Below are 288358 nucleotides of genomic sequence, written 5' to 3'. Positions count from 1 at the left end.
GGGAACGAAGGGGAAAGCGCGGAGCGACACACACGGCCGCTCGGCTGGAAGTAAAAGCCGGCGAGCGCCCCGGGGCTCCGGAGGCGGGGCCGAGCTCCTAACCCCGCCCCGCCCCAGGCCGGGGGCGTGAGCATCCAATCCTAGCCCAGGGCTCCGCCCCCGTTGCTGGGCGACCCGTAATCACTTCCGCGTGGCTCTGGCCTATCCCGCAGGAGCTCCCGCCACTGGGCATCCTGGGAAATGTAGTCCCGGGCCTGGCCGGACTAGCGCACCGCACGGAAAGGGAGGAGGCAAGTGATGTTGGCTTTCTAAGGCTACAGGGCCTGTCCGGTGTTTATGGCAGGAAGTGAAGGGTCTTGCTCAGAAGCCTTCCAGAACTTTCCCAGGCTAAGTCACAGATTTTGTTATGCGTATAAAGTCAACGCTATTCCACGCTATAAAAAAGCAAATTCCCACGCACCTGCTGATGGAGGTGTTTCTTCATGGAGAAGTTTCTTCCAGTCCCAGCATGTTTCTGTTGGTTACAAATGCCTGCCGTTTATAGACTTTTCCAGAACATTCCCTACTTAGAACTTTCTTCTTAGTGTTACAGGGAAATCTGACTGTGATTTCTCTGGCCCTAGTTTACAGAAGAATGCAAGACTCCACGGGTTTTAAAGTGAGGAAAATGGGAAGAAGGGAGTTTTATCTTCAAGTCCTTTTATCAGGACTTTTATCTTCAAGTCCTGGGATTGATGTTGCTTTGGAATTTCTGCACTGCCTGCTCTTTAGAGGAGAGACTTGCTTTCCTGGGAAGTTACCCAATCGAAAGCTAACCTAAGGTAAGCATGTTTCAGTTTTGACAGACCCACTATCCCATCGCAGATCCATCACATCACTCTTTCCAAATCCATGTACATTTAAGTGAGCTACTATTAATCTGCCAGCTTCTGCTCATCCCAATTTAACCCCTTGCCCCTGTCACCCGAGCCAACTTATTCCTTTGATGTGAATAGGAAATTAGATCCCCAAATCCCTTAGTGGTGAGGAAGGGGATGAATAGAGTCAATCTCCTTAGCCTCAGTTTCTCCAATCATCATCCATAGCCTCTGCTCAGCTTCTCAAGGACCTGCTGCTTAGATTTATCTCAGGTTGCCCTCATCAGACCCTCTACTGGCACCTGTTGCCCATGACTTGACATCTTCCACAGATGGTGATATAGTATGGTGTGTTCTCCAAGCTGGGTAGTACTCCCCTTGGCAGGATTCTCAACATCTCGTTCGAACCTCTGCCCTTCCTACCACTTTAAAACTTCCTCTAGGCTTCTCTGCCACGGACACCAGGGTTCCTCAACCTCAACACTGCTGACATTTGGGGATCCCGTATTCTTTGTTGCAGGATTCTCCTGTGCACTGTGGGATGTTTAGCAGCAGCTCTGTCCTCTACCAACTAGATCCAGTAGCACTGCCTTTCCTGCAGCTGCAACAACCAAAAGTGTCCCCAGGCATTGCCAGTTGTTCCCGGAGTTAAGAACGGCTGATCTGCACTGACGGTAAATCTGGAAGTTACTAGCTTGTGAATCAAATGCTGATTTGATGATTTGATGAGATTTACTGAAGGCATTGAAGAGCCCATTTCTGGCCAGAGATTCACGAGGTGCTACGTAGATCCTACTGGTTCTGGTTGCTGAGTTTTCTAGCATCATCTGAGGGCATTTGCCTGTCTAATTCCTGGCCCATCCTCAGGTGAGAGACAGGAGCTGACAAGTCTGACTGGGTGGCCCAGACTACCCATCATGGTCCCAAATGGTTATGATGACCTCATTTTATTCCTCTCTTCCTGCCTCTAACTGTTGGCCTTGATCAGAGGTCAATGAAGAAAGGCATTCAGGCATTTGGGGAATTGTGCAATTAAGCAAGTCAGATTTAGTATTTGGACTAAAGTCTTTGGACTATTTAAGTCTTTGGACTTCACTGAAACTAATGCTGTCTTAGTTACGCTTATTAGATTGCAAGCAGCAGAGACTCACTCAAAAGTTTATGATCAGGATGTAAATGAGCTAAATAAGAATATTGTCATGACCTGCAGGAGCCCAAGGACAAGCCTGATTTTTCCTCTCATGGGTTTCACGGTCTCTTGCTCCTGCTCTGTGTTCATGGGCAAGCTTTTTTTTCCCCCTGTTTCCTCACTAGCTTCCTTTATTCATAGTTTCTGCTCCCCTTGGACTTCAACTTGGATGTGATCTTGACTTGGGATCTGTCAGAGGATGAACCCTGTTTAGCTTGTAAGATTATTATGGGTTTGCAGAGTCTTAAGCTTGGGAATGAGCCAAAATCCTCAGCATGTGCTTACAAAAGCCTAAAGAATGGTTTCTTATTGTAAAGCCAGCTGAATCAATTGATTATTACATTGATTAAAAAAAAAAATTTAACTATGTAGTTATACAACTACACGCCAGATGGTGCTGTTACCCACAATTTTAGGGCGAAAGCCCAATTTGAGACATGGTTTTCTACATTTAAAGTTTTCTTTCTGACTTCTGCAATAACACAGTTTACGAACAGAAGACTGGTACATTTTCTGCCGAAAACAATTTGGCATTACTCATGCAGTGGGCACAAGGTTCGGTGTAACATTCCTGAGAGCCCCATTTCTTGAGTTCATTGTTATTACCAGTGATGGTCATTTCCTTTCCTTTCAGACACACAAATGCCCCAACAATTCTGCAAACCTGCTATAATTAATAAGCAAGAATATTGAACAGGATTCTCAGGGAAAACTCTCCTGGTTAATGTGGACTTAGTTAGAAAGTGTTTTTGTATTTTGATTATTCATTCAAACACACAGATAACAAAAAATTGTATTAGATCTCTTAGAAAAGTCAAGAAAAATGAAATACCCCTTGCATCCAGAAATCAGTTGGTTAGAATAAAACCAACAAAGAATGATGAGGGTTCTGAGAGCAGAGCCAGCCAAGACCTAGAGGTATGCGGAGATGGGGGAGAGTTTTGGTGACAGGCTTTCCTATCATTTATCTTGGGAACCAAACTCAGTTACTGTCACTTGCAAGCTGTGACAGTGGCCACGTCACTTACCTGGTTCCATGAGTATCAGCCCAGTTTCTACAGAGGAGGCAAATGGGGCACAAAGAATTGAAGTAGCATGTCCATGGTCACTGGGTGAGCAAAAGCCAGCAAGGTCTGGAATAGAACACAAACAAGGTCACCTACCCCAAACTCATCCTCTCAACCCACCACCCCACGAGCTGCCTTTCCAGAACAGGGATCCCCAGTGCTGGTTCTCAGGTGGATGCCCGGGGGGGTTTGATCCTCCATGGGAAAGTGAGAAAAGTGTTAAAAAGAAGTGAATTTTTTTCTTAAAGGTAAATATGTTCCAGTTAAAGTACTGTGTTTCTCTTTCTATGAGATTACTTCTATTATTTTTTCGGTAATCTATTCTTTTCCTATTTTCCAACATGTTTTATAATGACATTTTTCAGACATCCAGAAATGTTGAGAGATGAGCACAATGAATATCCATTCTACCCTACCCCTGACACACACACATAGGTGTAGTCACACTTAACCTTCTGCCATATTTGTTTTAATCAGAGGGAACTTGAGTGCCCGTAACTTTAGGAGAGAGTGATTTTGTATTGTTTTGGAAGTTCTCTGGAATAAGTACAAATGGACTAAGAAAAATCTCCTGGGCCACAAGTAGGCACTCTCCCCTGGAGACCTCATCACAACCATCGCAGGGACTTGCAGAAATTAGACCCTTACATTTGGAAACATCACTCATTTAATTCATGTGTATAGGCCCCAAGTGTCAGTGTGGCTGTAATTGCTAACTTGCCAACATTCACAAAATTCTATTTCAGTCTAACTTCTTCCCTGGCTCCTTTCTGTCCTGCAGAGAGAAGGGCCCCCTCTGGGGGCAGTCATGTTGCCATGAGAAGTCCATTCTGTTTAAAATCTTCCACCACCTGTTTAGAGTGTCTTATTTTGACAGCCAGAGCTTCCTAGACGTGGCTCTGATCCGCAGCTCTCATGAACTTGCAAATAATTCTTCCAAAGACTCCGTGTCCTGGAGCCCAAGATTCACCCCAAATCCTGCCAGACTGTGCATGTAAATATGCCAGGGGAAAATAAAAACAAAAAGTAAAATTATTGTGTGTGTATATATACATACTTCCCTGGTGGCTCAGATGGTAAAGAGTCTGCCTGCAATACAGGAGACCCAGATTCGATCCCTGGGCTGGGAAGATCCCCTGGAGAAGGGAAGAGCTACGCACTCCATATTCTCGCCTGGAGAATCCCATGGACAGAGGAGCCTGGTGGGCTATATATACACATGCATACCAGGGGCAGAGTGTGGGGAGAGGCATAAAGAGAAAGAAACAACAGAAGTGATGACTCCAAAGCACTCAGCGCAGTACCAAGCGCAAAGCTAGCTCTTGTTATCAAATATTATAGCATTAAATGCTTGCTACTATCATTATTGTTACTGGTAATTAAAACGGGACCAGGAGAGCTTTAAAATCCAACCACGAAGCACAACTCTGAAGCCTTCAGAATGGGAGAAAATAATAGCAAATGAAGCAACCGACAAACAACTAATCTCAAAAATATACAAGCAACTCCTACAGCTCAACTCCAGAAAAATAAATGACCCAATCAAAAAATGGGCCAAAGATCTAAATAGACATTTCTCCAAAGAAGACATACAGATGGCTAACAAACACTTGAAAAGATGCTCAACATCACTCATTATCAGAGAAATGCAAATCAAAACCACTATGAGGTACCATTTCACACCAGTCAGAATGGCTGCGATCCAAAAGTCTACAAATAATAAATGCTGGAGAGGGTGTGGAGAAAAGGGAACCCTCTTACACTGTTGGTGGGAATGCAGACTGGTACAGCCACTATGGAGAACAGTGTGGAGATTCCTTAAAAAACTGGAAATAGAACTGCCTTATGATCCAGCAATCCCACTGCTGGGCATACACACTGAGGAAACCAGAAGGGAAAGAGACACGTGTACCCCAATGTTCATCGCAGCACTGTTTATAATAGCCAGGACATGGAAGCAACCTAGATGTCCATCAGCAGATGAATGGATAAGAAAGCTGTGGTACATATACACAATGGAGTATTACTCAGCCATTAAAAAGAATACATTTGAATCAGTTCTAATGAGGTGGATGAAACTGGAGCCTATTATACAGAGTGAAGTAAGCCAGAAGGAAAAACATAAATACAGTATACTAACGCATATATATGGAATTTAGAAAGATGGTAACGATAACCCTGTATATGAGACAGCAAAAGAGACACTGATGTATAGAACAGTCTTATGGACTCTGTGGGAGAGGGTGGGAAGATTTGGGAGAATGGCATTGAAACATGTGAAATGTCATGTATGAAACGAGATGCCAGTCCAGGTTCAGTGCACGATGCTGGATGCTTGGGGCTGGTGCGCTGGGAAGGCCCAGGGGGATGGTATGGGGAGGTTGGGAGGGAGGAGGGTTCAGGATGGGGCAAAAAAAAAATAAAATAAAAAAATAAAATCCAACCACGAAGCACAACTCTGATTTTAGGTCTGACTGTCATCTGATGGGTCTGTTGTCCCCACTGTATAATAAGAGTTAACATTCCCTCAGCAATACTATGTTAAAGCAGTGTGCTGAGCACTTACCAGGAATTATGTAACTCTACCGGTCACACTGTATGGTAGGTGCAATTATTAACCACCTTACAGATGAGGAAACTGGGGCTTAGGGAGGTGAAACCTGCTTCCAAATCAGAGAAGCAGTGGTGTTGCCCTAGAACCTAGTTTTCTATGACTCTTCGCTATGGCAATGTATACATCGCAGGGTCCAAAAGAGAGTGTGGTTATGAACTTGGCAATTGTAATAGACTGTTTCAGACAGACTCCTTACTGCCCTTGACCAACGTGCTGTACTCCTAGGAACCCCTCAGAGGGTGAAGGCAGGACAGGAAATTGACAGCTGGGAGCCACTGAGTAGAGAAGGGTCTTTCTCCTCTATCATGCTAACCGAGGAGCATAAAACAAGTGCCCAAGACTAAGGAAATAAAATCGCATGGCTATGGCTCTGCCCCCGTGGCCTCCTTCTGAAGTCCTCACTCCTGACAAGCCCTTATCACACTGTGTTTCAGACTCCGAGGTTGTGCTCAGGTGCAGTATTTGTTTAATAAATGTCCGTTCATGTGGCGGCGACGGTGGTTCAGTCACTGTCAGTCCATTAGGCTTGGTTTATCATAGAGACAGATATTAAAATAGCTTAGTAAACCTAGATAACATCTATCTCTGATAGAGATTGCTATTGCAGGTGGAAGACGTGTGATAAGAAAAACCTGAAAGAAGTGTCTGTAAGGTGATATGCATGCCTCTTCCACCCAACTTTCCTCCTTAGTGCCATCTGGAAAAATGATGCAATGCACGGAGCTCAAGCAGCCACTTTGGACCATGAGATGAGAGTCACACCCAGAGATTGGGGAGCGGGGCAGGGCGGGGGGAGGGGGAGGTTACCAAGTTGCTAGGTCCCTGGCAACTTTATGGAATTCTCATATTTACTCTTTACTCCCCAAATCCCGTACTTACCTGCAAGAAATAGACCTCATGTGTTTAAACCATTGTTGAGTTGGCTGTACTGCCACTTGAGTTGAACCTAATCCCAAAGGTTATGCCTTTTTTACTTTCTTTTTCTTTGTATCTTTTTACTTTCCAGATTCCAAAATGTCCTTTCTATAAGCTTTTCTCCTGTTCCCCTTGTTCTTAAGTATTTATTCGCCAAACAAAATAAAAAGTACTGCTTTTTGATATTTTGAGCTTTGGGGAGAATGTGGCTATAAATATGTGTCCAGTCTACCATCTTTATTCAGAGTCTGCCCACATGTTTTTCAGACAATTAAACAGCATAGTGAATAGAAGGAGAAGGCAATGGCACCCCACTCCAGTACTCTTGCCTGGAAAATCCCATGGACAGAGGAGCCTGGTGCGCTGCAGTCCATGGGGTCACTAGGAGTCGGACACGACTGAGCGACTTCATTTTCACTTTTCACTTTCATGCACTGGAGAAGGAAACGGCAACCCACTCCAGTGTTCTTGACTGGAGAATCCCAGGGACGGGGGAGCCTGTGGGCTGCCGTCTATGGGGTCGCACAGAGTTGGACACGACTGACGTGACTTAGCAGCAACAGTAAATAGAAAGTTCCTAGTCTAGTGCAGGAAAAGGCAATGGCACCCCACTCCAGTCCTCTTGCCTGGAAAATCCCATGGACGGAGGAGCCTGGTGGGCTGCAGTCCACGAGGTCGCTAAGAGTCGGACACGACTGAGCGACTTCACTTTCACTTTTCACTTTCATGCATTGGAGGAGGAAATGGCAACCCACTCCAGTGTTCTTGCCTGGAGAATCCCAGGGACAGCGGGGCCTGGTGGGCTGCCGTCTATGGGGTCGCACAGAGTCAGACACGACTGAAGCAACTTAGCAGCAGCAGCAGCAGCAGTCTAGTGCCTAGTACAGGGCAGACACTCAAAAAACAACAGTAATCACTGTGTCTCTCTCATCATCATTGTCACAATTGCTATTATTTGAAATGCTTTATCTAAAGGTCCCACTAAAATGCCAATTGAAAAACAAATGCTATGCCCTGTATGTATTTTGTAGCTGTGCTAATCTAAATCACAAATGTATTGAACATTTTTTCATAAATCAAGAGAATATTTGTAGTGACAGGGGATTTAAAGAGCCTGATTTAGCTCTTCTAGGCAACAAAGCATGTTTTGTTGACCTAGCAGAAATAAAACATATCGTACGCCAAAAAAAAAGTCGTTCCTCTGCCATCTCATTTCCTCCTGGGCTAGGTTCTTGAAACTACAATCCAATTCTTATGATAAAATTCAGAGAGAGAGAGGCATGCTAGGTTAGGTCTGTTCCTCATTGCTGTGTGAGTCTGTGCAAATGGTGTGGAGGAGGAGGTGATGGGGGCCATGAAGATACCATGGATTATGTTGATAGAGTCCAGTGAAACAACCAGCACTTGAACTTTCGTTTCACCTGCTGTGTCCACTGGGTGCTTGGGAAAGAGCCTGAACTTGGCCCTGCAGTTCTTCAGCTCAGAGTAGGAGGATCACTTATTATTCCTCTCTGAACCTCCAAGTCTCTCTTTTTTTAGAATGTTCTGGACTTACCTGATGGTTAAGAATCAGCCTAGCAATGCAGGGGAAACTGATTTAATACCTGGTCCAGGAAGATCCCACCTGCCCTGGGGCAACTAAGCCACAGCTGCAGAGCCAGTGCTCCAGAGCCTGTACCCTGAAACAGGAGATGCCACCATGGTGAGAAGCCTGTGCACCACCACAAAACGTAGCTCCCAAAGCCATACCTACAGAGCCAGTGCTCCACAGCCCGTACCCTGAAACAGGAGACGCCACCATGGTGAGAAGCCTGTGCACCACCACAAAACGTAGCTCCCACTCGCGGAAACTAGAGAACAAGCCCATGGGCACTCACGATGACCCAGCGCAGCCTCAAATTAAGTAAGTAATTAGATGTTCAACCAGGACTTCCCTGACAGTCCGGTGGTCAGAACTCCATGTTTCCACAGCAGGGGACACGGGTTCGATCCCTGGTTGGGGAACTAAGATCTCACATGCTGCCTGACCAGATAAATAAACCGTAAAAGCAAAAAAAACAACAACACTGCTCTACAGCAATGGTCCCTAACCTTTTTGGCACCAAATACCGGTTTCGCGGAAGGCAGTTTTACCACAGACAGGAGGGGAGAGGGGGTGGTGGGGGTGGTGGAGATGCTTCAGGTGGTGAGGCGAGCTCAGGAGCCATGGGGAGCGGCAGAGGACGCCAGGCTGGCTCGCCCGCCGACCGCCTCAAGAACCAGTCAGCAGTGGGGCACGGGGGACCCCCGGTTCCACAGCATTTTCTTCTATCCTTCAACTTTTGGATTCTGTTGCTAATAGACTAACTCCCACCTAGACCATGGTTCTGTTTTCCCAGCTGTGCTTACCTGCAGTCAATTGTATCTTCTGAAAATATTAAATGGAAAATTCCAGAAAGAAACAACGCCTGAGTTTTTAAACTGCTATACCACTCTGAATAGCGAGGCGAAATCTCGTGATATCCTGCTTCGTCCCGGGACGAGAATCCCATTTGTCCAGCATATCCGGATCGACTGTCCCAGATATCCCAGTGCTCCTGTTCAGATAATCCTCATTTTACTGAAAAAATGGCCCCAAAGTGCACGAGGAGTGATGCTGGATGTTTGAATATGGTAAGGAGAAGCCGTGAAGTGTTTCCTTTAAGAGAAGAGACAGAAATTGACCTCATGAGGGAAGAAAACAATCCTATGCTGAGGTTACTAAGATCCGCAGTAGGAACAAATCTTTTATCCATGAAATTGTGAAGAAGAAAGAAATTTGTAACAATTTTGCTGTCACCCCTCAGGCTGCAGAAGTCACAGCCACAGTGTGTGTTAAATGCTTAGTTAAAGTGGAAAAGGCGTTGCTTTTGTACAGTAAGGTGTTTTTAGAGAGACTGCATTCTCATAACTTTTATCACAGTATATTGTTATGATTTGTCTATTTTATTGTTAGTAATTGTTGTTAATCTCTGACGGTGTCAAATGTGTAAGTTAAGTTTTATCATAGGGATGTATATACAGGAACAAAAGTGTATATACATGGGCCAGTACCAGCCCTGGTTGCCGACATCTGTTGGGGGCCTTGGAATGTATCCTCCATGAATAAGAGGGACGACTATATATATTTCCACCCAGGGCTGCAGAGATGAGGTTTTAATAATGACAGCTAATATTTATCAAATATTTAATAGGTGCTGCTGCACTGGTCAAGTCTTTCACACATATTATCCAACCTATATTTTGACACAGGTACTAATATCAGTGACAGTTACAGTGAGGGAATTGAGAAGCAGTGGAGTAAGGTAAACAATATTGAGTAATTAGTATGAATCAAGAATGATTGTTCAGGAGACTTCCCTGGCAGTCCTGGGAACCTCTGCAACTAGAGAAAACCCTCACACAGCAATGAAGAAGCAGCACAGCCAAAAATAAATATTTTTTTAAAACCTAGAAAAAATTTTTTTAAACAGGGAAAACAACAGCTAACATTTTTGCGAATTTGCCACATGCCTGGCTCTGTCTCGCCCTTTATAAGCAATGACTTTAGCTCATTTAATTCTGGGAAGAACAATCATGAAATAGGTAGTGAGATGTTGAATACACAGACAATGGCCGGACCGTCTATGACAGTGAACTCTGACCCACGACCTCTGCAGCAGCCACTCCGAGAAGCCAAACCACAGTGTCTGCAACAATTGACCCAGACTGGCCAGCATTTGACGAATGACACCCAAGTGCCCTGTATTTTGTTTCTACTTCCAACTCAGGACCAAACAGAGAAAGCCCAATATGAGCTGAAAACCCACAGCAAAGTATGCCCCGATTCTAGTTAGCCACACTCCCTCCTCTTTCCCAGTCAATACCCTGCAATCAGAGCACAGCTGACTCTCTTTCCTTACTAGAAAGTTAACCCAAGTGGTGGTGGCTGATTCGCCTGAGTAGCAAGCTCTGAGTCAGTTACTCTGCTCATTCTCACTGGGGTCGGCTCGGCTCATTTCTACTGTAGGACAGTTTAGGGCCCTTTTGCAGAAGACAAGAGGCACAGAGAGGCTAGGAAGCAGATACCTAAGTCACAAGGATGGTAATTATCAGAGCTGGGATCCCATCTCTGGCCACAGACTTCCCTGGAACCCCACCTACTGACCAAAGGCAGCCCTGGTAACCCGAGACGGAAAGCAAGTAGGGATCATCCAGAGCGCAGTGTGTGATTTGTGATGCGTAGATTAGCCAGTACGTTTACCAAGAGGCTACACTGAGCTGTTGCTGTTACTCTTTTTCAGGAGTCAATCTGATCCTTTAAAGAAACTACATGAAAGTCACTCAGTCGAATCCAACTCTTTGCGACCCCATGGACTATACAGACCATGGAATTCTCCAGGCCAGAATACTGGCATGGGGAGCCTTTCCCTTCTCCAGGGGATCGTCCCAACCCAGAGATCGAACCCAGGTCTTCTTGCTAGAGCATAAGGATCACAATGCTGGGGGAGGGTGTACAGACTCCAGGCTCCCGCTCCACTTGGAAGGGATCAGAATCTCCAAGGTGGGTCTGAGAGGTTAAAAAAGGGCTCTTCCCCTCAGAGGAACTTAATTGCACTCTGGGAAAAGGTGAGCTCCCTGCCCTCAGGCCTAGGGTACTGCGAGGTAATTTAAAGGCAATTGTTCAATACAAGCCTAAACAGAAAGGGGGGCAGGGGTTGGAGCGGGTACTTTATTGGGATGTACTACAGAAGGGATATTGGAGAAGGAAATGGCAACCCATTCCAGTATTCTTGCCTGGAGAATCCTAGGGATGGAGGAGCGTGGTGGGCTGCTGTCTATGGGGTCACACAGAGTTGGACACAATGGAAGTGACTTAGCAGCAGCAGCACAGAAGGGATATTGGAGAAGGAAATGGCAATCCACTCCAGTATTCTTGCCTGGAGAAGCCCAGGGATGGAGGAGCCTGGTGGGCTGCCATCTATGGGGTCGCACAAAGTCGGACACGACTGAAGCTACTTAGCAGCAGCAGCGGCAGCACAGAAGGGATAACTCAGGTTATTCCTGAAATCTGAGAAAGGACACCTGAATTTTGAATACTGCCAAGGAAATATACTAGCCCTCCCACCCCTTATCCGAGGGGAATTCATTCCAAGATCTCCAGTGGATGTCTGAAACTGCATATAGTACCAAGTCCCATACAGTCTCTCTTGGTATTCATGAGGAATTGGCCAAGGACTCCCACCCGCCAATCCCCAAATCCGCCAATGCTTAAGTCCTTCATATAAAATAATGTAGAAGTTGCTTTCATATGATAGGACCCTGTATACTTTACATCACCCCTAGATTACTTCTAACACCTAATACAATGTAGATACTATGTAAATAATAGCAAGTACAATGTAGCAAAAAGTGTTACTCACTCGAGTCCAACTTTGCGAACCCATGGGCTGTAGCCGGCCAGGCTCCTCTGTCCATAGAATCCTCCAGGCAAGAATACTGTAGTGGGTTGCCATGCCCTTCTCCAGGGGATCTTCCTGACCCAGGAGTGGAACCTGGGTCTCCTGCATCGCAGGTGGATTCTTTACCATCTGAGCCACCAGGGAAGCCCAAATACAATGTAAATACTATGTAAACAGTTGCTGGTGGGTGGCAAATTCAAGTTTTGTTTCTTTGGAGTTCTCTGAAATTTCTTTTCCAGAGTATTTTGGATCTGAAGTTGGCTGAATCCAAGGATGCAGGCTCCACAGATACAAAGGACCTACTACTGCATACACTGTTTTTTTTCTATACTAGTGGGTGGGTCGGAGAAGGCAATGGCACCCCACTCCAGTACTCTTGCCTGGAAAATCCCTTGGACAGAGGAGCCTGGAAGTCTGCAGTCCATGGGGTTGCTGAGGGTCAGACACGACTGAGCGACTTCACTTTCACTTTTCGCTTTCGTGCATTGGAGAAGGAAATGGCAACCCACTCCAGTGTTCTTGCCTGGAGAGTTCCAGGGACGAGGGAGCCTGGTGGGCTGCCGTCTATGGGGTCGCACAGAGTCGGACACGACTGATGCGACCTAGCAGCAGCAGCAGTGGGTGGGTAACGTGTATAGCATGGATATGAAATGGCACAACTTAGATCGGGATTTGAACCCACAGACTGGAACTCAAACCCAGACAAAACCCTGACTGAGACTTAACCCACTTGTTTTTTGGCTGCGCTGAGTCTCCATTGTGGTGCTCAGGCGTCTCTTGCTTTAGGGCCTGAACTGTAGAGCACACAGGCTCTGTAGCCCCCGCAGCATGTACGATCTTAATTCCCCAAGCAGGAATCAAACCTGCCTCCCCTGCATTGGAAGGTGGATTCTTAACCACTGGACCACCAGGGAAGTCCCAAACCCACTGTCTTTTAATTGAAATCACCCATCTGGTTTCAAGACTTAAGGAAGCTTATATTCTTTATGTCTAACCACAGAAAGAATTCAGTGAGAGACAAAGTGAAAGATAAGAAGTGGATTTATTTAGAGAGATACTCCATAGAGAGGATGTGGTCCATTGCAAAAGGCAAGGAAAAAGGCCCTGGGAGACACATCATCCAACAGAGTGTTGGACATCTTGGAAGGCAAGAGGCCTGGAAATATGGGGTGGTTCGGTTTCACGGGCTGGGTAATTTTATGGGCTAGGTAATCTAGGCTAATGAGTGGGAGGATTATTGCAACTGTCTTGGAGAAGGGGTGGGGATTTTCAGGAGTCGGGCCCCGCCCACCTGCGGCCTTTTACACTTGGTCTCCGAGGGGCTTTGGCGCTGGCGGCGGGTCCTCCAGCGCATGCTAATGTATTACCACGTGCGCATAATAAGGCGCAGGCTCCTGGAAGCCGGATCCTCGGCCATCTCGGGCCAAGCCTGGGTTCAAGCCGGTGTTTGAGGTCTCCCGGGTCTGTCGTTCCTCTCGCTGAACAAAGGGGTGAGTCACCACCCTGGACGGAGGGAGGCAGCGGGAGTTTCCATCACACTCCTCAGAACGGCACCCAATTTAACAGGCAGGAATTGTTTACTTCTGGAATTTTCCAATGTAATGTTTTCTGGTTAAGTTTGACCGTGGCTAGCTGGAACCTTGGAAATCGAAGTTGAGGGTAGGAGCGGATGACTAGAATAGTGTGAAATCCTGAACTCCGTGTTTACAAACAGCTCTGAGGAAGCTCTGCCGCAGAAGGTAAATATTAGTTTACAGCAGGTTAAGTGAGGACAGAGTCTAGGGGACTAAAAGAGACATGGTATTTTCTTTGCTCTTTGGACTTGTTCTTTAGTTGGTTGTTATTGGGCATATTTGAATTTTTCTCCCTCCCTCCATCAACGGCTGTTACTTTTTTTTTTCTTTTGGCCATTTGCACAACATGCAGGATCTTAGTTCTCTGATCAGGGATTGAACCTGGGGCCCTGGTAGTGAGAGCCCTGAGTTCTAACCACTGGTCTGCCAGGAAATTCCTGGCTTCTGAAGTTTTAAAACTGCCCAAACTTAAAAGATGTACCAGCTACACTTAAATTCTGAGCAGTACAAAGTTATCTGGCAGCAGCAAAAGGGTGTTGGCAAAAAATTGACCAGTCTAAGAAAGAATTGGTATATTTTATTCGAACCTAATTTGAGGATTATAATAACCTGAGAAGAGTACCTCAGAAATCTCTGAGAACTGTTTCACCCGTTAGAAGTCAAGACAGTTTACATAAGTTTTGTTTTTGTTTTAAACAGAAGGCTGTACATTAATTTTTTTTTTTTTTTTTTTGGAGATGGGGGCGCTGAGCCATGCAGCTTGCAGGATCTATCTTCGTTCCCCTACCAGGGATTGAACCCAGGCTCTCGGCAGTGAAAGTGCAGTCTTAACTACCAGGAACTCCCAAAATGAGCTGTCTTGTTGATGCTAGGAGAATGTTTCTGTTTATGGTTGAGCAGCAGATATTCCTGCTAATGGGGGAGGTTTTGGTCAATGTATGGTGTGGATATATCATAGTTGGAGGAGAGAAGAAACCGAAAGAGAATTTTTAAATTGTTTAAATTTTTCTTATTTTGCCATAAAATGGAAATTTTATTTCACAAAGAGAAAAAGGCACATCCAAAGACCACTCTAGAAAACCAGCCAACTCCCTCGTAACTTCCACTAATAAAAGATGAGGGGAAGGAATCTCATTGGAAATGATTCCTCTGACAACGAGTTTCTTTTTTGAAGGGTGCTTATTGCCTTCATTCAGTATGGTCCCAGGGATCGAACCTGGGCCTCCTGAATGGACAGGCAGATTTTTTACCATCTGAGCCACCAGGGAAGCCCATTCAGTATGGTCGGGGGAGATAATCAGAAATACAACTTCTCAGACCCCATCCCAATCAGAATCTGAATTTTAGCAGGCTGCCAGGTGATTTATCTGACGTTTAAAGTTTGCGGGCCACTGCTTTAGAAAGCCACTGCCGTTTTCCAAAAAAGCAACCTCCTCTAGATATTTATAGGTAAACTTTTAATTGTAGAATCATTTTAGAGTTACAGAAAAATTACAAAAAATTTGCATATGTCTGACACCCAATGAATATTTTGTATTAACATTTCCCCTGTTAACATCTTACATTAATATGGTGCATTTATTTTATGATTAACAAATCAATATGGATATGATATTATCACCAAAAGTCCAGAGTTTATTCATATTTCCTCAGTGTTTCCCGTGTCCTTTCTCTCTCCTGTGAGTCCACCAAGAACAATTTAGTCTTCATGCTCCTTAGGTCCTTTAGATTGTGACTTTTTTGTTTTACTGACGTTGAGGGTTTTGAGGAGTGCTGGTCAGGTGTTTTGCAGGATGTCCCTCGGCTGGGATTTCCCTGCTGGTTTTCTCATGATTCACCTGGGGTTATGGGTGTTTGGGGAGAAGACCACAGAGACACATTGCCACTCTTACCACATCAAATTAAGGGGGTCTGACATCCCCGTGACTTATCAGCATTGAGGCTGACCTTGATCATCTGGCTGAGGTCCTGTTCATCGGCTTTTAATTTTTTTTTAATATGCCCGATTTAGTACATATTAACTAAAACTGATATCAGGAAGGGAACCGAAGGAGACCCCAGACAGCTGCCAGGAGCCCCAGCATGCAGGAACTGAGTCCCTGGAGGTGCTGGGCAAGTCCTCCTGGTCCTGGGTCCCCGGCTTCCGCCTCATGAGCTTCCAGACCATCTGAGCATATGTTTTTCTGGCCTGGGTCCAGAAACCCGCTGGAGGCTAATCAGGTGCAGAAACTGGATCGGATCTGGAGTCAGACTGGGTCTGACTTAAACTGGAATGGAGTCAATGTGATGTCGCTGGTGAATAAAATTTTTCAGGCTGAGCTAATAGGTTAAAGTTACTAAAGATAATCAAGAATTGCAGTGCCCTCAGTGGGGTCACTTAACCATCTTAGATAAGCTCATCCGTCTATGAGATGCCCAGAGAAGGCGTTCTCAGCCAGGCACTCTTTGTAACAAGCAGAGGAATAATAACTTTACCTCCTCTACAGTTTCTGGTGACCAGCATGGAACCCTCTGGGACACCCAACTCACTCCAGAGCCCACAGACAGCATCCTGGGAAAGCTGGCGGAAGCCAACAAAGGTTAAGAATTGTTACCAAAGTCAGCTCTCGCAGATGGCAATCCGGGTGTCTGGTTGATCCAAGTTCAGTTGGCAGGAGAAACATTGATTATCATCCTCTCTTTCCCAGGACAGCTCCTGCCTTGTCTCATTTTGTGTCCTGAGAACTTGGCTTGACAACCATCAGGTTGGGACCCCCAAAATATGGCTAAAATATGCATTGCACCTCAATTTGTGGCTGGGGTCCTACTGACTGTTACCACCTCTCAGGAGAATTGTCTAAGTCCTTCTTCCTTTTCGCTGTCTTTGGGAGTGACTCTGGATCTGCAGAGGGCAGTAGCTTTTGCCCTCTCTTTGGGGACATCTCTTGTATTCAAGCAGTTGTTCAATACTACCAGGCATATTTACTGCTTTCTCAGCTGAAACCTGACAATGTATTTGAAAGGATTTTTTTTTAAAGTAACTCTGTGGTCATACAGGAGTGGAAAACTTCTTTTCTTCCCTTCTAATTTCTTCTACTGATCTGATAATTAAAATGGCATAAGACAGATTAACAGAAGAAAAATAAATGTCATACATCAGGAAGCCCCACAAAAATGTGAGGTTCTCTGGCAATCAGGTAGCTGAGGCTTGCATGCCTAGCTAAGCAGAAAGGGGTAAGGGCCAGGAGCTTCAAAGGGGTGGGAGATGGTTCACAAGATGAGAAGAACACCTGTTTGGTAAACAAATGTTTGCCTTGCCATGCTGATAACACTTTGTGATGTTGACTTTAAAAAATGTGCAATTTGAGAGGTTTGAGTTAAGTTTTATTTGGGGCAAGATGAGGACTGCAGATAGCCCTAAGAAACTGCTCCAAAGAGGCAGGAAGTAGGGTGGTGCAGGGCGGCAGGGAGGTCAGTATACATGTGATTTTGGTGAAGGGGGGATACGTGCAATCACGCTCACATTTTTTTGCAGAGTATTTCTAATAATCATGAGGACCAGGGATTTTAGTGCTTTTCTAAATATGAGGAGATACAAGAACTGGGCTCATGAAATCAACTCCTGAAAATACCTAACTATAAGAACCTGTCTGGACAATTTTTCCATGGAGCACAGAGTGCCTCATTTCTGCTCTCTACCCTGAACTCCTTTTGGAGATGTTGAAAATCAGCAGCTATGGAAGCACGTGATTTAGTCCTTGTAGAGATAGATGGCAAGTGCCAAGTTGTGGTTGACACTGTGTAAAAAGTTATCTCTGGTGATAGTTCTCTTCCTGGGACCAGCACCCTATCTAAACTCTTTAAGGCAGTTCAGAGGGAGGGGAGAAGGCCAAAGCCTTTGACTGTGTGGATGACAACAAACTGTGGAAAATTTTTAATGAGATAGGAATACCAGACTGAGATTCCTGAGAAATCTGTATGCAGGTCAAGAAGAAACAGTTAGAACTGGACATGGAACAACAGACTGGTTCCAAATCGGGAAAGGGGTTTGTCAAGGGTGTATATTGTCTCCCTGCTTATTTGACTTATATATAGAATACATGATGCAAAATGTGGGGCTGGTTGAAGCACAAGCTAGAATCAAGATTTCTGGGAGAAATATCAATAACCTCAGATATGCAGATGACACCACCCTTATGTGAAGATGAACCAAAGAGCCTCTTGATGAAAGTGAAAGAGGAGAGTGAAAAAGTTGACTTAAAACTCATCATTCAGAAAACTAGATCATGGCATCTGGTCCCATCACTTCATGGCAAATATATGGGGAAACAGTGGAAACACTGAGAAATTTTATTTTCTTGGGCTCCAAAATCACTGCAGATGATGACTGCAGCCATTAAATTAAAAGATGCTTGCTCCTTGGAAGAAAAGCTATGACCAACCTAGACAGCGCATTAAAAAGCAGAGACATTGCCAACAAAGGTCCATCTAGTCAAAGCTATGGTTTTTCTAGTAGTTATGTATGGATGTGAGAGTTGAACTATAAAGAAAGTTGAGCAACAAAGAACTGATGCTTTTGAACTGTGTGTGGTTTTGGAGAAGACTCTTGAGAGTCCCTTGGACTGCAAGGAGACTCAGCCAGTCCATCCTAAAGGAAATCAGTCCTGAATATTCATTGCAAGGACTGATGTTGAAGCTGAAACTCCAATACTTTGGCCACCTGATGTAAAGAACTGATTCATTGGAAAAGACCTTGATGCTGGGAAAGATTGAAGGCAGGAGGAGAAGGGGGCGATAGAGGATGAGATGTTTGGATGGCATCACCAACTCGATAGACATGAGTTTGAGTAAATTCTGGGGGCTGGTGATGGACAGGGAAGCCTGGCGTGCTGCAGTCCCTGGGGTCTCAGAGTCGGACACAACTAAGTGACTGAACTGAACTGAGGGAGGGAAAAGATTATTCTTAGATCTGCTGGATCTAATTGTTTTAGCTCAAAATAACCCTCATGCCAAAGTGGCACATACTGGGATAGCATATTCTCCTCCCCTTAGTCACAAGTTGCCCAAATTGGAAGCTGATATTCAGAGACTCAGAAACTGTTTTTTAGGCGTTCTCTCTTACACTAAAGTGAAACTAAGACCCAGAGCAAAAGAAAAATATCCCAAAGCCTTCAGGGAAGTATTTACTAAAGGATTCTAAAGACACACAGCTCTAAGGTCTAGAATATAGGAATTTTTTTATGTCCATCTTGGTAGAAGGTCTGGGCTTTCCTGGTGGCTCAGACCGTGTCTGCCTGCAGTGTGGGAGACCAGGGTTCGGTCCCTGGGTTGGGAAGATCCCCTGAAGCAGGAAATGGCAACTCACTTCAGTATTCTTGCCTGGAAAATCCCATGGACGGAGGAGGCTGGTAGGCTACAGTCCATGGGGTCACAAAGAGTCAGACACAACTGAGTGACTTCATTTTCACTTTCACTTGGTGGAAGGTCTACCTCCTGATAAGAAAAAGCGAGGATACTGTCTTTGAATGGCTGGGTCAGCATCAAGATATGGTATCATTCAGGTTGCAAGCCAGTTCTTTGAAGAATTAAAAACAACTGTGTACTTGTCATGGGGCTTCCCTGGTGGCTCAGACGGCAAAGAATCTGCCTGCAATGCAGGAGACCTGAGTTCATTCCCTGGGTCGGGAAGATCCCCTGGAGAAGAGAAGGAAAGTTGGCTGGTTCCTCAGTGTTTTATTGTTATAGAGACCGAAGGAAGTCTTGTTACTAAGGTGCTTTGTTGGGGATGACGGAGACACCCAAACAGTTGTCTCAGGACTGCTATTAAGACAAGCATAGAAGTTAACTGACACATCTCCACCCCATTTCCCTTGGATGGTGTGAACTCCTGTGATTCCTAGAAACTTGTGAGGCTATAAAAGGGAGGTTTCAAGAGGGAAATTGTCAGATAAGGCAGGTAAGTTTCAGTAACTCATGCTTGGCATGAAACACTGACTTTCTTTTGGTCATAAGTGGCTGTGTGCACTCTGCCTCTGGTTACTGCCTAATGTGGTTAAGATGATCAGTCCGTTCCTACAAGTCAGGGTAATGAATTCTCTGGCCAATATTATTTGAGATAACCAGTGTTTTGCCCAAAGACTGATTGTTCTGGTGTTTTTTTTTTTTTTAGATGCTTAACTATCTATTTATTTACCTAACTGAAGTATAGTTCATTTACAGTGTATTAGTTTCAGGTATACAGCAAAGTGATTCAGATATATCTACATATAATATATGTATATAATGTATATTGGAGAAGGCAATGGCACCCCCCTCCAGTGTCTTGCCTGGAAAATCCCATGGACAGAGGAGCCTGGTGGGCTGCAGTCCAAGGGGTCGCTAAGAGTCAGACACGACTGAGCAACTTCACTTTCACTTTTCACTTTCATGCATTGGAGAAGGAAATGGCAACCCACTCCAGTGTTCTTGCCTGGAGAATCCCAGGGACGGGGAAGCCTGGTGGGCTGCCATCTATGGGGTCACACAGAGTTGGACACGACTGAAGTGACTTAGCAGCGGCAGCAGCAGTATAATGTATATACATTCTTTTCAGATTCTTTTCCTTTATTAGTTTAGTTAGTTCAGTCACTCAGTCATGTCCGACTCTGCGACCCCATGAATCGCAGCACACCAGGCCTCCCTGTCCATCACTAACTCCCGGAGTTCACTCAGACTCACGTCCATCGAGTCAGTGATGCCATCCAGCCATGTCATCCTCTGTCGTCCCCTTCTCCTCCTGCCCCCAATCCCTCCCAGCATCAGAGTCGTCTTTTCCAATAAGTCGACTCTTCGCATGAGGTGGCCAAAGTACTGGAGTTTCAGCTTTAGCATCATTCCTTCCAAAGAAATCCCAGGGCTGATCTCCTTCAGAATGGACTGGTTGGATTTCCTTGCAGTCCAAGGGACTCTCAAGAGTCTTCTCCAACACCACAGTTCAAAAGCATCAATTCTCCGGTGCTCAGCCTTCTTCACAGTCCAACTCTCACATCCATATATGACTACTGGAAAAACCATAGCCTTGACTAGATGGACTTTTGTTGGCAAAGTAATGTCTCTGCTTTTGAATATGCTATCTAGGTTGGTCATAACTTTCCTTCCAAGGAGTAAGCGTCTTTTAATTTCATGGCTGCAATCACCATCTGCAGTGATTTTGGAGCCCCCCAAAATAAAGTCTGACACTGTTTCCACTGTTTCCCCATCTATTTCCTATGACGTGATGGGACCAGATGCCATGATCTTCGTTTTCTAAATGTTGAGCTTTAAGACAACTTTTTCACTCTCCTCTTTCACTTTCATCAAGAGGCTTTTGAGTTCCTCTTCACTTTCTGCCATAAAGGTGGTATCATCTGCATATCTGAGGTTATTGATAGTTTCCTTTATAGGTTATTACAAATATTAGGTATGGTTTTCTGTGTTATACAGTAGGTCCTTGTTTATTATCTATTTTATATATAGTATTGTATATGTATTAATCCCAAACTCCTAATTTATTCCTCCCTACCCCCTTTCCCCTTTGGTAACCATAAGTTTGTTTTTATGTCTGTGGGCCTATTTCTGTTTTGTATATAAGTTCGTTTGATTTTTTCTAAGATTCCACATATAAGCCATATCACATGATAATCGTCTTTCTTGGTCCAGCTTACTTCACTTAGTATGATACTCTCTAGGCCATCCACGTTGCAGAAAATGGCATTGTTTTATTCTTTTTATGGCTGAGTAATATTTCATTGTAGGTATGTAGCACATCTTTATCCATTCACCTGTCAGTCAACATTTAGGTTGATCTAGATCTTGGCTGTTGTGAATTGCACAACAGTGATACATGCACAGTACATTGGGGTGCATGTATCATTTTGAATTATAGTTTTTTCCCCAGATATATGCCTGGGAGTGGGACTGCGGCATCATATAGTAAGCCTGCTTTTAGTATTTTTTAAGAAGCCTCCATACTGTTCTCCATGATGGCTACGCCAATTTACCTTCCCATTAACAGTGTAGGAGGTGGATGGTCACTCGTTTTTCTCTACGTTCTTTTCTGCATTTATTATTTGTAGACTTTTTGATGATGGCCATTGCGATTGGAATGAAATGATACCTCAAGCATTCTGGGTCTGTGTCAGGTTATGTTCATTGCATCATTAGCACAAATTAATTAGAGAAGTCACAGTCCCTAACACTCCCACTGCTGATTACTCAGCCACGGAATTGCCATTATGCAGTCCAGTAGGACGATCACTTGGTCAATGTGTCCTGGAAGCCATCCACAAGTATTCTTTGTAAACAAGTTTCCAGAGGCAGAACAGACTAGTCTGTAGACAATAAATGAGCTAATAATCAACTTTCTGTTTTAGAATGAGAGCTTCCCTGGTGGTTCAAATGGTAAAGAATCCACCTGCAATCTGGAGACCTAGGTTCGATCTCTGTGTCGAGAAGATCCCCTGGAGAAGGGAATAGCTACCCACTCTAGTATTCTGGGCTGGAAAATCCCATGGACAGAGAAGTCTAGCAGGCTTCCATGGGGTCACACAGAGTCAAACATGACTGAGCAACTAACACTTTCACTTTTACTGGTTTGGATTGAAATGAGTGGGGAAAACAGAATGTAAAAGACCCCCCAAGGCTTATGGCAGCATTAGCCCCACAAGCCTTGCAGAAGGCCACCACACAGTCTGTACTGAGCCCCAGCACATAGCCGGTCTCCCCAAGGGAGCCATCGAGCACCACAAAGATTTGGGGTCAGACTGGTACTATCACCATTCTCATAAGGTCATCTATAAACTGAGATCATGCGGCGGGACAACGGAGCCTGTGTCCCGCAACCACTGAGCCCACAGGCTGCAACTGAAGAAAGCCCAAGCACCACAGCAGAGACAGCACAGCCACAGTTTAAAAAAATTTAAAAATTAATTTAAAGAAACAATTTTATTTGTCACAATAATTTTATTAACTCAAGATTATAGCTACAACTTACAACAATGCTAGTTATTATCCTAGGTATTGTGCTAAAAGGTTGACATGCACTCTTGCATTCAGTCTCCAAAGTTCCATGAAGTAGGTGTTATTACTAGGCCCATTTTATAGTTGAGAAAGATGAGGATTGAAGAAGTGAAGTGACTTGTTCAGTATCAAAGGACTAGTTAAGTGTCAGAGTTGTAACGGAAGCATAGGTCTCCTACTGAAGCCAATGCTTTTGCCTCTCCTTTGGTAGGTGCTGGAGCTGCAGAAAGCAATAAAACACAAAGTTTGCCCTCAGACCTGGAAAGTTAGATGACTCGTGTGCAGAAATAATTGTTGAAGTAGAATGTAATCTTTTGCCCATTTTTAAATTGGATGATATTTTTATTGTTGACTTGTAAATAGGTCTCTGTGTACTCTAGATACAAATCTGTTATCAGATGCATGACTTACAAATATTTTATTCCTTTCTGTTGGTTGTCTTTTCATTTTTTTCATAGTGTCCTGTGAAAAATCAGAGGTTTTTAATTTTTTTAATTAAATTTTTAATTTTGATGGTCAACTTATCTGTTGTTTTCATTGTTGCTTGCTGCTGCTGCTGCTGCTAAGTCGATTCAGTCATGTCCAAAAAAGACACGACTTTTGTATGTTCTGTATGTTCTGGCTGTGGGCATTGCCATATGCATCTTAGAACCAACTTGTCAATTTCGTGTCAACTCTTTGCGACCCCATAGACGGCAGCCCACCAGGCTCCCCCATCCCTGGGATTCTCCAGGCAAGAATGCTGGAGTGGGTTGCCATTTCCTTCTCCAATGCATGAAAGTGAAAAGTGAAAATGAAGTTGCTCAGTCGTGTCCGACTCTTGGTGACCCCATGGACTGCAGCCTACCAGGCTCCTCCATCCATGGGATTCTCCAGGCAAGAGTACTGGAGTGGGGTGCCATTGCCTTCTCCACATTGTTGCTTGAACTGTTGTGTAATCCAGGTCACAAAGATTTGCACCTATATCTTCTTCTAAGATTTTTATTGTTTTGGCTTTTCCATTGAGGTCTTGGATCTTTTTTCAGTTAATCTACTATACAGTGGAAGGAAATGTTCCAAATTGATTATGATGCATGTTGACTGTCCAATTATCCTGGCATCGTTTATTGAAAAGATTATTTCCCCCCATTGAATGATCTTAGCACTCTAGTCAAAAATCACTTGCCCATAAGTATACAAGTTTATTGCTGAACTCTATTCCACTGATATATGTCCATGCTTATACCAATATCTGGATTACTCCAGCTTTGTAGTAACCTTTGAGGTCAAGGTATGTAAGTTCTCCAGTTTTTCGTAAGTTCTCTTTTTTTGTTCTTTTTCCAGATTGTTTTGTATGTTCTGGTTGTGGGCGTTGCCATATGCATCTTAGAACCAACTTGTCAATTTCTATATGTATTTTTGCTTCTGCCAAGATGCCAACTTGGATTTTGACCCTGATTGCACTGATTCTCTAGATCGATTTGGGGATTCGGGGTAGGGAGAACTCAGTCTATGTCAGACTCCAAGCTGGGCACTCTACTGGCATTATTTCACTGCATTCTCCAAGAGCCCTATGATGTAGTAATTACCATGTGCATTTTACAGATGAGGACAGAGAGGCTTTTAGAGTGCCAGAAGTCAGGTTTCTCAATAAATTCAGAAATTAGATTTTCATGCTGCAGTTTTGTTGGGGGCAGGTGAGGGGGATGTCTCCAGGACCAGCACCAAGGAAGGAGAGGAAGAAGTTGAAATGGAATGCAGTTACAACGGAGGCCTCAACTGACCCTGTGCAAAGAGCTAAAGCTGGGATGTCCCTTCAGCAAGGCCCAGAATTGAGGCAAGGGGCCAGGTCTTTGTCTCTCCTCATCATTATGAGGTTCCCCGGGACATGGTGTAAACCTGAGTGAAGCAGCTCCCTTTAGTGGAGGGCAGTTGCTCAGGAGGGCTTCATCTGTGAGCAGCTGGGAGCCAACACTCCCAGCAGCTGGGGTGAGTGCCTGCATCCCAGAAGGGAGTCTGGGTGTACCACTGCATCTACTGGAAGGCTGTTCTCTCTCATCCTAGGCCATGAAGATAGTCAGTGCTGAAGGGTAACATTGGAAGTCCACCAACCTCACTCCAGACTATGAACTGGAGTGGAGACCTTATTCCCACATATATTAATTTACTAATATCATTTGATTCCATAATCAGCCCAGTTAACTTATAGTTTGGACCTAAGGATATAAGTAGATTTTATAAGAAGAAATTTAACTCAAAAATTACAATATTATTTGAGATTGTTTTTGATATCATGCTAAAAGACAGCACATGTTAAAAGTGAGTGTTCACTGTTAAAAATGAATCTCTAGGACTGATCTTGGTTGCTTATTCTGGCTAAATCTACACCTTGGGAAAAAAATTCCTGTCATTTTAATCTTCTTCTCATTGTTCTCTGAATACTCAGGAAATTTCTTTTCTCAGAACCCCCTGATATTTGAATTTTGAGTACTTACCTCTAAAAAGATGAGGCCCACCCATTTCCAGGCCTCAGAACTCGGTTTGCAGCAGATGGTGATGCTTTTCATCTTCTGAGCATCTCCTATGAGCAACGAACCTGGGCAGTGTCCTTCTGCCTGCACTATCTCATGAAATCATCACAAAACTTCAAATGAGTGGGAATATTAATTTCATTTTCTAGATGTCCTCAAATATTATCTGCATTTTACAGATGAGAAAACCAAGTCAGCTTGTGGGTTGCTTCCTCCCTGTCAAAAAGGTGGCTTGATAATTAGCTTTGCCATTACAAGGCAAGGAGAGAAGACAGTCATGTCCATCACCTGTCACTGGACCCCTATGGTCAGCTGGTGTTGGCAGTTGAAAGGGTAAGACAAGGAGCAGTGGATTTTCCCAGACCCCTTCTCCCTCACCTTGGTGCCCAGAAGAAGGCAGAAGCCAGACCGCTGCCCTTTCCTCCCCAGAAAGCAGGTGCTCCTGGAAGACTCCGACGTATATGAAAAAGTGTCCTGGCTGTTGGGCCAGAAGCCCTCTCTGTCGTTGAGGTTCACTCCCAGTGGCCGGAGATGCCACCGAGAGCTGCGCGCTGCGCGGGCGTTCTGAACGATCGGCTTCAGCACCCGGTCCAAGTGGACAGCGACGAGCGCAGCAGCCCGCCTCACCCTCCCTGCGCGGCCACTGCGCGCGCCTCGCCTCTGACCCCCGCCAGCAGCGCGCCCAGCGCCACGTCCAGCGCCAGCACCTCAGCGCTGTCGGGCCACGCGATCGCCTTGTACATCTCCCTGTGCCTCCTTGCCCAGGCCTGCCAGGGGCTGTGTGCACGTGTCCAGAGCTGCAGCTGCTCCCTAAGGCAGGGCTCCCTATGTGGTCCCCTCTGTTGCCTCTCTCAGGGCTTCTAGGCACGTCCGTGGGGAGGCAGCAAGAACATGTAAAAACTTCCCCAAGCTGGTGCTGATAAGTATACCCCTTCACGTCATAAAGGGCTCTAGTCCCCGTTGAAGTCTGTCTTGCTTCTGGAGATTTTCTAAAACCCTGTTTTGTTTTAAAATGCATTCATCCTGTTTTATAATTATATGTATTTCTGGTAACTTTTTATTTCATGCTGGTCTTCACTCCAAGTTTTTAGCACAGCTTGAATTTGTGTAACTCAAATGAATATAAAATGAAAGTGAAAGTTACTCAGTCGAGTCCAACTCTTTGCTACCCCATGGACTGTATAGTCCATGGAATTCTCCAGGCCAGAAAACTGGAGTGGCTAGGCTTTCCCTTCTCCAGGGGATCTTCCCAACCCAGGGACTGAACCCAGGTCTTCCACATTGCAGGCGGATTCTTTACCAGCTAAGCCACAAGGGAAGCCAAATGAATATAACAAATATAATATTACCTGGTACCTGTGAGGCTTCTTCCAAGTACTTCTCTCACTTCCACCATCCCACTTTTAACTGAATAATTAATATATCCAAAATCAACTATTACCAGCTGTTAACTCTGTCTTTATTTTTAATCCTAACAATTTTCTAAGGTAAATATTAAGAATCCCTTCACATTGTTTTACTTTTATTGTTTATTGATAAATTAGGAATGTATTCAGCCAGGTAAAATGATTTGTTCCAGGTCACAGAGCATGCATGCTGGTATTCAAACCCAGGACGAGCTGACTCCAAATTTAGTGGTGTTACAGGGCATGCTGCCTCTTCAGTTTGCACTATCCTTTCGGAAAGCAATTTCACACCATGATCCAAAGTGGCTAAGATTATTCCTATCCTTTGATTTAACAATTCCACTTCTGGAAATCTGTCTTTCTTTGCTTAGGTTTATTTTTATTTTGTTTTTGGCTGCTCAGCACTGCATGCGGAGATTTTAGTTCCCTGGCAAGGATGGAACCCTTGCCCCTGGAGTGGAAAAGTGGAGTCTTAACCACTGGACTGCCTGGAAATCTATCTTAACAAGGGAGAAAAATCTACAGTCAAAGAGAAAAAATATCACCAAAAAATATTCATTAGAGCATTATTTACAGAATAAAAATGAAAAGCAAAATTTCTATTTATTTACATAAAGACTAAATATTTATATTTAGAAGTTTAAGTGAAATTCCACTCATAAATGGCGAAATGGTAAAGAATCCGCCTACCACTGCAGGAGATGGCCAGAGATGTGGGTTTGATTCCTGGAGGAGGAAATGGCAACCCACTTAAGTCTTCTTGCCTTGAGAATCCCATGGACAGAGGAGGCTGGTGGGCTACAGTCCATGAGGTTGCTAAGAGTCAAACATGACTTAGCGACTGAGCCTTCGTTCATTCATTTATGTGCTCAATTAACATTGGAATATTATGGAACCATAGAAAGTGCATTATGGAAAAGCTAAGAAAATGGTTATAAGTAAAATAAAGCAGGATATAACATTGCCTAATGATGTAACCTGTGCCTTGCATGGAAGGTGATAAAAAGATACTGCTGGATACATGTGCTGAATAACTATTAACTAGATAAATGAATGAAAAAGACCAAGATAAAGGATAATTTCTAATTTTTTCCCCCCTACTCTTCAGATTTTTCTTTCGTGAGATGTTTTGGTTATTTAATGGAACAAAGCTCTTTATTTTCTTAAAGATGCGATATCCAGAGTGCTTGCTTTCTCGGCAATTATATTTTCAGATTTCTGTGGATGATCTATCATTTCTGTTGAGAGAGGAGGAAGTGAGGACTCAAACGTTTATTCTTACCTGAAATCACACATGTAGTGAGTGTGGAGTCTAGGTCTTCGAATTTCAAGTCCCTTGACCTTAACTGACCTTGACCTGGGCTGGCATTGGGAGACAGGAAATTGAATTCCAGTCCCTGCTCTGTCCCCAGCTTGCTGGGTGATTTGGGGTTAGTCAATGTTCTTGGGGTCTCTCTTGCACTTTTGCCCTGAAGATTATGGATCGCTTTCTTTTCCATCCTCTTTCAACAGGCGGGGGAGTGTATTACAAAAGTTGTCTGTTCTATCTGGCAATACTCCCTCTTGTCACTCCATCTTTCATCTCCTTGTTTGATTTCCTTCCTGTGTCATTTTAATTGTGTCATTTGTTATGCCGTGTTGTCATGTCAGTCCTTTGACATTTCGTCATATTTTCTGAGATGATCTTGTTTTTTCCTTTGCTTGTTTACTGTTTGTTTGCCTCTCTAGATGTAAGCTCTGCAAATTCATAACCTAGGCTATCCTGGTCAGTATGCCAACTCCAGCTAGCTCAGATGCAAAAGGAAAGGGATTGTACAGTAGCTCAGAGAATTTGCAGAAATAAAAACCAGGGCTTTAAGAATGATAAACTCAGCATTTTGTGAAAACACACACTCGTTTCCTCTCTCTCTCTCTCTGTCTCTCCCCTTCCCTGTTTTCCCTCTCCACCCTGTCATTTCTCATCACGGCTTATCTATGTTTGGCTTCATTCTGCACATTGCATCCAACTGGAAGGGAAGAATTCTGTCAGAAGCCTAAATTCTCTTTGTTCCTGTTTAATGTTTCTAGCAAAAATAAAATAGCAAAAAGCGTTTCATGACTCCCAGTGGCATTGGCAATCACTGGGAAAGATTCTGAATGGGTTTACCTGCAATATGCATGCCTCTCTGAATCAGTAGACGTGTTAGCTCTGCTTGTTTGAATGTGGGCACATTTTGTCTTACTATTAGTGCATGTTCAATGTGGTGTTTCTTTGTGAGAATCTGTTTAAATCAGTGCCCATTTTGTGGGTTTTAGTTTAGGTTAAACTAGATAGTAATAATCTGTACATTCACAATTTTCATATATAATTAGAGCTACTAATATTTTTTCCCTGGACTCGAGAGACAAGTCCTGCTCTCCTCCTGTGAGCTAGTATAGATACCATCACTTACTTCCTTTCTGTCCTTACGAATTATGTACCATGGTGCTTTATAGTTAGTAGGTGTCCTTTGAATCTCTGACATCAGATTAAATTAATAACTTAAATAGCTAAAATTAGTGGGCTTCTTTATCTGTTACATGTACTTAAGTTGGTGAGAATATAAAAGTTCTCTGTAATCAGAGAGCAGGAAAGACATTGTATCTTTATTTTTAGCGTAAGAACTTCTATTCAACTTATGCCTTTGAGCCTTGAGATACATTTTCCTTCAGATCACTAAGTTGAGTCTCAATTACTGTTTCCTTTAACTAATGGACTTTTATTTTGTAGATCATGTAATGATATGGCTGGAAGCATCTGTGATGGGTAGAAAAATTTCTCTCAGTATTGTTCTTCACACAGATTAACTGTAGGTCCTACCCTTGACTTGAGTTAAAGGGGAACAGACCTGAATCAGCAGAGACTGTCTCTGGGCAATAGTTATAGGTTCAGACCCTTGCTCTCAGACTGTGGTGTGTGGTCCAGCCCTGTTGGCTTCCACTAGATGCTTTTAGAAGTGAGGAATCTGGGACCTCAGCCCAGACCTATGGGATCTGCAATTTGATAAGATTCCCACGCGGAGACTGTGGTTGCGTTGGAAGAGGAAATTGATCAGGGTCAACCAAAAACAATGGCAGGTACAACTTTTAAAAAGTTCTCTTCCTCCGTCTCCACTTTACTTCTTTATTCTCAAGTAAAACTATCCTTACAGCACATCTAAATCACCAGTTTGATCAAATCTAGTGCATTTATCCCCCAATTTCTTCAAGTCTGATATAAACCAACATAGTTTGAATAACTCCAGACAATACCCATATAACCCCACATTGATCAGAATTCAGGCTTTATTATTATTGTGCAGTGTGAAGAACTAAAACTTAATTCCAAGCATACATGATTAAGTTTATAAAGAAGGATTTTGTTCCCAAAACATATTCAACATTTAAAGGGGAAAAAAAAGGATGTTTATTTGAAGAACAGAATGTACCTGGAATTGTTTGCTTCTAAAAAACCCATTTTCTCCAAGCCTTAACTTCATAATTTCTTATTAAGCAATGGCATTACATTACACAATCTAAACAATTTAGGGGGAGCAGCACTTGGCAGAATAAAAAAGTAGTATAGATGTACATGTAACTCAAAAAAGGTTTTTTAAATCCACCTTCCAACTTTCAATCTAAATATAGATTTTTCTCCTATAGACTTAAATATATGATTGTTAAAATATATATCTGTGTAAAATATATTTTTAAAAAGGAAACTAAGATGTATAATATCCGCTGTTGATTTCATAAAACTAAAGCAGGGGAAAAGGAGAATTTAAAAAGTTTCTCTCTTTCTGTACAGTCTGCTACTCTGTTCTGCCTTCGGTTTACCTATTCAGGTTGGAAACTGTAATGTCATACTGGGGTGGAAACTGACCAAATATTATGCTGCCTTAACATTTCCTTTCAGATCTTTACTGGGAACTTAAAAAAAAAACAAAAACAAAACAAAAAAAACACGATGTGTATATATCACTGGGGGCGGGAGCAAGAGTCGGGTGGGTTTGAAGAAAACAGAGTTAAACCAGAGCTTATCTGAAACTTCTATGTATCCATGTGAAAGAGCAGTTACATGTCCCACCAGGGGATGCTGCGACTCAAGGAAAGAGTGACGGCTAATAAGATGCTGTCACTAGGGGGGAGCAGACCGAGCATCAGACTGAAAAGGTTTTGGATTATGTAGCACCTCATCACTCAGATACATACGAAACCTTTAACAGAAGATCTTCCAGGTAGCCTACAGCTTGCTTTTCTGGCCATTGTCTTTTTGATACACACCTGGTCTATACAAGGAAGAGGGACCAGGAATGAGAAAGGTCTAATAGCCCATTTTTGCAGAAGCTGCTTGAGCAGTGTGTACATGACGGAATGATTATTTTCCGATCCCCCAATCCCCGTGGAGGGGAAAAATCACAATACAGTGTGGTAGCAAGCTTGGCTGCCTCTCGTTTTCCTAGGGACATCGCCTCCCCTATGACGATTTTGAACCATTCTTGAGAACCATCAGCCTGTAAATCATGACCGGTCTTTCTGGGAAGGTGTACCTGAGAAGGGACTATTGAGGGATGGTGAACTCACATATGAACCTCTTGCTGCTGTGACAGGCCTCGTCACTCCACTTGCCCTGAGCTGACTGGGAGAAGAGGGCACAATTTTCCCGCTTGCCACCGTTAGGCTGTGCCTGGTCCCAGTTGAGGAAGGAGATGGCAAGCCCATTGATGTCGACAAACTTGCCTTCTGCGACCATGTCATTGATGCCCAGCCAAAAGTCATTGACCCCCGGCAGGCTCCTTTTACCATAGTCTCGGAGGGCGTTGATTTCATCCGTGCTTCTGGGGACAACCAGGGTCCCGCCCTTGGAAATGCAGTCTTCATTGGCTTCGTGGAAGTGCTTCGAGCCTTCCACGGCAAGGTAGCACTTCTTGTGAAATTTTGTGCCTCGCAGACAGACTGTAAAGATGTGAGATTTGACATATTAACATGCTGTGGGAGTATAATAATCTAGAACTGCTGCTGCTTCTAAGTCGCTTCAGTCATGTCCGACTCTGTGGCAGCCCACCAGGCTTCACCGTCCCCGGGATTCTCCAGGCAAGAATACCGGAATGGGTTGCCATTTCCTTCTCCAGTGCACGAAAGGGAAAAGTGAAAGTGAATACACTCAGTTGTGTCTGACTCTTTGCGTCCCCATGGACTGCAGCCCACCAGGCTCCTCCGTCCATGGGATTTTCCAGGCAAGAGTACTGGAGTGGGTGCCACTGCCTTCTCCGAATCTAGAACTGGCCCTGGCCAGTAGCAGCAGACAGTTGTGGAAAGGACGATGCATGGAGATAATGGTGAGTCAGCGTGTAATGAAGACCCTGTGCACAGAGGCAGACACTGTGCCCAGCATTTTACATAAATGAACCCGTAGGATAATCACAACTGTCCCATGATGTGGGATTCTTATTATACCTGTCCTTACATATCAGGGTAGTGAAGCCTGGGGCTTCCCTGTGGCTCACTGGTAAAGAATCTGCCGGCCAAGGCAGGAGACATGCGTTCGATTCCTGTATCCCGAAGATCCCCTGGAGAAGGAAATAGCTACCCAGTCAAGTATTCTTGCCTGGAGAATCCAATGGATAGAGGAGCCTGGTGGGCTACAGTCCATGGGGTCACAGAGTCAGACACGACTGAAGCAACTGAGCTCACAATATAATGAAGCTTAAAAGAGTTGTTAGCATATAAAAAGGTGACTTACATTGCACATAAGATTACAGCAGATAACTGAGCCCACAGCAGATAACAATAAGCTAAATATTGTTTATCTTATCCAGGATATAAGCCAAATATAAAGATAGTTTTAAGGCATAGCATTGGAGAATCAGGCTTCAGGGCTGTACTGCCTCAGCTTAGGTGTCCGTTCTGATATTTATTATCTGTGTCAGCCTTAATTTCCCTGTGCCTCAGTTTCCTCATCTGTAAACTGAGAAGAATTATAGCAGCATCTGTCTCATAAATTATTGAAGGATTAATGTGTTCATGATGGATATGAGTTTGAGTAAGCTCTGGGAGATGGTGATGGACAGGGAAACCTGGTGTGCTGCAGTCCATGGGGTCGCAAAGAGTCGGACACGACTGAGCGACTGAACTGTGTTGATGTTTATAAAGTATTATTATAGCCCCCAACTATGGCTGAAGGGTTAACCAAGCTCTTTCCTCTTCTGAAAACTCATTTAACCTTCCTTTAACTTCCTGATTCTGTTCCCCAGGAAACTTGATAAAGGGACCTGCCAGCAGTGTAACTAGGCAATATTGCTTATGGTAAAAATGGCTCAAGACTGGTAGCATACAGCTGGCCTGGGAGCTATCAGTGTGCCGAGCTCAATCGCTCAGGTGTGTCTGACTCTTTGGTCACCCCATGGACTGCAGCCCTCCAGAATCCTTTGTCCATGGGATTTCCTAGGCAAGAAGACTGGAGTGAGTTGCTATTTCCTTCTGCAGGGAATCTTCCTGACCCAGGGACCGAACCCATGTCTTCCATGTCTCCTGCACTGTAGGTGGATTCTTTACCACTGAGCCCCCTGGGGAGCCCTGGGGGCCATAAATAGCTGATGAAAAAGCCCTAACTTTGGTATTCCTTGAAGGCATTAACTCTTGTAATTGGGCAGCTCTCTTCTGGGACCCTCGAAGCTCTGCCTTTGGAGTTGCTATGACAGTATTCCTCCCTGAGGATGTGAACATTGCAAGCCAGGGGTGTTCCAGAGTCTGCCCAGTGTGGCTCTCATTTCCTCGCCCTGGGAGCTTCATAGGCTGCTGGGAGCTCTGCTGCTGCTGCTGCTGCTGCTGCTAAGTTGCTTCAGTCGTATCCGACTCTGTGCAACCCCATAGATGGCAACCCACCAGGCTCCCCCATCCCTGGAATTCTCCAGGCAAGAACACTGGAGTGGGTTGCCATTAGGAACACTCACTGCTGCCCCCTGCTGGCAAGCTCTTCTCCAGAGCATCTGACCCACTCAGTGTCGCCAGAGCTGAGTCCTGTGACCCTGGGTTTAGTTCCACCTTGGCTGAGCTCTCAGTGGGTTATTTTGTTGTCGTTGTTTAGTTGCTAAGTCATGTCCGACACTTGTGGCCCCATGGACTGTGGTCCTCCAGGCTTCTCTGTCCATGGGATCTCCCAGGCAAGAATACTGGAGTAGGTCGCCATTTCCTCCTCCAGGGGGTCTTCCTGACCCAGGGATCAAACTCAGGTCTCCTGCATTGGCAGGCGAATTCTTTACCACTGAGCTGCCTGGGGACCTAAGCGTCTTAGTAAACAGCTAAGAAATGCTGGTTATTTTGTCTAGTTAATACTTGCTTCAATTGTGTTCCATTGCCTAATAAAGAATTATGAGGACTTCCCTGGTGGTCCAGTGGTTAAGACTCTGTGCTCCCAAAGCAGGGGAAAGAGTTCCATCCTAGGTCAGGAAACTAAGATCAGGTATCTCGCATGTCGCACAGCACAGCAAAAAAAAAAAAAAAAAAAAGGATGGTCTTCCAAAATGTATTATTGAAATGCAGTAATACATTTGATTTGATTTTTGGTTTGATTTTTATTCCACTCATTGAGAGGCAAAGGAAGTGGAAAATCAAGCTGATTTCCCAAAACATTCATCCTCCCAGCTTTTGAATCCTTTGTCCTGGACTCATCTCTGCCTTGTCAATGTCTCTCTCTCTCTCTTTTTTAAATGACACCTAGAATGACATGCACTCTCAATGTGGTTTGAATTGCTGGCTAATCACAATTTCTTTTCCTATCTTGTTGAGATAAGATGAGTCTCACCTGTCTGCAGGGCTTGCATTTCCTTCAGGGCATTGACTTCTTTCCAGAGCTTTTCCACTTGAGTCTTCAGGTCTCCATCCTTCTCTGAGGATTTTTTAGAGTGGGGTGGGATAGGATGAATAAAACAACATATGATTAAAATAAAGGACAAATAAAACAAAATAAGATAAAGTTTCGGGATACAGAACATAAGCCGAGGGTGATTTTGATGAAACTGAGCCCAGAGTACATGAAAAACAATGAATGAACGCAAGTTGTTCGGGAAGATTTGTAAGGGTTTGGTGGGGGTAATAATACTGGGAGTTTCTTCTGTGAGGTGGGGCGCCTGTCTATCTCTCCAGCCCTATCCCATGTGACTCCCTGCCCATCACTAGACTTTAGACTGGTTGATTTTTGATGCACTCTAGAACATCGCAGGATCCTTCGAGTGTGTTCTTTCTGCCTGGGACACTCTTGGCCCGGGTCTTGTCCTTTTTCTTTTTCTTAAGACTTCAGTTTTATTTTGTTTTGGCCCCACAGCATGTGGGATCTTAGTTCCCCAACCAAGGATCAAACTCTCACGCTCTGCATTGGAAGCGTGGAATGTTAACCACTGGACTGCCAGGGAACTCCCTTATCCATCGTCTTATCAAGCTTAAACATCTCCTCTTCTGAGAAGACTTTCTGATCATCCTCTCTACATCTCTCTGGCTGGTCTCTTTCCTTGAACCTTTGTTTTTCTTCCACACACTTTCTCCAATCTATAATCGTGTTTCTTTACTTAATTTTCTCTCTCTGGTTGTCCATGGTATTCCTGATGTTTCACATGATGCTTGGCACATAATCAATCTCATAACGTTTATTGAGTGAATAAATGGTGGCATACAAAATAGTTTCATGTTATTTTCACTTACTCTTCAAAGATAGTTAGGAATGGAGGAAAATGAGATTCCCACTGAAGAGTGAGAATGAACTCAATAAGCATAATTGGCAAGTAAGTGGTAGAACTCATACTCAGACTTAATTGGGTCTCAAGGTCCCCTGGCCTCAATACCCCTACTCAACTGATGCTCCAGGTGTAATGGCTCTTAGCAGGGTTAAGTGGTTTTCATGGAGAAGTATGGAAAGGCAGTGATAAACAGCCCTATGAAAATACTTCTGTATTAAGGACTAGCAATTTATTTAGTCTTGGATGTCCCCATGGCTCTCCTTGGGTATAAATAATGAGTAGGAAATTAGTAACTTTGACGAATCAAAAATCCAGACCTGCTGGGCAGTGTCTTAGAAACTGACAACTTGTGAGCTCTTCAAAAGCAGGAATGATAATAAATAAATCTTAATACACATTTAAAAATATTAAAGCCACCATACACTGTGTGCCAGGAGCTGAATTCTTTCAATGTTACTATGAAATAGACAATATCACTTCAGAAAAAAAGAGAGGCACAGAAAACTGAATGAACCTGTCGAAGACCACCCAGCTGTAAGGTGCAGAGTTGGATTCGAATCTTGCTGTCTTCAAATCTGTTCTCTTTCCACCCCTTCCATCTGTTTCTGCACAGTGACGACCTTTACCTGCTTGGTAGCCTCAAGCAGCTAAGACGCTTAAAGCTTGATATGGCTGTTCCCAGCTGCCTCTTTGCAGGGGTACCACATGGAGAATCTGTGTTCTGTCTTGGGTGTTTTCAGGACAGGCCAGTATCCAAACATGGCTGACTCATTTCCCCCTTAAACATGTGCTTTGCAAGTCAGGTGTTTCCACATTCAGGTTGGGAAATGCCTCCTGGGGTATCCAGGCACGGACATCCATTCTCAAGGCATCCAGTAGCTCAGCTGCTGCTGCTGCTGCTGCTGCTAAGTCGATTCAGTCATGTCCGACTCTGTGCGACGCCAGAGATAGCAGCCCACCAGGCTCCCCTGTCCCTGGGATTCTTCAGGCAAGAACGCTGGAGTGGGTTGCCGTTTCCTTCTCCAATGCATGAAAGTGAAAAGTGAAAGTGAAGTGGCTCAGTCGTGCCCGACTCTTAGCGACCCCATGGACTGCAGCCTACCAGGCTCCTCTGTCCATGGATTTTCAAGGCAAGAGTACTGGAGTAGGGTGCCATTGCCTTCTCCGATAGCTCAGCTGAGAAGCACAATAACAAGGGTTTCCTCAACAGGGCCATTCAACCCAGAATAAATATAGGGGTGCATTCACTATGCAAAGCCAGTGGCTGTTGGAGGCCGGACTTGCAAAGACTGCTAAGTTTTCTTCGAGGTTACAAGTTGTGAGCCATACAGATGTCACCCCAGTTCCTCCCAGCTTCCAACTCCACACTATTTAAGTAACTGGCCTCCACAGGGGAGCTGTAAACATTGTAATTAACATGAAGGCACATGAATTAATATTAGGCTCCTGGGAGACCATTATGGAAATTGTTATCCAGGTGGCTTGGAGTCTGCTTCTGTCCTTTGTGAGAAATGTGGTTGTGTTTTGTCAAAATGAATACAGGGAACAACTATATCACTAAACAGAGATTATATTTAATTCATTACTACAACATAACTTGCATTGCTCAACCTAATTTGTTGAGGCCCGTGAAGTGAATAGCAGGGGAAACTTGTTTTTGGAGCTAAATCGCTCAATTACCATTTTGAGTTTTTTAAAGGCTCCCTTTCATTTTATTATTGTTGTTCTCCAAAAATAGGTACTGGATAAGAATGCAAAAATAATTGCTGGAAAAAATGACCAGTAAATACATGAAAAAATATCTCAACCTCATTAATAAGCAAAGAGATGCAAATTAAAAGTCTTCTGGGGTTTTGTTAGGCTGGCACAGCTTAAACTGACGATAGGTCAGGTTGTCAAGGTGTGTGTGCATGTTAGGCACTCAGTCGTGTCTGACTCTGAGACTCCCTGGGCTGTAGCCCACCAGTTTCCTCTGTCCATGGGATTTTCCAGGCAGGAATACTGAAATGATTTGCCGTTTCCTTCTCCAGGGGTTCCTTCTGACCCAGGGATTGAACCTGGGTCTCCTGTCCTGCATTGCAGGCCGATTCTTTAACTTTTGAGCCACAAAAGAAACTCAGTAGGTGCTCTCGTATACTGAAGTTGAGAACACAAGTTCATGCTACCATTTTGAAAGACAGGTGGTGTAACTAACTTACCATTTTACTTCTAGAGAAGTATCATCACGATATTCTAGCATTGGGATCAATATCTATGTACAAAGCAATTCACTGAGGCATTGGATCAAAAAGAGATAGATTTGATGAACATAAAGCTTCACCAAGAAAGAACAGATTAAATAAGCCATAACCCATCCACACATGGAATGTTAGGCAGCTTTTAAAAGGACTGAGGAATGCCTTATATGTGAGGTTATCCAAGAGTTAACAGATAAAATCAGCTAATTTGTCTGCCAAGTACTTTAGACAGCCAACACTTATTTTGTTAAAAGTAGGGCTTCCCGGGTGTCAGAGTAGTAAAGAATCCGCCTGCCAAGTGGGAGACTCGGGTTTGACTCCTGGGTTGAGAAGATCCCCTGAAAAAGGAAATGGCAACCCACTCCAGTATTCTTGCTAGGAAAATCCCATGGACAGAGGAGCCTGGTGGGGCTACAGTCCATGGGGTCACAAAGAGTCAGACATGACTTAGCAACTAAACAACAACAAATCAATTTTTAATTGGGCATTAAAGAAAACTCTGGGAATATTATCTCTTAGTAGTTAATCATGGTTAATTCTATGGAAAGAATTGAGAGAGAAAAAAATGACTTTTGCTTTTGCTTTCATAAGATTTGGTATTATTTCCAGGCAGTTTAAAAGAACTGTTTAACAGGTTTAGGCTAATGGCTTTGCGTATTGTAGAATCTACTTTCTTGGGTCTCACAGCAAAAAATGAGCCAAACTGCTTTGGAAGGATGATGTCTAGGATTGGACCCAGTCGGTTAAAAAGCAAACAAAAGCGTGTGTGTGCACTTGTGTGTGTGTGCCTTGGAGGATAGAACATGATGCCCTGAACTGCAGTTATTTCAGAAACACCCACAGAGAACACACACACACATTCACATATTCACACCCCTCCCCACACCCCTGCTAGGGGGGACCACGCCTTCTTCGTGGCAAAGAGAGGCTGGCGACAAAACATGCTTCATCACCCAGCAGAAATGCCACATCTCTCCCCTTCCTTTCCCTGCCTTCGTCTTCCACAAAATGCTTCATCGCTCATGAGAGATATTTTAATCTCTCTTTAAAGGAGGTAACAGAGAAGTGTAGTATTTCTTTAGGAAAAAAAAATTGCATTTAAGAGGGACAGGCTGGGGTGGGCCATGGGAGGGGAGTTGAGAAGGGAGGGGACATGTGTATACCTGGCTGATTCATGGTGATGTGTGGCAGAGGCCAGCACAGTGTTATAAAGAATTATCAAAGAAACAAAAAGGAACCTTACATCAGACCTAAAGCAGGGCCCTTCATAATCTTAACAATGTGACCAGCAAGAGAAGCTCCCTTCTCACCAGCCAGCCATTCGTGTTGTGTTAAATCAAGACTTTAACTTTGCTGGTATTACTGTTTGTGTGTTGTTCCTAAGGAAGTGAAATTGATGAGGAAATAGTGCCAATATTCCCCTTGAAATCTCCTGTATAAAATACCTCAGAATGAGATGCACATCACACCACGCCTTCCTCGATGATTTAGTTTTGACTTAGGTTCAGTGTGTTGCGTGTGCATTGCCATTATCTTGGTTCCTTGCAAGACTTTTTAGCTCTCTTAAACCAACTCAGGCCTTCCCTGGCGGCTCAGTGGTAAAGAATCTGCCTGCAAAGCAGGAGACCCTGGTTCGATCCCTGAGACAGGAAGATCTCCTGGAGAAGGGAATGGCAAGCCACTCCAGTACTCTTTCGTGGAGAATCCCAAGGACAGAGGAACCTGGTGGGCTACAGTCCATGGGGTCATAAAGCGTTGGACACAACTGAGCGACTGACACTTTGACTGTTTCAATCCAATTCAAGGCACCCCAAACTGGAATTGCTTGGAGATTGTTTTGCATTAACATATGTTCAAATGCTGTATGACTTGTGTGTTGAAATATTTTTAAGTGAAAGACTTAAAACTTCTCTATGACATGAAGAAGCTTAAACATATAATATAGACTGTCCTTATATTCCCAGGGATATGAAAATATATCTATTGATGAAACGAAAGTCACATTACCAATAGCTCTATCCTCTACTACACATTGAATAAGGTTATAGTTATCTTACAGATGAATTTGAACAGCTGTACAATATCTATGAGTGAAACAGTGTACTCTGTTAATCGATTTGTTCTACTTGATCCCTCATTCCAAATACCAGACGTTGTATCCAGGTTGTCACACTCTAATGAACATTTTCTTGCCTAAGCTCACCTGATGGAGGATATACAATACAGAAAGTCTTTTTGCAAGAGCCTTTTTTATCGTACGAAACCAGAATCCTACCATATGATTCCTTTAAATGTCAAACAGTCCCAGAGAATTAAGAGGTCACTCTGTCCCCTGAAAATGCCAGATCCGCATGAAGCCATGGTAACCGCCACCAGAGATGGTCTCCGGGGGGAGTCTGGAAATGAACGTCGTCCACCTCCTCCCCACCCTGAGCAGCCTAGAGTTCTGCTGGATGGAGGCACCCCGTTACCTTTCACTCGGCGTTTGCTGTGCTTCCTGGCTTTGAACTTGGATGCGTGGCAGCTGGTCTGCTCCAGGAGCAAGGTGATAACCAGGATGTAAATTACAAGTCCGTTCTTCGCCATGGCTGTGGGGCGAGGCTGACAGCCACCGTGCCACTGCCTCTGGAGTACTAAGGGCAGAGTAGACGTCACAGCCACATCTTGCCCTGAGATGCCTGGGGCCAGCTTTATAAAAGCGCGCTGAGCAGCTTGGCTGGGATCCTGCTGACGGAAAGTTTGAGTGCCTCTGCTGGCTGCCGCATAAGGTGGCCCCTGTTCTCACATCTCGTTTAGGCATTAAAAAAAAAAATTTCCTGCGAAGAAAAATTTTCCTACTTGACTTGCCTTTTCAGAGCATATCAGAGTTTATAAAGGGACTAAAAGTTTTGTCTTTCTTTTCTTTCTTTTTTTTTCCAATCTAAAGTCCGGGAAGCTTGGGGTCTCTCTGTGAAGACTGATGAAGTCTTTGGTCTGGAGCTCTGCAGTTCACTTAATATTCTGAGAAGTGCGTTCAGTGACATACACACATCTAGGAAAGTTACTGTGGGAGTATGTGCATGTTATGCCAGAGCACCACCTGTGTATCTGCACACACTCGTGTGTCTACACAGCTCATATGGAGCTTGGGAAGAGTTTATTCACACAGAGTAATGGGGATGGTCAAAGGGCCTCCTGTTAGGATTTTGTGGGTTTAGCAAGAGTTAAATTCTTGGGGAAACACACCTTAGAAAGAAAAGAAAGACAGTGAATTTTTTCCATAAAAATTAATGTAAAATGTCAACCATCACTATCTCGCAGGTCTCCACCAACTAACACTTTATTCCTTTGAAATTATCTCAAACACTTAAAAAACACTTTCAAAGGAAATACAGAAATAACAGAGAAATACAGTGAAAGACTTGCTGTAATTATTCTTACCTGGGCAAGAAATGGGCTTTAGGAAAAGTACTGAGAACCAGGGACTTCCCAGGTGGTAAAGAATCCGCCTGCCAAGCAGTAGACTTGGATTCAAGCCCTGGGTTGGGAAGATCCCCTGGAGGAGGAAATGGCAACCCACTCCAGTATTCTTGCCTGGGAAATCCCATGGACAGAGGAGACTGGTGGGCTACAATCCATGAAGTCACAGAGAGTCAGACATGACTTAGTGACTAAATGACAGTAGCAACAACTGAGAACCAGGTAGACTCTTATGACAAAATAAGGAACTTCCAGGAGTGTGTCCAAGGTAGACCCTGGGAAAAGACCTCCGTCCTGACTAACTGACATCACTATCTGGATGACTAGGTGCGGATGGAGGGCAGGGTTTGTAGATTTTGGAAGGTCCCAAGGACCAAACTCATTGTATCTCTTTCTTTTGGAGACAATACAGGAAGAATCAAGGGGTGATTAATTTCTTCTGAATCTTAGTGAGGAAAACCAGTCTAATCCATCTTGATTTCCCTCCTGCTAAAGCCACCTTGTAGACTACCTACAATATTGATGTTGAAGTAAGACCAGTGACATAGGAAAGTCTAACATAATGTAATATATGAAATAAAAAATAATGTGTTAGTTTAAAAATAAAGATTTTATTTATAATGTAAACTCGTACTGATGTGGGCAATCTGTATATAGGCCATTGAGAGCATCTTGGACACAAACTTGAGCTGGGTTCATATTTTACTCTCAACTGTTTAGCAGCTGTGTGCTCTTAGACAAGTTACCGAACCTCTCTGAGTCTTTTCTCATCTTAATAATGGGCTACCTAGGGATGCTAACTTTACAGCGTTGTTGGAAAGAGTCAACAAAGTTATGACAATAAGCATTCAGTCTGATGTCCAGTGCTTAATGATAATAGCGATGATGATAATAGTAATAATGCCTGTAATTTCCTTAACGTAATTTATAATAGTACAGTAATGCCACACATTTTTAGTCTTCACAGCAAGCCCGTGGTATAAACATTCTCTGCATTTTACGGATGACTGAAACTGAGCCTCAGAAAATCGAACCAGATTTGTTCAGTGTCACTCAGGTCCCAAGAGTGGGAGTTGAATTTAAAATCTAGTTCTGAGTGACCCAGAAGATACTTCTTTTGACCTGGGAAACATGTGTTTTGATTTGACAAGGGAAAAAGGATCGATGTTTTACAACTATTTTGTGATTGATCCAAAAGCTTTCTGCCAGCTTCTCAAATCCTTTACTCTGAGAAGAGATTTCAAGTTATAGACAGTGGTGGATAGCTAATGATTACTCTTAGATCTTTGGTCTGTCCTGTGCTAAAGCTAGGCTTATCTTAAAAAAAAAATCCGTATTGTTTTAAGCTGTTTTCCCTTTCCAGGAAAGCCTCTGACACTTTCCTGATTTGTTTTTTGTTAGCCAGATCCGAAAGCCCATGCTTGCTTCTAAAACTAGCAAACTATTTTTAGAGCAGTTTTTTTTTTCATAAATCCAGGTTTATTTTTTATCACCCATCTTTTATTTTAATTGAAATATAGTGAATTTACAATTCTGTGTTAGTTTTAAGTGTACAGCGAGTGGTTCAGTTATACATGTTAGCTAGCGTTGGCCACTCAATCGTGTCTGGCTCTATGTGACCCCCTGGATTGTAGCCCACCAGGCTCCTCTTGTCATGGAATTCTCCAGGCAAGGATACTGGAGTGGGTGGCCATTCCCTTCTCCAGGGGATCTTTCCAACCCAAGGATCGAACCCAGGTCTCTAGCATTGCAAGCACATGCTTTACCATCTGAGTCCCCAGAGAAGCCCTCAGTAAATGTACATATATTCTTTTTCAGATTCTTTTCCATTATAGGTTATTACAAGGTTTTGAGTATAGTTTCCTTTGCTATACAGTAGTAATAGTAGTCATCTATTTTATATAGCGTAGTATGTGTATGTTAATCCCAAAGTCCTAATTTATCTCCTTTTCCCTTTGATAACTCTAAGTTTGTTTTCTATGTTTGTGAGTCCCTTTCTGTTTTGTAAATAAGTTCATTTATATCTGGAGCAGTTTTAGATTTACAGAAAAGTTGAGCAGAGAGTATTGAGAATTCCCATAGATCTCCTCTTCCCAGCCTGCCCCGCAACCCCAGTTTCTCTTATTATTACCGCCTTGCATGTGTGTGTGGTATGGTTCCTCTGTCCGTGGGAGTCTCCAGGCAAGAATACTGGAGTGGGTTGCCATGCCCTCCTCTAGGGGATCTTCCCAAACCAGGGATCGAACCCAGGTCTCATTATATCTCTCACTTTGGCAGGTAGGTGCTTTACCACTAGCGCCAACTGGAAAGCTCATGTTATTAACTGAAGTCTGTAGTTATATTAGGATTCACTTGTTCACTTGGAGAGTTCTGCAGGTTTGGGCAAATAAACGTATGATGTTGCAGCCAGCATTACAGTAGCATGGAGGATAGTTTCATGAAAGCGCACAATTTTTGTTCTAATTAAATATTTTGAGTAGCCACCTCTTCCTCACTGCTATTGCCTGAGACTGCTTAGGACTCCCTCCTGCCTGTCCTGATCTCCTGCACACTCTCCTGAGATGGCCGAGTTCCTTCTGCAGACTTCAGACTCCGTCTGGGACTCTCCACTCTGACCTCTCCACCTGGAACTCCTCCTTCAGCCTCACAGCTCTACTGCTCATGCGATGCTTCCAGCTGGATCTCAAAAGACACCTTAAACTCATGATGCTTTAAATGCAGTTCTGCATTCTTCCCCAACTCATGTCCCATGGTTTTCAAGTTTACTTTCATTTATTTGTTTTTCTGTGTGTGCTGCACCTCATGGCTTGCAGGATCTTAGTTCTCAGATCAGAGATTGAACCCGGGCCACCACTATAAAACTGCCAAGTCTTCTTAACCCCTGGACCACCAGGGGATTCCCCCATGAATTTTAAAAGGTCCCATTCTTCCTGAGCCCCCCGTATCAGAGTTAATGTTCCATCGTGCGCCAGTTCCAAAACCTGGGTGTCGTCTTGGAGCCATTGGCACTCGCCGTTGCCCCCCACACCCCTCTCCACAACCTGGTCAAAAGCACATGCTGCTGTGGTTCCTGCCTCCACATGCCTTTGTCATCTCTCCTGCCATCATCCCGCCCCGAGTCACTAAGAGCTCCCACCCTAACCCGTCTCATCCCTGAGATGGAGCTGGGCTCCTGTCCAACTCACAGGAACTAGCCACAGGTCACTGATATGATCGTCACTCTCCTACTGAAAGAAGGCAATGGCACCCCACTCCAGTACTCTTGCCTGGAAAATCCCATGGACAGAGGAGCCTGTTAGGCTGCAATCCATGGGGTCGCTAAGAGTCGGACACAAGTGAGCGACTTCACTTTCACTTTTCACTTTCATGCATTGGAGAAGGAAATGGCAGCCCACTCTAGTGTTCTTGCCTGGAGAATCCCAGGGACGGGGGAGCCTGGTGGGCTGCCGTCTATGGGGTTGCACAGAGTCGGACACGACTGAAGTGACTTAGCATAGCATAGCATAGCACTCCTACTGAAAACGCTCCACATCTTTCCATGGAAGCTTAGACTTCTCGCCGTAGTTTCTAAGGCCCTCTTACCTGCCAAGAACTTACCTGGTTCTTCCTGCTGACTTTCTCCAGTCATCGAGACCTTTTTTCAGCCTTGACTCATTTTCAATTCCTCCATCCACCCCACCATTCCTTTCCACATATTTTTTTCCCTGCCACCCTATCTCATCCCTAGGGCTTCCCAGGTGGCTCAGTGGGTAAAGAAACCACCTGCCAAGGCAGAGATGGGGGTTCAATCCCAGAGTTGGGAAGACCCCCTGGAGAAAGGCATGGTAACCCATGCCAGTATTCTGGCCTGGAGATTCCCATGGACAGATGAGCCTGGCGGGCTATAGTCCATGGGGTCGCAGAGAATTGGACATGAATGAAGCCACTGAGCCTATGCGTACACCTGCATACCATCCCTTCCCAAACTTGACATGTGCCCAGATGGGTAACGTTCAGTGTACGGCTTCCTGTTTGCAGGTCTGCACTCCCAGACGCGTCTTCTCTCACTGCCCAGTCTAGGAAGGTCCTGCCCTGTTTTCTCCACCAAAGGACTCTGCTTCCTTTATAGCCCTTGTCACAATTTTGGACTTACTTCTAAACGTTTTTACTTCATTGATCTCCTGCAGGATGTCAGTCTCACCAGCTAGGCTGTAAGCTCCCAGAGGGCTGGGGCTGGGTCGAATTAACTCGACTTTGCATGTGGTATTTGACACTTAGTATTTGCTCAATAAAACATGTACTCGTGTCGGGCAGGACAGTTTTGCTTTGCTGCCCTGACTTCCCACCTCTCCTCCGAGGCTCCAATAGCAAGGCACTTGGCCCAGGAAACCGCATCTCAACTCATGGAAGAGCAAAGAGCCCGAGGCTCTTGTTTGGAGGAATAACACCTGGAGTCATGCTAAGAAACCACCCGTCTCAGCACTGGGACGTTGCAGGTGCTTGGCCCTGAGACCAGACAGGGGTGGGAACTTTCCTTTCCTCCCGGAGAGACGCCCGGTCCAGGGGAAACAGTGGAAACTCAACGTCTGCACAATCGGCTAGGAGAAGGGGGGAGGGGAGGGGGAGGGGGAGAGTCGGATCTGAGGATAGTCTCAAGGTAAGGATTTTTGTCCCTGTCCCCAGTGTGATTCCCATCAGACATGGCCCACCCCTTGAGGTGGACCCCCACCCCCAAGACTGCCAAAGGAAAAGCAGGAAGAGAAATGACGGTGACCTGGAAAGAAGGCTGTCGTGAGCCACACACACATCAAAGTGACGGGGCGGGTGGGGCGGACGGGGGATCTGGGCCGCCCCGACCTGGCCCTTGGGAAACACGGGCCTTGCTGGGTTTTCCTGGAGGCCGAACAGTCGCTCTTTTATGGAGCAGCATGTTGTCATCAGCTTGTCCCCTGGGCTGCACCTGGGCCTCTGAAAGGGCAGCTTGTCCCCTGGGCTGCACCTGGGCCTCTGAAAGGGCTATTTAAGAAAAAGCCGACATTTACAGCCAGGGAATAGGAGCTATAAAAATATTGCCTTTAGTCCCAAAATGTTTGGTGAGGATTTTAAAACTTTCACCAGGGTTTTATTTTATTAAGTTGCTGTTTACAACAGGTCCCCTGGTCACCCAGTGTCACCGGTGTGTTGCTATTTTAAAGTCGCTTCAGGCTGTTTTTCCGAGGATTAGATTCTAGCAAATGTCCATCTGGCCCCGTGTCTGTTTGCTGTTCATCCTCAAGGTAGAACACACGCAAAGGCTGCATTCAGAGCCCGGGGCAACATTCAGGGGGAAGTGATGGAATGAACGTGGAAATGGCAGGAGCGAGGCTGAGCTGTTTGGAGGAAAGACTGGTGACGGGAGATGTGCAAGCTGCCTTCTTCCCATGCAGGGCTCTGATCTGTAGCTGTGACCCGTGGGCCTGGAATTTGAAGAGAAGGCTGGGGCAGCTCTGGAGACAGTAAAGGCTCCAGCGTTGAACAGAGGTAAAGCGCAAGGGCACTGATACTTCTGGTGTTAAAACTTCAGATCTGGTCCAGCAGATAAAACTCTGTGCGTCTGCTCCAGGGGCGCAAGTTCGATTCCTGGTTGGGGAACCAAGATTCCACAGGCCACATGGCATGACCAAAAAAAAAAAAAATATTTCATATAAGTTATTAGTTATATGACAACGGTCAGAGTTTGTCAACTGTCTGAACCTTGGTTTCTTCATCTGTCTTGTGGAATGGTTGAGAAAACCAGAGCGTGTGTATAAAACATACAAGCCACAACTTACCATAACAGGTGATGGGTGAAAGGGCTTCCCTCACTCGCGTCATACAGATGCTTGAGGCACCAGCCCCGTCCCACCCCCAGCCCTACAGATTTGGTCCCATTGGTTCTTGCACAGACCATACTTCTATCTAAGGGCTTCTACACACTCTGTACTTATCTTGTATTTGTTTTCCCCACATGTGTTATCTCGGACAAGGATCCTGTCCTATTCCCTTCTGATTTCCTAGACCAGCGCTGTCTGATGTAAGTGTTCAGTGGCCACTTGCAGCTAGTAGCTGCCAGGTTGGAGAGCACAATTTTGGAGCTTCAAAACTGGCTGATGCTTAGCGGACACTTACAAATGTGTGTTGCATGAAATGACCAACCAAGAGGGTTTGGAGTAAAGAGATGAGTGATTTATATTCCTTCAATGCTATCCAATCCCTGGGTCAGGAAGGTCCCCCGAGAAGGAAGTGGCTACCCACTCCAGTATTCTTGCCTTGAGAACCCCATGGACAGAGGAGCCTGGCAGCCCATGGGGTTGCAACAGAGTCAGACACAACTGACCATGCAACACACAATCTTATCTGAACTACTGTGCTAAGAGTTTCTTTTTTTACCTAAATGCAGTAAGAAAGGGCCTTTTCAGGTGGTGCTAGTGGTAAAGAACCTGCCCGCCATTGCAGGAGACATAAGAGATGAAGGTTCAATCCCTGGGTCGGGAAGATGCCCTGGAAGAGAGCATGGCAACCCACTCCAACATTCTTGCCTGGAGAATCCCATGGACAGAGGAGCCTGGCGGGCTATAGTCCATGGGGTCACAAAGAGTCGGACACGACCGAAGCAACTTAGCACACATGCATGCAGGCAGTAAGGAGGCATTGTTATCCTCGTCTTGTAGAAGGTGAGACGTAGTCTTAGAGAATGAAACAGTTTTTCTTAGAATCCTCAGTTTCTAAGCGTCCATCAAACAGGGGTCTCCCACTCAGGAACCAGCAGGGGGTGAGGCCCACCTGGCAGTGAAGGAGGATTTGGGGCTTCATGGGCTTACCTAGGAGATCAGTGTGAAAATTTTTGGTAAAGTTGGGGTAGTGGATCTCAAGTTTAGGAGACACTTGTAGTCATATATTTGAACTTGAGGCGTGAGTCCCTGTCCAGTCTACTTTGATGCTTCTCATGATGGAGGGCTCACTACCCATCAGAGCACCTGGTTCTTCGGCTAGAAAGTCCTGCCGTTCCTTCCTCCGCACCTTCTCCCAGCTTTCTTTCTTGGATGCCAGCCCCAGTTTAGTTCATGAAGGCCCCTGAGGTTGCTCTGTCTCTCCTGCCCATTTGCCACTATCCCGCCACTGCCCCAAGTTCCTCGGGTTCTCTCTGACGTTGGTTACATGGCCCCTCCCAAGGCCGAATCCCTCTGCTCTGCCCCAGGCCTGTGGGAGTCACTCCTCTGGGCCAGTGTGTGGTGCGTGATCTCATTTTCACCCAGCTCCCTCCCCTCTCGCAGGACCGAGTGTTCTGGCTCTATCCACCCTGCCTCCGTGTGGAGCCTCTCAGATGGTGGCTGAGGCCGATGCATCCTTGGCCGCAATCAGACACCTCACTGTGTCCTTGCTTCCCACGCTGGTGTGCAGTCGTGGAAAGTGTGCAGACGACATCATCCTGACCTGGGGGTGAGTCGTGGCAGCTCGCTCATTTGCTAGCTCTGTGATTTGGGCGAGCTTGTTAACCTCTCTGATCCTCATGCTCCTGTAATTTGGGGACCATAATGACTATATGCCAACATGATTGGGAAGATTAAAAAGATCCCCTACAAGCAATCAACAGAGTGGCTGGTACAGAAGAGAGATTTCATATGCGGGCTTGCTATTAATAAATCATCCGTCATTATTACACTGTCCCAGCTTTTAACGACTTCACTGTGAAGTCGCCCACCCTGCGCCCGCCCCGGCCACCCCCGCCGTCCCATCCTCCAAATACTCACTGCAGCAAACAGTGCACTTTTCATGGAAGGCAAACACTGGTCTCTCGGTCTGTTTTTCTTAGGTGTGCCGATGGTCCAGATTTGTTGTGAGCTGTGCCTGGCCCTGCTGCCAAGGTAGTTTGAGACCACAAATAAGTCAGTCTTCACCCCCTGTCCACCAAGAACAAGGTGAGTCCACAGCGGGAGAAGCCTCCACTGCTCCTCTCTGTGGGTCTCCCGGGGGCTCCATGGACATCGTGCTCAGCCTTTCGGGGGCAACAGTGAGGCCCTTGTTCTCCCTCGGAGTTCAGGGGCTTGTGACCCCGCCTGTGCTCCAAGCAAGGCGACAGTGGGCTGCAGTGACCCTCTGAGAAGGCCCGCCTCTCTGGAAAATGAGCTCAGTTTCCAGCTTTAAATCCATGACAGCTTACTGGCGGAAGCTTAGCAACAGAAGTCCAGTCACCTCATGTTCCCCTTCAGTGGGCTTGAGTAAACAGTCAAGCTATTCCTGTTGGTTGAGATGATGTAAAAAGGATGGCGTTGGGGTCACTTTTCCAGCACATGCTTCCTGAGACTGAAACCCTAAGTGCTTAACCAGAGGAAACCAGGTCCATGGGATCCGATTCTCAGAAAGAATAGGAAAAGGAAAAATGCTGGGTGGGTTATAGGTACAAGGCGTTACTTGTACTTCTTTTGACTCTAAGTAATTGTGAGGAAGAGAAGCAGCAGGTGGGGAAGACGTGAAAGTCAGTCATGTCCGACTCTTTGTGACCCCATGGTCTATACAGTACATGGTATTCTCCAGGCCAGAATCCTGGAGTGGCTTTCCTTTCTCCAGGGGATCTTCCAACTCAGGGATCAAACCCAGGTCTCCTGCATTGCAGGTGGATTCTTTACCAGCTGAGCCACGAGGGAAGCCCAAGAATACTGGAGTGGGAAGCCTATCCCTTCTCTAGGGGATCTTCTCCACCCAGGGATGGAACCGGGGTCTTCCACATTGCAGGTGGATTCTTTACCAGCTGAACCACGAGGGAAGCAGATGGAGGGGGTGAAAATCAGTTTGATGTTGGATGAGTCAGTCTTAAGGTTTTTATGGGACACTCAGCTGCGTCTGTCTCATAGATGATTGGATATGATGGTTGGACACTTGAATGAGATAGAAAAAGAGAGTTCCATAAATGCATCAATCATTTGTTAATAGAGAATCAATGGTATGTTAATAGTGGGAAATTGATGATGGGGATGAAGCCAGGATACTCAGATGGTGAAAAGAGTAGAATCAGAGGCAAATCTATTGGGTCCCAGATGTTGAAGGGGTGGAAAGAGACAGGAAAGGGCTTCAGTGGCCAGAAAAGCCAGAGAAAACCTGTATTTCCCTCTACTGAGTCAACAGACCGTGTTTTAAAAATCTCAGATGAAGTTTCCTAGGGAGGAGAGAGAAAGAACTGGCAAATAGGTCAAAGAAGCAAAATAGGAAAAAGACTAAAATAAACACTGGTCTTGGGAGTAAGAAAATGACTTGAAGCAATTTCTGTAATGCATTAGACATGGAAGCCAAACTGCAACTAAGTAGAGATTAAAAAGTTAATTTTTTAAATAGAATTTTTATGAAAGAGGATTTTTAGGTTCACAGCAAACTTAACTGAAAGGTACAGAGATTTTCTGCGCCCTGCATAGGTCCCCGCTTGTGTGCTGGGTCAGAAGCGGAGGACGTGTTGGTGTGCAAGATGACAGGGGGATCTGGCCCCCGTCCGCAGGCTCCCCCCCCCCCCCCCCGCACCCGGGCCCAGCTTCTCCCTCGTCCCCTGCACCACCCAGATCCAGCCTCACAGTCCTGCACAGACCTCACTTCTGGTGCAGGAATGTGCTGGCCATGGCCACACACATCCATGCCCACAGGCTGCTGACCAGAGGGTGGCCCCCCTACAAGCTCTGGGCTGGGAGGGGCTGGTTAAGGCCACAGACTCTGGAACCAAACGGCCTTGGACTGAGTCCCGGCTTTGACTTTTCAGTTGTGTGTCATTGCTGCAAGAGAAGGTGGAACAACAGTACCTGCCTCTTAGGTGGAGACTGAATTCGTCACAACACAGAAAATGCTTAGAATAGAGCCTGCCCAATGGCAAGTGCTAACAATGCTTATGAAGTAGGTGGGAATGTTGAGTGATTCTAACCCTGGGCTGAAGTTTTTGTTTCAGAGTGAGGCGGATTCTCCATTTAGTGAGTTTTCTCAGACCTTCTGCGGGAACCTGGCCTCCAGATTCTCCCCTAATATTATAGGGGCAGGAGGAGGCTGGCTGAGAGCTCAGAGAAACCCTGAGAAGCAGGTTTGCAGGTGGGTCTGCAACAACCCAGTGACCCAAGTTATTATACACTGTTTTAATGGATACATTAAAATGCAAAGGTAGGAAGTCAAGAAACACCTGGAGTAACAGGCAAATTTGGCCTTGGAGTACAGAATGAAGCAGGGCAAAAGCTAATAGAGTTTTACCAAGAGACTGCACTGGTCATAGCAAACACCCTCTTCCAACAACACAAGAGAAGACTCTACACATTGACATAACCAGATGGCCAACACCAAAAGCAGATTGATTATATTCTTTGCAGCCAAAGATGGAGAAGCTCTATACAGTCAGCAAAAGTAAGACCAGGAGCTGACTGTGGCTCAGATCATGAACTCCTTATTGCCAAATTTAGACTTAAATTGAAGAAAGTAGGGAAAACCACTAGACCATTCAGGTATGACCTAGATCAAATCCTTTATGATTATACAGTGGAAGTGAGAAATAGATTTAAGGGACTAGATCTGATAGAGTGCCTGATAAACTATGGATGGAGGTTCATGACATTGTACAGGAAACAGGGATCAAGACCATCCCCAAGAAAAAGAAGTGCAAAAAAGCAAAATAGCTGTCTGGGGAGGCCTTACAAATAGCTGTGAAAAGAAGAGAAGTGAAAAGCAAAGGAGAAAAGGAAAAATATACCCATTTGAATGCAGAGTTCCAAAGAATAGCAAGGAGAGATAAGAAAGCCTTCCTCAGTGATCAGTGCAAAGAAATAGAGGAAAACAACAGAATGGGAAAGACTAGAGATCTCTTCAAGAAAATTAGAGATACCAAGGGAACATTTCATGCAAAGATGGGCTCAATAAAGGACAGAAATGGTATGGACCTAACAGAAGCAGAAGATATTAAGAAGAGATGGCAAGAATACACAGAAGAACTGTAGAAAAAAGATCTTCTTGACCAAGGTAATCATGATGGTGTGATCACTGACCTAGAGCCAGACATCCTGGAATGTGAAGTCAAGTGGGCCTTAGAAAGCATCACTACGAACAAAGCTAGTGGAGGTGATGGAATTCCAGTTGAGCTATTTCAAATCCTAAAAGATGATGCTGTGAAAGTGCTGCACTCAATATGCCAGCAAATTTGGAAAACTCAGCAGTGGCCACAGGACTGGAAAAGGTCAGTTTTCATTCTAATCCCAAAGAAAGGCAAGGCCAAAGAATGCTCAAACTACCGCACAATTGCACTCATCTCACACGCTAAGTAATGCTCAAAATTCTCCAAGCCAGGCTTCAGCAATATGTAAACCATGAACTTCCAGATGTTCAAGCTTGTTTTAGAAAAGGAACCAGATATCAAATTGTCAACATCCATTGGATCATCAAAAATAGCAAGAGAGTACCAAAAAAACATCTATTTCTGCTCTACTGACTATGCCAAAGCCTTTGATTCTGTAGATCACAATAAACTGTGGAAAATTCTGAAAGAGATGAGAATACCAGACCACCTGACCTGCCTCCTGAGAAATCTGTATGCAGGTCAGGAAGAACTGGACATGGAACAACAGACTGGTTCCAAATAGGAAAAGGAGTACGTCAAGGCTGTATATCGTCGCCCTTCTTAGTTAACTTATATGCAGAGTACATCATGAGAAATGCTGGGCTGGATGAAGCACAAGCTGGAATCAAGATTGCTGGGAGAAATATCAATAACCTCAGATATGCAGATGATACCACCCTTCCTTATGGCAGAAAGTGAAGAAGAACTAAAGAGCCTCTTGACAAAAGTGAAAGAGAAGAGTGGAAAAAGTTGGCTTAAAGCTCAACATTCAGAAAACGAAGATCATGGCATCCGGTCCCATCACTTTGTGGCAAATAGATGGGGAAACAGTGGAAACAGTGGCTGACTTTATTTTTCTGGGCTCCAAAATCACTGCAGATGGTGATTGCAGCCATGAAATTAAAAGACGCTTACTCCTTGGAAGGAAAGTTATGACCAACCTAGATAGCATATTAAAAGCAGAGACATTACTTTGCCAACAAAGGTCTGTCTAGTCAAGGCTACGGTTTTTCCAGTAGTCATGTTTGGATGTGAGAGTTGGACTATAAAGAAAGCTGAGTGCCAAAGAATTGATGCTTTTGAACTGTGGTGTTGGAGAAGACTTTTGAGAGTCCCTTGGACTGCAAGGAGATCCACCCAGTCCATCCTAAAGGAAATCAGCCCTGAGTGTTCATTGGAAGGACTGATGTTGAAGCTGAAACTCCAATACTTTGGCCACCTGATGCAAAGAGCTGACTCATTTGAAAAGACCCTGATGCTGGGAAAGACTGAGGGCAGGAGGAGAAGGGAATGACAGAGGATGAGATGGCTGGATGGCATCACCAACTCAATGGACATGGGTTTGGGTGGACTTTGGGAGTTGGTGATGAACAGGGAGGCCTGGCGTGCAGCGGTCCATGGGGTTGCAAAGAGTCGGACATGACTGAGCAACTGAACTGAAGTGAACTGAGTATTTTATGTGCCCTACTTTACTAAAACTTCTTCACTTGTTTTAATTTCCAATTTTTCCTTTATTGTAAATAATGATGAGATGAACATCTTTGTGTGTTAACCCTTTTTTTTTTTTTCCCCTGCATCCAGTACTTGTCTTAGGAGGCACAATTGTGTAAGTGGATTTACTGAAAGGCAGTAGAGTCTGATGCTTAACATGGACTAGAGCCTGACTGCCTGGGCTCACAGCTGGGCTCTGCCACCAGCTCTCGGGTCATGGGCAGTTTTCTGAGCTGTTCCATGTCTTTGTATCCCATCTTTAAAAAGGACAATGTGTGTGTTAGTTATTCAGTCATGTCTGACTGTTTGCGACCCCACGAACTGTAGCCTGCCAGGCCTGTCTGTCAATGGGATTCTCCAGGCAAGAATCCTGGAATGGATTGCCATTCCCTTCTCCAGAGGATCTTTCCAACCCAAGGATTGAACCCTGGTCTCCTGCGTCTCAGGCAGATTCTTTACTATTTGAGCTAAAAAGGATAATAGTAGTACTTAAAATACAAGTTTATTGTGGAGCTTAAATAAGTTAGTACTTTTAAAGCACTTATTTAGAACAATGTTTAGCAATATTGCTGAACTAAAGGGAATGACTACTCTAAGATTCTTAATACATATTGCTAATTATATCCCATGGGAAAGAGGAGTAGGTCTTAGCTTTTCTCCTTCCCAGGAGGCGGGGACAGTGATTGGATTGGGTCGACTTCAGGACAGATCAGGCCGCGTGGATCAGCCCTCAGGGTTGTTAGTTCTTGGAAGGGTCCCACTTAGAAATGGCTAGCTCTTTCTTTTTGCCTCTTCCTGTGAGCTTTCTTCTCATGGTAGTAAAGTCCTGAGATGTGGATCTAGCCAAAGGGAGACACAGAGGCTCTTAAATTCGGGGTAGGTTTCAGAGCCCAGGACACTGGGGTGCTCTGTAGTAGAGTCTGAGCCTCAAGCTCTCTTCTAACCGAGTTGTTTCTTGTGTCCATTCCCCACTGTCCCTCATGAATTGGGGAGGAGGGATGGGTGGGTCAAGGCAGGATGCAGGTATTGCTATGTTCTCTGACCATAATAGTGCCCCAGGGCCATCATCCTTAGCTCTATTTTAAAAGGCTGTGTCCATTTTCCCATTAGGAAAAAATCTGTAAGAGGTGGATTTCAATTTTATATTTTTTCTTAGTGGTGTGGAGAGGTCCTTCAAGTTAGGGAGCAGGATGGCTGGGCGTAATGGGGAGTGGTGCTGGCATCCAGAAAATACTGGTCTTATTTTCAGAGTCAAAGATTTGGGGCTTTAGAATATGAACCAGCTTTTCTTTCCTTTCAGGAAACCACTTGCACATCCATTCTGAAAGTCTGGTAAACATGAAGGAGTCAGTGTTTTGTGAGTGTCTAGTTTTCATCTCGGGATGTCCAATTTGCATTGGATGTCATTCCTTGCTGCAGGGCTCCTTCCAGTGGAAACCAGACAGGAAATGTTCCCAGAGCCTGGCCGCTAGGCTGTGGAGACAGCAAGTCCAGGGGACAGTCTGATGGTTTTGAAAGACCCACTTTCACCACGCCTGCTTCCTTCTGTAATTTATGTCTGCCCAAAGCGACCAGGCCATCCTCCAAAATATATAACAGATAGCTGGAATTGTTGAAAAACCCAGTACTTGCCTTGAGTATCCCTTATTGGAAATAAAGGAGCAAACAAGTCTCTGGCTTGCATCTGCTGACAGTAGTTTAGAAGGAGTAAACAAAAAATTTTTTGTAATGCCCCAAATTGAAAGGGGATTACTCAAAGGGGAATTAGTCTATTGGACTTTTAAACCATCATTAAAATTCTGCTGTAAAAGAATATTGATCAACATGGAAAATTCCTACAGTATATTTCTAAAAGGGAAAAGGCCGTTATAAAACAGAACTTCCAGGCACTGTAATTTGGGTGGTTTGTTGTTTAACAACACGTGTATATCTTGTTAGATTGCACATCTCCTGGTTCGTACTCAAGGATGCAGGCTCTGGAATAAGTGACTCCACGAAGTCCATTCTCATGCCTCCTCAGTCTCTCTTGTTTCTTTCTTTCTTTCTTTTTTTTTTTTTTTTTTTGCTATTCAGAAATAGAAATCCATTCAATAGAAATCACTGTAAGCAGGTTATTTTTCCGTTTTCTACTGACTTTTATTTGTAAATCTGTCCCAGGGATGTTCAATTGACTTGTTGGGCATAACCGCTTAAAGAACCAAGATGTTGGATGTTTAGCAAGTGGAATGTCCTGCTATGAGTGATAAATCCCACGACAGGGGGCTTGTGCTTCTCCTTTCTTTTATTTAACTGACAGGGCTCGATTAAATATTAATTGACTCTCCTGGAAACAGGGCCAGAGTTTAGTGCTATAATTGAGGCTCATCTTCATATCTTAGGTTTCATGCTCCTTACTGCTTCCTCCAGAATAATAATGCCATTTCCCCCAAGGCTTGTCAGGTCAGGGAGGTTAGATAGAGTAGCGGGAGGAAGGTGACATGTGTCACACCTGGTTTGCTGGGACCACTGATTGGTCTTGGCTGGAATATGGTGCCGGTCTGCATACCTCTTTCAGACTTGTCCATTTGTTAAGTATCAGTTGACTCCTTCCAGGAGGGGTTCTAGGTACAAGGATACAAGAGTAAACTCACAGACCAAACCTCTGCCCATGTAGAACTTAAATTCCAATGTTTCCTGATGCTGGCTATTTTGAGAATTATTATGTGTTTTCTCAGTTAAATGCTCACGATTACTAAATAAAAGTTTTAAATGTGCTAGTTAGCAGCTGTCTAAATAGAATCAGTCCTCCAATCGTGGCCTCCTGCATCCTCTTGTCCAAACAGTGGTCCAGGGGCAGCTTAATATAGTAGAAAGCAATGGCATCTGGAATCGGGCAGAACCTGGATGGGGGTCCCGCCTTGCCACTGATGAGCTATGTGACCCTGGAGGATTAACCTGTTGAGTCCAGTTCCCTCATCTGCAAGATGGAGATTATGCTTGTACCATGTTGTGTGATGATCAAAGGCAATAATGGATTTGAAGGGAGTTTGTAAACAGTAAAGTACCACATAAACGATGATCATCATCACACAGAAAATTGGATCAGAGCCTAGTAATCTAAAAATGTTTTCAACTTGGTGTGTGTATGTGTGTACATAAGAAATTAATATCTGTGGAGCTTAAAAAAATATATTCACAATGAGGAAGCCCATCCTAGGCTTTTAGAATCTGAAACTCCAGGATTGAGCCCCTCCCTGGACAGGTGAGGGCTTCCCTGGTGGTTCAGATGGTAAAGAATCCCCCTGCAATGTGGGAGACCTGGGTTCCATCCCTGGGTTGGGAAGATCCCTTGAAGAAGGGAATGGCTACCCACTCCAGTTTGCTGGCCTGGAGAATTTCATGGACAGAGGAGTCTGGCAGGCAACAGTCCATGGGGTCACAGAGTCGGACACGACTGAGTGACTTTCACTTTCACTGGACAGATGTAGTGTCAAAAGGCCCCGTAGGTGCTTCTGATGTATATATACCCTGTATCATGTGGAGTAAGAGATGTTTGAGATGAGCTATAAGAGGAGTTGACGTGGGATCTTGTGTAAGTCACTCCGCTGCTTCTGGGGCCTCAGTTCCATCACTGGGAATGACTTAAAAGGATTGCTAAGGTTCCTTCCAGCTCTACAAGACAGCCCAGCAAAGCCTTAGAACCTCCGTAGGAGCCTGACCATGATGCTGGACCAGTGGATCAGAGCCAAGTGGAGGGTGAGGTGGCAGGAGCACCAAGGGCAAGTCCAAGCTGCTCTGGGGAGGGGTGGGGCAGGAGGCGGGGCTGGGGCGGGGCTTGGGGGCTGCCTGGGAGGCTTCCTTGACCAGCCTTGAATGTCCTTCCAGGCTAAAGCTTGTTGTGTAGTGGGTGGGGAGAAATGGAGGAGGCCTGTTTTACAAAAGGCCTTGCACTTAGACTTTTCACCTTATCTTCAAATGCACGTATTTCCACTGTCATAGAAATTCATAGATAGGATTGGGGAAAAAAATCACGCAACTACAGGTCTGGAGAAGACTCTTGAGAGTCCCCTGGACAGCAAGGAGATCAAACCAGTCAATCCTAAAGGAAATCAACCCTGAATATTCATTAGGAGGACTGATGCTGAAGCTGAAACTCCCATACTCTGGCCACCTGATGCGAAGACCCTGATGCTGGGAAAAGTTCAGGGCAGGAGGAGAAAGGGGTGACAGAGGATGAGATGGTTGGATGGCATCATTGACTCGAGGGACATGACATGAGCTTGAGCAAACTCTGGGAGATGGTGAAGGACAGGGAAGCCTGGCGTGCTGCAGTCCGTGGGGTTGCAAAGAGTCAGACACGACCTAGTGACTGAACAACAGCAACAACAGATCTGTGCATTTTTGTAAATATGGCCTTTCTTACATTCTTTAAATGAATGGATAGTCTCAAAAACAGGAGTGGCAAGCTTTCCTTTCTCTCTTCCTACACTCTCCCCAGACCACTGCACTTGAGAGATCCTGCGCCCCTGACCTGCAGAGTCAGGTGTGGACAGGGCGTCCTGGGGGTAAGATGACACTGGCTGGTCCAGCCTCAGAGCTTGCTTCCTTTGCAGGAGGAGCACTATTTGGTAACACTGAATTTCAGCCCCTTCAGGGCCCTGGGGCTATTTGGGGGACCATTTGAAGGCTTCTATCTCCATCTTGGGTCTGCAGGTGCTAGGAAGGGGCTGTCAGGGTGGCTGACAGATGGTTTCTCTTTCCGTCTGAGTGTTCTGGTGTGGAGGAAACAAAACTTCTGTTGATGAGTCACTGCTGAAGCCGGCCGTAGCCAGCATTTAAGTAGAAACAGCTGGCTGAAGAAAATATTGTCACCACCCAGAAGTGAGAACTGGTTTAAAACTGTTGTGAGCAAAGTGGATTTCTCACAGGTGACAACCAGCGTGTTCAGTTACATGCACTGGCCCGTCTTCTCAGTCAAGTGCTTGCAGGAAAGTCAGACCGCCCCAGCGTCCGGCCTACAAGGCCTCCAGCTGCCGGGCAGACCAAAGCTTCTACAGACCTTGTTTGCGGACAGCAGGCTTCCCTGCAGTTTGGTGTGCAGAGCACTGGGGTGCATACATTAAAGAATGTCTTATGACACAGTGAGATGGCCATTCCTCTTGCCAGCTCCCTTTCACTCTTGATGATGGTGTCCAGCAGACAGTCTAAATTTCATGTCATTCTGGCTTATAATTCTTCTAAGACTTGCTAATCTCTTTTTTATTAACCAGGCACTGGCCTCAAGTTCAGAGACTTCAATGGACTATAGTTTTTTTCTTTCTTTCCTGACTGCAAGGCATGTGGAATCTTAGTTCCCTGACCAGGGATCCAACCCGTGTCCCCTGCAGTGGAAGCATAGAGTCTTCAGCCCTGAACTCCCAGGGAAGTCCCATATGGACAATAGTTTTTAACCAGACTCTACTAGTATGTATTATTATATTAATCTTGTATTATTCTTTGGGTCAATTTTTATTTTGATATAATTTCCAACTTAGAAAAAAGTTGCAAAAACAGTGTAAGGAACTCCTTTCTACCTATGATCCAGTTTCACGTAGTGGCTACATTTTGCCCCCCTGGCTTTGTCATTTTTTTTTTTCCTCAGGATATTGTTTTGGAATTCTAGAGACATCATTTCCTTTTACACCTAAGTCTTTAAGTGTGTGTTTCCTAAGAGCCAGGACACTCTCTAACATAGACACAATACAGCTGTCAAAAGCAGGCAGTGTGCTGCTGATGCGCTGTTACTATGGAACCTGCAGTTCCCAGTTGATTTCAGCGGCTGTCCCAGGAGCGTCCCTTTACGGCTCGTGCACTGCCACCCAGCGCGGAGTCCAGTACGGGGTCACACAGCAGCCGTAGCGGTTCCGTTGTCTCCTTAGGCTCTCAGTTTGTAATAGTTCTTCAGCCTTTCTTTGACTCTCTGGAGCATTACTGAAGAAAGCAGGACACTTCTTTCTTTTCTTAGAACATTCTTCAGTTTGGGGTTGTCTGCTATCTCCTCCTGAGTAAATTCAGTCCGCGTATTTTGGCAGGAATATCATAGAAGTGATCCTGTGTCCTTCTCAGTCCATCCTATTAGGAATTGGTCCCTTTGGATGAGAATGCCTTTGATCACTTGGTTAAGGTTGTCACCTGCCAGGTTTCTCAACTACAAGGTTATCACTTTTTCCCTCATTTGGGGGGAAAATATTTTGAGACTAGGTAAATAAATTGTTTTTCATCAAATTTTCACCAAGTAGCTAATTTTCTAACTCTATCATTTCATTTGCATTCGTTTGTTGGCATTTTATTGCAGTCAGCACATTGTTTATTGATGGACTCACAGATTTTTATTTTATTCATGGCTTAAATTGAATTACTATCATTATTTATTTTGAGGTTCAAATTACTTGATGTTTGGGCAGTGGGAGTTCGTAATCTGGCTCCAGGTATTAATGCTTATGATTGCTCTCTCTTTTCTATTCTTGGCAAGCAGTATTGATTTTCCATTTATGGTGGGAAGGAAATTTAAAAATACGTATTTTAAATCATCAAAAGGTTGGTATGTAAATAGCTGAAATTTGGGAGATACTGCTCTTGTATTAGGAGGTATGTTGGCTCTAATTTTTAAAATTTTGTACTTTAAATATTTGATAATTGTGTCCCAATTAAGAGCTTGGAGCATTTCCCAAGTGGCCACATTTGGACATGTACACTCTGTCCCTTATTGTTTATCCCCAGGTTCATCTTATCATTTACCTTTTATAGAGGAGGCAACAGAGGCCTAGAGAGGATCACCTGTTCGAGGTCATGCAACTATAAGAGTCAGGATCCTAACTCGGGGCGTCTGTCTTCAGAGTCCCTGCCTTTGGCCATCAAGATACAAGTAGGGTGGAGTCAGTTCTTGACAGGCAAAGCCTAGAGCATCCTTTACTTTCACTCCAGGGAGACTGTCTTACCCCCAGGACAGACACCCCCTTTCTCAGCTCCGTACCATGCAGTCCCCTGCGTCCCTCCCTCCGGGCTGCTAGCCTTTCTTGGTCATTGCTGTTCCTCTCTCACTCACGAGCCTGGCAGTGGCCAGGCTGTATTTACCTCTGAATCCTTCAGAACACAAAGAACAGGGCCATGCACTTAGGCAAAGCTTGGTAAATATTTGTAGAATTTAATTGAGTCACCTTAGTAATTTTTACCTTAGTAGAGTTAGTTTTATAAATAGATAGCGATAGAGATCCTGAGTAAGAATGAGCATTCTGATGTACTCCTTAAAAAATTTTTTTTTTATTGTGGTAAAAGTCACATAAAATATTTTAACCATATTTAATTGTACAGTTCAGTGGTACTAAGTGCATTCACGTGCGTGTGTGTGCATGCTAAGTCACTTCAGTTGTGTCCAGCTCTTTGCAACCCCATGGACCGTAGCCTGTCAGGCTCCTCTGTCCCTGGGATTCTCTAGGCAAGAGTACTGGAGGGGGTTGCCATGCCCTCCTCCAGGGGATCTTCCCGACCCAGGGGTCAAACCTGGGTCTCTTATATCTCCTGGCGGCACTAGTGGTAAAGTACATTCACACTGTTGTACAAAGCTAGTTAATAATTAAAAACTCAGTGTCGATTAGATGGTGCATGGGCTTCCTGCCTTGCTAGCTGACTAATCTGAAGAATCTTTGGAATTTTCTGACTTCTGCCCCTAAAACAATAGACAAACCAGCTCTTAACATCCATAGTCAACCTGAGCCTGAGCCTTGGCTCAGAAAATAAGTGTTTGTGCTTGTTTTTGTGAAGGATGAAGAGATCAGCTTGACTGCCATTGTGCGATGGTCTTTCCCCCGCTTCACAGCACAGCCCTTTAACTCATCAGGGTGGCTGGGCACCATCCTGCCTGCCATGGATAGAATGCCCCAGAGTCAGGGAGACAGCACTAATCCCTTCTTACTCCCTGGGCAGGCTTTTGAAAAGCTAAGGAGGGCTGGCCCCCAAAGTCTCTCTAATTGTCACTCGCTGTGCTTTGGAATAATTGTCTCCAACTTGTTAAGCATTCTCAATGACTTGAGCATTAGAGAGAGCTTAGCTTGACTTCTGGCCCAAATTCTGGAAACTCAGTTGCTATATGTAGTTTGGGGCACTTTATTTAACTTCTCTGGCTTCATGTGTGTGTGTGTGTGTGTGTGTGTGTGTGTGTGTATTTATTTATTTATTTTGTGATGCCATGCAGCTTATGGGATCTTAGTTCTCTGACAAGGGATTGAATCTCAGCCCTCGGCAGTGACAGCACCTATTGCTAATCACTGGACCACCAGGGAATTTCCTGGCTTCATTTTCTCATCAGTAAGGTGGGGATAGTGTCACTAACTTAGGCTTGTTATGAGTATTTGGCCAAGTTAATACATGCAAAATGCTATTTTTATTTGCGTTCCCCCAAAGTAGCCCTTTGCTCCAAAGAACAACAAGGAGAGATAAGAAAGCCTTCCTAAGTGAACAAGGCAAAGAAATAGAGGAAAACAACAGAATGGGAAAGACTAGAGATCTTGTCAAGAAAATTAGAGATACCAAGGGAAAAGTTTATGCAAAGATAGGCACAATAAAGGACAGAAATTGTATGGACCTAACAGAAGCAGAAGATATTAAGAAGATATGACAAGAATACACAGAAGAATTATACAAAAAGATCTTAATGACCCAGATAACCACGATGGTTATCTAGATGATCACTCACCTAGAGTCAGATATCCTGGAATGTGAAGTCAAATGTGCTTTAGGAAGCATCACTACAAACAAAGCTAGTGGAGGTGATGGAATTCCAGTTGAGCTATTTCAAATCCTAAAAGATGATGTTATGAAAGTGCTGCACTCAATATGCCTGAAAATATGAAAAACTCAGCAGTGATCACAGGACTGGAAAAGATCAGTTTTCATTCCAATCCCAAAGAAGGGCAATGCCAAAGAATGCTCAAACTACTGCACAATTGCACTCATTTCACACGCTAGCAAAGTAATGCTCAAAATTCTCCAAGCCAGGCTTCAACAGTACATGAATCAAGAACGTCCAGATGTTCAAGCTAGATTTAGAAAAGGCAGAGGAACCAGAGATCAAATTGCCAACATCCGTTGGATCACAGAAAAAGCAAGAGAGTTCCAGAAAAATGTCTGCTTTTGCTTCATTGACTATGTTAAAGCCTTTGGCTGTGTGGATCACAACAAACTGTGGGAAAATCTTAAAGAGATGGGAATACCAGACTACCTTACCTGCCTCCAGAGAAATCTGTATGCAGGTCAAGAAACAACAGTTAGAACCATACATGGAACAATGAGCTGGCTCCAAATTGGGAAAGAAGTACTTCAAGGCTATATATTGTCACCCTGCTTATTTAACTTATATGCAGAGTACATCATACGAAATGCCAGACTGGATGAAGTATAAGCTAGAATCAAGATTGCAGGGAGAAATATCAATAACCTCAGATATTCAGATGACACCACCCTTATGGCAGAAAGCAAAGAGGAACTAAAAAACCTCTTGAAAGTGAAAGAGGAGAGTGAAAAAGTTGGCTTAAAACTCAACATTCAAAAAATGAAGATCATGGCATCTGGTCCCATCTCTTCATGGCAAATAGATAGGGAACAGTGGTAACAGTGACAGACTTTATTTTCTTGGACTCCAAAATCACTGCAGATGGCAACTGCAGTCACAAAATTAAAAGACACTTGCTTCTTGGAAGAAAAGCTATGGCAAACCTAGACAGCATATTAAAAAGCAGAGATATTGCTTTGCTGACAAAGGTCCTGTGTGTCATCAAAGTGCAAGTGAAGTCGCTCAGTCGTGTCTGACTCTTTGCGACCCCGTGGACTGTAGCCTACCAGGCTCCTCCCTCCATGGGATTTTCCAGGCAAGAGTACTGGAGGGGGTTGCCATTTCCTTCTCCAGGGGATCTTCCCAACCCAGGGATCGAACCCGGGTCTCCTGAATTCCAGGCAGACGCTTTAACCTCTGAGCCACCAGGGAAATCCCATGTGTTATCAAAGCTATGGTTTTTCCAGTAGTCATATATGGATCTGAGAGTTGGACCATAAAGAAGGCTGAACGCCAAATTAATGCTTTTGAGCTGTGGTGTTGGAGAAGACTCTTGAGAGTTCCTTGGACTGCGAGGAGATCCAACCAGTCAATCCTAAAGGAAATCAGCCCTGAATATTCATTAGAAGGACTGATGCTGAAGCTGAAATTCCAATACTTTGGCCACCTGATGCAAACAGCAGACTCTATTGGAAAAGACCCTGATGCTGGGAAAGACTGAAGGCAGGAGAAGAAAGGGACGACAGAGGATGAGATGGTTGGATGGCATCACCGACTCAATGGACATGAGTTTTAGCAAGCTCTGGGAGATGGTGAAGGACATTGAAGCCTGGCGTGCTGCTGTTCATGGGGTCAGAGAGAGTTGGACACGACTGAGCGACTGAACAACAAAAATAGCCCCCCAGGTGAGGACTCGGGTGTGGTTTATTTGGTGATCTCTAGAAGCAGGAGTGGGGGGGTGTAGGGAGAAGGAGATAAGGAAGGAAGAAAAGCCAGTGTGCTTGCTAATGAGTAAGTCACAATTGTGACAACTTGGGGTTGACTCCCACGAGGGGGCCCTTCAGACACCGTGTGGAGCATGGAAAGGGAATCTGAGCACTGATCTACTGGCTGCCATTCTGCATGGTCGAGGCTGCCCCTGGGGGTGTGGCTCGCCTACCCCCAGTCCCCACCACAGTAATTCTGGCTTACCTTGGCGCACTTGTGCCCTGTGGCACTGGAGTGGAAAGAAAGCATAAAGAAGAAAGACCAAGGCAGGTGCTTGAGTGATGCGCTTGCTAGGAACTGCCCACAGGCATAGTGGACTCTGGTGTCAAGGGAGCCAAGACAATACAGCGGGGAGGTGTCAGTGGTGGTTCCCACAGGGGCTTAAAACAGAGTCCAGAAAATAAAACTAGTAAAACACCAACACAAACAAACAAAAAAAACAGTGTCTGGTATACAATCAGTGTTCAATAGACTGGAGCTACAGTAGACCCAGTTTTAACTGCCCAGCCTCCTATCCCGTGAGGATCTAACTCTCTGTGACTTGAGGTGGTTCTGGTAGGACTGTCATTCAAGTTGTCTGCACCTACCATGACCAGGTACAGGGGTGGTCACATGACCAGTGAGAATAGCCATCCCTCTGCTTCAATGATTGGTTGATGGATGGGCATGTGACCCAAGCTGGCTAGTCAGAACCTTCCTGAGAGTGCTTTGGCTCACACCAGAGCTAATGGAGAGGAAGTTGTGCTTAGGAGGGGATGGTGGAGGGAGTGTGGAGGAAAGTATGCAAGGGAGGAAGGACTACCTCCCCAGGAGGCTGTGAGGTTGGAACTGCTAGTCCCCATCTTCCCTAGCTTCTGGGAAGAAACCTTTCTGTTATATGGAGTCCTGGACTCTATAGACAGAACTTTACTCTGTGACCGAGTGAACATGAGCAAGCTACCTCTCTGGAATTTAATGTCCTTGATCTGTAAGCAGGAATGATATCTATATTTTGAGGTAATGTTTTGATTCAGTGAGAGCATGTGTAAAATGCCTGGCAAAGAGCAGATCCTCAGTAAATGTGTGATTCCCTTTCATGCTTTGCCTTGATTTGATTTCACTCTATGAAAATCTCCAAACTCTAAGGTGGGATAGTATTTTGAAAATGATCCCAAGCTTTATGTCCATGAGCATTTGTAAGTATGCTACCTGGGTCATTGTCCTCTGTTGGTTTTGACTCCCAGCTCCAGTAGTGATTTACATTTGTAGGGGGCACCTCTGGACAAGTGGCCCCCCTCTTAGGGAAAAGCTTACCTCACCTGCCCCTCTTTGTTTCACTCCTGAAAGGAAGAGGTTCCCCGCCCCCCACATTCATGTCAGTTTAGTGCTGCTGAAATTCATGATCAAACGTGTTATGGATGGACTCTGGGGTCGGGGGCGACTTGCTAAAGAATCGTGATTCTGATAGGACCCCTGCTATCTGATCTGCCTCCCAAAGCTAGAAGAAGCTCTGTGCGTGCATGCTCAGTCGTGTCCGACTCTTTGTGACCCCAAGGACTGCAGCCCACCAGGCTCCTCTGTCCCTGGAATTCTCCAGGCAAGAATACTGGAGTGGGTTGCCATTCCTTCAGGGGATCTTCCCGACCCAGGGATTGAACCCGTGTCCCTTGCATCTCCTGCATTGGCAGGTGGATTCTTTACCACTTGAACCACCTGGACCATATAAATAATGGTGTTCATCTGGGGGAGATTTCTCATGATCTCCTCTTACTTGAGAACATTCTCCATCAATCCCTGGGTTAATCCCTTTGTTTAGTACAAATCCAGAATCTTTGAAAGGATATTAGTGTATTTCTATAATTCAGCCACATTAATCATTTGTCTCTTCTCCCTATGCGTGCAGTAGCTAAATGTACCATTCCATGAACTCGGCCTGCACTTTCCCACTAATGTGCCTAAGGATAGTTCCTTCTCCTGGACCACTCTCTTCCCCTGTTCCTGATGAACATGGTTCATCAAATATAGCACTGTTAACTGCTCAGACCACACCACCTCTCTGTACCAAGGCAGGCTCTACAAATAGATTGCTGTTTGCACTAGTGAGAAAACTTATTTGTTGTTACATCATTCAACTGTAAACTCCTGAAGGGCTGGAAGAGACTGTCTACTTTTTATTTTCCTGCTAAAATACTAAAAATACTGTGCTGACAACATGTTTGTTGAATGAATGAAAAAAAAAAAAAACCCTTGTTTTGAAAGCATCTGCCATCTGATTTCCAGATTGGAACATGTGGGTCATAGTTTCAATCTGGTTATATAAACACTTCATCTTCACAACAATTCTAGGACATAGACCATATGATCATCTTCATTAGTGAAGTGAAGTGAAGTGGCTCAGTCGTGTCCGACTCTTTGCAACCCCATGGACTGTAGCCTACCACACTTCTCCGTCCATGGGATTTTCCAGGCAAGACTACTGGAGTGGGTTGCCATTTCCTTCTCCAAGGAAGGAAATTCCCTTCATTTCAGTAGGGGCAAGCTCAAATGCCAAGCCTTTTACCCAAATTTGATTCTTGATTTGCAGGATTCCAAGGCGTGTGCTCTCGGTCGCTGCACACGTGGGAGCATACGCGTGTGGTATGTTTGGGTTTCTCCGCTCCTATCTGAGTCACTCCTTTGTTTGGGTGTTTGGGAGCCAATTTGAATAACTCATAAGACAAATTTCCCAGCATATTTGATTGGATCATAATAAGAGCTTTGCTCATTCTGCTCAAGACAGAGAAGGTAAAACATTTACGCCTTAGAGAATTCAAGCTGCTATAGCAAAATATCATAGACTGGGTAGCCTCCAAACAGCAAAACTGTATTTTTCAGGGTGCCAGCATGGTCGAGTTTTTGAGAGAGAGTGCTCTTCTGGGTTGAGGACTGCCAGTAAATGAGGGAGCGGAGGGAGCCAGTTTTCTCATGACTGTTTTATCTATCTGTGTTAGTTTTCAGTCGTGTCCGCTTCTTTGCAACCCCATGGACTGGGGCCTGCCAGGCTCCTCTGTTCATGGAATTTTCCAGGAGAATACTGGAGTGAGTAGCTATTCTCTTCTCCAGGGGATCTTCCCAGCCCAGGGATTGAATCCTTTTCTCCTGCATTGCAGGCAGATTCTCTATTGTCTGAGCCACCAGGGAAGCCCCTCATGACCCTTATAAGTGACCCTTATAAATCTGAAAGTGAAATAGTGAGATCTATGTATTATCTGTTGTTTAAGAAAAGGAAGCTACTGAGTATTTCCTAATCACCCCATTTTCCCAGCCCTTGTCATGCTCACTAGGTATGCTTATTCCTTGGAAGAAACGTTGTGACCAACCTAGACAGCATATTGAAAAGCAGAGACGTTACTTTGCCAACAAAGGTCCGTCTAGTCAAGGCTATGGTTTTTCCAGTAGTCATGTATGGATGTGAGAGTTGGACTATAAAGAAAGCTGAGCGTCGAAGAATTGATGCTTTTGAACTGTGGTGTTGGAGAAGACTCTTGAGAGTCCCTTGCACTGCAAGGGGATCCAACCAGTCCATCCTAAAGGAGATCAGTCCTGGGTATTCATTGGAAGGACTGATTTTGAAGATGAAACTCCAATCCTTTGGCCACCTGATGCAAAGAGCTGACTCATTTGAAAAGACCCTGATGCTGGGAAAGATTGAAGGCAGGAGGAGAAGGGGACGACAGAGGATGAGGTGGTTGGATGGCATCACCGACTCAATGGACATGGGTCTGAGTGAACTCCAGGAGTTGGTGATGGACAGGGAGGCCTGGAGTGCTGCAGTTTGTGGGGTCGTGAAGAGTCGGACACGACTGAGCCACGGAACTGAACTGAACCTAAGGTACCAAGCTCTGTGCCGTGTGCTTTTATTCTCATGAACAACACTAAGTCAGCTTGAAACACTGCACTCAGGGCTTGCCTGGTGGTCCAGTGGTTGACTTTGCACTGTCGATGCCGGGGGCGTGGGTCTGATCCCAGATCAAGGAACTAAGAGCTCATGCTCCCTGGTACTGTCAGAAAAAGAGAGAGATGCACTCAGCCATCACCTCCCCGTGCACACTGTCCTCAGCATTGTCTTCCATCAGCGTCGGACCCTCTGCTTTGCCCCGCCCTCTGCCCCCTAACATTACCTCTTTGAATCTGTGTTACATATCTTGGTGTAACATTTCTTTTTGAAAAACATTGCATTTTCTTTTAATTATTTACTTGGTTGCACTGGGTCTTAGTTGTAGCACGTGGGATCTTCAGTTGCCGCCTGTGGAATCCGGTTCCCTACCAAGGGTCGAATGCAGGTCCTCCACATTGGGAGAATGGAGTCTTAGGCACCGGGCTGCCAGGGAAATCCCTTGGTGTCCATTTCTGCCCTTCCTCTAGACCTGTTGTCCAAGATGGAAGAGCATCAGGGAATCAACACACTTGTTAGGAGTTGCTCTCATCCATCCAGCAATACTTGGAAGTTAATGGAGAAATACATCCTCTTCCTCAGGTGAGTTAGTTGTAGGTTTCCTCCTGTAGTCACTTGCTCACAGACGCACGCGAAGTGGCTTCTCCTCTTTCAGTCTTATATCCCCTCTGCCCCCATCTGTGCTTCTTGGGGTCACCTCCCAGTACTGCTGACTTTCAAATCCTTGTTTCAGTGTCTGATTCTGGAGGACCCAAAGCAGGGCAGAGGGCTGTCTACCTCTGGATCACCTTTAGGCTTATCTCCTATCCCTCCTCCCACTGAACCCCACATTTACCCTTTGTAATCACCCCCACACCCCCAGGCTTTCATGTCACCCCACTGCACACCCTTGTTCCCTCCCCTGGAAATCCACGACTATTCATTTGGCATTCAAAGACCTCCGTGCCCTGTTTGGGCTTCGCCTCATGCCTTTCTCCAGCCCCACTCCAGCCCCACACAGGGGAGCGTGTATTTCAGCTGCAGGATTCTGTTCCCCATCCTGCCAAAATGCCCTTCAGTGATCCCACCTCCTGGCTCTTGCACAGATGTCTTCCTCTGCCCCAAATGGCATGTAAAAGTTTTGCCTCCATTTCCGGTCTACCTTCGTCCACGTGGCTGAAAAGAGTTTTGTTCCCAGCTACAGGTCCTGCTCCCCACTCTCAGATTTGCAAGTGAAGACACGGGTTCTAGTTTATGCTGCAGTTTTTTGCTGAACTGGGTTTCCCTGTGACAGCACACCAACCCTGGCTATGCGAGGTCATGAGCCTTACACGGAGTACAGGAGCATTAAGTGAGAACAGAATGAGAACGCCCTTTGCACACTGATCTTGTAAGACTTCCACGCACAATGTGACTAACTTTTCTGCCTTGTTAACTCAAGTTTATGTATGTGGCATTTTATTAACATGCGACCTAGCTCTAATATTTTGGGCTTCCTACCCAGAAGGAAGGAAGAAGCCTCCCTAATCATGAATTCCTCCTTCACAAAACCTTTGCCCTTGGAGATTCACTTCTGTGCATCTCTTTGATAACCTTGAGGATATTGATTTGATCATGAAAAGGAAAATGGTTGAAATGTGTGAGGTTTAAAATAGCACTTCACTGCGAACTTGGATCACAGGCTGGACCAAAAAAAAAATGCTTCTTGATGTGCATGTTATTTGCTGCAAAACAAAACAAATTGCCGAATGTATCCTTTAAATCAGAGGAAAGGGAATCCCTGAAGAGTTTCTAGTGAGAAGGGATGGTAACTTGAAATGCATTGTATGTTACCCCTTATTTGAGCCAGGAAGCATATGGGGCAGGAAAGGGCAAGGATTCTACTGTGGCTTTAAATCCTGGCTCCACCACTTCCTAGCTGTGTGATCTTAGTGCAAAACCTGTCTTCAGTTTTTGCACCTGTAAAATGGGCATAATGATGGACCCTGCTTCTTAAGGTTGTTGGGAGGGTAAGAGAGTGTCTTTATATATACATATATATACAAGGGGTGTGTGTGTGTGTGTGCGTGCGTGCGTGTGTGTGTGTGTGTATATATATATATATATTCAGCTTGAGGGGAGCTAAATGCTTTTTTTCAAAGCTTCTGCTTACTCACTCAGTTGCTCAGTCGTGTCTGACTTTTGCAACTCCGTGGACTGCATTCTTCAGGAAAGAATACTGGAATGGGTTGCCATTCTCTTCTCCAGAGGATCTTTCTGACCCAGGGGTTGAACCCCAGTCTCCTGCATTGCAGGCAGATTCTCTATCATCTGAGCCACCAGAGAAGCCCCTTTAAAGGCTTATCTCATCTCAACTCCTATTTTTTCTATGTAGCCTCTAGTTCCCTCATTGGAGGATTCTTCTCGGATGTGTTTTTTTTTTTTAATATTTTCTTTTTTAGCCACTGGTGCCTTGCGTTTTAATAGCAGGGCTGTTTTTGCAACAACTGTGTATGTAGAATAACTGATGCCAGGCAAGGTTATGCTATGCTGAATACTTTTATTTGTATTTTTTAATGTAAACATGATTTGCTTTGTAGGCACAATATAACGAAAGCTCTAAAGCCACAAATACATTAGACAATGCTTCAGTTCCCTCGTATCAAGCTGACATTACGGTGAAGCCTGCACAGTTCCTTTAAGGCAACCTGAGACATTCTGTACACTTCCTTCAGGAAAACAACCACGTGGCGGCAAAGATGCTTCAAACAAGAGTGTTAAACGGTTCATTTTGATACTTTAATTTTTCCCCCCGGTCTTCATGGCATTAGTTGATCTTAATGGTCAAACACTAGTTTTCTCTTCTCCTTCTGTATTTCACGGAGACAAAAGGGTTTTCTTTAACTCACCAGCACAATTTGTGATTAAAGTTGAAAAAACAGACTTGGGAAAGAAGGTCTTTTCATGCTAACCTACTGGACATAACAAAGGGCATTTGGCTTCTGAACGGACAGTTCTGTCTCCCCAGCCAGAGAAGAGACTTGGGATGCTCACAGGTGTCTGCTCCCCCAGCCCAAGAAAACGCCATTTCTGTCTAGCTCACCAGGAATGCCACTTGGGTAGCGGCTCTTCTTAAGACCTCATGGAACACTTGGCTGTGGGAGAAACAGGACCAGTAGCACAGCTTTTAGCAAAAGTGTTGGGAGAAGGGGCAATACAACCTCTATGTGATCTTTCTAAAGTGGCCAAGACCTGGAATATTGGCGTGTCCTGGGGTAGGAAGAGACGCTGATGTTGGCGTCTCCTTTTGAGATACACATGTCCCTTTGCTCATCAGATGGCATCACCCTTTCTCATCTTCATAGCTTATGTGTACGTACAGTGAGGAGACACTTCTTTCAGATAAATATTTGGCATAAATAAGTCATCATCACAAGCTTAAGATAGGGGGAAAAAAAGCACATGTTCAGGGAGGTGACATTTGTTACAAAGGGACTTAGGGAATAAAACAGGTAATTGCTGAGATGCGTTCATTGCCATCACTTGGGGAAAGAGTGGGTTCTACCCTAAGGCTCAGTGGTGGAGAGATGGGGCAATGTGGGAGCCCTTTGGTAACCGTGTGGGCTCCTGTGTCTGCAGCTTGGTCTGCTAGTGATGGAATCAACCCCTTGGGACAGCAGGACCGGGAGAAGGTGATGAGGACCCCCCCGCAATCTCCATGGATTCACTGACTCTCTTTCTCTTCCTCCAGGGGAACTGTTCGCCTCAAGCCATATCAAGTGGGGTGGGGCTAGGGGTGGGCTCCTTAGGAATTTGGGAGCTGGAAAGTTCATCAAGGGTGTGTGATCAAGTAGTTTGGTCCCTGATTTCTGAAAAGCAGGGTCTTGCAAAGAGTCTGCACCATGATTTTTTATTTCAGAGGAGAGGAACGCACATTTGGCATCAGATAATAAACATCAACCTTTTGTATCACTAGAGTTTGTTACATGTAGGAACATGCTTTGGCAAGAAAAAAGATACTCATTGATTTTTCCCCCCAAATAGGGCTCAAAAAGGGGGTCTTCCCTGGGGGAGGAGGGGAATCTACAGTAAAGGTGGTTATCCAGTACCTGGAAATGAAAAGAGGAAGAAGGGTAATGCCATGGCAAGTGTGCAAACAGAGGCAGGTCTCAGGAGTGACTTTGATATAGTCCTGCACCTGGCACATTTTCTTAAAATGAAATCTATACGTAGCCAGAGGATTTTGCTCTCGTGATGGGGTTTCAGAGGAGGAATCCCCGTGGCTGGTCCTCACACTTTGCTGTTGACCCATCTTCTGTCCTGGAAAATGCACATCTCTTCCCCTATGTTTGTGGTTAAGAACCAGTGAAGGGATCAAGCATCAGAGGGTGGGAGGAGGGTCTTCCAACCTTTTGACCATGAAACACCTGAATGAAGGTGAAGAGGTTGCCTCTTCAGTGGGAGGAAGTAGAGTATGACTTGGGGAGATCCTACAGTTAATGGGCTCGTGAAAACATCTCCCGGCCTACCCTCTTTCTGCCGGCCAAACCGGCAAGTGCTCCTGTCGGAAGCTTGGGCGGCTGGCAGCAAAAAGGATCACTGGCCCGAAGATTTCTCGGATCTGGACCTTTCAACCCAAACTCGTCTTTGCCCACGTCTGGCCTCCTAAGCGACGGACCTGTGGGCTCGTATCGATTTTCAAGGCTGTTCTAGAACTGTCGAGAAGGACCCAAAGATGGATGGTTTTGAAACAGAGAAGAGGGCAGAGTGTAAAATACACAGATGGGGAAGGGATGTAATACCGCGTGATATGGGCTTGGCACTTAATTTCAAAAACAACAGTGATCAACAGCTTTTTTTTTAGCTCGGCTGACAGCAGACAAACACGACACGCACTGGACTACAGCGTTTGTTCACTGGGGCACAGGAGGGTTTTCTCAGCTGGGTCCTCTTCTCCCAGAGCATCCCTCTGTCCTCCTGCCCGGGCCGCGGGCTACTGGATGAAGGGCATCCTCTCCTTGTTCTCGCTGTCTCCCTCGTGGTCCTCCTCCTCTTCGCCCGCCTCGCTGGTCTCTGTGCTGTCGTTGGCCATCTGTAATCCAACAGAAACAGGGATAGGCCCCTGACTCTCGGCACCACCCCCTCCTTCGTGGTCTAACCTGGAGCTGGACTTTCTCTCTCGGCTACTGATGAATGCGGGGCCTTCTCCCTGGAGCTCCACCCCTCCACCCTCCTGCCTGCGCAAGCCTGCTTCTCCTTTAGCACACAGCCCGCCTCCTCAAGGAAGCCTTCCTAGACTTCTCTAATGGGAACAGTCCCCCTGTTGTGAGCGCCTCTGTGGCCCGGATCCATGGCTACCGTGTCCCATCTATACACACGGCTTGTGAACAGATGACACCCTGCCCCGCTGTGGGAACTGCAAGCGACCGGGCAGATGAGCCAGGCTCCTGCTTTCTTCCATTTTATCTCCTGCAGCTAGCAAAGTGCCGGACACACACAGGAAGGCAATGTGCGTTTTAGAACAGTGAACACATAGTGGTGAGAGTTCTTCCTTATTAGTATACACGCCATATTCAGCACCATGCAGGTACCTCGTGTCCATCACCCCACTTTTTCTCTTCTCAACAGCCATGACGTAGTAGCCATAGCAATAACTATTGCTGGCAGTTGTTTTGCAGCGGTGCAAAGGGGGACTCAGAGATGACGTGTAAGCGGAAGTCGTGAGGCAGCGGAGGTCAGCAGGCTGCAGAGAAGGTCGCTAGCCCTCTCTGGGGCCCGGGGCAGATGCCAGGCCTGGGGTGGGGGCGCTGTCTGACGCCGCGGGGTGTGCAGGCAGCAGCTCCGTCTCGGCTCTGACCCTACGCACGGTGTCAGATGAGCCCTGCTGTGCTCGCCCGTCCCCATCAGGAGAAGGCCCCAGCAGAACAGATGTTCCCGCTGCTTGTAGGCACGTCCACTTCCAGACCTTTGGGCAGCCTGCTGCCCCCACGCCTTGTAGCCCAGACGGTTTCGAGTGGCAGGTGTGCGCCCTGCAGTGGGTTCAGTGGGGCAGACTCCGGGCCTTTGATGCCCCCTGAGCTCTGACAGTGGCCGTTCTGCCAGGAGAGTGTGCCCCAGGAGCCCCTAGCTGCACTCCCCCCCCCACATGCTGCAGGGCAGTGATGAGGCCCCACAGAGCCCGGACCCTGTGCTGTTTGCTCTCCCTAGAAATACCCTCACCGCTGGCTGCCTCTCCTTCAAGCCTCGTCTCCATCCAGGAGGGACGGGCCCCTCCCGCCAAGAGATGCTCCCCGGACCGCAGGTCTGAGCTGGCCCATCTGCTGTCAGCTCAGGTCCCAGGGGTGAAAGCCCCCCTGAGCTCCAGCAACGAGGACAGCGACACCTGCCACGGTACGGCCTGGGCTTTCACTCAGAAAGGTGGCTTTGCAGCTCCTGTCCTGTTAAGAATCCTCCTGTGGTCAAGCAGGCCTTCCTACCAGCCCCACCACCCAACAGGACCTCAGGTGTAATGGAGGGCAGGAAGCCAGGAACAACTCCAGTGCTTGAGAGCAATAAGTGGTCCAGCCGGGCTCTAGACCCCCTCCTCTGATGGGACTGAGATAGACTCGGTCACGGGTTTAAAAAACAGAACACAGGTGCACAGAAGCCCTGCGATTCTAGCCTAACCGTAACCCCTTATCTGCCTCCAAACACTTGCTGGCCCAGTCCTGGGACTTAGAAAACATTTAGAAAATTATATCCAGATTGTTATCAGTCACTTCCATGTTGTAAAATATCCTCTCACTAAACTGTCCTTCATTGTGTGAAATGGCCATTATACCCAAACCACATTCTGGTTTCAAAAGCAAGGAAACACTTTTTAAAGCATACACGTTGGACTAAAACGTGCCAGGATTTTAGTTCTTCCTCTTTCATCAACCACTGATGCAGCTCCAAAGCTAAACATGTGAGAAACCAAAAGTCTTCCCGAGTATTTTCTTGGTTAAATCTTTCCTAGAACTTAGTTTGTACGAAACAAAGTTTTATGCACGTCACTGTAACTGACTGATGAGGGCGTATTCAGATCCAGTTTACAGACAGTGGAGCTGAAGCCAGAGTGACGACTGCCCAGGTCATGCAGGGGTTCAGAGCAGGGCTCAGGATCCATGCAGCCTGGGGGCAGTCTGTGTGTTGACCGCCACACTGCAGAGCCCCTCAAGGGACCCTTGCAAGAGGGTCTGGGATGTGTGTGTGACATGCTTCACTCCTGAGGGACAGGGTGTGTATGGGGGGTCCCCACATGTAAGGGTGTGGTCCTGGTAAGAGAAAAAAAAGCCCTGGGGCCAGCAGGAGGCAGCTCGGAGGCAGGTGGCATCACTCTGTTGGGGATCTGAATGTGAGTTTATGAACCTTTACCAGGAATTCCTCCCACCTGTAGCCAAGAGTAAGCTCGGGTAACAGGCCCGGGCTGTGGTTTCTGTCCTCTCCCCTCTGCCCTCGGATGGCTCTGGAAATGTTCTCGCCGAAGCCTTTTCCTTTCCTTATTGGCGCTCATCCCATCTGTGACTAATCCCTCACCCACTTACCTGGGGTCTCCCCCACCAGCCCCAGCGGAGAGCTGAGAGCAGAGAGCTCTCCTCCACCGCACGTGTGCCTGCCTCTGAAAACCCTCTCCTGCCGCAGTGAACAGATGCCTCTCCTTTGACTCACCAGTGGCGTCGGGGTCTTTTCTACGTCCAGAATTAACTTGCCGATGTTCCCTCGGTCGTGGATTCGCTGCATGGCCTCCTTCACCTGGGAGACAGGCAGACAAAGGTGAGGTGAGACGTCACCCAGGTGACAGGCTAGTTCAGTCGCTCAGTCGTGTCCGACTCTTTGCGACCCCATGGCCTGCAGCACGCCAGGCCTCCCTGTCCATCACCAGCTCCCGGGGTTTACTCAGACTCGTGCCCATCGAGTTGGTGATGCCATCCAGGTGACGAGAGGACCTGGACAAGCCAAACCACTCGCTGCCCACCAGGGGGCGCTGCAGTCCAGGTTTAGCAGCTCAACCGGCGGTGGTTCCCAACTTAAATTCTGGTTGTCACTCACACTCTTTGTTGTTATGCAAGCAGTTAGGTTTCCTGTGTCTAAAAAAATGAGCGTGATAGCTCCAGAAATGAAAAGAGGAACGTTTCTTTAAAAAAACGAAAAAGAACTGGGGGAGGAAAGGCCTGTGGGGTTCCAAGAGTTACATGCTGCAGAACGTGTCAGGGCCCATTAACCAGAGCAAATTTTGACCAATAAAATCGTAAAATTATTTTTCTAGGGTCATCTGTGCCCAGCTTACTCCAATGTTACATAATCTGGTTCGCAGTTTGGCTAAAATGGCCCATGACCCAGGAACATTTTTCCCACCCGAGTGGAGGCGTCTCCAGACTAGCGTTTTCTCCAGTGAGGGGGCTTCCTGTTTCTCCCCAAGTGACGAGGGCTTGTCAGACAAGCACACAGATGCCTCCTGGGCCCCCTTTGCAAAGGCAGGTGTGGATGGAGTGTGATGGGGGCTTCCAGCATTTCATTGTTGCCGTATGGAAAATGAACACTCGGGGGTGCTGTGGGGATGAAATAAAAGAAGGAAATTGTAACAACGCCAAGCTTGGCGTGGATAAATCCTCCGCATCTCAGTAAAATCTAAATGGGAGTGCAACATCTCTTGATTTTTTTTTTTTAAAGAAACAACAGAACTAGTTAAAATATTTTCCCTGAAGTTTCAGTTTTAAACATCTTTGTTCATACATTCATTCAATCCACAAATATTCACTAATTGTTGCTTATAGGCTAGGTGCCATATCTTAAAAAAAAGTTTTTTTTAAGTAAATTAGGGTGTCTGTCTGCCTTTGAGGAACTCAATCTGGGGTTTATGGAGCAGTGTTTGCTTATAGAAAAACCAAAGCCAACTTCCCATTTGAATGAAAACTTGAGAGAGCCATTAAGAGGTGCATATTCTAATTGCTTTTGTAGGACTTTTGTCCTAAAGACACAACTCAAATTATGGGGAAAAAATTACCACAGAAAAGATACTCAATTGCTTTCAATGGCAAAACATTGGAGCAACTTATATGTCACAGAATAAGGGAATGGTCAAGTAAACCGAAGTTCTGACATATATCTACCGATTGGAAATGTTTTGTGGCTGTTAAAGTGCTAATTATAAAGACTGCAGTAGGATTAAATGCCTTTATAATACAGTTAAATGAGAAAACCGAGGTGCATATCTTTACATCTCCATAAAAACGTGGGCATCCTACAGTAACTAGAAAGAGATTTAGATATAAAACATGATGTAGGGGAAATAGGCGCCTTTCAATTCTAATGTCCAAACATGTTTATCTGGTAACCTGTTGTCAAACCAGCGGTCATTGTAAATTCAGTGTATCTTTAAACGCGTTCTTTGGACAAGGTAGCATTGGTCGGAATCAGCCTCTTTTGTAGACTGATGGCATCATGTGACTGTTGAGTTCCCTGCCCCTGGTACATAATCCAGGAGGTTTCTCCCATTTCTGTGATGAACATTGCTTTCCAAGTGCTTTCGTATTTCAGTGCTGACAACTACTGTTTACTAAGAATCTTTAAATATTGTGGCAGGCAGCTTCTAAAACTGCTCCCAACCCCTTTCTGGGACTCACCTCCGTGTGTATCCCCACGACCCATCCCCGCCCTCACCATTAAATGTGAGCTGGACCCAGCAACCTGCTTCTAACAAACTGAGTATAGCAAAAGTGATGGGATGTCCCTTCCTGATTAGGTTATGAAAGACTGACTTCTGTCTTGCAGTCTGTCTCTTTCTCTGGCTCTTCTTGCTTTCTTGTTCTGATGACACAAATTGCCATGTTGTGAGCTGCTCTATGGAGAGGTCCCCCCATCACTGTGGCAAGGAATGGAGGGAGAACTCTAGCCAACAGCCAATGAGAAGCTGATCCCCTCCATCCAAAAGCCCCCAGGCTCTGGATCCTGCCGACAGCCAATGAGAGGGCTTGGAAGCAGATCCTCCTTCAGTCCAGCCATGAAATGAGGCCACAGCCTTGGCTGACACCTTGACTGCAGCCAGAGGACCCAGCTAAGCCCTGCCCAGAGTCCTCACCCACAGGAACAGAGATCATGGAGTTATTTTAAGTCAGTAAGTCTTAGGGATAATTTGTCATGCAGCCACAGATAATTAATACATTGTCACCTGGAATGTATAATTCTTCCCTTGCAAGGTACATATTATCCCATTCTACAGATCAGTACCTTGATGCTCAAAGACATAAGCAATTTGTCCAAAGGTTACATGGCTGTGGGCGACAGAATCGTGTTTCTGACTCAGTTTTGTCAGACTTCAAAAACCAATGCTTTTCCCCAGTTCTGCCCAGAACATGCCGCTTCCTTTGATGCTCACATAATGATTTCCCAGAATTCAGTTGTTTATTACCCAGGCAAGTTATTAAACACCTGGAAACTCCTTGGAGATTAGGAACAGTTTTTAAACTGCTTCTCCAATAAGGTAGAGCCCAGGGAGACAGAAAAGCTGATTGTGGTGCTGGGAAAAGAGCTCCCTGCCGGGCTGGCTCTAATCTGCATATTTTTTGTAGATTGCTTTCTGAAATGAACTGACGCCTTGAAGTTCCATACATGGGGGATGGAGAAAGGATTAGGAATCTGATCCCCAGTCATGCTGTTTGAGTTTACAGTCCTCCTGGGCTGCTGTTGGGGGTGGGAAGAATCTTTTATGACAGCTCTCAGAGGGAAAGAAACTCAGTACCGTTTTTTGATCAATTCTTTATGAAGCACAGCGTGAAGCATTTTACACATGTTGCTTCATTTTATCTGCACCTCAAGCCTCTTAGGTGACCACAGGCAGGCATCAGAGTTTCAACAGAGGAGAAACCCGAAGATGAAAAATCGAAGGGGTCTGTGGCAAGTCATCATCTGAATGGTGTGGGAACCACATGGGAATTGAGACTGCAGCTTGCCCTTTCTAGGACTCTGGGAAAACCAGAGCAGATGGGTCTCTGCTGTGTGCACCCCAAAGCTTCCCTCCAGCGACATCATCAAAAGATAAAATCTGCAAAGAGAGATGTTGCTCCCAAGTTGCCAGTTTATGAGCTGAAGCACCTGCGTGGGTGGCAGTGCCCAGAAGACGGAAGTGACAGCGTTCAGAAAGCTGCTGATCTGCCTTGTGGCTGCCAGGGAGCTTTTTCTAAAGCACACCTCTGCTTGGAGCCTCTCCCCACTGCATTCAGGAGGAACATCCAGCCAATGTGGCACAGCCTGTCACAGTGACCACTGAGCACGCGACACTGAGCACTTGAACCACGGCCATCCCAGCTGTGATGTGCTGGAGTGTGAAATACACAATGCACTTCAGTGATTTAATCATAATGAAAAGGAGTGCAGACTCTCTGCTTCATGTCAGGAGATGGCTAGTGCATGCTCAATGCATGGAGCAGGGCGCCGAAGCCAGTGCTCTGGGGCAGCCCAGAGGGATGGGGTGGGGAGGGCAGTGGGGAGGTTCAGGATGGGGGGCACATGTGTGCCCGTGGCTGATTCATGTCGATGTATGGCAAAAACCACCACAATATTGTAAAGGAATTATCATCCGATTAAAATCATTAATTTAAAATTTTCAAAACAATAGCATTTTAAGTACCCTGGGTAAAGGAAAACATATGATTAAAATTAATTTCACCTATTTCTACATTTCTGTCTGTGAAAGTGAAAATGTTAGTTGCTCAGTCATGTCTGACTCTTTGTCACCCTATGGACTGCAGCCCACCAGGCTCCTCTGTCCATGGGATTCTCCAGGTAAGAATCCTGGAGTGGATTGCAGTGCCCCCTAGGGGATCTTCCTGACCCAGGGATCGAGCCCACATCTCTTATGTCTCCTGGTTTTTTTGGCAGGAGGTTTTTTTGGGTTTTGTTGGGTTCTTTACCACTAGTACCACCTAGGAAGCCCCAATTAGACCCAATTAGAAGTGTAAAAAGAAGCTGCTGAGATTCACTTTAATAATATATTTTCTTTAACCAGATTATTATCTATTATCTTATATACCTTATACCTATAATCTTATTATCTTATCTGTTATCTATCTATGGAGAAGGAAATGGCAACCCACTCCAGTGTTCTTGCCTGGAGAATCCCGGGGATGGGGGAGCCTGGTGGGCTGCCGTCTATGGGGTCGCACAGAGTTGGACACGACTGAAGCGATTTAGCAGCAGCAGCAGCAGCATTATCTATCTGAAATACTATCATTTCAATGTATGCTCAATATAATAAAAGCTATGGATGAAATATTAAGTGTTTGGAAGCCAGGGTATACTTTCCTCTTAGCACATGTCTCAGTTCAGACCAGCTGCACTTCAGCTGCTCACATCTGCCGTATTGGAGAGTGCAGCCTGGATGGCATGACAATGACACCAACCTCAGGGATCCCAGTGCAAGGGAGCGTCTGGCATATGACAGCTTGCGGAACGAACGAATGAACGAACAAAGGAGTCGATTTGTGCAGAGAGTAAGACATCACACGGCTGAGCCTGCCCAGAGGTTTCTGTCTGATCCATGCCATGTTCCAGAGCCCCTGGCCCAGGCGGCATGCTTGGTGGCTGCCAGGGTGGCCCAGTGCAGTCTGCTCATAATCAGGGCGTGGTCCCCCACCCAGGCTGAGACACCCCTGCCAGCTGCGGGACAGATGGACTGACTGCAGCCAGGATCCCAGCTGTGGGGCTGGCCAGAGCTGGTCTCAGCAGCTGGATTCTCCAGCCCGAGAGGATGGTGGCAGGAGGCAGGGGTGATATCCCCACTTCCCAGGCTCTGCTTTGACTCAGCAACATCATTCCAGCAAGCTGCTTCACCTCTTTGCTCCCCATCTTCTTGATATGTTATTCTGTCCACCTGTTCATTCGGTCGGTCACTCAGCCAACAGTGCCAAAGCCCTTTTCCAGGAGCTGTGTGCGGAGTGGTGGTTGAAACAGACACACTCTCTCTGTCCAGAAGGAATCACAGTTTCACTTACTAAACAGGCTAGTCGTCATAAGAAGAGTTTCACGATCTAAAAACTGTTTATTTCACCCCAGTGGGTGACAGTCCATCAGAGCTGGTCGTGTACCCCTAGTTTGCGTTCCAACCAAGTCCCGTAGCATTCAAGTTGGTGTTCACGCATGACCCCTGGGGAAACGTGATTGGCTCAGACTGTGTTCACAGAGGAACACTAGCTGTGGTCGTTCTTCTTTCCTCCTGCGACGGATCTAGGAGAAGTGGTTTTCTGGAAGTTGCGGAAAATGACGATGAGCAAACCCACAAGATCCCAGCCATCATGAAGCTCATGGTCTTAATCAAAATGACTCAAATAAATGTAGGCTTGCCACTGGGTAATTCTGAGATGGTGTTAAGAGAACGTGGATAGGGGAACTGACCTGGTTGGGAAGATCATGGAAAACTCCTCTGAAGAAGCGACAGTTGAGCTGGGTTTTAAAGGATGAGTAGAAACATGACTAGGAAAAGAAGGGAGAGGACCATCGCAAGAAGAGGGGGCAAAGTATGAAAGAAGAGACTGCAAAGAGGCTAGGGACATGGGGACAGAGAACAAAAGTGAGCATCGGGCAAGATGCTGGGGAAGTTAGCTGGGGATGTTGGCAGTACGTTCCAGAGCCTGCCAGGGTGCAGTTGGCCAGGGCCGCTCACACAGATCTACACCCTCCAGTCATGTTCAGACTGGTCAGTTCCTTCATGCTTGAGCAGCGAGGGTTAATGATGCTCCATCTTTGTTTGGGGTCTCATTTAATGTTTCCCAATATTTCATTTCCTTTTCCGTGTTGTGAAAGGCACAAATTCATTAGAGTACAAATGATACCACTTAATAACCAAAGCATTTGGCTTGTGCTATGAATAGTAATAAGCCTAGCCATCTAAAAGAGGGAAAAAAAATTAAGATGGATTATTCCATGGATCACTGTGTCTATTAGATGATAAATTAAAAGCTTTGAAAAGGAAGAAATGAGTAATACTCTAATTAAGAAGCACATCTACCCAATTCGTATTTGGAAGATGACTCATATTAACGGCATTCATCTTTGGGGGGAATGGATGATTGCTTAAAATCCAAAGTGGGTGTGGAAAAGTAACACATTCAGTGCAGGTAGACTTGAAATCTGGGGTTTATGTTCTGTCGAGAAGCTGTGAGAATCTAACGTGAGTGAGCCCTGAGATTTTGACCTATATGGAAGAGTGACTGAAAAAGTAAAATGTCCAGAATCATGGATTGACCCACTGGGAAGGTGGAGAAAAAGATCAAACACAGTTCCTGTTTGGATTAGATGCAAATGGATCTGTGCAATGATGCAAGGCATGGGTTAAGGTGGGGCATTTAAGGGGGTGCTCACTCCCAAGGTCATTTGAGTGGTGGTTTAGCACCCAAGAGTGAGTGCTTCCTTAAATTTTGCACCCTAGTCACGTGCCTTGCCCCATTCTAGTTCTGGCACTGCGTGGAAGCCAAATATTGTCAATAGAAGGAGACAGTAAGTCGTCATTTTAAAAGAAGTGTCTGCTTGGCCACAAAATAGTGTGGATGGTCCAGGAAGATTTTTAAAGGGCCACTGGTAGGAACACGGGTTTAGAAGAGGGACAGGATATTTGGAGAGTGAGGAAGAGGGAAGACAAAACAGCAAGACAGTAGAATCAGATGAAGCAACTGGTCCTTTTTTCCTTGGGAACCTAGATGACGTTGACACTGATGATCAAGTATGCATTGCGGTCATGAGGAGTTCAAATGAAGTAAACATTGAGTTAAAAGCCAGAATTGTTCTGCAGAAACCTACAACCCATAATCAAGCTGCACTGTATATTCTAGTCGAATTGTATTTTGAACTAAAGCAAAAGATGAAAAAAAAAATCAGTGAAATGCCTCCAACATTTCTTTGATTTTCTTTAACAATGCTCCCCAGTGTCAAATTTGGATGGTGGAATAGAATTAAGCTGGACACTTTGAGGACGCTTATTCCAACATATAAGTGAGGTCTGGGGGGAAGATTAAAAAAAAATGCGTGAAATGATTCTTGTTCCCTGCAGAAAAAAATATCTGCTGTACAATCTGTAAGAGAGATGTCTGAAGTGTGACGGGCACAGAAGAGGAAGCAATTGGGGTTAGGAGAAGAATGAAAATCAGGGGAAAACTCTTGGCAGGAATGAACTTACGGACTGAGACTTGAAGGTCAAGAAGTTTGTCACTCAGCCAAGGAGAAGGACATAGAAATATTAAGAGTTTAAGGAAATATTGCTCTGCTCCAAGAATGAGTCATTGACAGCCACCAGAACTCTGAGGGCGATGCTGGTGACGATGCTGTCAAAATCCTCTTGAATTAAGATTCTCAAGTCTGCTGCAAATGGGTTACATCATCGCTTGAGCTCCTGCCACTCCTGAAATCCCACACAGCAGTGGTAGAACTTACAGAATATTGTGTCAACTGATTCTTGCTTCCAATTCTTTAGCAAAATCCTCCAGCCAGGGAGAGAAACTCTTATTCCTGCTTGGAGGACTCTAGTTCCTCACTAATAAGGTCATCCCCTTGCCTCCAGATAATACTAGTTTTATTCATTCCCTGATGGATAATGACACCTGAAGGTTTTGCATTCCATGACACTTGAAGGATTTCCCCTGGAACGGTGAAATGTGGAAGTTATGGAAAAGGGTTAGAACTACAAGGAGGCCAAAGACCCTTCAAAATCTTGAAAGTTCTCATCTTTCCAAAGGGATGACGGCCAGAGCTGCTGGCATTTAGGAAACTACAGTTTAGAAGGCAGAGGTGACCTTTCCTTAGACTTCAATAGAAAGGGCTTGTTTGCAGACTTCACTTTCACTTTTCACTTTCCTGCATTGGAGAAGGAAATGGCAACCCACTCCAGTGTTCTTGCCTGGAGAATCCCAGGGACGGGGAGCCTGGTGGGCTGCCGTCTATGGGGTCACGCAGAGTCGGACACGACTGAAGCGACTTAGCAGCAGCAGGCTGTTTGGGGAGCATTTTTGTACCTAAGGGAACTGAGATGACATTGTCTCATCTAGACATGGCTGTCATTTAGATAAGGGTTAGGATGTCCAGGGTGCAAAATGAGCGGTGGCCAACAGAGGCAGATATGCCTGGGACAACTTGTCTGGGAACTGTAGGATTCAAGGAGTAGAAATAAAAGAGTAATTGTGTTTGTATAACAGGCATTTGCAAGCAAAGCACTCCAGTAGAAAGTTGATCCTCCACTACTTTGAAGGGGATCTTGTGGATCCTCCACTAAGACAGGAAGGAAAAGAAGGTTTTAGGCTCTGGACTGTAGTGATATAACCTGCCCTCAGGTTACATTAGAAGAAGGTGAGAGTCTCAGGGAAAGGTCCAAAGCTGAAACTCAGGTAACTGTAAACGGCAAGGCAGTGGCGGTGCATCCCCCTGGGGCTGTGGGGGTCAATGCTGGCTCTCATCACAGCAGCCAGCATGTGACAGATGCTCAGCAGGCGCTTCACCAAGCAGAGCACTTTCTGCACCTGATCTCTGTGAGGGGAGAGGTAGCTTGTCAGACTGTCAATCAAGGGTACGGACAAATAGACTCTCTTTTCTCCTGGAGCCCCTGTTGCTTGCAGAGGAGAGCTGAGATCACACTGAGGTCTGGCAAGGTGACGTGGCTTGTGCCAAGTCAAGCTGTGGGATGTGATGATGTCAGCTTCAAACCGACCCCTGTGAAGCCCCAGGGCGTGGTGCACTGTTGCCGGGTGTGTGGAGCCCGGAGGAGGCAGGAGCTGGAGAGGAGGGGCCAAGGTGCGCCCTGTAGGGTGTGGTATTTCCTCCGCACTTCCACACGCACCCTGTTGCTCCTGGGTTGTAACACTTAATTCCACTCTCTCTTGAAGAGTTTCTCAACCTAGGAAGCACTGACTTTTGGAGTCAGAGAATTGGTTGCGGGGGCTGTCCTGTGCATCACAGAACATGTAGCAGCGTCTCTGAGCTCTACTCACTAGATGCCGGTAGCACCCCCATTGTGACAAAGGAAAATGTCCCCAGGCATTTGCCAGATGCCCCCTGGAGGGAAAGAATCGGCTCTAGCTGGGACGGTGTGAAGTCTCAGTCCGCCTCCCATGCAAGGGCAGATGCCTGCCCCTGCACGGTACGCACAGGACACCTTGGCCAGGGACTTGCCCCCAGAGACTGGTTTCTGCTCCATCCTCAGGACTAGGAAGAGAATGTGGCACACGGTGGGTGCTGCGTGGTCTCTGACCTCAAAACACTCATCGGTTAGGTCAGGTTTTCGTAAAATGTGGACGGAAGACAACCTGTATCAAGGGGGTCACCACGGATGAACCTATTTGCAGGGCAGCAAAGGAGAGGCAGACAGAGAGAACAGGCTTGTGGACACAGTGGGGGCAGGAAGGGGCGCAAACTGACAGACAGCACGGGAACATACACTTTACCATGTGTAGAAAAGACAGCCAGTGGGAATTTGCTGTGACGACACAGGGAGCTCAAACCCTGTGCTCTGTGACAACCTAGAGGGGTGGGATGGGTGGGAGGTGAGGGAGGTTCCAGAGGGAGGAGGGGACGTGTGTATACCTGTGGCTGACTCATGTTGATGTATGGCAGAAACCAACATGATATTGTAAAGCAATTATCCTCCAGTTAAATACATTTTTAGAAAAGTGTGTTGGCTTCAGCTTAGACCTGTTTGTTGAGAATGCAGAGGCACACCACTCCAGGCGATCCTGGGGGTCTGATGTTTTAGACTCTTGACCTAAATGGTGCTTCATGTAACAAATATCCACTGCCCACCACAACTGAGGCTCTGGGCTTGACTGACTCAACAGCGAGAAATAAGAAAGACCAGTCCCTCCCCAGGAGGGCTAAGATCTCTGCGAGGGGTGGGGTCTGGTGTACCATGTTTTAATACCAGGGTAGGACCTGTTTGGCACTTGGCTTAAACATCACTGCATGTAGGAAAGTAGCAGAGAGTCACAGTTACAGCCCTTCTCATTCTAGGGCAACTGAGGATGAATTATCTCAGCTTTGATTCTGCACACCTGTGTGGACATCAGACAACTTGCTTTCTGCTCAGTGCATGAAGAAAGCTTCAGGAAAGCTAAAGGCCTGAAATCAAGGTGTCAGGAGGATGGCTTCCTAGCAAAGGCTCCAAGGAAGAATCTTTTTCCAGCGTCTCTTCTAGCTTCTGGGGGTTGCTGACAATGCTTGCTGTCCTTGGCTTGCAGCCACAGCATTCCGATCTCTGGCTCCATCATCACGTGCCCTTCCTTTCTGTGTTTCTGTGTCTCCCCTCTTCTTATAAGGACAGCTCATATCAGATTAAGGGCTTATCCTATTCTAGGATGACCTCATCTGAACTCAGCCCTCTGCAGCTCAGCTGTGTTGAAATACATCTGCAGCGAGCCTAGCTCCACACTCGTGTTCTAAGGTTCAGGGAAGGACATGAATTGAAGGACACACCTATCCAAGCTGAGACAGGTAGTAACACCTTTAAGTTTTTCTTTTTAAACTTTTTTAAAATTATAAAAGAAAACACATACACAGACAGCCACACATGTATAGTTTGTAAGCACGCAGGTAAAGAAACAGAACTTTGCTGGACGTCCCCAAAGCCTCCCTGTGTGTTCTGTCACAGCCCCAACTCCCTCCCCTTCTCCAGATGTTACCACTGCATCCTGACTTTTAGAGCGACCACTTCCTCGTATTTCTTTCATTTTTCACCTAACTGTACATCCCTAGGAGAAGGCAATGGCACTCCACTCCAGTACTCTTGCCTGGTAGGCGGCAGTCCATGGGGTCGCTAAGAGTCGGACAGGACTGAGTGACTTCCCTTTCCCTTTTCACTTTCATGCATTGGAGAAGGAAATGGCAACCCGCTCCAGTGTTCTTGCCTGAAGAATCCCAGGGACGGGGGAGCCTGGTGGACTGCCACTATGGGGTCACACAGAGTCGGACACGACTGAAGCGACTTAGCAACAGCAGCAGCAGCAGTACATCCCTAGGCACCAGCGATTTGTCTTGTGCCATTTGAAAAAACATACACCTTCAGGTCTTTTTAAATCTACAGGCTGTCCTATTTCATTATCGCTGCTGTTCCTTCCAGGTCGAAGTCTGGGTTGCTTGGCGGTGGTTTCCTTCCCACGGTCTGGATTCTGTGAACTGCAGGCAACCAGTACTGTCCAGCAGGGCCCCCTGTGCTCTGCATTTCCTTCAGGTTGGTGGGAGGTCTGATCAGACTGAGACTGTGGGCGCTGTTGTGTCCTCTGGGAGACACACGTGGCTAGTTGGCCCTCTTTTCCTGATGTTCAGAGCCCAGACCCGTTAATTTAGTGGGGGTTGTGAAATTCCGATTCCAAGACTCTGTGTTCATTTATTACCTGCCTTCATTTTATAAGGAGCCACGCCCCTTCATCTGTTTAGTTGATTATGACTGGTGAACAGCTCCTATAGGAATGGGAGGATAAATACGTGATTCTTTCCTTGGGTTTACTGGGAGCAGCAGCCTTTTCAAAGAAGCAAAATTAAGGAACTTGAGTAAAGCTTTATGCGTAAAACATTCACTAACTGAATATTACTAAATTCTTATTTGATATTTAAAAGGAAAAAGTGGGAAGCAAAACATGTCTATCAATGTCTATCAGGATGGTTAAGGGAATTATAGGATAACCCTGAAAGGTCACCTCATCCCATTTCTTATTGACATGCTAAGGAGAAAGAGTAATTATATACTCAATGTGGTCATACCTTCATAGAATACATATTAATATAAAGAATAAAAGAGAGCTTATATCAACCCAACTACCTTGGATATATCTGTAGCAGGATTATGGCTAGTTTTTATTTTCTCCATTATACTTTTCCTGTTTTTTATTTTTATTTTTTTTCAATTACAATGGAGTTTATGCTGAAATAGTAAGAACACAGATACAGTGTAAAAGCTACAGATCAAGCTGAAGGTAGGTTAGAGATCTGCTCTAACCTCCAGAGATGTGCCAAGAGAGAGGCCACAGTGAGGGGGGGCGGTGGTGAGGAGAAGGGGTCAGAGTAGCTGGGGAAGGCTTCGCGGCGGGAGGAAGACCCCGGAAGACACGTACTACTTGGATGGGGGAAGAAAGAACCCCTGAGGCAGCAGCGTGAACACGGGCGGGGAAGCAGGAATGAAGACGGTGCGAGGCGCGGCCCCGCCCCGCCGGAGCAGCGCCCGGGCCTAGAGACCCCGCGAGCCGCGGATGCAGGGGCCCCGGGGCCGCGGCAGGGCCGGCCCAGAGCCTGCTGCGTTTCTCCTCCACAGGCTGCACGTGCTGACGCCGGACGGGCAGCCGTGGCACTTGCAGGCTTTCCCATGCACCGTAGTCCATGCAGCAGGCAGCAGAGGAGCAAGCCTCTGAGGGCACAGAGGCCGTGGCAGGCCTGCGGAGGGCGTCTCTCAGATCTGCCTCAGCACTCGGGCTTTGAAAGTAAGGCCCTGTGTCAGGCTTCCAGTCTGAATCCCCATCTGCTATTTCGAGGCGGCATGAAGTTCTACAAATGGAAAGAATGTGGGAAGATCCTCCGATGTAACTCAAAGCTCCTTCGGCACCAGAGGAACCACACTGGGGAGAAGCCCTTCAAGTGTAAGGACCGCGGCAAAGCGTTCGAGTCCAGCTACGCCTTATCGGCCTTCCCTGGTGGCTCAGAAGGTAAAGAAACTGGCTTCAATGCAGGAGACCCGGGTTCAGTCCCCAGGTTGGGAAGATCCCCTGGAGGAGGAAATGGCACCCCACTCCAGTATTCTTGCCTGGAGAATCCCCATGGACAGAGGAGTCTGGTGGGCTACAGTCCATGGGGTCGGAAAGAGTCGGACACGACTGAGCGACTTCACTTTCACTTTTACGACTGTATCATACACGAGAAAATTCCCAGGGTTTCTCCTGGGCGTGGATGCGCCGCTGGACAATACAAAAGTGACCTACACCCAAAACCTTTCCAGCACTCCTCCCATTTAGCTTCTCCCCCGTGCGTAGCCTCGGTGCTGCAGGTAGGTGGCGCTCCGACAGAAAGCCTGCCACACTCCTTACACGCACAGGGCTTCTCCCCCGTGCAGATCCTCTGATGCTGGGTCAGGGCGGTGTTGGAACGCAGGCCTTCCCCAGGCTCCTTACATTCGTAGGGTCCTACCGTCAGCTCCCCTGTCTTGATGGGGGACTTGCCATCTCAAAACCTCTGCTTCCCAGGGATTGGGGTCCCCTGGAGCTTACCCTCTGTCCAGCTGGCAGACCAGATCGAATGTGGGGGATGGAGACACCAGGGAAGCCACATTTGTATAATTCTCCAGCGTCACCTCCCTGCACAGGGCCCTCTGTGCAGAATCCAGACTGGCCTACTGGTTCTGAGTGAAACACACAGCCACGTTCTCAGAGGTCACTGGCTCCTGAGGCCAAGTGGTTTGGAGCATGGCTGTTGTCCATGGCTCTGTGCACTCTTCCTGGTTTGCAAAAGCAGGAACCTTAAATGCCTCTTCCCATTTGAACCCCAGGAAGCGGGTCTCTCAAAGATCAGGCAGATCCGAGTGCTGGGGCCCAGAGCACATCTCGGTCTTTCTATCTTTATTTTTTAAGCCACGCTATTAAAGTATAATTGCCATATAAAAAGCTGTATATAGTAATGGTTACAACTCAATGAACTTGAGGATAAGTGTACACCTATGAAACCATCACCACCGTCATGGCCATAAACATATCCATCACCCCTCACCATTCTCTCTCACTCTTTTTATCACAGTTATTATTTGGGGGTAAGAACAATTAGGAGATGCTGAGGATGCGGGTTCAATCCCTGAGTTGCGACGATCCCTTAATTCTTGCCTGGGAGATCCCATGGACAGAGGAGCCCGGTGGACTGCAGTCCATGGGATCGCAAGGAGTCAGACACGACTGGGCAATTGAGCACACATACACAAGAACAATTAATATAAGCTCTACCCTTGTAGCAGACGTTAAGTACATTATATAGTATTGTTAGCTATGGGCACTACGCCACATTAGCAGATCTCTAAAACTTACATATCCTGCATAAAACTTTGTTCCCTTTGACCACCACCTCTCCTTCTCTCACCGACCCAAACCCCTGGTACATACCCTCTGCTCTCTGCTTCTGTGATTTTGCCAGTTTAGACTCCACATACAAGCGAGATCATGTTTGTGTGTGTGTCTTTTTTAAAAAGTCCACGGTGAGCATGTATTCATGGAGAATACGTTTTAAAAGTGGTGGTGGGTAAAGCACCACCTCCACTTTGATTACCAGGACAGTGAAGGGAGGTTGCAGAACAGGGGGGAGGGGGACGGAAGCTCAGGGGGGTCTGGAGCCTTTCACAGAGTTGTGTAAGTGGCTTCAAAGTGAAACACACCACCAGCTGCGCAAGGGAAGCCGTGTGCTGCCGTAATCAGCAGCCTCACGCGCCGCGCGCCTCCCCAGGATGTCCCTCAACCAGTGCAGAAAAGACAGAGGCTCTCAGAGGACACTTCACCGTCCCACCTCTTCTCCCCTCCCTTAGCTGACTCTCTCCAGTCACCGATACCCAAAGTCGACCTCAGTTGCAGCGAGCACCCCCCGCAGGTCTTTGCTCTTACCTCCTGGTGTGTTCTCTCCACCTCCTTCACTGTCTAGTTCAAGGCCCCATCACCTCCCTCTGGGATGACTTTTCCAGCCTCCTATTTGATCTCTGGGGCTCCAGTGTCTCCACGTTCCAATCTGTTCTCCTTCAACTGCCAGAGCTATGATTAGTGGTCGATACATTTGTATGTCTCTTGTGTCTCAAATGCTTGGGACTTGGGCAGTAGATTCAGTAAGGAAAATAGTAATGATGGTGATTTTAATGGCTAACATCAGTAAAGATGATGATAATGATGGTATGATGGTGATTTTAATGGCTAACACCAACCACTTAGCACACAAGCTGGGCAAATGCCAAGCATCAAGTGTTTTTTGCAGAATAGTCCATTTGCTCCTCATTGTAACCCTCTGATGGATGTGCCATGATTATTCTCATGTTACATACACGGAACAGGAGGACCAGGGAGGTTAATTAATCTGCCCAAGGTCACAGGCAGTGTAGGCAGAAGGAGTAGGATTTTCACCTAGACGGCTGATGAAATATTGTTAGATGAAATGACATCGTGTCTGGGATGTGCCTTAAAATACTCCAGAAAAGCCGTTGGGGAGGGGAGGCAGCAAAGGAGACAAGCTGACCAAGGGTTCATCACGTGAAGGCTGCCTCCATGGGTACCTGGCTGGTTGGGGCAGAGGTGGGTCAGGATTTGCTGCTTGTTTGAAATTTCCCAAAAAAGGTTTTAAAATATGAACTTTGAGTTCTGTTCCCCAAACAACAACTGTATCAACAGATGCAGCACCCAAATGCTCAACGGTGTGTGTTGGATGCTGATGTTATGAGTGAGGGGTTTGGGCTGGAGAAGGTGGAGGTCTTCGCCCATTTCCCCAGATAGAATCATGTTATTCTTTGCAGCAAATAACACAGCTTTATGAGAGTAATAGATTCCAGTATTGGATACCTACCCCGCGCCAGGCAGCATTCAGCGAGATGAACACACACAGGCAACCCCTTCCCCAGACAATGCCCTCCACCCCACTGGCTGCCACGGTGGGGACTCCACCCACACAGTCCATCCAGAACAGCGTGGGGAGACCTACGTTCTGGGCCTGAATGAAGAGCCCAGGGGGGTGGGAAATGACGCTACTTAGAGAAAAATGGCATTTTCCCGGGGCTTGTAAGGCTGGGTGGCGTTTTCCTGGAAGAGAAAATGTGCACACCAAATCCTGAAAGGGGAAGATGGCTCATGCAGGGACCCGAGAGTCAGTGACAGGGACGCTGTGCCGAGCTGTGTCTGCAGGGCTCTCTTCGGTCAGGGCTGGGGGGCTCGGACCTAACTGGAGGTGAGTCTTGAGAAGACAGCCCAGGAGGGATGCCCGCAGGTGAGGCAGGGGACGAGGAGAGAGGGGGAGACCAGCGGGACCTGGGAGTCAGGGCGGCTGTGAAGTGGAACTGACAAGATCCATGGTGGGATACTGCAATAGGCTGTCCATCCCACTGAACCTGTGCGATCTTTTCAGGCTCTTTGGAAGTCATCTAATTCCCCAAAAGGAAGAAAGAGCCTCTAAAAAGACCTATGCTTGGAAAGGTTCTCCATCAAAGCAGAGAGGAGAGCTGAGGTCATCTGAATTATCTTTGTCCATTTTAATCAGCGTTAGAAACAGATGACTCTGCTAAGGCCTGGAACCTGCCTTCTGTTGGAGTTTGCGTGACCCTAAAGTCGAATTTTTAATTATCTCTGCAGCTTTGCCGAGGCGTGGAGGGGCATCTGGGCCTAACCTGTTCTTTCCTGCATTGTCCTGGCTTGTCTGTCAGCTGAGATTTTTCCTCTAAGCACCAAGGAGTATCTATTAGCCTGAGGTTGCGTTGCTATGGCAACGAGACAGAAAACAGGCTCAATACACTGGGGGGGAAAAGTCAAGGGATGAGGGAGGTTTTGTCTTCCAGACACTTTCCTTTCCCGCTCAGGGGCCCACTGTCTCAGCTGGCAGGGCCATGCCTTGGGCCGGGGTGACCAGGCTACTCTGAATTCACAGGTGGTCACAGGGACTGAAACCCAGGGGACAGCTTTAGGACAACAGTCAGACCCTCGGGAGTCACGGAATGAGGGTGGATCTGGGAAGGTCCCCACAGCTAAGAGTTGGGTAGAGGTTGGGAAGGTGAGTGGCAGTTCACCCACATTTATACAAAACTGAAGTCATATCCACACCAAGCAGCATAGGAAATACTTGCAGAGTCTACACAGTCTTTAAAGCACCTTGTAAAGTATTTAAAATTCTCTGACCTAACAATTCCACTTTTGAGAATATATCTTAAGGAAGTAGTCCTACATTTGGAATAACAAGAAGAGAAAAAAACTTTATATCCAAAATACTTATTGCAGCTATAACAATAAAAATAAAAGTGACCTGGATGTCCAGGAGTGGGGAGGGCAGTTGAATAAACTCTGACATAAACATTTGTTAGAATAGTATGTGACCATGAGTTTGAGGAAACTCAGGGAGATACTGAAGGACAGGGAAGCCCAGTGTTCTGCAGTCACGGGGTCACAAAGAGCCAGACATGATTTAGCAACTGAAGAACAGTAAAGGTTAAAAGTGCTGAGAGAGTCTATTAGAGGGGGGGAAAGCAGTCTGTAAAAGTTTTTACAGTGTGATTATCATTTCTGAAAAATGTCAATGCCCTGAAAAAAGAAAATCAAAACAAACCCCCAAATGCACAAAAGAAAAATATTGGAAGGAAAAAAAAAAAGGTTATTTTGGATGATGGGAATTAGACAGTTTTGTCCGCTTTTCTTTTCTTTTCTCCGAAGGGGTATATTTTTAAATGTCTGCATTGAGTATGACATTTTTCCTATCGGGAGAAAACATTTCTTCAATGGTTTTAGCACTTTTCTTTTTGTAACTTATTTGTTATTGAAGTATAGTTGATTTGCCATGTTGTGTTGGTTTCTAGTGTACAGCAATGTGATTCAGTTAGAGAGAGAGAGAGGGAGAGAGAGGGCGGGGAGAGAGAGAGTATTACAGGGTATCAGAGTTCCCTGTGCGCTCCATGGGTCCTTATTGTTATCTGTTTTACATATTAGAGCACGTATCTGTGAATCCCACACTCCTAAGTTATTCCTCCCTTCCTCTCCCCTTGCAGCCACAGTCTGTTCTCTGTGTCTGTCAGTCTGCTTCTGTTTTATAGATAAGTTCACATGTCAGATTTAGATTCCACTCTTAAGTGACGTCACGCGAAGAGTTGACTCGTTGGAGAAGACTCTGATGCCGGGAGGGATTGGGGGCAGGAGGAGAAGGGGACGGCAGAGGAAGAGATGGCTGGATGGCATCACTGACTCGATGGACGTGAGTCTCAGTGAACTCCGGGAGTTGGTGCTGGACAGGGAGGCCTGGCGTGCTGCGATTCATGGGGTCGCAAAGAGTTGGACACAACTGAGCGACTGAACTGAACTGAACTGAAGTGATGTGTGGGATTTGCCTTTCTCGGTCTGACTTTCTTCCTTTAGGATGAGAGTCTCTGGGCGCACCCCGGTGGCTGCAGATGGCACTGTGCCATTCTTTCTGGCTGAGCGGTGGTCTATTGTGCACATCCGCCACATCTTCTATACACTCCTCTGTTAGTGAGCGCTTGGGTTGTCTCCATGACTTGGCTGCAGTAAATGGTGCTGCTGTGAACTCTGGGGTGCATGCATTTCTTCCAATTACAGTTTTGTCTAGATACATTCCTGGGGGAGAGAATTGCTGGAGCTTTTAGTTTTTGTTTTTTTTTTTTAAAGACTTCCCTGGTGCCTCAGATGGTAAAGCATCTGCCTACAATGCAGGAGACCCAGGTTCAATCCCTGGGTTGGGAAGATCCTCTGGAGAAGGAAATGGCAACCCACTCCAGTACTGTTGCCTGGAAAATCCCATGGACGGAGGAGCATTGTAGGCTACAGTCCATGGGGTCGCAAAGAGTCGGACACAACTGAGCGACTTCACTTCACTTCTTAGTTTTTTAAGGAACATCCACACTGTTCCCCATAGCAGCTGTAGCAATTTACATCCCAACCAACATAGTAGGAGGCTCCACTTTTCTCCACACCCTCAGCAGTATCTGTTACTTTTATAGGCTTTTTAGTAATGGCCACTCTGACTGATGTGTGGTCACTGTAGTTTTGATTTGCACTTCTCTAATAATTAGTGATGTAGAGCATCTTTTCATGTGCCCATTGGCCATCTGTATGTGGAAGAAAATAACTTTCTTAAAAAGTTCTACAGTCTGGAATTGGTCATGCTTCCAAGTGAATGAGTCAATAGTCTCACCGAGTACAGATCCCAGAAGCCACTTATTACACTATTTTTTAGACACTTCTATTGTCAATGCAATCTTAGGCATTGCTGCAAAACCAAATGATACAGTATTTTGGCCCCCATGGACTTGACAGAGTAGGTCTATTCACTTCCTGATGTTCCGTAATTGAGCACTCCGAGCAGACCCTGACTCAACCCAGATCACCTGTACGAACCAGAGCAGACAGGCCTGTGTACAACGTGGAGTCTTTATAATCAGGCTCATTGGTTTTCATTGCTTGGGATTCTTGACAAGTTTTAAGGAAATCATCGCATGGAGGAAGAAAGCTTGGGAGAGGGTTCAGCTCATGACTGCGTGAGTGCAGGTGGGACTGAGCAACCCACCCCGTGGAGGACCCATCAGCCTGGGTTGCTTTCCCCTCCTGCTGCTCATCAGGGTACAGTCTTGGCACAAAGAAGAGGCAAGCATACTCGCCTCTCAGCCACCCACGGCTGTTTAAAACACTGAAACAGATCTAAAATAATGTGGATTAAAATAGCTACTTCAACTCTGATTATTGCAGGCAATATAATAGCAATAGATAGTCATGATTATAATGGTTATGTCTATTGAGTGCTTACAACATGCCAGCAGTAACAGGCTAACTGGCTTGCAGGCATCATCTCCCTTAATCTCCACATCGACTCTGTACATGGCGGGTCATTATTTCTACTTTACAAAAGACAAAACTGAGAACCCTAGAACTGAATATGCTCAAGGTGACACAGCTAAAAAAAAAAAAAAACAAAACAAAACTAGAAGAGCTAGGATGTAAAGATGGGAACTAGAGGATTAAAACCTGTTCCGTTGAGACCATTTAGTCATTTAGCTTCTAACAAGCCTGGACATGATGCAGCACTGCCATGTTAAAGGGTGAGGAAACCGAAGCTAAGAGAGGTTGAGAAGCTTTCCCAGCATCGCACAGCTAGAAGGCAGCAGAGCTGGGATTCGAACCCAGCCAGTGTCTCTACAGTCTGCTTCCTTCCTCCCTGCGACTGCGTTGTGGTGGCCCTGTCGCCTAGCGTGACAAATAATGTCAGGCAAGTATCTCATTTCGAACACTTAACATCAGACGTAGTACAGAGCAGACGCTTAAAAAGATTTGTGGAAAGGATGAATAATGGACAGGTAAGTGTCGAGACACTGAAAGCCAGACAAGGAGCCTCTATCCATCTCAAACCAAACAATCAACTGGCAATCACGCATCTTGGAATCACTATTGAAGGAGTGGGTACATCAAAGTGTCCATCCACACCTATGACTGCAGAGGTCTAAAGAAATATGTCACCCCCTGAGTGAGTAGTTTTGCTCTTCCAGAAACTGGGTGCTGCTCCATGGGGTTGCCTTGCTGGGAGGTGTCTCTGAATGTCAGATAGGAAGCAGTCACCAGGTAGGAGAAAGTGAGGGGGGAGATACAGTGGAGAGATGAAGGAAGCCCCCTTGTGATCCCGAGGAGATGGTCCCCAACCCTCCCAAGGGAGCCTGAGATTATTTCCAACACCCGGAGGCTGTGCCAGGCATTCCTTTATTCCAGTAGAATAAATTCAGCCTCCTGAGTGGCCCAGCTCCCTAACTCCTTACAGGGGGGTTTTCAACCTCGACATTAGTGACATTCCGGGCTGGATGACTCTCTGTTGCATGTGGAGCTGTCCTGCCTATTGCAGGATGTTTAGCACCGTTCCTGCCCTCTGCCCACTAGACACCAGCAGTGTCCTCCCATGCATGAGGACCCAGAGTGCCTCCAGACCCTGCCAGTAGTCTCTGGAGGACAGAATCTCTCCCAGATGGGAACCACTGCCTTGCAAGTAGGCGTTAGCAACTAGAAGCTGGAGGGGAGCCTGTCAGTCATCCTGGGCCCCCCGTTTAACTTGATCCTTCTAAGCCAGGAGGTCACTAAGTGGAGAAGGGGAGGGAGAGGGCTGTGGATGCAAGGCTTCTCTTCCCCCAAGGAATTATCTTTCCTTCAAAGATTTCAAACTCCCAGATAGCTCAGTGGTAAAGAATCCACCTGCCAACGTAGGTGACGCAGGAGTCAAGGGTTCAGTTCCTGGGTTGGGAAGATCCCCTGGAAAAGGAAATGGCAACCAACTCCAGTATTCTTGCCTGGAGAATCCCATGGACAGAGGAGCCTGGCGGCCTACAGTCCATGAGGTTGCAAAGAGTTGGACACTATTGAAGTGACTAAGCACACACAGATTTCACAGGTCACCGCTGTCATTGCCACTCTGACCTCTAGAGGGCGCTGATGTCCTTCACTGTCTGCCGCAAGCCTGGCGCTGTTCAGTTCAGTTCAGTCAGTTCAGTCGCTCAGTCGTGATTGACTGTTTGCGACACCATGGACTGCAGCACTCCAGGCTTCCCTGTCCTCCACTATCTTCTGGAGCTTACTCAAACTCATGTCAATGGAGTCGATGATGCCATCCAGCCACCTCATCACCTGTCAGCCCCTTCTCCTTTGGCCTTCAATCTTTTCCAGCATCAGGGTCTTTTCCAATAAGTCAACTCTTCACATTGGGTGGCCAAAATATTGGAGTTTCAGCTTCAACATCAGTTCCTCCAAAGAATATTCAGGGTTGATTTCCTTTAGGATTGACTGGTTTGATCTCCTGGCAGTCCTAGGGACTCTCAAGTCTTCTCCAACACCACGGTTCAAAAGCATCAATTCTTCAGTGCTCAGCTTTCTTTATGGTTCAACTCTCACATCCATACATGACCACTGGAAAAACCATAGCTTTGACTAGACGGACCTTCTTCGGCAAAGTAATGTCTCTGCTTTTTAATATGCTGTCTAGGTTGGTCAGTGCTTCCCCGGTGGCCAGTGGTAAAAAATCCACCTGTAATGCAGGAGATGCAGGAGACTCACATTCGATCCTGGATCAGGAAGAGCCCCTGGAGGAGGGCATGGCAACCCACTGCAGTACTCTTGCCTGGAGAATCCCATGGACAGAAGAGCCTGGAGGGCTACAGTCCATGGGGTTGCAAAGAGTTGGACACAGCTGAAGCGACTGAGCACACACATGTGCACACACTAGGTTTGTCATAGCTTTCCTTCCAAGGAGCAAGTGCCTTTTAAGTTCATGGCTGCAATCCGAGTGCTGACTGAGACCTGGGTTTAAATCCCAGCTCCATCACTCACCAGCTTTATAACTTTGGGTGTGTTCTGTAATCTCTCTGCCCCAAAGCTGCTTATCTGCAGAACAGTGATAATCGTTACCAGCAACTATGGCCTTGGGGGCCAGCGTGAGCTGGCATGAGAAGGCATCTTACCTGGAAAGTATCTTTGCGACCCCAGGGACTGTAGCCCACCAGGCTCCTCTGTCCGGGGGATTCTCCAGGCCAGAATACTGGAGTCAGTTGCCATGCCCTCCTCCAGGGGATCTTCCCAACCCAGGGACTGAACCCAGGTCTTCCACATAATCCCATAGCGACCATAAGTGGTGGCCACATCCAGCGTGTGCTGGAGCCACTCTTACCGGTCCAGGGAAGTCGACTGCACACATTTCTTCCCCAATCTCAGTACAGTGAAGTCATGTCGGTTGCTTGAAATCAGCCACGGTGGGAATATTTACACCAGAGAAACAGGCAAACAGCGACAAACCAGCGTGTGATAGCACATACGGCTTGAGCCTCAATCTGTGATTTAGACAAAGTGGGGCAGGCGCTCCCACAGACAGAGAGTAACTGCTGAGGCACCCAAGCTGCCTCTGGCCCATTCTGCCTCCAGAGGGCCCAGCAAGCAGACCCCACGAAAGGCCGGGTCTCATCTTCAAGGTGCTCAATAGCCAGCGACTTTTGCTTCATCCAGGTACCTCCTCCTAAGTACAGGGAACATATTTAATAACACACTGAAAAGAAAACTGCGTGCTACTTCCATAAATGTGGGGGTGGGGAGGGAGAAGATCGGTATTGTTTGCCATTAAAAGCCAAACAGGTGGCACAGATTCTTTACTGTCTGAGCCACCAGTGAATCCCTAAAGAGGTTTAAACAAGCTCAAAATAGCATGGAAAGCATTAAGGAAGCCACCTGCCAATGCAGGAGACACAAGAGATGCAGGTTAGATCCCTGGGTTGGGAAGAGCCCCTGGAGAAGAAAATGGCCACCCGCTCCAGTACTCCATGCCTGGAGAATTCCACGGACAGGAGAGCCTGGTTGGTGGTCGACAGTCCATGGGGTCACCAAAAACTCGGACACAACTGAGTGACACTTACGAAAGCCAAACATAACGAGTAAGACAAAAGGAAACATTTTTGTCATACTCTAGCTTGATGCCCTTGCCTACCTGAAGATGAGAACCCGGGGTCTGTTCTCTCTTGGTTCAAAAAGGAGAGGACACGTGTCCTAGAGTTGTGGAAGCACACGGGCTCCCTGCTGACTGTTCCGGTGTAATCAGAGGATTGAGGGAGGAAATGCAAAGGTCATATTCTTCTCATTACATGATTCAATGTGAGGCTAGTCAACATCAAAGCCCTACTCCGCTGGTGAAAGGAGAGCTTTCTTGGGGAAACACTGTGTTAGATGATGCTAGAAGATTTGAAGACAGAAAAAAAAAAAGATCATTTTAAAAAAATGAAGCATCATTGAGCCAAATGCAAAGTTCATATTAACTTTAAAGCTAACTTCAGTGGCACGTTGAAGCCAGCTTGTACTGGCTCATGGGGCTCAATGGTTAAATTTTCAGGGATTTAGCTAATCAGTTGACAGCACATCCGTTGCTTGGAATTGGCCAGGGGGGAGCTTTTACACGACGGAAATTGACAAACACTACAAATCAGAGCTTCCCACAACCCCAAGATCTGATTATGAAAACATTTCACAAGTGTGCTACTCGCTAATGCTTTCCATGCTATTTTGAACTTGTTTAAACCTCTTTAAGGCATCCCTGTGGCTCAGACAGTAAAGAATCTGCCTGCAATGCAGAAGACCGTCTACAATGCAGGAGACATGGGTTCAATCCCTGGGTTGGGAAGATCCCCCTGGAGGAGGGCATGGCAACCCACTAACCCACTCCAGTATTCTTTCCTGGAGAATCCCATGGACAGAGAAGCCTGGTGGGCCACAGTCCATAGGGTCTCAAAGAGGCGGGCACAACTGAGTGACCAGCACAGGCACACACACACACACCCCTTTAGGTTATGGCTTTAGACAGCCAGGAACATCCATTCCTTCTCTTACCTCAGAGAGTTTGTGTGCAACAACTTGAGATACACAGAGTAACAAACATCCTTAAAGTCTGATGAGCTCATTTCCATTATAGCATCTTAAAGAGGAGTGATAGAAACCACTGCTGAGAAATTGCCGTAATTGATTATTGTATATAAAGTACACTGACAATCCTCCTTTCCAACCCACACTCTTTAATGAGCTATTTTAGTGCTGGTTCTGCTAAATGCTTGGAATTTATAATGCCCTGGAAACTCATCAATTTCTAAGGGTGCAATCAATGACTGACTATTAGGGGAAAAGCACCAACAACAAACATGCAAGATACAAGACGATGAAATGAGAGCAGAAAGCTTCACCCTTGGTGATCCCTCATGTCACTACCATATGTTTTATTCCAAGCCTTTCTGCGTATGTTTTGGTCCAGAGCCTCAACTCCTTTGGTCTTTACTTGTGTGTGTGCATGCATGTGTGTGTGCTCAGCCATGTCTGACTCTTTGCAACCCTGTGGACTGAAGCCCGCCAGCTTCCTCTTACCATGGGATTTCCCAGGCAAGAATTCTGGACTGGGTTGCCATTTCCTACTCCAGAGGATCTTCCTGACCTGGGGATCTCTTGAGTCCTTGAGATCTAGAGATCTCTTGAGTCTCTTGAGTCCGCATTGGCAGGCGGGTTCTTTACCACTGTGCCACCTGGGAAGCCCTGATCTTTATTTACCCAGAAAGCAAAAGGGAGACACACCCTGGTCACTTGATTTGGGGGAAATGGTTGGGCTCTGGAATTTAGCTTCCATCCCCTTTGACTTCTATCCCCTGTGACTCTATCCCCTTTGCCGTATTACTGCGATGGTGAATGTGCAGCAACGCTTTTGTTATGGATCTCACGGGTGGAGAGTGGGTGCCCTGCTGATTTCTGGTGGAACTGCTCCCAACACAGCTGAGTTGAATCTACTGGGCACCATCACGGGAGCAGAGCTGGAAGCCCTCAGGAGCTGGCGCACACAGGCTTCAGCACTCACCGCCACAGAGAGCAGCTCCAAGAAATCTCCTTTCCTTCCAACGTTTCGGAGACCTGGTAGGTAGGTGCTCTTTCCTTCAGAGAGCTGTAGACGGTGTCGACCTCGGAAATAAACCAGCCAGTTGTTTCACCAGCAAAATGTGTTTATTTGGGAGTAGCAGGGAATTGCAATGCGACGGAACAGGTGAGCTACGGTGAAATTTGCAGGCAAGCTGGGAGAGACAAAGAGAAGGTCAGCTTTTCTCTGGCTTTAGGAGGCAACTGGGGAGAGTTTTGAAGGAAATGTTCACTGGAGAAGAAGAGTTGGAGGCTGTGGCAGTTTCTCATTGGCTCCAAGTGGTTATTAGAGCGTTGCTGCTGGGGGCAGGGAGGGAACTTCCTTTTTCTTACAAGCAGGGGATAAAATTCTACAGGTAAGAAATGTCCTTCCTTGTCAAAACAATTCCAATCTTCCTTTTCCCTGCCGGTGAGGCTGGCTGAGTGGCACTTGCGTGGGAAAGCCCCCTTCAGGGCTTTCTGACTCCATTTACAATGAGTTTTCCTTCATTTTCACAAAGGGTAGTTCACCATTTACAGGCTTGGAAAGGTGATGGCAAATGCCAGCCAGCAACGGACGGGTTACTCCACTGTCCAGGGTTTATTGTTCATTATTTTTCTCTCCACTCACTCACTCATCTCCCACCTCCCCCACACACAGTAGAATGTAAGCACTGAAGATATTTTTTGGGGGGGGTTCCGTTTTGTTTACATGTAGCCAAAGTGCCTAAAACAGCCTGACAAATAAGTGGAATTTCAATAAATATCTGTCAAATTAATATCCAGTAGGCAAAGACATAAGACAGAGCTTAGAGCAGCTTCCCAACTTGCAGTGGGCTTTAGGGTCACTGGGACGCATAATAAAATGGAAGACCCCAGACCTATCTCTGCTCCTACTGCTGCTGCTAAGTCGCTTCAGTCGTGTCCAACTCTGTGTGACCCCATAGACAGCAGCCCACCAGGCTCCCCCGTCCCTGGGATTCTCCAGGCAAGAGCACTGCAGTGGGTTGCCATTTCCTATCTCTAGTCTCCTCTAACTCACTGGGTTGGAGGCAGGGCTCAGAAATTGGCCCAAGGAGTGCACACCTTGAAAAACCCTGCCTGTCCAAGGGAGCAACTGTGGCCATTGCTTATAGGAGAAAGGCTTCTGCCCGTCATTTCAGAGTCACCCTTCCCAGGCAGTAGCTCCAAGCTGGGCGGACCCAGTAGGTGCCTGGGCAGAGGGGAAGGAGCCAAGCTGTGTGGTCTCTCTGGGTGGGTTCAGACCCACTTAAGTATCGGGGTTTTTCCAGTGCATGGCTTCAGCATCCAGTAGGATTGGTGATGAAATCAGCACCCATTCCACATGCTGAGAGCAATGCTGAAGTCTAGAATTGCACGTTTTCCCAGTCCCTAAACTTTCAGTGACTTAGCATCTTCCTTCATATGACTGTCGTTCTGTCTCACATCTCTGGGCACATTTTCTCCGGTGATTGTTGACTCTATACCATGGGCTTAGTAGCCTCTTTTGAATTTTCACCTGGTAGGGGCGTCGGCTTGTCTCTCAATTTGTGTGAATCCAGAGACCCACCTTGCCTGGTCCAAGAGGCTTTCTCCTGGTGTCAGAACTTGGCCCCTTCCCTTTGCTCTTGGCTTTTACCCTAAGGTGGCAAGGTTGTAGGGGGGAGGCAGGTGTGATGTGGCATAAAGAGCTGCTCTGGGGTGATTTGGGAAAATTCAGGCTCCTCTCACTGGACTTTGTAATCCCGGACATATCAAGAAGCCACTCTGAGGCTCTGTTTCTTCAGCTCAAACATGGGCAGTATATTGCTTCAGAGGTTTAGAGGGAATTTGGCTACAGAAGTACAAGTGCTCTTTAACCTTAAGTCTCAGGATATTACAATAACCAGGAGGATCCAGAGTTTGGAAGCACCTACTGTACCATGCGGAGAAGGCAGTGGCACCCCACTCCAGTACTCTTGCCTGGAAAATCCCATGGATGAAGGAGCCTGGTGGGCTCCAGTCCATGTGGTCGAGAAGAGTTAGACACAACTGAGTGACTTCATTTTCACTTTTCACTTTCCTGCATTGGAGAAGGAAATGGCAACCCACTCCAGTGTTCTTCCCTGGAGAATCCCAGGGACAGCGGAGCCTGGTGGGCTGCCGTCTACAGGGTCACACAGAGTCGGACACGACCGAAGTGACTTAGCAGCAGCAGCAACTGTACCATGAGGTCTTTCCTCCATCAGTCTAGGGAATTTGTAAGGTAAGTCATTGGTGCTATGATCTCTTTACAACCTTATCTTGCCTCCCACCTTCTTCCTACCTCCAGACATATGTCACTGACATTTGGAGGAGGAAGTCGTGAGGTGTCAATAAGGAGAGGGAGGCAGGATGCTCTGGAGAAGGAAATGATTATTCATTAAGTAACTAGTATGCTTTAGACAGTGCAGAGCACTCTAGATACACCACAAGTCTAACAGCCCTGCAAACAGATGTTATTACTTCACTCTGATGGATGGAAACGCTGGAGCTCAGAGGGAGTGGACATCTTATCCAGGGTCCCACAGGTAGTTTATGCCAGAGATGGGCTTCAAATTCCGGTCAGCTTAACTTTACGACCAAGTATTGATTTTACTGAGCAATTCTGTCTCTGGCAATAATGGCTGGAGACACAACCCAGGAAATCTAAACCTCTTTCTCATGCTTTCCACTTTTCTTTAAAAAAAAACCTTTTAAAAAATTTTATGGATTTATTTCTTTTGGCTGTTCTGGGTCTTCGTTGCTCCTGCTTGGGCTTTTCTCTCATTGCAACGAGCAGGGGCTGGGGTGGGGGTGCTCCTCTCTGGTTGTGGTGCCTGGGCTTCTCATTGCAGGGGCTTCTCGAGGGCACTCGGCCTTCCGTAGCTGTGGCTCCCGAGCTGTAGACTGCAGGTTCAGCAGCTGCGGCACATGGGTTTAACTGCTCCATTTAATTTAATTTTACTTATTAATTTTTAAATTGAAGTGTAGTTGGTTTACAATGTTGAGTTAGTTTCAGGTGGGCAGCACAGTGGTGCATACACATACACGTATTGTGTTTTTGAGATTCTTTTCCCTTAAAGGTTATTACTGAGTATAGTTGAGTGTAGTTCTCTTGTGCTACACAGTAGGTCCTTGCTGCTTAGTTTTCATACTGTGGAGTATATATGTTAATCTCAAACTTCTAATTTACCCCTCCCCCGGCCCTCTTTGGTAACCATAAGCGTGTTTTCTATGTCTGTGGATCTATTTCTGTTTTGTAAATAAATTCATTTGTATTATTTCCCACTTCCCTTTCTGATCTTCATTCTCCCCCCACTCCTTCTCATTCTCTCTCTCTCTGAGATTTGGGGTAAGGTGAAGGTTTTCTGTTAAACATTACTGAATGGTCAGTGAAGAATGACGGGGGACAAGGTTTCTTCTGATTAGGAAGGGTTAAAAATTCTTGATGCCCTGAAGAGGTGGCTTTCCCCTGATTTCCCAAAGAGTTGTAATTCTGTAGAATATCAGTTCTGTTACCTGCACTGCCAATTTATTTCATTATCTGTAATAAGCAGTAATGACATTTCTTAATTGCATTCCATAAAAATCTCAATTATCACTTTAGAATTACATCAGATTAGATGAAGCGACATCTCCCACAACCAGAAAGAAATTTCACTCTTCAAATGAAACTTTGATTATGTTTTTCAGAGATGCCCTACGCTCTAGAATCAGTTGGCTGGTTTCAATTGAAAGGAAGAACCAAGTGAAATAAACTACTTTTGGTGAGGCAAAAGAAAGAGAGAAAACAAAAATTGCCTGAAGGAATATTCTTTGGGACCGTAAGGAAACAGAGCATCTTGATGCATTTTTCTCTCACTCAGAAATGAGGACTAGATCAGAGTTCCTTTTGCTGGCAGTGTGAGAGGCAGGTCCATTAAGCTTCCATGAAATTGTTCCCCAGCCTGTGCTTCTCCACGAGACCTGGCCCTGCTTCCTGACACTTCCATCGCCTTATGCAGGACATGCCATATTGGCACCTCCTGCTTGACCTTGAAGCTCTAAGATAGCACCCAACTGAGCACTTTTCATCTTACTGTTGAACCATAAACCACCCTGTCTCTCTCTGTCCTCTCTGATGTCATTCCTAGTTTTTCATGGTGGTTTTTGTTCAGTGTTTTTCAAAAGACTGTTCCACATACCATCATAGTTCCTTTTGCTGCTGTAACCAATTACCACAAAATTAGTGGCTGAAGTCAATACAGACTTATTATCTTACGGTTCTGGAGATCGGAAGCCCATAATGGCTTTCACTGGGGTAACATCACGGTGTCAGCAGGGCTGTGTTCCTTCCGGGTGATCTAGGACAATCTGTTTCTTTGGATTCCACCTGCATCCCTTGGCTTGTGGCCCCTTCCTCTATCTTTAAAGCCAGAAGCATCTTCAAACCTCTCTGACCCTCATGCTCCGTCTTCCAAGGACCCTTGTGATTACAACAGACCACCCTGGATAATCCAGGAAAACCTCCCCGTCTCAAGATTTATACCTGACTCACCTCTGTAAACTCCCTCTTGTCACATATCATACTCACAAGTTCCAGGGGTTAGGACATGGACATATTTGGGGGCCATTATTCTACCTACGGGGCGTCCCTGGTGGCTCGGTGGTAAAGACTCCGCCTGCGATACAGGAGACACAGAAGATGTGGGTTCGGTCCCTGAGCTACAGTTTCCCCACTAAAAGAGGAACCGAGATATATTGCAGGTTTGTTATAAGTTCAGGTGAGACAGAGTCATGAAACCACAGGATGTGACACCTGAATTAAGCTATCAAGTGAATTTCCATTTCTTCCTCTGCCTACTGAAATTTGCAAGAATTTAGGGGCTTGAGGTAGGGACGCTTGTGCTACCCACATCTGGTTGCCCTCTCCTTCCTGGACATCCAGGAAAACTACATTTCCCAGCCTCCTTGCAGTGAGGGGGACCACATGACCAGATTTAGCCAATGAGATTTGCATGGGAGGAATGCCCCAAGTCCTCAGAATCTCACCGCCTCATCAACCACGTGGAGACTTAGCATGCGCCCATCTTAACATTCCTCCTCCTGTGTGCCAGCTCAGCATTCCTGATTAAGAAAGGCCCCCTTTGTCTTTCCCCTTTGGATTTCTGTGAATTCATGGAGGCAAATAAGAATGCAGGTTTGTGGGCAGAGCAAAGAGACGAGCCTGGGGGTTCACAAGCCGTGAGCCATGACATCTCAGCCATTGCTTCACTGGTAGGAGGCTATGTCCTTCTCCCTGACACTCTCTGTTTCTACTGTGGGTCCCAAATGAGGAAGCACCGACGTGTTCTTCCCCTCGAGTCGGAATCATTGCATCGCTAGGATTTGACAGTCTGGTGGCAGAGATAGAGCTATCTCTTTGTAAAGAAATTAGTTTTCCAAGCTGTGTTCCAGGGAACACCTGTGCCTCAGGAAATTGCATTAAGTGAGCTGCAAAGAAAAAGGCTTCCACAGTCAAATAAGGACAGTGCAGTACATTCTCTGATCAAGGAGTCCTGCGGCAAAGAAATCTGCTGAACTTTGTTTCACCTAGCGTTTCTTAAACTTTGTTTCAAACTCACAGGATACATTCCCTGATTTCTCCTCCCTACCTTGCAACAAAAGAATAAGAATCCCAAAATTGCCTTGCACTCTATGTCCAGGTATGGATGAATAATGAGAACCCAAGGCAAAATAATATATTGGTAACTCCATTAGTGGTGAAACAGGCAGCCTAAAACCATGACAGTCATGATACATTCCACACCCGATCCTCCCACCACCACATTCAATCAGAAATTTTCTTATCAAAAATAGCAAGTTAAAATCAACATAGCTGCTTAAGTGTAGAAGTTGGGTTTTCTCCCTATATTTTAAATTTTAACATATGACTACTAAGCCTGCCAGGTGCCAGCATTCACATAGCTATGTGACTTCCATGCCCCTCGGGGCTTTGTAAGGTGTAACCACATAGCTAGACTGCAATTTCCAACTAGGATTCCACTATACAAATAGTGGAATGTAGAGTTTTTTTGCATGTATAATTTTTATCCCTCTGTGAAGTCACTTTCTAAAAAGTATAGTTAAAACTGTGATTTTGCACAAAATTTATGGCATTGTATAGCAGTTCAGTTGCTCAGATGTGTCTGACTCTTTGCATCCCTATGGACACCAGACCAGGCCTTCCTGTCCATCAACAACTCCCAGAGCTTGTTCAAACTCATGTCCATCGATTTGATGATGTCATCCAACCATCTCATCCTCTGTCATCCCCTTCTCCTCCTTCCCTCAGTCTTTCCCAGCATCAGGGTCTTTTCCAATGAGTTGGCTCTTCCCATCAGGTGGCCAAAGTATTAGAACTTTAGCTTCAGCATCAGTCCTTCCAAAGAATATTCAGGACTGATTTCCTTTAGGATTGACTGGTTGGATCTCCTTGCAGTCCAAGGGACTCTCAAGAGTCTTCTCCAACACCACATTTCAAAAGCATCAATTCTTAGGCGCTCAGTTTTCTTTATGGTCCAACTCTCACATCCATACGTGACTACTGGAAAAACCACAGCTTTGACTTTGGAGTCTCTGGCAGAGGCGTGGGTCGGCGGTGGCCTGCTGCAGGGCTGGGGGCACTGAGTGCTGCAGTGCATCATGGGAACTTCTGAAGGAGGTCACCATGATCTTCCTTACCTCCACCATAGTTTGGACTCAGGTCAAACCACAGGGAGGGAACACAGTCCCGCCCATCAACAGAAAACTGGGTTAAAGATTTACTGAGCATGGCCCCGCCCAAGACACAATTTTCCATTTAGTCAGTCTCTCCCACCAGGAAGCTTCCATAAGCCCCTTATCCTTCTCCATCAGAGGGTAGACAGAATGAAAATCACAACCAGAGAAAACTAATTAAACTGATCACATGGACCACAGCCTCGTCTAACTCAGTGAAACCACAGGCCACCCCAGAGTGGTGGAGAGTTCTGACAAAACATGGCCCACTGGAGAAGGGAATGGCAAACCGCTTGGGTATTCTTGCCTTGAGAACCTCATGAACAGTATGAAAATGGCATTTCATAGGTCTCATATAACTAACTGGTGAATTTTGCACACAGCAAATAGAGTATTTGACCTCAGAACCCTTTTCTTTCCCTCCACTGAGTTACTTTTTAACATTTCCCAGGCCGTACTCTTCCAGGGAACACACTTCAGAAAATCTGATGTAAAAGTTAATTCTATGTAAACCATTATCAGTTGTTTCACAGACAGAAAATGTGTGACTTTGGCAGAATTACTTCCTATCTCTGGGCCTCAGTTAGCTTCTCTATAAAAAAGGAAGCTATTGAAATAGTTAAAGCCCAGAATCTTCCAGCATCCTCTCTTCAGTGTACAAGAATGTCATTTTGTATGTAGCCAAGCTGCTGAATGGAGGCTTCCCTGGTGGCTCAGTGGTAAAGAACCCACCTGACAATGCAGGAGATGTGGGTTCGATCCCTGGCTCGAGAAGATCCCCTGGAGAAGGAAATGGCAACCCACCCCAGTATTCTTGCCTGGGAACTTCCATGGACAGAGGAGCCTGGTGGGTAGAGTCCATGGGGTTGCAAAGAGTTGGACACAGCTTAGTGGCTGAACAACTGGACATGACATCAAGGTGCCATCCATATGACGCCCCCCAACCCCGAATCTGTCTCACGGGCCATGGCAGAGAGTCATTCAAAGGACAAGGTCAGACACAAGTCCTGCTGGTCCTCCTCGCTGTGATGAGAGATGGGCCAGTGGACGGGACAAGAGGAGGTGCCCCTTGTGCAGAAAGCGCTGACCCCAACATCCCTAAGAACACCAGTAGTGGTAATAGTGGGGGATATCTAATGGCTGCCACTGAACAGGAAACAGAAAGAATACAGGCTAGGGGTCAAATTCGGTGGTTCATCCCAAGAATGATGAATATGTGCATGGGGGTGGCTGAGTGATTCACCCCAGGAAGTATCAGGAATACGAGCTGGGGGTACTGGTGATCCATGCCAAGCACGATCAGAAATTGGGCTTGTGGGTGGAGGTGTCAGTGGCTCCTGCCAAGAAGGATAAGGGGTGTGGGTTGGAGGAGGGGCTGGGTTGGTGGTGCATTCCAGAAAGGGTAAAGAGCATGGGCTCTGGATGTGGCTTGGAGGTTCATTTGGAAATATGGGGCTTTTTTTCTGGAAGGACATGCAGGAAGCAGAGTGCATTGTGCTGGGTTGGACAGCGGCTTGGAGGGCAGGTTTTGGATTCATTCTGCTGGCTTCAAGTCCAAATCCTATCACTTACCATCTGAGTCTTCTCAGATAATTTGCATAACCTCTAAGTATTTCCTCAACTATACCGTGGCGGTAATTACAGCCCCTTACACTACGTCATCTTATGAGGACTAAAGCGCTTGGGAGGGATGAGGGTGGCCTTGGTGTCATTCTGTTGGGGGTCTCCATCCCACCAAACAGTTCTCTTCTGATCCCCTATCTGCCACCCTCCCTGTTCTGCAGACGTCAGTGGTTTGAGATAACGCCGACTGCTTGGGAAAATGGGGCTCTTCTTTATTTGAAATTTACTTTTATGTTTTAAATATTCTCTGGAACACATCCACGATCTGCTAGAGCTGAGAATTGCTGCCAAGGCTTTATTTATGAAGTATTAAACGCCCAAAGAAATTCACCATGCCTTGAAACTCCTTAGGGAATAATACAAATAGATGGCCTTAAAAACAAATGCACAGAGCGATCATATAACTCCAGTTTCTATCAAAGCAGAAAAAAATGTTACTGATCCTTCCCTCACTAATGACCCCCATCTAGAAGACAGCGCCCCACTGCTGAGGTGGCCCTGAGTCTAGCAAATGATTATTGATGGAGAGGGAGGAGGATTTCTGGAAACAGAAGGATGTCATATTCCATCCATCCAGAGAAGTCAGAGCTCAAATAAGGACCAGAGTGTGTCAGTACCATGCAGCTTAAAAGTAACAAGGGTATCCTGGTACAGCAACTGGGACGTTGCAGACACTCATTTTAAAAGAAAAATAAACTTACCTTTCTGACTCCACTATTAATCAACTCCTCTTAATCAAGATAAGATGTTTTGTGCAACTGGTTTTATAACTGATTTTGGTGACTAATATCAAACAAGTCATTCAAGGAGCACTTGCTTTCATATCTTATTTCCTTGACCATAACTATATTTTTTTTTCCACATGTCACTGTGGTGGAGAGAGTGAGGGACAGGTGATTTAAGGGGAAAAGGTTGGATGTAAAACCCAAGATTTTCCAGGTTTCTGAGATGTCAGCGACAGAACATTTGTACATGACTTTTGTCTCACAATAACGTGGTGTTATAGAAAAGTTCAACACTTGATGGATGAGCTTTTAGAAGCTGAGGGACAACCTCCCTCCATTTCTGAGTCCTGCCCCATCCACGTTAGAATAATTGTTGTCGTTCAGTCACAAAAATTGTGTCTGACTCTTTGTGACCCCATGGACTGCAGCATGCCAGCCTCCTCTGTTCTTCACTATCTCCCGGAGTTTGCTCAAATTCATGTCCATTGAGTTAGTGATGCCATCCAACCATCTCATCCTCTGTCACCCCCTTCTCCTTTTGCCCTCAATTTTTCCCAGCATCAGAGTCTTTTCCAATGAGTTCAAATAGTAGTAAGAGAGAAATACTAGCAGTAGCAAGAGTGGAATGAGTGAACAATGAATGCGTTTTCATACGTGCTTGGCACTGTGCTAGGTGATTATATAGCTTTTCTCATTGAAAATTATCTGATGCTCATTTGTCAGAAAGGAGGCTGGTGATCAGAGAAATGATGATTTCCCTGGCGTCTTAAAGGTAACAAATGATCTACAGTCAGGTCCCACTGTCCTCACGCCTTCACAGAGGGAGACCAACTTTGGGGTCTTTGATTGGGCTCAACATTAAAATGACTTTGCCAATAAGTCCTGCTGTGACAATGTTCTGCTTGAGCCAAACAGACACCAAAGATATGAAATTTTGCTCTATTATTCTGACAGTGCAAAGAGGAGGCATCTCATTGTGAAGGGAAGGATTGAACTGGAGGTCAAAGGACTTGATTTTCATGAACAAAAAGGATCAGAACCAGGGGTCAGAAATGCCAAGAATTTGAAAAGAATTTTGAAAACTTGATGGCTATGGCAGTTTTATTTTCTAAACTGCAGATCAGGACAGCTGGCCTGATGCCAATTAATGGGCAACCAGAGGGAGACAGCACAGATTTGTGGCTAAGAGTGCAGCCTCTGGAGATGGACTCACTGGTTTTGATCCTGGTTCTACCTCTTACTAGCTGTTCAACCTCTATCATATTACTGAAACTTGCTGAGCCTCAGTTTCTCTATCTGTAAAATGGGCACAATAGCAAAACTCACTGTATGCAAAGCCCACTAAACCATGTAATGGGTACTAAGTTCTGCACTTAATAAATAAATAAGACATTCCTAACTAAGCAGACAGGGTTTCCCTGGTGGCTCAGTGGTAAAGAACCCACCAGCCAATGCAGGAAACTCGAGTTCAATCCCTGAGTTGGGAAGATCCCCTGGAGAAGGAAATGGCAACCCACTCCAGTATTCTTGCCTGGGAACTTGCAAGAACAGAGGAGCCTGGTGGGCTACAGTCCATGGAGTGGCAAAAGACTCGGACACGACTTAGTAACTGAACACTCATGAACTAGGCAGACAGCTGAAATATGTAAATGTGTAGAGGACTTTAAAGCTCCAGAGGAAGCGGTTGATTGATCTCTAACTTTAGGGGCAGCCAGGTTGGAGTGACCTACAGAGACAGAGTCCCTTTCCAGGTCACACGTAGAGGGAGAGGTACCCCACCACAAGAGACTGCAGAAGAATGAAACAGGGTCGAGTCTCTGGGCCGAAAGCAAAGGCTCAGTCAGAGCTGTAGGTTGGGAAAGTGCTCAGTCAGAAAAGCCACTGGGCGTGGGAGGAGGAGGGGCTGGGGAAAGCTGTGGAGCCAACTTTATTTCTATTCTGAGATACATAAGAAAAAATCTGGCCGCATTTCCATGCGCTTAATCAACCACCGCATCTCTGAGTGTTCTATTTTTTTTCCCATTATTTTTTAATGATGAATCATTGGCAGGAAAGGATCAAATGAACACGTACCATTGATCATCAAAGGACCAAATAAAGCATCTAGTCAATTTCATGGTCAAGGACTTTCAAAGCAAGAGGTGGGGGAGGGAATTAAAGAAAGATGATGCTTCCGGCGTTTTATGTTGTTTTAAAGATTTCTCAAAGGGCACCCATCTTGTGATCTAGCAATGACTCCCTAAGTCCACAATCTATTTTATTCTTTCAATTTCCTTTAGTCTCCCCTCTAGACTTTACATCATTTGCAATGCTGGGGAAAAAGCAAAATTGATTTCAGGAAGGGAAACTGTGAAAAATGGTATGGGTTAGTCTCATCTCCTGCTGAGTTCATTTTATTAAACGAAGCAGAAAAATCACCAGAGCCTGGGAAGCTGAAATGGTCCCTTTTTCTTAGATTAGTTCTGGGCAGACACGAGCAGCATTTACTGAATGAAGAATTCTGCATCTATGGACCCCTTTCATCCCCTCAACAAGCCTTTACCTTAAAGGGACGGGGGAGCCTGGTGGGCTGCCGTCTATGGGGTTGCACAGAGTCGGACACGACTGAAGTGACTTAGCAGCAGCAGCAGCAGCCTGATTTTCTAAAGAGTTCAAGCAACTTGATCAAGTTCAAATAATAACTATTTGGTTAAGCTGAGATCAGACTCCAATCAACATAGGGGACAGAGAGTGCTGTAACCAGGGCTAGAACCAGGATGAGGTGAGATGTAAGGAGGCTCCCAGAGGCTCAAGGCTGTACCTGAACCCGGGAGAAAGTCAGCATCTCCTTAACTTTTGCTCCCTGTGTGCTTCACAGTGCCAACCCAGTCCGTCCATCCACCCTGCTCACCCATCCACCCAGCTGTCAGCATTGATTGATGGTGGGGGGCGGGGAGGCAAATGAGCCTCCTGTGAGCCGGACACTGCCGGGAGCTTTATGCACACAAAGGACCGCCCATCCTCTCACATGCCTTACCTGCAATGTACACATGCTTGTGAAAAAGTGCAAGTGTTAGTCGCCCAGTTGTATCTGACTCTGTGTGACCCCGTGGACTGTAGCCCACCAGGCTCCTCCGTCCATGGGATTCTCCAGGCAAGAATCCTGGAGTGGGTAGCTGTTCCCTTCTCCAGGGGACTCTTCCTGAACCAGGGGTTGAACCCGGGTCTCCTGCATCGCAGGCAGATTCTTAACCGTCTGAGCCACCTGGGAAGCATGTTTAGGTAGAAACAATTGTATGCACCAGAGTGCCTCTTCCACCAAGAGGGCCGTATATTTTTAAAGAAATCCTTTAATTAAAAGAAACAGGACAGAGAATGAGCTGGCCTTCTCCTTGGTCCAGAGCTTAGGTATTTGCTAAGACCAAGTCCAAAGGGAAAGAAGAAATTACTCTGCCAGCCAGAGGGAAATGAATGTGATAGTCCGGGAGGCAGGTTGAGAGGAGATAGAGAGAAGAGGGATTGGGTGGCAGCTCAAAGACTGGGGGTTCTTGCCCCTTGATGTGACCCCTACCCCCATCGTCAAATGCTCCTGACTTGCCCGCAGATTTACTAAGGTTCAAAATGTGTGTGTATGTGTGCAGTGGGGGCGGGGTGGCAGGTGTATTACGGGGCTCAGTGAAGGTGCTGTGTTGGTGCCTGTGTGATGCCAGGTGAAACAGAGACCCTGCCCACAGACACAGGGAAGACCACCAGATCCTCAGCCCCAGGAAATAGCAAATATGGAAGGAAGAGTTTCAGGCTGAGTCAGTACAGCTCTTTAAGGGGAAGTGGGGGCCCTTGACAGACATCTGAATTATGGAGAAATGGAGATAGTGAGGTTCAGAGAGGCTGAGTCAAGTGCTCAATACCCCAGAGCAAGTCGGAGGTGGGCTGCAGCCTCCAGCATGCCCGTTTCACAGCTGCAGAGATGGGCATCGTCACCCACGCTGGGCAAAGGGCAAGTGGGGCCAGGGCCCAAACCTGGAGGGGGATGGCAGGGCTGGCGGCGAGGGGCAAGCCTGACACACAAGCCCAGTGCAGGCCAGTGTGTGCCTGGGAAGCCCACAGCAGCTGCCCTGGACGGCTTTCTCCATGGTCACTTTTTTTTTTTTTTTCAATGAAGACTGTGTGTTTTCAGAAGCTGCGCTCCCAAGTTGGGTAGAATCTTTGGGCCAAAAGGAGGCCTTGGTAGGTGTCCTGGCCCTTCTGCTTTGTTTTACACTTCAAGAAATCGAGGCCCAGAGCAGGAAGCCCCATGCCCAGGTGGGAGGCTGGCTTCTGAAAAACGCCAAAGGGATTCTACAGAACAGAGCAGAAAAAGCCCGGCAAGTGAGGAAGTCTGCTTAACCTGATAACCCCCCAGGGGACAGGGATTTGAAGACCTGATTCCAGGACCCTGGAGTCGCTCCTTTGGGTGGTTGTTCCTTTGGGTGGGTGCTCCTTTGGGTGGGTGCTCCTTTGGGTAGGTGCTCCTTTGGGTGGGTGCTCCTTTGGGTAGGTGCTCCTTTGGGTAGGTGCTCCTTTGGGTGGGTGCTCCTTTGGGTAGGTGCTCCTTTGGGTGGGTGCTCCTTTGGGTAGGGGCTCCTTTGGGTGGGTGCTCCTTTGGGTGGGTGCTCCTTTTGGTGGGTGCTCTTGGCTGCCCAGCGGGTCCCTGACTGCTGCTCCATACTGCTGCCTGAGAACCACCCCCAGCTGTCCCCTGGCCATGGAGCTGCCCTCTGGAAGCTGAAGACCTGGGGGTCTTCAGGCCCCACTTTGTCGGAGGGCATGGTGAGCTCGGGGAGCTTTCCAAAGCCCACCTCTGTGACAGAACAGTGCTGCCTCTGAGAGGCCACCGGGGCTGGGGCGGGGTTCTCAAGATGGAGTGCGCGTAGAGACTGCCCAAAATTCTGAATTGAATAGATCTGGGCAGGGCCCCCCGAATCTGCATTAGAAAGCTCTCAGAAATTCCCCCTTGGGTGGTTCGCAGACCACACTTGGAAGGGCACTGGTACAGGGCAAGCTGGATGGGCTGGGAGCTACATGGTTGCGTGGCTGTGGGGAAGGGGCTGGTCCCCCTCTGTGCTCAGTGAAGCATCTCCTGTGGCTGCTGCTGCGTCTTCCTCCTCTTTTTCCTCCTCTCTCCCTCCTCTTCCTGTTCCTCTCCTTCTCCTCCTCCACCTTTATGATCCAACTGGAAGTCCAAAATTCATTAACAGAATTTCTACTACAAAACATAAAATAAAAGGCTGCTGATTGCGCTGAAGCTTCCTCTCTCATCACACGGGAAGTGTTTCAGGAAGTTGAATGAGACTTTAGGAAAAGTGCCCAATAGGGCCTGGCACACAGTAGGGAGGCACTTGGAAACACAGACCCTTCTCCCTCTTGGCCCCTATTTGAGAGCTGAATCCTTTCCTGCTTCTCCCACCTATGACCCTTCCCTGCCAGCAAAGGCCACATCACCGCTCTTTCCATGACGTCCCAGCCGTGATGAGCCGCCAGCAGCCACCTGTCTTTTCATCCTAAGGAATGAATTGCCTCCCCTTCTGAGGCCGAGGCAGAAGAACGTTCGCTTGCAGCCATCAGTAGGCAGCGCGTTCCTAACAATGGTCCAGGCTCTCTTTGTTCAGTTGAAACCTGTCTTAGCTCAGCTGCCTTGAAGGAACTGGCCTTGGTAATTACTGTAATTCTGTGTAGCTTAGCTTGAAGATGATGCCTTTTAATTCCCAGACATTTTAAGAGCCGCATATTATTTCACACACATACAGAGTTATTCTTTTTAGCAAATGCAATGTTCCAAATGCTTGAATTTTACACGCACGCACACACACACACACACACACACACAGAGTTATTCTTTTTAGCAAATGCAATGTTCTACACGCTTGAATTTTCCAGGTAGTCACGACCTGTCTCAATAGATGCTAATTTGAAAAAAATTTCTCTGAAGTGTCCACAATTCCCTAATTGTTATTTGAAATAAATGAAATATTAGGATTTGGGGGGGACTGAGAAAAATGCATATGCCCAAAAGTCTCAAAGCGACCACATTAGGACAAAGGAGCAATATTAATAGAGAGATAAAATAAAGCCAGGGGTCGGATGGGCAGGTAAAATGCACAGAACAGGCCGTGTGCAGGCTTACAGGGCAGCCTACATCCAGGTCTCACCGGCACTGTGAGAGGGGGGCACAGTTCATGACAGGACTCGGGGTCCCCCGATGACCGGCGCCAACCAGCCTCTTAAGAGAAACACAGTTCCATCTCCTGCTGGATGGTTTCCTCACATGTGTCCTCATAACTGGGACTCTCTAGAATGGATAAGTCCTTAACACCCCTAGGAGATACACAGTGGAATTTCTTCTTATAGCTATACCTCTGGTTACAAGATAGGAAAAATGTCAGCATAGCCGAGTAAAAGCAGCTCCACGAGGACTTGGAGCAACAGGGTTTTGATTTATAACCGTGTTCTTGGGCTCTGACGTGCTCACCAGAAAAGAGTAGAAAGACCGTCACCACTTGCTTCCCTCCCAGGTCCCATGACACACGTTATCACCTCTAAGAAGGAGCCTTTTTTTCTTCTAAGATAAGTTTTGGCCTCAGAATCCTTCCTAGCAGATGTTCAGGTAGCTACTGGCAACCTACTGACATTGGTATGTGAGATAAAATTTATTGGCTACTGCTGGTCTAGAAGGATGGATATTTGTGTTAGCTTCTGATGGATTCACTCTATGTATGTGTGTGTGTGTATACACACTATATATATGTATATCCATATATACACATATTATGTATGTATAATGCATAAACAGGCTTTCCAGGTGGCTCAGTGGGAAAGAATCTGCCTACCAAGCAGGAGATTCAGGTTTGATCCCTGGGCTGGGAAGATCCCCTGGAGAAGGAAATGGCAACCCACTCCAGCATTCTTGCCTGGAAAATCCCATGGACAGAGGAGCCTGGTTGGCTACAGTCCATGGGGTTGCAAAAGAGTTGAACACAACTTAGTGACTAAAGAACAACAACAATACCTACCCAGACATATTATATATACACATATATAGTTAGATATGTATAGTCTTCTGAGAATCGAATTTGGATACATTTGGATACAGCATTCAGTCTTCTGAGAAGATACAACACAAGGTCATCATTATGATTGTCAAGTAATGTCTTCAATTCTAATAAGTTAGTGGGGATTTTCCAAGCACTAATTAGGTGCATGGAATTAGTGTCAGTCACTCAGTTGTGTCTGACTCTTTGCGGCTCCATGGACTATAAGCCTGCCAGGCTCCTCTATCTATGGGATTCTTCAGACAAGAATACTGGAGTGGGTAGTCATTCCCTTCTCCAGGGGATCTTCCTGACCCAGGGATCGAACCCAGGTCTCCTGCATTGGAGGCAGATTCTTTACCATCTGAGCCACCAGGGAAGCCCTATGGAGTTATTTTGCTCTTACTATTAACAGCAGCTGTGTTTGGGGGAGGGCTTTGGGCAGCTTTTTGGAGGTCTACTCTGCGTTTCCCTCCCCCATTGCTGGGCTACTGGCTGTCGCTCTGGACCTGACTCCATCAGTTTCCTCTACCTTTGAAACTTCGGATACCATAACAGACCAAGATGCACAGCAGTTAGAACTGTGTGAAAAGTACAAGTCCCCAGAAGCTGAGCTATGTCTCGCCTGACTGGGCAGATGCTTTTGGCCCCTCTCTGTGGTCCCAACAGCAGTCACTTTGCCATTCCATCTGGACTTCTGGCTGCATTATTCAGATACAGTTTGCTTTTTAGATAAATGACATATATTGAGCTGTCTTAATAGTTCCAGGTATTTCTTCTTTCTGAACTGCTGCTCTGTACACCCAAGAGCCAAGGAGATTTAGCTAGTAAGGGATATCTTACAATGCTTCTCCATTTCCCTGTCACAGTGGTCTTACCTCTTTCCTGCACAGAGATTCACTTTAGCTCATGCTACCTAAGAGGCATCACTTGAAGGAATGGGATCTCAGAAGGCAGCTCAGACTCCCCCAGGAACCCTCACATAGCCCCACAGCCTGTTTCCCAAATCCCAGCCCTGAGAAGCAGGGAATGGGGTCTTCTAGGGGCCACATATTTGCATCTCAAATTCATTTTAAACCCTCTGCCTGGCAACACAGTTGCTGTTCCCATCCCAGCTCCAGACTCTTATTTCTGTTAATTAGAGAGTGTTTTGTTTCCACTTATCAGCCCAGCATCCTTTCCAATCAAAACAGAATTCTGGTCTGGGTCCAACACCCATCACCGAGGGGCCTCGTTGGGTTTACCAATCAGGAAGCACAAGCAGCTTTGTGTTTCTCTCTGGGTACCCAGGTTGTCAGCAAAGCATCTGGACACACACAGGCATGCACACACACATGCTCATCTAGAGCTCTGAGAGGACTCCTCATTGGTGGCTGGTTGGTTTCAATGCTCCTTCCCTTCCCCATTGGCACAGCCTCTACTGTGAAAGAAGATACAGATGCCTGGGCATCGCTTATGGAGCCAAGGCTCTCTTAAACAAGAAGCTAGAGAGAGAGACACACACACACATATTCCAAATATTTACTCAGACCCTGTCCTGGCCAAATATTCTGTTATGCATTCTGAACCCCGAGATGATTAAAGAAAGGTTCCCCCTCCAAAGAGCTCAAAATTGAAGGCAAAGTAGGAACTATGTCGACTGTGGTAAGAGGTAAGACAAAGTCAATCAGGGGTCCCGGAAACAGTGGAAGGATGGTTGACTCTTGTTGGGGAGTAAACAAGTAAGGCTCCCTGGAGGAGGTGATGTTTGGTTTGAGTCTGAAAGAATTCCTGGTAGAACAAGATTTTCTTTCTCTGCTTGTGCCCTTCCTCCCTACCCTCCTCATCCATGGTGTTTATTTGTGTGTGTGTGTGTGTGTGTGTGTGTGTGTGTGGTGTGAGGGGCTAGCCTCTGGGTAAGAGACTAGCAAGAAACAGGGACCTTAGTAGAATAGTAACATGTTGAAGTTGTATTCTATGGCAGGCATCAATGTCAGTAAGAGGAAATGTGGATGCTGTTTTGTACTGCATGCAAGGCAACATGCCTCTCTGGTTACACAGCAGGCTGAAGACTGGAGTGATATGCAGCAGTGCTACTCCAGGATGGAGCCAGGGCCCTGCGGGGTGTCAGGGGAGGAGAATGACCCGGGAGACGGTGGGGTGGAAGCAGACGAGGAAGCCCTGGAGCGCATACCTACTAGACCATCTCAGTTCAGTCACCCAGTTGTGTTGTCCGACTCTTTGAGATCCCATGAATCGCAACATGCATTCCCTGTCCACCACTAACTCCTGGAGCTTGCTCAAACTCATGTCCGTCAACTCAGTGATGCCATCCAACCATTTCATCTTCTGTCGTTCCTTTCTCCTCCTGCCCTCAATCTTTCCCAGCATCTGCATCTTCTCCAATGAGTCAGTTCTCATCAGGTGGCCAAAGTATTGGAGTTTCAGCTTCAGCATCAGTTCTTTCAATGAATATTCAGGATTGATCTCCTTTAGAATGGACTGGTTGGATCTCCTTGCAGTCCAAGGGACTCTCAAGAGTCTTCTCCAGCACCACAGTTCAAAAGCATCAATTCTTCAGTGCTCAGCCTTCCTTATGGTCTGACTCTCACATCCATACATGACTACTGGAAAAACCATAGCTTTGACTAGACCATTTACGGACTGCAAACTCAAGGCACCTTGTTTGCCATCCTGTAGGAGGCACACTAATGGTCAGCTTGGGGGTGGGGGGAGGATAGCAGCGCAGATACACTTCCTTCCCCTTTTAAGCCTGTATTTTCAGGGATGGAGCTGGATGTTGAGGAATCATTGGAAGAGGAGGCTTCCCATCCTCCCACAGCTCTGGTTGCCCAAGTGCACCATGGGTAGCACCTAGATTCCCAGCATGCATCTGGCCCTGATGTTCTCAGGCTGGCCAGGGAAGACCGGGGGTCCAGGAAGAGAGGCAGGGAGAGAGACAGCCAGTGAAAGCATCTAACTAAGGGAAAGTGACGGGGGATGATAGCAGTGGCTGTAGGAGTGAAGAGAAAGTACTGGGTTCAAGAGAAACGTAGAGGGAGGAATGGCCCAAACAGTGCACAGGCGTGTGCGGCGGCAGAGACGTTTCTCCCATGGCCGCTCGTGTGGACGGTAGTACCATTAAGTGGGATAGAATGGGGAAAACATTTCCAAGCTTCTTGGACCCACTGTATCACCTTTTCCTGAACTCTGAGACAACACAGAATAAGCAGCTTGCTGAGCCAGCTGCAGTGGGGTCAGCGAGAGAACCTTCCAGCTTCTTCAGCCAATTAGCAAGTTCCTCAGTGCTTCCACTTTGCATTCCCGTAACTTCCCTGTTCACATGCTTATTGGGCCGTGAAATTCTTCAGAGTGTGTCTTTGGATAGAAAAGATTTGGGCTTCTGTCTCTGCCCTTTATTTCCCTGCCTCGTTGGGGGACAAATAACTGATCATTTCCTAGGATGATGGCAGGGGGCTGCCTAGGTTCTAGAGGGTCAAATCAGCTGATTTCTCCATTCCCAAGGCTCCCTTACGTATGAAGATGGGGAGACTGGAAATTCAGAATCCTTGCAACCCGCAAGTCTCCCGCTGAAAGGCAGAGCAAAATCATATGCCTTCCTCATCACTCCTTAGTGTACTTCTATAATAATAATGTCTCATGTGTGCTCAGTCGTGTCTGACTGTGCAACTCCATGGGCTGTAGCCCGCCAAGCTCCTCTGTCCATGGGATTTCCCAGGCAAGAATACTGGAGTGGGTTGCTGTTTCCTCCTCCACAGGATCTTTCTGACCCAGGGATCAAACCCTCATCCCTTGCGTCTCCAACACTGGCAGTCAGATTCTTAACCATCGTGCCACCTGGGAAGCCCATTCCAAGAAATTCACTGGAACCAAAAAGCAAGGCAGCAGAATAGAAAGGCCTTCAGATTAGACAGAAAGGACCTGAATCCCCCTGCACGCCGTCTCAGTCTTTTAGAGCCTCGGTTTTGTCCTATCCAGCCTTGTAAACTGCCTATTAATAGAAACTACAAACAAAACATAAAGAAAATGTGGTTAAGTCTCTGAGCTGCACTGAAAATTGCCTTCTTCAATGCAATGATTTGAAGTTGAACAGGGGGGTCTTTGGGATTGCTTTGGGATGAATTTTATTATCTCTGTTAAATCTGGAGTGGGATCCAGCCGAGTCCCTTTAGCAATTTTTATTACCCAGCATTAAAGGTGATACAGTTAAAGGAAGTACTTTAATAAAAGGTAATATCGCTGAAATTATAAAGCACAGATATGTCTTTCCCCTGTAATAGCTGTATCTTAGCACTCAAGATAGATCACTCCTCCCTTTTTCATCTTATTCGATTCTCCTCCCCTTCTGATTCTACCTCCCATCCTAATACTTCTTAGCACATGAGCCTAGATTTCCTCTAACCTCCTCCTCTATTCTCCTCATCCTCTTTCCAAATTGGCCCTCAATTAATGAAGTGAGTCTTCCAAGACGACTCTGAGAATCAGGTTATTTTTCAGAGGCTCCGTTAGGCCAAGGAGATGATCACTCCTGAGTATCTCTTATCTAAATCCTTCAACTGCTGGTGGGTGAATAATAAACTGTGATTCACTGGAGTAATACACAGAGACTTTTTTTTTTAGTTTAATCAAAGCAGCATCTGTTAGAGCCGCTGCTCGCCTGGGTATAACAGTGAGAATGACTAATGTCCCCAGAGTGCCATCATCGTGAATCAGAGGTCACTCTCCACACAGGATGCCCACAACAGTGGAGGGAAGGCTGGGGTCAGTTTGAACATATGCCTACCTTAAAAGAAAAAAAAAAAAGGGAACAAAATTCAGTATGTCCTAAGAAGGATCCTCTTAGGCATAGGTTTTAAAAAAGAATAACCTCTGCTATAGACTCTTTTGCAAACCTCATTTTTTCTTCATTGAAATTTTGACAAGTGATAACAGTATCCAAATGCCAGTTTATAAAACTCCCTCACATGTATTCTTTTCACTTATTTAAATCACCTTATTTATGGACATTTGGGGCCCAAACAACAAAAATATTATTTAGAGGAAACTCTTGCAGTATTTTTAAATAATTTTTACAAAATGTGATTGGAGATAATTGCTTTACAATGTTGTGTTGGGCCACACAACAGCACGAGTCAGCCGTAAGTATACACGCATGAACGCCAAGTCGCTTCAGCTGTATCCAACTCTTTGCGAGTCTATGGAGTACAGCCCGCCAGGCTACTCTGTCCATGGGATTCTCCAGGCAAGAATACCGGAGTGCGTTGCCATGCCCTCCTCTAGGGGATCTTCCAGACCCAGGGATGGAACCTGCGTCCCTTACGTCTCCTGCATTGACAGGCAAGTTCTTTACCACTAGTGCAGCCTGGGAAGCCTCCTATATTTACATACACATGCTTACTAGAAACATTACTGACATAAAATATGTATAGTCCCCAATTTTAAGTGATCATAAAATATGTCATGTACTCTTTATGAAATCTATATAATGAATTGAACCCCACAGAATGCTCTCATTGATTTTTGCCCACCCATGGTGGCCCATCTGTAACCAACCTGTGGCCAACCTGTGGCCACAATTCAATCATGATTTGACAAATTGATTTTTGCCCTACCCTAATCCAATTACTCACTACCCGATAGATTTGTTGTTGTTGATCCTGATATGTGATTGATCTCTGATCTGCTGCTGGACTGTTCCTTACCTGCCTATAAATCTGTACTCGGTCCCCTGTAATCTCTTTTCTAGTCCGCCCTAGACACGACACATTCTAAAAGTTTAACCTGTGCTAGTCACGTTTTCTCCATTCCTTTCCCAAGTTTGGACAGTCAACAGAAAGATAAATGATAAATCAAGCGCTGATTTCTGTGGTGTAAATACTCCCAACCAGGCTGTTTTACGAGCTTTCCCAAGTGACATCAGTGCAGGCAATTAGGAAGCAGTGCACACAGCGGGCCACTGCGCAGAACTTTCCCCGCACGGATAAAGCAAGTGTTAAGGAGCCCCAAGCGCATACAGAGTCAAGCGTAGTAAAATAATTAAGAAGTGGTGAGTTTTAAGTATTTGTGACCTTTGTCTGCAATAGAATTTTTTATCGTAAGTTTATATACTTCAGTATTTCATATAACAGTTATGTTGATTGACTGGCTCACCAAGTTCCCGAACGTCTGACAATAGGCTCTTGTGAGCAGGTAGGAGCCAGCCCCAGCACACCATGGCATCGGCATTGGGATTCCGAGTGCTGAGCGTGGTCTGGGCAGCAGTCAGAGTTCTCAGTGCTTGCTGTGTGAGTGGCTCTTTAGCTCTCAAAAGGGCTGGTGAGCAAAGAGCTTGAGAAAATAAGGCCACCGTCAGACATTTTTCTCACCGAACTGCTCCAGGCACCAAGCCGGACGAGGGGAAGGGATGGTCCCTGGGCTGATAGTGGAGACACGAGTCAAGTCACGGAAGCTGCCTGTCGCCTCTTGGTTCCTTCCTTGTTGTATATAACCAAGGAGCTTGGCTGATTAGCAGTTGGATTCCCCTGTTTTCTCCTCAGCAGGGACACGGGCCAACCAGAGCAATTGTGTGTCTGAGACAGAGGTTATGTTTCTCACGGTCAGTTAACAAACTGGCATTCTGGTTTGGACACTGGTCTTACTGGGTGGTGCAGGCTGAGTTAGACACTGGCTGGCCATTGCAAACTAGCTCGGGGGTTCTGTCCTGTTGGATAACAGTAAATGTGCACAGATAACTGTTACCAGCAAGGCTTCAGAGTCAGACTGCTTGCGTTCAGATGCCAGTGGCTAGCCGTGTGCCCCCAGAAAAGTTATTCAGCTTCTCTAAGACTCTGCCTCATCATCTATAACATGGGGTAGTCACTGCACCTTATAATCTTATAAAGATTCAACATGAAATTGCACATTAGAGCTCTTTGCACAGTGCTGTGCAGATAGTATGAGCTCAAATGATGTAAAATGATGATAATAACAGTACTATAGTAGTATCCTAACAATTTTGGAAAATGGTAGTTCAACTACTATTAATGAGGTTTCCTTAATACAGGACTCCAAAAAGTCTGTAAGATCTCAGAATGCCTACTGTCATACCAAGAAGCAATATTGCACGCTCCTTTCCAAAACCACTAATACTGGCATTTCTGAAACACTCCCTGAGATGTCCGTTTTTAGCATTTGTTGAAATTTCCCTTCAGGAGAAAAGAGGGGCTGCTGTTCCCCAGCTTTTCATTTTCCCTCCCTTGAGGCAGAATTCTTGTTGATCCCTACACCCCAGATGCAGAGAGTCAAGCAGAGTTATAAGGACCGTCATTCTTCCTATTGAAAGAATTCACAAGTCTGCAAAGAGTATTCCAACTCAGACTGAATTTCACCTTTTTGGTCCTTCTTGGCTTCCAAAAGACATCAGAAGAGGAATCTCTTAGGACTGCCCTCTCTAGCAGTTGGGTTGTTGACATAGTCTTGATGTGGCTTCCATTTGCTTTCTTCCAGAAGCCTGAGACGTTCCTGTAGGACTGCACTCAGGACGAAGGAGGGGAGGGTGAGCTGGAGGCCGGGCTGACAGGCAGAAGTAGCATGCACACATGGAAAGGGTGAGAGCCCTGTGGTTGGGTTCACACCCACCTCCCCCACCGAGCAGATGGGTAGTCTTACACCAGAGGCTGACTCTTTCTAAGCCTGCATCTCCTGAACTGCCACAGCTGGACTGGTTGTGAGTGGACTGCACAAGAAAATACAGGTAGAGTGCTCAACAGTTAGTATCCCATAAGTCTTCACGAGTCTTACTGCAGAGAAGTGAGGAAAAGAAGCACAGAAGGGGATGTCCCTGGTGGCCTAGTGGTTAAGAATTCACCTGCCAATGCAGGGGTCACAGGTTCAATCCCCAGTCAGGGAAGATTCTACCTGCCGCAGGACAACTAAGCCCAAGCTCCCCAACTACTGAACTCACATGCCCTAGAGCCAGTGCTCTGCAACGAAGAGCAGCCCCTGCTCGCTGCAAGTAGAAAAGCCCGTGTATAGTAACCGAGACCCAGTGCAGCCAAAAATAAATAAATGAATACTTTTTAAAAAGAAGTGCAGAGGGAGGTAAGGATTGGAGGAAACAGGCAATTTTATAAAGAACTGTCATCACCTACTTTTAAAAGAAAGCCTCTCTAAAAAGAAGTGATTTGTCTTATCTTTCATGTCTTATTGTGTGACCTTGGGCAAGTTACTTACCTCCTCTGTGTCTCATTTTCTATCCGGTTGAATATCGATAAATAATACCACCTACTTCCTGTGGTTACTGGCAGGATGAAATGAGGTACGGAGCACACGAAGGGGTTAGGATGGTGCCCAGTTTGTAGCAAATGCTCACAGTGTTCTCTCCACTATCATCGTCAATATTATTATTATCAGCATCCTTTGCCCGGGTCCTCTTGTTTGCCCTTTCTTCTCCCTCAGCTCTACTTTGCTTTTCATCGGTTAAGCCATTAACAGAGCCTCACTGTCAGAAGATGAACACCCATCCTCCTGCAGGTTCCGCAAGTGTTCTTGACTTTTTCCAAGCTCTGACAGCTGCTGTTGTCTGGGCTTTCACTTGGCAATTAATCACAGAGAACTTTCTGGGGGCTCCTCTGTTGTTGTCTGAGCTGTCATCCCAGTCTTTCACCGCAACTCTGTGCTTGTATTACCATTCTCTCTACACAAGCACTAAGCAATGATTCCAGGCCCTCTCTTTAATCATTGATGGTGAGAAACAGCTTTTCCGCAGACCTAAGCTGCCCCGCTCGGGGGCAAAGAGCACGTACTCTCCTCAGCACTTTTCCTCGAGGGAGAAGAGAGGAGAGGAGAGAAACAGACAGGTTCCAAATCAGGAAAGGAGTATGTCAAGGCTGTATATTGTCACCCTGCTTATTTCACTTCTATGCAGAGTACATCATGAGAAACACTGAGCTGGAGGAAGCACAAGCTGGAATCAAGATTGCCAGGAGAAATATCAATAACCTCAGATATGCAGATGACACCACACTTATGGCAGAAAACAAAGAAGGACTAATGAGCCTCTCGATGAAAGACGAGAGTGAAAAAGTTTACTTAAAACTCAACATTCAGAAAACTAAGATCATGGCATCTGGTCCCATCACTTCATGGCAAAAAGATGGGGAAACAATGGAAACAGTGAGAGACTTTATTTTCTTGGGCTCCGAAATCACTGCAGATGGTGGCTGCAGCCATGAAATTAAAAGACACTTGCTACTTGGAAGAAAAGCTATGACCAACCTAGACAGCATATTAAAAAGCAGAGACATTACTTTGCCAGCAAAGGTCCATCTAGTCAAGTCTGTGGTTTTTCCAGTGGTCATGTATGGATGTGAGAGTTGGACTATAAAGAAAGCTGAGCACTGAAGAATTAATGCTTTTGAACTGTGGTGTTGGAGAAGACTCTTGAGAGTCCTTGGACTGCAAGGAGATCAAACCAGTCAACCCTAAAAGAAATCAGTCCTGAATATTCATTGGAAGGACTGATGTTGAAGCTGAAACTCCAATATTTTGGCCACCTGATGCGACAAACTGACTCACTGGAAAACCCCCTGATGCTGGGAAAGATTGAAGGTGGGAGGAGAAGGGGACAACAGAGGATGAGATGGTTGGATGGCATCACTGACTCAATGGACATGAGTTTGAGTAAGCTCTGGGAGTTGGTGATGGACAGGGAAGCCTGCCATCCATGGGGCCACACAGTTCAGTCTCTCAGTCAGACACGACTGAGAGACTGAACTGAACTGAACTAAGCAAAGATTAAGGAAGTTTCAGGCCCTGTGCAGTAAATCCAATGTCGGGAACATCGATTCAACACAGTGTCTACCCCTGTCTTTAGGAAGTTTAGGGTTTGGTGGGGAAACCGGAAGATAAGAAGACAGTGTATCTGGAAGCACAGGGTGTATTCAGGAGCTGGAGGTGGGAGTCTGCTTAAGGAGAGCTTAACAAGACTTGAAGAACAAGGGAGAAACAGACCTGAGGCCTGGCACTGCTCAGGGAGGGAGCTTCTGCCTGGATATTGATTTTTAAAATATTTATTTGATTTCCGATATTTGTTAGTTTCAGGTATACAGCACAGTGATTCAGTTACGCTAAATATATGTATGATGTACACATGAAGCGAAAGTCGCTCAGTTGTGTCTGACTCTTTGCGACCCCATGGACTATACAGTCCCTGGAATTCTCCAGGCCAGAATACTGGAGTGGGTAGTTGCTCCCTTCTCCAGGGGATCTTGCCAACCCAGGGATGGAACCCAGGTCTCCCACATCACAGGAGGACTCGTTACCTGGCTCCAGTATTCTTGCCTGGGAAATCCCGTGGGCAGACGGGCCTGGGGGGCTACAGTCCACGGGGTCGCAATGGAGTCATGCACGACTTAACAACTGAACAACAGCAACAATACACATCTTCTTTTTCAAATTCTTCTCCCTTGGAGGGTATGACAAAATATCGAGTATACTTCCCTGCTCTATCCAGTAGGTTCTTGTTGGTCAAATGTTAATTTTTTTATACAGTCTCCTAGTAAACATTCCGGAATGTTCCGAGATGATTTCCCCAGTTGCACTGCAAGAGGTGGGCAAGCCAGCACGGAGCCAGGGTTTCTCCACACAGGAGACCAGCAGAAGTGAGGTCTCTGCCTGACGGTGCTTGAGGGACCCCACCCTCCAAGCGTTATCCTATCACTGGCCAACCCGGGGACCTTGGTACCAGGAGATGTGTCTCAGGGGAGTCAGCTCTGACAGCTGATGGTGTGCATCTCTCCCCAGCTGTGCACTCATGATGGTAACTCGATCCTGGTCTTGATGGAAAGCATTTGCAACAGGGAAATTGGCAAATTCTCCCCATCAGGGAGTTCTTTTCCAAGGCTAGCTGTTAAATAGCTTGCAGTCCACCACTCTGAGCACCTTGCACTCGAGTGCTGCCTCTTGCAAGACCTACCGCTTTCCAGGTCTCCAGATCTTATTCTGCTAAAGAAACTTCCCATCCGTTGGATTGGACCCCTCTTGCACAGCACTTGAAATCCTCTGGGTGCCCTTCATTCTCCAGCTATTGCTGCTGGGACCCATTCTGTGTGATGCTGACCAGCTTCACGCAGGCGCAGCTGACAGTGCTCTGGGCCCTGCCCTTACCTGGCCTTCACCTGCAGTGTCCCCGATGTGCGCCAGGGGAAGCCATCCTCATACACGCACAGTCCTGGGGGCTTGGTGCCTGTGGGGCCACCTGACTGATGGGGAGTGACAGTCAATGGACACCCTGTGGTTTCCCAGGGAGACGGTTCTGAGATGCATTTCCTAAGTCTCCCCAAGAACCTGGCCATCTTCCTGCATCTTCTCATGCCATCCACCCATCGCAGCCAGTCTGACTAAGGCAGGTAAGGAGATGAAGGCTCGGAGAGTCAGGGACTTGTCTAAGATCACCATTCTCGGTGGTGGAGGAGGTGGGATTTGAACCCACTTCCCGGGGACAGTGTGTCTCTCCACACCTGCGCATTGCCTCTGCCTGTCAAGTTGGTCTTGCCAGCTCACCCTCCCTTTTTTCCTCCTGAGAGTGGCTCCTAGGGGAACACTCCAGGCTTTAGGAATTATGCAGTTGGAAACTGCTATAGCAATAGCTGCCTCTGATAACAGTCTTCCCTTCATGTCCTGAATGCTACGTATCCCTTTCACTTTTCCTCCCTGCCATCGTTTCTCACATAAATTCTTGCACCCAAGCCTGTACCCCAGGCTCTGCATTGAAGGGATCTCAGCCTAAGACATCGTCTGAGTCTGTTGATGCCTGTCCGTCACTCACAGGACTCTCCCCTTGTGACAGCAGTCATAAGCAGGAAGTGGCCTGGTGATGAAGAACCAGGTCAAGGTGACTGACCTCCTCTTAAAGGAAGTCTTGCCTGCTTCCCCCCAAGACTTGGTCACACTTTGTTCCCATGGGAACCAACTGTACTGGAATGGAGCAATTTATACATCAGACCTCTCTCCCTAGAAATTCTGGAAGATGAAACATTATTTTCTTCATCTTACAACATCCCCTGGCACAAAATAGGTACCAATAAACTTTTGGGGGGACTTCCCTGGTGGTCCACTGGCTAAAACTCTGTGCTCCCAGTGCAGGGGGCTTGGGTTCAGTCCCCAGTCAGAGAACTAGATCCCACAAGCTGCAACTGAGAGTTTGGGTGACACAACAGAAGATCCTGCGTGCTCAATGAAGGGGGAAGATTTCACGTGTCGCAGCTAAGACCTCGCTCTGCCAAATAAATAATGTTTAAAAATAAGTAAATAAACTTTTTAAAGAATGAATGCAGAGAGCATCCCCCCTCCACCAAAAAAAAAAAAAAAAATGTTTACTGTTGAGCACAACTAGGGAAGGTCGTTCATTTGACACTCATTGTTGGTAGAAGGTGGGGAAGGGCATTCCTGATGTGAGCCAAGGCCATCCAAACACCACAGAGCGATGGTGAGCAGAAACTCAAACTACAGGCAAGGAAAGGTACAAAATTAAACCCGCAGCAAACAAGAAAATACTCAGCCAGCACCTCCTAGAGCCAATAAAACGCTTGGAATGTCAGCGCGAGAAGCAGCCATCAACTAGTTTGCATAAGTATTTTTTTACATGTATCGCTGCCTTGGTCCTCACTGCTGTGCGGGCTTGTCTTGGTTGCAGAGAACGGGGGCTGCTCTCTCGCTGTGGTGCGTGCGCTTCTCACTGCAGTGGCTTCTCTGGTTCCTGGGCTCCGGGGCGCAGCCTCAGTAGCGGTGACACAGAGACTTAGTTTCTCTATGCCAGGTGGGATCTTCCTGGACCAGGGGCTGAACCTGCGCCCCCTTCACTGGCAGGAGGATTCTTTACTGCTGAGCCACCAGGGGAGACCGATCACTCTTTTTTTAAAGGCATGTTTCTCAACACTGCAGGTGTGTGATAAGTTTATAATCACTTTGGGGGAAGTACAAACCTAGGTGATGAAAGTTACAGCGAGGGAGTCCTATTTGCAGCGCTTTGAGGATGATCCCATCACACCACAAACCTAAATTGCAGCTAATGATATAAACAGAATAATGATGTGGGGAAGCCTGCCAGCCTAGGAATGAGAAGAAAGAGAGTCAACTGATGGGTAAATAATAAGGCAGCAGAGGATGCTGAAAAATGGCAGCCACGTGGAAGCCAGGGGCAGGAAAGCAACTTAAAAATGGACCCAAACAGGAAAACCATCGCAGCAGGGGTAGCAGAGGCTACTCCGTGCTTGCTCTTAGAAGCATCCTCCAAGGAGGAGCTGAAGAAATCGCCTCGTCACATTTTTAAACACGAAAAATAAACATCTTGACAAAAAAAAAAAAAAGAGAGCGTAATTTCAAGGTATCTCCTTTTAGCTCTTAACTTCTTCTGTCTTGATTCTGCCTTAGGTTTTTGGTTTTTTGTTTTTTTTTTTTATTCTTTAAAGACAATGAAGATCTACCAACATATTGAATGCACCTTTTTCTTCTTTTAAAACATTGGAAAATTATTTCAAGATCGAGAGCACCTAAACCTTCAGCTGTCTAGCAAGTTGCCAACAAGAGGTGGATAAATAAAGCCTGCAACCCTGACGGGGAGGGTGTGGTTTATAAGGGTCTCACCACCATGAGACCACTCAAGCAGAGTTGAATGCCTGCCATTTGCCACCAGTATTTCTCATGAATGTTCTCATCAGTGAGCTTGCAACGAAATACTGTAATTGTCTATTTACATGTCTACCACCAGCTGGTGTTTGCTCCTTGAGGGTACCTTGCTTTTCTGTCTCTTCAGGGCCTAACTCTGGGCTTTGGTAAATAGTAAGTGCTCAGTAAATGCAAGCTGGTTTGAAAAATTATTATGTGCAACTATATGGAAATTGAAAAAAAATAAAACACCTTAAATGAAAAACAAGTCAAGGAAGGAATCCAAAGGCACCTAAACAGTATTGGAGGCACATTGCTTTACCCCATTTTTATATTAGAAAGAAAAGAAGGATTAAACTAAGTCTCTTTAGGTAAATCAGGGAGTGTTATGAACTGAATGCTTGTGTCCCTGCAAAATTCCTGTGTTGACGCCCTAACCCTTCAATGGCCCAAAGCAAAGACCTCCTCCATTTCGTTGCAGTTTCACATCCCTCCTTAGACAAGCATCATAATATTCTCCTAACGTGCTCACACAGGCTCAGGAGAGATCTGGACCGCTTGCAGCTGTCATGGTGGAGGGGAAGAAGATGTACAGGAATAAAACCGAGAATGGAGTGCGTTAGGGCAACAGCAGTGGTTTTGTTTGCTGTTGTTTAGCTGCCCAGTCGTGCCCAACTCTTTTGTGACCCCATGGGCTGTAGCCTACCAGGCTCCTCTGTCCATGGGATTTCCCAGGTAAGAAAACTGGAGTGGTCTGCAATTTCCTTCTCCAGGGGATCTTCCCAACCCAGAGATCAAACCTGCATCTCCTGCATTGGCAGGTGGATTCTTTACCGCTGAGCCACCAGGGAAGCCTTAGGGTAGCCAAATTATGAGTGATCTTTTTTCTTTTTCTTCTGTTTCCTAAATGGGTGTTGTGGTCATATGAAATTTATATCATTTAATCTTTTAATTGCAAGAAAAATTTATGCTGGGGAAATAGGCAAAACACACATAATCACAGCACACACACAAATACACAAACATACACCCTACACACAAACACACACAGATTCACAAACACACAAACATACACATACAAACACACAAAGACACACACATCTCACACACACACACACAAACAAACACATACTCATGAACACACAAAGACACATGAACTCCAAAGTAAGAAACCTTTCTTGGATTCCTGGTTCTACCATTGGTACCATTTATCTTCCTCAGTCCCTCTTTGTAAAAATCTGTATAATGGGCACAACTCCTGACCTGCCTATCTCTGTGGGATAACTGTGGGGCTCAGTGCCCACAAGGCAAGTAAAATGCTGTGTAGATAGAAGGGGTATGGTGGGTGCAGCCTCTGAATCATCACCTTACTTCCCACCACAGCCTTGGACACAGTGATGTGGATGATAAAGAGGATCATTTGGAACATGTCCACTTGCCAAGAATAAAAGTGCAGTGATCAGCCCACCAGCTCATGATTCACGGCCACTGGGGCGAGGCAGAGAGGGAGCTGGAGAGACCCAGTGCTGGCCTGGGAGTCACGGGAATTCGTGCTGTCACTCAAGTCTCACGTCCCGGAGGAGGGCAGCACCCCTCCCCTGAGTCTTCTCGTCTGAGACGTGGGCAGAGCAACACCCACCCCAGAAGGCCAAGGTGGGCATCACATGACTGAAGCCAGTTCACCACGGCCCCATCCTCACCCAAGAGCTGTTTGACAACGCGTGTGAGGTGATATAAATGACACACGTTTGGGAAGAGATGGGGACAGGAAGAAATGAACAAAAAGTTAGAGGAAGCCCCCACCCCGAGGCATCTGTACACAGCACCTGCTTTACTGCTGCCCCAGAGTTTGACACCAGCAGAAAGCGTGAGGGTCATCGGCCCCACTTTACAGAGGAAGAAACCCAAGGCTTGCAGTTCAGAGTCAACTGTCTGCACTCACAGAAGTTCGGGATGGATGCACAAGGGCTTTGAAAACCAGTCTCACCCCTGACTCAGGAAGCATCCAGTCGGGGAGTCGGGGTGAGCAGGACGTAGGGCTGGGGTAGCCACCCCCTTCCAGGAGGGGCTGAGCCTTGGCTGTGAGATCAGACGAAGGACAGAGCCAGCCTGGGAGTCAAGGTTCGGCTCCATCGCTTCTCCGCTGTGTGACCCCGTCTGGGCCACGTAGCCCTCTCTCTGAGCCTCGGTCTCCCCATCTGTAAAATGGGCGACATGTCTCCTTCCAGGACAGTCGGGAGTCTAGGCGAGTGAAGTGCTCAATGCAGACAGCCACCTGCACCCACCGCTGCCACTTTGCACTTGTCCAGGACTCGCAGCTGCACATTTAGAGTTTATTAAATGACTTTCCTGGCACAGCCTCCCCCAACAAGCTGACAGTTTAGAAACCCGAGACGAGACAGGCGGAGGCTCCGAGGATCCAAACAGCAGCATGTATTTTTCATGCATGCTGCTCTGAGCTTCTGTGCCTCAAAGCGGCGCCCATGGGAATGAAGGGAAAGCATGAGGCTAGGGCCCCGTTTAGCCTGTCTACATCACGCAGTGGCAAATGGAGGGGGAAATCAGCCCGGGGGCTCACCTGCTGAGGGACAGAAAGATGGGACGCCCCCATCCCATCCCTTGGATATGGTGACAGAGGCTGACTTTTACTTGGGGCTGGGTACTGCTCACCTGCGTTGCCCCAACAATGACCCCACAGAGGAGGCACTGCTATTACCCCATCTCACAGATGGAGAAAGCGAGGCCTCAGGAAGTGAAATACCTTTCTCAAGAACTCACAGTTATCACTGGAGGACCTGAATGATTCAGGAACCTGCCCTTTTAAGCCCAAGGCGAAATTGTACGTCTGTAGCCCTTCATAGTTCACGAAATATTTTTCTGTTTGATCTTGTCTGACTCACCATTTGCTATGGATTGAATTGTGTCCCATCCTCTCCCACCCCCTGCAAGTTCACATACATGCTAAGTCGCTTCAGTCGTGTCCGACTCTTGGCAACCCCATGGACTTGTAGCCCACCAGGCTCCTCTGTCCATGGGGTTCTCCAGGCAAGAACACTGGAGTGAAGACTTCCTCCATTCGATCTTCCTGGCCCAGGGATCAAACCTGCATCTTTTACATCTCCTGCAATTAGCAAATGGGTTCTTTACCACTAACACCAACTGGGAAGCCCTCAAAGTCCTAACCCCCTAGGACCTCACAATGTGACCGTGTCTGAAAACAGGGTCGCTGAAAATGAAATTAGTAGGGTTTACCCTCGAGCAGGGTGGGCCTTATCCAATATGACCGATGTCCTTAGAAGAAGGGGAAATGTGGACCCCCCCCCCCACACACACAAGAGCACCCCATGTGAAAAGGAAGGCGGAGAGGGATGATGATGCTTCTACGCACCAAGAAATGCCAAAGACAGCTAGCAAACCACCAGACATGGGGTGAGAGGCTGGAAAAGCCTCCCTAACAACCCTCAGAGGAAACTAATTCTGTTGACACATGGATTTCTGACTTTTGGCCCCCGGACCTGGGAGACAGTAAATGTCTATTGTTATTCAGTTTGGGATAGTTTGTTATGCCAGCTCTAGGAAACAAATATATAACTCTTCTGAGAAATAGGGTCAGTTGTTCCTATTTTATTTTATTAAAAATTTTTTTTATTTAAAAAATTTTGGCTATACCTTGCAGCATGAAGGATCTTAGTTCCTTGGCCAGGTATCCAAGCCGGTACTTCATGCAGTGAGAGCAGGGTGTCTTAACCACTGGACCACCAGGGAAGCCCCCAGTTGTTCCTATTTTATAGGTGAGGAAAAGGAGACTCAGAGAAAAGAAGTGTTATACGCCAAACACCCAGAAGCAAGAGGGTCAGGAAACCCAATGTGTTTATTTACTGTCCCAAAGCTTATCCCATCTGATTGGTGCTGCTCTCGCATATTATAATATGAAATTAAAAGGCGCTTGGTCCTTGGAAGCAAAGCTATGACCAACCTAGACAAACCTAGTATTAAAAAGCAGAGACATTACTTTGCCAGCAAAGGTCTGTATAGTCAAAGCTATGGTTTTTCCAGTGGTCATGTATGGATGTGAGAGTTGGACTGTGAAGGAAGCTGAGCGTGGAAGAATTGATGCTTTTGAACTGTGGTGTTGGAGAAGACTCTTGAGAGTCCCTTGGACTGCAAGGAGATCCAACCAGTCAATCCTAAAGGAAATCAGTCCTGAATATTCTTTGGAAGGACTGATGCTGAAGCTGAAGCTCCAATACTTTGGGCACTTGATTCAAAGAACTGACTCATAAGAAAAGACACTGATGCTGGGAAAGATTGAAGGCAGGAGGAGAAGGGGATGACAGAGGATGAGATGGTTGGATGGCATCACTGACTCAATGAGTTTGAGCAAGCTCTGGGAGATGGTGAAGGCCAGGGAAGCCTGGTGTGCTGCAGTCAGTCCATGGGATCGCAAAGAGTAGGACATGACTGAGTGGCTGAGCAACATTGGCAGAGTGCTTTTCAGATTGCAAGGATTCAACATCTATCCGTCGATGGCACAAGAACCACAAAATCCTTTGCAATTACAGGGAACATGGTAGCAGCCCCATTTCCAGTGGAGGAAAGGGGTGCTTAGGGATGAGGATGGATTTCAGAAGGTGAAATTGAAATCAACATCCACAGTGTGTTCACCTGCTGTGGTGTGACCTTTATTCCTGCGTTCCCTGGTTTAAATGTCTGTTCTCCTGCTCACATGATCCTGGTCTGAAGAACAGTTATTTACCCCTCTTCTCTGGTCCAGCGGATAGGCCAGAATCTGTGATGAACACATCAGGACAGGTCCCTCAAAAATGTTTGAAACAGTCCTTTGATGCCACCTTGCAAGTCAGACAAGCACCCTGACCCCCACTTCCTAGGAAGGCAAGTGGAAGCAAACAGACGTGTTCCTGTCCAGCCTCCGGAAGCAACAGAATCTCATCCAGGTCTTGGAAGAACACAGCAAAGAGCAGCCTACACTGACTCCATCCCCGGCGCGAGGAAATCCAGTTCTGTGACTCGTTTTCAGCTAGATAACAGGCGTGAAGGCGAGAACAATCATTTCCTTCACAACAGACGTGTATTCGGAGCTGAGCTCCCAGACCTCTTAACCGGGAGCGCCAGACTGCAAAAAACCTAATCCTGCAACACACCGGGGCCTCTGGCGGAGATGAGTCTGTGTGGCTAGGGCCTGAGTGGCCGGGGTTGCACCACTGGCGCACGAAACCTGCCTGAGACCCCAGGCACCTTCTGCACAGAGCATCCTTGCTTGATACCTTGTCTGAGAGTCCCTGACTGCAAAGACCATGACCCCACGGGGAACACACTTGCGACGGGGCTGTAATACCAGCTTGCCAGCTCTTACTCTCCATCCAACTGTGGGCGCAGCGCCTTTTGGTTCCACCAAACTGACGGAAGGTACCGTTATCATCACAGGTGACTGTCTGTGAGCGTGTCAGTGAGGGTGGCTAACCCCTGGGACCCGAAAGCAGGGTTCCTAAGTGGGGGCTGGGGTCAGGGCAAGGTTAGGGGATGTCAGGGGTGTTTTTGCAGAGGAGTCAGCAGTGTCCCTGAGTCTTGACAGGTGAGCAGGAATTATGCAGAAGGACAAAGAAGAGGGGAGGGCATGGCAGGTGGAGATAAGAGGAGGGATAAAAGCAAGGAGGCAACAGAGACTTGGGTCTCGGAAGAAGCACCACGGTCCTGGAGGCTGGAGTGATGGGGAGCTGGGCAGTTGGTGGGGATTTCTCCCTACCCCACCTTCTCCCTAGGCCAGCCTTCCTGGCCTCCCTATCTCTGCGTTCCACCCAATGCACGCTTTTCAAGCCTTCAATGCTCCCACCTCCATCTCTCTGTAGCTTCCAGGCCCTTCTCCAGGTCAAGGTGCACACTGGTCACGCTCCCATCCAGCTGCACCCCTTGACGGCTCACCTCCCGCTCGTGTCATTATCTGACTGCTCCTCTCAGCTTTCAGAGCCCGGCCCCTGTTAAGTATCTGTTGAACGGATGGCGTGCTGATTTCCAACTGTTGCTCTGGCACATCACCACAAACTCACAGCTTAACACAATGCAAATGTACTCTTCTACGGTCTGCAGGTCAGAAGCTGGAAATCGGCCAAGTGCATAGAAACCAAGGCGTCCACGGGCCTGGTTTCTTCTGGAGGCCGGGGCTTCCCTGTCCTTTCCGGTTTCTAGAGACCACCTGCCCTCCCTGGCTTGTGTCCCCACATCACGTGGCCTCTCCCTGCTCCACTTCCTTGCTCACGTCTCCTCCGACTCCCCTGACTCCCTCGTGAGGACTCGCGGGATGGGATCAGTCTCTCCCAAACAGTCCAGGGAAGTCTCCTCATTGCAAAACCCTTAATTTCATCACATGAGCAGGGTCCCTTTGCTACATAAGGGAGCATACTCAAAGACTTCGGGGATTAGGACGTGGACATCTTGAAGGGGCTGTTATTCATCTTGCCATGGGTGAGGATGCTAATGCAGGGGGCTCGATCTGCTGGACAACTAGAGTGGGGTGAGAGCAGGTGCATGGCAGCGCTGGGGGGCATGATGGTGCTGACACGTTTGAGGTGCAGAAAACCTGTGAGGTAGGACTTCCCTGGTGGCTCAGATGGTAAAGCGTCTGCCTACAATGTGGGAGACCCGGGTTCAAGCCCTGGGTCGGGAAGATCTCCTGGAGAAGGAAATGGCAACCCACTCCAGTATCCTTGCCTGGAAAATCCCATGGACGGAAGTAGGCTCCTCTATCCATGGTGTCGCAAAGAGTCGGACACGACTGAGCAACTTCACTTCCACTTTCACACCTGTGAGCAGGGCATGCCGGGAGAATGCGTGTGGAAATTGGAAAGCTGTGCATGGGGGACTGATTATGTTACACCAAACGGTCTAGGGTTTCACTTGAAAGAAAGGGGGACATGCTGCAAAAAAAAAAAAAAAAAGGAAGGGACATAAAGCAAGCCTACTGGTTACTTCTGTGGCCTTGGTTTCCTTGTCTGAAAACCGGGAGGATGGGCTAGGCTGAATGTCTGGTTCCATCAGGCCGTGCAGCTAGGATGTTAGTAGGGCCCGAGGCCAGGGATCTGACTGCCCAAACTGTAGCCCCTTCCCTTCTCTCCTGTCCTCTTACCCCATCCTTAAACAGCCCTGCTCTCTCTCTCTCCTCCTGTGTGTGTCTGTATTGAGATACACTTTACACACCACACGATTCATTCAGAGGGTGCAGAGCGATGGTTTTTAGCATCTTCACAGGGTTGTGCAACTGTCATTAACTTTAGAACATGTTTATCTCGCTAAACAGAAATGCCCCCGAGCCCATGGAACCCATGACCTACTTGCTAAGCAGCCCTTCTGTGGGCCTGCTCCTCCTGGCTTCTGCCAGTCCTTTCCTCTGCTCGCTGCCAAATGGGAGGCTCATGCTGGCTGTCAGCCTATCCTACCCACGCATTCACTTCCTGACCCTCTGCCTTCAGACTTCTGCCCACATCATTCTACTGAAAGGCTTTCTGAAAGGTCAACAGTGACCCCTGGGCCAGATTCAAAGGCTTTTCCTTGGTACCTCCCAACTGGTCAGCAGTCTGGACACTAAGGACCTGCCGATGGTCATGGTGGTCCCTTTACCGGCCCCCACGCCCTCCCCTGCCTGGGACGCCTCATCTTTTACGGGCAGTGTGAAGGGAGGGGATGGGGTTCTGGTCTTACCCTCTTCCTTCTTCAGTAGAAGCTAATGCCTGTGATCTGAATGCCAGCTTCACCGCACACCAGCCCTGTAAGCCTGGGCAGCTTACTTCATCTAAGCCCTCTTTCTTTATTGGTGCTTCAGGAAGAGTAACAGTACCTACCCCCTGGGGTTGTCGTGAGGATTAAATGGGTTAATTCATGGAAAGTGCTTGCTTGGAGAACTCCTGGGGACATTTGTTCTTGTTTAGTCGCTCAGCCGTGTCCGACTCTTTGTGACCGACCCCCTAGACTGTAGCCCGCAGGGCTCCTGGCTGTCCACGGGATTTCCCAGGCCACTGGGCACATACAAACATGCTATGATAAGTGTCTGCTAATATTATTTTGCTCCTTCTTTTATTCAATGAGTTTATTCATAGTCATTTTTTTTCAATAACTTCTATGCATTGGACTTCCCTGGGGTTCAAATTTCCATTAAATTCAATTGTAAGCAAGGACTTTGGGCATGGATAACTCCCCCCAAAGCCTCACTTTTGCAACCTATAAGATGAAGATCATAGTAGCTGGGTCTTAGGCTTTTTGCATGCTCAGTCTCTGGCTTAGTTGTGTCTGACTCTTTTGCAACCCCATGGACTGTAGCTCACCAGGCTCCTCTGTCATAGAGTTTTCCAGGCAAGAATAGTGGAGTGAGTTGCCATTTCTTTCTCCAGGGGATATTCCCTATCCAGGGATCCAGGGACATGTCTCCTGCATTGGTAGGAGGATTCTTTACCACTGTGCCATCTGGGAAGCCTTAGGGATTTTGGAGAATTTAAATAAATTAATCCATGCAAAACCCCATGGAGTATACAGTCCATAGAATTCTCCAGGCCAGAACACTGGCATTAGCCTATCCCTTCTCCAGGGGATCTTCCCAGCCCAGGGATTGAGCCCAAGTCTCCTGCATTGCAGGCGGATTCTTTACCAGCTGAGCCGCCAGGGAAGCCCCAGAACAATGCCTGGAATGTAGCAAATCCTCTAGAAATGTCAGCAGTAGTGGTAGTTGTAATTATCCTGCCTTCTTCTCTCGAGTTCAGGTGCGTTTGACTTGCCCAGGGACATCACTTGCTGTTCTACCATCACTTTAAACCAAACCCACATCTGAGCACGTTAGTTTTTTCACAGCAGCTTCCATCACTGCTAACTCGAATCACACTGCTAGCAACCGCAGTCCCAGTTTCCCAGACTGACTGGTCATGGTCATCTCGCGTCCCCTTTGTCCTTTATATCGGCTTTCCATCCTTCCCAGTGACTCGGGTTCGCTCATTCTCTCCCATTCCACAGCTTCCACTTTTGTGTGGGGCTTGTCCACCCAGGTGTAAAAATGTGCAGTTACCTCCTGCCTGCCCTAGTCCATCCTCCAAACCAATGAGTACACGACATACCTGCATGCATTACGTGCTTCAACGTGACGCTGCCAAGTACTCTCCCTACACCCAGCTGGGCCTCTGAAGGAGCTCCTAAATCTTTTCATTTATTTATTTTTGGCTGCGTGCAGTCTTTGTTGCTGCACGCAGGCTTTCTCTAGTTGCGGCGAGTGGGGGTACTCTGTAGTGGAGCGAGGGCTTCTCATTGTGGTGGCTTCTCTTGTTTTGGGGCACAGGCTCTAGGGCACTCGGGCTTCAGTAGTTTCGGTGCACGGACTCAGTAGTTGTGCATGGGCTCAGTTGCCTTACACACGTGGGACTTCCAAGACCAGGGATCGAACCCATGTCCCCTGCACTGACAGGCGGATTCTTAACTACTGGACACCCAGGGAAGTCCCAGGAGCTTGTAAATCTTTAAAAGAGGTCTCTACCAGCCAACTGCCGTCTGCCATAATTAAGTGGGACTTTCCGTGGTTTCTTCTTCAGTCTTTGCTTCTTGGTTTTGGCTTGGGTATCTGTTTCAGATAACTGGCTTCATCCTTTTTTACCTTCCCAGTCTGGTATTGGAGTTGAAGTCTGGGAGTTCTTTAAAAGCGACAACCACACCCTCACCCATCCTTGTCTCTTGAGCCATTCCACCCTCCCTATCACTGGTTCAACAGTAATCTCCCTTTTATGATGTCAACCTCTTGCTCTGTGTCAGATAAGGGTCCCTAATCAAACTCAGCATCACATTATTTTTCCTTCATTTATACTTTTAGGCAGACCTCTATCTTTGTAGGTTTCGTGATGTCATAGAATGAGACACATGTATAATTAAGCCTCAGCTAATAACATGAAGGGGAAAATGCAGGGGACCCGTAATGAGAGATTGGAGCACTCAAATCAAACAAATGAACGCATTCGGGCAGTGAACTTCACTATAGCCAAGGCAAAGAGAGATACACAAGGAAGGGCATAATTAACATAATTTACTAAGGGTAATCATACCAGATTGCTAGGGAAACAAATTCCTTTCCTACCTTCAAACAGGAGGATGACATCATCTCACAGACCAGCTCCAGGAGAATTTCTGCAGTGATGGGAATGTCCTTCCCTCTCTGCAGGGTCCAATATGGTAGCCACTAGCCACGGGCAACTACTGACCACTTGAAATGTGGCCAAGGAACTGAATTTTTCATTTGACTTAATTAAATTAAATTAAATTTGGATAGCTATCTGTGGCTACTGGTACCATAATTAGAGTGTAATCACAGACTTATATGTAAATAATGTTGTAAAATATCTTTAATGGAATATTATAAAATTGTCAAGACCTTCCTGCAACCCTGTATCTGTTTGCTAGGGCTGCCATTACAAAATATTGCAGACTTGGAGGTGGTATTAAATAACAGAAATGTATTTTCTCAAATCCTGGAGGCTGGAAGTCCAAGATCAAGGTGTTGATAGGGTTGGACACATTCTGGGCCTCTTTCCTGGGCTTGCAGGATCAAGGTGTTGGTAGGGTTGGATGCATTCTGGGCCTCTTTCCTGGGCTTGCAGATGGCCATCTTTTCATAAGACCATGTCCTCACTTAGTCTTTATGCAAACATCCCTCATGTCTCTCTTCAACCTAATCTCCCTTCTTATAAGGACACCAGTTGGATTGTATTAGGGTTACTCAAAGGCCTCATTTTAATTATCTCTTTAAAGGCCTGTCTCTAAATACAGTCATATTCTGTGGTACTGGGATTTGCAGCTTTAACGTGTGAATATCAGGGAGTACACAATTCAGCTCATAAGTTTCCTCTGTGTGCTATTAAATAGCAGACAGGTAAAGGCGTTTGTGATCAGAAGCCATAGCTGTATACTCCAGGTGTGTGTCCTAGTGCCATACTTGGGGCCAAGATGTGCTTCCAGGAATTGAGAGATGAAATGATGTCATATTCCTTAGGCCACAGTCTCTAAATAACAATCTTCTCACCCAGAATGTCAACTCATTCTCCTTTAAAGTGAAGTCTCTCAGTCGTGTCCGACTCTTTGCGACCCCCTGGACTGTAGCCTACCAGGCTCCTCCATCCATGGGATTTTCCAGGCAAGAATACTGGAGTGGGTTGCCCTTTCTTTCTCCAGGAGATCTTCCCGACCCAGGGATTGAACCGGGATCTCCCGCACTGTAGGCAGACGCTTTACCGTCTGAGCCTGGCAGCAAAGGCAAGGCCCGTTCAAACCCGAGATTTGGACTCCATTGAGCAGATCGGCCTTATTTCCTCTCGTCCTTTGTTCCCGTTCCTCGGCTTTGTTCAGACTTCTCTACCCCAGGTACCCCATACTCATTCCCACTTCTCTGATTGTCTTCACGCTGTCCTTCCTGTGGGCAATACTTTGCTTTTATAAACCCCAACATCATCCTAAGAATCTATATTCTACTAATCTCTACCAAGACCTAACTCATTCTCAAAACCATCTCTGAACATTCATTCTTCCTTAACACCATTCTCCTCTGTTTTCAAATTCCAGTCACACTTGAAACTGACATCCCAAAATTGAAAATGCAGTTCTTCTGTTTCATAGGTCTTAGGGATTGTCTCAGGAATTAAATCATAAACGTAAGGGTCAGGGAACAAGTGACCTATCCCTTCTGTAGATGTGACATCTTAATACAGTATGAGCACATAGTAGGTGCCCAATAATGTCTCTGCTGCTTGATTGACAGATGTATTTTTTTCTCCCTTTCCCATCTCTGAACTGTTTTTACAGTTTTATGTACAGCTGCACATTTATTATCTGGAGACAAATCTGAGGCTGCAGCATATCACCCAAGGTGTGTATAACATTTACAATAAAGTTGAAGATAGATGGCTAAAAAGGAACCCTAATCATCTCTGATATTATTAATTCCTCTAGTTTGAGTTCTCAGAGAGCCCAAGAAAATTTTCTTTTAATCTCTATGGGCTTTCTGTCCCATAGATGAAGTTATAGAGCTGGCCTGAGAAGTAATTTTGTAAACTCATTTACCAAAGGGGATGGGGGAGACACTGTAGTCATCCTTCAGAGGTTTGCAAGTAATAAGCATGCTCTGTTCTCTTCAAGCCCAGAAGAGCTGTGTGGGCTTGATAAATAGCCAAGCTTGGCCCAAGTGCAGCTTCTAAAATGCTATCTGTAAATACTGCTGAAGAGACCATCAAAACGTTGGTGGGTGTTGCTGATGAGTGACTGTGGGTGCTTTTGTTAGCAAACAGGGCAGCTGCCCCTCCCCACTCTGTGAATGACTAGCCTGCTGCAGGGGCTGTAATTCCTTTGCTTTCCTGGTGCCTGTCTTAACCAATATGACGTCTTTGATTTTTTTTAATCAAATCAAATTCATTAGTTATTTTTGGCTATGCTGGTTCTTCACAGTTGCACGGGCTTTTCTCTAATTGTGGTACTCAGACTTCTCATTTCAGTGGTTTCTCTTGTTGTGGAACACAGACTCTAGGGCACACGGGCTTCAGTGGTTGCAGCTCCTGGACTCTAGAGCACAGGCTCAACAGTTGTGGTGCAAGGGCTTATTTGCACCGAGGCATATGGGATCTTTGAGCAGGGTTCAAACCTGAATCTCCTGCATTGACAGGTGAATTCTTTACCACTGAGCCACCAGGGAAGCCTCAATACAGCTTCATATAAAGTGGTGGTTCTCAACTAGGGAAGGTTTTGCCTTCTCCCTATCCCTCCTGGGGAACATTTGGCAATGGCTGGAAACAGTTTTTGTTGTCATAGCTGGCAGTGGGGGCGGGGAGCTATTGGTTTAGTGGGAGCAAAACCACCCCCAGAGGGGTGAGAATTGGTTCCTGGAGGATTTTTTTAAAAAGTCTTACACTTTTAATATGTGTAAAGCACAAATATACATACAGGACATAGATAGATGATAGATGGGTAGGTAGGTAGATGGTATATCTGTGGGACTAAAGTTTCACAGAGGAGGTTAATTAAGAAAAAAGTATTAAAAAAAAAAAAACTCCATATGGGACAGTAATTTTAAAAGGTTGGAAAGACTGCTTTGTAGAAACTTCTCCCCCCACTGCCACTTACTTGCCAACATATACCGTAGTTTATTCCTTCCAGAACTTACTGCAGTTGGAGAACACCCTACTTAATTTTGTTCACTTGGGTTTTTCTTTTTTTGGGGGGCAGGTGGTTATTTTTTAAATTATGAAAGTGTGATAACACATTTACAGGAGACTTGGAAAATATGGAGCAAGGTTACATTTAGTTCCACTATACATTACAATTATTTTTTAAGGAGATAAATTAATATTTTTAGTTGGTGTTTCAATATCAAACTCTCAAAAATTAATAGAATGAATATATAGAAAAGTTGAAGGATATAGTAGACCTGAAAAGCACTATGAACCAATTCAACATAATTCAGATTTATACAATTTTCACACAACAGTAGGATACAGATTCTATTCAATTTCCCATAGACTATAAACTAGGAGACACTGGAACATATCCAGGGACATAAAACAAGGTGCAAACATGTCATGTCTAAAGGTGTCACTTGAGTTCTTCTGCCCCACCGCTCTGAAAGTGAGCTTGAAGCTGAGGGACCTTGGCCATCTGCTTGCCACTGTGACCCCCAACAATGCATAGTGTTGGGCATGCAATTGTTATTCAGTTCACATTTGCTGATTCAAGAGCATTGTAAGCAAGGAATGATTTCCAATACCAGACCAAGGACCCACTGGATCAACCAGACCCCTCTTCAATTGTAAGCCTCACTTCAATGCTACCAGATTTGTTGGATCCCTTCTGGAAAGTAAGCTGAAGTCTCTTCTTTGCTCCACGGTCAAGTTAATCTCTTATACCTGGTCTCCACTAGCCCAGGTTTACCCTTCTCCCCGACCTCTGAGACCAGCCATTCTACAGTCTAGCCCTTTCCTCTTCCAATGAGAGGCCACAGTGAATACCACACAGATGTCTGACACATTAAATGAAAACATTTTCAAGAAAAATATAACCGTAGGCTAACCATCTTGGAACTTACACAGCAGAGGAAACGTATGATTATCTGATTTGACTTAGCAATCAATGGAATTACAGTGAACACGGGCAGAAGAAAAAAGACTGGAAGGAAGTAAACCAGAATATTAACAGTGTTACCCATCTCTGGAATGTGGATTTTCAGTTTATTTTTTCCTATGTCTTTGGGTAATTTAGGAGTTTCTTATAATAAGCACGTATTTCTTTTACCCTAAAAGAGAAGGGGTTTTGGTGGCTGGGTTTTTAAAGCACCATTTATGATATTGCTGTGTCAAGGAGGCATATATAGGCTTGATCCATGGATCCAGGACTGGCCCTATTTGATTACATGGTGATTCCTACAAAAATATTTTGGGTGGGAGGGATTTCTGTGCTCAGGAAAGCCATTGGATTTTGGCCAACCTAGTCCATTAGGCAAACAGCACCAAGTTTCATGCCAGGATGACGGCTACTGTTTGTCCCAAAGAATATTTTATATTTGTTAGATTTTTCATAAGTGTCCATGATTCCTCAAAATACAAGACATTCATTCATGCTATATGCAAAAACCAACCAAACAAACAAAAGAACACAAGCCCACATCTTTCACAGTATTTTCCAAGGGCTTCTTGGCTGCCTGAAGCCAAGCTCGTGACATCCGGACCAAGGAAGATTTCTTAATGAAATGTCTCTTGAAGCCTAGAACACATTTCTTCGTTTCTTCCTCACGGGTAGCTCCCATGACTGACTTCCCAAATATCCAAAACCACTCCTGTCCTGAAGAATTTTCTAGACACTCTTTCCTCCTAGCCCATCTCCCCTGAACCACTGCAGCCAGTTCACACTTCAGTATTTGAGGAGTTCTTGTTTTGTGTGATCAAGGAATGCTTTCAAATACTAGAACTTCGGCAGATCAGTTAATAAAAAGACTCAAACACTAGATCTAGCAATTCATGAATAATTACAGTGCCCAGGGTGAAGCTAACGACGTCTGGAAGGGGATCCAAGCACCCAGGCTTGGCACACAAATTATTTCAGCTCTGAGTCATTGTCTGCTCTGACCTCGGTCTCATATACCCGCAAGTGAGGATGTAATTGATGTTGCAACAATGTACACGCTCTCTTGGAGTCAAGGCGAATCCTACATACCCATCAAAGTTCAGTGACCTACTGGGAAAGGTTCATGGCACAAGAGGCAAATTGACACACGTGGTTTAAGAACCACTATAAAACTTGAAGTATATCTTACATTCATAGCACTCCACACTCTAGGACAATGACATTTAGGATCCTCATTTAAAACAAGCCTGGTGGGGGGTGGTGGTGGCGGTAAGAATCCCTTAATAAAAGATTGGATCTGGCTACCCAAATCTGCCAGAATTAAAAGGAAAAGACTATCTGCTGGGGGAAACATCATCCTTACCTCCTCCAGGGCCCATAGAGAGTCCACCACGGGCTTGATCTTCTTCTGGCTGTAGAGTGCAATGAGCTTGTCCACCACTCCCCGAATGAGGCCAGCACGGCCCTGTTTGAAGAGCAGGTTTAGAAGGGAAAACCCTGCGATGACTTTGTTCTCTTCATATAGCTTGATGGGGTTCACCTTCTCGACTTGCCACCACTGGAAAGAGAGAAGGTGTGGGTGACAAGGAGTCAGTGCTGGGCAGGCTGGGGGGATTCCAGTTGGCCAGGAGGTACCTCTGGCTGGTGTATTTTTGTAAGTGCCTCCTACGCTGGGCGCTGCCATGAGTGCACAGCAATGCTTCGAAGATGCTCAGGATCTAGATCGGGGAGAGCCCTTTACGAAGACAGCTCCTAGGCCACATGTGACCAGACTGCTGAGTCACACAGTTGGAATCGTGATCTGGAGCTGGATCCTGCCTGACAATCTGCTCCCAGTTACTCTCCAGGCTTCATTTTTCTCAGTGATGGGATGTGGCAGGATACTGCCTCTGAGGTTTCCTGGGAGAGTTTAGCCTAAAGCACTTGGCTTAGTGGATGGTGGTGGTGGTGGTGATGGGCTGGTGAAGGGAGCAGAGTGGCAGAGAAGTCCAAGCGAGGTGTGGGTGCGGTGGGGTGCCTGTGGAAGCAGCTTTCCTTGCAGGGCACAGCAGCAAGGCTGGGTGGGGGGGGCGGCGGGTGGACAGGGTTGGAAAACACCAGATAAAAAAGAGAAGAGAAGCATAACGGAGGAAGAAGGAACAGCATGATGGAGTGATGAAGCCAGAGCGTTGGGACTAAATCGGTGGGTCTCAGCTAAGGGCAGTTTTACCCTCCCCCCTCCCAAAGGACATTTGGTAAATGTTTGGGATTTTTTTTTGTTGTGATGACTCAAGGCAGGGAATGAACCGGCATCTACTGGGAAGAAGCCAGTGTGTGTGTGCTCACTCGGGTCCAACCCTTTACTACCCCTTGAACTACAGCCCGCCAGCCTCCTCTGTCCATGGAATTTTCTAGGCAAGAATGCTGGAGTGGGTTACTGGAGTATTTCCTACTCTGGGATCTTCCCAACCCAGGGGTAAAACCCATGTCTTGCATCTCCTGCACTGGCAGGTGGATTCTTTGCCACTGCACCACCTGGGAATTGGGAAAAAGCCAGGGATGTTGCTAAAATCCTGCAATACACAGGGCAGGTCCTTGAGACAAAATTATCCATCCGTAAATGTCACTAGCACTAAGGTCCTAAGTGGGAAAGCCACACCTGACAAGTACGGCTGCCTTATTTCCTGTCTCCCATCTTCCACTTTAGACATGAAAAATAAGTGAGTGAAAGTGAAAGTTACTCAGTCGTGTCTGACTCTTTGCCAACCCATGAACTATACAGTCCATGGAATTCTCCAGGCCAGAATACTGGAGTGGGAAGCCGCTCCCTTCTCCAGGGGGTCTTCCCAGCCCAGGGGTTGAACCCAGATCTCCCGCATTGCAGGCAGATTCTTTACCAGCTGAGCCACCAGGAAAGCCCAAGAATGCTGGAGTGGGTAGCCTATCCCTTCTCCAGCAGATGTTCCCGTCCCAGGGATCTAACCAGGGTCTCTTGCATTGCACATGGATTCTTTACCAGCTGAGCTATCAGGGAAGCCATAAGTAGGAAAAATAAGTAGATAACTCATTAACAAACCACAGAAATATTTATCCAATTGCTTTTCTCTGTCTTGATTATGTCCCCTTTAGTTCTTGTTAGACTTTAGAAATTTGAAGTTCCAGCTTCCGGAGGACTCTTAAGAGATTAAAATGGTTACTAACTAGTTTAATACAGAAGGCAAAGAGCCATGTGATGGACACTTAGGAACATTTATGATATTAACATTTATGTTATGGTTTGTTTCCTTTACATCCTGCCTCCTTCCAGGACTGAGGAAGCTCAAAAAAGTAAAATATTTTTAAAAGTGGGGACATGAAATGGTTGGAAAATAAGTCTAAGAAAGACAGGTTGTCAACAGGGGTAAGGTTCATGCCCAACATTTTCACCAAAACCCAGTCCCCAGGGGCCCCAGGGCCAGCTCTAGAAGAGACATGTATTTGGCCTGGGCTGCTTGCCACAGACGTGGAGGCAGAGAAATGATTAATAACTTGATTCATAGTGTATGCATAGTGCTTCCAACAGCGTTTGTGAAATGAAAGCTAAGTGAGCCTATCGTTGCTGCCCAGTCGTGGTTAAGTGAGTTCCAGAGTCCAGCGCCTGCTTCTGAATCCCACTCTGTCACTCGGCGTGCAACTGTAAGCAAATCGCTTAACCTGTGTTCAGTGTCCCCACCATACCTCGCAGGGTCGTTATGGGGAATAAGTGTGTTAACACGTACAAATGACTTAGCTCAGCATCTGGCATGTAGTATGTGGTCTGTAAGTATGAAACCTTTTTATCATCGGAAGTTGGAGAGATATTTTGGCTTAAGTGAGTAAGAGTTTTGGATCTGGAGTCAGACTGCTCTTGAAATGTTGACTTCAATTGTTATTGTCATTACCCTTACGATCTAAAAACAAATGGCATGTGAACACACACTCTGTAAGAGTTTTAAGTGGGAACATCAGTAGGATAGCTGTGTGAGAAATTCCTGTATGAGTCCAACTATACCTTCGATTTCTAAGCTTTTCTCCAATGTACAGAAGAAAATGCCTTTCTAGAACCTTCCAGAACAAAGCCATCATTCCACTGCCTCAGCATGCCCTACCTTCAGTTTGCTTCTAACCGACCAACTAATATTGAACCTGGCCTCTGAAAGGGAACAAACTTTGTTCTTGACCTCCAGTTATAAAGCCTTCTGGTAATCAGAAGCCTTGTTCTGGGCAAGAGAATCTTACCCTCCATCCTGGCTGTTTTTACAAGCGCCTTCATCGAACCTGGGCACACTGCAATTATTTCATTAACACTGTGTGTTGTGATTGTGCATGTAGGGGAGAAAGGGAAAACACTTCTTACAATTGTATGTAATTTCAGAGCAATTTGGTTCCCCACAGCAGGCCGTCAGCATCACATTAATTACAGCCACAGCAATGAAACAGCTGCCAAGGACACAAAGCCTGTCTTCAGGGGACATGATCCAGACAGCATCCTTCATTAGGCTCCATTCTTGCTCCCCTGTTTATCCCATGGCTGCATAATCCTTGACCTGAACTTTGAAGTTCAAACGCAAGCAGAGGCCCTTTCATTCCACTCTCAGGGCAGGAAGTATTGATCATTCCACAATCAGGGGCCGTTTGGGAATAAAGCCTTTGGCAATCAGAGTTGGCACTTTGAGGGCATCTGGATACCTCCACAGTGTCATGCTGAGAGTAAATTCTAAACCCCTTGCCCCGGCTTTGTCTGACTGCCCTATTCATAATGCCTCTACCCCATTCTGTTCTTTTCTGTTGCAACACCCTATCTTCATCCCTTTCAGAGATGTTCTGCCAAGCACCTTATTAATATGTGTTACTTATTTCAGCTTGTCTGCCTCCCTCCCAAGGACATCAAGCGTGCCAGTCTAATTCACTGGGGTACCCGGTGCTTGGCACAGCACCACAAATAGTAGGTGCTCAGAAGATGCTCACAGAGCGAGTGAGTCCATCAGCATCTCACTGGCTGCTGGGGAGGGTAGAGGAGAGAGGACGAAGGCAGGCTCTGATGAGACGCTGCCACTCCTTGTTGTGGGTGTGGAGGTAAAAATGCAGGTTCAAGTCCAAATTAGTTTAATTCCAGCAACTGTAGCTCTAGGTGGGAATGCAGACCTGAGTAGGTTCGTGATGCAGTGAATGTACCAGGAATGCAGCTTCTCAATTGCAGACACAGTAACCACTGTATTCAGACATGAGCATCTACGCTAGTGGTTCACACACTTGCCCCTATCACAGTACTGCCCCAGGAGCTTGAGAAAATTTGAGGTCCCATTGTATCTCCAAGCCAGTAGAATAAGGATATGGAGAAATGTCAGGCAGCCCTGGAGACCCGGTTAGAAAGTAGCCAAACTGAAAGGCTGGTCTCTCCACGGACCAAACAAACTTCACTAATGCTAAGTTTATTCTTGACCAATGATTAAGAACACCAACAATCTCTGTTGAAATAAGAAACAAAGCTTTCTGGAGTTTCTCTGACTCTCTCACCTCTCTGCTTCATTTGAACAAAAGCGCCCCAAGTCACAGTCCTGACCATGTGTAATGAGCAGGGTGGGAACACAGGCTGTCTTGCAAATGAATGATGCAGATGAAAGACAAACAAGAGTTGGCCTATCAGGTCCATGTCCTTAGAAGAGCTTACAGCATGCCAAGCACCACACCACCCCCGTTCGTTAGACGTGCATGGATACTTACTGATTTTGCAAAGCTGAAGAAGCTCTTGGTCTCTCCAGTCACCATGTTGGATGAACCTGCAAAGGGAAGACTCCTAAGTCAAGCTCATGACAATCAATCTCTTGGTTCACATGGAAGAATGGCAGTTGTTTGGCCCCAAACTGTCAAGAGCTTGAAAAGAAATTTAATTCAGCCTTGGAAAAGTGAGGGAAATGGAGGGGGTGGGTGGTGTCAAGCCAACAATTTTAACTAAGTATCACTGGATCAAAGAGGAAGTAACATTTCTCAAGGCGACTGTTTCATCACTTGGGAAAATTGGTCATGCGGCAAAAATGTGATTTAAGCCAACATTCTAATAAAGTGATGGGCTGCCAAAATGTCTTGTTGGTTCCGTTCTTGGAGACTGAGAAATGAACTCATTTGTGAGCTTCCTTTATGGTTTTAATTTGATTCCTCGGTGAGTGAGAGGCTTGGGGAGATGACATTGACTGGGCATTTAAGTGGTGCGGAGAGGTGGGGCTGGGCTAGAATTTAGATGGATGGAAATACAGGGTACAGAGCAACAGGTGAGGGTGAAAACAGGTTCAGAAGCCAAGGAAATGGTGTGACTCATGTTACCTCCAAATAGGTCTGGGCAGAAAGGAGAAAACCATTTGAGACCAAAGGTGTAGGTAACCGAGCTTTGCTAGTGAGAACAAGTGATATTCAGAGGGAAGACAGGAAGCTGAGTCAGGGAAGACAGGAAGCTGAGTCTGCTTGTGCAGAAAGAAAAGACCTCCTCCTGGGTTCTGGGTTGGGTGGAAGGTGAGAGATACTATACAATATTGGTGGCTTTTTAACAACTCCTGCTTTGTCCCCACAGATTTGGGACTAGGATCTTCTCAGAGAACCGGTAAATGAGAAAATCAATGTCTGTCTTAAACTCACTTCTTCGGCATTGGTGAACTTGCTTCTCCTTTTATGGCATGGCTTTTACGGGATACAAACATCACGGCACTAGGCTTTGATTACTTAGTAGTCAAGTGATTGATACAATGAATTAGATACTTGTGATACGATCGAGTTGTATTACACCAGAGTGACATCGTGAAACTAAGGCGAAAAAACAGCTAGTACATGAGCAAAGATGGATAAAGTGTCATCTGCATTTGACTCACATGTCGGTCATAGCCAATATCCATATATTGTACACTGACATTCATAGCTTCTCTTATCAATAGTAATACTTTTAAAATTATGCATCTGCCCCTTTCAACTATTAATACATGGCCACTATTGATGATGCCAGAATACTCCAGCAGTGAAAGCTTCTTCCTTCTCTTTCTGTCACAATGATCTGATGATGACAAAATGATGCTTGGCTGCTTATTCCTCTCACAGATCTCTTTTATAAACTTCTCAGCAAATAGTACAGAATTGAGTATTTTTTTCCTAAGTTATACAGAACTAAGGCTCAATTTTGTACTCTATTCCCATGGAACAGAGTGCTAAAAATCTCACACACTGGAGAACCCTAAGATCATATGGCTTTGGAATGTGACATCTGGCTTCAGATATGTTTTTTTTCCCTTTGTGGAGACTAATGTTTAAATTGCTTTCTATGCCTATAACAAAGAGAAGAAAAAGGGGAAGGGGAAGGGGGAGAAAGAGGAGGTGATGTTGGAGGAGGAAGACAAGGAGGCGAGGAAGAAGAAGAGGGAGAAAAGAGAAAGAGGAGGCTCTGGGGTCTCATTCTTCTGGAGGAAACCTCTCCCAGATGTCCTTCATAGATCCCCCCAGACCCGAGAGCATATAAGTGAATGTAGAGGCAGATGTGGACTTCATCCCTTCAGAGCTTCTGTCTTGATTGGGACATACAGGAGTAGTTTAGAGGAAGGAAATCCTGTACTTTGCAACTTCATCTTCAGTAATGAAGATCTTCCCATTTATCCCCACACCCACCCCCACCTGCATCCTATCCACTCCTCTCCATCCTCCTGCGGGTCCTTTATTGCTTCATTTTTGGAACTTCCTTTGAAGCTATTAGTATTTCCCTCCTGTGCCACCTACTGTGGTCAGGTTTCATCTCATCACTACCTTGGCTTGGCCTTGCTTTATTTCTTGTAGAATGAGACATGCTTATAGAATAATAGTGCAGTAGGCACTTTTAGAATAGAAAACAATGAACAGCCATAGCAGTATCATAGAAAATATGAAAAAGTTGAGAACACCCCCATCTTATTCTGCCAACATATCAGCACATCTCGTCTTTCAGAGCTTTTGCAAGCACACACGCAGTGCTTCCTGCACCCGCTTCTGTTGAGCACTCACCATATAAAATGTAGGTCCCCAGTGGTTTGAGAAGGCTGAGGCCTTTCCCAGTGTTGTCCCCACAGAGGCAATCCAAAACAATATCCACTCCTTCAGCAGAGATTCTAAATGGCAAAACGACAAAGTAAAATATTGTAACCTGTCAGGGAACAAACTGTCAGTCCCTCTCCCCTCCCATGTCATACTGTTGACTCTCAGGAACACAGAGAGCTCTGAGAGCATCAAGATGTACAGCAGAAGCCTTGGAGTCCGTCCTGAAGAATTTCACAAAGCTGGAGGATGCTAAGCCCAGAGGGTGGTGCCAGCGTGGAAGGTCACAGTCTGTCTAGCCACCTTACTCATCATCTCTGAGCCTCCCCTTTCTCTTTTGGAAAGTGGACCTAGCATGTCTTTTTGTGCTAGGAATGAAGTCAGATGAAAAATGTGATACTTGGCCGATTGCCAACCACAAAACAGTCACTCTGGAAGCCAATCAACAACTCATATTTGTGGAGCTTGGGTCGCGTGCCCAACTCTGTCCAAGGTGCTGAAGACAGAGTGGTATAACCAGCAAGCTCCCTATCTTTGTGGGGCTTCCAGTCTAGCAGGGTTTGCCTTTTTCCTTCTCCACGTCCCTCCTCAGTGAATCTATAAAGGCACACTAAATTAACTTGCAAACTTCTGTTTGTCCAATCTCCAGGTTCAACCTATAAATACACTCTCAGAGGAAGAGGGTTAAATAGAGGGGATCTTCCTACAGTGATGGAGGGTTCCAGCATAGAGGGAATCCACATCCGTCCTCTATTAGGAAGATTTCTTCATCCGTTTATTTATTTAACATTTAGCAATTCACTTACTCATGCACTTAATAAACACGTACTGGGCTTCCTGGGTTAAAAGAGATTATGCAGGAGGGGCTGTAGGACTGGAACTCTCGGGAGATGTGTAGGGAAAATATTCCTGCCCACGGAGTTACCAGCTATGGCTGGACCCTGCTCTGGGCAGACAAGAAAGGCATTTCCTCAGGTTTGTGAGTTTGCAGGGGCTATCATGCCTTAGCCACATCACTCAGTTTTTCTACCCCCTCCCCAATCCTTCAGCAAAGTTCAGCCACCACCACTAGCTGATGTCACCAGCTGTGTCCACAGTGGCACCAACTAGGAAATTACACACGCACCTCCAGGGTTCAGACGCGAAGGCAACCTTCTCGTGCCCGCAAGAGCTGAGTCTAACAAGAGTGTGCCCTTTAAAAGCCCCCAGGCCTTGTCCAAAACCCAGCCCATTACAGAGGCCCTTCCAAAGAGATCAGCTTTGCTTTCTACCCAATAGAGGGCTTATCTCATGGGTGTGTCCGTTCAAGTTCCATCTGTAAATTAGCAACTGATGCTTTTGAACTGTGATGTTGGAGAAGACTCCTGAGAGTCCTTGGACTGCAAGGAGATCCAACCAGTTCATCCTAAAGGAGATCAGTCCTGAGTGTTCATTGCAAGGACTGATGTTGAAGCTGAAACTCCAATACTTTGGCCACCTGATGCAAAGAGCTGACTCATTGGAAAAGACCCTGATGCTGGGAAAGATTGAAGGTGGGAGGAGAAGGGGACGACAGAGGATGAGATGGCTGCATGTCATCACTGACTCGATGGACATGAGTTTGAGTAAACTCCAGGAATTGCTGATGGACAGGGAGGCCTGGCGTGCTGCAGTCCATGGGGTCGCAAAGAGTCAGACACGACTGAATGACTGAACTGAACTGAGAAAATTAGGCCAGTGGATCTCAAACCTCAGTGTGTCAGAATCTCCCTGGGGGCTCTTTAAGACATAGATTGCAATCCCCCCACCACCACCCCCACCCCCCCTCCCCAACCCCAGCTCTAGGATTCACTTGGTCTGAGGTGGGGCCCAAGTATTTGCATTTCTAAGAAGTTTCCAGCTGCTGCTGCTGCTGTTGATTTCAGTTCCACACTGTGGAAGCCCCTGGTTTACTGTTTAATTAGTCATTAATTTGTTCATTGAATATTGAGCACTGGTACTGCCCTAGGCATGGGGGATGTCATGGTGAACCCGAACAGATTTGATTTCTCCCTCTTTTTTTGGAGCTTACTTTAGGCAGATATGAATCAAACATTATACAAATAAAAATTAAATTGAAATCGAGTGGGGTCCAGTGCCACAAAGGTGTCATGAGACCGTCTACACTGAGGATCTGCCCAATCAGGGCTGCCAGGGAAGACGTCCCTGGGGAAGTGAAGAGTGGCAGGTGGAGCAGATATGTGGGTCAAGAGAGGTGGTAACAGGGTCCCAGGCAGAGGGAACAGCATGTAGACAGGGCGCTCAGGGCTGGTGCACTGGGATGACCCTGAGGGACGGGATGGGGAGGGAGGTGGGAGGGGGGTTCAGGATGAGGAACACATGTGCACCCATGGCTGATTCATGTCAATGTATGGCAGAAACCACCACAATATTGTAAAGTAATTAGCCTCCAATTAAAATAAATACATTCATTTTTTAAAATCTTAAAAAAAATTAACTCTCCATAATGAACATTGGAAGACTCTGATGCTGGGAGGGATTAGGGGCAGGAGGAGAAGGGGATGACATAGGATGAGATGGCTGGATGGCATCACTGACTGGATGGACGTGAGTCTCAGTGAACTCTGGGAGTTGGTGATGGACAGGGAGGCCTGGCGTGCTGCGATTCATGGGGTCACAAAGAGTCGGACACGACTGAGCGACTGAACTGAACTGAACTGAATGAACAAAATTGATTGCTTCATGTGAAAAAAATGCTCAATGTTGCTAATGTAATACACCACATTAACAAATTGAAAAACAAAAACCATATGATTATCTCAATAGATGCAGAGAAAGCCTTTGACAAAATTCAACATCCGTTTATGATAAAAACTCTCCAGAAAGCAGGAATAGAAGGAACATACCTCAACATAATAAAAGCTATATATGACAAACCCACAGCAAACATTATCCTCAATGGTGAAAAATTGAAAGCATTTCCTCTAAAGTCAGGAACAAGACAAGGGTGCCCACTTTCACCATTACTATTCAACATAGTTTTGGAAGTTTTGGCCACAGCAATCAGAGCAGAAAAAGAAATAAAAGGAATCCAAATTGGAAAAGAAGAAGTAAAACTCTCACTATTTGCAGATGACATGATCCTCTACATAGAAAACCCTAAAGACTCCACCAGAAAATTACTAGAACTAATCAATGACTATAGTAAAGTTGCAGGATATAAAATCAACACACAGAAATCCCTTGCATTCCTATACACTAATACTGAGAAAACAGAAAGAGAAATTAAGGAAACAATTCCATTCACCATTGCAACGAAAAGAATAAAATACTTAGGAATATATCTACCTAAAGAAACTAAAGACCTATATATAGAAAACTATAAAACACTGGTGAAAGAAATCAAAGAGGACACTAATAGATGGAGAAATATACCATGTTCATGGATTGGAAGAATCAATATAGTGAAAATGAGTATACTACCCAAAGCAATTTATAGATTCAATGCAATCCCTATCAAGCTACCAACAGTATTCTTCACAGAGCTAGAACAAATAATTTCACAATTTGTATGGAAATACAAAAAACCTCGAATAGCCAAAGCGATCTTGAGAAAGAAAAATGGAACTGGAGGAATCAACCTACCTGACTTCAGGCTCTACTACAAAGCCACAGTTATTAAGACAGTATGGTACTGGCACAAAGACAGAAATATAGATCAATGGAACAAAATAGAAAGCCCAGAGATAAATCCACGCACATATGGACACCTTATCTTTGACAAAGGAGGCAAGAATATACAATGGATTAAAGACAATCTCTTTAACAAGTGGTGCTGGGAAATCTGGTCAACCACTTGTAAAAGAATGAAACTAGAACACTTTCTAACACCATACACAAAAATAAACTCAAAATGGATTAAAGATCTCAACGTAAGACCAGAAACTATAAAACTCCTAGAGGAGAACATAGGCAAAACACTCTCTGACATACATCACAGCAGGATCCTCTATGATCCACCTCCCAGAATATTGGAAATAAAAGCAAAAATAAACAAATGGGACCTAATTAAACTTAAAAGCTTCTGCACATCAAAGGAAACTATTAGCAAGGTGAAAAGACAGCCTTCAGAATGGGAGAAAATAATAGCAAATGAAGCAACCGACAAACAACTAATCTCAAAAATATACAAGCAACTCCTACAGCTCAACTCCAGAAAAATAAATGACCCAATCAAAAAATGGGCCAAAGATCTAAATAGACATTTCTCCAAAGAAGACATACAGACGGCTAACAAACACATGAAAAGATGCTCAACATCACTCATTATCAGAGAAATGCAAATCAAAACCACTATGAGGTACCATTTCACACCAGTCAGAATGGCTGTGATCCAAAAGTCTACAAATAATAAATGCTGGAGAGGGTGTGGAGAAAAGGGAACCCTCTTACACTGTTGGTGGGAATGCAAACTAGTACAGCCACTATGGAGAACAGTGTGGAGATTCCTTAAAAAACTGGAAATAGAACTGCCTTATGATCCAGCAATCCCACTGCTGGGCATACACACTGAGGAAACCAGAAGGGAAAGAGACACGTGTACCCCAATGTTCATCGCAGCACTGTTTATAATAGCCAGGACATGGAAGCAACCTAGATGTCCATCAGCAGATGAATGGATAAGAAAGCAGTGGTACATATACACAATGGAGTATTACTCAGCCATTAAAAAGAATACATTTGAATCAGTTCTAATGAGGTGGATGAAACTGGAGCCTATTATACAGAGTGAAGTAAGCCAAAAGGAAAAACACCAATACAGTATACTAACGCATATATATGGAATTTAGAAAGATGGTAACGATAACCCTGTATACGAGACAGCAAAAGAGACACTGATGTATAGAACAGTCTTATGGACTCTGTGGGAGAAGGAGAGGGTGGGAAGATTTGGGAGAATGGCATTGAAACATGTGAAATGTCATGTATGAAACGAGATGCCAGTCCAGGTTCAATGCACGATGCTGGATGCTTGGGGCTGGTGCACTGGGACGACCCAGAGGGATGGTATGGGGAGGGAGGAGGGAGGAGGGTTCAGGATGGGGAACACATGTATACCTGTGGTGGATTCATTTTGATATTTGGCAAAACTAATACAATTATGTAAGGTTTAAAAATAAAATAAAATTAATTTAAAAAAAAAGAAAAAAATGCTCAATGTTGCTAATTATTAGAAAAATGCAAATCAAAACTACAATGAGGTATCACCTCAGAGCGGTCAGAATGGTCATCATCAAAAAGTCTACAAACAATAAACTCCGCAGAGGGCGTGGAAAAAAGGGAGCCCTCCTACACTTTTGGTGGCATTGTAAATTAGTGCAGCCACTGTGGAAAAACAATATGGAGGTTTCTTAAAAAACCAAAAATAGAACTGCCATATGATCCAGCAATCCAGAGCATGTATCTGGAAAAAAACACAATTCAAAAAGACACATGCATCCCAATGTTCACTGCAGCACTATTTACAATAGCCAAGACATGGATGCAACCTGAATGCCCACTGACAGAGAAATGGATAAAGAGGGTGTAGGATACACAGACAGACACACAATGCAATATTGCTCAGTCATGACAAAGAATGAAATAATACCATTTGCAGCAACATGGACGGACCCAGAAATTATCATAAAAATGAAGTAAGTCAGAAAGAGAAAGACAAATATCGTATGATATCACTTACATGTGGAATTTTAAAAGATGGTACAAATGAATTTATTCACCAAACAGAAACAGACTCACAGACTTATAAAACAAACTATGGCTATCAAAGGGGAAAGGTTGGGGGAGGAATAAATGAGGAGATTGGGATTAAAAAAAAATAACAAATTGTAGTAAGGGTATTTCATTTCATCAAACTTTTATTTCCATTTACATATTTTAAAAATATGTGAATGAGGGTGTGTGAGTTTATATGAACATGCAGAAGGATATGTGCATGAAACAAATGTGTGTATAAATAAGTACTAAGTCTGAACCACTATAAGATGAATTTTTCATGGTGTGTAATAATAGAAAAAAGTGGTTACAAACTTTCCTTGGTAAATGTTCTTTTCTTCTGGTTTGTACACTAATTGAAATGAAGCTGTTTAGAATGTTTAAAAATTTAAAAAAGGGAGGGAGCCTGCTGCACAGCGGGGCTGGAGAGGCAGCAGGAGGCGGCGCACAGACGCTGCTGAGGCCGGGCTGAGCCGCCTGCTGGGGAGCTGAGCACCCTCCTTTCTCACGTCCACAGGTCAGTTTTGCTCCCTCCCGTGGAAGTGAGAGCCTGCCCTGCCTCTCCTAGCCAGCCTTCCCGGACCAAGTCCTCCCCGTGAACTTCACTTCCCTAAGACCCTTCCCTCGGCCCGCAGGATGCCGCCCAGGTGCAAGAGAGGCCTCCCCAACACGAGGCTGTTCACACCTTCTGGGGCATCCCCGCTGGCCCTGCCTGTCCTCTGCTCCCCACTTCCTGTCCGGGGCTCCTCACATCCACGTTCTGCTCATGGGCCCACAACCTCCCCTCTGCCCATCCCAGTTCCTTGCACTGGCTGCCTGGCCTCGGCCTGTGGCTCCAGCCTCTGGACTGTGGTTCTGCAGAAATGCAGGGCACGCCCACAGAAACACGTGACCATATGCTCTGCCCACTTCCCCATCCTCACCTCTGACTCACCACCCTAGACACCCTGACTTTCTAGCTATTCCTAAAACCCCACATTTAAGAGCACGTACTGTGTGCCAGGCACAGCACTGTCTCATCTCATGAGGCCTCGTGTCAGTCCTGAGACTCAGGGCCAGTTATACCCATTTGATGGATGAGGAAACTGAGGCTCAGTGGAGTCAGTTGACTGTGTGGGGAATAGGAGGGCCCTGGTTTGAACCGGACGCCAGGTGAGAGCCCCAGAGATGGAGGAGGTTTTGTAGGGCGGGTTGTGGCCAGCCCGGGGGTGACTGCCACTGCCACTCATAGTCCCCAGTGGAGGCTGAGCAGAGAGTCGGGCAATGCATGGAGGTTGAAATAAGCCAAAAATTCGCTGCGCATTGCTGTCATCATATCCTTTTGAAGGTCAGTGGTGCAGTGGGAGGAAGGGAAGGGAGGAGATGGATTCTGTGGATGAGAAGCTGGGTACAGGCTGGTGTCATTCCTGGGGGCCCTGAGGGTGAGAACACGCCACTGACCCAATTTGGTTATAGAAGTCAAACCTGGGAGCAGACATTGCTCCTTTAAGGGCCAGCAATGTTCCTTCAGGTGAGAGCTGCAGAATGGAAAAGCGCTCCATCCCCTTGTTTAGTCACTAGAAGCGCAGTTAGTGGATCGGACTGAACACTGGGTCTAGTTAAAATGCTCAGGTCCTGCAAGTAGGGACTTCCCTGGTGGCTCAAACGGTAAAGAACCTGCCTGCAATGCAGGAGACCCGGGTTCGACTCCTGGGTCGGGAAGATCCCCTGGAGAAGGGAATGGCAACCCACTCCAGCATTCTTGCCTGGAGAATCCCACGGACAGAGGAGCCTGGCAGCCTGCAGTCCATGGGGTCACGCCGGATATGACTGAACAACTAACACTGAACAACTTTCTTTCCACAGGGAGGCTTGGGTCAGGTCCTCCCTTGCTCATCCTTCTATTGACAAGCACCTTAGCAGCATCTTTTAAAGGAACAATCATGAATATCACAAGCAGAGCTACACAGCTCGCCAGAGGCTCAGAGACCATCCTCATTTCTGAGCTGCCCCCAGGGCCCCAGTTTCTGGGAATGTGCACCTTGCCTGCATAATTACACAAACACAGAGAGGGCAGAGTTAAAGGCAGCAGTTCCTACTCCGCTTTCTCCTGCTGTCATAAATCTCTGCAGACTTAAGAAGCAAACAGAAATAGCCCCAGCTCGGAGAGTCTCTATGCCAAATTCAGCAGCAAGATATTTTGGGATTGCTGATCCGAGATTTTCCTGTCTGTCTGTCCTTGGTCCCCAACCCCCTGCTCCTTTTCTGAAAGTGACGGCTCTTTGCTTCTCGCCCACTCGGATCAGTGGGGGATTTCTCCTGAGTGGTAGCCTTTGCCATTGAGTCATTACTGGGTAAGCGGCCCTTCGACTTTGTCAATCAAGAGATCAATTCCCCTTTATCATCGTAACTTCCATTTCCAGCTGGGTCCTTGGCTCTCCTGCAAGTCTTCTCGTTCAGATTCCCCTTTTCTCTGAGAACTCATCCATGCCATGGCTTTAACTATCACCTCTGAACTCATGACACAGGGATGAGGCGATTTCAGCGCGCCTGGCACACAGTAGGCTGCTTAGTAAAAGTTCACTGCGATGCCTCCCACCTCACTTAGCAAAACCACCTCTAGTAAGGAACCCTTTCTCTATTGTTTTCTCTCCGCTCTCTCCTGCTGGCTAGGCTTTTGTTAATTTCCACTTGTCCTCAGTTTCTTTGTAAGATGTGGAATTTCCATCTTGCTGGATACACATCAAATGGTCTCACTAAGATGCTCTAAAGAGCAAGAGGACTGATGCAGACCTGGCGTAGGACTCACTCCCCGCCTCTCTCTAAGGACTAAAATACTTCCCAGTCTTCAAGCTCCCACGTGGGGGCTGTCCCCCTCTGTCCTCCCTCTGGTCTTTTTTCTCTCCTCTTTATTTTTAAAGCCCTTACAGTCAGATGCACACAATTCAAAGCTTCGAACTCTTCCACTTTGTTTCATCTCCTGAAACAAAGAGCATACTCATCTCTCTCCTCTTGAAAAGAGAAGGGGGAGTGACATAAAGGCTAGGTCTGTATTATAAATATTTCCCCCCATTCCCTTTAAAATGTCTGGTTCTAGGCTGCAGACATGTTCAAAAGAAGCAGACTGACGGACTGGTTGATAAAAGAATTTCCGTCCCAGGAAATTTTACGCTATTATTTTTTTCTAGTTGATTACACACAACATTGTGTAACAAACAATATCCACGGATCAGAAAAGAAGGAAAAGTCACTCTGCATTCCACTCCTGTTGCATCTTAGTGGATGGATTTTTTTTCTCTTTCATTTTATGTCCTTACACGCCAAGGATTTATACAAAGCTGTGATCACAGTGTAGCTGGAATTTGGCATACTGCTTTTTTCACTCAATATGCTACTACGGATATTTTTTTCATTTTCTGACAGAGTCTTCATAACTAGCATTTTTTTTTTAGGGGCTGCATAATACTCAAGTGTGTGGGTGTAGTGTAATCTACCGAGCTGTTTCCCTTCTGTTGTTGATGGGGGCTGGTTCTGAATTTTCACTATTATAGACGATGCTGTAATTCACGCTGTCGGTCCATCCTGGGCGCCTACAGCGAGGCAGAAGGAGTACTTGGCTCTGCAACAGGCAATATGGACCTGTGGCTTTTATCTTCTTCAGGATTATTTCCTGAGGGTAGGATTCATGGGACAGAGAGTTGAAATACACCTGTGACTTCTCAAGTCATTTTTAGGCTAATCCTAGGATCTCTACTTAAAAACTCAAGGAAGTATTGGAGGTCATGTTTGCAGGATGGTGGTCGGAGGAGATACTCTCAGATGCTATTATCTTCCACTTTTCTGACATCAGCAGAAATCATCGATTCTGGGCTAAAGGGAGCAGGTCAAGTGCAGTGAGGGGATGAGGGGATGGTGCAGCTCCTGGGGTGTGGGGACCACAGAGGCTCCCTGGTATGGACTGTCACCTCTTCAGAAGAGCTGCTATCCCCTGCTTCTCTTCTGCTACTACCTCCCAAATCCTCTCACCACATCCTCCAGCCGCACGGGTCTCCTTGCAGATTCTGGAACTGACCAAGTCTTTCCTGACCCTGGGCCTTAGCACACGCCATTCCCCTTGGTCAGAAATGCTCTTCTTTTGGCCTGATGCTCATCCCTCAGTTCTCAGTCCAAATCTCACCCTTTGATGGATAACACATCTGATTTCCCCATGTGCCTGTGCTTATTTCACTAGCACCTTGCATTTCTCCACCAGAGTGCATACCAAAACTATAAAGCAATGAACCTTTCAATATCTTTTGTCCTGTCTTCCCCACTGAGACTCTAAGTTCCTTGAAGACAGTGATTCTCAAGGTAGTTTCTGCTGGATCTGCTGCCCTAGCAGAGTACCTGGCCCACCACAGATACTTGGTACTTACTAAGTTAAGTTGGTCAGGGCAGGAACAGAGAAAGGGATGCTTGCCAAAATATCACTTCAGAGGATGAAAGAAAAGAGGACAGAAGGGATCAGATCACAGCTTGAAAGATACAAGCTAAAGAAAGGAAGGAACTTTCCCGGTGGCTACTCAGTAAAGAATCCACCTGCCAAAGCAGGAGACTCGGGTTCAATTCCTGTGCCGAGAAGATCCCGTGTGCCACAAGCACTGTGCCTGAGTGCTGCAACTCCTGAAGCCCGTGCACCCCAAGCCTGTGCTCCACAGCAAGAGAAGCCCCCACACCGAGACGCCCGAGAGCCGCAACCAGAGGGAGTCACTCCCTCTCGCTGCAGCCAGACAAAGCTGCGAGTAGCAGCATCAAAGACCCAGTGAGCCAAAAAAAAAACGAATAAAGAACCACCTGAGGGGTATAAGAGTAGGCAAAAATATATTCTGAGAGTCTTTCAGACTACTATATATAAAATAAATAAGCAACAAGGATTTACTGTACAGCACAGGGAACTCTATTCAATATTCTGTAATTACCTACACTGGAAAATATAATCATCTATACTTAAATTTTTTACAAAATGCCTGTGATCTCTGGACATCTGAGAAATGGATGGTGAAGTTCTAATATCTAGCTTTTAAGCTCTCTTTTCACACCTCATGGGAAATACTGGGGCAACCTTAAATAGCATGTAGATCTCCCCATTCAATATCTAAAAACAAATCGGGGAATTCAGACCATCAGAAGGCTTTCCTTTCCAAGAAACTTCCCAAGTTTAACCTAATCTGGTCCAAATCTATCACTTCAAGCAACCAGATCTCCTGTCTTGCAGCCCTTAATCAGGGGTGTGGAGAAAATGGTTTCTTTGTTATGATGTTAGCTAGACAACTTAATCCTTTGTAGCTTACAATTTTGTGCTGGAGACTGAAAATATATAAACAGTGGCTCTGGAACCTGGCTGAATCCTCCCAGGGACTGCGAGTGGAGCAGAGCCTGGGAATCTGCCTTGAATGCTCAGAATCAGCAGGGGGAGACCCACAGATCATCTGCAAGTGTGGCAGCAGCTGAGTGTGCCATCTGATTCCCTGTGTTGGCGTGCACGTAGCCGTGATCAACGGCTCCAGGATCACAGGTAAAATACGGATCTGGTTATAAACCAAAGTCTCCCCTGTGGAGACCGCAACAGCCAGCAGACTGACGCCTCTGCCTTCAGACTCCCGTCTCCCATTCATTCTCCCTGCAGCACCAGTGACTGTTTCAAGCCCATGTCCCATTTGTCACCACCGTGGTCCTTTGGTGGCTCTCAGTCACACCCAGGTTGGAGTCTACATTCCCTGGGGCTGTTATGTGAATGCATGAGAGATAAACTTCTCTGTGTTAAGGTCGTGTTGTAGCAGCTCTCACAATTCAGCTTGGTGAGTTACTTAACGTCTCAGTTCCTTGGGTTTATCGTCTCCAAAATGGGGATAATAATAAGGTTGTTGAGAGGATTAGATGAGCGAATTGCATGTGAAATAGCCCAGAGCTAGTAATATGCATGTTCATCATTATGGCATTATGACCCTGAGAAAGAAGAGAGTGCGTGCATGCTCAGTTGCTAAGTTGTGTCTGACTCTGCAATCCCATAGACTGTAGCCCACCAGGCTCCTCTGTCCATGGGATTTCCCAGGCAAGAATTCTGGAGTAGGTTGCTGTTCCCTTCTCCAGAGGATCTTCCTGACCTAGGGATCGAACCCGGGTCTCCTGCGTTGGCAGGCAGATTCTTTACCACTGAGCTGATGACTATTATTAGCCCTCCTCTAAATGAATACCCCTGTTCTTTAAGAAGGGGCTTCCTTGATAGCTCAGTTGGTAAAGAATCCACCTGCAATCCCGGAGACCCTGGTCTGATTCCTGGGTTGGGAAGATCCCCTGGAGGAGGGATAGGCTACTCAACTCCAGTATTCTTGGGGTTCCCTGGTGGCTCAGCTGGTAAAGAATCCTCCTGCAATGCGGGAGACCTGGGCCTATACAGTCCATGGGGTCGCAAAGAGTCAGACACGACTGAGAGAAATTCTTTAAGAGAGAAGCGCAAGGACCATCCCGGTGCTCTTTAGAACAAACATCTTACCTCTTCACTTCCTGCACATAGTCTGCGTTTCTGTCGAAGAGGTGGGTCACGGAGTCCTTGATAGCTTCGTGCTTGAAAGTAGAAGCTGTTCCAAAGACGGTCACGCTGGGGACAGTGGAGCACAGCTGAGCCACAGCTTGGCCCTAGAAGTGAAATATAACAGACAAGTCACATAGAAGAGCTACCACCCGACAGCTAAGCTTGCTGGGCAAAAAGCAGGATTTCTCGGCCTTGGCACTATTGACCTTTTTTTTGGCTGGATTGGTCTTCGTTGGAGGGGGCTGAACTGTGCATTGTGAGATGTTTAGCAGGATCCCTGGCCTCCACCTACACGGTACCAGCAGCATGCCCCCAGCTGTGACAACCAAAAGTATCTCCAGTCAACATCGCTCGTTATTAGATGCAAATCAAAACTACAGCGAGATACCACCTCACACTGGTCAGAATGCCCATCATCAGAAAATCCACAAACACATGCTGGAGAAGGTGTGGAGAAAAGGGAACCCTCTTGCACCATTGGTGGGAATGTAAATGGACACAGCCACTATGGCGATTCCTTAAAAATACTAGGAATAAAACTACCATAGGACCCAGTAATTCCCACTACTGGGCATATACCCTGAGGAAACCAAACTGAAAAAGATACAGGTACCGCAGTGTTCACTGTAGCACTATTTACAATAGCTAGGACATGGAAGCACCCTAAATGTCTATCAACATATGAATGGATAAAGAAGCTGTGGTACGTATATACAGTGAAACATTACTCAGCCATAAGAAGGAGCACGTTTGAGTCAGTTCTAATGAGGTGGATGAACCTAGAGCCTATTATACAAAGCAAAGTAAGTCAGAAAGAGAAAAGCAAACATCGTATATTAACACACATATATGGAATCTAGAAAGAGGTACTGAGGAGCCTATTTGCGGGGCAGCAATGGAGATGCAGACACAGAGGACAGACTTACGGACACAGGGGTGGGGAGGAAGGAGGTGGGACAAACGGAAACGTGTACACTACCACATGTGAAACAGATAGCCCACGGGAACCTGCTGCCTGATGCGGGGAGCTCGGACTGGGGCTCTGTAACAAGCTAGAAGGCTGGGATGGGGTGGGAGGTGGGGCGGAGGTTCAGAGGGAGGGGACATATGTATATCTATGGCCGATTCATGTTGGTGGGCGTATGGATGGCAGAAACCAATATTGTGGAGCAATTACCTTTCAGTTAAAGAATAAATGAATTAAAAAAATATCTCCAGACATTTCGAAATGTCCCCTGGGAAACACGATCTCCCCCAGTTGAGAACCACTGGCATAGAGGAAGGAGAGCCAGCAAAACCCTGGTACCAAGACATAACAATGATCATTTAACCATCTGGACTTCAGGTTCTCTATCTATAAATCAGCACTGATATTACCTATACCCCAGGGATCTTGGAGGATGTCCTAGTTTGGATTCCCCAGAAGCAGATCCTGAGGAGCAAGTCCTTTATCTGGAATAGGATCACAGGAAGTACCAGGGTATTAAGACAGAAATAGAAGGCAGTCAATAAACAAATCAACCCTGAATATTCATTGGAAGGACTGTTACTGAAGCTCTAATACTTGGGCCACTTGATGCACAGAGTTGACTCACTGGAAAAGACCCCGATGCTGGGAAATATTGAGGGAAGGAGGAGAAGGGGGTGACAGAGGATGAGATGGTTGGATGGCATCACTGACTCAATGGACATGACTTTGAGCAAACTCTGGAAGACAGTGAAGGACAGGGGAGCCTGGTGTGCTGCAGTCCATGGGGTCACAAAGAGTCCAACATGACTGAGTGACTGAACAACAAACAACAACCACCTTTATCTGGAATAGGGTTGCAGGAAACACCGGGATATCAGGACAGAAATGGAAGGCAGTCAATAAAGGGTGTGTTTATCAAGTCAGCATCCACCATGGTAACTGGAACTGGGTCCCTCTGAGGAACTCCAAGAGCAAATGCAGATTGCACCTTGCATTATCCCAACCAAGTGGTGAGGAAGCTGGAGTATTTATCCACCAAATTTCCATCTGATATGGGTTCAGGGTTGCTTCTGCAGCAGTAACCCTTAGGCATGTCTGGCTTGTCCTTAGAGACCAAATGTGCTTCCACAGCCAGTTAGGAGCCCTAAGTGAGCAAATTGTACCACACTGAGTGCAGAGAAGGTGTGGTGTGTCTGATAGCCTCTGCTCCAGGGTGGGGAATGAGGTAAGATGTGACACAGGTCAGCACCTGGCACAAAACATGGGACTCAGTCACTGTTAATCATCCGTACCCCATAGTGGCTTATTACAGCTAGAGCTGAGATGTCCAACCATATGAAGAAAAAGCCAGTACATTTAAATACCAAATGTTTCAAGAGAGATCACAGAAGTAGTTAGGAATGGGTAATCTTCCCATGTCCTTTTTCAGTATGGTCAGAAGTTTGAGTCAGTGGACAAAATACTGTGATCGCATGCATTCACAAACCTTCCAGTAAAACCCAATTTGCTAATTAGGATGCATCCTAAAACCAAATACTATCTTTTTCCAGCGTTCCATCAACCATCTTCATGAGGCAGAAATTATTAAGGAGGGAAATCATTCCACCAAAGGCCATCTGTGATATGAATTACTGCCTCTCACTTTATTTACATTTTCCTGTTGGTGGACTCAAATCAGGCTGGCAGGTCAATTTGTGGAAATACGATTCTTCCCAACATTTGCAATGAAAGGAAACATTGAGAGCATCAGAAAATGTCAGATTTATAAGCTCATCCAGTTACCCCCTCCCCCTCATTGTTTATAGAGCAGGGACAGGGGACTCGGAAAGGTTAAGGTGACCCAGTTCTTCTGAGGCAGACCTGAGATGCAAAGCAAAGTCTCTTGACTTCCAGCTACTGCCATTTTCTATTATGCCACGCTGTCTACTTATTTTGACATTTTGCACTAAGTGGACTTTTACATTGCTGTCTAAAATAGACACATTACTGACATGCTCGCTTGGAGGTCACCATTTCAGAACATGGCCATGAACCTGAGACTCTAGACGGGCTGTACTTCTCTGCTCTAAGAATAGCTTTGGTATTTTGGTTAATTTCTTCTTAAGAACATTTTATTTATTTAGTTTCGGCTGCGTTCGGGCTTTCTCTAGTTGTGGCAAGCGGGGGCTCCTCTCCAGCTGCAGTGTGGGGGCTTCTCGTTGAGGCGGCCTCTCTGGGTGCAGAGCATGGGCTCCCGGGCGTGCGGCACTCAGTGCTTGCACACATGGGCTCTAGAGTGCGGGCTCACTAGCCGTGGCACATGGGCTCAGTAGCCCCGGGGCCACTTAGTTTCCCCTTAGTTGCCCCCAACAAGGGACCAAAGCCGTGTCCCCTGCATTGGCAGGCAGATTCTCTTTTCTTGGCAGGAGGATTCTTAATTACTGAACTACCACGGAAGTCTGGTTCATTTCTTTATCTCCTGATTTTACAGAACAAAAAAGGGATTATCTTTCCTATGCATGTGTCCTGAGTTGCTTCAGTCACATCTGATTCTGTGTGACCCTGTGGGCTATAGCCCACCAGAGTGTAAATGTCAGCAACCAATGTGACGATCCTTGAAAATTCGACAGGTACTGTTAGTACTGCTTGGGTGAGAGCTTAGAGCTGGTGCTCATAGCTGTGTAGTCCCTCCTGCCTTCTGTCCTTAAGCAAGTGAGTGAAAGTGTCCGACTCTTTGCGGCCCCATGGACTGTAGCCCGCCAGGCTCCTCTGTCCATGGAATTCTCCAGGCCAGAATACTGGGGTGGGTAGCCATTCCCTTCTCCAGGGGATCTTCCCAACCCAGGGATCGAACCTGGGTCTCCTGCATTGCAGGCAGATTCTTTACCATCTGAGCCACCAGGGAAGCCTTAAGCAAACCTGACATTTATCCCTCAACTCCTTTTCAGATTCCTACTACATGCTGCCTCGTCACACTGTAATAGAGGCTGGAGCGGCAGACTCCTGATACGCCTTCATCTCTCTAGGCACACCGAGGTCCACGGCTGTGTACTGAACTACATTTTACCAGCCATCTTCACCCGGCTCTCCGGAAACCACACGTCAGACTCAAGCGATCCAAAACATAACTCATGGCTCTCTCCAAAAGAGTTACTCCTTGTATGAGCTTGCGAGGGCTGCCATCACGAAATGCCACAGGCTGGGCGGCTTAACCAACAGGACTTTGCTGTTTCACGGTTCTGAGGCTGGAGGTCTGAACTCAGAGTGTCAGCAGAACTGAGTGTCAGCAGGGCTGGCTCCTTCTAATGACCATGAGGGAGGGAGCAGACCCAGGCCTCCCTCCCCAGTGGTCTTCTCCCTGGGTCTCCTCACACTGGTCTTCTCTCCCTGTGCCTATTTGTGTCCACAAACCCCCTTCTTGTAAGGACAGCAGCCTTGTGGTTTAAGGCTTACCCTCATGACCTCATTGTAACTCGATGACCTCTGTGAAGATCCTGCCTCCAAACAAGGGCACATTTTGAGGTGCTGGGGTTTAGGATTTTAATTTATGAACTGGACGAGGGCAGGGGGACACGATTCAACCCCACACACTCCTCCCGCTGCATTTCCTGCCTCAGTGGATGGAGCTGCACCATTCACGCATTGCTAAAGAGAGAAATCTAGGAGTTGTGCTGAACTCCTCTTCCAAATGGCACAGATTGCTTCCCCTCACCATCTCTTGTGACTGCCACTTCCTCCCCTGGACTATGACAACACCCTTCTCACCAGCCTGGCTGTTTCCACGTGGACTTCATACCGTGAAGGACGATTTTTCTTAAACACACCACTGAACATTTCCTCATGTGCTGCAAGGCTTCCCAACGCCTGTCCCGCCTTCCGGATGAAATGCACACCCTGTACGTGACCGCACAAGGCCAGCCCCCTCGGGATCTGACCCAGTCACCTCACTAAGAGACGGCCTCCGCCTTGCCAATACCCATTCCCTAGCTACACACACTTGCGCCATCACTGACAGTGGCCCTGACCCTCATCCCAAGGCGTTCGCAGAATAAGCCTTCAACCTTCTTTTACTGAGGAAGGAGCTGAGGTTCACAGAGGTCGGGGGCCTGGGCCAAGGCCACCAGGGTACGATGCGGCAGAACTTGACGTGCTGTGCTCGCCGGCTGAGCGACCCTGAGTAACCGTCCGCTCCTCTGCATTTTACAGTATATGCATCATATGGCACTATATAAATTCTAAGATTGCTGCGGGGCTGTATGACATAATGCATCCACAGGCTTAGCACCGGAACACTCAATAAGCATTTGCACTCATTACCACTAGGACTCCTATTGCCATTTTTCTCCGTATTATTATGGTTATATGGGCAGTGGGAGCAGATCCACAGTCTACTACTACTCCACAGCCCCACATGCTGCTTGCAACAGTGCCGCTTTCCCCGAATGCGTCCCCTCTCCTGTCACGACCTGGCTGTCCACTCCCTTCTGCAGCTCACAGTGCTTGCTCTGAGGCCGCCCGTTTTCCAGCATCCCAGGCAGACCCTCTCCCCTCTTCCAGGGCCACCACCGAACGTCCTCCAGGACAGCAGCCACCGCCGCCTTCTGCGGCTGCTCGCTGACCCGTCCGTGCGCCAGAGACGGTGCCTCGTGGGCTCCACACCCCAGTGCCCAGGGCAGAGCCTGGCACGAAGCAGGTGTTTGGTAAAGTGTGTTGAACTGATGCACAGGAAATAACAGGGGTTTGACGTAATGGGGAAGCCCCTTGTCACTTTGCAGATTTCTTTGTTTTTCAGCTTTGCAGAGCAGGAATAAAGCACAGATTTAACATTCAGCATTACTAGTCTCTGGCCCAAGCAGAAATTTACCATTTTCATTTTAAAGAGAAAGATACATGTGGTAATAAAATGGAGTGACAGAAGTAACTGGGTTACCTACATATTTATATTATTATGTAATATATGTGAGCACTAAATGTAATATATAATACATAAACATATAATATAATTACAGTCAGCCCTCATGGATACTGATTCTGCATCTGTGGAGGCAACAATTGGTGATTTGAAAATATTCTGGAAAAATTAATTCCAGAAGGTTCCAGAAAATAAAACTTGAATTTACCACATGCTGGCAACTATTTACATCGAATTTATCTTGTATTAGGGCTTATAAGTAATCTTGAGATGATTTAAAGTACATGGAGGATGTGCATGGGTTATATGCAAACACTATCCAATTTTATATAAAAGACTTGAGCATCCTTGGATTTGGGTTTCTGTTGGGGGAGGGGTGTGGTCCTGTGGATGCCAAGGGACAACTGTGTATATATAATTATGTTATACAATATATAGCTAGAATTATATGTATATATGAATGGGCTTCCCAGATGCCGCTAGTGGTAAAGAACCTGCCTGACAATGCAGGAGACAGGAGAGATTTGAGTTTGATCCCTGGGTCGGGAAGATCCCCTGGAGGAGGGCATGGCAATCCGCTCCAGTATTCTTGCCTGGAGAATCCCATGGACAGAGGAGCCTGGTGGGCTACAGTCCCTGGGGTTGCAAAGAGTCAGACACGGCTGAGCACACATGCATGCATATATACAATATAAATGCACATATAATTAGCACAGATACAAGTAGTATATGTAATATTCGCTCAGTCGTGTCCGACTCTTTTCGCGGACTGCAGCCTACCAGGCTCTTCCATCCATGGGGTTTTCCAGGCAAGAGTGCTGGAGTGGGGTGCCATTGCCTTCTCCAAGGATCTTCCTGACCCACGGATCGAAGCCAGGTCTCCCGCACTGTAGGCAGACGCTTTACCGTCTGAGATTACAGTGTCTATTATTATATAAATAATGATGGGTAGTAAACACAAGTTCAGTGCACCTCTATTTGCAGCATTCCCACCCCCTCTTTTAACTCTTAATTAATTCACTCAGGCAATGAGAGGCCCTTGCAAGATCCTCAGTGATTTTCTAAAATAAATAATACCCACCATTCTGTACTTAAGCAGAAAAGTGCTCCCCCTCACATTTATAGACAATCTGTACCCTCCCTTCTCCAACTCCCAAGGTGAGTGCAAGATCAGCACCTAATTTATCCTCGGTTTCTCCCATGTGCCTGGCAAACAGCATGGACTCAATAAACATTTGCGGAAGACAGAGTGAATTTTCAATAAAAAGGATTTTGCAATTTACCTGCAGACCCAGAACATAAAATGAACAAGACAATCTAGTCTCCCAGCAACAGCAGTAAATGGAGATTTGCATGTACTTGTTTCTGATTGATTCCCCTTCCCTTGTAGGATGTAAGAGCTCGCAGCAAGCCTCTGCCTCCCTTCCCTCAGCGGTGACAGCAGCGTGGTTCCTGCCTCACACCTTGTGCCAGGTACCGGGCTAAAGAGCTGCCTTAAATCCTTAAATCACTTGTAGGACACTTCGTTTCTCTTTTATACCTGAAAATGGGGATTCAGAGAGGAAAAGAACCTGTCCAGGGTTCTGGCGCCTGTACGTGATAAGGCTGGGGTCAGACTCAGCTGTCCCTGACTCCATGGCCGCTCTGCTATTAGTCTTTTTGTCCATCCTGCTAATCACTCAAGTCGCTGACATGGAAATCTTAGAGAAAGCCATGGGTCCTTGACATCAGTCTGGAAGGCTTCATTGATCTACTCTGGATAGCTCTGTCTCAGGTTAAGATAGGTGAACAGATTTCAACCAGCTCGGTCCTAATCCCAGGGCTGTTGAGGTCTCCTCAAGCAGAGAACAGACAGTGGGAAATCCAGGGCCAATAATTGTGAGGAAGTTGTTTGTGGGGGGGCGGGGAGGGGTGGGTCCTGCAATTTGACTCTTATCAACGGACTGACAGTTCAAAGCAAGATCTTATTCCAGAAAGTTTGGGCACAGTAGATGAACAATTTGAGAAGGAGGTCGCTGTTTTAGTTGCTCAGTTGTGTCCAACTCTTTGTAACCCCATGGACTGTAGCCCTCCAGGCTCCTCTGTCCATGGGATTCTCCAGGAGAGAATGCTGAAGTGGGTTGCCATTTCCTTCTCCAGGGGATCTTCCCAACCCATGGTTCAAACCTCCACCTCCTGCTTGGCAGGCAGGTTCCTTACCACTGTGCCACCTGGGAAGGTCAGAGGAGCAGGCACATCTGTGTAACAGGCTTAGTACATGCCAGAGACATATTCAGCTTGTTAATCGACAATTTTTAACACAGCTGTCCTGGAATTAGGACCAAGCCTGGCTGAAATTCTGGTTACCCACTCAACCTGAGTTTAGAATGGATGCTCTCCCTTATGTGTAGAATCTAAAAAGGCATGCTACAAATGAACTTGTTTACAGGACAGAAGCAGACTCACAGACTTAGAGAGGAACTTACGGTTGCTGGGGAGGACGGGGAATGAGGGAAGACATAGTTAGGGAGTTTGGGATGGACATGTACACACTGCTGTATTTAAAATGGATCACCAACAAGGACCTACTGTATACCACAGGGGACTCTGCTCAGTGTTATGTGGCAGCCCGGATGGGAGGGTTTAGGGGGAGAATGGAAACATGGCTGAGTCCCTATGCTGTCTACCTGAAGCTATCACAACACTGCTAACTGGTCACACTCCAGTACAAAACTGAAAGTTCAATTTTAAAAAATCTAAAAAATATTAACAGACTTTTGGACACAGTAGGGGAAGGAGAGGGTGGGATGATTTGAGAGAAAAGGATTGAAACAGATGCATTACCATGTGTGAAATAGATAGCCAGCATGAGTTTGCTGTATGATGCAGGGAACCCAAAGCTGGTGCTCTGGGACAACCGAGAGGGCTGGGATGCGCGGGGGGTGTGGTTCAAGAGGGAGGGGACATATGTAGCCCTAGGGCCGATTCATGTTGATGTACGCCAAAAACCATGACAATATTGTAAAGTAATTATCCTCTGATTAAAAAAAAAAAAGAAAAGAAAAAATCTTTGATTATGGAATAGGCGCTCCTATCAGGGCACTGAGATGCAGGATGCAGCATCAGATTCTCAAGTAAGGAGGAGACAATGGAAAGATGGCTTCAAAGGGCCTCTCTGATGCAGAGGTTCTCTACCTCCTCATCGTACACCACAACTCTAGCTTTGGACAGACTGAGCATATGGGGAAAACGCCAAGTCTTTCCTGAGCACCACACCCTCTGACCACAGGACGTTTCACATGCAGGCCCCCTGCCAGTAGCCCTCTCCCCTGTCTTTTCTCTCGGCTGATTCCCCGTCATCTTTTGAACCTCAGCCTCTCTGTCACTTCTTTGTTGTTCATTCCATCATTAGAGGGCTATTTCATGACTGCCTCTAATAGGTTAGACCCTAACCCTAGCCCTATGGGAGTTCCTGGAAACATAAAGGTGAACAAGTTATAAATGGTCCCTTTCACTTTGGGGCTTGCATTCCTCTAGAGGCAACAGATATTAATAAAATAAAGATACTACTAAAGGTACAGTCATACACTTAAACCAATGGAGTGAGAATGCCAATTCCAACCACTGAACCACTGGGATAAGACCACGTTGGCACACTTCACTCTTGGAAATGCGTGGCAAATAGGGGGCACGCAGTCCAGCGCATGTGGACATGTGGAGGGAGAGACTAGACAAACGGGAACTTGAACTTGATCCCTGTGGTCTCTCAAGTGCCGTGATTTCTAGGTCACACGGGAACTTGAACTTGATCCCTGTGGTCTCTCAAGTGCCGTGATCTCTAGGTCACACGGACTGGTTCTTAGCTGGTCTATAAAAAAATCTATTTGAAAAGCCTCCCAAAGAGAATGAGACTTTACACAGTATCCTACATTTAGTGAAAAATGGAATTTTCTACTGCTAACTTGACATTTCCAAGATCACTTATAGAAGAGAGTTAGGGTTATCTCTTCCACAAGTTGTTTTTGATTTTAAACAGCTCCTGGAAACCACCAATCATTCTTGTGGTCAAAGAATGGAAAAGAATGAGCTTGGGGGTATATAGAGGAGATGCCTGGAGGAAACAGTGAGGGTGGATTGTTCTGTTCCCAAGAACCACCAGTTTACTTTTTCATCTTCGTCAAGGCAGAAAGGCACTTGGACCAGGAGAGATAAATGACTGTTATCACAAAATTTAGTACATTGGAGACCTGAGCCCTCCTTATGCTTTTCATATGACAATACTGACTCCCACACTGGGATTCAGACACGGGTTGAGAAACTCTTCTTTTCCCCCAGATCAGGGCTGTCATTTGCCTGCTCAACAATTCACTTGACTCAATTGTTGTAAGAAGAGCAAATTCACATCCCACTGCGTGGGCTGATCCATGTGACCCGCCATCAAAGGCAGGAAAGAACGTTCTATGCCTTCCCCTAGAACGTTTTCAGAATCAGCTCCTCTTTATCTTGTTGGTCGCTGCCAAACTCTTGAACTACACATGACACTCCCTGTAACATGTATGTGCTGAGCAGATATCTCTGCAGCGAGAAGTTCCAGGGGGCAGTGGCTGAGGGAGAAGAGAGAGAAGGAGGAAAAAAGTGAAGATCAGTGGAGACAGCCCTTTTTCAATTGCTCAAGGTCTCATGGTACTGGAGAGACAACAGAGGATGAGATGGTTGAATGGCATCACCGACCTGATGGACGTGAGTTTGATCCACTTCCGGGAGTTGGTGATGGACAGGGAGGCCTGGCATGCTGCAGTCCGTGGGGTCACCAAGAGTCGGACATGACTGAGCGACTGAACTGAACTGAAGGTCTAAATATGGATTTTTTTTTTTAATCCAAAAAAGCAGTAGACACATTTGTCTGGGAAGACCTGGTGGATGATACCTTTGATCGATGATTGATTTTATCTATCATACAGCTCAGTGCTTCTCCTTGTGAGCTGCTAGTGACACATCACTTCATCTGGAGACTTGTTAGAAATGCAGGTTCTCAGGCCCCCACCCCAGACCTGCAGAATCAGAATCCCCAGGGGGTGGAACCTGGCATCAGAGGTTTAACAAGCCTCCCAAGAGACCCTGATGCCACTCATCCTTCAGGGTGCCATTCCACTTGGCATGATGCAGAGGCTAAGGCCCCTGGGATGCTCTGAATACCTTAATAGCACATGTTTTATTTCAAGCCAGGATGGCGCCTAGTTATTTGTCTGTATTTTATAAGTTCCAGAGGGTGATTCTAATGTGCAGAGTCTGCTGAGATCCAGTGCTCTATCAAGTCTCCTTCTTCTAATTTGGTCAGTTACAGCCTTGACTATGCACCTCCCCGATGGCTCAGGGTGTAAAGAATCCACCTGCAATGCAGGAGACACAGGAGACACAGGTTTGATTCCTGGGTTGGGAAGATCCCCCAGAGGAGGAAATGGCAACCCACTCCAGTATCCTTGCCTGGAGAATCCTGTGGAGAGAGGAGACTAGTGGGCTACAGTCCATGGGGACACAAAGAATCAGATACGACTGATGACTGAGCACAGCACAGCCTTGACTACAATCCACTTCCTCCCTTCTGAGTCGAGGTTGACGTCGGAGCCCATGGGTTTAGCGTGTGAGATCCTGTAGGTGAGGATATGACTAACAGTCTTCTATAAGTCAGAGAGGCAGATGAGAAAACTGTCGCCCCTCTATCAGCATGGTCTGAGGCTCTGCAGGCCTGGAGACGTTCAGCCTCCCTGCTCCTGGGGCCTCAATGAGGCTGCTGAACACCCAGGTCAATTTCACTGACTGGAAGTAAGAGACATTTCCTGGCCACCCACAGCTCTGCCCATCCATTGATGGCAAGGTGAATATTTATGTTTTTCCTCCGCTCAGGCTGCACTGAGCTCACAGAACAGGCTCTCAGGTGAGAAGCAGTGGGGCAAGGTGGTGAAGAGTCTAGATTTATTTACCCAGTGTCATCTGCGCAGAGCTTCCTGTGTACCGGGCAGGGTTCTCTGCGCTCTGCAAACACCAGCTCATTCCATCCGCATCCCGTCCTCGATGAGGAGGGTACCACTTCATCCTCATCTTCCAGAAGAAAGAACTGAGGCGCAGAGAAGTGATGTAACCTCCCAAAGGCACACAGTAACGACAGAGACTAGATCTGAACCCACGTCACCTGGCTCCAGCGTCCACAGCCTTAACCTCTGCCCTGTGCTGCAGGACAGTAGTGGGTCTTGGGGCTATGAGGAGAGAAGGAAGGGGAAACATCTCTCACTGGCCGGGTGCTCTTTGCCAAGCACTGTGCCAGGACCTTCCACACACACCTCATTTCACCCTCCCAGCAAAATACTCCCGGCATGAAGACAGACTCAGAAGGATCAAGGTTATCCTGCTAGTTGCTGGAAACTGAGGCTCAGAGAGGCTAATACTAGAGGCAGGAAGTGATGGGATCTAAACCCAAGCTTCCTGTCACTAAAGCCCAAGTTCTTTGTTCTGACACCAAAACAACTGCATAGAAACGAGACCCATCCATGGCCGCAGAGCAAGCTAGAGCTCTTGGACCCCAGACTCACTTCTGTCCTGGAGCTGCTGGTCAGCTGGTTGACCCCTAGATTCTTCTCTAATTCAGGGATAATAACATTTACTCAATGAGGTCAACTGTGGGTCAAAGGAGGCAACATGTATGATGTGATTCACCACAGAAGACTCAGAACAGGTGCTCAATAACCAGGCTTCCTCTTCCAGGAAGCCATCCTGGAGATCCCTAGTGGAGTTAATATCTCCTCATTGCTCAGTTGTGTCCGCTCTTTGTGACCCCATGGACTGCAGCATGCCAGGCTTCCCTGTCCTTCACTATCTCCTGGAGTTTGCTCAAATTCATGTCTATTGAGTCAGTGATGCCATCCAACCATCTCATCCTCTGTTGCCCCCTTCTCTTTCTGCCTTCAATCTTTCCCAGCATCTGGGTCTTTTCCAATGAGTCAGCTCTTCGCATCAGGTGGCCAGAGTACTGGAGCTTCAGCTTTAGCATCAGTCCTTCTGATGAATATTCAGGGTTGATTTCCTTTAGGATTGACTGGTTTATCTCCTTGCTGTACAAGGGGCTCACAAGAGTCTTGAACACCACAGTTCGAAAGCATCAAATATCTCTTGCTTTGCCCTAAAACTCATACACGTCACTCTTCAACCATCTTCCACTCTGTGCTGTGATTATCCTTCCCTCCTCCTCCCTCCTGTTCCTGTCTCTTTCTTTTGAAAAATCTCTTTCTCTTGTGTCTCCCACTAGCTTATCAGCTCCTATAGGGGAGGACCATGTCTTATTTACCTTTATCCACAGCAGTGAGTCGCACTGCACGGGTCTCAGTAGCTCCATGTCGAATGGATAAAGTAGAAGAGATGGAAGTTTGGTGGCAAAGGGCAAGGTGGTCACAGAGGACCCACGATGTCAGAGGGCGACTGAGGGCTGAGACTGTACACGTGTGCCCTTTCTAGAAGAGGAGGCTTGGAAGGATGGTCCTAGCTGCTGTCCAGAAGGCTTCCTTGCTTTCTCTCTTGCTTAGATGCTGATCTGCCCCACATGCCTTGGGCAGTTTTGACTTTCCATCAATGACGGGAAATGGGCTGGAAATGTATGTACTCACGCTATGGATGGGCTGTGTGACTGTGGAAGGATATTTCATTTCTTGGCGCCTCCATGGTCTCATCTATAAAACAGAGAAAGGACTATCGACTCCAATGTTGGGCTGAGGCTCACACGCAGACAGATGAGTACTCAGCCCAGCACCAGGCAGCGAGCGGAAGCCCAGCACACGATTAGTGCCCTTGTGCAATCCTCACGTGCGTGCTGTTATCTTCCGCCTCCGGTTAAGCCCCACGTGGACTGCAAGGCAGGGAGCTGAGTTGGAAGGGTTTAGTTTAGGGCCACCACTCTCCCCTTCTCTACCTCCAGGCAGGCACAGCTGTGAGCCTTGGCAACCGAAGTGTGGGCATCTGTATTGTAGATGTTTAAAGTTTTCTGTATATTATGTGATGCTTTGACACGTTAAGAACCTCACTGGCTGGGGAGAGGCAGGCCCCTCCTGGGCTCTCCAATTCAATAACAAAGGGCTCCCCAGGGAGCCAAGGGCACTCTTTGATATGCAAACTAACCAATCCAGAGACCCTCTCTTCCTCAGTATGTGTAGCTGGTTCATACACCCCGAGGCAACTCTCTTCTGCCTTATCTGTCTCTCAGCCAGATAGGAGGCCTGTAATTGTTGTTGTTCAATAGCTAGGTTGTGTCCCACTATTTGGGACCCCATGAACCGCAGCACGCCAGCCTTCCCTGTCCTTCACTATCTCCTAGAGTTTCCTCAAACTCATGTCCACTGAGTTGATGATGCCATCCAACCATTTCATCCTCTGTTGCCCCCTTCTCCTGCCCTCAATCTTTCCCAGCATCAGGGTCTTTTCCATTGAGTCCACTCTGCATCAGGTGGCCAAAATACTGGGAGCTTCAGCTTCAGCATCAGTCCTTCTGAAGAATATTGAGGGTTGATTAGTGACCGGCCCTATAGCCCAATCCCTGCTGAAATGCTTCAGAATAGCCAGTCCTTGACTATCCACCCAGCCCAGCCTGGCCTTTCCCACAGAAACCCCAGTAAAGGTCATAGCCAGTGTCTGCCTCGCTCCTTCCTTCTGCCTCCTGAGCACCCCGAGGTCTTTCCTTTTCCTTGTGCGTGTGGTGTGCTCCTGTCTCTAGGACTAGAGAGTATCATAACCTTCATTTTCCTGAGCCTTCCTCTGTCTCCACCTGGGGTTGCATCGGACTGACCATCTCATAAAAGAATATAAAACAGCATTCCTCTCTGTTGCCCCAGGGGTTGAGTGTTTCTGTGCCGTGTACAGCCTGCCCAACTGCACATGGTAACTCTGCTAACCAGCCCACCTGCGGACCCGTATCTTTCATTGGGACAATTTTCCCATAGACGCCCAGGTACCCATAGGACAATCCAGAGCCCACACTGACTGAGAACTGGACTCTGGGAACCACATGGCTGGAATCCTGGCCAGGGAGCCAGTCCAGGCTGCCAGATGGCCAAGTCCCCTTCACAGGGCTCTAAATCGTGGTGGTCAGAGCCACTTCCAGGCTGGCTGCCTTCCACGCGGTGCATCTGGATACATTTCCTGGATGATTACTGGTGCACAGTGGGATGCCGGATTCACGGTTTCCAGCCAAATTATAGTTTGTACTCACATTTCGGAGCTGTGGTTTTGATAAATGTGTCTATTTAAACCCAAAACTTGTTAGGTAGGGTGAGCATATAATGCACCATCCAAAACAGGATACCCTTTGAGAGCAGGGGCTGAGTGGGATGCTGTTACTAACTTGGCTCACTCAACAGGCAGAAGGTGGAAGTGCCCTAGGTAAACTGGGTGGCCACACCTATTACTGGGCTTCCCTAGTGGCTCAGATGGGAAAGCATCTGCCTGCAATGCAGGAGACTGGGGTTCTATCCCTGGGTCAGGAAGATCCCATTCTAGTATTCTTGCCTGGAAAACGCCATGGACAGAGGAGCCTTCTGGGCTACAGTCCATGGGGTGAAAAGAGTTGGACATGACTTAGCAAGTAAAACACACACACACACACACACACACACACACCCTATTGTGTGAGTGCCCTAATATCAAGTCAAGGACCAGAAGGAACAGGGTGGCCAGGAGCGAAGGGAAAGGTGTAGGCCTCCGTTAAGACTTGGACTTTGACCCTTGATCGACCACTTACCACCCGCGGGCTGTGGCCCAATGATTCTCAACTGACAGCTTGACCTCTAGAGTTGGGATGATAATACCTACCTCTATGTGCTAAATAGGGATTCCCAGTTGGTACTAGTGGTAAAGAACCCATGTGTCAATGCAGGAGATGCCGGAGACAAGGGCTTGATCCCTGGGTTGGGAAGATCCCCTGGAAGAGAGCATGGCAACCCACTCCAGTGTTCTTGCCTGGAGAATCCCAAGGACAGAGGAGCCTGGAGGGCTACAGTCCATGGGGTCGCAAAGAGTCGAACACGACTGAAGTGACTTAGCACGCATGCATGCGCTAAATAGAGAGAAGCGCTGCCCGAGTTCAAGTACAAAGTAGGGGCTTAGGCAATAAAAGTTCACTTCCCTGCCCGATGACTACACTGTCCACACCCTAACCCCGGGGACTTGTGAAACCAACTCGTGGCTGTGCCTGGGAGGCAGTAACAGCCCCTGCTCAGGATGACGGTTTCCACGACTCAGTGCTCTGGCTTTGTGCCTTTTTCTGAGTGTCCCTGTTTGTTGAAGGCACCTCATTAGTCAGGCCTCTGGGCAGGACCAAGAGCCGGACCTTGCTTTCAGCTCCCGTCAGATACGAGGACAAGTTCACAGGAAAGCCCCTGCCCCGGGCATGAAATACTCAGACCCTCAAGCCCCTGCTCCTGCTGTCAGCTCTCCTGGATCAGACGTCTGGGCTCTTTCTGCGGCTGCCAATCCCTTGACTGAGGTTCTGAAACTGGTGTGGGTGTGGAACTCGTGACACCTGGAAGGTGGCGTCGGATGTTCCAGGTGAGAGTGTGTTTCAGGCTCAGTCCCATAGGGAAGAGAAGCACCATCTCCAGAGAGGAATTCCCACTGGGGTGTTTAGCCCTGTCCGATCCACCTTTTCTTCCTCTCCAACCCCTCATGATCTGTTCTCTTTAAAGAGCAGCTCCTCACTTCCCAAAGCTTCGTCCTGCTGTTTCATATGAACAGCAGACTTTCAAAGTCCACTGACTTTCTTTGTAAATGCAATAAATGTACAGCTATTTAACTCTTAGTATTGTTTATCAAGCCATCTCCCTTGGGTAAACATTAACACCACCAGTTTCTACATCATGTCTTGGATCACCTCTTTATCTGGAGCCACCATCATAGCAATAGGCATGCAGAAGGCTTTCATAAAACGTGGGAGTGAATGAATGAATGGAAATCTCTGCATTTTTTCCTTCTCTGACACATCTTGAGATCAAATTGCCAACATCCATTGGATCATCGAAAAAGCAAGAGAGCTCCAGAAAAACATCTACTTCTGATTTATTGACTATGCCAAAGCCTTTGACTGTGTGGATCGCAACAAACTGTGGAAAATTCTTAAAGAGATGGCCACCTGACCTGCCTCCTGAGAAATCTGTAAAGCAGGTCAAGAAGCAACATTTAGAACTGGACATGGAACAACAGACTGGTTCCAAATCAGGAAAGGACAATGTCAAGGCTATATGTTGTCACCCTGCTTATTTAACTTACATGCATAGTACATTATGTGAAATGCTGGGCTGGATGAAGCACAAGCTGGATTCAAGATTGCCAGGAGAAATATCAGTAACTTCAGATATGCAGATGACACCACCCTTATGGCAGAAAGTGAAGAACTAAAAGGCCTCTTGATGAAGGGGAAAGAGGAGAGTGAAAAAGTTGGCTTAAAACTCAACATTCAGAAAACTAAGATCATGGCATCTGGTCCCATCACTTCATGGCAAATAGATGGAAACAGTGGCAGACTATTTTCTTGGGCTCCTAAATCACTGCAGATGATGACTGCAGCCATGAAATTAAAAGATACTTGCTCCTTGGAAGAAAATCTATGATTAACCTAGATAGCATATTAAAAAGCAGAGACATTACTTTGCCAACAAAGGTCTGCCTAGTCAAGGCTATGGTTTTTCCAGTAGTCAAGTATGGATGTGAGAGTTGGACTACAAAGAAAGCTGAGTGCTGAAGAATTGATGCTTTTGAACTATGGTGTTGGAGAAGACTCTTGCAAGACTTCAAGGAGATCCAACCAGTCCATCCTAAAGGATATCAATCATGGGTGTTCATTGGAAGGACTGATCCTGAAGCTGAACTCCAATACTTTGGCCACCTGATATGAAGAACTGACTCATTGGAAAAGACCCTGATGCTGGGAAAGATTGAAGGCGGGAGGAGAAGGGAACGACAGAGGATGAGATGCTTGGACAGCATCACCAACTTGATGGACATGGGTTTGGGTGGACTCCGGGAGGTGGTGATGGACAGGGAGGCCTGGTGTGCTGCAGTTCATGGGGTTGCAAAGAGTCGGACACAACTGAGTGACTGAACTGAACTGAACTGACCTGACACATCTTAGTAAGGGAATACCTTGTTTCTTTCATGGTATCCTTTTCACTGTCGCATAAATTTTGCTTGTTTATTTATTGTTCTATTCAGTGAAAAGCATGTGCTGTGGACATAAATCAGTGTTGTGCATAGACATCAAGCTGGTTTGTACACATTTCCTCTGTGCCACGTGCTGCACTGGGTTCTAGGAATCCTTAGTGGGAGGTTCTGGCCTTTGCGGTACCCCTGGCCACACTCATCAGCCATCTGGAAATGGACCAGTCCTATGAGTCCTCAGAACCCTAACCTCTCACGCATGCATGGTAGCAGTGCCCTGCTAAAGGTGGGTGTGAGGAAAGAAGAATGTGACCCCATGGAGGCCTGGGCATCCGGCCTAGCACCAGGCAGCAGGATAGTTAAGGATTTCAACACCTGTTTCCCCAGCAAGATCTACACCCAGGCCGCCATGCGGCACTCAGGGGCTGCGGGTTGACCTGTGAGAAGCCTGGGGGACCGAGGGAGCAGGGGACAGCGTGGTTTCTGTCCTCTCCCTCCTCCCCGACACCTACTGCTTTCGGCCACCAAATATTTATAGGCTGCAGTCAATGAAGGCGCTTACAAAGGTACACAGCTCTCACGGGTCCAGAGTTTCCTAAATGTTTCCTCATTCTCTGAAAGCTCTAGGTGAGACTGAAGCTATTATTTCCCCAAGCACAGCACAAACTGATCACATTAGTAAATTCTCCAGGTAGGTGAGAGAACGCGATGGCACATTTGGCAGGATCTATGCTGATCTCTTGGAGAAGGCAATGGCACCCCACTCCAGTACTCTTGCCTGGAAAATTCCATGGATAGAGGAGCCTGGTAGGCTGCAGTCCATGGGGTCGCTAAGAGTTGGACACAACTGAGCAACTTCACTTTCACTTTTCACTTTCATGCACTGAAGAAGGAAATGGCAACCTGCTCCAGTGTTCTTGCCTGGAGAATCCCAGGGACGGTGGAGCCTGATGGGCTGCCGTCTATAGGGTCGCACAGAGTCGGACACGACTGAAGTGACTTAGCAGCAGCATGCTGATCTCCTCTAAGCTCTTTAAAAAAAATATTATTTGAAAGTTGCACATGTTAGTGTTCCTCATAAAGAATGAAATTGGGAAAATACAGAAAACAATAAAAATGCCAACCATCACACCAGTCTCAGAGATAAATACGCTACACAAATTGACTCTTTTGTCCCAGTAGTTGTCTGACATGTATAGGTTAGTATCTGGTTGTCTACAGAATTGAAATCACACTGAATATACCACTGTGTACCCTGATTATTTTTTTCTAAGCTTACACCATGAGCACATTCGTGGGCATGAAACACTCTTTAACATCATTATGTTGAATGGTTGGGGAATATTCTATTGTGGGATACACTATAATTCCTTGTAACCAGTCCATATCTTAGAGGAAATTATAATGCCATACTTCAGTGACCATCTTGGAATGTAGATCTTTGATGGTAAGTTTCAGATGGCAGGGTCTGTATCTGCTTTATCTGCCACTGCGTACTTTGTGTCCAGCCCAATGTTGGAGAGACTAGACAGTCAGTGTTTGAATACAGACTTGCCACTCATTTGACTAACTCCTAGATTATTTCCTTATTAGACACTGCCAGTAGATAGGGTTCTATCCTATAGTTGACATGGCAACCCTACCAGTATAAATTATGAGGTCCGCCAGCTTAGTATAGTTCTAAAGAGGAGATGTGGGAGGCAAAGCAGGAATTCCAAACTCGGGAGTTCACAGACTGATAAAGCAGAGGGAGTCGACGGACTGATAAAGTAGAGCAAGCCGACGGCCGTCTCTGCCTTGAATAATACATTTAGGGACCGGGAAATCCATCGTGGTTCCTGACTTAACAGCTGACAAGCTAGTTTAAGTAATGAAACAGTGTCTACGTGTGGTTCACATTTTGACAACATGGTCATTTGTTAATTCCACATACTTAATAAACGTATCCTTCTCTGTGTAATTACGAATCTCATTATCATTGCACAGATGCTGTCTGCCTGGAACAGGTGAAGTTCATCAATTTAATTAGATCAAACAATTAAAAATGGCCAAGCACCCACTCACTCCAACTGGACCCTGTACGACATGCTAGAAGCAGAGAGATGCCTAAGATTCACTGTGAACCTCAAGATTTAGATGAGAAGACTGGAGAACAATTGCAGTACCTGATATATGGATGTAGGTGACGGGTGGATGGATGGATAAATGGATGCATGAGGTCTGATGAAGGCATTATCCATAATACAATTGTGAAACATTCTTTTACATCATTGTTTTGAATGGTTGGGAATATTAAAACTGTCGAGGCTGTAGAAATGGAAAAGCAGGGAAGGCTTCCATGGGGAAGTGATTTTTACATGATGAACAGGAATTTGTCAGAGAAATAAGGGGAGCTGGCAAAGGCTGTTGGGAGTGAAAATGCATGGTTGCAAGGGGAAGATGAACAGACAAGTATGGCTAGAGATGAAGAAGTTGGCAGCAGATGATGGAGAGAAGTGCTTGAGTTCATCTTGGCCGATCATGACTTGTTCAAAGGTTTGGGCTTCCCCCTAAGGACACCCTAAAATGAAGATATGTGTGCACATGGTTTATTTGGCAATTGATCCCGGGAAGTAAGATGAAGCAGTAAGGCAGTGAGGCAGGAGAGAGGAAAACCTATCAACCTATAAAGCAGCTTAGCCCAGTGACTAGCTGGAGTGCACTTCTAGTGGGGATCTTCTAAACTACGCAGGACACACCTGGTAATTCTCCCAGTTCAGGGATTTATCTGCCAACTCCCATCATGCACTTGAGGACACTCCTGGGGGCGTTAACTCCTAGACACTTCCACCTTGCATCAAGCCAGGGCCAAGTTGCAAACCAGAAAACGACCTCAGGCAGAGAACTGCAGGAATCTGATGGCATGAGCTGGGGCTATACACTGACCTCAGGGGGGTTGGCTGGGCAAGGGGGCATCTAAAGCTTAGTAGGTAACAAGCTAGATCTCGGCATGACAATGCTGTGATTCAGGTCAGTTCAGTTCAGTTCACTCGCTCAGTCATGTCTGACTCTTTGCAATCCCATGGACTGCAGCACTCCAGCCTCCCTGTCCATCACCAACTCCCAGAGCTTGCTCACACTCATGTCCATCAAGTCGGTGATGCCAACCATCGCATCCTCTGTCATCCCCTTCTCCTCCCACCTTCAATCTTTCCCAGCATCAGGGTCTTTTCCAATGAGTCAGTTCTTCACATCAGGTGGCTGAAGTATTGGTTTCTGCTTCAGCATCAGTCCTTCCAATGAACATTCAGGACTGATCTCCTTTAGGATGGACTGGTTTATCTCCTTGCAGTCCAAGAGACTCTTAAGAGTCTTCTACACCACAGTTCAAAAGCATCAAATCTTCAGTGCTCAGCTTTCTTTATAGTCCAACTCTCACATCCATGCATGACTACTGGAAAAACCACAGCCTTGACTAGACGGACGTTGCTGGCAAAGTAATGTCTCTGCTTTTGAATATGCTGTCTAGGTTGGTCATAGCTTTTCTTCCAAAGAGCAAGTGTCTTTTAATTTTATGGCTACAGTCATCATCTGCAGTGATTTTGGAGCCCAAGAAAATAAAGTCTGTCACTGTTTCTATTGTTTCCCCATCTATTTCCTATGAAGTGATAGGACTAGATGCCATGATCTTAGTTTTCTGAAAGTTGAGTTTTAAGCCAAGTTTTCCACTCTCCTCTTTCACTTTCATCAAGAGGCTCTTTAGTTCTTCTTCACTTTCCGCCATAAGGGTGGTATCATCTGCATATCTGAGGCTATTGATGTTTCTCCAAACAATCATGACTATACAAGAATAATCTTCTTCCAGTGACTTAATACCATCAGTAATTCCTGCCTTGGGTGTTCACTGTTTCCTAAAGCCTGCAATGGACTTCTTTCTTGCTTTTCATGTAATTGCAACCTGTCTCTGCTTAAATGTCACCCACTCAGTGAGGTCATCTTTGATGATTCAATCTGCAGTGCGTCTTCCTCTGTGATTATTCTATAATAGCATCTTGATCCTTTCAGGTGTATATCATGTAGTATGCGTTCATGTATGCATATATGCATATGAATAGGCATATGTATCGGAGAAGGCAGTGGCACCCACTCCAGTACTCTTGCCTGGCAAATCCCACGGACGGAGGAGCCTGGTAGGCTGCAGTCCATGAGGTCGCCAAGAGTCAGACACAACTGAGCGACTTCACTTTCACTTTTCACTTTCATGCATTGGAGAAGGAAATGGCAACCCACTCCAGTGTTCTTGCCTGGAGAATCCCAGGGACGGGGGAGCCTGGTGGGCTGCAGTCCATGAGGTCGCCAAGAGTCAGACACAACTGAGCGACTTCACTTTCACTTTTCACTTTCATGCATTGGAGAAGGAAATGGCAACCCACTCCAGTGTTCTTGCCTGGAGAATCCCAGGGACAGGGGAGCCTGGTGGGCTGCAGTCCATGAGGTCGCCAAGAGTCAGACACAACTGAGCGACTTCACTTTCACTTTTCACTTTCATGCATTGGAGAAGGAAATGGCAACCCACTCCAGTGTTCTTGCCTGGAGAACCCCAGGGACGGGGGAGCCTGGTGGGCTGCCGTCTATGGGGTCGCACAGAGTCGGACACGACTGAAGTGACTTAGAAGCAGTAGCAGCAGGCATATGTATGCTTGTGTATATATATAACGTATGTCCACATGTGCATATATTTGTTTGGTCTTTGGCTGTGTGCCTATCCCCATTATTTGCCATTGCATTCTAGACACCTAACATGTTGCCTGGCACATAGCAAGTGCTCAGTGAGGTCTGCTGGGTAAAGGAATCGGGGCAACAACCTGCCTCCTGTACCTTTTGGCAGAGGAAGTCTTCTTCCCCATTGTCCTGGGGCTGGGGGAATGGGGAAGAGCCCTGAGCAGTGGCAGGTTTCTGGGGGCGGAGGTGGGGGGTGGTAGGTAGGTGGGAAGACTAGCCTCTGCTTGGCCCTGGGAAGGGAAGTCCAGGTCTCGGCACTGCACGGAGCCACTCTGTCATCGTGGGGATGGGCTCTAGAGAACAGGGCTCCTTTCAGTTACATCTCTTGGGGCTTAAAATATTTGCCCTCCTTAATGCATTCCTGCCTGGATGCATCCCTTAATCTCCTCAAATCCAGGATTTCAGCCTCACTGGTGTAATTAGCTCCTTGGAAGGTTTAGGAGTTTTTGTGTGAGAGCTTGGTGGCCCCTGGGAAGGAAGGATTGCCAGATCAAATCTGAATTTTGCTAAATCTGGCAACCCTACTGGGCTTGACCTTCTGCTGGGGCCCCGGAGAGTTGTGGGGGAAAGTGGCTGTCCCTCCAAGCTGGCTTGGTGCCTACCACGCCCCCTCCCCTCTACCCCGACAGACTTCACTCCTGCCCCGCACTGCCCACCTGGCTTCTCAGAGGCCAGTGTGACCCCATACACCGTCAAAGGAAACAGCTTGTAGCAAGGTCCCTTCAGTGTGCCAAAAATAGGCAGGTAGGCAGAAATCCTGAGCAGATGGGTAGACCTTGCCTGCTGTCTCCTTCCTATTTCCAGACCTGCCTTAGAGGTTTAAACACAGGCTTTGAGAAAGACCCTTCTGAGTGTGAATCCTGTTTCCGTCTTTGCCAACCATGTGGCTTTGGCTAAGGAACTTCACTTCCACAAGCCTCAGTATCCTGAACCGCAAAACGGGTTGATGATAACGGTAAATACCACATAGGGTGGTCGTCAGCCACACAAAATGAGTGCAAGGTATTTGGCAGCACGTGTTTTAAAAAATTAAGCAACACATACATTCCTGTGCTTAAATTTGTGTATGAAAATGAAGTTGCTCAGTTGGGTCTGACTCTTTGCTTGCCAGGCTGCTCTGTCCATGGGATTTTCCAGGCAAGAATACCAGAGTGGGTTGCCATTACAATTCACAAAATTTGAAAAATTGAAATTTTATAACTAAATTTAAAAACTGCTACTAGGTATTATCTTGGATCTCATTTATTCATCAGTTTGTCTGTTCAAAGAGTTATGAATAAAACTCAAATCGTGGTGCTGAGAGTATGAGTGGGGGAGGGTCTTGGGAAACCAGCGTGACAGGCAGCTCAGGGCCCCTGTGAGGGAGCTTTGTCTTCCTTCCTCACTCATCACTGCCCACAAACTACTTGCAGCTAGCTCCACGCTTTCCCTGACCTTCTGTGCCATGTTTCCCGGCAGCCTGGAAAACTCACCTTTATCTGTAAGAATTCTGCTGACATAGCATCCCTCCCACATAGAGAATTAACCCTTCTTTCTCCCAAGTGCTTCGATTAGTGCAGACTCCACATTCTAGTTCATGTATGCAGTTGTTTATCCATCTCCTCCAGAGAGCTGGGAGTCCTCACAAGGCAGGAGCTGTCTTATGCATCTCTGTCCCTGCAGAGGCCTCTCCCAGACCAAGCACAGGCCGGGCACCTGTATATATCACTCTGTTTCAATGGACTCTCAGGTTTATTCAGCCCCAGGGAAGAGTTCTCCTTCCTTGGAAAAGTGTGACTAGCCTGATTTCGAAAGTCCTTGATAGCATCCCCTGATGGACAGTCTTGGGTATCACTTTTTATTGCTGTTGTTGTTATTTAGTTGCTAAGTTGTGTCCGACTCTTTGTGACCACATAGACTGCAGCATTCTCCTCTGTCTCCTGGAGTTTGCTCAAGTTCACGTCCACTGAGTCAGTGATGCCATCCAACCATCTCACCTCAGTCATCCCCTTCTCCTCCTGCTCTCAATCTTTCCCAGCATCAGGGTCTTTTCCAATGAGTCGGCTCTTCACATCAGGTGGCCAAAGTATTGGAGCTTCAGCTTCAGCATCAGTCCTTCCAATGGATATACAGGACTGATTTCCTTTAGGATGGACTGGTTTGACCTCCTTGCAGTGCAAAACACTCAAGGTACCACTCCCTCTTTCCACAAAAGCCAAGTCCAGACCTGACCTTGCATTAGCTGGACTCTTACTTTGACACCACATCCCAGCCCCAGGCTGAGCTCAGCACTGTCACCTCCCAAGGAAGAAGCCTCCAGGCTCCTCCCATCACCAAGGTCCCCTGCCTCTGTCTTCTTGTCAGAACAATGAAGCCCTGGCTCGGAAAGGCAGGGTATTCAGGAGACAGGCTGACAGCCCAATGGAACTTGCTGTCAGCTCGCTGACATGCCTGGCATCCCCATACCCCTGACTCAGCCTGACCACGGCTCGACGTTTATAACAGAGAACAGGGGGCCCTTGGGTGGCCTCCACTGCCCCCAGGACCACCATTGTTGGTGGGGGTGATGGTCCTTGGTCAGCAAGGAGGGAGTAAAAGGCCACCACCAGCTGATGTCAGAGCTACATGTGAGCAATTAGAGATGCCTGGGGAAACGTGTCATCGTCATGCAAGAGGGCTTGGAGTTGATGGTTAACTTTAAAAAAAATTATGTTTAATTGAAGGATAATTGCTTTAGAGTATTGTGTTGGTTTCTGCCATTCATCAACGTGAATCCATATAGCTCACTCCCGGTTTGAAGTGAAGTTATCGTAACCCCGATTTAGCCTGAGAATAACAAGGCAGAAAAAAAAAGTGCAAAAACAAGCACGCTTATGTAATTTGAATATCTGTCTCCTTAAATCCATGCTGGACAGTCTAACATCATTTCCAACAGGACAATTAAAAATAGCTAAGTGGGCGTCATGTGCTGTGTTGACTACTTGTATAAATACTGAATGAGTTTTCTCATTTTACAAATGGGAAAAAATGAGACTTGTAAGAGAGATGATACATAATCAGCAAGTAGCAGGGCTGGGGTTTGAACCCACATCCAGGTGCCAAGGCCAGAGCCCTAACCTCATGAGTAGACATATTCTTTCCTTAGTGGCTGAGTATTTGGTCTGAACCTCTTCTGCCAGCTCACAAAAATGAATGCCTGCTCCAGGCAGAGGAACAGGACACGAATGCCAGACAGATTTTATGGATACAAAGTAAGCAATGAAGCCGAGGAGGATAAAAAGCATCCTTAGCGTCCAAATATTCCTTGTGGGCTATTTTTCTTGCTGTTTTACACTAAAGTGCGTCCCTTGCTCTCAGACCACAGACTCCCTCCCCTATCAAGAGTCAGTCCTTCCACCAGGCGGGCACGCAGCCCAGCAACATGGGATTGAGAAAAGCTCGACAGTGGAAGAGCTCACAGCTTTGAGACTTTGAAAATAACCATTCACTCCAGTGTGACACAGATGGGTACCATTTCATGAGGACTTCCCTCCTGCACACACGACAAGCTGGGTCCTACATCTGCTTTTATGAGCAAACATGGAAATTTTACAGGATAATTATGCCGTTATGTCTTCTCTTTGACGTAGGGCGTGACTTGGATAGAATCACAGTCACCATTTACCGTGCTCTCACTTGGGGTTGACGTTGTATTAAGGATTCCATTCTCTTGTTAACTGCATACCAATCTGAGGAGGGTTGTGCTATGATGTGAATTTTACACACGGGAAAACTGAGACTTAGATTAAGCACCTTGGTTAAGATCATCCAGTAAATTGTCGAAGTTGGGATGCAAATACAGGTTGGTTGAGTTTAAACCTCTGTGCCCTAAACCTAAACTAGCATACACTAATACAGAAGACTGAAATGAATACTAATTCTTTCTTTAATGCATGACATTTCACTGCATTACCCACTACAATGCACCACCACCCAAATGACAGTGATATCTAATTCCTATTGAATTCTTCCGAGTGTCAGGCTTATTAGAAGTTCCGTATCACTGATTCTCAAACTTGACCTTGCATTGGAGTCCCCTGGTGGGTTTGTTAAAACTCAGGTTGGAGAGTTGCCTGTAGATTCTGTCTCTTGACCTGCTGCTTCCATGCCAGAGTTTCAGACTCCATAGTTGGTCTGGGGTGAGACCCAAGGACTTGCATTTCTAACAACTTCCAGGTGATGCTGATGGTCTAGGAGCCATGCTGTGGGAAACCACAGCTCTATATGAATTTAATCACTGACTACTCACATCTCCACTTTCATCCTCATTGCAAAAATGAAGAAACCAAGGTCCTGAGGGTTAAGTAGCTTGCCCAAATAAAGAGAAATACGCCTTTAATCTGAGCTTCTCTTCTTTAAGCCAAGCCCGGAATAGCTTTATTTCTTTCTTCCTGATACTAAAAGCAAACCCCACCATAAGAACTGAAAGCCCAGGGCCCAGTTTTCCCAGCTTGGGGCCATATTGCAAAGTTATTCTGATGTTTTGTCTGGTGTATATCCTGGGTTTAGTAATATCAAGTGGAGCCCAAATGGTTTAGGAGAAAGAAAGTATGCACCAGCCCCATTGTGTACACACTTATTCAGCCCACCAGCACTTACGAGCTGCTTCTGGGCACTCAGCAGTGCTCCAGACAACAGGAAGGATTCTCAGAAAGGAGAGAAGATAAGCTTCCAGAACTAAGCACAGGGTGGAGAAGCAAGGTCTAAAGGATGATCATTGTTGGAAATTTAACCAAGCAACCAGGCAGGCAAGCGGGGTATGATGATATGATGATGATAACTCATAATGGTCATCACAATAACTGTTGAGAGCCAGGTTCTCTGAAAAAGGACTCTGAGTGCAGACCTGCGTGCAGAGTGCTTATTGGGAAGTACTCGTGGGAACAGCATCTGCAAAGGAGTGAGGGAAGCAGAACTGGGCAGAGAGAGAAGTTGAGCTGTGGCACACCTGCAAAAGATGATCATGCCAGTCCCACAACTGTTTCAAAGATGGGTGAGTCCTACAGAGCTGTCTCTAGTCCTTCAGAGCTGTCTCCATGGATGCAAGGGGGCCGGGTTTCTGTAGCCCTGCGTCCAACAGTGTAGACAGGGGCTGCCCCAGCAAGGGGCAGAAACCTTGAGCAAGGCAGCTCCCTCCCTCGACAGCTATTACTGGGGAGGGGACACAGCCGTGAGTCATCAGTAGCCAAAGCTTCTGGCAGCTTGGGAAAATGTGTACCTCTGTTCTGAAGGGTGTTCTAGATGGCACAGCACAGCATCCCCTACAGTTTCATTAGGTAACGTTTGGGTACTTACTAGGTTTGGGCACTGTTTACATGTTTTACATATATTAATTTATTCAAGCCTCCCAACACTATGAGATAAGTATAATAACTCTACTATACACAAGGAAACTAACAAACAGCTAAGTAGTAAGTCATAGAAAGCAGGACTCAAACCCAGGAAGTCTGTTCCAAAGACTGAACGTTTAACAACTGTTAACTGTTCCTCTGACTCTTATGAATTTAAAGAAGAGAATCATGGTGAGAGTGGATGAATAGGGAGGGGAGTTGGCGCTGGTGAGAGTGATAGGTAAGGAAGTTTTCATCTAGGAGGTAAAGATTGGCCACATCACAAGAAAGCATGACATCGGGCCTTAGAAACCAATGGGTCTATCTCAGTTTACAGGAGAAACATCTGGTCTACCTTATTTTACAGAAGCAGCATTGCATTACCTCATTTTACAGGAAAACCTAAGGCACAAAATGGGAAAAGGCTTACCTAGGACTACACTGTGACGTTGTCAGACCAAAGGATAGAGCCCTACATGCCTGAATCTCTGGCATTCAGGTATCCAGAGCTCTAATTACTCTAAAGAGAAGCTGAAGGACACTCTGGCCATCCCTCAATCACCCAGATTCCACCCTGACCCACTCAAATCTATTCACCCTTCAGCAATACAGAATCTTATAAAACTGTCAACCACAGGTTAAATTTCTGCTCAAAACCCTCCCATGACCCTGCATGGCTTTTAGGATAAGGATAAAATGGTCGTCATGCAAACAACTAATCTCAAAAATATACAAGCAACTCCTACAGCTCAACTCCAGAAAAATAAATGACCCAATCAAAAAATGGGCCAAAGAACTAAATAGACATTTATCCAAAGAAGACATACAGATGGCTAACAAACACATGAAAAGATGCTCAACATCACTCATTATCAGAGAAATGCAAATCAAAACCACTATGAGGTACCATTTCACACCAGTCAGAATGGCTGCGATCCAAAAGTCTACAAATAATAAATGCTGGAGAGGGTGTGGAGAAAAGGGAACCCTCTTACACTGTTGGTGGGAATGCAAACTAGTACAGCCACTATGGAGAAGAGTGTGGAGATTCCTTAAAAAACTGGAAATAGAACTGCCTTATGATCCAGCAATCCCACTGCTAGGCATACACACTGAGGAAACCAGAAGGGAAAGAGACACATGTACCCCAGTGTTCATCGCAGCACTGTTTATAATAGCCAGCACATGGAAGCAACCTAGATGTCCATCAGCAGATGAATGGATAAGAAAGCAGTGGTACATATACACAATGGAGTATTACTCAGCCATTAAAAAGAATACATTTGAATCAGTTCTAATGAGGTGGATGAAACTGGAGCCTATTATACAGAGTGAAGTAAGCCAGAAAGAAAAACATCAATACAGTATACTAACGCATATATATGGAATTTAGAAAGATGGTAACAATAACCCGGTGTACGAGACAGCAAAAGAGACACTGATGTATAGAACAGTCTTATGGACTCTGTGGGAGAGGGAGAGGGTGGGAAGATTTGGGAGAATGACATTGAAACATGTAAAATATCATGTAAGAAACGAGTTGCCAGTCCAGGTTCGATGCACGATACTGGATGCTTGGGGCTAGTGCACTGGGACGACCCAGAGGGATGGTATGGGGAGGGAGGAGGGAGGAGGGTTCAGGATCGGGAACACATGTATGCCTGTGGCGGATTCATTTTGGTATTTGGCAAAACTAATACAATTATGTAAAGTTTAAAAATTAAAAAAAAATTAAAAAAAAAATGGTCGTCATGCTGCCATGTGGTCATTCACCTGCCACTCACTCACTGTCCCTTCTTTCTCTCTTCTTCTCCTCTCTTGCCACATTCTGGTCAGTTTCCGGAACATATGCAGATTCCACATTGTTGATTATTCTTGTAACCTCCTAACCTCTTCCCTTCACTGTTTACACCTCCCCAGCTCCTTGTCATCCTTAAATAGCAGTCCTAAGTTTGGTTCCTAAGTACAGTCATCTCTGATCCCCTAGACTAGGCGCTTAGACCTTGTATTCTATAGTCACAACACCATTTACTCCCTGCTTAGTGCCTATCACCACCGCCATTGATGATTGGTAAAGATGTATTATATCCATGAGACTGCAGGCTTCAGGACAGAGGCATTGGGTTAATGTTGCTCACTTTATAACACCCAGAGACTGACACAGTTACCTATCCTCAGGGCTTGTACTAGATAGATGAAGAAAGAAAGAGAGAGGGAGGGAGGGAGGAAAAGGGAAAGAGAGAGAAGGGAGGAAAGATGGAAGGAAGGGGAGAGAGAAAAAGACAAAGCAAAGAAGAAAAAAGGAAGGAACGAGAAAAAGATAAAAGCAAGGAAGGACAGAAAGAAATGGAGAGGGAAGAACAGAGACAGAAAGATACAGAGGAAAAAAAAGCAAGAGATAGAGATGCAGAGAAAGACAGATGCAGACAGAGGCAGAGCCAGGCACAGAGAGATGAGAGAGGCAGGGGCTGGCGGTGGGGAGGGCAAGGGATTATGAGCAAGTGTGGGGTGGAGGGTGGGAACAATGGGGAGCGGGGTGCGAGAAGGACTCGGGCTTGTGTGAGCAAAGGTGAGGCTGAGAGTTCATCTCTCTATCCAGTCAAATGGTTGAGGAGCCCAAGCGCGGTTTGAACAGGGACTGCGTGGGGGATTCTCTGGAGTTTCTCATAGAGTGAGCCACAGGATGGACACTGTCAGAGGGACCAGTGGCCAGCCGGGGATGGGTAGAGGGCGGGGACAACGGTTGACAGCCTGGTGGGTGCCCATGAGAACAGGCGAGGCTGCTTCTTGCTGTATACTGCACACTTTCCCAGCTGAACAGTTTTTTTTTTTTTTTTCATCTTAATATGGGCAATAATATTCTGAAAAGCAAGTGTGGCCTTTCAAGTGTGTTGCTGGGAAGTGGATGGGTCCCTGGGGTTATATAAACTCAGCAAGACTAGTCTGTCTGTTTGGAGTTCTCAGCGCATGTCCAAGGGCTGGAACTACGGAGGTACATTTTTCTTCATGTCTAATTATGTCTTATGTGTTTGAGGAAAGTGATGCTTGAAAAGGGGCTTGTGTGACAGCCCCGCTAATTCATGAGATCATTGTGCAGACACCTGTCTGAGAGGATGAACAAAGGATGCTGAGATCGGCTTTACCTGCCCCTTGCTCCAGGTTCCAACAACCAGCCGCCCGCTGACTGTATGATTTGTTGCTCTCTTGCTTCTGGCTGTTTAAGTGCCACAGTGGCACTGAGTAATATTTTCTAACCAGAGAGTGATAATAATAACATGATGATAATAGTAATAATAGCAGCTGACACTGGACTTTCCTGTATGCCGGTTAGCTTGCAAAGCCCACTCCATAAACCTCTTTTAAAATGCTGTACAAAAACTGAGATCGATATTATATCCATTCTTACAGATGAAGAAGTAAGATCCAAGGGAGTTAAAGCACTTATTCAAGGTCTCTCACCTGGAAAACAGAGAAGCTAGGATGAAAACCAGCTCAAACTTTGGAATCTGAGCACTTGAAGTTCTGTACTGTCTCTATAACTAACATAAATGCTGCCTTTTCCCCCTTCATTCCTTCTGCCCCTTTCTTCCTTCATTCCCTCTGCAAATACTCAGCAAGTAACCCCAGTATACTGGGCACTGGGCTGTGTGCTCAGGACATAGTGTTGAGGACTTCACACCATCCCTGCCTTCAGGGACACGGCAGCCTACAGCTTATTTCCAGCTGGGAAATTAACAAGAGGAGATGCTCCAGCACTAAATCCGCCTGCCTCTTGGAAGGCTGGTTGTATCAACGGATGGCCCCCTCCTCCTCCTGAAGATAGCTCAACTCTCCTGAGTAACCCCCCAGGCTGTCCTCAGCTCCTGGGGTGGGGGGAAAGCTCACCGACAAAACCCAGAGAGAGGAATCCATTCCACTTCATTCTAAGCAGAAGCTGGGTTTCTCTGCACATGGCCTCCCAGTACTTAAAAAACACGAGCTCTATATTCAAAGAGACCCAAGTACACATGCAAGCCCATCCTCTTTATGGCTGGGTGACCTGAAAGAGGTAACTCAACCTCTCTGTGTCTTAATTTCCTCTGTTATAACGGGGATGAAACAGTATCTACCTCACAGCCACTGTATGGAAATTACTGGACTCTATTTCAGCTCTTATTCCCTCATGATGTGATATATATGTTCAACGAATATTGAATAAACAAAGCCTCTGTCTCAGAGGCCAAATTTAACCTTTATAATGTTTATAATAAAGATAGTTTCTTTGGCTCACTCATGACTTACTGTAAAGAAGTTAAAAGCAACTAAAAATAAAGATCAAGTGAGGCTTATCCAGACATAGACCTAGCTTGGAAGAAATGTTTTTAGATATGTTTTTCTTAACCTAAGGTATATTGCTGACTTGTGAAAGTCAGGCAGTGGCAGCCAGCATCAGAGGTTTCCAGAAGCAGGGAGGTGGGGCCTGGTGCCACGACACATCTCTGCAGCCTCTTTGACATTTAGGAGGGTGAGGGCCTGTTTCTCGGGGTCAGCGGTTACAGAATGAGGGTCTTATGCATCCCAGGGGGTCCTCAGGCCACAGCCCTTCCTGCTGATGGCTGAGATGCAGTTAATCATCATCTCTTCTATTATTCATGGATATGACATGGATATTTAAGGATATGACAGAGGCACTTTATCCTCTTAAAATTTTCAGAGATTCCGTTTCCAAGAATTGTAGGCTCCTGGGGATTCGGAGGTCTTGCTATGGTGTAGACCCTCTTATCCAGGGCATAGGGTAGGGGGCAGACAGAAGACAGGGGCGGTGCAGACAGTTTTGAGGCCGGCTCTGTGGGGCAATCTCAAGAGCGATGGATGGGGGAGTTCCTGGCCCTGGAATTCCGAGTTCAAATTTGATCCTTCCATCTAATGAACGGTTGTGGGCTTGGAAACAACTCTGAAACTCTGGATCTGGGAAATTACAATAGCTCATTTTTACTGGGTGTTTATCACGTGCAAGTATACTGCTTCAAGTTCAGAGGTACCGCCTGAGGCTGGCCATAATGTTACCCCGCTTTACAAATGAGAAAGTCGACTCTCCAAGGGGTTGGAAGATGGAGCTGGGACTAAGCTCAGGGAGCCCAGCTCTAGAACTCATGGTCTGAAGTCTTCCCTGCTACGTACTCTCTCGGGGATAGTTGTTACGAGGGCTACATGAATTCTGTTTACAATGACCCTGGTACACAACTGGTGTGGGACACAACTGGGTGTCTTTGTCTCCTTCTGGCTCTGAGATCTCATGCATGCACCCTCTAGTTGGGTGCTGACGAGTACAGACTAAGCATAGCCGGACCATGGGATGATGGAGGGGGATATGGGTGAAACGGCCACAGGGCCTTGAAGAGGGGGCCTCATTCAACTAATAATGCACACCAGATGCAGAGAGGAAACCTGGAACAATATTCAGAATGTGGGATGGCATGAGCTAGACCGCCAAAGACAGCTTACTAGGCTGAAATTTACAAGATCCCTAGGAGTGATTTTTTTTTTCTGAGATTAAATCAAGGATGGGACTCTCCTTAGCTCAGCATATACGTTTTCTAGGCCATAAAAAATGGCTTGCAACAGCGTTTTGGTTCACAAGTGTTTACTGCATTTATGATGTAGCAGTAACAAATCAGTGGTAAAGAATACACCTGCCGATGCAGGAAACACAGGTTTGATCCCTGAATTAGGAAGATCCCCTGGAGAAGGAGATGGCAACCCGCTCCAGTATCTTGCCTGGGAAATCCCATGGACAGAGAAGCCTGGCGGGCTACAGTCCATGGGGTCGCAAAGAGTCGGACATGACTGAGCGACTGACAAAGACTTGATTGGGGCTTCCCAGGTGGCACTACTGGTAAAGAATCCGACACAGGAGATGCAGGAGACAGTGGTTCAGCCCCTGAGTTGGGAAGATCCCCTGGAGTAGGAAGTGGGCAACCCACTCCAGTATTCTTGTCTGAAAAATTCCATGGACAGAGGAGGCTGGCGGGCTAGAGTCCAAGGGGCTGCAAAGAATTGGACACGACTGAGTGACTGAGTACACACAGAGATTTGATTAGGTGTGTTATCTTCTCAGACCATCTGACTCTGCTACTGTCAGAGGAAATCAACAGCATCTTCAGAGATTGGATACAGCAGTGGAGACTTGGGCAATTTAGATGAGAAAGTGACTGGCTCTGGATTGAATTATTTCCCTATACGATATTAAAGTTTCTTTCCAAATCACGTTTAGGTTGGCATTTCTCACTTCCTGTCTGCAAATTCTGCTCCACAGCCTCTGATAAAGTCAGACAGAAGAAGTCTTGGTACCATGAGGACTGCACACTTTATATAAACTCAGTTAAGCAAACTTTATCCTAATTAGGTTGAATCTGATTTGTCATCTGATCATCATCAAGTTAGGAACCATATATCCAGGCCACAGCCTTTTTGGCTCTTAGAAATGTCTATAGCTGGCACTAAAGTAGAAGATGAACAAATATGTGTTGAATGAATGAATAAATGAAGGAATGAATGATGGAGCTGTTGAGTGGAAAGAGAAGTGTGTTCTAATCAGCCAAAGGAGGGTGTGAATCCTAGTTTTGCAATTTATTACTGGCTTTTCACCATGAAAAGGGAAACAACCCAGAGAAAGTAGCTCTATGAATTCATTTCCTATTGTTGCTACAAAAAATTACCATCTAGTTCCATGGCTAAAAACAAATAAAACCAATTTATTCTGCCAGAGTTTTATATTGTAATAGGATATATATTACATTATATACAGAGGTTTTATATTGCAGTTCTGGAGATCAGAAATCCAAAATGGGTTGCCTGAGGCTAAAATCAAGGTTTTTAGCAGGGTTGTGTTCCTTTTGGAAGCTCCAGGGGAGTCCCTTTCTCTGTCTCTTTCAGCATCAAGGGACTGCCCACAGCCCTTGGCTTATGGTCTCTTCCTCCATCCTTGAGGCCATCAGTGTAACATCTCTGAATCTCCTTCTGACTCTTTTTATCAGACCCACCTGGATAATTCAGAAGGGTCTCTCCACCTCAAGGTCCTTTCCTTAATCCCATCTGCACAATCCCTTTTGCTGTATAAGGGATTAGGACGTGGATGTCTGGGGTGGGGTGGGGGGAGTCAGGGATGGAGAGAGAAAGAGAGACTCACCCTGCCTACCACAGCTGTGCTGTGCACCAAGTCGCTTCAGTCACGTCTGACTCTTTGTGACCCTATGGACCATAGCCCACCAGGCTCCTCTGTCCATGGGATTCTCCAGGGAAGAACACTGGAGTGGGTTGCCATTTCCTCTTCTAGAGGATCTTCCCAACCCAGGGGTTGAACCCATGTCTCATGTCTCCTGCTGCCCACTGCAGCTGAGCCAAATTTATCCAATGGTGATGGGCAACACCCTGTACCTTTCCAGAGCATCACAGATAGCTCATGAAAAGTACTCCCCAGGGAGCCCACCCCCCCATCATGAGGGCAGTGGCTGGCTGTCTTCTTGGGAGGAATCTAGGTCTGCCCCGGAGGTGGCCCGCTGGTCTTTCCACCATGGGGTGGTGACATGGTCTGGGCTCCCTTCAGAACCTGTTGGTTTTTTATAAGACTGTGTCAAGTCCACCCCATCTCACTTGAGTGTTCACATATGTGGATATGTGCTTGGCAAAAAGACTTTCCTCTCACGGTAACCTTGAACTCCATGCTGCATGCGTATTTGTGCATGCTAAGTCATTTCAGTTATGTTTGATTCTTTGTGACCCTATGGACCATAGCCCATCAAGCTCCTCTGTCCATGAGATTCTCCAGGCAAGAACCCTGGAGTGAGTTGCCATGCCCTTCTCTAGGGCATCTTCCCAACCTAGGGATTGAACCCGTGTCTTTTGTCTCCTGCATGGGCAGGCAGGTTCTTTATCATTGGTGCTACCCGGGAAGCCCCCATGCCACATACCACCCATCAAATCTTGATTGGGAAAAATGCTATTTAGAGACCCAAGCACCTGAGAGCTGGAAGTCCAACCCCACCCTTCAAGTGTCCTTGGGTTTAGCCAGACCACATCCTTTTGGCCCCAGGCTATTCACTTTCACTAAACTTTGCTTTACTTAGTGCTATTAGATTATGAAACAAGCACACCATAAGAAGCAGCATCACAGGAGAAGTTGCATTTATGGTAACTGTTCTGTGAGTGGATGTTCATTACATGTCAGCATACATTTCTTATGAGAAACGACAGATAATTATCCCTGGCCTTAAAATCAGCACTGGGATTTCCCTGGTGGCTCGGTGGTTAAGACTCTGGGCTTTCACTGCAGGAGCATGGGTTTGATACCTGGTGGAGGAACTGAGATCCCACAGCCTGCATGGCCTGGCCAAAAGCAAAGTAACTAACAAGCACCCCAGTACTGGTTATGGTTTTCCTGGTGACTGGTTTATCTCCATCAAATGAACACAAGTGCACATGGCTGATCATTTTTCTCCCTTTGCACAACCCACTCTTAGGAAGCCAAGAAGCTTCAGCAAAGCTATAAGACATCAAAGCCTGCATTATATGCACCATTAGTTATCCACCCTCATTGTCCCTTTTCCCCAGTTCCTTCCTGTTTCACATTTTATTTCTTACTGTCCTTTAGTTTAGTTCAGAGTTTAGTCCTTTCGTGTCTGTGAGCCCAGAATAAGGCATGGTAAGAACTTCTGTTATTTCCCAAGACGTTTTTTTCTCTTTTGTGAGACCCAGGTCCCTGATACATTTCTCTTGGTTCCAAGAAGAACAAACTCAAATGAAAAACAAAAAATCAAAACACATAACCAAACAACGTCAATGCTGATGTTTCAACACAGACTCTCAGCAGAACTGAATCCAGCTCCACTGTAAAGCCTGGCACTGAACTTGATAAAAGGAAAACAGGTCTCTCACGTCACACGCCGAGCACACCGAGCTCATAAATGCCAGCGTTCTAAATGGCTTGCTTGCTGTTAACAGATTCGCTGGCACTGAAATCCATTTCTTTTCTGGGGGATATTTAACTTTTATTGTATCTTTACTCATGGTCAAAAGACATTGGCAAATTTGCTAAAGTGATTGAAGATACTCTTCTTAAAGGCATTCCTGAAGTTTTGCCTTCATATCTTTGTATGTGAGCTTGTCTTCTTGGAAAGGAAAACCAGAAATGAGTTTTACAGTATATAATGTTTTGGTAGTTGTAGAAAGCCAAGATTAAAAACAAAAAAAACAACCTTAGTAGAACCACCAATGAAAAAAATCTTTAAGATATACGCAACCTAAGAGTTCATCTCTGAGTTCATAAAACAACAGAATCCTCAACACCAAGAACCTCTCACACCCTACTGGACAGTGTATCCAGACCCTCTCTTTTTAATCTCTATCCCCATAGAGCCCAAGACGTAGTATGTATTCAATGCACAGTCACTGAATTAGTGAGTAACATCTCACTCTCTGTCCATGGAATTTCCCAGTCAAGACATGACTAGTGACTGAGCACAAGTACCTCTCATTCTCAAAGGTTGGAGTTCTCCTCCAACCCCAAGACACCTAGGGGAACACAGTGCTTGCCCTGGGGCAGGTTGGCAGTACATATGATGTGACTGGTACTGAGATCCATCCAAACCATGAAAGAAATCTCTGCCATTCCTGAGCTCCAGGGCAGCAATTTTAATTTCCTTTATTTCTTCCCTTGTCAAAACATGCCTTACAGGTGACATTCCTACAAGCAACCGCTCTCATGGGCAGACTTAGGTTAAAGTGTCATTCCCACTGTGCTAGTACAATCTCCATCTGCCTCCCTGCCACCCAAGAAAATATATCAGAACACAAATGAACAAGGACACCATTACTCTGGGAAGTATCACGAATTTGTGGCAACTTATTGAAAAGAGTAAAGCCTCCACCATTTTGGCATTTCAGATAATGTTAGTTGTACATGACCTAGGAGCATCTCACAGTGATTGACATGAAGGTTCACTGGGATGCCAAGGCTGAGAGTGAGTGCTTCTCTACAGAATCCACCACTGAGACACACCATCTAGGAGATATTTCCAAACTCCAGAGAAACCATCTCTGAGGCTCACATTAACCCCAACTCATTCGTCCTTATGAACTCTGCCACCCACGTGAGATTCAGGGGAACCAGTGATCATCTCTACGAATGGACACAGGTCACAAAGAAACATCATCAACCGCGTGTCACTCCACTCTCTCCACCCTGACCTCGGGGAGGAGGACGCACAGCAGCCCACTCACCACGCCGCCGCCAGCCGAGTGTATGAGCACAGACATCCCTTCTCGGAGGTTGGCGACTTCGAAGAGCATCATGTAGGCGGTGACGAAGTTCATGGGGAAGGCAGCGGCCTCAGAGAAACTCATGTCCTCGGGGATCTTGTAGACAAATTCCACAGGTGTGCACACCACCTCTGCCCAGGCGCTGTAATTGACAAATGCCATGACGCGGTCCCCGATCTGGCGAGAGGGAAGCACGGCGTGAGTGGAGGTTTCTTAGTCTTTTTTGAGAGATTTCTCAAGTATACTTGATGATCTAGCGAAAACTGTAGAGTCCTTCCCAGGAGGAAAAAAAAAAAGAAACCTCAAACCCTAAAATATGCACACCTTCACCTCACCTGCCTTTTGAGGCATTTGTGGATGCTCTGAACCAATCTCTGCAAGCTTCCCAGAGGCCATGGAAGCCCCGGTCTGTATCCCTCTTCCGGAGCATAAATATACGACGTGCACCACGTTGCACGCCTTGGAATGTTAGCGTCAGAAGGTCACATTACCGATCCGACCTCTCATCTAATCTCCCTGTTTCAGGACGTGGAGGGTCAAAGGGGCAGGGCTGGGAGTCAGTCTGCTCTCTTCGGTTCTCTCCCAGCCCGTATTGATTCCCTGCCAGGCTAGTTCACTGCAGTATTTGCATCAAAGGTTAGCACCGGATTGGCATTAGACGTGAAACGTGGTGCGTCAGAAAAGTCATGTAAATCTGAGTGCAGGGAATTGAATAAAAGCAACCAGGCTCAGAGAGAAATAGGAGACCGCCCGCGGGTGTGAGGAGCACACGTATTATACGGCAGGGTTGTCCTAAGGCTGTCACGTGGTTTACCTCCTGATCGGATGAGGCAGGGCTGAAGACTGCGGTTTTTTTTAATCAGTGGTTTACTTAGCCAGACACCAGGCAGAAAAGAAAAGAGTGGTCTTCCCTTTAAAGTGGTTATAATCATGTGCTAAGTTTTTTTTTCTTTCCTCATAACATATCATTATTCAATGGAAATACAAAGTAAACCATCAGGAACAGCTTATGAGTTGCCAAGTGGTAGTTCAATGGAACCATTCTGCTATCTGATGTTAGGCTTGTACTGTGACTCTTCAATGCAATATTCAAATTGTTACTGTCATAGTGATTTCTCAGGAAACTAATGGCTTGCATATATCTGTGTTTTAGTTTACTTTTTTTTTTTAGTAATTGATTCTACTGTTTTCTTCTAGTTTAGCCTTTCTCTTTTACCTCTGTTCAACAAACTACAACAAAAGCCTCCCATGAGACTGTTTTTTTTTATAGCTCCATATTACAGATGAACGATGAGAGGTTTTTGCAGACACTTAAACTGAAGCAAAGAGAAGATCACATCACTGATCTGACCCAAAAGTCATGCAGCCAGAGAGCAGCTGGACCTGGATATGAACATAGCGAGGCTGACTCCAGATACAAATAGTTCATTCATTACACCTAAGTGCTACAAAGAAGACACTGAGTTATATAAGAGTGTGCAACAGGGGAAACCCACCAAGTCTGGGAATATTAGTCTAAGGTCTTTAAGTTCCAGTTTCCTTGGCTCTTACATGGGTTTAATATTAGGAACGGCTCCTTATGAGATTAAATAAAATAATAAGCAAGCAACCTACATGGCATGGTGCATGTAAACTGAGCAAAGAACAGTCAGTGCCAGCTCTTAAGAAGCCTGGTTCCTGATCTCCCATGGAATTCACACTTTAATGATCGAAAGCTAAATCTGTGACCCACTGAGTTTCATGAAGCAGAGGAAGAGCTGTCTAGTGAGGAAACTGATGGGTGGGAGAGGCTGTCTCATGGGCAGTGAGGGTCAATCCTTGGAAGCATTGAGAATCAAAGGATGCTGTCAGGAACATCATGGCTTGGACCAGAGGATCGCTCAGGTCTAATACCGGCATCCTCCTTTTTCAGAGTCATGCAAACCTAAAGCTCTGTCATAGCACCACAGAGTAGCTGATGACGTGCGGTGTAAACAGAGTGTGGGAAAAGAGTATCTCAACCACCGTGACAGTGATGGTCATACCACCCCAGACCACCCTGACAGTAATGGTCGTGCCATCCAGCAGAGTTGTCTGCTCCAGAGGCCTCTCATTTCATTATCAAAACGTCAAAAAGAGGGGTCAGCCATCAGATAAACCCTAATCTCAGAGTCCAGAGGTGGGAAACTTTTTAAAAAATATCTAATTCACCTCATTATTTGATTCTGTTAGGGGAAAGAAATTAGTTTTTGGCAACGCAGCCCAAATGATTCCTTTTCTGCAGTGCTCCCGGCAATAATTTTTCAAGGCTTCCTTGTAATCGATCAAGCCAAGACAGCTAGCTATTCCATGTGTTGCTGTGTGGAATTCTATCTCCAACATGATTGAAAATCTTAAGTCAGACTTATAGAGGGCATATTAGTATTGGTTTTTCTCCCCAATCACGCCCTGACTAGAAACCCGTAGGTGGCTTCTTTTATTCGTGCAGCTGAAAGGACTGGAGGAGGGGTGGAAGAGATGATGGATCAATCTGACAATAAGCAAGCCAGGGCTAACTAGCAAAAGAAAGATCATACATAAGGGAAAATATATATAATCAGGCACAGTGATTCCTCCCTATAAACCAAGGTCAACCCATCCCTAAAATGATGGGTTGTTTATCCAGTGCTCAGGATTGATAGAGCAAACGGTATGCTCTTTCCTTTGGGACCACGTGGAGGAATGAAGAACAGATTGTATTTCTTATACGCAGCATTTTCAGGGAGAGACAGTGCTGCCTCTGGTTATATTGCCTACCTGGGGACAGAAAATGTAAAGTCACAGAGAAGAAAAGAAAAAGCACAATTACTTCTCTCTGAACGTTTTTCTGCCGTGTTATCTGGAAACCACTGACAAAAAGACAGATGAGCTGGTTGAGGGGTCCAGACATTCATCATAATGAATTTGGAGCATATTGATATTTTCAAAGTATACTGAGGCTCTGAGGCACTGAGACCAAGCAGCAGGCTCAAAATCGATTCCGAGGGGATTTTGGCATTGCCTTTTACAGGATTTTTCTTCCTGTATTAACCATCCAATGCAGCATTTGCAGGTGGGGAGGAGGGGTAAAGATTGTGGGACTGTAGGAAGAATCAAAACTCTCTAGTGGTTTGAATTCAGGTTCACCTTCTACTTGCTCTCATTCTGACCGCATGGAAAACTACCAAACCCTCTGAACTTCATCTCTAAGGGGATAATAATCTTTACGTTGCAGGGTTGTGATGGGGCTGAAAAACAGTAACTTGCCCATGTTTCTGGTTATGATGGATTCTCAAGTGTGAGGTCTCTTTGTCTCTCCGTGGGGAAGCACTAAAGTTTAATGAGAGCTCTTATGCCTGATTTCCAATGGCTTTTCTTGCTCTCAACTACCACAATTTTGTATAGTTGATTTGCCCATAGGTTTTTCAGTTTTCATAGACCAGATCCTATTTGATTTATATGGTAATGGTAAATAGGATATTTTCAGTGATTAAAAATTTTGTTATTGGGAGTTATGTACATGTACAAAAACAGAATTATATAATAACCCTTTGTAGACTTGTCTTACTCCCCAAGCCACCAACCCATAGCCAATTCTGTCTTACTGTCAGATAACTCTACCCTTTGTCTTTAAATTTTTCATCCAAAAATGCCCTTTCTCAATGTCTGAAATAATGACTTATAAGTGATTAGAAGAAACAGAGGCTATTTCTCACCAACCTTTGCATTTTGTAATTAACTTCTGAGCCTGATGTGATGGCGAAATGGGAGCCACGAGTAGAGAGAGGAGGGGTGTACGCTTGGTTAACCCATGGCCAAATCCATAGTTGTATTCATTTTAATCTTTTTAAAAAAACATTTTTCTTTTTAAAAATCCTTTTAATAGCTATAAAGTGAATAAAGGGGATGTTAAGGTTTCCCCTGGCCACTTCACCAGACTGTTGCGAGGAGTTGTAACAAGATGGTCCCTGAGAAAGGCATGAGACACTGGGAAAGTCCTATCACTTATGAATATCGTGTGTGAAACAGATAGCTGATGGGAGCCGCTGACGGCACGGGGGGCTCCAGGCCATGCTCTGTGAGGGGTGGGGTGAGGCTGGGGGAGGTTCAGGAGTTGGGGACATATGTGTGCCCACGGCGAGTCACTCGTATGGCAGAAATCAACACACTACTATCGGGCAATTATCCTTCAATTGAAATAAATTTTAAAAAGCAAATAACAAGAAGACATGTTACAGATGATTTCAAATGCATTTTGCATAATGTTTTGTTTAATCTTGTATTATTTCAATAGATTCCAGATAAATATCACCCTTTCAGTCAGAAGTCAAAACATTACCTCAAATCCTTTAACGCTGTCCCCTAGGGCTTCAACAATCCCAGAACACTCAAATCCTGGCACCAGCGGGGTCTTGGGAGGGGTGTCGATATTCCCCTGGCGCACCATCAAGTCAATGAAGTTTAAACCACTGTAAACAGCAAAATGAAAAGAGAGAAATTCACGATGAGATGGAAAGAAAGCACTGGCTTGACTCTTCTTTCCTTCCCATCCCCTCCCTCCCCTTCCTCCCCCAGTTCCTCTCTTCTTTCTTTTTTAACTTTCTGGAAAAATGTGTCTAATAATAACGTTACTTAGCTAGATGTCACCAAGAAAGCAAAACAATTATCTCTCTAGACAACTCATGCTTTCTCAGCCCTTCAAATGGCATCTGCAGCGTTCACGCTGTAATTCAAGAGAGAGCCTCGTTGTCCCCACTCACAGCCTCCTTACTCTAACTCTTAAAAATGTATTGACCAGCCTGGTCATTAGCCATTCTAGCACTTAATTGAGGGAAAAAAAAATACTAGGAAGAGCTTATAAGAAGAAACACAGAAAGCAGCCAGACATAATGGCTACCCACCTATCTATGAAAAAGAAAGAGAAAAAAAGATCTAACTTAAAAGGTCTCAAATAGACTGTCACAAGTAGCTCAGCTGGTAAAGAATCCACCTGCAATGCAGGAGACCCAGGTTCCATTCCTGGGTTGGGAAGAGCCTCTGGAGAAGGGACAGGCTACCCACTCCAGTGTTCTTGGGCTTCCTTTGTGGCTCAGCTGGTAAAGAATCCACCTGCAATGTGGGAGACCTGGGTTCTATCCCTGGATTGGGAAGATCCCCCGGAGAAGGGAACGGCTACCCATTCCAGTACTCTGGCCTGGAGAATTCCAGGGTCACAGAGTCAGACATGACTGGGCAACTTTCGCTTTCACTTTCAACCATGTCACAGACCTACACCAGCACCGCGACATAAAGGCCAGCCGTAATGTTGACCATGAGCCATCAAGAGACCAGGCTGGGTGCGCCTGCAGGACGGTGACTCGAAAGAGAGAGGTCAAAGGGACAGGCCAGTGGGTGTGGGAAGACTGGAAGGCTTGTTTCAAAAACCTGAGTTTTCTCTGGCTGAGAGAAATTGTTTGGTATTCTCTATAGACATATTACTTTTGAAGTAAGAAAGTTATCATTAAACTATATCAAAGTCATTGCCTTGGAAATCCACATACTTGATTGTAATGATGCTACCAATGTTCCAAACTATTGGTTGTTTTTTTAAGAGCTACAATTGAGAATTGCATTTAACAGCTGTGAAGGAATGAAGTGAGAAAGCATGTATGTGAAATACACGAGCATGTATTTTTTTCGCACATGTGGCTCTAACGTACTTCCTGTTTTCACAAGCTGCCATCTAAGGAAAACATGGGTTGGAGAAACCAAAGTCCTCGGTCTGGCCCAAGGCCTATTGGCCTCTGACCACAGCTTCTCTCGCAAGCAGAAGACTTGAACTCTTTCTTAAACACAGCTTGTCCATTTCTTCCTCGGCCTCTTTGCAGCCAGGGACACAGGACGTCTACCTTCCACCTCTGGTCTCCACTTGTCAGTCTCATCCATAGCAATGGACAGGGGCAAGGAGGGTGACTTCCTTGAAAGGCGGATTAGAGTCACCCCTTTCTCAAGGTTTTTCTAGTCACAAATGAGGCCAGATTCACATATTCCCCCCACCGAAGTATCTCTGACGTGTGCCCTTTCTGAAGACAGCTGCATGCCTCACACTTCTTGGCTCCCAGAATACCTGGCATGCCTCATACCCACAGCAACACAGTAGGTACTCAAGCAACACACACTGAATCAAAGAATATTCATGAATATTCAAAAACACGTGCTGCCAGGTTGAGTACTAACACCTTTTAGAAAACAGCCAAGGGATGCTCAGAGTCATGGACACCCTTCTGAAATGTGTGTGTAGACTTCCAACGATCCTGTTTCGATGTTTAATAGTTCTTAGGGCCACTTAGTAACCAAAATGTTCTCCAATAATGTGGCTGAATAAAGTCTCAATTCCACGACTTCTCCCTGGGTAACCTTGGGTCGGTTATGCAACCTCTCTAAGCCTCAGTTTCCTCATCTGTGAAATGGGAGTTATGAGAGCACCCGTATCACAGGGTTGTTGGGAAAACTGATGAGAGTCAGGCATTGTGCCAAGTAAAAAGTACGTATTCAATAATAATAATATCTGTGTCTTCTATTAAGAAGGCTGAAGTGTGAGATATATTTTGGGAAGATTGCCATTAAATGAGAGTGAAAAATCGTTTCAGAGCTGAAATGGGAAAACTTGAGCTATCTGTAAGCTTCGCTTCTGTGAAATAGCCCATTTTCCGACACAATCAAATAAATAAAACATCACTGTATAACAATGAAAGGAATTTCTACATCCCAAATCAAACACTCCATCTCATGTCACACATATTTCAGCTCACCGTGTTATATCCTCCATGTGAAAACTTATGATTTCCCAAGACCCCTGATGGAGAAATGGCAAAAGAGATGACTTGACAGTGCTGTAAACGCGCCAGCCCCTTGGACAAGGTTTCAGCCGAGATGCCTGTAGCACTGCTCTGTAGGGCAGCCTTCAGTTTCCATCCAGCATGAAGCGGGTGCAGTGATTATAAATGAGGAGGCAGCTACTCAATGCCAGAGAGAAGGGCCAAGACTTATAGAGCCTTATATAAGGGCTTAGCCTCTATAAGGGCCAAGACCTTATAGAGCCAGGAGCACCCCGTTTTCTCAGTGAGGCATGCACTCAGGATTGTGGAGGAAGCCAGTCACCTTCAGGATGGAAACATGAAGGAGGTGTGTCCCACGTGAGGGGGGATGGGTCAGTGTTGTTTATCTCAGCAGAGAGGAGGTGACGAGGTGGTGACGAAGCACCTTTATGCTACATCAGACCTGTTTCATGGTGTCTGCCCACGCACCTCCTCCTCAAATGGAGCCAGCCAGCATTTACTGAGGGCCTCATTTGGGGCAGAAACTGGGATAAACATTTTCCTTTTGTTATTTAAGACTCAACAACACTCCTACAAAGTATGAACTATCATACCCACTTTTCAGATGAGGAAACTTAGGCTCAACAAGTTACTTGTGTAAAGTCTCATCTGTGGAAACTGTCGAAGTCAGGATTCAAATCCAAGCCAAGTCCAGAACCTGGGACCTCACAGATGACACCCTAGTCCCTCTTCACAGGGACTCCATCCACTGCCCTTGATGAAGGGGGCACATCCAGGGCCCACATTTATAACTTCCTATCTCTTTGCCAGCTGACTGTACCAATGGTTGGACCCAGTGTTGGAGGAGTGGCCAATCCTAGTTTGAGCAGGAGCGCATGCAGCATAAAGCAAATGAGCTGGTCCAAGAACTGGATCTCAGAAACTATGAACTGGAAAACATGCATCAAGAGAACAACTTGGTACCAGAGAGGATGTCAAAAGATAGGACTGAGCCAGGTCGCAGAGCCAACCCAGCAGCTTCCACCAGGGTCAGCTATACACACCTCACTGCTGAATTACCAAGGATGGAAGAGCCCACTCTCGACCTGTGGTGCCTCCTTGCCCCATGTGCCCCCTGCCGTCAGATACCTAAGGGGCCCTTGGATACTTCACATACATGTTTATAACAGGGCTCTTCGTTGGGTTATGTGTGTGGTTTCTGCCTCATGAACCCAAAATACAAATGAAAACAAATACTAGAATCAATATCCGTAAATCACTCACTGGACAACCATTAATGACCTCATTTTTTTCCCCCCAAGCAAAACAAGTAACATTGTTTAGCAATAATAAGTTCCTTGCCCAAGACCACACAGACAGTGAATGGTGAAGGAAAGGACTTAAACTTGGGTCTGTCAAACACGTTTTTCTTCCCACTCCCTCAGGAAAAAACACAGGGAGAGGCATATCAAGCCATGCATCATCATTATAATAGTTTCTAATTTTCTCTAAAATTCCCTGGTGGCTCAGATGGTAAAGCGCCTGTCTACAGTGCAGGAGACCTGGGTTCAATCCCTAGGTCGGGAAGATTCCCTGGAGAAGGAAACGGCAACCCACTCCAGTACTCTTGCCTAGAAAATCCCATGGACAGAGGAGCTTGGTGCAGGCTACTGTCCATGGGGTCGCAAAGAGCGGGCATGGCTGAGCGACTTCACTTGCACCTTTGGGAATTCTGAGGCGGGGGGCACTGACTATGCCTGATGATTCGGGCCCACACCAGGGGTGACTGTCAGATGTCTTTCTTGCTGACTTTTTATGTGACTCTCTTAAACATCTGAAGAGAAGTGAAGTGAAGTGAAGTCGCTCAGTCGTGTCCGACTCTTTGCGACCCCATGGACTGTAGCCTACTATGCTCCTCTGTCCATGGGATTTTCCAGGCAAGAGTACTGGAGTGGGTTGCCATTTCCTTCTCCAGGGGATCTTCCTGACCCAGGGATCGAACCCAGGTCCCCTGCACTGTAGGCAGATGCTTTACTGTCTGAGCCACTGGGGAAGTCCACCAGGGAAGTCCTTAAACATCTGAGGGCACTGCAAAAAGAAATAGTACTGCAAGGTGCTCGATGCAAAAATGCAACCCTGTGTTTCTCCAAGACTGACACAGTTAGAAAGGTAAGGCTTTTGTTCCCTCCTATATTAAATTATTAGTCAAATGAGAGGCTTAAAGTGTTATTACTGAGATTTACAGTGTTTCAGACATATAGCAAAGTGATTTAGTTTTTTATATATGTATATATACATATATATATGTGTATGTATATACATATATGTATATATATACACACACACAGTTTTTCAGATTCTTTCCCACCATAGATTATTAAAAGATATTAAACATAGCTATGGTTTTTCCAGTAGTCATGTATGGATGTGAGAGTTGGACTGTGAAGAAAACTGAGCACCGAAGAATTGATGCTTTTGAGCTGTGGTGTTGGAGAAGACTCTTGAGAGTCCCTTGGACTGCAAGGAGATCCAACCAGTCCATTCTGAAGGAGATCAGCCCTGGGATTTCTATGGAAGGAATGATGCTAAAGCTGAAACTCCAGTACTTTGGCCACACTGGGAGGGATTGGGGGCAGGAGGAGAAGGGGACAACAGAGGATGAGATGGCTTGATGGCATCACCAACTCGATGGACGTGGGTCTGGGTGAACTCCGGGAGTTGGTGACAGGGAGGTCTGGCGTGCTGTGATTCATGGGGTCGAAAAGAGTCAGACATGACTGAGCAACTAAACTGAACTGAACTGAAACATAGCTCCTTTGCTGTAGTAGGTCCCTTTTTTAATCTATTTGATAGACAGTAGTGTATATCCGCTAATCCTAAATTCCTAAATTTATCCCTCCACCCACCCCTCCTCTTTGGTAACCATATGTTTGTTTTCTTTGTGAGTCTATTTTTGTTTTTTAAATAAGCTCAAATGTGTCAGTTTTCAGATTGCACATATAAATGACACTGTGTAATACTTGTCTTTCTCTGTCTTGCTTGCCTCACTTAGTATGATGGTCTGTGAGCTCATCCATGCTGCTGCAGATAGCGTCATTTCGTTCTTTTTTATGGCTGAGTGATCTTCCATCATACGTATGCATGTATCAGGTGTCTGTGTGTGTGCTCAGTCGCTTCAGTGTCGTCCGACTCTCTGCAGCCCTATGGACTGCAGCCCGCCAGGCTCCTCTGTCCGTGGGATTCTCCAGGCAAGAATACTGGAGTGGGTTGCCATGGCCTCCTCCAGGGGATCTTCCCAACCCAGGGATTAATTCCATGTTTCTTATGTCTCCTGCACTGGCAGGCGGGTTCTTTACCACTAGCACCACCTGGGAAGCCCAGGCATGTACCACATCTTCTTTATCCATTCATCTGTTGATGGGCATTTAGATTCTTCCCACGTCTTCACTATTGTAAACAGCACTGCAATTAACATAGGGGTGTGTATCTTCTCAAAGTATAGTTCTATGCCCAGGAGTGGCATTGCAGGATCAAATGGCAACTCTATTTTTAGATTTTTAAGGAATCTCCCTGATATTCTCCATAGGGGCTGTACCAATTTACATTGCCACCAACAATGTAGGTGGGCTCCCTTTTCTGTATACCCTCTTCAGCATTTATTATTTGTAGGTTTTTCAGTGATGCCATTCTGATACTTCATTGTGGGCTTGAGTTACATTTCATTACTAATTAGCAATGTTAGGCATCTTTTCACCTGCCTGTTGCTTGTTTTGAATGTCTTCTCTGGAGAAATGTCTGTTTAGGTCTTCGGCCCACTTTTGGATTGGATTACTTGGTTTGTTGATATTGGATTGTATGAGCTGTTTGTATAATTTGGAAATCTGTCACTTGTCAGTTGTACCATTTGCAAATATTTTTTCCAAGACTGTAGGTTGTCTTTTCATTTTGTTTATGGTTTCCTTTGCCGTGCAAAAGCTTCTGAGTTATTTCTTCAAGGACACCAGTAAGTGGATGACTGAAAAATCAGCCCAGCTATCAGTTCAGTTAGTCAGTTCAGTTACTCAGTCGTATCCAACTCTTTGCGACCCCATGAATCGCAGCACGCCAGGCCTCCCTGTCCATCACCAACTCCTGGAGTTCACTCGGACTCATGTCCATCGAGTCAGTGATGCCATCCAGCCATCTCATCCTCTGTCGTCCCCTTCTCCTCCTGCCCCCAATCCCTCCCAGCATCAGACTCTTTTCCAATAAGTCAACTCTTTGCATTAGGTGGCTAAAGTACTGGAGTTTCAGTTTCAGCATCAGTCCTTCCAATGAACACCCAGGACTGATCTCTTTTAGAGTGGACTGGTTGGATCTCTTGCAGTCCAAGAGACTCTCAAGAGTCTTCTCCAACACCACAGCTCAAAAGCACCAATTCTTCGGCTCTCAGCTTTCTTCACTGTCCAACTCTCACATCCATACATGACCACTGGAAAAACCATAGCCTTGACTAGACGGACGTTTGTTGACAAAGTAAAGTCTCTGCTTTTCAATATGCTATCTAGGTTGGTCATAACTTTCCTTCCAAGGAGTAAGTGTCTTTTAATTTCATGGCTGCAATCACCATCTGCAGTTATTTTGGAGCCCAAAAAAATAAAGTCTGACACTGTTTCCACTGTTTCCCCATCTATTTCCCATGAAGTTATGGGACCAGATGCCCAGCTATAGTTTATTAATTTTCCAGTTTGAGAGAAAATTGGCCCAAAGAGGGATTTAGCAAAGAAGAGCAAGTAGATGTGGAGAAAGTCCCCTTCTATTTTCCAGGTGAAGGTAAGGTGAAGGTTGCTCATGGTAAAGGGTTTTGGATTTCCTGCCGTCTTGTTCTTCCCAGAGGCCATCAGTGTCCTCGGCACAGATCACTAGACAAAGGACAATGTGATGAAAATCTTGAAAATCTTCCAGAATCCTACTTCTCTACTAATGCACCTCAATAGACCCCAATCATATATTTTGACCTCACACTCAATAGGAATCCCTAATCTTGCCCCATCTGGTTCAGTTGAGAGATACGTGGTCACAGAAACCACCTTCAGAAACCCGCTGTTTTACTTTCTGAGGGATTGTTGAACATATCATTTGTTACAATATACGTTCTCTTCTTTATGAAGACTGGGGATTTTCCCTCAAATTTCAACACAGAGGTTTAGTTTACGTGGGTCTCACAGGCCCAGCACAGTGTAGAAACTGATCATATTTGTTTCTTTTCATTGGCTACTAGGAAGCTCCAGGCCAAAGTTGTAGCACCCCTCCCTGAAAACAGCAGCGCTTTCTGGAATTCATTCTCTATGTCATTCTAACACTCACCATCATCTTAACTTTCTGAATGCTTTGGGGTTGCCATTTTTAAAAGTCTTAGGCTCTGTTATCTTAGATCTCAAACTTGATTGTACACCAGAATTCTGAGGAGTTCTTATTAAAACAGATGGCCGGGTCCCACTCCTGCACTGTTGACTAAGCTGGTCTAGGGCGAGGGTCAAGAAAGCTGTGGTACATATACACAATGGAGTATTACTCAGCCATTAAAAAGAATACATTTGAAGCAGTTCTAATGAGGTGGATGAAACTGGAGCCTATTATACAGAGTGAAGTAAGCCAGAAAGAAAAACATCAATACAGTATACTAATGCATATATATGGAATTTAGAAAGATGGTAACAATAACCCTGTGTATGAGACAGCAAAAGAGACACTGATGTATAGAACAGTCTTATGGACTCTGTGGGAGAGGGAGAGGGTGGGAAGATATGGGAGAATGGCATTGAAACATGTAAAATATCATGTATGAAACCTGTTGCCAGTCCAGGTTCAATGCATGATACTGGATGCTTGGGGCTAGTGCACTGGGACAACCCAGAGGGATGGTATGGGGAGGGAGGAGGGAGGAGGGTTCAGGATGGGGAACACATGTATACCTGTGGCGGATTCATTTTGATATTTGGCAAAACTAATACAATTTTGTAAAGTTTAAAAAAAAATTAAAAAAAAATAAAGAAAAAAAAAAAAAGAATCTGCATTTCTAACAAGCTTCCAGCTGCTGCTGCCGCCGCTGCTCTAAAAAACACACTTAGAGAGCTGCTGCTGTACCATTTCTTTTAAAGCTATCTCAAGTTGTCTTTGGGATGAGACAAGGTAAAAATTAATAGATGATGATTAAGTAGATAAGAAAATGAAAAGCTCTCTCATAGTCCTCTAAGGCAGCTGAATTTTTTGATCCTAGTCCAAAGAATTATATTACTCTTGTTAAATGTGGTCTTATTAGATTAGGTTCATCATTCTGATTTGTCTGGCTCTTTCCTGGATCCTAATTCTTTCATCCAAAAAATTGGCTCTTCCTTTTGGATATGTAGCCTCTGAGAATGCAGATATCAAGCCATTGACTTTTCTGTCCAAATTGCTGATAAAAATTTTGGACTGGCTGTCACATTCCTGGTTACTAAGGGTATTTGTGAAGACCACAACGAGATGTCATGGAGGAAATTCAAGATATAGAACCAGTGGACATGTTTTAAGTTTCTTCAATTCATGAACTCTATGATTCTCTGAAACATCTCCAAGATACTGGTATGACCAAAAAGTCCTTCCAGGTTTTTCCAGAGCAAACTTCTTGGCCAACCCAATACTTTGAATTCATGTTTAACAAGATCTGTGTAAGTTAGTGAGCCCCACTCTTCGTGAGCCAAGGCAGTCAACCCCCCTCCCCATTCCCAGCAGAAGTTGCTGACCACGTGGGCGCAGTCTGAGCAAGTTTCAGGTACAGTAATTTTCTGGATGCATGTCATGACCATCAAAGCTCCCCCCTCCCGTGCACAAACACACACAAATCCCCCTTCCCCGGCCCACAAATCCCCAAATATGCACACTCTGGTCCTAGCTCTGAGAGTGTTTTACCCAGGCACACATTCTCATGTGTGATCAGCACTGAGAAAAATTGCTCTAAGTAGCCTCAAATCAGCTGTTCCCACAAGAAGACTTTTTAAGAAGAGATAGGTCCTTTCTGTGATGGGTTCTCATGTAGGGCTTTGTGATGGTTTGAGGGGCCCAATAAACTAGCAGATCTCTAGAAACCCTCATTTTAATTCCTCAGATGATAGGGATGGAGAGAAAAGGAATTATTTGTGGCTAAGTCTTGTAATAGATAACATTTATGGGGTGCATACTATGTATCAGACATGGTGTTAAACGTCTGTAAGTGTGATACTTAATTTTTACAGCAACCATAACAAGGCTGAGAGATACACATTGCCCACATTTTACAGAGATCAATACAGAGGCACATTAAGGTTTATAAAGCCAAGAGGTGAAGGCAAGTGATGTCTCCAGAGGCTACTGCCCTTTGCTTTCCTTTCAAGAGACCATCACTCAATGTTTCCAGTTACAGAGAGGGGACTTCTCAACTCACATGTCACACTGAGCACTTACTATGTCCTGAGCAGATACTTAGTACTGGATGTCTAAGAACCGGGGGCTCAGTTTCTCATGGGGAAACAGAATCGTGAAAGCTGATCACAACACAGTGGGATGAGTGGTTCGATAGAAGTGTAGCCAGAGAGCTCACCTGGCCACCAGGAGACGGACTCACAGACAAGATAACCGTGGAGTCAGAACAAGGACCCTCAACAAGGTTTTCTCAAAGAACTCTTAGCTTTGGTGACACCCTCTGTGAAAGTGATGGCTTCCCTGATAGCTCAGTTGGTAAAGAATCCGACTGCAATGCAGGAGACCCTGGTTCAATTCCTGGGTCGGGAAGATCCTCTAGAGAAGGGATAGGCTACCCACTCCAGTATTCTGGCCTGGAGAATTCCATGGTCTGTATAGAGTCAAACATGGGATCACAAAGAGTCAGACACGAATGAGCAATTTCCATAAGAAAGTGAAAGTGAAAGTCGCTCAGTCATGACTCTTTGTGACCCCAAGGACTATATAGTCCATGGAATTCTCCTGCATTGCAGGTGGATTCTTTACCGACTGAGCTACCAGGGAAGTTCTATAGTCAGAGCTAAACGTAAACCCTTAGCTATTGCTTTCTGGCTTCTCCACAAGGGGGTTGCTTAATCTCCCTGAATCTTAGTTCTTTCATCTCAAACATGCGTCGGTAGCAGCCTCGCACTGTCGGGGTTGGTGTGGATTGCACGTGACAGGACCTTGTGAAGCGGGGTGCCTTGCACACCACAGTGCTCAGTGATCGTGAGCTGCTGTCGTTGTCATCAGCACACAGAGAAGGCGTCATGGGTCAGGCTCCCTGGGAAGCAGACTCCGAGACTCAGCTTTGCATGCAGGAGGGTCGATAGGAGGCACCCCGGAGAACAACACCTACCCAGGGGTGAGGGAAGCTGGACTGAGTGGATGGAGAGGTTGAAACACTGACGTGGTAGTAAAAAAAGGGCACGATTTATCCGTGGAAAGCTCTAGAGCTAGGATGGGACCTCAAGTCATGATGAATCCAGGCAAGGGGGCTGGACCTTTTTACCTCATGTCAACTGCTCATTGGATGAGAGCTGTCCCCGGGAGGAGCTCTGATCTCAGGCAAGGGTAGTTCCTTCTGCTGAGGGCAACTCCTCAGCAGGGACCTAGCTGCGAGCCCCCAGCAGCCAGCACTCGCTGTAGCTGGGGGAAGGCGCTCTTCAGTCCTAAAAGGGGGTCCTGGGTGGTATACCCCAGCATCCACCATGAGAGGGGTGTTATGGCCTTCCTTTGCAGGGCTTTATTCCTCTGCTGGCCCAGAGCAGTGGTCACTGATGGTGAGAATTTACAGAGGTGTCCTTTGCATGGTGGTTTCTGAGAAGGAAAGGTGTAGGGTTCTTACAACCAATGCTGGGAAGGAAGAAGAGGATGGTATCTTCAAACTGGGATCTGAGGATGAGAGGCAAAGAGGGAAGGGAAAGGGAGGACTTGAAGAGATCAAAGTGTCAAGGACACGACAAACTAAGAAAAAAAGAGAAGGGGAAAGGCAGACGAACTATCAAAACACACGCAGGAGTTGATCTTAAATGTTCTCACTATAGAAAAGAAACGGTGACTTTCTGATAGCATGGAGGCGACTAATGGGTTGGTGGTAATCATTTTGCAATTCACAACTGTATCAAATCAACACTTTAAACTTACACAATATTATGCATCAGTCATCTCTCAGTGACACTGGGGCAAAGGGAAAACAGTCTTTCACAGGGCTTACTAGATTATTTTCAGCTATGAAAACCATACACGCAGGGTTAGTGAACTGCTTGGGGAAATCCATGAAAAATAGTAGCTCGGGGCTTTCTCTGTGTCTAGAAGGCGGGGATCACTGGATACTGGTAGAGACCCAGACACCAGAGGGAACACGGTCAGATGCCACGCGGGGAGTCTAGAATTCCCTCTGCTTGGTGAACTCACTGCCCAGCATTGCAGCCTGGCCCAGAGGCTCCCAATGTGTGGCTCTGTGCTGAGCCACAGCAGCCCGGAAGCTGTGCCCTTGCCTTTTTTTTTTTTTTTTTTTTTTTAACATTTTTAATTTTTATTTATTTGGTGGTTACCTCAAACTGCTTTGCCCTTTGTTCAGCTCTCCTCTGGCTGCTGCGATATTCCTCAAAGCACTGAATTCTGAACCCAAGGGGGTGGGGCCAAAGAAACACAGGTTTGAGTCATTCCCTCATTTCCCCGGAACTCAAGATTTTGGTTTTGTTTCTTAATCACAGCTGATAGCTTAAAAACATCTAGGACCATAATCATTGATCTCAGAAAATCTTGCTCCCAATTCTTCTTCATCATCTTTTTTTAGCCCTATTTTTTTGGCTTTGTTTAAGCAAAATGGGTGTCTGAGGAGGCCTTACACATATCTGGGAAAAGAAGAGAAGTGAAAAGCAAAGGAGAAAAGGAAAGATATACCCATTTGAATGCAGAGTTCCAAAGAATAGCAAGGAGAGATAAGAAAGCCTTCCTCAGTGATCACTGCAAAGAAATAGAAGAAAACAATAGAATGGGAAAGATTTGAGAGATCTCTTCAAGAAAATTAGAGATACCAAGGGAACATTTCATGCAAAGATGGGCTCAATAAAGGACAGAAATGGTAGGGACCTAACAGAAGCAGAAGATATTAAGAAGAGATGGCAAGAATACACAGAACTGTACAAAAAAAGATCTTCATGACCCAGATAATCATGATGTTGTGATCACTCACCTAGAGCCAGACATCCTGGAATGTGAAGTCAAGTGGGCCTTAGAAAGCATCACTACGGACAAAGCTAGTGGCGGTGATGGAATTCCAGTTGAGCTATTTCAAATCCTAAAAGATGATGCTGTGAAAGTGCTGCACTCAATATGCCAGCAAATTTGGAAAACTCAGCAGTGGCCACAGGACTGGAAAAGGTCAGTTTTCATTCCAATCCCAAAGAAAGGCAATGCCAAAGAATGCTCAAACTACCGCACAATTGCACTCATTTCACACGCTAGTAAAGTAATGCTCAAAATTCTCCAAGCCAGTCTTCAGCAATACATGAACTGTGAACTTCCAGATGTTCAAGCTGGTTTTAGAAAAGGCAGAGGAACCAGAGATCAAATTGCCAACATCCGCTGGAGCATCGAAAAAGCAAGAGTTCCAGAAAAACATCTATTTCTGCTCTACTGACTATGTCAAGGCCTTTGACTGTGTGGATCACAAGAAACTGTGGAAAATTCTGAAAGAGATGGGAATATCAGACCACCTGACCTGCCTCTTGAGAAACCTGTATGCAGGTCAGGAAGCAACAGTTAGAACTGGACATGGAACAACAGACTGGTTCCAAATAGGAAAAGGAGTATGTCAAGGCTGTATATTGTCACCCTGCTTATTTAACTTCTATGCAGAGTACATCATGAGAAACGCTGGGCTGGAGGAAGCATAAGCTGGAATCAAGATTGCTGGGAGAAATATCAATAACCTCAGATATGCAGATGACACCACCCTTATGGCAGATAGTGAAGAAGAACTAAAGAGCCTCTTGATAAAAGTGAAAGAGGAGAGTGAAAAAGTTGGCTTAAAGCTCAACATTCAGAAAACAAAGATCATCGCATCCAGTCCCTTCCCTTCATGGGAAATAGATGGGGAAACACTGGCTGACTTTATTTTTCTGGGCTCCAAGATCACTGCAGATGGTGATTACAGCCATGAAATTAAAAGATGCTTACTCCTTGGAAGGAAAGTTATGACCAACCTATACAGCATATTTAAAAGCAGAGACATTACTTTGCCAACAAAGGTCCATCTACTCAAGGCTATGGTTTTTCCAGTGGCCATGTATGGATGTAAGAGTTGGACTGTGAAGAAAGCTGAGTGCAGAAGAATTGATGCTTTTGAACTGTGGTGTTGGAGAAGACTCTTAAGAATCTCTTGGACTGTAAGAGATCCAACCAGTCCATCCTAAAGGAGATCAGTCCTGGGTGTTCATTGGAAGGACTGATGTTGAAGCTGAAACTCCAATACTTTGACCACCCGATGGGAAGAGGTGACTCATTTGAAAAGACCCTGATGCTGGGGAAAGATTGAGGGCAGGAGGAGAAGGGGATGATAGAGGATGAGATGGCTGGATGGCATTACCAACTCTACAGACATAGGTTTGGGTGGACTCTGGGAGTTGTTGATGGACAGGGAGGCCTGGCATGCTGTGGTTCATGGACTCGCAAAGAGTCAGACACGACTGAGCGACTGAACTGAACTAAAGCACCCATTTTATTATGTCAAGACTATGAAAAGAGATCGATACAAATCTGCTATGAAAGGAAAAACTCGTGTCTAAAGCAAAGAAAACTTTCATGCACATCTCAAATGGTACCTTTTACTGGAGAACAGACAGAATTATCCTGGGTGGACCTCAGGAGAGAGAAACCACCTGAGCTCCATCTGAGGTTGGAAAGAGTGTGTTAGGACAGATGCAGATAACAATCTAGTGGTTACCAGTGGGGAGAGAAGGGAGAATGGCAAGGAAGGGGTAGAGAATGAAGAGGTAAAAACTGCCTTGTGTAAACAAACGGGCTCCCCAGTTGGTGCTAGTGGTGAAGAACCCGTCTTCCAATGAAGGAAACATAAGAGACACGAGTTCGATCCCTGGGTTAGGAAGGTTCCCTGGAGGAGGGCATGGCAGCCCACTCCAATACTCTTGCCTGGAGAATCGCTATGGATTGAAGAGCCTGTCAGGCTATGGTCCATAGGGTCGCAAAGAGTTGGGAACGACTGAAGCAACTTAGCACACACAGCACATAAAATAAATGAGCTACAAGTACATATTGTCCAACACATGGAATGCAGCCAACAGTTCACAGTAACTATACATGAAGTATACTTTTAAAACTGTGAATCACTATGCTATGTACCTGGAACTTACATAATATTGTACATCAACTATACCTAAATAAAAAAGGAATACAAAAATAAAAAATTATAGAAAAGAGGGAGTAACCTCCAAACAAATAGTTTTCTTCTGCTAAGATCTTCGTCAGTTAGCATGCAGACTACTCTTCAAATCCTTCAACCAAGAATAAACAACTAAAATATGACATTTGAATTGACTAAATGATTTCAAGTGATATGTAAGCAAAAGAGACAGAAGGGAAATTTTCAACTAAAAAAATATTCAATTCCACCATATTTTCTAAACAGACTGTCATCTTTGCTGCTAAAACTTAGCATGGGATAGTGTTAAGAGTCCAAATTCTAAAATGAACTTCCTGGCTTAAAAATCTGACTCCTCTACTTAACAACGCAACAAAACCCACAGAACCAGAAAACTTTTCAGTTACGGCTCCACCATTTTCCTTCTGTCCGCATAGAAAATAAATATAAAGATTTTTTTTTAAAGTGTGTTATGGATGCTCAGGCTACCTTCTTCCCACCCCTGGCCATGGCTCCTGACAGCAGTCTCCTCCATGTCTGGGTCCTTGTATTCCTGCCTGTCTTGTTTAACCATTATTTTTAGATTTGAGGCCTGAAGTTCTCAGACACATCTGATGTGTTTTGTCATCAACCACTTATTAAGTGAACGATGCTGTTTTTGCCCAGCCCAGACGCCTGTATCTCTAACACAGGGACTGATGGTGCGCTGACAGAGCTTGAGCTGAGGTTGCACGGGTCTGTTGTTCCTCAGAGATAGGAAACATGTCCCCATCACAGGTCCACATTAGTATTCCAAACACATGTCGGTTTAATATTTCAAACACAGAACAAAATGGCCAAGGAGATACACGGAGAATCTAAATATGAACAGCCATTCTCAGCAGAAACCGAAAAGTGCAGCATGAATGTGTCCAGGAAAAATTCTCCCTGATGCTGAGACGGACCCCTTGATTTCTGGACCTGGAGGAATTTATTTACTCTCAGCCTATCCTGGGAACACAGCAGGTGTTTATTCCCAACGAGATTCCCAGAAAGGTTAAGATCTCTGCGGTCCAGGTTAGATGTTGATGGAGTCACTGACTTCAAACAGGTGCCTGGCTGTGATGGGTTGTGCAGAGCATTCAAACGCATTTAATTTAAATTCAACAGACCTTTCACGACTTGGGGCTTGGCTCGGGACTAATGTGACAGCAGTGACAATGGGACCTCTGCTTCCCAAGAGCTCGGAGACCAACAAGATAAGTGCCTTCACAGCATGACAGTTGCCCTGCAGGCCGTGGGTCACAGCTGGCACAGGCCGGGCAGTTATAACCCACCACGCAGCAGTCGTGCAGGTCCCACAGCAAAGCGTCACTCAGGCGTGGCGGCACCCTCTGCTCCCGTTCTCCCGAGCTCTCCAGCGTCATCCTACCGCAGAAGGGAGACGGTATCACCGGACAGTGCAGACTGCTTCTTGCCTGACCTCTCACTGCAGCCCCGGAGGCGAGGAGGGCTCCCCCAGAGAAACACTCCATTTTTGCCACAACGTGACGGTTATCTCCTGTCATTGATGCTGATAAAAGCTTTGCTCCATAAAACAGTTATGTCAGTAGGGAAACAAGTAGGCTAAGACTAGAACAACTCAGTCCAATAGAACGTTCTGCAATGGCAAAAATATTCTGTGTGTGTTCTGTTCAACGTGGCAGCCGCTAGCCATGTGTGATTACCGAATGCTTGAGATGTGGACAGTGTGGGTGAGGCACTGGATTTTTCATTTTAATTAGTATTTAAATTTAGTTAACCTTTATTAGAGACATGCAAATCAAAGCTATCATGCCTGTCAGAGTGGCCACCATTAAAAAGTAGCAAGCACTGGAGAGGGTATTGAGCACGGGAACCCTCTTATGCTGTTTCTTGGAATGTTAATTGGTGCAGCCCCTATGGAAAATAGTCTGGAAGTTCCTTAAAAATCTAAAAATAGAACTACCATATGACCCAGCAATCCTACTGCTGGGCATATAAATGGAAAAGATGAAAACTCTAATTTAAGAAGATGCATGTACCATAGTATTCACTGAGTTTCACGATAGCAAAGCTTGGGAAGCAACATGGACAAAGAGGATGTGGTGCACATATACAACGGATGCCACTCAGCCACAGGGAAGAACGAAACAGTGGCATCTGCAGCAGCACGTGGGCTTAGAGATTATCAACCAAGCGAAGTAAGTCAGAGAAAGACCAATACTGTATGAGATCACTGATATGTGGACTCTCAGATATGACACCAACAGTCTTACTAACAAAACAGAAGTAGACTCACAGACACAGAAAACAAGCTGGTGGGTACCAAAGGGGGAGGGGGTGAGGGAGGGACAGGTCGGGAGTTTGGAATTAGCAGATACAAACTACTGTTTACGAAATAGATAAGAGACACGATCCTACTCTAGAGCAAAGGGAACTGTATTCAAATCCTGTGATAAACCAAAACGGAAGGATTTCTCTGGTAGTTCAGGAGCTAAGAATCCGCCTGCCAATGCAGGGAACGTGGGTTCGATCCCAGGTCCGGGAAGATTCCACGTGCTCCAGGGCAGCTAGGCCTGTGTGCCACAACTCCTGAGCCTGTGCTCTGGAGCCAGGGAACTGCAGCTACTGAGCCCACGTGCAGCAACTCCCAAAGCCCGTGGACCTAGAACCCATGCTCCACAGCAAGAGAAGCCTCTGCGGTGAGAAGCCGGAGCTCCACAAGCAGAGAGGAGCCCCCCTCGCTGCAACTAGAGAAAGTCTGCATGCAGCAATGAAGACCCAGTGCAACCAAAAATAAAATATACTAAAGCCATAATGGGAAAAATATGAAAAAGAATATATATATATATATATATATATATATATATATATGCAAAACTGAATTGTGTTGCTGTATATCAGAAACTAATAACATTGTAAATCAACTAAACTTCAGTAAAAAATTTAATTGGTTAAGAAGGAGACAGTAGCAACATCACTACCCTGCTGTCTTCCCGGTGGACTATGCACAACTCGAAGGGGGAGTCGCCCTTAAAATCCATCTTTCGATGTTCACTGCTTAGCCCAGGGCACATTCTAGCCTTGCCAACAAGGATTCCTCCACTGAAGGTGTTAAGTAGGAAAATACTGAGGCGTGATTCAAGCTCTTTCCTTCCTCCTGCTAAAGGGAGTTACTGGTTGGCAGCCTTGTCAGTAGTCAGGGTAAAACTGAGAAGATCAAAGACCTGCTTGATTGATATGCTTTGGGAAGAGCAAATATTTATCCTGGAAGATAAAAGAAGAGATGTGAAAGGTGAGCAAAGATAGATGCAAAAGACAAGAGAGAGCGAGGGCAGGGTTTGAGAGTCTGGGAGAGTCTGAAGAGCACGGGGAGAAGAGTTTGGAGGGAGAGGAGGCATTGGCGGGGGCGGTGGGGGATGTCTAAATGGGAAGAGAAATTTTCGAGATGTTTCCTCTGCAGCACGAATAGTTCCAGCTTTGGCATTTTCTAAAGGACTCGATAGAATTTGACAGTGCTTCTCAATTATATTGAAAAATTGGGTTTCTATTCAAGAGTGAATCATCCCAGCTAAATCTGGGCTACAAAAGGGAAAACAGAACAGGCATAGGAATGAAAAACGTTAAAAGAGCAAAAGGAAGAGTGTCCTGTAAGCGCCATAGGCTGAGGGCAGAGACGGTGACTCCAAGCCGGTGAGAGGGTGCAAATTTGCCTCTCCTATTTATTTCCTAGGAAGGAGCAGTCCCAGGGCTCGGACCGTCTCCTCTGTGATCAGAGAGAACGGTTCTCCAGGATCTGAAAGCAGATAAACCTGAACAGAATGTTTTGGGAAGAGGGGGCATGTTTTTAGCTGTATTACACATCCCGGCTTCTGGCTGCAGAAACACTGAGTCACAGCTTATTACAAGGTCCCCAGTCGGAACAATTTTAGTCAGTTTAGCTGGAGGATAAAGAGAATCCAATTACGAAATCGTTGAGACCAGTCATAGGAACGGTGGATTTAATAGCTCCCCATTAGCTGATTGACCTAGGGATAGCATAGATAAATGAAAAGCAATTCTTTCTGATCTTAGGGATTTTTTTTTAAAGTCTGTTACTTGATGGATAGTCTGTTTTAAGAAGGAGATGTGTCTGCATCGGGAGGGTGGGGAGAGGGCTTTGCAGTTTGCAAGCTTCATCAGAGCTTACTGTAGAATTTAGACTGAGCCACTGGGGTTGTCCCACTACGTATCTATTTGCATGAAGAGCAGATAAGCCTGGGAAAGAAGAGAAACACTCATGCTAAGGGAAATGCGAGTTGGAGAAGAGGAGCCTAGATGAAGAAGCCTATGGTAATGCAAACGGGAAGCTTGACTCTGAATGTGGGCTTTGGTACAACTCAGCCCTTCAACTTCAAGGGCTCGTGACGAGTGGGTATAAAGTGAGTGAAGAAAACCCTGGCTCAAATCCCAGCTCTTTGTCTCAAGAGTTTCGTCATCTTTAGCAAGTTCTTTATTTCTCTGATCCTTTCCCTTCATCAGAAAATGTTGGGTATCATGCTAAGTGCACGTGTGCATGCGAAGTCGCTTGGGTTGTGTCAGACTCTGCGACCCCATGGACTGCAGCCCACCAGGCTCCTCCCTCCAGAAGAGGTGTAGTTTACTTCTCTGGACCTTTGACACATAACCCTTTTTTTCTTCCCTTTCTTCAGTGAATGTGGCTTTGATCTGTTTGCACGGGTGCTCAGTCACTTCAGTTGTGTCTGACTTTTTGCAACCCTATGGACTGTAGCCCGCCAGGCTTCTCTCTCCATGGGATTCTCCAGGCAAGAATACTGGAGTGGGTTGCCATGCTCTCTTCCAGGGGATCTTCCTGACCTGGGGATTGAACTGACATCTCTTGCATCTCCTGCATTGGCAGGCGGGTTCTTTACCACTAGCACCACCTGGGAAATTTCTATAAAACCCTTAACGTGGTGCTGTGAGAAATCACTCAGTAAGGGTCATTGTGATAATAACAATGATAAATAATGAATGACAAGAGTGTCACTATTATTAGCTCCAAACAGCAGAAACATTGATAAGGAGGCTGGCACATGCTGCTTTAGAACCTGTATTGGGTAGAAAGGGGGCCGCATTCTCAGCAGAAGGCCAGGCTCCACCTCAGCAGAAAGCCAGGCTCCACCCGGGATGGAGAAGAAACGGGAAACACACTGGGTGGCTTCAGTGTACTGGGAGGAGCAGAGCAGAGCAACGGGAGATGGTTACAATCGAGGGGAACCAGAACTGTGTTCTGAGAGTCCAGGCCACAGCAGCTAAGATACCCTCCCAACTATGTGGGAGGCATTGAAGGTGGGGGTCCTGATACCTACTAAGGAAGGTCAGAACAGAGTCAAGGACATACCACTTGTTCTAAAAGGTTATTTTCTCCCCAATAGTTTGAAATATTTATTCATTTATTTTCCAGTTGTACTGAGCTGTATTTGACACACTGTATTAATTTAAGGTATACAGCATAATGATTTGATGTGTGCGTATCTTACACAAGAATTGTCACGTCACTGTTTACTTTAGGGAAACACCAGCCAGGCTGGTGGAGCCTCGGGTCCCCAGGTGTGCGAGCATGGCAGGAACACTTGAGTTACTGCTCTTGGAGTAAACCTCGCCAGAAGCAGCACACTGGGCTCTTGGAGAGAGCGCTGGCTGCAGCCCCCAGTGGAGCTGGCTGACAGTGAGGAAGAAACCACAGAGCGTCTTGAGAAGTTAGAGACCCACATCTCCCCGCCTCGGCGGAGTGGTTATGAGAGGGCTCAAGAAGCGACCTTCTGGCTTCAAGAGAACAAACTGTGTCAGGGAGAAGCAAAACTCCCCCAAACACAGCTCCTTTGGCATTCTTTCAAATCCCCGTTCAAAGACCTGCATGCTGGAGGGAGGTAGACTCAGAGAAAGCTAAGATGACGGAGGAGAGCGCAAAGGAACACGGGCTCGGACGGGCCACTGTTTGTATTAGGAAAGTCACATTTACAAGTGGCACAGCCACTGCTGCCGAAATGTACACCCAACCCTCTGGGTAACGTATTCACTCACTCCCCCAAACACTGATTGTGTGCCTACTTTACAGAAGCGCCAGGCATGGTGTTCACCAGTTAGCAGAGAATAGAGAACGCTTCTGGAACGTCCAAGACAACCAGAGATTCAAAAGATGATGGGCCTCAAAGTTGAAAACAGTATATATGTTATTTAATATGATTCAATGACTCGGTGCTGAGGGACATCAAGTCCCAAGAGAGGGCATGGAGCTAGCTGCCTTCCCCAGTGCCCCCTCTGATTCTTCACTTTTTTCTGGACAAAGAAGCATCTCCCATCCACCATGATGGCTACCATTTTGATCAGTCCAGTGTGTTTTTTACCTACCTGCGTCATCTGATAACTGCCCTCCATTCCATTTACAGCATCTACCCCACATTCACCACACACACACACACACACACACACACACACACACACACGTGCTTCATGAGTTCCTGGCTGGGCTGTTGATCTCAGTGCTCCCTTCTTTTAGGTCAGAACAGGAGGGCGTGAGACACCAATGTGGCCAATCATTACGCCTTACTCCCTCGGGCCAGACAGAGAGAGACCCAAGGGCTGGTTTGTGATTTATGAGGGGTCAATTGGATCCCTTCCCTGACGTATGAAAACTGGGAGAAGAAAGTTCTGTTTGCATCGGGGCTTGCTAAACTCTCAGGAGGCAGCTGGGGTGAAAGGTCTCCATCTTTCCAGGTCTCGGGAAGGCAGCTGATCGCACCCACGAGGAGAGAGAAGACAAGAGAGGGAAGGGGAAGGGAAGGGGAGCGCCTAGGAGTCCAGGGACTAGTTCACCAAGGTGAACTTCCTTCAGCATGGCTGAAAGGAAGGACAGAGAGGTGGGAGCAGAAGTGGGCTGGTCTTCCTCCTGAAGGTCCCTGAGCTTGGCCCAGCCCCTGCAGCGCAGTCGGAGCACCATCCCACTCACACTCTTGTTCCCTCGGGAACACATCTGGATGTTCGTGTTTATGTCATGCCATAGTGGCACAGCCTGTCCAGGCTACTGTGTTTTGTTGTTGTTTTGTTTTTTTTTTTTAATCTGATGGCATTTGGTCTCAGATGCGGTGGGATCTCCTAGTTATGGCATGTCATCTCAAGTTACCTTGCGATCTAGTTCCCTGACCAGTGATCAAACCCAGGCTGCCTGCGTTGGAAGCTCAGAGTCTTGGCCACCTAGACCTTCAGGGAAGTCCCTCAGCTACTTTTGATTTTAGGGTCTTATACCCTTTAGGGGAGACACGTAGAGTCTGAATAGGGACTCCATTCAGAAAACTTTATGACTTAAGGAGGGACTTTCTAATGTCCTATTTTTTTTTTCATCTCCTTACCACCATTAATATATATTAAACATATACTATACGACAAGGACTCCATTCATTCAACAGATATGAAATGTGCCAACATCATTGCCAAATACTTTAGACACGATCTAAAATTACCCCATAAGGACTATAATTATACCCATATTACAGCTTAGCAAACTGAGGTTTCAAAAGAGGAAGTCATTTTCCCAAGGTGACAGAGGTTGCTAAAAACGATCCACTTCAAGGACTTGACCACGTCTGTTTCACCCCAAACATTAACCCTTTTATAACCCCAATGCATCCTGCCTCCCAGCCAGTTTGGATGTCTAGTCAGTGCCAGCCCCCAAAATGAATCATTATCAGTCTTTTCGCAGAAGAGAATTATCCTACAAGGGACTCTGGAGGAGGGGAGCAGTCAGCATTAAGAGGACTCGGTGCTTTAATTTGCAGAGGAAGCAGTGGCTCACTTGTTTCTCCCCCTGGACAGTGCTGGGGAAGGGGCTAAGGCTGAGGGGCCAAGGAGCTGGAGAACAGAATTCCCCTGCAGGCTCTCATCTAGAAAAACATCACGTTCAAAGATGAAACAGCTCCTTTCACTGGAGCATCTATTTTGTCTCTTGGGCCTTCAAACATTAAACATTAAATTTACTCATTTTAATACCGTGGCTGCAACTGATGTTCTGTGTGAGATCACATACAGAGGAATCAGACTAATTTGAGATTACATGCCTGCTGCCCTTTCCTAGGAAGAGCCTCTTCTTGTTTCTAATTAAACTTTTTCTTCTATGACAAATGCCAGGATGCCAAGAAAGACCTGTATGAAGAATAAGAAGTGGCAGGAACTTGGGGTCACGAGGGCATTCTTCCCCATGCCTGGGTGAGCTTTGCTGTTGGCATGAATGTCAGTGATCTGCCCAAATGTCATGGGATTTTGGTTCCGCTAGATGGGTGTAAACCAGACTCCAGAGGTTGAGCCATTTTGCACATCCAGCTATCAGAGAAATCTGTGCTGTCACCCATGGATGGGTGTGCAGAGAGTTGGTGTCAGGGTAGCATACATTCATCCTAGTCCATTCCCAACCCTGGGCATAAGACTCAAAAGCCAGCACCCTACTCCAGCTGTGCACGTTGTTGGATGGGAGGTGATCAGGACAGGGCACTGGAGGATGGGGGTCGAGTCCAGTAATAGAGGAAGGGAAATAACTGACTCACTATGTCTGAGGAGCAGTGAGGACGGTCAGAGACCCTCAGCCGGTCTTCACGGTAACACCAAAGAGAGGGTGTTATTCGTACCAAGGGGAGGCTATGGGCAAGGTGTCTCTTGGGCATCACCATCACCCAGCCACCATGAGGCAGGATTAGAGTCTGAACTCAGTTCTGTTGTAGGTCCTTACTCTTCCCATTTCATCTCTGAGTCCCTTTTTCGTTACCTAGAAATTAAGGATGACAGCCTCATGGGTGAGGGTCGGATGGGAAATGACAAGGATGATAGGCTTTGTTGCTGCAAAGATGCTGCCAGTGGAGGGGAGGGTGAACTTGAGTCCTCACTCCCGTTGCCCACCGTGAGCCCCCTGCCTTTGGCTTCCATCTAATGAAGATCAGGCTGCTGTGTATGGGAACCTGCTCTATGTCAGACGTCCGATGAGATGTTCTGTGCCTCCTCTACCTATGAAGTAGAAGAAACTCTGATCCTGGGCTTCCTTTCTCCCTCAAAGTGCTGGGGAGACGGGAAGTCCATTCCATTACTGGATCAGAGCAGATACTGTCACCATCACCAGCCCTCCTCGGGGAGGACACAGTTAACGGAAAAATGCAAATTCAGATGGACAAGAAAGACCCCTGATGCAGCGCCTCCACCTTCTCATCCCCAAATGGGGCTCAGTGTGACTCTGGAGAGTCACCCTTTCCCGTCAAATCCTGATGACCCCATCCAACACAGAGCACTTTATTCCAGTCTCTGTGCCAGAGTGGCTCCCAGCTCAGGTACTGGGACCCTCCAAACAATTTCTCAGTTCTACAAACACCTGCATTGCTTAACCTCATACAGTCCATTTATTTATTTCAATAAACACAGAGAAGAGCATTGTTGTTGTTCAGTCACTCAGTCGTGTCTGATTCTTTATGACCCCATTTACTACAGCACGCCAGGATTCCCTGTCCTCCACTATCTCCCAGAGCTTGCTCAAACTCATTCCATTCAGTGGGTGATGCCATCCAACTGTCTCATCCTCTGTCACCATCCCCCCTCTCCTGCCTTCAATCTTTCCCAGCACCAGGGTCTTTTGCAGTGAGTTGGCTCTTTGCAACTTGACCTCATACACCCCACTTATTTATTCGAACAGACACAGGGAAGAGCATATTGGCCATGTTTCACTGGCTTAACCTTTCATGCTGTCTTGTTTGGGATACCCTGAGCTCAAGTTGCTGGTGTAGCCATAGACCAGTGGAGGAAATGCGGCAGAGGAAGGAACTTAAATGTCTTGAGTGGTGATCATGTTTAATCAGCATGGGTATTCTGGGTCAACCGTAGTAATGTGATTCTAAGTGGATCCCAAAAGCATTCCAGACCCCAGAAATGGTGAGGAAGTGGATGTGGCCCAGAACCACAATGGCTGCTTTGGGAGGCAAGATGACAGCATGCAACTTAAAATATATATTTATTTTTAACTATTTTTGGCCCACTGGGTCTTTGTGGCTGCGCACGGGCTTTCTCTTGTCGTGGCTCCCAGCTGTTCACTGCAGCGGCTTCTCTGGTTGCAGAGCACAGGCTCTAGAATACAGGTTGCCTACTGCGGTGCATAGGCTTAGTTGCTCCGCCGTATGTAGGATCTTCCCGGAGCAGAGATTGCACTGGTGTTCCCTGCATTGCAACATGGAGTCTCAACCGCTGGACCACCAGGGAAGCCCCATCATGCAGTTCTGAGGGTGACCAGCTATGCTTCAAGTCAGTCCAGTGCATCCCATGGTTCTTTCTCTGTATTTCCAATTCCAGTCTTTGTGTCTGTCTGCCTCTCTGAGTCCCTGGGTCTTTAACTGTCTCTGTCTGTTCTCTCTTTCTACTCTGTGTTTGTCATTGTGTCCCTCAGATCATAGAGTCCAGAACAAGGCAGACTTAGATTTTTATGTTGCTTGTCCACCTAAAAATTTGCAATCTTAACACATCTCTGAATGCCAGTTCCCCCATCTTTAAAATGGAGACTGTAACACTGATGTTGTTGATGCTTTTGAGTGGCCATAAGGATAAAATGAAGCAAAATATATAGCAGGCAACTCAGTGGCTGCCTCATCACCAGCAGCCAATGGCTGGGCTCCCAGCCCATCTGCAGTGCACCTGACCTTCATGATGTATCAGGATCCCACCAATCTCCTAGCTTTCCTCTAGCGTGGCCCGCCCTCGGCCCATTTTCAGATCAGCCAATGGAGCCATGACTGGCTGCAACTATTTTTCATCCGATTGGTCTCATTCCAGCAGCTTCATGTGGCCTCTTGCTGTAAATCAGTCTGGGAAAATAAACGTCCCCAGTCCATTAGAGCCTTTCCACCACAAGCCAAACAGACAGGCTTGTTAATGGCCACTTAAGTAAGTTCCTGCAGCACAGTCTGGAGACCCTCAGCCTCAAATCCTCCCAGCTCCTGTCCAAGAGAAGCGCCATTGTGGCAAGACCCCTGGCAGCAAAGGTGTAGACAGGACCCTGAGCAATTGCCGGGACTGGGGGAGGAGAGACCACAAACCCCGGTTTGTCTAGAACAGTCCCAGTTTGTCCCTGCTGTCCCAGAGCAGTTATCAACAGTGTCCCTTTCACTCTCCAGAGTGCTGGTATGATAGCCTGTAAGGGGAACCTGTGGAAACCAAGAAAGCAGTTTGAACAACACCATCTAGCATTTGTTGGCCTCTTGCTCTGTGTCAGGCATCACCACAAAGGTCCTGATGCGCCGTGTCGCATTGAAACCCCCTTACAACACTCTACACTTGTTGTTCAGTTAAGTCGCGTCTGACTCTTTGCAACCCCGTGGACTGCGGCACGCCAGGCTCCCTTGTCCTTCACTATCTCCCAAGTTAGTTCAAATTCATGTTCATCGACTCAGTGATGCTATCTGTCTCATCCTTTGCCACCCTCCTCTCCTTTTGCCTTCAGTCTTTCCCAGGGTCAGGGTTTTTGCCAATGAGTCAGCTCTTCACATCAGGTGGCCGAAGTACTGGAGCTTCAGTACCAGTCTTTCCAATGAAGTCCTTCAGGGTTGATCTTGAGGAATGACTGGCTTGGCTCTGAAGGGCGGTGCTATTATTCTTTCCATTCTATAGACCGGGAAGCCCATGGTTAGAGCAGTAAGCGACGGGGTCAAGGTCAGCCAGTATAGAGACACTGTTCGCGCCTCACCCAGATCTCTGTCACCAGGCAACACACCCGTCCCCCAGCTGGCTGTCGGAGCTCAGAGCAGCCCTGTTCCTCCTTCCATGAGTTACAGAGGCTCCACACCCCCACTCAGGAATCAGCCCAGAGCCCATCACCGACCGATGACAGGGCAGGGAGCCCAGAAGGCTCCCGCCACTGCTACAAGGTCAGATTGAGTCTGTGGTGCAACTTGTGCTCTAGAACTCCTGGAGGGATCCAGCTGAGATCAACCTTTGCTTCACTCCTTCCCCTGTCCTATCCTGCTCCCCTTCTCCTGAAAGGACACCCCCTCCCCCAACCATCAACCTCTTCAAACAGCATTCCTGTCTCAGGCTGTGCCTCCAGGGGACCAGTCCTAGGACAGCCAGGTAGCAGGGGGTAAGCCAGGCTCACGTCTAGGAAGGTCTCACTCTTCATCTCTAAGTAGACGTGATGCAACATTTGCCTGTATTATGACATACATGATTAAAATGATGGCCCCCAAGTCATCAGGTTGCCAGCAGGTCTATTATACAGGCATCAGTGTGACAACAATCACAATTACTGTTTGCTGTTGTTGTTCAGTGGCTGAGTCGTGTCGGACTCTTTGCAGCCCCACGGACTGCAGCACGCCAGGCTTCCCTGTCCTTCACTATCTCCCGGAGTACGCTCAAACTCATGTCCATTGAGTCAGTGATGATATCTAACCATCTCATCCTCTGTCGCCCCCTTTCTCCCCTTGCCCTCAATACTTCCCAGCATCAGGATCTTTACCGATGAGTTGGCTCAGTGCATCAAGTGGCCAAAGGATTGGAGCTTCAGCTTTAGCATCAGTCCTTCCAATGAATATTCAGGGTTGATTTCCTTTAGGATTGACTGGTTTGATCTCCTGGGTGTCAAGGGACTCTCATGAGTCTTCTCCAACACCACAGTTCTTGCTGCTAACCTTGAGCCCATCTCTTTCTTGCATCCGAACCTCTGAACACTATAGTGTTCATCTTATTAACTCCATTTTGCAGTCGAGGCAGGAAAAGCTTAGAGAAGTTAAGAGAGATGCTCACCACGGTTACACAGATCTATCTTTCTCCAAAGGCCACACGCTTTTTCCACTTGGCCAGTTAAATCACTTGCTGTGCAAATTGTTCACTGAATGGCTGATGAAATGGGCTCCCTATAAACAATGAGGTTCTGGTAACAATTCAGATAGAAGACTGGGCTACCCTTCCCACCCTGTACAGCCCACAGTGGTTCTTTCTGAGCCATGTTTAACCATCAAGCCTTCACTTTAGGGAGAAAGCTGGATTACTCTTGGGACAGCCAGAGAACGTTTCCTTAAGCCAGACATAAACAGATTAAAAGGGTTTCCCAGGTGGCACATAAAGAACCTGCCTGCCAATGCAGGAGACATAAGAGATGTGGGTTCCATCCCTGGGTCAGGAAGGTCCCCTGGAGGAGGGCGTGGCAACCCACTCCAGTACTCTTGCCTGGAGAATCCCATGGAGAGAGAAGCCTGGCGGGCTACAGTGCATGGGGTTGCAGAGAGTCAGACACGACTGAAGTGACTGAGCACCCGTGCAAACAGATCAAAGCCACATTCACTGAAGAAAGGGGAGAAAACAAGGTTATGTGTCAAAGGTCCAGAGAAGTAAACTACACCTCTTCTGGCTTTTCAACAGAGGGAGACAAAATAAGAGGAAAAGAGCAGAGCTTTAAGGAGAAATAAACTAGGATTCAAATCCTAGCTTCATTACCTGTGTGGTGTTTTTAGCAAATTACTCAACATCTCCAAGTCTCAGTTTGATTTACCATAATACCTACTGTGTTAGACCACAGATGAGAGTGGGGAAATGAGATGAAATATGTATGTCCCCCTGCCTTCTCTCTTCCATTTCCACAAAATTTATATGGTAATCAACTTGGACCCTCATTTCAGGTCTGAATGATACTAGTTCAGATGGACTATGCCTTATTTTCCAGCAAAAAGCAGATCCTATTTGATGATAGAAGGTTTCCATTAAAAATAGAGAACCGAGAGAGAACGGATAAGAGGGGAACCTTCATCCAAGAGGCCATCAGCTGATTCATAAAGCTACAAAATGAGTCAGCCTGGCTCCCAAGGCTAATCTTACAATCAATGGGCATCTCCGGCCAGCCAATCCTAGCCCAGTGGAGAAAGAAGGGCCCAGCGGGCAATCCTCACAAACCTATTCCAATCCCTCCCTGCAAAACTGATTAACTCTGCTTCCAGCTTGGGTGAAATGAAAATCAACCTGGGCCCTTTGCAGTACTGTTTTCCCTCCCTCGTCAGCATCATCTCCCACCCCTCCTGGCTTGTTGGCTTTCTAAACAACTGGGGCAGGGGGATCTGCAGTGATTCTACTCAGCGTGTGTGTGTCTCTCTCTCTGTGTCTGTGTATGTGCGTGTGTCTGTATGTGTGTGCGGCTCCAAAACAGCAGGCTTCTGTGTCTGGCTTTGAAAATCAATCTCCCAGCCTTCATCCTGACATTTATTATTTCCAAACCCTTCAGGTCCTCTTGGCATTTATGCAGGAAGCAAAAGGCTGGAGAACCCAGGTCTATTTGTCCTGCAGATGATGATCTTTTAACAAAAAAGTAGCTTCAACATTTTTACTCTCTGTATATACACTCTGACAAAGAGTCCTAGAACCCAGTCCTCAATTTGAATAAGGGTCATAAATCACACACACACACACACACACGTAATATTTTTGATTGGTGGTTGAGGAAGGAGAATTAATCAATAGACAGGTTTAATTTTACTAGGTAGATATACTTCCACCAGACATGACTCAACAATCTCCCTCCAGGCACCTTTCCCCCATCCTTCCATCCAACAATAACTGAGTCATTCAGCAAGATACACTGGGTGCCAAGCTTTGTGCTGGGCATTGGGAATTTATCAGTGAGCATGTATCAGAGGCACGCTCTGCCTTCTGGATCAGCCAGCTTGGTTCAGCAAGAGTTAACAAGATAGAACTGTATAGGGTCCCCTAGTTAGCCAAAGCCGCCTCTGCCACCCTGAATTCCCCTGGGAGAGGCCCCTGTGTTTAGAGTCAAATGCGCCCAGCCCCCTGTGTGAGAAGTGAGCCAGAGACCAGTGCCTGCCTCTCTCCAGCCACCTTCCAGTCTGAAGAATGAAACCCGCACCTGCCCTCAAAGTGGCAAAGCAGAGGGGAAGCTCCTCTGCACTCTTCCTGCCTCTAGACTGTTCCCAGATGCTGAGTTTGGGGGGCTAACCAGTGAGCTGGCTGCTGCTTTTAGGGAGCTGGGTCTGTTGGGGGCTTTAAAGAACGGTGATGGGAAGGGATGGGCCCATCTCAGGGTGCTAACAGTAAGTTCCCCAGGAAAGCTTTCCACGCTGCAGCATACGACTCCCAGCGCTGGTCCACTGAGCCCTCCGGGGTGAGCCCTCTCCCTGAAACTCCAGGGAAATGACTATACAGTGATAGCACAAGCGATGTTTAAACACTCCAGGAGGAATCCCGGCCCGGTGAGGGTCTGACGTTCCCTGGGGCGGGGTGGGGACAGGAAGGGTACTAAGGAGATGGAAGCAGGAGTTAGAAGATTCAGCTGTTTTGTTTGTTTGTGCTTTTCCTCTTCAGAGAAACACAGAAGACGCTGGGGGGCAAGAGGGGGATTAAGTAGCAGTGCCGGCCTTCTCTCTCACCAGGCTTAAATGCTGGGTACCTAAAATGCTTCCTTCCCAGTTCCTTTCCCAGTATGAGACCACAAGGAGGGAGTGTACAGCGGTGAGGAAGAAGGACGCATTTCCCCAGCCCGGCTTTCCGACCCCAGCCCCAAAGGGAAAACTGCCTAGAGGTTGAAAAAGATGCCATTATCAAATCCTGGCCATGCTGCTTAGTGGCAGCCGGCTGATCTTGGGCAAACCACTCTCTGAGCCCCGGCTGCCGCACCTGTGACAAGGGGACAACGATGATGCCTAACTCTCTGGGTCCCGGGAACTATTAAATAAGATCGCACACGTAAAACTCTTTTAAGAACCGATGGCAGGTACGCAGTGAGCCGACGGTTACGATTTTCTAACCATGTTACCATCAAACCTTCCTCTCCTGGCCCCTGAGCTGTCCTACTCCACGGAGAGCTCCCGTGGCGCGATCATCCAGACCCTGAGCGCTGGGCGCCACCGGCCACCCTTCCCCTCCCCGGAGCTCACCATCTCCTCCGGTCACCCCCAGATCTGGCCTGGGGAGAGCGAGGGCTTGCCTGCCAGCCTCCTTCCCAGCATCGGCGGGCCAAGGGGCGGCGGGGGAGGCTCGGAGAGCCGGTGAGGGCGCGCGGGGGGCCGCCCAGGGAGGCTCTTCCCCTCGGGCAGCGTGCCCGCCGAGGCTCTGCCAGCCGCTCCCCCGGAGCTCTGAGCGCGCAAAGAGAGAAAGAGAAAGAAAGCAAGAAAGGCGCGGATACTGGACCAGGCTTTGACGCGGATCTTGAGCTCGCCGTCCTGCGGCTCCGGCATGGCCTTCCTGGTGACCCGCAGCTTGTTGAGCCCCCCGAAGCCGGCCAGCACCACGGCGCGCATCTCCTGGGCGTCCCCGAGGCGGTGAGAGCCGCCGCCGCCGCCGCCCTCGGCCGGCTCCTTGCCTGCCTCCTTTTCGATCATCTGCTCCGTCTCCTCCGCCTTCTCCACGCCTTCCTTGGCCATGGCGCGCGGGGGCGCGGGGCGCACGGGCTGCGGCTGCTGCGGCGCTGGGGGGCTCGGAGACCCTCGCTCGCGGGTTCCTCCTGTTGAATGCGGGATGCTCGGCGGCGCAATGGCTGCAGCCTCTGCGAGCAGCGCCGCGGTCCACGGACTCCGCCGTAATCCTCCCAAGAGCCGCGCGCCCTGCCTCACTGCCCTCCTCTCTGTCCTGCCCGAGCAAAGCCTCAGCTCCCGCTTCTCAGCCAGTTTCACACCAAGCTCTTGATCGTAGAACCCAGAGCCCAGATCGCCAAAAAAAAAAAAAAAACTCGTGAATAAAACACACAGAGAGAGGACGCCTTGTCCTCCGCCGTGGACGCAATACTTCATTATATACGGCGCGGGCTGGGCGCCTTGAAATGGACAGAGATGAATGTCTGGGCCTGGAGGACGCCTCCCCTCCCCAAGGTGGCCTCCTCTCCCACCGACGTGCGGGGGCCGGGGGACTGACGGGAAACGCGCTGTTTCCCAAACCACCGGTCCGGGTTAGAAGGACGGAGAGGTTCGGGAAACTGGAAACTGGAAATCCCACTGGCTGCCCTGAGGAGTCCAGATCCAGGTCTTTGCATTTGGGACCTCCAGCGATGCCCCTTACCCGGGATCGCGAGGAGCATCTCACGATGGCTAACTCTCACCACCTGACCCGTTTGGGGCCGTTGAAGAGGCTCCAAAATAGAGTTCAGTACCAGAAAGGGGTTCTGTTCTTGATCTGACTCAACAGAAGATCAGATCACTGTTTATACACACACACACACACACACACCTGCAACGCAGACGTGTACACACACACAAACACGCCAAGCAATACCTGGCTTCTTGTCTTCTGTTAGCGAGCCCTTTTGAAAAAAGCTCATAGAAGCACTTAGATTTTTTTTTTTTTTAAGGAAAAAAAATGGGGTATTCCCTTGCAGCAGTTTAAAGAAAGTTGCAGTTGAGGAGTGATAGGTGTATATTCTGGTTATGAGCCAAAAAACCTAGGTCTTTGAAGAAGACCTCAGGGAGCAGGGGCCTTGAGCCAGACCTTGAAGGTGAACCAGGTTCCTCAGATAGGTGATCTCAAGCACCTTAAAACACACAGCAAGGTGGCAGGTGAAAGTACTACTGGGAAGACACTGGTTTGTTCTGTGTGAGCTGATCATTGGCTGTGTTTGACAGTTGCTGGAGACTAGGCTTGAAAAGTTGGTTGGAACCAGCTTTTGAGGATTTTTACATATTGTGTTATAAAAGTTAAGACATAATCAGCCCTGACTCAACAGAAGGCAGTGGGCACCACTGGAGTCTTAAAAAAAGGGGGGGTGCATGGCATCACCAGATTGCATTTCAGGATAACAAGTTTGGAGGTAAACAGGTGATGGTTTGGACAATAGAGTTACTGGAAGCATGGAGATTCGTTAGGGACTCGAGTGCAGACAAAAATCAATCAATCGACAAATCAGTCAGTAAATAAGAGCCTCAGCTGAGGCAATGGCTGTAGGATGGAAGAGAGGAGATTAGAAGGAGGCTGAATAGACAAGACTTGGCTAGTGGATCGAACATTTGATTGTAAACCAAATTGCCCAAATCATTAAGTCTGTTGACATTGTGCGGTATAGTGTTCAGGCCGGATTCTATCCTGAAACAAGCATTGGAGTGCCAGTGCTTTATTTGGGAGGTGTTCCCAGGAAGCTTCCATCAGGAAGTCAGGAAGTGATCAGGGAAGCAATTGAAGCCAACACAAGGAGCGTGACCACAGGAACATGGGGGCCCCAGGCCCAGAGACAGTGTGGGACACGCTCAGCACCGTCTCATCCAAGGAGTAAGAACATGGGTGCTTTAAACTAAGCTTTCTGCTGATCCGCTAAGGGCTGTCCTGGAAGTGTTAGCTCCCTGGTGCTTTCAGCCTGCCCCTCATACCTGTGCTGAGATGTTCCAGGCAGGGTGCTCTCCATAGAAAGCCGTTATCTTAGACAGGGAATGGTGAGTTCAGACGGGCTTTGGGACTGGCATTGATAACATCTTCAAGGTGTGGTCTTGATTTGCGGGTATCTACTCATCTAGACTTTATGTATCTTTTGTAATTTAATTCTCAGAATAAACCTTATTAGGTAAGCATCATTGTTCCCACTTTACAGAAGAGAAAAGTGAGTCTTAACACGGTGAATTATCCTGCTCAAAGGAACACAGTGACTGTGGTGGGATACATAACCAGCTCCAAATGGATGCGCTTAGCTTCTCACCATGCATGCTTGTTTAGATGGATAATACTCCACGGCATTTTATGTTCTCTGGCCCTTTGTTGGCCTCCTACTATTTCTGTCCCATTAGGACCCCTTGCCTTGATTCTGAGGGCTTTCCTTTAAGAATAGAAAATTAATCTACTTTGCACTCAGTACACAGCATGTTTAAGAGAAGTGTTTGCCTTATAATATGTTAAAAGGAATATAATTACTCCCTCCAAGGAAATCTTCTGGCTGTTTATAAACACCAGATTATAATTGGTTTGCAGCTGATTGTCACAACAGCTAAGAGGAAACACACCACAGTCTACTGCTGTTGGAGGAATACCTTCTTCTGAGTCCTGTGCTTAACCTGGATGGTTAAGTACTCTCAAATCTTCTCCTCTTTGGTGGAATGTGCCAAAAGCTATGCGGCAAGGCATCTGTCCAAATAAACACAATAAATCTGCTTTCAATTTATAAAATTGATTCCTTGGACACTGGCTTTAGAACCTCAGTTGCGAAATACCTTACTTTGTAGGGCAATGTCACCACAGCGGCCACTGCTGGTGAAAGGCAGTATTACAACTCAGCTCTATTAACTTGTATATGAGGTAGGAACAGGGGTGTGTACCTTGGGAGGGGTGTAGGGGGTCTAAATAGGAACCCCTCACAATATAAGCCATCTTAGGGGAGTGCCACACAAAAGAAGTGAGATCTTTGGGCAATAATATATGGGAAACAATCTTAGTACGATTTCTGAATGGTTTTCTAAAATACTTGAAAAGTATCTATCTTCCAGAGCGATACATTACCTGGGGTGAATAGTCAATGTCTTCAAATGTATCCTTTAATAAGATTTCTTCTATTGTATTGTCCTCAATACAATTAGAGTCATTTATTATAATACATTGTTTAATCTAAAAAATAATCCTGTGCCCTAGGTACGGTGTGTATATGTGTGTGTACTCAGTTGCTCAGTCATGTCTGACTTTTTGTGGCCCCATAGGCTGTAGCCTGCCAGACTCCTCTGCCCACGGAATTTTCCAGGCAAGAATACTGGAGTGGGTTCCAGTATTCCCTACTTCAGGGATAGTCTTGACCCACAGACAGGAACGATTATCCTCATTTTACCCAGGAAAAAATTTAATAGAAACTGAGTAACTTCTCCAAGGTCACCTACTTAGTCTGGCAGAGCTGGGATTTGAAGTGCAAGGCATTTGACTCTAAAGTGTGGATGCTTAACCACCCTGCATAATATTTATGATTTTATAAGCTGTTATGGGTTTCAAAAATGCCATAGAAGAGATTGAGGAAGAAGACAAATTCATAAGGTCAGTAATGAAGAACAGTTAATGGTTGATGGCCATTGAAAGATCTTAGTAATATCCAAGAGCTCATATTAAAGGATGTATGCTATAATTTCTTATAGTTTGTATTGATGTAATTTAAAAGTCAATGAAGCATGATTGCCACAAGTACAGCATTATCTTCAGAGAAGTACTGAATAAGTGTGCAGCCCATCCTGAAAGAGGTAGCATAAACTTCCTATTTATATCTCATAGAATTAGTCATAGAGGGTTAACTCTAGACATGTCAGAGGGAAAATGTGAACTGATATTCATCACTTTTTGAGTGCTGACCTTGTACTATTACTAAGTACTGGAGATAGAATGGGGAATAAGACAAACATATTCTCAGTACTGGGATTCCCAGGTGGTGCTAGTGGTAAAGAACGCGCCTGCAATGCAGAAGACTCAGGAGAGCCAGGTTTGATCCCTGGGTCGAGAAGATCCCCTGGAGGAGGAAATGGCAACCCACTCCAGTATTCTTGCCTGGAGAATTGCATGGACAGAGAAGCCTGGCAGGCTCCAGTCCATATGGTCGCAAAGAGTCAGACATGACTGAAGCTACTTAGCATGCACGCATTCTCAGCACCAGTGGAACAAATAGAGGTGACATATATTGGTCTAGCTTGAGTTCCCCAGAAGCAAACCTTTTATAATTTAAAGATTTGAGTGTAAATGGCTTATTTGAGTGATGATGCTGGGAAATAGGGGTCTATGGAATTGATATAGGGAATGGAAAGAAGTTAGTGCAAGGTACACCATCTGGCAGGTTACCTCTGTCATTGACTCAGGTTAAATCGTGCTGGAGAACTCTGCATGACACTATAGAACACACCTCAAAGGCATCACAGTCGAAAGGTAAGGTAAATGGACTACCAACTCCTGTCAGTCCTTGGCCAAGGGCTGTTTCTCCGGGGTGCTAAGCATCTATCCTTTTCTGGTCTGCCCTGTACATGACTGTTTTGGAACTGGTAGCTAACCAAGCTATTCTGAAAGAGTTGCAGGTGTTTTGGTTTAAACCGATTGGATCACTGTTCGTGGCAGCGGTGCGTTCTAAGAGGGTATACGTGGAACAAAGCAATCTCTCCTATTGCTATGACTCCCCCCCAAAAAATCACACAGATAATTAATCATTTACTAGTATAAGCACTGTAAAGAAGAAATAGAATGTTCTCTCTGGAAGGTCAGGGAAGGCTGTAATATTCAGCTACGAATAACAAAAGCCTCAAGATAAAAAGTGGCTTAAAGTAGACAGAATACACATAAGGATGGTATAGAGTCTCCCCAAAGTCATCGAGGATCAATGTTCCTTCCAGTTCTGTACTTCATCCAGATGAGGGACTGACCCTCATTCTCATGGTTCAAAATACACCCCTCACATCCATGTTCCAGGTAGCGAGAGCAAGACATGTGGGAGGAGGGAGAAAGATCCACATGCTTCTTTTTAAAGAAATGAGGAGACAGCCAAAATACATCTGAAAGTAAAAGTCTTTCAGTCGTGTCCAACTCTTTGCGACCCCATGGGCTGTAGCCCTCCAGGTTCCTCTGTCCTTGGAATTCTCCAGGCCAGAAAACTGGAGTGGGTAGCCATTCCCTTCTCCAAGGGATCTTCTCAACCCAGGGATCAAACCCAGATCTCCCACATTGCAGGCAGATTCTTTACCATCTGAGCCACCAAGGAAGACCAAGAATACTTGAGTGGGTAGCCTATCCCTTCTCCGGGGGATTTTCCAGACCCAGGAATTGAACCAGGGTCTCCTGCATTGCAGGCGGATTCTTTACCAGCTGAGCTACCAGGGAAGCCTTACCTCTTATTAACCAGAGCCTAGTCACATGGCCATATCCTGCCGCAAAGGAAACTGGGAGATGCAGGCTTTTTTCTTAATTAAGTGACAACACCGGAGGTAACAGTCAAAGTTCTATCATTGATAGGGAAGAGGAGAGATTCTATTGGGAGGTATAGCAGGGGTACATAGAGAGGCCACTGAGAGGCCTTCAAGAAATGAATGATAAGAATACAGGTTAATGCTCATAACTTCTGAAAGGGCAACATTGTCCAAGGATCTCAATTCTGTGACTCAGTCTTGCTCTGCTAACAACTCCTTTTAGAGAGGTTTTTCACCCTCTTGGATGTTTCTCTTCAAAAGGACTTGTCTGTAATTTTATAATGAAAGTTAATAGAACACTCAATTCTCTTCCCGTAACCAAAAGATGCTGCTCCTGAGAGCATTTTAGCTCTTTGTGAGCCCAATCACGTATGAATACAATTAGAAGTGTTTCACCTGCTCTTACTCATTTATCCATAAGTCGCTGCTATCCACAGAGACAAGATCTTATCGATTGTTTAGTATTATTTGGTAAACACAATCAGCTAAGTGAGGAGAACAATACACTGCACGGGACTGAGTATACTACCCATCATGAGTAAGGAATCTCGATCAAGTAGCTTATGTTTCTGAAGCCTTGTTCACCCTAAAACATTTGTGAGTGGTTTCTTTTACCCCTCCCCCTGAATTTTATCGAGGGCTTTCCCCCTAGTGTGAGACTTTATGATTTCTTGCATGTATCATCACCAAAATGATGCTGTCTGCTTCTTTCAAGTGCTGCAGAGAGCTGTGTTTTCCCTGAAGTACTTTGCTATAGATCATTGTGAATAATGGTAATGGGATGGGGATGTAAAATTTAGGTTCAGAAGTAAACAAAGCATTTACTCCTCAGATGGAGTCCAAGAGAAATGCAGAAGAGGGAGTATTCCCTCCCCTGCTCCAGCCTCACCATTTCTCTGCTTCCAAGCTGACGCTACAAATCAGGAATGAAATCACCCTCCAGCTAACTCAGTCTCTGTTTCCCTAACATCTCTGGTTTGGGCTAGGAGCTGATTTTCCTGAGAGTTTGTTTCCATTGTTGCTGGATTGGCCCATATCCAGCTGGTTGGAGCTTTCTCAGAGCGATGACTGCGTGAAACTGCAGGATCTCCATGTAAACTGAAAGTACGCAATGTGAGAAGGGCACAGTTTGCCTTTTCTCTTCCGAGGTTAAAGGATCAAGCCCCAGGAAATAGGGAAAGCTCTCTAGGAGCAAGCATCCTAGCCTGTTCCTTTTAGAATACCTCTCCACAAAATTTAGTAGGGCGCCTCACACAGAGTAAGTGGGCAAGAAATCACATCCATTCATCACCCAGCCAGCCTTCCGTCGGCCATCCATCGTTCACATGTACATCCATCCATCTATCCATCAATTACCCATCATCCATCCATCACCCATCCATTTATCCATCCACCCACCCATCATCTATCCAGCTCCTATATTCTTACTATACAATAAGCAAAGTGGAAGGAACACATACCTTATTTCCAGGACTTGTTCATATCCCAGTTTTCCGTTCACTAACTATTTGGCTTCTAGGCTCCAAGAGGTTAAGAGAATTGCCCAAATCAGATGAGAGTCAGAAGACCTAATTTTCAGGCACGATGTGAAGAACCACATGCCATTCTATGTCAAATTCTTCCCAGCATTATCTGAAGCACTTGATCAATGGATAATAATTTCCTCTCTGCTTCCTTCATGGGTGAGGCCTGGTACTTATCCTGAGAGGGAAGCAGACACACAAACAACATGGGACGATGTCCCGGGAGGCGGGACGGTGTAGATGGAGAATAAGTGCTTAGGCTGTGCGGCTGGGTGGGCTGTATCCCACTCCTGGCATGAGCTCTTCCCAGCTGGGTAACCATGGGCTAACTCCTTTTCTGTTGCTTTATTGTCTATTCTGTAAGGTATGGATAGTAATCACACCTATCCTACATATTTAATGTCTGTGCTTAGAAAAATTACTCTTTATACATTAGTGCTTTGTAGCTGCCTTTGTCGTTTGCTGTTATTCACTCACTAAGTCGTGTCCGACTCTTCGAGATCCCATGGACTGGGCTCGTCTGCCTTTGTCACAGCACTTAGTATTTCAGTGACTGTGTTTAATTCATAAAGTTCCAATACAGGCTTTGTCATGCTTTGAACTGTATTCTATAGAACTGTAGTTTCTTGGGATACCGGTTGGTGCCAGGGTAAAAGAGAGTTCTGTGATGACCAAAGTGTCTTGAGTCACTCTAGGTCAAGTTCAGTTCAGCAGCTTTCTTCAGTACAGGGCCTTTTAGGGTCTCTTTAAATGGAAATACAGAATGCAGCTTCACCCCATTTTCTTGACTTCCAGCCTTTTTACCTTGAAGACTAGCATTCTGCCAGATGTCTTTTGGGAAAAGATGCCCTAGACAAATCAATGGATAACTATTTTTGAGTGTCTGTTCAGGGATAGCAGAAAACAGCAGGATCTGCCCTCAATGAGCTGAGAGCCGTACTTGAGGGAAAAGACTTAAAACACTAAGCTGAGGTCCAGAAAGATTACGAAACCGATACAGTGGGTCTGATGAGGGAAACAATAGGGAGCGGTGGGGACTGTGGCAAAGAGGGATACAGGTGGTCATTCTAAAGGCCATCAGCTCAACTTCAGTCTCGTATTGCCATGTGAGGGGGTGTGCTCCATGTTGGCAGGTCTTCTAAATGTTCAAAAGAAGCCAGAAGTCTGGGTTTTTATGTGAAATTGCCCCAATTTTTAAAATCCTGACAAATATCACATAGAATGAACAAAGCATACCTGTGAACCGGATTTAGCCCAGCAGCACCAATTTGTAGTTTTTGCCCTAAGCTCTGAGTTCTTAGCCAGGGGTGATTTTGGCCCCCTCGGGAACAACTTGACAATGTCTAGAGACGTTGTTGGTTGTCATGAACGGTGCTAGAGATGTCTAAGGGGCAGAGGGTGAGTATGCTGCTAAACATCCTACAAGGCACAGAACTGCCCCCCAAATAAAGAATTATTCAGCCCCACCCATGGTCAATCATGCGAAAGTTGATAAAGCTTGCTCTAAATCATGACTCCTTAGACCCCGCAAGCGAGGCAGCCCATGGTTTTGACTTGCTGCCTGTGTGACTTTGGAAATGTCTTTGTTCCTATTGGTAAAAGAAGATACTTGGACTAATTGATGCTCAAGGGACCTTCCAGCCCAGGGGACCGAGGTCGCATCAGTCATCAATGTTGGCAGTGGCCTGGCACACGGGCTCTCTCTGCAGAGACGACATTGATCAGAAATGATAGCTCCCGAAATGACACACACTGGGAGACTGTTCCCAGCCTGAGATACTGTTTGTCCTTTTGATGAGTTCAGAAGCCCGTTTCCTGCAGGTCTCAGTCCAGACACTTGAGTAAATTGGAAGCTGATTTTAGAAGGCTGCTAAATCATCCTGGGCGATTTTGTTGTAGAGATCGCTCATATTTTATTGAAGGAAAAAAAATCAAAGGACACACTTTAATTTAATATACCACTGCCTTTCCAAATAAAGATAGTCCAGTGGATATTGATTTGGGGTTTTGGCGTCGTGTGAGCCTGCTTATCCAGTTGGTTATCAAGAGCAAAGTTTTTTGGTTCTTTGTTTTTATCTTGAGGGTTTAATTCAATCAAGTCTGCAGTGGAATTGAGGCAGGCTGCAGGATGAGGTTCTGGGCCCGGGGGTTGGATGCTTTGACCAGGATAAGCAGTGACGGATGGGGGATGGGACAGAGTCAATGAAGATAATGAAGGCTGGAGTCTCCAACAATACACTCAGCACATTAATGCTAAAGTTGTCTCTGACCCTATCTCCAGACTCTGAGTCAGCCACTGCGCAATCTGCCTGGTGTGACATCATCCCTCCTTCCCACAAGGCACTGCAGGGTTTCTCAAAGAGATAAATTACTAGGGAAAAAGGGCTTTCTGCGTCCCTGGAGAGGTAGAGGCTGGGATATTGTTTAGGGCTTCCTGGACCCTGACCCTGTTTCCCATGGTCTTGAGAGAGGAAGTTGTGACCTTTGATGGTGCTGAACTTCAGGAACCAGGGGAGCCAAGTGCTTGCAACATTTTCTTTAACAGCAATGCACGGAGATTGTTAGAGTAGGTTCTTCTGGAAGGATGATATGAGCTTGAGGATACAAGAGCAGTGGCCAAGCCAACCCCCCCCCCCACCTCGCTGTGATGGATAGTGTCATCTGCAGCCCTGCCCTGTTAGGGGTTCTGGGGGACAGAGGAACTGCACCAAACGTGCTCCCTCTGACCCTTCTCTGGGTGTCAGTCACTCTTCCAATAACTTCCTGTCTCCTTAGCCTGTTTCCTATAGGAAATCAATCTAATTGTATGGCAGGCATAAGAGTGAATACACAGAACCCCGGCCCGTCGCTAACACACTTGATGTGCAGGTCAAGGCACAGTGCTGACTGCTGTGCAGGCGTCTTGGTTATGCTTTCCCCCAACACAGACTCTTGACCCTAGGATTTGATCCCAGCAGTTTGTTTGGGGGAAGAACCCAGGAAACCCTGGTAATGGAGTTGGGAGGGTTAGGGACTGAGGACAAACAGGAAAATGGGTGCATTTTCAATCAAGTGACACCTGGGACTCATCCCCACAGGGGAATTACAGAAAGCAGCACACAACATGCTTTTGAGTTGTTCTAAACGGGCACTGAGGAAGCTGGGGCATCTGTCCACTGGGAAGTTCTTGCGAGCCGCTTTCAGAAGCACTGACTTTCAGAACGGCTGGCCTGCTCTGCTTTCAGACCAGTCAGGCTCTGAGAGCAAAAGCCCTCGGGCAGAGAGCAGCAGGTGTTCACTGGCAGCAGCTTTAGGAGTGCAGAGCTAAGTGTCCAGGGCAGAGGGTGGGCAGGGCTGGCAGCTGCTGTAACATATTGATTTAAATTACTATTATCTTCCTACCACTTACATGAATGCAAGCCAACTGTAATATTCTTATGCCTACAGCTCTTATAAACAACTCCATAAAAGCCAAATATGCTTACATATTATATCTTTAAGCAGTAAAAAGCAATATAAATCAAAATGATAACAGTAACTCCGCATGATGGGTGGTGGTGTTTGGTCAACTAAAGTCAAGCTTTGCAATACAAATGTGATCCTGACTTCCAAAGCAGCAGGTTGTTTTGAATCCAGAATTCCAATTCAGTACAGTTCAGTTGCTCAGTCCAACTCTTTGTGACCCCATGGACTGCAGCACACCAGGCTTCCCTATCCATCACCAACTCCCAGAGCTTGCTCAGACTCATGTCCATCAAGTGGGTGATGCCATCCAACCATCTCATCCTCTGTCATCCCCTTCTCCTCCTGCCTTCAATCTTTCCCAGCATTAGGGTCTTTTCCAATAAGTCATTTCTTTGCATCAGGTGGCCAAAGTATTGGAGCTTCAGCTTCAGAATCAGTCTTTCCAGTGAATATTCAGGACTGATTTCCTTTAGGATTGACTGGTTTGATCTCCTTGCAGTCCAAGGGACTCTAAACTCCAGTTACATCTTGCAATAACTAGAGTTTCCCTCCAACTTTTCTAAATTCTAGTCGCTACAAAAAGTCAGTCCTGCAGCGATGAGGTCATCTGGCCTCCACGGGACATGAGTGCATTATTTTACGTTGTCTTTGTATCAGTCAAGTATAAAACTTGAAACTGATTTAACATAGAAAGAAAAGGGATTATTTGGAGGGTGTTGGGAAGCTCACAGGGTCCCTGGGGAGGCTGTAGAACCATGCAGGATGGTGAGCAGCCAGGTCCCCAGCTGACAACATGCCACAGAATCTGTCTGGTGAGGGCACTGCTCTGGCCATTTCTGATAAATGTGGGACCACTTTGCTTGTGTAAGCATTACCACCAACAGATGTTGGGTACCACTGCCACTCCATCACGCTGTTGCCACTAAAATCTTGACCTTGCTGACACTGTTCCAGCCAGCCACCACCTAAATCAAATCTCCACTACCTTGCTTCAGAGCCCAGGTTGGGCGTGAGTCTGATTGGTGGCTTGGACCATGAGCGTGCACCCTCACTGGGAAGGCACCTGGCAAAGCAAACATGTTGCATCCTCAGGTTCTAGAGTGGGACTCAAGGTTTGCCTACTTCCAGGTTCAAGGTGGGGGTATACCCCAGAAATAGGAAAAAAGTTCAGATGTTAGGTAGCCAAAAACGTGTGACTAGCATCCACCTGGGCTTCCCAGGTTCCCAGGATTCCAGGCAGGAATCCGCCTGCCAATGCAGGAGACCCAGGAGATGCCGTTTTGATGCCTAGGTGGGGAAGGTCTCTTGGAACAGGAAATGGCAACCTACTGCAGTATTCTTGCTGGGAAAATGCCATGGACAGAGGAGCCTGGCGGGCTGCAGCCCATGGGGTTGCACAGAGTCGGACACGCCTGAGCCCCTGAGCAGTGTGCACTACAGGTTTTTCTTTTCCTTTTCTAATTTGTTATTTGGTCGCCCAGGCGTGTCCAACTCTTTGCAACCCGTGGACTGCAGCACACCAGGCCTCCCTGTCCCTCACCATCTCCTGAAGTCTGCCCAAGTTCATGTTCATTGCACCGGTGATGCCATCCAACCATCTCATCCTCTGATGCCCTCTTCTCCTTCTGCCCTCAACCTTTCCCAGCATCAGGGACTTTTCCAATGAGTCGTCTGTTTGCATCAGATGACCAAAATACTGGAGTTTCAGCTTCAACATCAGTCCTTCCAATGAGAACTCAGGGTTGATTTCTTTTAAGATAGACTGACTTGACAGCAAGGAGATCAAACCTGTCAGTCTTAAAATTAACATGTCACAATTAGAGAGGCTGAAGAAAAGCTTGGTGAGCTGGTCACAGTCCACTGAAAGTATTCCAAAAGATTATCAAAGTGGTCAAACTGTTAAAAACTGTTTTAACATTCCCAAAATAGAGAAATGCAAAGTACTCAGCACATCAGGGCAATATAGTCTCAACTCCGTACCTGTTACTATGTATCATCCTAGAAGGAAAGGGTTATGTCTTATTTTTTATCTGTGGATAAGGATAGACATTGGCTATATTCACTCAAAACTTAGATACAGTTCCATGTATTTTGGCATCTACTATTACTGCTAAAAGTTTAGGAAGTTTATTATCTTAGTGATTTTTTTAAATGTTTTTTGAATTAGGCGTGAAACTTATAATCCAATTCTGAGAATATAAAGAAATACTCTGATGTAAAAAAAAAAAAAAAAAAACCAGGAAATTAACATGTGATACAACATTACTAACTAAATTACATATTTTGTTTAAATTTCACAAAATTTTATGCTGGTGTCCATTATTTGTTTTCATACCTTACTCAAGACTCCACATTGTATTTAATTGGGTTAAGCAGCTTCAAATTCTGGTATGCAACAAATTTGCCCCATGCAACAATTTCTGGTAAATTCTCTTTTCATTTTTATTCTATTATAGATGTTTTCTAATTTTCCTTGTTATGCCTCCTTAGATACACTCATCATTTAAAAGTGGACCTTCAATTTCCAAATACATGGGATTTTTTAAAAGTATCTTTGATATTAATTTCTCATTTAAATGCTTTCTTCTCTGCAATAACACGCACACACACAAAAGAATGGGCATTGACTAAAAAAGGGAAAGGAGGTAGTGAGGGGAAGGGGAAGGAAACAGCTTGCATTAGGTGTTAAGCTCTTAAACATGAGTAGATTGGGACACTGAGTTAGAAGGCACTGTTTGGCTCTTTCTCTTTTGAGAAGTGCAGTTTCTAGGACAGAACAGAAGAGAATCCCACTTGATGTGGGAAGAGGGACTAAGAAAAGGTATTTTGAAGCTCAGCTATGGTTTGAAGAAAGATCCATGAGTGTAAAACCAAAGCACTTACAAGAATCCCAAATATTCTAGAGAAAAACATGCTGAAGGGAACACTCAAGGGTAACTTGGCTCTCCACAGTCTTTGCCCTGGAGATGAAACTCAAAGGAAATCTCCTCATCAAGACCCCTTGAGAAGTAGCTTTGGGTGACTTCAGTTAACACCTTAGAGCTTCTGCAGGGTAGCGGGGATGAAGTTTTGTTATTTTTGATAAAACATCCTAGGATCCCAGGTAAGTTTACTTTACCAACTTTCTCTAATTATGTAAAAATAAAATTATTCCCATGACAAGAGCACTGGAAACAGATGGGCTGCATAATCTATCCAAGATTTTTCCATCTGTGTTTTTAGGCATCTGGGCATTCACTTGGGATTTCACGGCAAGGCATATGCTCAGAAATGAAAGTCGTTTTCAGATAAACACAGCTCACAGGAGAAGACCATCCCTACTCATGGAAAAGGCCCAAGACAGACAATCTGGACAGGGCAGTGATTTATTTAAGGTTATTCCAATTGGTAAGCCAGAAGCATTTAATTTTAAATACAAATTTAAATGCTGACATCCTTTCTTTGGCCACACTTGAAAAGTGTGTGTGTGTGTGTGTGTGTTTGAATGCTACACAAGCCAGTGTGCCTTGGGAATAAGAGGACCCTCTAGATGTGATAAGGACCATGACTAACCCACACGCTAAGTGCAGACACCACCGACAGGCCCTGGGTTAGGGTGGGACGAGCGGGGCTGAGCTTTGCAAAGCCAGGGATGGATCTGGTCTTTACCAAGATACCGACATTTCAGTTGTGGTGGATTTTTGTGTTCACTGTGATGTCTAGAGATAATGCATTAGAATATTCTTTCCCTTGATTACTTTGCCGTCGCCTGAAATCTTGTATCTGAGGAGGGTGCCTCCCTCACTGCACCCCAGTGGTGGCTTACCTACAGCAAGTTTTCCAAAGGTTTACGTAGGCCACACACAATGTCATTTTGGGTGGTCCATGGCCGTGACATTAAATAACACTAGCCTTTCATGAGAAAGGGATTTTTTTTTTCCTTTTCTCATTTTTCCCCAAACCTTTTGACCAAGTTAAGTGGAAAGTGAAGGTCAGGTGCCAGCAAGAATTTGATACTTTTCTAACACTTGCTAATCTTTTAGCAGTAAGTGATTAGACTTTGGGCTCAAATAACTGGAGGTGTGCTAGTAACTTCTATTTGCCCTGCGTGTCCACTCTCCTTTTCTTTCTACCAAAGCTCTGTACCCTGGGAGGCTGATCTTCATGGAAACCACTGGAAGACATAACAGGCTTACTTGATTGTTAGGTTCTAATAATGGGAAATGCCAGCAGGTGATGGGAAGCCTGGAGGAGGAGAGACATTCCGGATCCTTGCTCCCCAGCCCCTCTGCTGCCCTGTCTGTCATGCACAGAAGCCACAGCTCTCTCCAGGCAGCCTTCCTTCTGCAGACCTCACTCTCCCTGTGTGTTTCAGCAACTGCTTCTCCTCCTCTTTCCCTCCTAATGGGAGGGTTGCCAGAAAAATACAGGATGTCCAGGTAATTTGAATTTCAGAGAGCAACAAACAATTTCAGTGCAAGTAGATACCAAATATTCCTTAGGCAGAGTTATATTAAAAATTATTTGCTATTTTCTGAAAATTGCTGTTGTTCAGTTGCTAAGTTGTGTCAACTCTTTGTGACCCCATGGACTGCAGCACGCCAGGCTTCCTTGTCCTTCACTATCTTCCAGAGTTTGCTCAAATTCATGTGCATTGAGTCGGTGATGCCATCCAACCATCTCATCCTCTGTCATCCCCTTCTCCTCCTGCCCTCAGTCTTTCCCAACATCAGGATCTTTTCCAATGAGTCGGCTCTTCGCATCAGGTGGGCAAAGTATTGGAGCTTCAGCTTCAGCAGTAGTCCTTTCAATGAGTATTCAAGGTTGATTTCCTTTAGATTGACTGGTTTGATCTCCTTGCAGTCCAAGGGACTCTCAAGAGTCTTCTCCAGCACCATAATTTCAAAGCATCAATTCTTTGGTGCTCAGCTTTCTTTATAGTCCAACTCTCACATCCATACGTGATTACTGGAAAAACCATAGCTTTGACCATACGGACCTTTGTCATCAAATTATTTGTTTTAACTGGACAGTCTATACTTCTATTGGCTCAATATACTAAAGCTACCCTAGAGGGTCCTTGCTCTCAACTCTTGCAGCCCCTTGTTAGTTTCCCATAACCCTGCCCACATCTTTGTTAGTAGTTTCTCCAGTAACTCTCCTCGTGTCCCCACTGGAGGGTGTCCTCTGTTTTCTGATGAGCCCTGGACGCAGCCTAGTAAACACTGCTCTCTGGCTGGAATTTATACCACTGTTTTGTCTCTCACTTTGACTTTACCTTCTCTTGGCGGCAAGTGATATTGGTATTCCTTTCATGGCAGTGAAATATATTTTCCCTTTAAGATAAGTGTATTTCAGTTTGCAAATGGAACACCGCAAGGACAAAACAACACGGAGCTGGTACACAAGCTGGCTGGCTTTAGAGGAAACACTCAGGGCTGAAAAGCCTGGCGTCTGGACTCAGACCAACTCTAGTTGGAATTCCAGCAACACGGGGTTGTTGAGAAGATGAGATGAGACCAGGAATGCAAAGGCCTGGGCTGGGTGTGGGGCCCCTGTTCACAGCAGCACCGTATTTACATACAAGGAAGGCGCATACTGTCAGCCTCCCAGAGATGTCAAGCGACTCACCCATGGGCACAGAGCAAGTGGGGGGACGTCTGAGAGCAGAGGGCAGGCACCTGGCCCTCTGCCCAGTGTGACCAGAGGACCAGCGGCCCGGCTGCGCTGTGTGCGGAGGAAATGCCGCGTCAGCTTTGACCCTGTGCATCACTCTGCAGTCTGTCTGGTGAGAGCAGTCTGACTTCATGACTCTGGGTTTTTGGATTGCTGGAGTGAAGGCCTTTAAGTCTGGGCAAGTTGCTATTTCAGAGGGAGATGCTGAAGACCTATTTTTTTCCCCTTGGGTTTAAAGAAGGAAAGCATGACCTCATTCACTAGTGAATGAATGAATGAGTGGATGGATGGATGAATGAATTCAGAGAAATGAGAGGGGAGTGTCAACCTGCCAAACTGTTTGCCGTCCCCTTCCTCTCATCTCCTGAACATTCCTCAACCAGCTTTAGTTGAAACCCTGTGGCATCTTCTCCCCTCCTACAACCTACCTTAGGAGGCTAGATCTGGCCTGATCTTGGTTTGCTGGGCTTCCCTGGTGGCTCAGATGGTAAAGAATCCGCCTGCAATGTGAGAGACCTGGGTTCGATCCCTGGGTTGGGGAGATCCCCTGGAGGAGGGCATGGCAACCCACTCCAGTGTTCTTGCCTGGAGAATCCCTCAGACAGAGGAGCCCTGCAGGCTACAGCCCATGGTGTTGCAAAGAGTCAGACACAACTGAGCGACTAAGCGGGGCACAGCACAAATACCAGCCAGGAGCCTACTAGGCGCAAAGCGCATCGTAAGGCAGAGAGACTGAGCCCCCAAGAATGGACAGGAAATAATGAGGGTTTCCCTTTTCCCCAGCCCCAGACAGGGAGAGCAGCTATAAGCCACTGCTCGTACCTGGCAGAGCTAGGGACTCCCACACCTCCTCTCCTTCCACCCTCACCATCTTCAGAGCCCTGAGATGCTGAAAAAGCCTCCGATGATGCTGGCATCATCACGCGTGTACTGTGAAAGCCTCCACCCGCACGGCTGGCAGGGCTAGTGTTGCCTTCACATCCAGCTGTGGAGGCTGAGACTTAGTTGGTGTCTTGCCCACATGTGCCACATGCTATGTGCTGTGACCTGCTCAAATCAGGATTAAAACCCAGACCCCAGGTTGTATCCCATCGGCCCCCGGTGCAATGGTGGTAAAGGGATTTGCTCATAAAGCCGGAAAGAGACAGAGTGAGATTTGAATCCACATTTTGTATCTTACACAATTATATTTCTTAAGGAATGTAGGGTGTTAAAATCTGGGCACCTATGTTTCTGTTGCACTGAGTTAAAGTACCCGAAAAGTGCCATGGAACAAAAGAGAGAGAAAGGGGGAGAATGAGAGAGAAAGAGAGCACGACAGAAAGATCACCGGAGGTAAGGCAGCCGTGAAGGCTGGCCAGGAGCAGGGCGGGGCAGCTGCGTGGAGCCAATGTTGCAGCGGAAGGACATTTCAGGGGCCAAGCCTGGCGGTGAGGGGACGGCATGGGGCACGGTCGTGTCTGGTGTGTCCTCTGCACGCCACTCTCACCCGGCCCTGCTGGCAGACTTTCTGGTCTGTGTCCATCTGGGGCACAAGAATCTTCAGGATTCTGCAGAGATCTCCCTTCTAGCACTGGACTGTGATATTTCTCAATTCACAGCCACCTGCCACACGCGTCTTCTGCCCCTCTGTCCTCCAGTTTGCAAGACACAGAGCTCACTGGGGGAGCTAAAAGCAGGTAGAAGTCGCATGAATAGAGGGACAATCAACTCCCAGCCAGGAAACGCTTTGTATCTAATATTTATTCTATCTTTCCTGGTGAGCAGTGATGGGAATGGATGTCCAGGGCCCAGCATGGACATCCCCTGTGACCCTGGAAGGGACAAGCCCCTCCTTGCAGGGCACGGGTCAGCCAGGTAACCGGACAGTTCTATTTCCTATATTGGAAAGAAACAATATTCTTTTTATGGCAAAAATCTGTTGTATCAGACCCTCTTTTTTGAAGCTAGGAACATCCTGTTTTTCCTATTTGCCTTCTTTGATGAAAGGACAAAGCTAAAAGCTTTGCATTTTTCCATCTTCTTTGCAGCATGGGCCTTTCAAAAATGGGAAATAAGAAGTAATGTTTGCACAGTTTACAAAGGGACTTAGCACTTTTGATCCTTCATGTAACTAATCGGAGGGACACATGTTCACTGGCGTCAAGCGAGTCACTGAGCCCTGGGTACAGCTGAGTGATCTGAGGCTGGAGTTGGTTAGTAAGAGTCGGGGATGAGGGTTGAGCAAATGCAAAACTTCCTGTGTTTGAGTCAGCACATGTTGCATTATATCCTGTTGTCTCTGGTGCTATTTCTCCCTCACTTAAATTGTTGTTCAGTCGCTAAGTTGTGTCTGACTCTTTGCTCTTCACAGTCTCCGAGAGCTTGCTCAAACTCACTCCCATTGAGTCAGTGATGCCATCCAACCATCTCATCCTCTGTCGCCCCTTCTCCTCTTGCCCTCAATCTTTCCCAGCATCAGGATCTTTTCCAGTGAGTTGGCTTTTTGGATCAGGTGGCCAAAGTATTAAATTAGAAAGCACATAACCCTTCCACTTAGTGCAATGGTGACCATGTCATTGGGGTTTAAAAGGTATTGGGTAGTGATGTTGGCTAGCGACTTCCCTGGTGGTCCAGTGGTTAAGACTGGCTTCCAGTGCAGGGGGTGTGGGTTTGATCCTGGTTGGGGGGCTTGAGGCCAAAAAACCAAAACATAAAACAGAAGCAATATTATAACAAATTCAATTAAGACTTCAAAAGTGATCTGCATTAAAAAGATCTTTAAAAAAGCAAAAAAGATGTTGGCTATATAATTTCTTAAGTAATTGTTGCGGCTGTCATCATCACTTCTCTGCTGCACTCGGGCATCCGTCCCAGTGGCAGAGGCTCTGTGACTTGGGAGGCAGGACGACATGATGGAAGGATGCGGAGTTTGCAGCTGACTGGGGTTCATGTTGCCTTGGGTGTGTTGCTTAAGTCACTTCACCCTTGACTGTTTTGCTAGAATGATGGGACAACCAGACTCTCCATTTAGTCTTGAACTGCAGATCACTAAATCAATTTAGAGCATGATGACCAACATTTTAAAAATGAAATAAAGTAGAGCAGAACGGAACAGAAAACACTTTGGTGCCCTACACTCAGTGTGCACTGTGATGGGACAGCCCCCGCATATATGCATACCATGCACTGCAACATCAAATGAATTTCTTACTGTGGGTGAAATTCAGTAGTCTCAAAAACTCTGTTATAAAGATTAGACATAGTTAAGATAAGGCAAGCCTACCCATGTAGTATGTGGTCAAATTATCGTTGTGACCAGCTGCCTCTTTGTCCCTTCCATGTCCAGGGAAGCCAGGAAAATCCATGGGCCATCCATCTACATGGAACCAATAGTCCATTGACCTCAGAGTACCAGAGGACAGCTCAGGTGGCTGAGGCTGTGCTCCTTAATCCTGCTGACTGTCAGAACTGCCTGGAGATGCCCATTCGAAAGGCAGATGACTAAGATCTGCATGAATCTTCTGAATCTGAGACACACCAGGCTTGTCTTGAAGGAGTCAAGCCTTCCAGGCATGCTGTGCACAGAGCTCTCTTTGCCATTTCATACCTGGCATCCCCTCCCTGGTTAAAAAGGATTGAAACAGCAGCTGGTGTGTTGATGATCACTGAACAGCTGTGCCCCAGCTCAGACCAGAGTGGCATCTGATTGGAATAAAACACCTTGTTTTTCTGGGTCCCTTTTTCTCCAGCAGTTCGAGCATGAAGCTGCATGAGAGGGATGATGAGTGGAAATATATTGAAACACCTGCAATGAACTGAGTAGTTAATTTAATTGTGCCGAGCTTTTGCAAAATAGTCTCAACACTGTTGCCAGAAAGGCATCTCTTCAATGATGCTCTGATCTTCTCAGTCCCGATTTTTAACCCTTTAACAATTGCTTGCACTCTCTAGGATGGACACCCATTTTCTTGGTGAGACACTCAAAACCCTTCCTGATGGGATCCTCATCGACTGGTTTCAGACTTAGACTCTAGTTCCCCTAACACTGAGAGCTCCTTGAATAGGTTTTGTTGTTTTATGTCTCCAAGCCTGTTCAGATGCTGTTCCCTCTGCTTAGAATGTCTCTCTCCATCTCAATCACCGGCTGAATCTGAATTTCTATTCAGTTTTCTTACTGTGGACTCATTTACCTCTTTTGTGAAAATTTCAAGGTTAATTATCTGTTCCGCTGAAAACATATGAATCTGAGGGATATGTCCGTAAATACTCAGTTATAATAAATTATAGTCTGTTTCTTTGCCCCCCATCTACTAATGGGGGCATCTATTAATTATGATATTCACTAAAGGAATAAAAATGTTAACCAACTTTTATTACTAAAGACCTATTAAGTGCCAAATTAGAGACTCAGGCATAGTGGTCTGCATTCTGGGCCTCCCAAATATCCACACCCTAAGCCCCACAACCTGCAAATATCACCTTATATGGCAAAAGGAACTTTGCATATGTGAGTACATGATGGATCTTCAGATTATAACCCAGAGAATCCTGGACTGTCTGGCTGGGTCTCAAATGTAAACAAAGGTCCTCATAAAGAGGCAGCGGAGAGAGAGACACAAGGCCACATGGAGCTGAAGCAAGGTGCGGCTGATAGTCCTGGAGGTGGAGGAGGACACCACTGGCCGAGGAATGAGGCTCTAGAAGCCGGGAAAGGTGACAGAACAGAGCCTCCCTTGTTGGCCTTGGCCCTGCCAGTGCTCTGGTTTCAGCCCTGGAGAAACTGCTTTCCGACTTCTCACTTGGAGAAGCTCTAGAGACTAAATCGGTGCTGCTTTAAGCCACTGAATTTGTGATAACTTGTTCCAGCAGCAATAAGAGTCTCATCCATCATCTGCCATGTATTATGGGACAGAAATTACAGATGGTAATTAATTACAGGGGAAGAGTGAACCAGAGCAGGGCTGCTCAAACTTTGGTATGTACAAGAATCGCCGGGAATGGCTACAGTGCAGACTCTCATTCACTGAGTCTGGGGATGGGTCTGAAATTCCATATTTCTCACAAGCTCCAGAGTGAGGAGCATGGTGCTTATCCAGGGACCACATTTTGAGTAACAGTGGACTAGAGAGCAGGGGGTGAACACAAACCAGACCGATCAGAATGAAGAGTCTTAGAGAGCCAGGTGTGGGCACAGAGTTCTGGAGATAGGAAGCTGTTGGGCGAGAGTCTGTGCTAAGATGGCCCCAAATGGGCATGAGACCTGCCTTTATCACTTAGTGCCCTCTTGGTGGAGAGTTTGGAGGCCGCTCACTTTCAGTGCCTCTGTTACTTCCAACAACCTTGCAGAACAGACACGGTAATGCTCCTCTGACAAATGAGTGCGTGAAGGATTATAGGGTTAAAGGACTTTGGCCACACCCACCAGGGATGAGAGGCGATGGGTCCAGAAGTCTCTAACTCCCAAAAGAGTAGGGTTTTCCCCTACTTTTCTCCCCGACTTTTTCTCAATAGTGGATAATACACCGATGCGATGGAGAGCCTCAAATCCCCCAAGGAAATATGCTCATGTTACAGGGATTGATACTGGATTCGCCAAGATCCAGGCTGAGATGGAACCGGAGCTTTGGCCAAGGCATCCTCTTAGGTAAAGAGGCAGTCCAAGTGCTGAGTGGGCAGAGTCCTGCACAAGGCCAGGCGTAAGGGGTGAAAAAATACAAGTCATCCTCTTTCATTTGGTGGGTGGAGGAGAAATTGGAAGAGAAATTTGGTGGCTGGCTGGCCCATACCCAGCCCTTAAATAGGGCTGTCCCCAGAGGTCAGATCAGAGAAGCCAAAGGCATTCAGCAAACTCAAGAAATGGGAACAGGGTTGAAACGTGAAGAGAAATTGCAGATCCAGAGCCAGATGGAACAGAAATGGTATCAGGAGCCAACGTGGGGTCACAGAGGGAAACCGTGTCCTTCACCCCTCATCAGGCCTGTGGCTGGCTTGGGTGGGTCTCCTCACCCATACATAGGAAAACAGTTATACCAATGCTGTAGGTGTGGTGATAATCAGAACTGACTTACGTGAAGCTCCATCATTCTCAAGCCATCACGAAAATGACTGATTCCTTCAAACAGTCAAGATGTCTGTGGTTGGTCTTGATGTGCTGTTGATTCTATAGTCCCAGATGAAAGAGAATGACCTAACATACGAGTTTCTCACAAGTTCTGAATAGCCAAGTCCTGTATTCGAAAGCTTTTCTTGCCATTGTTTTTGTATTGTTCTACGGCACAAAACATATGGAAGTTCTTGAATTTTCCCCAAATCACTCGAGATCATCAGAGGCTCGGAGTTGAAAGGACAGAGTACATCAGAACAAAGAAGTTTTAACTTTGTGGTGACACCATTTACTCCTGGCTGATATTTATGTAATGCATGGTACAAAAGGGCCTTCCTAATTCCTCCTGCACCCACCTCCTTAGTCTACCGTCTAGGCCTCGTGTCTTAATCCCAAAGGCTACTTTTTCTTGCCTGGGCAGCAGATTTTATAGATTCTAGAGGGCACTAGTGGAGGATAATTGTATTGTTGGCATTAGGGAGACAGTATTGTGGACAGCAACCCATACCAGTATTTCTTGCCTGGAGAATCCCATGGGCAGAGGAGCTGGCGGGCTACAGTCCATAGGGTCGCAAAGAGTCAGACACGGCTGAAGCAACCTGGCACCCATGCATGCACACTGTGGATTTCTAAAAAAATATGTTTTACAAATAGAAGTGGATCGAGCTCCAGCTTTACTTGAAGAACTGGTTGATCTTCTCTGGGTTTGTTGTAAATCTGTAAAGTGGGGCTGGAAATAGCATCAATCTACCTCCTAGTGTTTGTGAGGGTTTTATAGGAAAATGCTGCTGCTGCTGCTGTTGCTGCTAAGTCGATTCAGTCATGTCCGACTCTGTGTGACACCATAGATGGCAGCCCACCAGGCTCCCCCATCCCTGAGATTCTCCAAGCAAGAACACTGGACTGGGTTGCCATTTCCTTCTCCAATGCATGAAAGTGAAAAGTGAAAGTGAAGTCGTTCAGTCGTGTCCGACTCTTAGTGACCCCATGGACTGCAGCCCACCAGGCTCCTCCATCCATGGGATTCTCCAGGCAAGAGTACCGGAGTGGGGTGCCATTGCTAGAAGAGCATTTAGATCAGGTTCAGTAACCTGATCTTTTTTCTATAGAGGGTCAGAGAGTAAATATTTGGGGGCTTTGTAGATCATAAGTGTCTGTGGCAATACTCAGCTCTATCAATGTAGAGCCAAAGTGGCCACAAGCCATTATTTATGTAAATAAATGGGCATGGCTCGTGTTCTAATAAACTTTTATTGACAAAAATAAGCCTTGGGCCTTAGTTTGTAATTCTCTGCTTTAGAACAATACCAGTAAGCCTTAAAAAGTGGTAATAGCAATTAGGATTCTTTGCTATCACTGTTAGGAGGATCATTATATGGACCTAATCCTTACTCTTTCAGCTACCAGTTCTCCAAAACTGGGGCTGGTCTCATTCATTTTTATCCTCTTTAGAGTAGTTGTTTTAATAGAAGTGCTAAGAGGGAAAGGGGCATTCTTTCCTTTGGGCTTTAAATCTGACAACAGAACCCCGTAATCCAACTGTTTTGTATATTGTATGTATATTAGTCACTCAGTGTCTGACTATTTGCAAATCCATGGACTGTAGCCCGCCAGGCTTCTCTGTCCGTGGAATTCTCCAGGCAAGAATACTGGAGTGGGTTGCCATTTCCTTCTCTAGGGGATTTTCCTGACCCAGGGGTTGAACCCAGGTCTCCTGCGTTGCAGGCAGTAGCTTTACCCTCTGAGCTACTAGGGAAGCTAGTTTTGTGTATTGTTTTTAAAAAATATGTTGGCCCCTTCATGAGTTCATTTTTAGTGATTAAATCTTAGAGAAACTGAGAATAAATTGAGAAATAAATAACAGACAGCATAGTTCATTTCTCATAATAGCACAGCCAAGAATCAATGGAGAGCTGGAGAAGGGAAACTTTATACAGAACAATTTACTACAAAGTATGAGCAAATCAAGATAATCTAATTGTTTAATTTTGATTGTCCCTGAGGGCTGAGTACTTACAGCCAAGAGAATTTATCTGAAGAGTTTAGTCCTAGAAACACAACTTTTTTGGCCCTACTAGCAGAACACACGGAGAAGGCAATGGCAATCACTACAGTACTCTTGCCTGGAAAATCCCATGGATGGAGGAGTCTGGTAGGCTGCAGTCCATGGGGTCGCTAGGAGTCGGACACGACTGAGCGACTTCACTTTCACTTTTCAGTTTCACGCATTGGAGAAGGAAATGGCAACCCACTCCAGTGTTCTTGCCTGGAGAATCCCAAGGACGGGGGAGCCTGCTGCGCTGCTGTCTCTGGGGTCGCACAGAGTCGGACACGACTGAATCGACTTAGCAGCAGACTTAGCAGCAGCAGCAGAACACAAGCATTAATTTCACAGTGTCGCATGCCCTCTGAACATCGATGGCCTTATGTTCCAAAGAAAAAGTTCATCAGGGAGCTTATCTGCTGATATGTTATTAGCTGGAAGTCAAAATTAATGAATTTTGTCAGATTGCCTCGAGTAGAGATAGAAGAGGATAGAATTTTCTGGCAGTCAATTTCCACTCTGTCATCTAGTTAGCATTTTTTTCTTAATGTTACTCCTAGGGATCTTCTGAACTTAACACTGCCTGGAATTCTCAGGGCACATGATTGAACAGTAGCGTATTTTCCCCTACTTCCATAATATCCTTTAAAATATCTAAAAATTTGCTGCCCAAACAAGAAAATCAATACTGGATCTGTGACAGGAACCTCAAAAGAAGTAATTGGGGCAAGGCAAAGATGTTGGTCATTAATGCATTTGATGTTAAGGTTCCTTTGGTTATAAGACATGGGGCCCCAATTCAGACTAGCTTAAGCAAAAATAATTATATGGACAGATGTAACTGGGACACTCAGTACTGGCTGATGGCCGAGGTTGACAGGAACTCATGCTGGGCAGATCACAAGTCCAGCTACTGCAGAGCTCGACCATGATAAACACGATTTCTCTCCCCTTGGTCTTTCACGAGAAATTTGATGGAGAACCAGGAATCACTTCTGCCACGGAGATCCTCATTTAAATAGCCATGGGTTCTTAGAAAAGCACTGAACACCACCAAATATCCTGACTCCTGGGTACAACATGGATAACTGGCCCAGTGTTGCCGACAGGATTGTTGTTGTGTGTTCAGCCCCTGAGTCATGTCTGACTCCTTGCAACCCCATGGATTGCAACACACCAGCCTTCCCTGTCCCTCACTGTGTCCCAGAATTTGGTAAAACTCATGTCTATTGAGTTGATGATGCCATCCAACCATCTCATTCTTTGTTGCCCTTTTCTCCTCCTGCCTTCAATCTTTCCCAGCATCAGGGTCTTTTCAAATGAGTCAGTTCTTCGCATCAGGTGGCCAAAGTACTGGAGCTTCACTGTCAGCATCAGTCCTTCCAATGAATATTCAGGGTTGACTTCCTTCAGGACTGACTGGTTTGATCTCCTTGCAGTCCAAGGGACTCTCAAGTGTCTTCTCCAGCAGCACAATTCGAAGGCATCAGTTCTTCGGCGCTCAGCCTTCTCTATGGTCCAACTCTCACATCTGTACATGACTACTGGAAAAACCATAGCTTTGACTATATGGACCTTTGTCAGCAAAGTGATGTCTCTGCTTTTTAATATGCTGTCTAGTTTGTCATAACTTTCTTTCCAAGGAGCAAGTATCTTTTAATTTCATGGCTGTAGTCACTGTCCATAGTGATTTTGGAGCCCAAGAAAATAAAATCTGTCACTGCTTCCACTTTTCCCCCGTCTATTTGCCATGAAGTGATGGGACTGGATACCATGATCTTAGTCTTTTCAATGTTGAGTTTCAAGTCAGCTTGAAACAACACAGGATTGTAAGGACAACTAAACAAGAAGCAGCATGAAAGCACTGCAAAGACAAGCGAGACTCATGTGCTGTTTGAGAAATGGGAACCCACTCCAATGTTCTTGCCTGGAGAATCCAGGGATGGCGGAGACTGGTGGGCTGCTGTCTATGGGGTCGCACAGAGTCAGACACGACTGAAGCGACTTAGCAGCAGCAGCAGCAGACTCAACTCCTTCCAGGAGGAGTGCATGGAAGAGAAGGCCATGGGAAAACAGTTGCCTGATCATTGTGGGCAGAAGATTGAAGGTTTTCAAAATCTATGATCCCGTGATAGAACTTGCTTAGTTTTATATTAAGAATCTCTGGAATGAGAAGCAAGTGTCTTCTGCATGTGAAGGCTCAGACTTCTTTAGTTACTATGCATATATTTTTTCTCAAATAATTACGCACATCTGGCCCTAATTTAAATCCATATCTTCAGTTCAGGAAGCTCGTGATTGTCACGTGGCTTTGAAATTTTGCCTGATTACAAACTTTATTTCCCTAATCTTGGTGGACAAGTTTAGGGTTTTTTTTTTTTTTTAATTGGAGTGTGATTGCTTTACAATGTTGTGTTAGTTTCTGTTGTACAATGAAGTGACTCAACTATATGTGTACACATATCCCCTCCCTCTTGGACCTCCCTTCCATTCCCCACCCCACCCATCTAGGTCATCATGAGCACGGAGCTGAGCTTCCCGTGCTTTATAGCAGGTTCCTACCCAGTTCAGTTCAGTTCAGTCGCTCAGTTGTGTCTGACTCTTTGCGACCCCATGGACTGTAGCACGCGAGGCCTCCCTGTTCATCACCAGCTCCCAGAGTTTACTTTTCCTGTCCATTGACTCGGTGATGCCATCCATCCAGCTCATCCTCTGGTTCCTACTAGCTACCTATATACAATGGAATATTACTCAGCCATAAAAAGGGACAGAACTGGGTCACTTGTAGAGATGTGGATGGACCTAGAGACTGTTGTACAGAGTGAAGAAAGTTAGAAAGAGCAAAACAGATATTGTGTAATAGTGCCTATATGTGGAATCTAGAAAAACGGTACAGATGAGCCTATTTCCAGGGCAGGAATAGGGATGGAGATGTAGAGAACAGACAAAGAGAATAGTTTTGTAACAGGGATATAGCAAAATCGTTTAAGACAAGTAAGTGGCAAGAGCCTCAGAGCCCTTCTATGGAGACATGCTCATGGGTACAGTGGCAGAAGGATTAGCAGACATCACTGTTCATTTTATGTGACGATCTGCCTTTTCAAAAATTCCAAAGAAACCTCTGGTTCTTTGTCCAACCTCAGTCTGTTATTCTAGACTCTTTCTCTCACAGGTTGGTTTTCTCCTAGGGGCCCTGAGGTTCTCCTGGCAACTTGGTCTATTCCATCAAGCTCCGACATGCATGTGCACAGCTGTATCCCATTGCTGGCACATTTCAATTTGCTTTCCCAGGACAGGGTTCAGACCCCTTGTGAATCAGTGGATGAGAACAGATGCCCAAGAGAGGGAGCAGTCACAGCCCCACATATAGAAAAACTGCTTCAACTTCTCTGAATGTTTTGTCATTGTTTTGTTGGTAAGTCTTCTGTGACCCCCATGGACGGCAGCCTGCCAGGCTCCTTTGTGAGATTTTCCAGGCGAGAATTCTGGAGTGGGTTGCATTCCCTTCTGCAAGTGATCTGCCTGACCCAGGGGTTGAACCCATGTTTCCTGCTTGAGAGGCAGATTCTTTACCTCTGAGCCACCAGGGAAGCCTCTGAGTGTTTTACACACGACCAATTTGTAATGCAGGTATGTAATTACAGTACACTGCTGGGATATAGAGGGACGATGTAGGATGTGTGAGGGCTTGAGTAGGACAGAGAACAAAAGGGAAGTGGTCTCAGAGCCATCACCATTCTCTCGTGGCATTGCCCATCAGCTAAGCCAATGCCTGCAAAGATGTACCAAGGATTACTGTTATCTGAGCACCCCAGCTGAATTCACCAGCAGAAAATCTTGGTTTCAGAACTTGAATTTTTACTTCTTTTTTTTTTTTCCACTTAGGGATTGGTATTCTTTTTAATTAAAAAACTCTCTCCTCCACACAAACATTCCAAGTCCTTACATTTGACAGCCTTTCAAAATTTTTTCTGTTAAAGGATAAGCCCAACCACCCTTCCTGAGAAGACCATTTTAAACACTTGGACAAATGTCCTCCTAAACAGAGATATATGGGTAAAATTATTTGACAAAAAATGGAGTCATACATTTTTCTGTAATTTATCATAGTTTATTTAAACAACTCACAAGTTGTTGCATGTCTAGATTGCCCTCATTTTTCTCCCCTAATACAAATGTAGAGCTGGACTACTTAGCTAGAGTAAAGTAGATATTTTTTAAAAAGAAAAAACCATTAGCAATTATAAAAGATCATTCAGTTCGGTCAATTCAGTCGCTCAGTCATGTCCGACTCTTTGCGACCCCATGAATTGCAGCACGCCAGGCCTCCCTGTCCATCACCAACTCCCGGAGTTCACGCAAACTCACGTCCATCGAGTCGGTGATGCCATCCAGCCATTTCATCCTCTGTCGTCCCCTTCTCTTCCTGCCCCCAATCCCTTCCAGCATTAGAGTCTTTTCCAATGAGTCAACTCTTCGCATGAGGTGGCCAAAGTACTGGAGTTTCAGCTTTAGCATCATTCCTTCCAAAGAACACCCAGGGCTGATCTCCTTTAGAATGGACTGGTTGGATCTCCTTGCAGTCCAAGGGACTCTCAAGAGTCTTCTCCAACACCACAGTTCAAAAGCATCAATTCTTCGGTGCTCAGCTTCTTCACAGTCCAACTCTCACATCCATACATGACCACAGGAAAAACCATAGCCTTGACTAGACGGACCTTTGTTGGCAAAGTAATGTCTCTGCTTTTTAATACGCTGTCTAGGTTGGTCATGACTTTTTGTCCAGGGAGCAAGTCTTTTAAGTTCATGGCTGCAATCACCATCTGCAGTGACTTTGGAGCCCCCAAAAATAAAGTCTGACACTGTTTCCATTGTTTCCCCATCTGTTTCCCATGAAGTGATGGGACCGGATGCCATGATCTTTGTTTTCTGAATGTTGAGCTTTAAGCCAACTTTTTCACTCACCTCTTTCACTTTCATCAAGAGGCTTTTTAGTTCCTCTTCACTTTCTGCCATAAGGGTGGTGTCATCTGCATATCTGAGGTTATTGATATTTCTTCCGGCAATCTTGATTCCAGCTTGTGCTTCTTCCAGCCCAGTGTACATCATGCTTTCTCATGATGTACTCTGCATAGAAGTAAATAAGCAGGGTGACAATATACACAGAAGAACTGTACAAAAAAGATCTTCACGACCCAGATAATCACGATGGTGTGATCACTCACCTAGAGCCAGACATCCTGGAATGTGAAGTCAAGTGGGCCTTAGAAAGCATCACTATGAACAAAGCTAGTGGAGGTGATGGAATTCCAGTTGAGTTATTTCAAATCCCGAAAGATGATGCTGTGAAAGTGCTGCACTCAATATGCCAGCAAATTTGGAAAACTCAGCAGTGGCTACAGGACTGGAAAAGGTCAGTTTTCATTCCAATCCCAAAGAAAAGCAATGCCAAAGAATGCTTATAACTACCGCACAATTGCACTCATCTCACATGCTAGTAAAGTAATGCTCAAAATTCTCCAAGCCAGGCTTCAGGAATACATGAACCATGAACTTCCAGATGTTCAAGCTGGTTTTCAAAAAGGCAGAGGAACCAGAGATCAAATTGCCAACATCCAGTGGATCATTGAAAAAGCAAGAGAGTTCCAGAAAAACATCTATTTCTGCTTTATTGACTATGCAAAAGCCTTTGACTGTGTGGATCACAATAAACTGTGGAAAATTCTGAAAGAGATGGGAATACCAGACCACCTGATCTGCCTCTTGAGAAACCTGTATGCAGGTCAGGAAGCAACAGTTAGAACTGGACATGGAACAACAGACTGGTTCTAACTAGGAAAAGGAGTATGTCAAGGCTGTATATTGTCACCCTGCTTATTTAACTTATAAAAGATCATTAAGGACACATAAACGATTACAAAATTGTCCTATAGTGAAACAAATTATCCGTATTGAATAGTACCAAAAATAAAAACTGAAGTGCTTGGGCAAATTTTTTACCTAATCACTGATCTGATTTCATTATTGTGCTGACCTACTTCTTTGTGGCAACATGACTTGACCATTAGTTTTCAACAAAATTAATTCACTCATCTATGCAAGATACATTTATTGAGTTCCTGGCAGGAAGTAAAATATAATAAAAAAAAGGTCCCCACACTGCCAGAGCTTACGCTCTGCAGAGAAGGAGAGAGGGAAAAAACAAATAAACAAGTAAATAAATATACAAAATACCAGATACAGAAATGGTGTGCAGAAAATTAAAACAGGAGTGTGTCACAGGGAGGGGTTCAGGGTGAGACTCTCCCAGGAAAGGAAGAGTATACTGAGAATTGATGATAAACTTGTGCCAGTCATGCAGAGAGCCTGGGGAAGACCACTCCAGGGACAAGGACCGCTGATGCAAAAACCCTGTGGTGGGAGTGAGCTTGGCATGTTTCAGGAAGACAAGGAAGGTCGGATATGTTTTAGTTCACCAAGGAAGCTGGAGAGGTAGACCAGGATGAGAAGGTCAGAGGTAGGGAGAGTCCAGGTTGTACTAATTTTGTTAACCAGGAAAGAAGTTTGCAATTTATTATAGGCAACATTGGAAGGTACTAGAAGGTCTTAAGCCAAGAAGTGACAAAGATGTTACTCATATTTTCAAATGATCACTCTAGATGCTGCATGAAGGATGGAGTGCAGGGGGCAAAAACAGACTAATTAGGAGACTGCTGTAGGTCCAGGTGGGAGGTCATGATGGCTGGACCACCTGCCACGGAGGAGGTGGGAGAACTGGATGAACCTGGGATATGAATTGGACAAAGAATGAACAAGACTTGCTGATGGAATGCAAATGAGGGATATAGGGGATAAAAAGAGCCAATGAAATGATGGAGAATAGTGACTGTGTCTGCTAAGCATTTTCCGTATAATCAAAGCTATGGTTTTTCCAGTAGTCATGTATGGATGTGAGAGCTGAACCATAAAGAAGGCTGAGCACTGAAGAATTGATGATTTTGAATTGTAGTGCTGGAGAAGACTCTTGAGAGTCCTTTGGATAGCAAGGAGATCAAATCAGTCCATCCTAAAGGAAATCAACCCTGAATACTCACTGGAAGGACTGATGCTAAAACTGAAGCTCCAATACTTTGGCCACCTGATGTGAAGAGCAAACTCATTGGAAAAGACCCTGATGCTGGGAAAGATTGAGTGAAGGAGGCAAAGGGGGTGACAGAGCATGAGATGGTTGGATGGCATCACGGACTCAATGGACACGAGTTTGAGCAAGCTCCAGGAGACAGTGAAGGACAAAGGAGCCAGGTGTGCTGCAGTGTATGGGGTCACAGAATCGGACATGACTTAGCAACTTCACAACAATAACAATAAGCATTTTCCTGAAAAATAGCATGTTTGGACATCTATTATAATATGATGCACAGGGTGATTTTTTTTTCTCATAATAAAGAATGCATTCCATTTGTTAAGTACCTACCATGTGCTGGCCCCTCTTCCTTACTGTGTGTGTAGAGGAAATGCAAAGATAGCCATTGAATTAAATTCTCTTCCTTTCACCTCACTTAATAAATTACAACATAACCCCTATTTTCCATATGGCCTCTGCCCCTCTGAGGATTGCATTGCCAAGGAAACAGATTGCTAAGCAGAGGCACTGTAGCTAAATCCTATTAAACATGCAATAATTCAAACAAACTGCATAAAGCCAACAAGCACTTGGGTTTGGAATATTGACTTCCAAATGTCCCCCTCCTAACGCTTGACCATATACGTAATAAGGTGCAAGTCCAGAGCTCTAGACTTGTACATTCCTGCCCCAAATCCCTGCTCTGAAGGTCAGAATTTTTTAATTAATCTCACCAAATGGTATTTTCACATAATGAACTCTCTGCACGCTGCTAACTTCAAACAGTAGACAAAAAAGCGATTCTTTTCTTTTCCTCAGTCACATTTTTCCTTTGTAAAACATTCAGCAAAACTGCTTAATTACCTGTATGGGTTCAAATAGAGTTGGAGAGGGTCCAGAGTTCAAGATTTCAGAAGTAGACATTGTTTAGAGACCAGCTAGTGCAAATATGCTTTACACCAAGAAACTGAGGTTCAGAAATGTTGATTTATGTGTCCAAGGTCACACAGAATATGAATGGGCAGTGACAGGGTCAATGCCCACTTCCCCTGGCTGGTGACCCACTGGGATCTCTGTTTCAAGGTTGTTCTCACCACCTCTCTTCTAAAAGTCATCCTGACTACTCCTTTAATATAAATTCTCATGTCCAACTCTCACCTACAGCCTTTGCAACCCAGCCTTGCTCGCCCATCTTTATTTTCATTCCTACCTTCCCTCTGCCCAAGCCTCAAATGCAGCTTCTTACTCCAAGTCCTTCTGATCTTATCATTCACTCCCATCACCATTTCTCGGGCTCATCTATCTCCTTACACAATCAATGCATTTACACATCAAATGGGTTTTGCACAAATAGGTTCTTTAAACCTACAGTGCCCATGAACCTTGGCTGTCCTCACTTCACTCTGTCACTTCATTGAAAAAAGAAAGAAAGATCCAGTAGAGTGAGAAAAAGGTGTCACTGGAGTTAATGTACCATGTATAGATAAATTCTTTATTTGGGAAAATTCACTGCTCGGCCTATTGAATATGCAAGATGAGTCCCAATGGGCATGAGATACAAAGAATCAAATAGGTAGCTTCAGCCTTCCTGCAAAAGAAATAAGTATCTTGCTGGTGGTGTGAGCAAACAGAGAAGACCAAGGCTATGACAAAAGTATTGAGAAATACAACATCAACCTGGAACCCAGTTTGACATAAATAGGCAGGACCTTTTAAGAACAAGAAAACATAATATTCACATGTAAGTTCAGCAATTTACATTTACCTGGCTGATACCCCTGTATCTCCAACTAAAGTCACATGGAGATTTATGTAAAAGGCAATATTGGGTAAAACAAGGAGTGGTGGTTGTCCTGGATGCGGGTTGACACTACAGTAAAGGAGATGTGGAAGAACGTCAAGGCACAGGATGCAGAAAGAAGGTTCACAGAAGCTGGAAACTGAACCAGAGATGATTGGAGAAATGTGAGCCTCTAAGGGTTTGAACAAATCGTGGGAGACCACTGAGCTTTGCACTTGAATTACCATGGGGACTCCAGTCAAGTTTACCTAGATCTGAAGGAGATGAGCCCCACATATATCCAAGCATTGGGAATAGAAGGAAGAGGAGATTGAATTCTTATCTTCTGGTAGCTCTTAGGAAAGTACATCAGGACAGCTAGGTATGGAAATGACTACAAGGCAAAAACTGGTTAAAGAGAGGAGCCATTCACTCATGTTGACTTTTGGTAGGGCACTTAATATACTTTATCCAGTAAACAGGAGATGACTCTCAATCATATTAGGCCACCTTACCTTAACTTTTATCAGGTTGGCTGTTGGGAAGAGACTGATTTTTTCTTTGGCCTACTGAATTGGCTATTTGATTAGAAATAACTGCCTTTATATTTATACAGTTTTATTCTTTCATTGAATACATATCTATGGAGCATCTCTCTCTCTTTTTTTTTTTTTTGGCTAAGAATTGCAGGAAGTGCTTGGAGTACAATGATGGACCACAATTGAGACATGATCCGTCAGTATGGAGCTCAGAGTCTAGAAGAGGAGAGAAGCATCAATCGTAAAATCAGACAAAGCATTATAATATTGTAACTGTGATAGGAGTTATAGGAGAGGTATATGGTACCAAGAGAACACAGAACCAGTGGAAGGGGACAGAGAGGAGCTTCCCTAAGAAGCTGAGATCTGAACAAGCAGTAGGAGTTAACAATAGGCAAAGGCAAATGGGAAATCATTCCAGATAGAAGGGTCAGCATGTGCAAGAGTCTGGTGGTGTCCATGAGCTGAAGCAAGGCCAGTGTGGTAGGAGCAGGTGAGCAGGTGAGTAGGCAGGCGCCACATGAAACAGACAGCTGGAGAGGCAGACAGGAACCAGAACACAGGGCTTACAAGCTCCATACCTCTTCCTCAAAAAAGCAACGAAAAGCCATCAGGATATCTCAAGGAAAACATGATCATACTTCGAGGTTGAATAAACAACGGGCTGTAGAGGACAATGGGCAGAGCGATGGTTAATTACCGCATGGATATTTTGCACAAGTCTGTGATTGCTTAAACTAAGCTAATGTCAGTGGAGATAGGAAGGACCAGATTTGACAAATATTCTGAAGGTAAATTCAATAGAGTTCAGCAGAAGTTTGGATATAGGAGGATCTTGGTTTGGGTTTACTTAGAAATAAACTCTGAGACGAAGACTCAACTTAATGGAATATACAAGGCACACTGGTATGGGGGTGGGGAAGAGAGACAGGGAAGGAAGGCAACCACTAAAAAGTGAGGTATTAAGCCAGTTACTGTGGGCTTTCCTAGTGGCTCAGCAGGTAAAGACTCTGCCTGCGGTGCAGAAGATGCAGGCAATGGGGGTTCGATCCCTGGGTCAGGCAGATCCCTTGGAGAAGGGCATGGCAACCCACTCTGGTATTTTTGCCTAGAAAATCTCATGGACAGAAGAGCCTGGCGGGCTACAGTCCATGGGGTCACAAGAGTCGGACACGACTTAGCAACTGAGCACGCACAGAAGCCAGTTATTATAGTCAGTGACTGGAGTAGGGCTTGGTTCATTCTGAGATCCAGGGAAGAATCATGCTTCATGATTATCCGGCTCAAGAGGTGAAGAAACTGGTGCCTTTTTTTTTTTTTTTTTAAATAGCTCTTCTAGGTCTTTTTTTTAAAAAAAAACTATGTATTTATTTATTAGCTGCACAAAGTCTTCCTTGCTGCACGTGGCCTTTTCCTTTTCTCTACCTGTGCTGATCCAGGCCTACTCTCTAGTTGCGGTTCGAGGGCTTCTATTGTTGCAGAGCACTGGCTCCAGAGCTCAGGCTTCATAGTAGTGGATATTAGGCTTAGTTGTTCCACGGCACGTGGGATCTTCCCGGACCAGAGATCGAACCCACGTCCCTTGCATAGGCAGGCAAATTCTTAACCACTGGACTACCAGGGAAGTCCAAAGCTGGGCTACTGATACACCAAATTCTACCAGTCATTGTTGAAGGCCTAACCCTAACCCATCACTTCATGGGAAATAGATGGGGAAACAGTATCAGACTTTATTTTTGGGGGCTCCAAAATCACTGCAGATGGTGATTGCAGCCATGAACTTAAAAGACTTGCTCCCTAGAAAAAATGTTATGACCAACCTAGACAGCATATTAAAAAGCAGAGACATTACTTTGCCAACAAAGGTCCGTCTGGTCAAGGCTATGGTTTTTCCAGAGGTCATGTATGGATGTGAGAGTTGGACTATGAAGAAAGCTGAGCGCTGAAGAATTGATGCTTTTGAACTGTGGTGTTGGAGAAGACTCTTGAAAGTCCCTTGGACTGCAAGGAGATCCAACCAGTCCATTCTCAAGGAGATCAGTCCTGGGAGTTCATTTGAAGGACTGATGCTAAAGCTGAAACTCCAATACTTTGGCCACATCATGTGAAGAATTGACTCATTGGAAAAGAGTCTGATGCTGGGAGGGATTGGGGGCAGGAGGAGAAGGGGACGACAGAGGATGAGATGGCTGGATGGCATCACTGACTTGATGGATGTGAGTCTGAGTGAACTCTGGGAGTTAGTGATGGACAGGGAGGCCTGGGGTGCTGCGATTCATGGGGTCGCAAAGAGTCAGACACGTCTGAGCGACTGAACTGAATTGAACTGATGAAGGCCCTTATTTTCTGGCACTTCCTGGCCACCTGCTGTGGGTTTAGAAAAAGTCCTCAGGAACAGAGATGTTAGAATTGGCTCTTAGAAGTGGTCTGGAGCTCACGACAATTGTAGGACCCAAGGGATATATGGGTGGGACCCAGACTGTGTCTGTTGGAGGGGGTAAGGGTGAGAGTCAAAGGCAACTTAGGGAACTTCCCTGGTGGTCCAGTGGCTGGAACTCTGTGCTCACAATGTAAGGGGCCCAGGTTCAATCCCTGGTCAGGGAGCTAGAGCCCACATGCTGCAACTAAGACCCCAAACAGCCAAAAAAAAAAAAAGAGGCAACTTAGATTTCTGAGTTGAGCTGCTGAGATACAAAACATTGGGAAATGTTGCATGCCAGGCACTGCCAGACCCAGGGAAGGCCAACAAACTACAGCCCCTGCCTTCACGGCATCTCCGGTCTAGCAACTGAGCTAGTTCATGAGAACACGGAAGGGTGCTCTCCAGGGAACAGGCACACAGACTCTGCCTGGTCCTAATCTCAAGGGAATTACTGAGGGGACAAATCTGATTAACTGAGTTTGGGTTGGGTGTCAATCCAGAGCAGTCAACAGGGGACTGTTACCACCTTACTCCTGAGACAGAGTGGAGAGCTAGCCCTAACCTAGGAGGTGGTTATAGAAGCTGCAGGTTTTAGCTTTCTAGGGCTGGTATAATGAATGACCATGAACTTGGTGGCTTTAAACAACAGAAATACCTTCTGTCACAGCTCTGGAGGCCAGAAGTTCAAAATCAAGGTACAGTCAGGGCCATGCTTCCCCTGAAGGCTCTAGGAAAGGAGATCCTTTCTGGTCTCTCCAACTTCTCCTGGCTGCTGGTGTTCCTTGGCATGTGGTAGCATCACTCCATCTCAGGCTCTGTCTTCAACCTTCCTCTCCTTTCATTTATAAGGACACAAGTCATTGCACTTAGAATCCATCTTAAGTTCGGGATGGTCTCCTTTTAAGATCCTTAACTTAATTACATCTGCCAATACTCTATTTCCAGTTAAAGTCACCTTCCCAGGTACTGGTGGGTAAGACTTGGATGTCTTCTTGGGTCTTCCCAAGTGGTTCTGTGGTAAAAGAACATGCCTGACAATGCAATACATATGGGTTTGATCCCTGGGTCATAAAGATCCCCTGGAGTAGGAAATGGCAGCCCACTCCAGTATTCTTGCCTGGAAAATCCAGGAGAGGATTTGGTGGGCTATAGTCCATGGGGCCTCAAACAATCGGCCATGACTTAGCAACTGAGCATGCATGCATTCAATTCAGTACAGAGGGCTAAAATCAGTATTTGTTCACAACAGGTTAGGAGTTCTAGCAAATCTTCAGTTTATCACCTGGTCTGATGTTAAGCCATATGGATTTATAGTCAGAAAAAAAATGTAGGTGATTTCCCATAACGCTTTTATGAGCTCTATGGGATGTAGCAGATTTAGAAGAAAAACCTAGGCTGGTGGAAGGAGATGAAATGAGCCCAGAGCAGAATCTGTTCATAAACTAAAAAAGAAATGCAAATGAATTAAGAAGGTAGAACAAAACAATCAGAAGAGAAACTTCAAGTTTCCTGTACAAAATAAGTCAAAAAGAGAAGTTGAAACAGGGGTACCATTGACAATCATGATGAAATAAGGGATAAAAGCTCAAAGATATAAAATGCAAAATGAGGAAAACTACAGTCAAGGGAATATCAAACCAAGGCTACATCTATACAATGAAAATTTATGAACTTGAATATGAGACCTTTAAAAGGATCTTTAAATTGCTTCAGGAAATATTTCTTCTTCCAGTCATTCCTAGTGGAATCTCTGACATGAAAACTACTGCCTACATCAAAAACATGTCCACCACATACTGGCCATCTCTAACAAACACATGAAAAGATGCTCAACATCACTCATTATCAGAGAAATGCAAATCAAAACCACAATGAGGTACCATCTCACACCAGTCAGAATGGCACAATCCAAAAGTCTACAGACAATAAATGCTGGAGAGGGTGCGGAGAAAAGGGAACCCTCTTACACTGTTGGTGGGAATGCAAACTAGTACAGCCACTATAGAGAACAGTGTGGAGATTCCTTAAAAAACTGGGAATAAAACTGCCATACGACCCAGCAATCCCACTGCTGGGCATACACACTGAGGAAACCAGAATTGAAAGAGACACGTGTACCCCAATGTTCATCGCAGCACTGTTCACAATAGTTAGACATGGAAGCAACCTAGATGTCCATCGGCAGACGAATGAATAAGAAAGCTGTGGTACATGTACACAATGGAGTATTATTCAGCCATTAAAAAGAACACATTTGAATCTGTTCTAATGAGGTGGATGAAATTGGAGCCTATTATACAGAGTGAAGTAAGTCAGAAAGAAAAACACCAATATAGTATATTAATACATATATATGGAATTTAGAAAGATGGTAATGATGACCCTATATGCGAGACAGCAAAAGAGACACAGATATAAAGAACAGACTTTTGGACTCAGTGGGAGAATGCAAGGGTGGGATGATTTGAGAGAATAGCACTGGGACATGTATATTACCATATGAGAAATAGATGACCAGTCCAAGTTAGATGCATGAAACAGGGCACTCAAAGCCGGTGCTCTGGGACAACCCTGAGGGATGGGATGTGGAGGGAGGTGGGAGGGGGGTTCAGGATGGGGGACACATGTGCACCTGTGGCTGATTCATGTCAATGTATGGCAAAAGCCACCAGTTGTAGGGCAAAAGCCACCAATATTGTAATTAGCCTCCAATTAAAATAAATTAATTCATTTTTAAAACTCAGAAACTATTTTAAAAAAAGTTCTGGCCATCTAACCTTTAAACTCTAACTTCCTGGGCTTACTCCTCAGCATGCATATGGGCCAAAATAGGTCCTGAACATCTATCATCTTCTGTCATGGTTCAAATTCTTTGGAAAATGTAATGCACTTAGCTCAGCTACTTAAGTTGTTATTGTTCAGTTGTTAAGTCCTGTCCAACTCCCAAGGACTGCAGCACACCAGGCTCCTCTGTCCTCCACAGTCTCCTGGAGTTTGCTCAAACTCATGTCCATTGAGTCAGTGATGCCATCCAACCATCTCATCCTCTGTCATCCCCTTTTCCTCCTGCCCTCCATCTTTCTCAGCATCAGGGTCTTTTCTAATTGGTTGGCTCTTTGCATCAGGTGGCCAAAGTATTGGAGCTTTCAGCTTCAGCATCGGTCCTTCCAGTGAATATTCAGGGTTGATTTCCTTCAGAATTGTCTGGTTTGATCTCCTTGATATGCAAGGGACTCTCAAGAGTCTTCTCCAGTACCACAATTTAAAAGCATCAATTCTTTGTGTTCAGCCTTCTTTTTTGGTCCAACTCTTACATCTGTACATGACTTTGTTGGCAAAGTGATGTCTCTTTTTAATTCCTATCTAGGTCATCTGTTTAAATAGACCACATGAGTCACAGATTTCATGCATTCTTGGTGATAGCCAATTCTTTGCGACGGCATGGACTATAGTCTGCCAGGCTCCTCTGTCCATGGGATTTCCCAGGCAAGAATACTACAGTGAGTTGCTGTTTTCTTCTACAAAGTCATGGATTCTTGGCTATCAAATTAGATGCTACCTTTGGGTTGACCATGGATCCCTGGTCCATTCACCAGAGGCCAGGGGAAGTCAGACTGAGGGGTTGCATGGTCTGTGGATCTGTTATATATCTGTGTGCTCAGTCGCTCAGTCATGTCCAACTCTTTATGGCCCCATGGACTGTAGCCCTCCAGGCTCCTCTGTCCATGGAATTTTCCAGGCAAGAATGCTAGAGTGGTTGCCATTTCCTTCTCCAGAGGATCCTCCTGATCTAGGGATAGAATCCACATCTCTTGTGTCTCCTGTATTGGCAGACAATTCTTTACCATTGTGTCACCTGGGAAGCCTAGAGAGAGCGAGAGAGATACAGAGAGAGAGAGAGAGAGAGAGAGAGAGAGAGAAAGGTATGCAAAGGGGTGTGATGAAGCAGTGTCTGTGCTACGTAAATAGGGCTGGTTGGAGGAGTGGGCATAGAGGATTTGAGTCTTAAGTCTGAGGGGTATGCAACAATGGGACGGCAGACAGAGCTGTCCAAGTGGTGATGAGGGGGCAATCAAGATTTCTGAATGGAGGACTTCCATGGCGGTCCAGTGGTTAAGACTCCTCACTCCCACTGCAGGGGGCATGGGTCCGACCCCAGGTCCCTGGTTGGGGAATTTCCACGTGCTGCACGGTGCACCAGAAACAAAGATTTCTGAATGGAGTCTAGACACAGACCCCAGGAGGGAGGACCCTAGGGGCTGATCACTCCAGCAGTTGTATCAAAACTCCGTGCTAGTCTCAGATAGGAAACCAGCTGGCAACAAGAAAAAGAAATTACGTTTAATCGTCTCATCTGAAGGGTGGAGGAATGTTGCGCCATCTCAGATCCTTACCCGGAAAGCTGGCACCGTGAAAGGACTTGTCGTACGAGCAAGGATGCCAGCACTCTCATTTATTAATTGGTATGCTCCACTTTAATTAAAATCATCATAGCTAATCATTCATTTCAATATGTGCTGCAGCAGCTGAATAAACTGGAGGACATGACAAAGGGGAAAATAAACTCTGCTCTGTCCCAATGTTTTCAGCTTTGCTCTCCCTTTCCCATGTAGTGATTCAAGGGAAAGGTTAACATAACCCTTCTATTCTTGCCTCTGTCCCTAGAAAGTGAGCCTTATGTTGAGTAAGTGAGTATAGTAGAATATGAGCTGTGAAATTCATACATGTGTATTCGGATGTTGGCTCTGTGACCATGGGCTAATATTTAACTTCTCTGATTCTCAAATTTTCATGTCTAAAAATGGGAATACTACTACTACTCACTGCAGAGATTCGGTGGAGGGTTAAATGAAATAATCAAAATGAAGGGCCAGGTTTATAATTGTTGTTCAGTCGCTCCATGGTACCGACTCTTTGTGACCCCGTGGACTGCAGCACGCCAGGCTTCTCTGTCTTTCACCATCTCCCAGAGTTTGCTCAAACTCAGGGTTTATAACAGGTGCTCAATAAATAATAGTCCCCATCATCACCACCATCATCTCATTCACCTGGGTAGCGTCTCCTTATCCATCAGCTTGGCTCAGCCACCGCCTCCTCAGGGACGGCTTCTCTGAGTCCCTCCTCCCTCTGTGTGTTCATTCCCATCACGTGACTGTATTTGAGTCTGCCGTTTACTCGGGTGCCCCACTGGTGTTCACAGTTAAGCAACTGTTGTTTAGGATTGAAATGAAAATAATATTTTTCTAGTACTCAGTATATTTTCAAATGGCTACCAAGTTAGGAGGACATAAACACTTGTTAAATCATTCACATATACTAACATAACAAACCAAATTATTAGGTGTTTTCCTTTGGCCTAGATATACTGTGAAAAAAATGACTGAGATGCCAAGGGTACTCACTGTGAACCAAGAAAATTCATGAACTTCTGGTGTAGGAAAAATGATATTCAGAACTAGAGAAATAGCAATGCTTATTATTACCATTATAATGTCCTAGTTATAATAATACCATAATTACCAGCTAACAGTAACACTGTTACTATTTCCTAGGCATTATTCTAAGCATTTGGGTGTGCTTTAAGTAAGAAGGTCACATGTACTAACTCTTTCTTTTTTTTTTTAGGTAGAAGTGAATTTTATTCATAATTTTATTATAAAATTCTTATTGAATAACATTAGAACACAAATTTTTCTAAAATGGAAACACTTTACTGATTTTTCACACTCTTAAGTAATACATTATCATTTTTATTTTATTTTTCTTAAATTTTATTTTATTTTTAAACTTTACAATATTGGTTCTGCCATACAGGCATACACGTGTTCCCCATCCTGAACCCTCCTCCCTCCTCCCTCCACATGTACTAACTCTTAATCCCATCAACAGACCTAAAGTAGAGTTTCTCCCACATTAGAGAGGAGGAAACTAAGAACTGTAGAGGATGAGTAACTTGCTAAAGGTCACTGAATGGATGGATGCCTTAGCTGGGATTCAAATCTAGGCATCCTGACTCCCCACTCAGACTTAACCACCTGCTTACCAAGGCCACAGGGATGCAAAGAAAAGAGTTGAGATGCCTGGATGGCACAATGCACAGATTTTAGGGGCTGGAGACAATAAGTATTTGGGGGTGTCCATCCAGCCCACTTTCTTCAGGAATGCTCCCACCCAGACCCACCTGACTCAGGGGCCTTTGGGAAACACGTGCAACTGTGGCCCCAGCTCTGAGCCTTGCCCTTGAACATGTCCACAGGTTCCTGGAAACCTGCCAGGTGAGCCGAACAGGGCCAAGTGGAGTCCCCTCTAAAGAATTAGGGGCTGGGGCACTGAGTTTCTGTTGCTTTTCTCTGTCTGTATCAATAACTCAGGAAGATGGTTATCATCATAAGAATGGCAGGATGCAGAAGTCAAGATGCACCTCCTCTTGCTTTCGAGGTAGAGGTTTGCCCCCTGACGACTTTTTAATTGGAGGATAATTGCTTTACAATATTGTGTTAATTCTGCCGTACACGAAGGAGTCAGCTCTATGGACATATATATCCCCTTCCCGTTGGACTTTCCCCCCACCACTACCCCATTGCACCCATCTAGGTCATCACAGAGCACCAAACTGAACGCCCTAAGCTGTACAGCAGCATCCCACTATCTGTTTTACACATCAGCTCGGCTCTGTTCAGTTGCTCAGCTGTGTCCGACTCTGCGACCCCATGGACTGTGGCACGCCAGGCCTCCCTGTCCATCACCAACTCCCAGGGCATACTCAAACTCATGTCCATTGAGTCGGTGATGCCATCCAACCATCCCATCCTCTGTCGTCCCCTTCTCCTCCCGCCTTCAATCTTTCCCAGCATCAGGGTCCTTTCCAATGAGTCAGTTCTTCGCACGAGGTGGCCCAAGTACTGGAGCTTCAGTTGTACACAGGGTAGTGTATATATGTGAATCCTCCCCGTCCCACCCTCTCAATTCACCCCACCCTCCCCGTCCACCACCCACGTCCCTTCTCTAAGTCTGTGTCTCTAAACCCGGCCTGGAAATAGACTCATCTGTACCATTTTTCTAGATTCTACATATATACGTTAATAAACAGTATTTGTTTTTCTGACATGCTTCACTCTGTATGACCAACTCTAGGTCCATCCACATCGCTCCTTGAGGTTGATTTGTTCAGTGGTTCTGCAGAGTTTGTGAGATCAGTGCTCTGCCAACAGTTTCTTTGAGTCAAACTTCCTAAATGTCTGGCCATTGTAACAGGATATTTAACTAGAACCCTGAACATAAATGTCATGAAATAAACCACTAAAAAGGGGGTGGGCAATACCCCCATCACTGCGGTGCTGGTGGTGGTTTAGTCACTCAGTCATGTCCGGGTCTTTTTGACCCTGTGGACTGTAGCCTGCCAGGCTCCTCTGTCCGTGGGATTATCCCGGCAAGAATACTGGAGTGGGTCGCCATTTCCTCCTCCAGGGGATCTTCTTGACCCAGGGATTGAACCCGCGTGTCTCCTGCCTTGCAGGCAGATTCTTTCCTGACTGAGCCAGTTTGGTGGCCATGCATGTCACTCAGAGTGAGAACTTAGGTTGGGTTATCTCCACTTAGAAACTAGGCAGGTCTGTGGTGTTTGTATAAACAAACAGTTCGGAAAGTTCTGCACTACCAGAGGTCAACCAGACTGTAAATACATATTTGCAAATTCCTCTATAATTGTTCGAAAACCATGTAGGCCTGTTCCTGCAGGGCTGGTTACAGAATGTTAACGGGTTAACTCACTCAACATCTGCTTTTGAGGCTGCAGCCAGATTTGCACCATTTCAACATTTACGGGCATAAAGCTGCAGATTGAATGTTTTCCTCCTCCAGCTCTCAGAAAATCAGAATTCATCAGCAATGGACAGTGGCATGGCTGACTAAATGGATTCAGCGTGTGGGCACCGTATTTTCAGCTAGAACACAGGACCCCCTTGGTCCCCGATCTGGTCCAGGATGGCTAACACCTTAATTAAGGAAAGAAATCTCTGCTAACTCTAAAATTTGACATACGATGATGCCCCTGTACGAAGTAATAGATTTCAAGGCATGTGATTCAGAATATATGTCTCTCTGACCTCTGATTTGAGGGTTGTCCTTGAAATGCGTGTTTTTCTGCTATCATATTAAGGGAGATAATCTGCCCTGAATGTCGGCCTCTCATATTCTTTGAGCTATTTTGGATCATGACTGTCAAACCCCACCAACACCCAAAGTCGTCTTGTGCATGTCCCAGGAACCGTATGTTAAATGTCAGATCATCCTGAATTCTAATTACTGACAACACCTCAAGTTTGGGTGAATATCCATCCAACCATTTTCAAGAGTTATGGTGTATTATTCAGGCTATAGGTCTGCTGTAACAAAATGACCCCAATTACAGTGGCAGCAGTGACAGAGCTTTCTCTTTCTCCCATGTAACAGTCCCAAAGGAATAGCTCAGGATGGCAGGTTGCTTTGCTCCACAGTCTTTCAGAGATCCAAGGTCTTACATCTTTTAGCTCTGACTTTCCTGCAGGAATTGTCTTATCTGTAAAGTCAAGGCTGGTTTGCAGATAAATCATGGAAAAGGCAATCGAGGGAGTTTGGTTTATCTCTTAAATTGAAATTGGAGATGACCAGCAAGAACGATTTCACATCCCATTGGCCTAAATTCAATTTCAGAGCTACATTTAACTGCACTGGATCTTAGTGCTGGTTCTGCCTGGGGAGCTATGGGTTCAGCTTCAACTCTATAGCCAAGGAGAAGGAGGGTGTGTTCTGATGGCTGGTCAGGAGTTTCTGTCACACGTAACAACAGAGAGAGAGAGGTTACCTTGTACAAATAAGATCAATGCCACATGGTCATACATTCAACAAATATTTTTAAAATATTGATTTTATCTGTCTGTGCTGGGTCTTAGTTGCAGCATATGGGATCTAGTTCTCTGCCCAGGGATTGAACTCGGGCCCCCTGCTCTGGGAGCTCAGAGTCTTAGCCACCGGACCACTTTTCTTACACATGTAAGAAAAGTATTGTTACACATATTGGGGGTGAAACTATGCAATAGTATAAACACATTTTTCTACTTTTTAAAGACTTGCTTTTTCAGACAGTAGAGGACAACTGGGGAAAAGGCAAGGTTTTTTACCTTCAAGTTGCAGTAAAAATATTCACACCTGTCAAATTCCAACAGCTGGTCGAATCATTGTTCCGTGGCTAAGCCCACAAGAACACTGCTCAGAGAGTCATTTGGGTGTTGGGTCTCATAAATCATAACTTGCTCAGAGCATGTTTCTGAGGCTTCAGGAAGGACTCTTCAGAGGGTGGAATCAAATCGCTGAGATTAAAATCAACCTCAAAGGAGGGTTTTTCCCCCAAAATCACTAAGGCGATAAACACGGCACATCTTGCAGTCAGTCCCCGGATGCAGTACGTCACACCATCTTCAGGGTCCGTGTACTCAAAGCAGTGAACAATAACACGACGACCGCAGCGTGTCACGTGACTCTGATGGTAAACACGGGGACGCAGGAAGTACTCCAGAGGCACCAGGAACACGTTCTTAACTTCATCCGGGTTAGGTCTGGCCTCAAAGTTGGAGTCTATAAATCCTACAACCGGCGTTATCCACATATCCTTCTGAAAGCAGAACACGAAGACACTGAGACGTGAGCGATACAGTTTAAAAAATAAAAAAGTATGTCTAAACGCATGCTAAGCTAAGCTAAGCCACTTCAGTTGTGTCCGACTCTGTACGACTCCATAGACAGCAGCCCACCAGGCTCCCCGTCCCTGGGATTCTCCAGGCAAGAACACTGGAGTGGGTTGCCATTTCCTTCTCCAATGCATGAAACTGAAAAGTGAAAGTGAAGTCACTCAGTCGTGTCTCTTTGCAACCCCATGGACTTCAGCCTACCAGGCTCCTCTGCCCATGGGATTTTCCACACAAGAGTACTGGAGTGGGGTGCCACTGCCTTCTCCCAAACGCATGCTACTTCAGCATAAACTAAGCTCACAGGCCAAAGCAGTCTGTTACATAAAACTTCTTCTATAAGTAAACTTTTATGTCCCTTAAATGGAGGCGTGGGCTTCCCTGGCTCAGTCGTAAAGAATCCGCCTGCCAATACAGATTGGAGACAGGAGACGTGGGTTCGATCCCTGGGTCGAGAAGGTCCTCTGGAGAAGGAAATGGCAACCTACTCCAGTATTCCTGCCTGGAGAATCTCATGGACAGAGGAGCCTAGGAGGCTAGCTGGCGGGGAGATTTCTATTTATAACCACCACTGTTCTGAAATGAACGCAGGGTGCTGTTCCGTGAAAGATTCTACCTGGAGTCTTGCAGGGGAGGCCTGCGGTTTAGTGTAAGAGCTGATGGGGGAGGCATGACCTTGAATGAGAAAGGGAAACGAATTGGGGAATTCCTGAGAGAAAGTGAGTGGGGAAATCCAGGGAGACACTGTGGGGCTGGGCTCCTACAGGAGGACCAATATGCCTGTGGGAGGTCTTGAGGGAGGGCAGCTAATGCGTGTTGAAGAGCAGTGATGACTCAGATGGTTAACTGAATTAATGACGCAAGTCAACATCTGGACCGGGAGCGGAGGAGGGGAGCGCGGGCTCGAGACGTCTGTAAGGTGGGACGTCTGGGGTCGTGAGCTGCCCCGAAGCCCGGACCCAGCAGCAGCCCTCACTGTGCTCGGCCTGCCTGACAGCCTCTTCTGTCACAAGGTCCCCTCAAGCAGCCGCTGAGATGAAGGCTCAGATGCCAAGGGTTTCTTAAGGAAGAGCTCGAGGACAAAGGATTGAGGGCGGGAGCAGGGAAGCCAAGAAGGGATGCTGCGGGCAGCTCCAGCGTATAAAGTGTACCTCGGTCTGTCCCGGGAGATGATGAGGGAGCTGGGCTTTCATCCCCGGCCTCTGCCTGGCCAAGAGTAAATCAAGACAGTGCTGACCCATGGGGGCGGGGCGCGGCTCCAGAGCCTGAGGGCATGAGTATGGAGAGAGAACCAGAGTGTGTGTGTGTGTCTGTGTGTGTCAGAAACACATCCTAAGAGGACTGTTACCGCGTATATACAGAATCGAGAAAAGTGGCACTGATGGATGAACCTACGTGCAGGAAGGGAATGGAGCCGCAGACACAGAGAGCGGCCTCGTGGACACAGAGGGGCAAGGAGAGGGCGGGCGAGGCAGAAAGCAGCATCGCCGTTTGCACACTCTCCTGTGTCAGACAGACGGCTGGCGAGGAGCTGCCGTGTGATACGCGGAGGCCAGCCTAGCGCTCTGCGGTGACCTAGACGGGTGGCACAGGGGAAGGGAGGGAGGCTCCAGAGGGAGGTGATACATGTATAATTACTGCTGATTTGCATTGTTGTATGGTGGAAACCCACACTACACTGTAAAGCAAATTTCCTCCAATTAAGAAATAAATTAAAAAAAAAAAAAAGCATCTGGACAGAGCTTGGAGTGTTGCTCACCGTGCATCCGTGGCTGCTCTCTCCATTCAAACCCCACAGCCTGTGGGCCCCTCGTCTAGAATCCATCAGCCTCCCCCAGGTTCTTCATAACAACCTGCTCCTGAAGAAGCTTTACCAATGGAAACTGGATCAGAAAAAAACTTGCCCATGGCCACACCTGGCTCCCACTTGGCAGAAGCCAGGATTCTACCCTAGGCCTGCTGCCCATATGCTCGAGTCGAGTGCTCAAGTTCTATCAAAATGCTGGTCACCAAATCTCCAAGCTGGCACACCAGTAAGCGGCCCGGAGACCACGAGGCAGCATCCCCAGCTGTGGCTCAGGCCTTCCAGAGGTCTCAGGGCCATGCCTATTAGGCAGGTGCCTGGGCAGGAACTTTGTATGGCCAGTGCCAGCCCTTGAACTGGCATGTCAGAGTCTAAGGAAATTAGTGCAGGAAAGAAAAAGAATCAAAGCAAAGCCTCAAAGGGAGATCAGGGTTTAAGACTGAATGTTCTAGATAGGGAGTCAGGCACGCTCAACAGGGTTCAAGCTCAGCAAAGTAAGAGAGACTGTGGAAACTTGTGGCTGAAGCAGCAACTCTGCACATCCCATGTCTAAAAACACAGGTGTCTGAAATGGCAGGAAAAAGGTAGTATGTGGCAGACATCCCAGGACCCATAAAAGCCTGGATTTTGCCCATTTGCTGAGTTGAAATCCCACAGAGACTGGCTTCTGCTCTGGAAATAGGATGAGCCAGGCTTTAGAGCTCCTGGAAGAAACTGCAGACTATTAGAAACAGCCTTGGAAGTCAGGACACACCACTGAAATGTTACAGGAATCGGGCCTTCAGGAAGCGAACAAAAGGATGGAGACTGGGAGTTACGGGCCACGCGTAGAGAAAAAGGGGAACTGTCCCTCGAGGCCTTTGCAGAGAGAAGCTCATACATGTATGATACAGTGACATGTATGAAGGTCGGTTGGGGGCTGGAAGGCCTGGGAGGGTTAACACCAGGCATGGGGAAAAGCCAGTGACACCCCAAAACATCTCCAGGCATTGCCCTGTGTGTGTTCCCCAAGAGAGAAAATTACCCCCAGTCAAGAATTAGAATTCTGACTGAATTAGAATAGGCTTCTAGGCATTAAATAAATGGCACTTTTGAACCATATTTAAAAAGATTTGCAAAGTCCAAAAAACAAAACAACCCTCACTGGCACTTCTAAATACAGTACATCCTCCTTGAAAGCCTTTCTTCATTCTAATTTCTCGGTGGTGTGATTGGCATTATAGCAGGAGCAGGTCATTTGAACACACACACACACACCTGTGAGGACTGTTGTATGCGATCCCCTTACGGGTGAACTCAGCAGCTCTG

The 288358-nt window shown here is 46.1% G+C and overlaps 4 protein-coding genes and 1 non-coding gene across 12 annotated transcripts in view; 1 reads left to right on the top strand and 4 right to left on the bottom strand.

Moving 5' to 3' along the window:
* Positions 1–58, bottom strand: part of WWOX (WW domain containing oxidoreductase) — a 908337-nt gene extending 908279 nt beyond the window's left edge. For 3 of the 6 annotated variants that reach the window (XR_009730560.1, XR_009730559.1, XM_061385883.1), the window contains exon 1: positions 1–44. This exon is cut by the window's left edge and continues 307 nt beyond it. The gene's annotated coding sequence lies outside the window, so the exon portion shown is untranslated. The other 3 variants (XM_061385880.1, XM_061385882.1, XM_061385881.1) reach the window with 3 other exon arrangements.
* A 29823-nt stretch (positions 59–29881) lies between these two features.
* On the bottom strand, positions 29882–41285 carry CLEC3A (C-type lectin domain family 3 member A). Its single transcript, XM_061386822.1, has 4 exons — positions 40993–41285; positions 40044–40388; positions 34408–34491; positions 29882–31559 (listed from the first exon to the last, which is right to left on the bottom strand). Exons 2-4 carry the CDS (start codon positions 40156–40158, stop codon positions 31165–31167), a joined length of 594 nt encoding a protein of 197 aa, XP_061242806.1. The 5' UTR covers positions 40159–40388; positions 40993–41285; the 3' UTR covers positions 29882–31164.
* Positions 41286–70553: 29268 nt separating this feature from the next.
* Positions 70554–239600, bottom strand: VAT1L (vesicle amine transport 1 like). Of its 2 annotated transcripts, XM_061386820.1 has the most exons (9): positions 239211–239600; positions 208180–208309; positions 203805–204020; positions 165371–165513; positions 153076–153179; positions 150787–150842; positions 146429–146623; positions 75703–75786; positions 70554–73105 (listed from the first exon to the last, which is right to left on the bottom strand). In XM_061386820.1, exons 1-9 carry the CDS (start codon positions 239441–239443, stop codon positions 73007–73009), a joined length of 1260 nt encoding a protein of 419 aa, XP_061242804.1. In that variant the 5' UTR covers positions 239444–239600; the 3' UTR covers positions 70554–73006. The 2 variants fall into 2 exon arrangements, with proteins under 2 accessions (XP_061242804.1, XP_061242805.1); XM_061386821.1 differs by lacking the exons at positions 70554–73105; positions 75703–75786 and adding an exon at positions 105692–105811 and having other exon boundaries at positions 239211–239575.
* LOC133231190 (small nucleolar RNA SNORA15) lies at positions 204674–204832 on the top strand. Its single transcript, XR_009731069.1, has one exon. It is a non-coding gene; the product is annotated as a small nucleolar RNA SNORA15 (small nucleolar RNA).
* A 43016-nt stretch (positions 239601–282616) lies between the features above and the next one.
* The window catches only part of NUDT7 (nudix hydrolase 7), an 11112-nt gene continuing 5370 nt past the window's right edge, over positions 282617–288358 (bottom strand). For both annotated transcript variants that reach the window (XM_061386818.1, XM_061386819.1), the window contains one exon: positions 282617–285173. In XM_061386818.1, coding sequence (XP_061242802.1) covers positions 284805–285173 — 369 coding nt within the window. In that variant the 3' untranslated portion in view covers positions 282617–284804. The remainder of the gene's footprint in view (positions 285174–288358) is intronic.

Source organism: Bos javanicus, chromosome 18 (assembly GCF_032452875.1).
Source record: "Bos javanicus breed banteng chromosome 18, ARS-OSU_banteng_1.0, whole genome shotgun sequence".
Classification (NCBI taxonomy): Eukaryota; Metazoa; Chordata; class Mammalia; order Artiodactyla; family Bovidae; genus Bos; species Bos javanicus.
Note: the sequence above shows the minus strand (reverse complement) of the source record. Positions and strands in the feature narration are given on the sequence as shown.

Bases quoted from the DNA above. Each gene is read 5' to 3' on its own strand.
- CLEC3A (XM_061386822.1), bottom strand. From the start codon at position 40,158: ATGGCGAAGAACGGACTTGTAATTTACATCCTGGTTATCACCTTGCTC. The intron at 34,492-40,043 runs GTAACGGGGTGC...AAAAATCCTCAG, and splicing joins CAGCAAACGCCGAGTGAAAG to AGAAGGATGGAGACCTGAAG. The intron at 31,560-34,407 runs GTGAGACTCATC...ACATCTTTACAG, and splicing joins AATGCAAGCCCTGCAGACAG to TCTGTCTGCGAGGCACAAAA.
- VAT1L (XM_061386820.1), bottom strand. From the start codon at position 239,443: ATGGCCAAGGAAGGCGTGGAGAAGGCGGAGGAGACGGAGCAGATGATC. The intron at 208,310-239,210 runs GTCCAGTATCCG...TGCTGTTTACAG, and splicing joins AAGATCCGCGTCAAAGCCTG to TGGTTTAAACTTCATTGACT. The intron at 150,843-153,075 runs GTGAGTGCTCAA...TTCCCTTTGCAG, and splicing joins GGGGACCTACATTTTATATG to GTTCATCCAACATGGTGACT.